This window comes from Lithobates pipiens, unplaced genomic scaffold (genome assembly GCF_037356315.1).
Source record: "Lithobates pipiens isolate NorthernLeopardFrog02 unplaced genomic scaffold, aLitPip1_a1.2 Scaffold_16, whole genome shotgun sequence".
NCBI classification, from domain to species: Eukaryota; Metazoa; Chordata; class Amphibia; order Anura; family Ranidae; genus Lithobates; species Lithobates pipiens.
Genome location: NW_027507748.1, coordinates 265,213,286 through 265,501,643, shown reverse-complemented (window position 1 = coordinate 265,501,643; position 288,358 = coordinate 265,213,286). Strand labels below are relative to the sequence as shown.

The following is a 288,358-nucleotide window of genomic DNA, read 5'->3' as shown; positions in this document are numbered from 1 at the left end:
CCAGTGAAGTCCCTCCTTACATGCAGCCTGTGTCCCACCAAATGCAGCCTGTGTCCCACAAAATGCAGCTAGCCTGTGTCACATCAAATGCAACCAGCCTGTGTCACATCAAATGCAACCAGCCTGTGTCACATCAAATAATGCAGCCAGCCTGTGTCCAGCCTGTGTCCCAGCGAATGCAGCCAGCCTGTGTCCCTGTGTCCAGCCTGTGTCCCATGAAATGCAACCAGCCTGTGTCCCTGTGTCCCATGAAATGCAGCCAGCCTGTGTCGCTGTGTCCCTGTGTCTAGCCTGTGCCCAGCCTGTGTCCAGCCTGTGTCCCATGAAATGCAGCCAGCCTGTGTCCCTGTGTCTAGCCTGTGTCCCATGAAATGCAGCCAGCCTGTGTCCCTGTGTCCCATGAAATGCAGCCAGCATGTGTCCCTGTGTCCAGCCTGTGTCCCTGTATCTAGCCTGTGCCTAGCCTGTGCCCAGCCTGTGTCCCTGTGTCTAGCCTGTGCCCAGCTTGTGTCCCACCAAATGCAGCCTGTGTCCCACAAAATGCAGCCAGCCTGTGTCACATCAAATGCAACCAGCCTGTTTTACATCAAATGCAACCAGCCTGTGTCACATCAAATAATGCAGCCAGCCTGTGTCCCACGAAATGCAGCCAGCCTGTGTCCCTGTGTCCAGCCTGTGTCCCAGCAAATGCAGCCAGCCTGTGTCCAGCCTGTGTCCCATGAAATGCAGCCAGCCTGTGTCCCTGTGTCCAGCCTGTGTCCCTGTGTCTAGCCTGTGCCAAGCCTGTGCCCAGCCTATGTCCCTGTGTCTAGCCTGTGTCCCATGAAATGCAGCCAGCCTGTGTCCCTATGTCTAGCCTGTGTTCCATGAAATGCAGCCAGCCTGTGTCCAGCCTGTATCCCGCCTGTGTCCCTCTGTCCAGCCTGTGTCCCTCTGCCCAACCTGTGACCCTCTGTCAAGCCTGTGTCTCTCTGCCAAGCCAGTGTGTACTTAACTTGCTGTGGTGTCCTCTCCTACGGTGTCTTCTTACACAGGCAGCAGTGATTCCGCTCCTCATACTTCCTGTTTTCTCTCTCCCCGGCGCAATGGAAGAGAGAAAACAGGAAGTGACATCAAACTGAGGTGTCAATCAAACCGCCCATAATAGATACTACAGGCATCGGGCGGAAGCTACTCGGATGCTTCACAAAGCACCACAAGGCTCGTGATTGCATAGATGCGGCACGTCCCAGAAGTGCAGTGTGTCCAGCGTCCGACCTCAGTGCACTTAAGGACCTTTTTTGCATTTTTTTTTAAAAGGGCCAGTTTTAAAAAAAACATTTTTTTTTTACTTTTTTTTGTGACTGCCTGGAGGGGAGCGGTGCCCATGCGCCCCCTATGGACGGGCCGCCACTGGTCCTGATTGTGAAATAGTAGAGCTTAGAGTAAACCTGTCCATTATCACACTTTTTTAAATATCTTCAATTACCTGGATTTTTTTCTGCCCCACTACCTTAAAGGGGTTGTAAAGGTAAATGTTTTTTCACCTTAATGCGTTTTACTTACCTCACCCCTCGAAAGTCCCACGCTCGTCCGCCGATGTCCTTTCCACCGTTCAGCCTGGCCGCTGATTGGCTGGAGTGGATGGATGGAAAGCAGCGCAGCCATTGGCTCGCGCTGCTGTCAATTACATCCACTGTTGCGGAGCGCCGGGGGGGTGGGGCCGTGTGATACAGCGAGCGGCTATAGCCGCCGGCTGTATCACGGGAGCGCGCCTGCAGATGCTTCTCACCATGCGAGGGAGCTCGCATGAACGTGAGAAGCACCTGCGGGAGGAGGCCGAGACAGCCGCCGAGGGACCCCAGAAGACCAGGTTTGGGGCCACTCTGTGCAAAACGAGCTGCACAGTGAAGATAAGTATAACATGTTTGTTATTTTAAAAAAAAATAATAATTCACTTTACAATCCCTTTAAGCTGAAATCAATGAAAACAAGTAAGTGTAAATACATATATATGGGTGTTTTACCTGCTAAAGAATTTGTAATTCTGTCCAGCTACTCTTGAGATATACACATTCCTTTTCTTGGGATTAAAATGTTTAAAACTCAGCTATAAGAATGTTTTCAAATTCTAAAATATATAAGGCCATTTATTGTCATTCGCACGAGAATATCTTGAAATTCTTCTTTGCTTTGTATCATCCGTACTTCAATATGTCTACTTTTTATTTCTGGTATCACATAATTTGTCTTATATTCTGTACATGTAATTTATTTTAACATAAAATAAAAAAATTTGAACGAGATATACACATTCCTATCAGATAGGAAAACCAGCAAGATTTTTCTATAAAATATATATATATATATATATGTGTGTATATATATATATATATTAGTATCTCACATTTTTGAAAATATTTTATTATATCTTTTCATGTGACAACACTGAAGAAATGACACTTTGCTACAATGTAAATTAGTGAGTGTACAGCTTGTATAACAGTGTAAATTTTCTGTCCCTTCAAAATAACTCAACACACAGCCATTAATGTCCAAACTGCTGGCAACAAAAGTGAGTACACCCCTAAGTGAAAATGTCCAAATTGGGCTTAAAGTGTCAATATTTTGTGTGGCCACCACTATTTTCCAGCACCGCCTTAACCCTCTTGGGCATGGAGTTCACCGGAGATTCACAGGTAGCCACTGGAGTCCTCTTCCACTCTTCCATGACAACATCACAGAGCTGGTATATATATATATATGATATGTTATGATAAAATATAGAATAATAATTCTATATGTTATAACATAATAATTTATTATTTATCTACCGTATTTACTGTGACTATAACTATAACTTCAAACTTTAGTAAATTGTCTGTTTATCCACCTGTTTGAGTACAGTTTTTGAAAATATAGTAAAGTATCCTAAAAAAAAATATATACTAATTATTTGTATATTACTTACTTATGCTAATTAACCCCTTGCCACCCAGGCAAATCCTGACACTTCTCCTCTACATGTAAAAATCATCATTTTTTTGCTAGAAAATTACTCATAACCCCCAAACATTATATTTATTGTATATTATTATATTTATTGTTTTAGCAGACACAGCCATTTCGGTCTAAAGCAATAATGCCCTTCTTCAAACCAAGATACATAATTAATTGTGAAAATACAAAAACTGGTATATATATTCATTACATCATTTGTATCCAGTCAATCAATAAGTACTACTAAATAACATTAATTGTTCAAATATGTAACATAGCGAAATGATAGCTACGCGCACCGCATGTCGTTTCCTTCTTACAGTGTCCCTCATTCTGAAGTTCAAAAGTTGGGAGGTATGCAATGAGTATGTAACTGCTTTAGCTTGTGGTTTTCATATCTGCCTGGAGTTCAGCTTTAACCGCTTCCTGCTCGCCCTATAGCCGAATGACGGCAATAGAGCAGACGCTCTTGTCCGGGAGGCCGTCCCTGGACGTCCTCGTGTTTACTTCCGCAATGCGCGCCGCCGCAGGCGCGCATCGGGGAAGTTTTGTGTTTGCCGTGTCCCCTGGAGACAGGCAAACACAGATCGCTGTAAACAGCCAATAACAGCGGCCGTTTACAGCGCGATCGGCCTATCCAATGAGAGATGATCTCATATGTAAACATATGAGATCATCTCTCAGCGCCGCTCTCCCTCCTCACACAGACAGCGTGTAAGAGGGGAGAGATGAACGGCTGCAGCGGCCGTAAGTGAAAAAAAAAAAGTTTGAAAAAAGTGCCATCCGCCCCAGTGCCATCCTCCCCCAGTGCCATCCTCCCCCAGTGCCATCCACCCCAGTGCCATCCTCGCCCAGTGCCCTCCTCCCCAGTGCCATACACCCCAGTGCCATCCTCCCCAGTGCCATCCTCCCCAGTGCTACCTGCCCCCAGTGCTACTTGTTAGTGCTATCTGTCCCCAGTGCCACCTGTTAGTGCTATCTGTCCCCAGTGCCACCTGTTGTCAGTGCCATTTGTCCCCAGTGCCATCTGTCCTCAGTGCCATGTATAAGTGCCATCTGTCATCAGTGCCACATGTCATCAGTGCCACATAGTGCCTTCTGTCATCAGTGCCACATATTAGTGCCATCTGTCATCAGTGCCACATATCAGTGCCATTTGTCATCAGTGCCACCTGTCAGTGTCAAGTGCCATCTGTTGTCAGTGTCATGTGTCATCAATGCCACTTATCAGTGCCATCTGTCATCAGTGTCACGCGTCATCGGTGCCACGTATTAGTGCCATCTGTCATCGGTGCCACGTATTAGTGCCATGTATTAGTGCCATCTGTCATCAGTGCCACGTATTAGTGCCACGTGTCATCAGTGCCACATATAAGTGCCATCTGTCATCAGTGCCACATATTAGTGCCATCTGTCATCAGTGCCACGTGTCATCAGTGCCACATATAAGTGTCATCATTGCCACGTATCAGTGCCATCTGTCATCAGTGCCACATATAAGTGTCATCATTGCCACGTATCAGTGCCATCTGTCATCAGTGTCACGTGTCATTGTCCTGGTGCTCCAGGGCCTTCAAAAGTGTAATAGGTAGTCAACAAGTTAGATGTGTCATTTATGCTCCTAGAACACGTGATGGTGCTCCCTGCATGTTGGGCCTCTCTATGTGGCCAGGCTGTGGAAAAGTCCCACACATGTGGTATTGTAATAGTCAGGAGGAGTAGCAGAATTTTTTGGGGGGTGTCATTTGTGGTATACACATGCCATGTGAGAAAAATAACCTATTACAATGACAATTTTGTGGAAAAAAATAAAAAAAATTAAAAATCTTAATTTTGCAAAGAATTGTGGGAAAAAAATGACAACATCAAAAAGCTTACCATTCCTCTTACTAAATACCTTGGAATGTCTACTTTTCAAAAAGGGGTCATTTGGGGGGTATTTGTACTTTCCTGACTTGTTCGGGTCACAAGAAGCGAGATAGGCCACCAGTACATCAGATGTGATCAATTTTGTATGATTCGCACCACAGTTTGTAGACTCTCTAACTTTCACAAAGACCAAATAATATCCACTAATTTGGGTTATTTTTACCAAAGACATGTAGCAGTATAAATTGTGGCCAAGATTTATGAAGAAAAATTAATAATTTGCATAATTTTGGCACAGAAACAAAGAAATATTAGTTTTTTTTTCAAAATTTTCGGTCTTTTTTCATTCATAGCGCAAAAAATAAGAACCCCAGATGTGATCAAATAACACCAAAAGAAAGCTCTATTTGTGGGGAAAAAAAGGACAAAAAATCATTTGGGTACAGTGTTGCATGACTGAGTAATTGTCATTCAAAGTGTGAGAGCACCGAAAGCTGAAAATTGGTCTGGGCAGGAAGGGTGTTTAAGTGCCCAGTAAGCAAGTGGTTAATAGCATTGCTGACCAAGAACAAGTATGTAGATCTTGAAAGTTGTAGAAATGTCCTTATTTGTTACTCATTCCAAATCAGTGAAATAAAGTATAAGAACCAGAAGGTCAGCATGAGAGCCAGGCCAGAGTGTCAACTTAAGAGCCAAGAAACTAGCAACAAAAAAAATCCACTACGATTCTCCCAAGACAGGTTCCCTTTAATTGTGACAGTGAATGGATTGGGGTGGGCTGCACATTTCAGTTTTACCCCAGAAAGTACAAAAGAGTAATTTGTTCTAGAAAGCACATAAAACATTGTGCAATTTTGTATGTAATTTTATTGAAAGTCCAATAGGTGGCAGCAACAGATAATATAGTTGGTCATTAGACCTGCACATGGATTTGAACATCACACATTTGGTAGCAATTTATATGTATAATAAACTTTAGCGATTGCAGCTTCCTGATTGATAGCTCCAAGTATTAGGCTGGGTTTACATATGTGGGGCTGCGGTTTGCAGCCTGGGGTCTGGTGATCACCGGTTCAGTTGTGAACAAGGTCAGAATTTTTGCCTGAATTCGTCATGCGAATTGAATGCGCATGAGAATTGGATGCGATTATAACCACATCCATTTTGCATAACATGTGATTGTGACTGGCTTTCAATGAAGGCGGTTGACACACTGCGTTGCAGTTTTGAAACAGTCCCGGGCGTTTCTGGGTCCGATTCAGGTGCAAATTCAAGGAAAAATTTGCACCTGAATCACACTTGAACCGGTGAACAGAAACGCACAGGACACCGGACTGCAAACCACACCAACAGATATGTGAACTCCTTAAACCGCATCGAATTCGCACATATGTGAACCCAGGCTTAGTAAATTATTAGCAAAGAGGTCAATAGGGCGAAAAAACGTTTTTAACTCTGTAGTGCGGATGTACATATGAGTATTATACTGACAATTATAAACCTTCCAACTTTGGAATTTGAGAAAAATGAAGAGTTTGGGATGAAGACACGCAGCGTGCCCTGTACTAAAAAAATTGGCATATATAAATTGTGCTGAATATTGGGTGTGGCCTAAAGAACCATGGTTAAATATAACCTCATATATAAACCTATATATAAACCTCATATACAAACCTACCGTAAGAGAGAAACGTAATTATTTGCAAACACAAAAACAATCACTTCAGTCAGAATTATGTAATATGCAACATAATATACAGAGTGCGGGGGTTAGGTGTATGTAATGCACTAGAAAGCAATGTATTACAGTATACAAAGTGCACCAGTAAGCACTATGTATCATAGGGTCCCTTACACTGCTGGTCAGTGGGAGAGAAAAAGTCCCGAGGTCAGTTGTGGGGAAAAATGGACCATTCAAAGAAGAAAAGAGAAAATGGCTAGAGAGATAACACTTTGTCTGAGTCTACTTTGTCTGTGTCTAACATAAAAAAGAACATAATTGAAACGGTTACAAAATACTGAGTAACCAGCAAAAAATAAAAACACTTTGGTCAGGACTTTGTAACACACAGCATACAGTATAGAATGCAGGGGGTCAGGACCAGGTATCACGCAGTAGAGGTCAGTGGGAGCTAAAGGCAGGACAAGGACAAGGGATGGGAGCAGAAGGGTCACGTGCCCCAGGCACAGTGTTTGAGGGGGCATGCTGGGATAGGGTTGCCACCTTTTGTTCAAGTCAAACCCGAACACTTTAGCGGAGCACGCCAATTTTTTTTTTATTGTATAAACAAAACTATACATATATTTTGCTATTAAATGACATTTCTAATCATATGACGTTAATAACAAGAGTTCCCCTTTACATCAGAGCCCACAGAGTTCCCCTTTTTACATCTGACCTTGCAGAGTTCCCTTTCACTGTAAGGGGGGACTCTGCAGAATCTGATGTAAGGGAGAACTCTGGGGACTCTAACATAAGGGATGCTCTGGGAACCCTGATGTAAGGGGGAACACTGAGAACTCTGATGTACAGAGAGGACTCTAATGTAAGGGGGAACACTGTGACCTCTGGTTTAAATGGGAAATCTGATGTAAGGGGTGCTCTGAGAACCCTGATTTACCTTAGTTTACTCACTCAGAGGCAGGAGAGAGAAGGGGGGAGACTTCAGTCACAGACAGAGATGGATGGTGAGCTCACTCACCCCTTGGCAGTCAGCATCTCTCATCCAGATGTATCTGAGGCTGCTGAATTCAAATTTTTCCGGCCCCAACTTTCCTTTTCTGAGGAACAGCACCGGGGATTGGAGTGTGGGCAGACCCAGAGGGGTAGGGGTGGGGGGAAGAGGTGCTGATCGAGCCCTCTCTCCTCTCTCGTATGTGTGTGTGTTTCCGGGGGGGGGGGGGTTTAGTGCTGGCTTTGAGCAGTGTGAAAGAGTGTAACAGACACTTTCAGCTTAGACAACTGCAGCCAGCAACCCTGCTGGAAAGCCATAGTCCAGTCTAAATAATGTGTCCGGGTTTCAGGCAGTCTGAAACCCGGACGCATGATTCCAAACCCGAACTGTCCGGGTGAATCCTGGACAGGTGGCAACCCTATGCTGGGAGCTTTGGCTTCTCCTGAGCCTCATTGACAGACATGGGCATTGCCGCCATGCCGCGAACAAAGCTCCAGGGTTCTGTCTTTGCTGACCTGCCCACCACCTGTAGCACAGAGCTAAGGGGTTTGAGAGCACTTCCCTTGGCACTGATAGGGGGTGGGCAGGCCAATAGCTGCTTGAAGCACTTTCAGAGGTAGTGTTAGAGGTACAGTGCTCTTCTCAGGCTGAAGATTTGAGCACTGTGGATGTGATTATTAAACTGAGGAGTACTCAGTGAACCTTTTTAATAGTTCCCAAAGTGACTATTAAGTTCTGTTTGATGGATTTTTTTGGTGGCAATGTGCTTTTTTTCATTTTTACACTTGCGGTCGGGGGTCGGGGGGGGGGGGGGGGGTGAAAACATGTGGCTCAGCCACATTGTTATCATTCCCTCTTCAGCTGCAAAGTCAGCTACCAGAGATGTACACATTATAACCCCTATAATATGAATGGGGCCACATTTTGATCTCTCCTCAACTGCCTGCAATGCTTGAGGTTGCAGAGCAGTAGTGCGCCTTTTAGGTTGGGTTCACACTGCTGCGGGGGGAGATCCGGATGTGATTCGCACCGCAAATCACATCCGATCTCCGTAGCGATGCGAGTTCAGCCATACAGATAGTATGGCTGAATTCGCATCGCTCCCGCAGCAAACTCGTACGGGACCCTTTTTTTGGTCCGCAACAGAATCATTTTTTGGTCCGCAACAGTCGGCAGATCGCACTGCGATATGCAGACGGATCTAGGGGTGTCATTAACATATCATTGACACTCCCAGCCGTCCGCATAGGGCAGTGTGAACTGCTGGCGGGAGTAATGCGATGCGGGAAAACGCCGCGGATTCGCGGCGTTCCCGCATCGCAGCGGTGTGAACCCGGCCTTAGGGGGTTTAAACAGGTGGTGAGGAAGTGACATATTACCTCCTCATCATTTGCTAAATGCCTTTGAAAAGCACTCCAAACATGGATCGCTTTTCAGAGGAGTAGCTTTTTGCCCGTTAGTGGGCCCATTAAGCCCATGCTGCTGATTTGATTGCAATTAGCAATATTAAGCATTATTAAAAACATAGTGGGGTTAATTTACTAAAGATAAATCCACTTTGCACTGCAAGTGCACTGAAAGTGCATTTGGAAGTGCACTTGGAAGTTGGAAGTAAAGTCCCTGTAGATCGCTGTAGATCTCAGGGGAAGCTCTGAAATGAGGTGAAGCTCTGCTGATTTTATCACCCAATCATGTGCAAGCACAAATGCTGTTTTTTTATTTTCCTTGCGTGTCCCCCTCAGATCTACAACGACTGCACTTGCAGTGCAAAGTGGATTTACCTTCAGTAAATAACCACCATTTCGTTTCTTTTTAGTGATACAGTAACAATGCCCTTTAACGTATACTGTATACAGGGGCGGACTGACCAGTCGGTCACTCGGGCGCCGCCCGAGGGCCCGAGGACATTAGGGGCCCGGACTTGGCCACATGAGAGGCCACTTGCAGAGGCTGAATTACATGCCGCGATGCCGAAAATAACACAGCTAACTGTGCGCTGCTCCCCGCCGGCCCCTCCTTCCCTCCCGTCCGTCCCAGGTGCTTGTACTATATGCGTCGTGACATCACCTGGGACGGACGAGAAGAGTGGAGCGGCTGGCGAGGAGCAGCACGCTGTTAGAAGTACTATTATCGGCATCCGGTGACTCGGTAAGTGAAGCAGATGACACCAGGGCCGCTACACGTGATGGGGGGGACTCGGGGAGTGTACAGATGCAAGGGCCCCGGGTCCCCCCACCCCACAGTGTCCTCCTGGCTGTGTGTGTGTGTCCCCCTATTTGCATGTCCTCCTGTGCTGTGTGAGTGTCCCCCTGTGTGCGTGTCCCCCTGTGTGCGTGTCCCCCTGTGTGCATGTCCTATTGTGTGCGTGTCCCCCTGTGTGCGTGTCCCCCTGTGTGCGTGTCCCCCTGTGTGTGCAATTTCCCTCCAGTGTCCCCCTGTGTGTGCGTTTTCCCTCCAGTGTCCCCCTGTGTGTATGCGTTTTCCCTCCAGTGTCCCCCTGTGTGTATGCGTTTTCCCTCCAGTGTCCCCCTGTGTGTATGCGTTTTCCCTCCAGTGTCCCCCTGTGTGTGCGTTTTCCCTCCAGTGTCCCCCTGTGTGTGCGTTATTCCTCCAGTGTCCCCCTGTGTGTGTGTGCGCTCTCCCTCCAGTGTCCCCCTATGTGCGTTCTCCCTCCAGTGTCCCCCTGTGTGTGCGTTTTCCCTCCAGTGTCCCCCTGTGTGTGCGTTTTCCCTCCAGTGTCCCCCTGTGTGTGCGTTTTCCCTCCAGTGTCCCCCTGTGTGTGCGTTTTCCCTCCAGTGTCCCCCTGTGTGTGCGTTTTCCCTCCAGTGTCCCCCTGTGTGTGCGTTTTCCCTCCAGTGTCCCCCTGTGTGTGCGTTTTCCCTCCAGTGTCCCCCTGTGTGTGCGTTATTCCTCCAGTGTCCCCCTGTGTGTGTGTGTGTGCGCGCTCTCCCTCCAGTGTCCCCCTATGTGCGTTCTCCCTCCAGTGTCCCCCTGTGTGTGCGTTCTCCCTCCAGTGTCCCCCTGTGTGCGTTCTCCCTCCAGTGTCCCCCTGTGTGTGCGCTCTCCCCCCCAGTGTCCCCCTGTGTGTGCGCTCTCCCCCCCCCCCAGTGTCCCCCTGTGTGTGCGCTCTCCCCCCCAGTGTCCCCCTGTGTGTGCGCTCTCCCCCCCCAGTGTCCCCCTGTGTGTGCGCTCTCCCCCCCAGTGTCCCCCTGTGTGTGCGCTCTCCCCCCCAGTGTCCCCCTGTGTGTGCGTTCTCCCTCCAGTGTCCCCCTGTGTGTGCGCTCTCCCCCCCAGTGTCCCCCTGTGTGTGCGTTCTCCCTCCAGTGTCCCCCTGTGTGTGCATTCTCCCTCCAGTGTCCCCCTGTGTGTGCTTTCTCCCTCCAGTGTCCCCCTGTGTGTGCGTTCTACCTCCAGTGTCCTCCTGTGTGTGTGTGCATTCTCCCTCCAGTGTCCCCCTGTGTGTTGCGCGTTCTCCCTCCAGTGTCCCCATGTGTGTGCGCTCTCCCCTCCAGTGTCCCCATGTGTGTGCGCTCTCCCCCCCAGTGTCCCCCTGTGTGTGCGCTCTCCCCCCCAGTGTCCCCCTGTGTGTGCGCTCTCCCCCCCAGTGTCCCCCTGTGTGTGCGCTCTCCCCCCCAGTGTCCCCGTGTGTGCGTTCTCCCTCCAGTGTCCCCCTGTGTGTGCGTTCTCCCTCCAGTGTCCCCCTGTGTGTGTGTGCGTTCTCCCTCCAGTGTACCCCTGTGCAGGTGTAGCTTCAATGTTGGGATCAAGGGGGCCCCATGATCTTCTATTGCCCGGGGGCCCCATGAGTTGTCAGTCCGCCCCTGACTGTATATAAAATCTCTTTGCAGCAAATGCGTATAAATTAGTGACATACAAATGTGTGTAATGGAAGCTGCGGTCTGTGTTGCTTCCATTGCTTCCAAGAGGCATATAATTTTTAGTTCTGGGCAAGCAAGTTTAATTTTATTGCACAATGATTATATATACAGGCATACCCCACTTTTAAGTACACAATAGGGTTTATTTACTAAAGCTGAAAAGTGCAAAATCAGGCTCACTTCTGCATATAATCCAATGAGCTTCTACCCCCAGCTTGTTCAATTAAGCTTCGGTAATAAAGCCTAGAAGCTCATTGGTTTCTATGCAGAAGTGAGCCTGATTTTGCACTTTCCAGCTTTAGTAAATAAACATATATATATATATATATATATATATATATATAATATAGTTTATGTGTATATGTATATCTGTGTTTGTGTGCATATATATATATATATATATATATAATGTGTGTGTATATGTATGTATGTGTGTATATCTATATAGATATGAATATAGAGAGAGAGAGGGGCGTAGCTATAGGGGGAGCAAGAGTTGCGATCGTGACCCTGCTTCCGGCTGCAGGGGGCCTATGCGGCTCCCCTGTCAGGTTTGTCTACACTTGTGTGAGCCAAAGCCAGAGTTGTGGGGTACTAGGTACAGAAAGACTGCTTGCCTCTTGACTTTACACTCTGGATGCAGCCAGCACCAGATAGGAGGGCTGGCAGGGCCGCATATAAGAGAATCTTCTCTATTGTCCTCCTGTATCCTGCAGGTCTTTCAGCAGCTGCAGGAGCAGGATCGGTTCTCCTATATACCGCCCTGCCCACCCTCCTATCCAGCCAAGCTCCACCCCCCCCCCCCCCCCCGACTCTGGCTCCTGCTTCCTGCCTCAAGGCTGTTCCTGCTGCATGAACTGTAGGAGAAAAGTTCCATGCCTTGAGGCCACTCCTGGTAAGCAACAGAGACTCTGTCACCGCAGAGTGTAAAAGAATACACTGCCCCGTGAGTATAAAGTTCCAGGTGTGCTGCTGACTGTCTCTCTGCTCCCTCCCATACTGCCCCTCTCCGGTCATGCTGTCCCCCCTTCCCTAACCCCCTCCCATCATACTGTCCCCCCATACTGCCCTCCACTACCGCCCCCCCCCCCATCATCCCAGATAGCAAGTTTAACTTGCCACAAATTTGTGGCATTGTTGAATTGTAAGTCTGTTAACTTTCTGTACATTTTCACTGGCAAGTTGTACACTTGCAGAGCACTTGAAGAAAAAGTTCTAGCTGACACTTTTCCAATTTGTAGCAAATGTGCATGGCAAGTCTCTAGCAAAGTTGCAGTGGTAAGTCTACAGCAAGAACTCTGCAGATCTTTAGGTATGAAAATTCAGCGACAGTGACTCTGTGGTGGGGTGACTATTGCTCAACATAACTGAACCAGAACTCGCAGCAGACTTGCAGAATGTTTGCAAAGAAAGTTGATCTGGAGTCATACAATGTTGACTTGCTGCAATTGTGCAACAAACTTTTGAAGCCTGGCAAGTCTAGCAATAGCTTAGCAAGTCATATTCAAACTTGCAGCACAATTGCTTGCTATCTAGGATGCTGTCCCCCATACTGCCCTGCACTACCCCCCCCATCATGCTGTCCCCTCATAGTGCCCTTCACTACTCCCCTCCCATCATGCTGTCCCCCAATATTGCCCTCCACTATCCCTCCCCATATTGCCCACCACTACCCCCTCCCATCATGCTGTCCCCCCATACGGCCCTCCACTACTTCCCTCCTATCAAAAACTATAAAAAATAAAATTGTAAAATAAAATAACAAAAAATAAAAACTACTGACCACATTCACTGCCCTACTGACCATTAGTGATGGACGAACTTCCAACGGGACGTTTCGCGAAATCGGACCGCGAACACGGCCGATAGTTCGCGAACCGGAACGTTCGCGGCGGGCCCCATTGACTTCAATGGGAGGCGAACTTTCAAAACCTACAGGTCAAATTTGCAGCCACAAAATAATTAATAGCTGTGCAAACATAGTCCCACCACATGGCCAATGACATAACACATGTATGAGGTGAATCTGGGATCAACAACTACAAGCATTCTTTTTTTATATGGGAAATTGTTGTGACAATTCAGGACTGTGGAGAGCATGAAGGCAATGGAGGAGAGGGAAGGTCAGGGTAGGCAAAGAAGAGGGTGCAGGAGATGATCACCAGCAGCGTGACAAACAGCAATGACACCTGCACCGTGATAGAGTCATCTGACACCAGCACCGTGATAGAGAGCACTGACATCAGCAGCGTGACATACAGCAATGACACCTGCACCGTGATAGAGAGCACTGACAACAGCACCATGATAGAGAGCACTGACATCAGCAGCGTGACATAAAAAGCCCTAACACCAGCACCGTGATATACAGCACTGACAGCAGCACCGTGATATACAGCACTGACATCAGCAACGTGACATACAGCAATGACACCTGCACCATGATAGAGTGATCTGACAACAGCACCGTGATAGAGAGCACTGACATCAGCAGCGTGACATAAAGCACTAACACCAGCACCGTGATATACAGCACTGACAGCAGCACCGTGATAGAGAGCACTGACCTCAGCAGCGTGACATACAGCAATGACACCTGCACCGTGATAGAGTCATCTGACACCAGCACCGTGATAGAGAGCACTGACATCAGCAGCGTGACATAAAGCACTAACACCAGCACTGTGATATACAGCACTAACAGCAGCACCGTGATAGAGAGCACTGACATCAGCAGCGTGACATACAGCACTGACACCTGCACCGTAAGCAGCCCCAGGAGGAAGTCAGCATAGCACAGGGATGGTGGGAGCCCCTCACAATGAGCATAGCACAGGGATGGTGGGAGCCTCTCATAATGAGCATAGCACAGGGATGGTGGGAGCCCCTCATAATGAGCATAGCACAGGGATGGTGGGAGCTCCTTATAATATGCACAGCAGAGGTACAGCCCCAGGAGGAAGTCAGCACAGCACAGGGATGGTGGGAACCCCTCATAATAAGCAGCCCCAGGAGGATGTCAGCATAGCACAGGGATGGTGGGAGCCCCTCATAATAAGCAGCCCCAGGAGGATGTCAGCATAGCACAGGGATGGTGGGAGCCCCTCATAATAAGCAGCCCCAGGAGGATGTCAGCATAGCACAGGGATGGTGGGAGCCCCTCATAATAAGCAGCCCCAGGAGGATGTCAGCATAGCAGAGGGATGGTGGGAGCCCCTCATAATAAGCAGCCCCAGGAGGAAGTCAGCACAGCACAAGGATGGTGGGAGCCCCTCATAACAAGCAGCCCCAGGAGGAAGTCAGCACAGCACAGGGATGGTGGGAGCCCCTCATAACAAGCATAGCACAGGGATGGTGGGAGCCCCTCATAATATGCAAAGCAGAGGTACAGCCCCAGGAGGAAGTCAGCACAGCACAGGGATGGTGGGAGCCCCTCATAATAAGCAGCCCCAGGAAGAAGGCAGCACAGCACAGGGATGGTGAGAGCCCCTCATAATAAGCAGCCCCAGTAGAAATATGACACCGCTCAACCTCTTCAAACAGGTGGGTACGGGCAAATAGTACGGTGTGATTTTTTTGGACAAGGAAGTGAGCCAAATGAAAAAAGAAGGTCTGTGTGCTCGATTAAAAAAATTGTTTATAGACATACACATGGTCTACTGGTCACATGTGTTGAATTCCTCCGAGATCCATGCCTCATTCATTTTTAGAAATGTGAGGCAGTTAACACTGTCGTGAGCTAGGCGAGTACACTTATCGGTCACGATCCCCCCTGCTGCGCTGAACGTCCTTTCGGACAGGACACTGGACGAGGGGCAAGCCAACAGTTCGATTGCAAATTGGGCAAGCTCTGGTCAGAGGTCAAGCCTGCCCACCCAGTAGTCCAGGGGTTCATCACTCCTCAGAGCGTCCACATCGGCCGTTAACCCGATGTAGTCGGACACCTGACGGTCTAGGCGTTCCCTGATGCTGGATCCGGATGACACCTGTCCATGGGTCGGCTGAAAGAATGACCTCATATCCAAAGTCACAACACATCTTCAAACCGGCCTCTTCTTGCAGGCGCTGTTGGATTGTTACCCGCAACTCCTTCTCTGGGAGTGGAAATTGCTCCTCTGCCAGCGCACACAAAAGCAGAATGCAGCATTTCCCGAAGCAAGGCCTGGAAGTGCTGCATTCTGACAGCCCTCTGTGACGCGGTAGCATTTCCGCCATTTTGTGTTTGTACCGGGGGTCTAAGTACGTTGCCACCCAGTACTGGTCCTTGACCCTTATGCTTTTTATACGGGGTCCCTATTAAAACACTGGAGCATGAAGGCCCCCATTTGCACTAAAGTGGAAGTGGCCTGGCTCCTGGTCATCATCCAGGATAATGTCGTCCTCTTCATTCTCCTCTCCCCATCCACGCACAACAACAGGGGTCCCAGAAAGGTTTAAAGCATGCTCTTCTTGCGCCTCCTCATCCGCCCCGGCACCATCCTCCTCTGACTCCTCTTCAGACTCCTCTTGTTGACTTGTCTCAGATAGAGTAGCCCCACCTGGGAATTCATCCAGCATTGCGACTTCCTCATCTTCCCGCTCCTGCTCCTCCACAGCTTGATCAATGACACGCCGCAATGCATGCTCCATAAAGAAGGCATAAGGTACCATGTCATTGATGGCGCCATGGCTGCGACTGACCAGTTTGGTGATCTCCTCAAATGGCCGCAGAAGTCTGCATGCGTCGCGCATGAGCAGCCACTGGTGCAGTGAAAAAAAAACCCAGCTCCCCAGAACCTGTTCTGCCGCAGAGTTCATACAGGTAGACGTTAACTGCACGTTTCTACTGGAGCAGCCTATCAAGCATATAGAAGGTTGAGTTCCATCGCGTCAGGCAATCGCAAATAAGACGTCTGACCGGCAGATTGTGTCGCCGCTGAATGTCAGCAAGGCGAGCCATGGCCGTTTAAGATCTTCTGAAATGGGCCGAGATTTTCCTTGCCTGCCGCAAGATGTCCTGGACCCTAGGGTACTTGACAACGAATCGCTGCACGACCAAGTTTAAGACGTGTGCCATACATGGCACGTGCGTGATTTTGCCCTGTTTCAATGCGCTAAGCAGATTGGCACCATTGTCACACACCACTTTACCAACTGTCAAATTGAGCGGTGTTAGCCACTGATCTGCCTCTGAACGCAAAGCTGAAATGAGTGCCGGGCCAGTGTGGCTCTTGGCTTCCAGGCACAACAGACGTAGCACAGCATGGCAACGTCTCACCTGGCATGTCGAATAGGTTCTGGGGAGCTTGGGCGGCGCAGCGGAAGAGACGCTAGCAGCGAAAAAGGAGGAGTCAGCCGAGGAGGAGAGGGAGGAGGATGGAGTAGGAGGAGGAGGAAAAGAAGAGCCAGGCCTGCATGCAATCCGTGGTGGTAAAACCAAATCTACACGGGTGCCACGGGTTACATGCTTGACGGCCGTCAGAAGGTTCACCCAGTGGGCAGTAAAAGTGATATACCTTCCCTGCCCGTGTTTGCTAGACCACGTGTCTGTGGTCAGATGTATCTTGGCACCGACACTGTGTGCCAGAGATACATTCACTTGCCGCTGAACATGGCCATATAGCTCTGGGATGCCCTTCTGTGAGAAATACTTCCTTCCTGGGACCTTCCATTGTGGTGTTCCAATGGCCACAAATTTTCGAAAGGCCTCTGAGTCCACCAGTTTATATGGCAGTAGTTGGCGGGCTATCAGTTCTGACAAGCCAGCCGTCAACCGTTGGGCAAGAGGGTTATCCGGCGTCATCATTTTTTTACGCTCGAACATTAGGCCCACGGAAGCCTGCCTTTTTGCAGAAAAACGTGAGCTTGGCGTGATGGAAGGTGGAGTGGAGGACAATTGTGAGGAGAGAGGAGAAGGAGAAGTAGAAGACGAGTCTGGATGGTGAGAGCCTGGAGTGTGGCTTTGTGTGTTCCGTTGCTCCCACTGGGCTCGGTGATGGCTGCTCATGTGCCTTCTTAACGCGGTCGTCCCTAGGTGAGTGTTGGGCTTACCGCGACTAATGCATTGACTGCAAAGATTGCAGATGGCAACGCTATTGTCAGCAGCGGACACGTTAAAAAAAGCCCACACTGCGGAGCCATGTGACGGTGTCCTGGGATCGCCAGATGTGACCGTACATGGTCGATGATTCGCTCCTGATACATTTGCAGTCTGCTTTGTCCCTCCTGTGCAATGTAAGTTATTCCTGCTTCTCCTCCCTATCTGCTGGTCCATATCTCCCTCTGAACTCCCCTCCTCTTCCTCTCTTGTGGGCACCCACGTGACATCACTAGACACGTCATCATCGACGTCACCTTCCCCACCGCTATAAGTAGAGATCTCGGAGTAGGCAGCAACACCGGGGACCAACCTCCTCCTTGGGCTGATCTGGGTACTGTCGTCAGACTGCTGAGTAGCGGTTGATGCTACCTCCTCTTCCTGATCCAATACCAAGAGTGGCTGCGCATCAGAAATGTCTTGATATGGATCGGAAAATAATTCCTGTGACTCAAGCGGAAGGTATGTGGTGATGGTGGTGTTGTTGGTGGTAGTGTCTTTCGGGGTGCACATAGCAGAGAGTGAAGAAGAGGGTGCAGATCGAGAGGAGGAGGAGGGTGCAGAAGAGTAAGGCTGAGTGAGCCACTCAACCAAGTCTGGTGCGTCCTTTAAAGTAATTGAACGCACCTTCTGCAACTTCCCACTTTGGCTCAAGCCTGTTGCTCTTGCCCTACCCCTACCACCCCTGCGGAAGGGCCTGCCTCTTCCTCTGCCTGTCATTTTTTAAATGACCCTGTGACAAAACTCTCAGTCCCTATACTGATGAAGGACTGCTGCAGTATAGGGCAGCGGTCAGCAGTAGTACACCTCAACCGTATGTATTTTGGACCTATACCAGTCCTTATGGAATAGCAGACTGTACCTCACTCAACCATATGTACTGTAGCACCCTAGACCAAGTTACCAGTCCTTATAAGGACCTTTGTGGAACAAGTAGGTTGTGTGTGACTGATTAGCAGACTGTACGTCAGTCCCTATACTGATAAAGGACTGCTGCAGTATAGGGCAGTGGTCAGCAGTAGTGCACCTCAACCCTATGTATTGTGGACCTATTCCAGTCCTTAAGGAATAGCAGACTGTACCTCACTCAACCCTATGTACTGTAGTACCCTATACCTTACCAGTCCTTATAAGGACCTTTGTGGAACAAGTAGGTTGTGACTGATTAGCAGACTGTACGTCAGTCTGTATACTGATAAAGGACTGCTGCAGTATAGGGCAGCAGTCAGCAGTAGTGCACCTCAACCCTATGTATTGTGGACCTATACCAGTCCTTAAGGAATAGCAGACTGTACCTCACTCAACCCTATGTACTGTAGTACCCTATACCTTACCAGTCCTTATAAGGACCTTTGTGGAACAAGTAGGTTGTGACTGATTAGCAGACTGTACGTCAGTCCCTATACTGATAAAGGACTGCTGCAGTATAGGGCAGCAGTGAGCAGTAGTGCACCTCAACCCTATGTATTGTGGACTTATACAAGTCCTTATAGAATAGCAGACTGTACCTCACTCAACCCTATGTACTGTAGCAACCTAGACCAAGTTACCAGTCCTTATAAGGACCTTTGTGGAACAAGTAGGTTGTGTGTGACTGATTAGCAGACTGTACGTCAGTCCCTATACTGATGAAGGACTGCTGCAGTATAGGGCAGCGGTCAGCAGTAGTGCACCTCAACCCTATGTATTGTGGACCTATACCAGTCCTTACAGAATAGCAGACTGTACCTCACTCAACCCTATGTACTGTAGCACCCTACACCAGGTTACCAGTCCTTATAAGGACCTTTGTGGAACAAGTAGGTTGTGTGTGACTGATTAGCAGACTGTACGTCAGTCCCTATACTGATGAAGGACTGCTGCAGTATAGGGCAGCGGTCAGCAGTAGTGCACCTCAACCCTATGTTTTGTGGACCTATACCAGTCCTTACAGAATAGCAGACTGTACCTCACTCAACCCTATGTACTGTAGCACCCTACACCAGGTTACCAGTCCTTATAAGGACCTTTGTGGAACAAGTAGGTTGTGTGTGACTGATTAGCAGACTGTATGTCAGTCCCTATACTGATGAAGGACTGCTGCAGTATAGGGCAGCGGTCAGCAGTAGTGCACCTCAACCCTATGTATTGTGGACCTATACCAGTCCTTACAGAATAGCAGACTGTACCTCACTCAACCCTATGTACTGTAGCACCCTACACCAGGTTACCAGTCCTTATAAGGACCTTTGTGGAACAAGTAGGTTGTGTATGACTGATTAGCAGACTGTACGTCAGTCCCTATACTGATGAAGGACTGCTACAGTATAGGGCAGCGGTCAGCAGTAGTGCACCTCAACCCTATGTATTGTGGACCTATACCAGTCCTTACGGAATAGCAGACTGTACCTCACTCAACCCTATGTACTGTAGCACCCTACACCAGGTTACCAGTCCTTATAAGGACCTTTGTGGAACAAGTAGGTTGTGTGTGACTGATTAGCAGACTGTACGTCAGTCCCTATACTGATGAAGGACTGCTGCAGTATAGGGCAGCGGTCAGCAGTAGTGCACCTCAACCCTATGTTTTGTGGACCTATACCAGTCCTTACAGAATAGCAGACTGTACCTCACTCAACCCTATGTACTGTAGCACCCTACACCAGGTTACCAGTCCTTATAAGGACCTTTGTGGAACAAGTAGGTTGTGTGTGACTGATTAGCAGACTGTATGTCAGTCCCTATACTGATGAAGGACTGCTGCAGTATAGGGCAGCGGTCAGCAGTAGTGCACCTCAACCCTATGTATTGTGGACCTATACCAGTCCTTACAGAATAGCAGACTGTACCTCACTCAACCCTATGTACTGTAGCACCCTACACCAGGTTACCAGTCCTTATAAGGACCTTTGTGGAACAAGTAGGTTGTGTATGACTGATTAGCAGACTGTACGTCAGTCCCTATACTGATGAAGGACTGCTACAGTATAGGGCAGCGGTCAGCAGTAGTGCACCTCAACCCTATGTATTGTGGACCTATACCAGTCCTTACGGAATAGCAGACTGTACCTCACTCAACCCTATGTACTGTAGCACCCTACACCAGGTTACCAGTCCTTATAAGGACCTTTGTGGAACAAGTAGGTTGTGAATGATTAGCAGACTGCAGCAGAAGGGCAGCAGTCAAGTATAATATTCTTTCTATATTTGGAAGAAAGAATATTATACGTGTACAAGCCTATTACCATACCACTGATACCAGTCCTGAAAATAACCTTTGTGGACCTAATATAGTAACAGCTACTGATTAAACTGACCCTCACTGCCTCACACACAGCTTCCTGTCTGTCCCTATATAAACTGACAAAACAGAGGCTGCTGGAACAATAACTGGAATAGCACTTTTGTGGACCTGATAGTAACAGCTAATGATTAAACTGACTGTCTCTGCAGCACACACCGTCTTGTCCCTTTCTCTACACTGACAAAAGACACTCAGGCTGCTGCAACAATCACTAGCACAGCACTGCCTCAAACCTATATCCTGAACTACACCTAACACCTATACCAGTCCTGAAAAGAACTTTTGTGTAACAAATAGCTAACGATTTGGGTCACTGCAATCTCTCCCTGCTCAACACAGCAACCTCTCCCTATAGTGACAGAAGAAAGAATGTAAAATGGCGGCCGGATCGGGTGTATTTATAAGTTAGGGGGAATGTCCAAGTGTCCATGTGCTGTAATGTCTCAATTGGCTGTCCTGTACCCCATGATGGATGTGTCATCATAGGTCAAAGTTTTTTTACACAGTAAACACGGAAATCCGCCGGGCGAACGGCTGCAATAGTCCGCCGATCGGGCGGACCGCGAACAGCCGAAATTCACCGCGAAACGACCGCTGGGGGAACCGTTCGGCCATCACTACTGACCATTTCCACTGCCCTACTGACCACATTCACTGCTCTACTGACTATGTCCACTACCCTACTGACCACGTCCACTGCCATACTGACATCATTCAAAGACCACACTGACTCCACTGGCGGAACTACCAGGGTTGCAAAGGTCACACTTGTGACGACTGGGCCTTTTGGCTTCTGCCACCATGGCAGGCCCAGGACTGGAGGACTGCACAACATGTGAAAGGGATCTGCTGTGGGACTGTAATGGGTCGTGGGATCAGTGGGAAGGGCTTTGGGCTCAGAGGGAATGGCCCAGGTCGGAGGTTGGGGGGCCCTTAATGGTTTCTTGCACTAGGACCCTGACGGTTCTAGTTACGCCTCTGTACATATATACACGGGTATTTACGGTGAGTAAAATAAGTATTGAACACATCACCATTTTTCTAGGTAAATATATTTCTAAATGTGATATTGAAATTAAATGCTCACCACATGCCAGTAGCAACCCATGCAATCAATACATACTGCAGGGCTCAAAACGCCCACTTTAACTACTGCAGATGCCTGTATTAGAGAACATCAGCAATAAAGGGTAGATACAGGTGTATACTGTGCTGGAGGCACACAACACCCACTTTAACTCCTGCAGATGTCTGTATTAGAGAAAACCAGCAATAAAGGGCAGATACAGGTGTATACTGTGCTGGAGGCACACAACACCCACTTCAACTCCCACAGATGCACAAAAAAAGGACACACTACACAAGGCCGCCGCGCTGGCAGCCTTATATAGTGTGGGGTGTGTACTAAACCCCCTGAGCTATAATTGGCCACAGGCATCCTGTGGCCACAGGCAGCCGGTGTTCGAGTCGAACACCAAGCTCATCCCTAGTCATGGCATATCATTTCACTGTCACGCATCACACCCTGATACAAATCCAGTCGCATCTATGCACTAATTTGTCTTGGCGTGCCCCAGGTATTTCAGCCACATTTCGTTACATGCTTCAGAGTCCGATTCGTGGTCAGTTGCAACAGTGGCATGATCGATTCGTGCCTCTGTCATGGCAATCAAAATCAATTCACTGTCACGTACCGCACTCAGATTCGAATCCAGTTGCATCCGCAATGCACCGATTCATCCCGGAGTGCCCCAGTTGTCTGACCTAATTTCAGTACATGCTCCAGAAATCCAGTTCGTTGTCAGACGCAGATATGGTGCGACCGATCCGTATCTCTGTCATGAGAATCAAGTATAATTTATTTCACTCCCATGTATCACGCCCCGTTTCAAATCAAGTCGCATCCGAGATTCATTCTGGAGTGACCTAGTTGTTTCGGCCTTATCCAATACCTGTTCCAGAGCTCAGTTCGTTGTCAGTCGCGGTCGTGGCTCGACTGATTCGTGTCTCTGTCAGGGCAAAACATTTCACTCATTTCACTGTTACGATCTGCGCTCCAATTCGAATCCAGACGCATATCCGATGCACCGATTCGTCCCGGTGTTCACCAATGTTTTCTGTTGCCTCATTTTTATACATGCTCCAGAGTCTTGTTCACTGTCAGTCGCAGCTGAGGCACAACCGAGTCGTGCCTCTGTCATGGCAGATGTTTTATTCATTTCACAATTAAGGCAAACATTTCGTTCATTTCATTCATTTCATCAACAACACACCGCCACCTGTTGTTTAAAGTCACCATACAAGTCACTTTTTCAAGTTAGGTAAGCAAGCCCTTCATGAGTTCAGTCGGGTTCAGTAAGTCCACCCTGCACCAGGTTGGACGATATTCCCCCAGGTAAAAAAAAAAATACAAGAGCACCACCTAGGTACGTATGCCTTTAGGGAGTAGAAGTAAACTTGAAATTCATGTCACCCTCAATAGGTCCCGGTCTACCAAGACTCGATTCTGAGGACAGGACATTGTACCTAGGGCATAAAACACCAGAACCATGTCCCAGGCCGGCAGCGAAGACATAACGGCCCCCTCTGTTCCCTTCCCTGGTCTCAGATAGTGACAGTATGCAATCCCTCAGGGGATGGACCATCCCCAAACTGATGGCAGGACTGAGGCGCAGAGGTGTGCCCTTTCCCGCTACAGCTAGGAAGGCTGAGCTCTTCAAGCTCCTCTTCCTTCCACCAGCCGCAGCAGGGCCCAGCACCAAACAGGCATCCCTCCAGTCTATATCTTCTGCCATCGCACAGCTCCACACCATGGTGTCATCACTGACCTCCTCAGTCTCAGATGTCCAAACCAGAGTGGCACTCCTGTAAACTCGACCGGGCGCTGCTGTCCCTGATCCTACCGCAGTCCAGGTTTTGACACCCCTTCCTACAGTTACCATAGGGTGGAGCCCCATTGTCTATCCATCCCAGTTGGTTCCAGTCAGCATCAGGAAGGACATCCTGGACAGCAGAGACATCAACCATGCCTCTTTCCTCATTTCGGTTCACAATTTGGCGGAGAATAAAGCCTACACCGGGGGTGACGCATCAGTGGTCCTTAAAGCCAAAGACCCCAGGCTCAACCAGAAATTTTCCATCCTAGAGTTCACATTGGCCTTCGGCATGCTGAGGGATGTCCCGTGTTCAGCCTCTCCCAGCAGAAGGGAAGAGCTGGACTTATACCTCCATACTGTAGTAGACGTGGGCTACAAGTATGGAGGATTTTCTTTTTATGACTACCACCGTTCCTTTTCTGCCAAGGCAGCAGCCAGATTCACACAATTCCAGACAACCACAAATTGGAGCCTTATGGACACAGAGCTGTTCTGTCGCCACTTTGCTGGCTTGCGCTCACCACTGTGCGCCATTTGCCAATCCTCCACCTACACTGCCACCTGGTGAGCCAATGCGACAGTCAGTTGCCCCTTCAAGTTTTCCTCCACCTCCAGTGCAGTTCAGGGCCAGCAAGCCCCCGTACACATGGCCCAGGTGGACAAATTTGGATGCCCAGTCCGGACCGTGGGAGGAGCAGTCATTTGTAATAATTTCAATTATGGCTCCTGCAACTTCAGCCAGTGCCGTCTGCTCCACATCTGCACCTTATGCCAGAGGGCACATCCAAGGATCTTGTGTGAGGTCAAACAACAGAAGACATGACTAAGCCGGGTTAATGTCATATGGCTTGGGCTCTACCTCACCTCACACCCCACTCCCTCCCTGGCCACCTACCTTATCCAGGGATTCACAGAAGGGTTTCACACTGGCCTCATTACCCTGCCTCACACTACTCACAAATGCAGGAATCTTCTCTCAGTGATGAGCAGGCCATAGACCAGGTCCTACAGGTCAAAATAGACTGGGACTTCATAATAGGCCCTTTCACTCAACCCCCTTTCAATACCTGGAGAGTCAGCCCTATTGGACTTGTCAAGGGCAAGTTCTCTAATAAACTGCGTCTGGTGTACGATCTGTCTGTGCCTCATTCTTCCCACATTCCCAGTCTCAATTCCCTTATCCCCTCCGAAGAGTTCTCCCTCAAATATGACTCGGTGGACATGGCAATTCGAGCAATCATCAAAGCAGGTACAGGTGCCTGGCTCTCCAAAGCTGACATCTCGGACGCCTTCAAGCTCCTGCCTATCCACCCGTCCCTTTGGTGCTGGCATGGCATCAAGTGAAAGAAGCAATTCTATTTTACCACTAAGTTGACTTTCGGCTCGAAGAGTAGACCCTGGCTCTTTGACACTTTTGCGCAGTCTCTCACCTGGATTTTATTGCACAACGCCCAGTGTCAAGGGGTCATCCATTACCTGGATGACTTCTTACTAATAGAACCACCCAGCATGTCCCCAGGAGACTTCGACAAACTAAGAGTCGTATTCAAGAATCTTAATGTTCCCATCGCAGAACATAAAGTTGACGGTCCAGCGCATACAATCACTTTTCTCAGAGTCAACCTAGACACCTTCTCCATGCAGGCCAGCCTCCCCCCTCGACAAACTGGCCTGCATTAGGGCGGTCTTCCAAGACACTCACACTGGGGGGTGTACCAAGTATCAGTTGCAGTCTCTCTTAGCCCCTGTACATACAGTCGGAGATTCTGCCAACCAAATCTGTCGGATTTTGTCCGTCGGATTTAGTCCGACGGATTGTGTCCGAAACTGCTGCATACACACGGTCGGACTAAGTTGTCGAAAAATCCGATCTTTCAGAACTTGATGATGTAATTTCGTTACGATGGGACTACATTCAGGCTAGTAGCCAATAGCTTTGATGTAGGAATTTTATCTGAGCATGCGTGGCACTTGGTCCGATCAAAATTCGCTACACATGATCGGAGTATGTCCGACCGGCCCAGTTGGTCGGGAAATATTTCCAACATGTTGGAAAATTGGGTCAGACGGATATTCGGACGGAATCAGTCTGATGCATACCACACACAGTCGGATTATCCGACGACATGGTCCGATAGGACACATTCCGACGGATTCTCCAACCGTGTGCAAGGGCTTAGGGATGCTTAGTTTTGCCATGCACATCATCCCACAGGGTCGCTCTTTTGTTTCCCCTTCTGCTGGTATTCCTTTCACAAACACAGGATCCCAATCAGGTCCTCAGTCTGGACACCGCAGCAGTAGCTGATCTTTCTATGGTCGAGGAGTTCCTCTCCACCTGGAATGGCATATCCCTATTTATACCGAAAAATATTGTCCCTATCGCCCCAGGTAGTGAGAGATGCTGCAGCCTCCACAGGCTTCGCTGCAATTTTTGGCCATCACTGGTTTTCAGGACCCTGGCCTTCACAAATACTCTCAATTCCTGGCTTCCTTGGAGCATCCTCCCTCTTTGAGCTCTATCTGATAGCGGCAGCCACACAGCTCTGGGGTCATTGCTGGACAGGACAAACTGTGGCCTTCTCCACTGACAATCAGGCCACGGCAGAGATTCTTAACAAAGGTCCAAGTCCCTCTAAGTCATGTCCTTCCTGCGTAGGCTGGTACAAATGTCTTTACAATATCAGTTCAATATTTACTGTTCATTTGTTCCGGGCAAGCGTAACCTCACAGCAGACGTGCTCTCACGTTTTATCTACATCTCTTATTTCGAACAGGTGGCCGGAGCCGGTCCAGTTTCAGCCACTATCCCTGCTTGGTCTCAGCTGACCCTGGATTAGTACAAGATCTACATACAGCGACCCAGCTCATCAACTGTTCACTCTCCCACAACAGCCTTAAAGCCTACCAGACAGCCTGGAGGGCCTTCAACAAATTCCTGGCACACCGCTCCAAGGAAACTTCAAACATCAAGCAGATACTGGCCTTTACCTCGTATTGCCATACCCAGCTGGCTTTATCCCATAACAATATTCGGCTGTACCTAGCCGGCATCCAACATTTCTTGTATCTGCAGGACTACGCAAAACCTTCCTTATTCACATCCCACGCGATCCGGGCCATTCTACGTGGCACCCAGAAACTCCAACTGATGGTCAGTGCCAAACGTTAACCCATAACGAGTGACATCTTTAGGGGTATGTCGACCATCCTGACTACTTCTCCATTTGGTCACCTCCCCAGTGTGGTCCTAGAAGCGGCCATATACTTGGCCTACTATGGGTTCTTGCGACCTGGAGAGTTCACCTGTAGCAACCCTGCAGGCCAAGTGCTACGTAGACATCACTTGGTCCGCTACCAAGATTACTTCATCCTCCACCTTGCAGTTTCTAAAACCCAGCAGGCAGGCTCTGGGGTAGACATCCACCTTTACAAAACTAGTAATAGCTGGTGTCCAGTTGCCACACTCAATCAACTGCTGTCACTTCTGCCAGAACAGCCAGACTCCAGTCCCCTTCTTCCTTCCCCTGTCAAACCATTGAGTGCCTGTCAGTTTATGAAACACATAAGGATCCTTCTCTGCAACCCTCGCCTGAATCCTAGCCAGTACTCCGGTCACTCCTTTTGCATTGGGGCAACTTCAGCAGGATCCCAGACCATGTCATTAAGAGACTAGGCAGGTGGAAGTCTGCCTGATTCGCCCGGTACATCCCCAATGCACAAGTGGAGATGGCTCAGGCATTTACCAAACTCGCTAAATGAACAAACTTAAACTAATAAAAAGCTATCCCCTACCTGAATGTTTTTGCCCCCTTATTTTGGTATACCGTCCAGTAGACCAAGGCACACTTTCAGGTCAATTTCATGTGGTAAGTCTTATGTTAACTCTGAAGGTTATCCATATCCGTGTCGGCCATAGGGCTTCAACCATAAATAGGAAGGCCTGTATGGTGGCCTGAATTTATGGGAGGTGCCCTTGGGGTATTTAACCAGCCTGCTCACCTGTGGTCTTTGTCAGTTTCCTGTGCGTGATACCCACGCTCCCATCCCCTTTTTAGGGTATTTCTCAAATATTCATTTCTCAAGGATTATTCATTTGATTTCATTTCTTATCTAGGATATGCCCCCCCCCCATTTTGGTATACCATCCAGTAGACCAAGGCACACTTTCAGGTCCATTTCATGTGGTAAGCCTTATGGTAACTCTGAAGGTTATCCATATCCGTGTCGGTCATAGGGCTTCAACCATAAAAAATTTTTTTTTAATATATATATATATATATATATATATATATATATATATATATATTGTGAGGGGTTAGCTCGGCAGCGGGTGTGTGTGACCCCCTGGATGGGTTCACAACACAAAATCAGGCACACCAGACAGCGTTGTAGGTGCAAAAAAACAAAAGAAGCGGTTTATTTATGCTACATGCAGTGATACATATAACAGCCAAACAAAAATAAAACATGAAAATAAATCCTGGTCAGCTCGACCTCTAACTACACACTTAGATTCCCTGTCTAACAACTGAGTGCAGCCTTGTGCTGCACCAGTCCCTGTCCCTGTTGTAGAGGTTTGCCACACAGGCGTTAACTCACCGCACAGAACAGGTGTCACACTCCCCAGTCTATACAACACAAAACTGGTTTCAGGATGGAGCATCTCCCTAAGCATGCTGGGGTTTTTTGTAGAGGTCTTAATGAGCCCATTTACTTCAGCTGGGCTCATTAACTCTTCCCCTCTAGTTGTACAAGTCTGCATAAAGCCTGAATCTAGGGCACACATATTTCCCATCCTGGATACAACCAGGTGACTTTACCTGCCTGCTGCCACAAACCCCCCCCCCCTTTTGTTTCAACCTTGGGGTTGTAACACAAGCAGTCAGACACGCATGTATCCGAGACAAAGCATCCACATTCCCCATTTTAACACCAGGGCGATGCTTAACTGTAAAGTTAAATTCCTGTAGGGCCAGGAACCACCTATTTACCCTTCTATTGGTTTCCTTGTTTTGAGCCATCCACTTTAAAGGAGCGTGATCAGTCACCAGGTCAAAGTGCCTACCTAGTAGATATTACCGAAGGGAATCTAGAGCCCACTTCACTGCTAAACATTCCTTCTCAATCGTGGAGTAATTTACCTCATGGGACTTCAACTTCCTGCTGAGGTAAATGACTGGGTGCTCTTCCCCGTTCCAGACCTGGGATAACACTGCTCCTAACCCAATGTCTGATGCATCAGTTTGTACCACGAAGTCCTTAGAGAAGTCTGGTGAGTACAACACTGGCTGGCTACATAAGGCTGTTTTTAAGGACTGAAATGCTTCTTCAGCCTCTGGGGACCATTTAACCATGACCGACTCTTTCCCTTTTGTCAGGTTGGTGAGGGGCACAGCCTGAGAAGCAAAATGGGGAATGAATCGTCGATAATAGCCAGCGATTCCCAGAAAGGCTCGTACCTGTTTCTTGCTGTTGGGACGTGGCCAACTCTGTATGGCCTCGACTTTATTGACTTGGGGTTTTATCACCCCCCTCCCAATAGTGTACCCAAGATATTTGGCCTCCTCCTGTCCAATGGTACACTTCTTTGGATTGGCCGTAAACCCAGCTTCCCGGATAGAGTCTAGGACTGCTTGTACTTTTGGCAAATGTGAGACCCAGTCTGTGCTATGGATAATCACATCATCCAGGTAAGCTGCAGCATATTTCTGGTGGGGCCTCAGAATCTTATCCATTTTCCGCTGGAATGTTGCCGGTGCATTCTGTAACCCAAACGGCATTCTCTTATATTGGAATGCCCCATCTGGGGTTACAAACGCAGTTTTCTCCTTGGCCGACTCGGCCAGGGGAATTTGCCAATACCCTTTGGTGAGATCAAGAGTTGTCATATATCGGGCTGTTCCCAACCGGTCAATCAACTCATCTATACGCGGCATGGGGTAGGTGTCAAATTTTGTAACTTTATTCAATTGTCGAAAATCGTTACAAAACCGCCAGCTCCCATCAGGTTTGGGCACTAGTACGATAGGACTGGACCAGTCACTCTGGGACTCCTCTATCACACCCAATTCCAGCATCCTTTGAACCTCCCCACGTATTGCCTCCCGTCGGGCCTCTGGTATTCTATAAGGTTTTAGTTTTACCCTTTCTCCTGGCGGGGTGATAATGTCATGCTCTACGCCAGATGTTTGTCCCGGCAGCTCAGAGAAAATCTCTTTGTTGCGAAATACAAACTCTTTAACCTCCTGTTGTTGGGCTTTCGATAAGGTGTCTGCTATTCCAACCTCAGGAACTAAGCAATCAGGCTGTGCTTGTGACAAAGTCTCTGCGACTAAGAATTCTCTATCCCTCCAGGCTTTCAGCAGATTGACGTGATAGATCTGCTCCGGCTTTCACCTTCCTGGCTGTCTAGCCCTGTAGTTCACCTCACTAATTTTTTCAATTACTTCGTATGGACCTTGCCATTTGGCCAGAAATTTGCTTTCAACCGTAGGGACTAGCACCAAGACCATATCCCCCGGGGAAAAAGTACGGGTCTTGGCCCCACGGTTGTACACTCTCTGCTGTGCTAACTGCGCTTGGGTCAAATGTTCCTTTACGATTGGCATTACCTGTGCAATTCTATCTTGCATCAGGACGACATGCTCAATCACGCTTCTGTGAAGAGACCTCTCATTTTCCCAAGTTTCCTTGGCGATATCCAGCAGCCCTCTTGGGTGTCTCCCATAGAGCAACTCGAAGGGTGAGAAACCCGTAGAGGATTGGGGTACCTCCCTAATGGCAAACATCAGATAGGGTATTAGACAGTCCCAATTCTTTCCATCTCTATCCACCACCTTCTTTAACATTTGTTTTAGGGTTTTGTTGAATCTTTCAACCAACCCATCTGTTTGGGGGTGATACACAGATGTACGCAATTGTGTCACTTTGTACAACTTGCATAGTTCTTTCATAACCCTGGACATAAAGGGTGTACCTTGGTCCGTAAGCAGTTCATTACAAATACCCACGTGGCTAAAAACAAGAGATAGCTCTTTGGCTATGGTTTTGGCCGAGGTATTTCGAAGAGGAATTGCTTCCGGATAACGGGTGGCATAGTCCAATATAACCAAAATGTACTGATGCCCCCTAGCAGACTTCATTATCGGACCTACCAAATCCATTGCGATCCTCTCAAAGGGGACCTCAATGATAGGAAGAGGTACCAGCGGGTTACGGAAATGTGGCATAGGTGCCGACTTCTGACACACAGGGCAGGAGGAACAATAATTTTCTGTTTCCTTCATGACCCCAGGCCAATAGAATCTCTGCAGTACACTCTCTCTGGTTTTCTCGGCCCCCAGATGACCTTCCAGAATGTGCCCATGGGCCAATTCTAACACCAACTTCCTGTAAGGTTTGGGCACTACAAGTTGCTCAATGGTTTCTTCTGCCCTTTGAGCCACTCGATACAGCAGGTCCCTTTCCATAGTGAAGTAAGGATAAGTGCAAGTCTTATCTGGGTTCACTAACTCGCCATCTATTTTCACCACATTTTCCCGTGCCTTTATTAGGGTGGGGTCTTTTAACTGTTCTGTGGCAAAATTTTCCCTGTGAACCTCAAGATTTGAAAACTCCACAGACGGCATGTTTTCATCTGAGGATGTTGGCTCCTCCCCAGTTTCTCGAGTTTCCCCCGCCAATACCGACAAGGGAAATTCAGGAGAGTCCTCACCACTCCCAGAGGAATTCTGGTCATCTTCCTGGTTTATAGGGGCACCAGTGGGGGGCTCAGGACAATCCCAGAGTTCCCAGAATTTTGGAAAATCCCTTCCCACAATAGCATCATGTGGTAAGTGAGACACTAACCCCACCTGATGAGAGAGGTTACCTTTGGGGGTCTCAAAAAACACTGAAGTTACAGGATACTCTCGGGTGTCCCCATGCACACAAATAACAGCCACCTTGTTCTTCCCAGAGACCTCTGTAGTAACTAATTCAGCTTTTATCAATGTTACCAGGCTACCTGAATCCAGCAACACATCAACATTTCTACCATTAATACACATTTTACATAAATGTTTCTCAGGTCCCTGAATGGCAGTGCATGCAACTGTCGCAAACAGCATGCACTTATAAAGTCACATTGCATAGGCTCATCCACAACTGGGCAATTGGCTGCAATATGTCCCTCTTGCCGGCAGCGGTAGCAAATAATCTTTTTCGCTGCCTCTTGCAGCATGGGCTTCCTGGGCTGCTCCCGCCAGACCTTAGGTAGAACTCCCATCCTCTCACTCTCTCCACCCTCACCCCTTGGAGTCATCTTACCCGCCACTGGGGATGATCTGGTCTTAGGATGGAAAGTCTGTGAGTCCCTGGAAGAGGTGGTCAAGTTCTCTGTAGCCAAGTACCTCTCAACCAGATCCACAAGTTTATCTGCATTTTCTGGGTCTCCATGGCTTACCCATTTTTGGATGGCAGTAGGAAGAGCTCTCAGGAAACGATCCATAACAACACGTTCCACAATGCTTGGTGCGGTCAAAATCTCTGGCTGCAGCCACTTCCTGCTCAGGTGAATGAGATCATACATTTGAGATCTGGGGGGTTTTCCAACCTGAAAAGTCCAATTATGCACACGCTGAGCCCGGACGGCCAGGGTGACACCCAGCCGTGCCAATATTTCTGTTTTTAGTACCACATAGTCTTTTGCTTGGTCATTGCTCCTTAGGCCACTTTTCCCTTTCAGCAGTCCTTTCAAATGTGGTCAAAAACACCCCCGGATCATCCTCTCCAGTCATTTTTGTCAGTAAACGGCTCACACCAAAGGATGCGGTATTATTGTAACCACTTGCTTCATTGGTCTGCGGACGTTGCTGTATCAATGTCTCTATTTGCTGTTGAAAACTCTGCTCCTGCTTCTGCAACAGGTCTATGAAGCGGGCTTCAGATTGCTGCTGGGCTTGTTGCTGAGCTTCCAGACTCTGCTGCAAAGTTGCATTTGTCTGCTGCTAGGCTTGTTGCTGAGCTTCCAAACTGCAGGTAGGCTTTCTGCTGAGCTTCCAGACTCTACTGGTGAGCCTTCTGCTGAGCTTCCAGACTCTGCTGCAAAGTTGCATTTGTCTGCTGCTGGGCTGCAAGGCTCTGTTGTTGAGCTGCAAGGCTCCTTTGTAAACCCGCATTTGTTTGCTGCTGATTTGCATTTGCTAGAGCCAGCTGTCTCAGTATCTCCTCCATGCTGGCCTTAAAAAAAAAAAACTGCCAAAATTCTCCACCAACTGTGAGGGGTTAGCTCAGCAGCGGGTGTGTGTGACCCCCTGGACGGGTTCACAACACAAAATCAGGCACAGCAGACAGCGTTGTAGGTGCAAAAAAACAAAAGAAGCGGTTTATTTATGCTACATGCAGTGATACATATAACAGCCAAACAAAAATAAAACATGAAAATAAATCCTGGTCAGCTCGACCTCTAACTACACACTTAGATTCCCTGTCTAACAACTGAGTGCAGCCTTGTGCTGCACCAGTCCCTGTCCCTGTTGTAGAGGTTTGCCACACAGGCGTTAACTCACCGCACAGAACAGGTGTCACACTCCCCAGTCTATACAACACAAAACTGGTTCCAGGATGGAGCATCTCCCTAAGCATGCTGGGGTTTTTTGTAGAGGTCTTAATGAGCCCATTTACTTCAGCTGGGCTCATTAACTCTTCCCCTCTAGTTGTACAAGTCTGCATAAAGCCTGAATCTAGGGCACACATATTTCCCATCCTGGATACAACCAGGTGACTTTACCTGCCTGCTGCCACAATATATTAATTATTAATTTATAAATATACTGTATATATTAAAGTACACTGCTATCATTCGTTTTTCAAGCACTTTATTTTGTATGTAGCCTACATCATTTGTGTTTTTTTATACAGCAACTAGGAAATAAAAAAGCTTTAAAAAAAATTCAGTGCTCCTTTTTTTTATATTTGCTATTTTAGTGAAATTAGGGATTCTTGTATTGTTAGCTAATACATTTTATTATTTTTTAAGTGTGCCAGTGTGTACTCTTAAGTTATACAATTCTAACTCCTGCATTCTGTATGTTTTGCGATCCTAACCCGTGTACTCTGTGTGTTATTCACTCTTGACCAAGAACAGAGTAGGCTGCAAATAGCATTGCTGGGCTCACTAGTCCACTTGCATGAATTATCCTGTAATTACGCCGTAGGAGTAGAAGTATTTTCTTTATCAAGTGGGAATTGACTCGTAGAGGCTACTGCAGAGGATACAGCAGTGTACAATTGCCCAGTAGTAGGACCATTTTATCCAGTTATAGTAGGCCAAAAGGTACTAGAGACAAGGCAGGTATTTTACTAGAAAAGTCAGTAGACTGTACATCAGGGGTGTCCAACCTTTTGAGGAGTGAGGGCCACTTTATTCACTTGGCAACCGGTCACGGACCACAATGAGTGTAAAGGGGGGTTGGCAGGTCTGTGTCCACTTTGCATATGTAGAGCAGACACAGATGTAACCCGCTCTGCCCTAAGGGCCCTTCGATCCGCCCAGACAGAAGGGGACAGATCCCCTTCTGTTTTCTTTTTAAGGAGATCGGATTGTAGATAGGCGGGTGTAAACGGACACCAGTCTGTTTACATATGCCGCTCTATAGAGGTGAATGGAAAGTCCGTTTGAGTCTACCTGAAAAACAGACAGGCAGACCCGATTGGATGGATCATGTGAAAGGGGCCTAAGGCTGCTTTCACACTGATGCACAATGGTTTACCTGCTTCTCAAATTACCTCAATCTTCACTTCTTCCTCAGGATTCCTGTAGCTGGCTGGTACTGCTGGTTGGTACTGCCAGTGGGTAATGCTGACAGGTGCTGGTACTGCTGGCTGGTACTGCTGATTAGTACTGCTGGCGGGTACTGGTGCTCCTGGCTGGTACTGCTGACTAGTACTGCTGGTGGGTATTGGTACTGCTGGCTGGTAGTGATATTGGTGGCGGGTACTGCTGGCTGGTACTGGCACTGCTGGTTTATACTGCTGGCTGGTACTGATGACTGGTACAGATGGTGGGTACTGTTACTGCTGGTGGGTACTTATGGCTGGTACTGGTACTGCTGGTTTATACTGCTGGCACTGATGACTGGTATGGATGGTGGGTACTGGTATTACTGGCTGGTATTGGTACTTCTGGCTAGTACTGGTACCGGTACTGCTGGCTTGTACTGGTACTGATACTGGTGGCTGGTACTAGTGGCTGCTGTCCCAGATCATGGGTTCCAGTGTCCCGACCCGCCATCCTTGAGCATAATTGTGACAGAAGCATGCAGCTTCAGTAGAGAGCAGAGCCGATGCTTCCTGTCACAGGCGGAGTACATTTGGCATAACTCACTGAATCACTGAATCACTGAAGGAGTCGGCGCTATTTAGGAAGCGACGGCTCCATTCTTTGGACTAATGCTCGGAGATGGCAGGTTTGGAACCCACGATCTGGGCTTACCGACCCACCATCTCAGTGCAAGACATGGCGGGCCACTTCGGAGGGCTCCACAGGCCACATGTGCCAGGGGTTGGGCACCCCTGCTGTACATGGTACAAAAATGAAAAATTATCCAACAGTAATTATGAAACAGCAGGGAACTTTTAACCAGGATAGACATGTGCAATTCGTTTCAGTCTGCATCTGAATCTAAAAGTCCGAATCTAAATGGTTATTTAGAGATTCTGATGTATCCGAATCTACGAATGACAATATTAACGAATTTAATTGAACAGAAAAATATGTTTAGTTTCGGGTATATTTGTTATGTTACTAATTTTGTTTCATTGATTTGTTGCAGAATTTGTTTAGTTTAGCTTTATTTGTTTTCTATTAAAATCCAAGTTTTTCAGAAAGATTCAAATTCAGCTTGATTGAAGATTGATGGACCAATTCAAAATCTGTGTGAAGAATAGCTGCTAGTTAAGGAAGCTGGCCGCCACATCCTTAAGCCCCTGTACACGCGGTCGGAAATTCCGAGGGAGAAGGTCCGATCGGACCATGTTGTCGGATAATCTGACCGTGTGTGGGCTCCATCTGACTTTTTCCGTCGGAATGTCCGACCAACAAAGTTTGAGAGCTGGATATAAAATCTTCCGACAACATGATCCGATCAGACTGTCCGATCGTTTGTAGAGAATTCCGATCTGACAAAATGCCACGCATGCTCAGATCAAATTACGAGACCAAAGCTATTGGCTACTAGCCGCAACGAATGAACGTCATCATGTTCCGAACGATTGGATTTTCCGACAACTTTGTCCAACCGTGTGTATGCAACACCAGTTTCGGACAAAATTTGTCGGAAAAAATCAGACGGATTTTGTTGTCGGAATGTCCGACCGTGTGTACAAGGGCTAACAACCAATGACTTATCAGCATTCAGCAGGTTTATCGGCTGACAGCAGAATGTAAACAAAAGAATTGCTGGCAATTAAATATTCTGAAAGACAAAAACAAGCCAAAGCAAAAACAAATGGCGTGGGGTCCCCCCAAAATCCACACCAGAACCTTATCCGAGCTTGCAGCCCAGGAAAGGGGGGAGACGAGTGATCACCCCCGTGAACCATACCAAGCCATATGCCCTCAACATTGGGGGGGTGCTTTGGGGTAGGAGGGATCCCAAAGCACATTGTCCCCATGTAGATGGGGACAAGGGACTCTTCCTCACAACCCTGGGCCAGTGGTTGTGGAGGTGCAGGGGGCAACATATCGGAATCTGGAACCCTTACTCACTTACCCCTACTCACTTGCCAATAAAAGAGTAAAAATCCATACAATAGAACAAATTAAGATAAAACACCTTCAGCCTTTACAACTCCTTTTTTCTTTTCTTTTCTTTTTTTTTTAACAGAAAAGTTTTTATTTATCTCCAATGGAAGATATATTGTCATATATAGTTACATACAGATATAAAGTGTTATATAATAATGGGTATTACAGCATATTTTAAGGCGTAAAAGTAAAGCAGTGCATTACAACCGTTTCAACACAGAGTGCTAGAAAGCAGTCATCAGTGTGAAAACTGATAGGTCTATAAAAGGTTCTTGTATACTCAATTGCTCATATAAGTGTCAGGGCTGGCTTAGCCCTTCCTTCTCTGTGCGGGCTGCTCAGCTGTCGGCTAATTGCCAGCTCTCATCTCTCTCCACAGTCACCCGGCTGTTCCTGATCTTGCTCGTCTGACCTGCCTACTTAAAGCTGTCCAGCTCATTTCATCTCTGCCTTCGCCTTGGTCACATCACAAGAAACCATCTCCTGCGGTTCTGTTTAAAGACTGGCTTGCTGACATCCCTTCTGGCTCCTTATCCTGCTTGCTGTTGCTCCACTTAGATCCCTGACTTCTGGCCTGGCTGATTACCCGATCTGGTTATTGAACTCTGGACTGGCTGACTACTCGGTCCGGTTACTGGACTCTGGCCATGCTTTGACTACGCTTACTCTATTTACCTTTTATTTTTTATTAATAAACAAGTGTGATTTAATTGTACTTCTGTCTCGGTCTGGTTCATGGTTTCTAACAGTAGGCGAAGGCCATGAATTCAGAAGATACAGTCAATCCACTTGTTGGTAATATTTGTTCCAGATTGGATGAGCAAGATCACCGCATGGATCAGTTTGCCATGGCGTTACAAACACTACTGAGTCGCACGGCTCACCCCCCACTGTGGCTGCTCCGGTACAACCTGAGTCGCAGGCCATCCCTGCTGCAGCGCCAGTCTCTGTGCAGTCACCCACCTCGAGTATTACCTCCTATAAGAGGTATGTCTGGTTCTGCTCCGCTTCCCCAGCGATTTGGGGGTGATCCAGATCAAAACCAGGTTGAGATTTACTTTGAAATGCTAACCCAGGCATTTCCCACAGACAGAAGCAAAGTAGGTTTTGTGATATCTTTGCTTTCTGAGAGAGCCTTGGCCTGGGCAAACCCTCTATGGGAGACGCAAAAACCTGTTTTCTTGCATTACCCTGACTTTGTGGCCTCCTTTAAAAGGGTATTTGACGTTCCTGCATGCTCCGCTTCTGCTGCCAAGTGCCTCATGTCCATCAAACAGAGTATGAGAACTGTTGCCGACTACACCATTGAATTCCGTACTCTGGCAGCAGAGGTTGCTTGGAACAATGAGGCCCTCGTGGCTGCTTTTTCTCATGGTCTCTTGGATTCCATCAAGAATGAGATAGCAGCCCGAGATATGCCCACTGAGCTGGAGAGCTTGATCTCATTTGCCATACTCATTGACTCCAGACTCAGAGAAAGATCTTCTTTGAAAGAGCGCTTGCGGAAGCCTCCTGTACGTTTGCCTCCAAGCTTTGCAGTCCCACCCGTGCTTCCCTCACCTCCCATGCCTCCTGGTACCGAGTCGGTCAGTGAAGATGAACCCATGCACTTGGGCTTCACGCGTCTCTCTGCAGATGAGAGAGCCTTTAGGAGGAGGGAGAGATTGTGCCTTTATTGTGGCCAGGCAGGTCACTTTTTGAAGTCAGGTGGCGTTGTTTCATCCCCAGTTATTCAGAAGGATAAGCACCCCAGTTTCAGTCACCCTTTCTTGGGCTGAGTCGTCCATCGAGATACAGGCTCTAATCAACTCTGGGGCTGCAGGCCTGTTCATTGATGCTGCATTTGTTTCACAGAACTCGATTCCGCTGCAGCTGCGTGATACTACACTTGCCATTGAGGCTCTTGATGGGAGACCTTTACAGCCTGCCCATGTGACTCATGAGATGGTTCCATTGTCCATGGCCGTAGGGGCTCTTCACCATGAGATAATCCAATTCCAAGTTATTTCCTCACCCAGATTTCCACTGGTCATTGGTTATCCTTGATTACAGAGGCAAAACCCCTCTTTTGATTGGTTCCGTGCTGAGGTTCTCTCCTGGTCACTACAATGCAGTGAGACATGCTTCCTGAAGGTATCCAAGGTCATGTGCACCTCTTCACTCTGCTTTCAGCAATGTCTTTGACAAAGGTCAAGCCGGTAGTTTGCCTCCACACCGGTCTTTTGATTGTGCAATTGACTTTCAGTCTGGTGCCATACCTCCTCCTGGCTCTGTTTACCCTTTGTCAGTCTTGGAGGATAAGGCCATGGAGGAGTATGTTGCAGATGCACTTTCTCAAGGTTTCATTCGCAAATCATCGTCTCCTGCTGGTGCTGGTTTCTTCTTTGTGAAGAAGAAGAGCGGTGAACTTTGTATAGATTATAGGGGTCTCAATTATGTCACGATTAAGAATGCCTACCCGATTCTGTTGATTACAGAGTTATTTGACCGCCTCAAGTGAGAAACGGTTTTCACGAAGCTTGACTTGAGAGAGGCATACAATCTTGTGCGCATTAAGGAGGGCAATGAGTGGAAAACTGCGTTTAATACCAGAACAGGTTATTATGAGTACCTGGTAATGCCTTTTGGGCTTTGTAACGCCCCGGCAGTTTTGCAGGAATTTATTAACGATGTCCTCCGAGATTTGTTGCAGTTATGTGTGGTGGTTTATCTCAATGATATCCTCATATTTTCCAAGTCCCTGGAGAGCCACCACACAGATGTCTGTCGTGTGCTTCAGAAACTAAGAGAGAACAATATCTATTGTAAACTGGAGAAGTGTGAGTTCCATAGTGAACAGGTTACATTCCTGGGCATGTCATTTCCACTGCTGGTTTTTTCGATGGACCCACAGAAACTTTCGGCAGTCCTACAGTGGCCTCGACCCGTAGGTTTACGTCCTCTGCAGCGTTTCCTGGGCTTTGCCAACTACTATAGGAAGTTTATTCGTAACTTCTCCTCTCTGGTCAAGCACCTGACCGATATGAGATATGAGAAGATGCGATCGGCATTACTGGAAATCAGAAAATGCTCCACCGTATGTGCCTGTAGATGTATTTCAGCAGGGAATTGGGCTTGTACCACATGCCGCAATTGCAGGTATCGGAAGAACGTCTTTGGTGGGAGTTGGAAGGTGTGATGACCCGACTCATTAGAGAGAAGTCTACCCTCTGGCATAATTTGTTGTAATGTTTTAATGTCATATCCAGCCCAGACCGCTGGGTCTGGGATAGACTGGAGGTGGTGTAACCTAGGATTGTCACAGAGTGGATTGTATGGGGAGAATGTGTTAGTCATGTTGAGTCTAGCAGACATTTGTTCCCATACCCGGGTTGTCGTGCGCATTGGGGTTGTCATCGTTGGGTGCGGTTTTGGACCCCTAAACACCAAATTACTCAGTGCTGAGTAGGATCCCAGGATGGCAACCTTTAAGTTAACACACGGGTTATTACGTGGTTGGGTAAACCACCATCGCACTGTCACCACCACCGGTGGCCAGTAGTATTGTTTAAAGCATGGGAGCGCTAGTCCACTATGGGAGAGGGGCAGTTGCAAGGTTGCTTTAGCCACCCTGGGGCTAAGCCAGCCCAAATTAAGGTGTTCACCACCTGGTCTAACTTTTGGAAAAAGAAAGTAGGAATAGGGACTGGAGTGTTTCTAAATGCAGAAATTTGGGGGAGAAACATCATTTTGAGAAGGTTAATCTCCCCCACTGGTGTCAGGGGCAGGGATTTCCAAGTCAGGCATCTACGCATGAGTTGTTGGAGAATCGGGTACACATTGTCTTTCAGATATGAAGAAAGATCTTTCTGTATTTCAATCCCTAAGTATCTAAATTTAGTAACAGACATCGGGGGTATGTGAGCCGGTGGGGTGGAAGTGAGTGGGATAGCGGGAAAAGTATGGATTTGGCCCAGTTGATGCAGACCCCCGAGAAGTACCCATATAGGTCAATCACCCTCAAGGGAGGTTGAGGAAATCGGGAGATAGAGGAGGGCATCATCCGCGTACAAGGAGAGCTTCTCCCTCAGCGGGCCCACCGCTATCCCTCCCATTGCCTCAGAAGATCTGATTAGGAGAACTAGTGTTTCGATGGCCAGGGCAAATAGTCCTGGGGACAGTGGGCAGTCCTGCCTAGTAAATCTGTGTAGATAGAAGGGGTGAAAGGATACCATTTGTACTGACTCTAGCTGAGGGGTTTTTGTACATTAGTTGTATCCAGGAGATAAATGTAGGACTGAAGTTAAACTTAGACTGGCACTGAGTCATTCCAGCAGTGTGTATTTTGGGTTAGTTCCACTGCTTCGTCTCCCGGGATCGGCGTGCGTTTATATATATATGCAAAACGCGTAGAGGCTTCTGGTTAATCACTTCCTGTCCCAACCCGTATGCACACCGATCCCGGGAGACAAAGCTGCGGAACTAACCCAAAATATACACTGCTGGAAAGACCGAGTGCCGGTCTAATGGCACCTGATTTGTGAGTGCATATTTTTATAATTGGCAAAGTTTACCTTGTTGGTTTAAATACATTTAAAAAAAGCATATTACGCATTGATGGCTATTTGCGTCTTATGAGATGTCAAGATTTGAGGAGTAACTAGTGGCAACCTAGCTGGAGAAATGCCAGGAAAGTGGAGTGGTTATTCCAATATGAACCAAAGGCAACGTTTTTTCTAGGCTCTGATGAGTGACCATTTCAGAAGGTGGTGGTGATGCACAAAGTGGTGAAAAGGCTTCTAAAATAGCACGGATGTGATTTTTGAGCACACTAGGCACACATGATGTAAATGATAGAATTGTGAAGTGGACTTTTGAAAACCTGTGTTCTGCAGTTTTGATAACTTCGCAATTTTGCATTTGATAGTTAAATAATTTGCACTATAACTTTGCACTATAGATTCCAACTCTAAAGGCCCATACATACGATCAGACTTTTTGACAACAAACATGCAAATTAGCTGTTTTGGAGCAACATCCGACCGTGTGTACGCTCCATCGGACAAACTTTTTTGGTTTTCATCAGACTTTTGTTGGCTGTGCGAACAGACAAACTTTCTGGCAACAAAAATCCGATGGAGCAAAGTCTGATCGTGTGTACAGAAACCCATAGGACTTTTGTACAAAGCACAAACAGGCATGCTCAGAACCAATGCAAAAGATCAGACAACAATACAGAAGTTGACCAAAGGTGGCAGTAAAGAGCAGAAAAAACACGTAATTTGGTGAAAGTTGGCTGAAAAAGTCCTGCTGTGTGTATGCAATACAAGTTCAGGGCCAACGCCCTTTGTACAAAAATCCAAGGGAAAGTTTGTACAAAGTCCTATCGTGTGTATGAGGCTTTACAAGAATATGTTCCAGCACTGTGCATTCTCCTAAGATTTGGGATCTTCAGCTTTCATGTCACCCTAGCCTAGGTGAGCCTTTTTTTTGTGTTGATCTAACTTTTTGTATTTAAACCACTTGGGCACTTTTATTCCCTTCCTGCTCAGGCCAATTTCCAGGTTTCAGCTCTGTCACACTTAAGGCCCATACACACGATCAGACTTTTTGACAACAAACATGCAAATTAGCTGTTTTGGAGCAACATCCGACCGTGTGTACGCTCCATCGGACAAACTTTTTTGGTTTTCATCGGACTTTTGTTGGCTGTGCAAATGGACAAACTTTCTGGCAACAAAAGTCAGATGGAGCAAAGTATGATCGTGTGTACAGAAAACCATAGGACTTTTGTACAAAGTACAAACAGGCATGCTCAGAACCAATGCAAAAGATCAGACGACAATACAGAAGTTGACCAAAGGTGGCGGTAAAGAGCAGAAAAACCACGTGATTTGGTGAAAATTGGCTGAAAAAGTCCTGCTGTGTGTATGCAATACAAGTTCAGGGCCGACGCCCTTTGTACAAAAATCCAAGGGAAAGTTTGTACAAAGTCCTATCATGTGTATGAGGCTTTAGAATGACAATTGCATGGTCATGCAACACTGTGCCCATATTACATTTCTATCATTTTTTCACACAAAGAGAGCTTTCTTTTGGTGGTATTTAATCACCACTTGTTTTTTTATTTTTTTACTAAATAAACAAAAAAGGCCAAAAAAAGTGAAAAAAAAAAGTGTTTTTCTTTGTTTCTGTTATAAAAGTTTGCAAATAAATAATCTTTCTTCATAAATTTAGCCCAAACTGTATTCTGCTACATTTCTTTGGTGAAAATAACCCAAATTACGGTGTCCGGTGGACGGTGACGATTACACCAAAACGTCATTTGACGATATGACGTCCTCCGAGAACAATAGGGTTCCCGCCCGTCTCTCATTTTTCAATGATGTGAGCACGAAGCAGTTCATACATAATACTTCATATTCCTATCGCACACATTCCTGGATGAGCTCTCGAGTTTGGGTGCTGTAGCAACAACCAGCTGGATACTGGTTCAAGTCACAGTGAATATATTTGCCAGCACACCATGGAACGACATAGATAGCATCCAAACTAGTGATTTATTGTATGATCACAACACAAGGATAGTGCAACGTTTCGGAGCCACGCAGGACCCCTTCATCAGGCTGTTCAGGGGTGGGTGCTGCCACATAAGTGACTCTTATATTTTACTGTAAGGACCCGTTTAACCTCTCTGTCATGTAAATTGTAAAGTACAACCTCCATTCCAAAAAAAGTTGGGACACTGGGGAAGATTTATTACCATTGGTGCACACAAAATGTGGTGCAGCTGTAGATAATAATAAATCAACTTCTAGGTTTTATTGTCAAAGCTTAATTGAACAAGCTGAAGTTAGAAGCTGATTGGTTACTATGCACAGCTGCACCTGATTCTGTGTGCACAGTTTAAGTAAATTATTCCCACTGTGTAAAATACACATAAAAACAGAATTTAATGATTTACAAATCTCATCAACTCATGATCATAATCAACTTATTTCACACAAGAAAATAAAATATAAAACAATGTTTTCTATTCTTTCTTCTTGTACAACAATTTCTGTATGCTCTTACCAACCCCTGCATGGGTTTGTCCTATTTGTCTTTTGGCCATACCATAACTTATTTGGTACGGTATGCTTGATTCTATATGTATGTGCCATATTGTTTTCTCTTCAATAAAATCTTTGGTAAGAGAAAATAGAAAACCTAAGTTAGACTTACCCGTAATGGTATTCCTACAAACCTTCCAGGACGGCACACCTGAGAGATGAGGGCTCCTCCCTACAGGAAACACAATAAGTTGACAGCTTGTTATAAGTCCCCATCCTTCCCCTTGATCCCCAGTATGTAATAAAGTAATCCTGAACCAGTTCGCAAGGAGAATCACTCCGCATAGGTACTCACCACCTAGTGTTCAGCTCATTTTACCTCCACATAGGGCAGGAAGTAGGCCTGCCGTCCTGAAAGGTTCGTAGAAATACCGTTACCGGTTAGTCTAACGTAGGTTTTCTCCTATCGCCTTCCAGGATGGCACACCTGAGAGGATGACAAAAGAAACCACAGGCCTACTTTAGGATGGAACCCCTGCCTGCAAGGCCTTTTTGCCAAACGCCAGGTTTTGACTTGAATTTTTACCTCCACTCCTTAGTGTGTGATTAAGGTATCCTAGCTGGATCATGTAACTGATCTGCAGGTCTGCTCCACCTATGTCCCTGCCTTCTTCTTCTTGGTACCAATGATTGTTAAATTAAGCAGATCCCTACTACAGGGAATTAAGTCTATAGTATGAGTAAAAGACGAATATTGGCTAGCTACATCCAGTTCGTCCAAGGGGGTGACATGAAGGATAATTTCTGGTAATTTCTGATGCTGCATCTTCAAGCCATAAATCTCCTATGTCTGGGGTTTTTTTTGTTGTATTTTTTGCAGTCCGAACTCCTGTTCCTTCCATGTGCATGGAAAATAAGGTCTGAAATAAAAGTGACACATATAATTAATATCACAGATATACAGTCCACAAATCTTGTATTTCTGAAGGGTAGCAAGCTCAAGCTTTATATGAAATACAAAACAGGAAGACACGCCCAGCCTTCACTGTTGTATTTTCTGATATACAGTCACCTGTAGAACAGAGAAGACACAGACAAAACGTAAAATGTTGTGCATTTCTAATACGCATTAGGATACCATCATATAACTTAATCAAAGAGAAAGGACACAAACTTCAAAAGTGTGGTTCTGATGCCCAACAAGGTACGGTCATATGTCCAACAGAAATTACATTAACAAATGCAAATGTGGTGTTTTTCTCAGTAACCAATATGAAAAAAACAGAGAAGATACAGACACCTTTCACTGCTTTGTTTTTTTTTATGTACAGCAAACTAAGGTAATATATGCAAGACAGAAGGACAAGAATCACTTTGGTTTTGTATATTTCTGATACCAAACGCAGTACAGTCATATAACCAGCAGAAATGATACTAACACATATTGTGCATTTCTGTTGATCAAGAAAATGCAATTGCATAGCCAGTATGACAACAGAAAAGACACATGCGACTTACAGTTGTGTATTGCTGGTGCTAGACCACATGCAGTCATAACCGGCAGAGAGTGACACTAACACACTTCTGATTAACAGGGTATAGTAATAAAATCACTAGCAAAAATTTAATGCTGTGCAATTCTGATTAGCAACCGTTTACAGTCATATAACCAACAGAAATGTTGCTGACAATTCATTGTTGTGCATTTATGATTTGCAAATTTGTAGAGTCATATAACCAACAGAAATATCACTAGCAAAAACTCAATGCTGTGCGTTTCTGAATAGCAACTTTGTACAGTCATATAACCAACAGAAATGTCTCTAACAAATCAATGTTGCGCATTTCTGATTAGTAATAGTGTACGGTTATATAACAGAAGTGTCACTAACAATTCAATGTAATGCGTTTCTGATAAGCAACAGTGTACAGTCCCATAATCCACAGAAATGTCACTACCAATAATACAACGTTGTGTGTTTCTGATTAGCAAACTTGTACAGTCATATAACCAACAGAAATGTCGCTATCAGTAACTCAATGGCGTGTGTTTCTGATAAGCAACAGTGTACAGTCATATAGCCACATGAAATGTCACTAACAATAATTCAATGTTGTGCATTTCTGAATTGCAACCTTGTACAGTCATGTAACCAACAGAACTGTTACTGGACAATTCAATGTTGTGCATTTCTGATTAGCAAACTTGTATAGTCATATAACCAACAGAAACGTCACTAGCCAAAAACTCAATGCTGTGCATTTCCGAATATCAACCTTGTACAGTCATTTAACCAACAGAAATGTTGCTGGATGATTCAATGTTGTGCATTTCTGATTAGCAAGCTTGTACAGTCACATAACCAACAGAAATGTCACTAGCAAAAACTAAATACTGTGCATTTCCGAATAGCAACCTTGTACAGTCATATAACCAACAGAAATGTCACTAACAATTTAATGTAATGGGTTTCTGATAAGCAAACTTGTACAGTCATATAACCAACAGAAATCCTGCCATCAGTAACTCAATGTCATGTGTTTCTGATTAGCAACAGTGTACTGTCACATAGCCAACAGAAATGTCATTAACAATAATTCAATGCACATCAATAATACACTCACTAATGCCCTTTCACCTGTGTATTTATCACTGTGCTTCCAGCAAAAGAACCTTTCCCCACTAAGCAGCCACTTAAATAATGTGTAATTTCTGTGTTTTTGTTCCTATTATAAATAATTGAAACACGTGGTGCTAAACCAAGTGACTATTACACCACTAAATATTATACTACAAAGTGCATCAGATATAGCTCAAAAAAATTGTATACATAAATAAAAAAGTAAAAAATGATTAATAGTAAATAAACATTAAATAAAAATAAATAACTCAGTGAATAAGTGATAGTTCACACTATATATTTAAACACTCCTCATGGAGTATTGCAGAGCATATGCAGTGTTCATACAATGTTGCAAAAGTCTGTGAGTCTCCAAAACATATTTCACTTTATCAAGCAATATTGATCAGTGTTTTTTTCTCTCTCAAACTGCCTTTCCTTCACCACACCGGTGTGAAATGTGATTCCTCTCCCCCTTATGTGAATTAACTCACTGACCAAATCAGCCTCACACTCAACGTGTTTGGCAGAAAAGCGCTTTCCAAACCCTTTTTCCAGGGATGTGGATGACAGGCATACAATCTTTCACTTCAGCGGGAGAAAAGCTGACTCAATTGACACTTTCATAGACAGCGCTCTCATGAAATAGAAAAAAAGGAAATGCTCCCATAGCGTGATACCGTAAAAAAATCTTTTAATCACACGATTAAGATCCTCTTAAGTTACACTCACATTTAAAAACTTGTAACCACGCCAAATAAGTCAAGCCACAACACACTTTAACACAGCTGATTGCCAAAGCATTGGTGATTTTTAGCGGACCCAGGGTATGTGAGACACACTCTTTAAATCTCTCACCGCTCCTTGGCCTCACCAGCATCTTGGTGAAGATAGACGTGAGCCGTCCAATGGTTCCTCTCACTCTCAGTTACCTAGTAGCCATGCCCCGACATGTTTCGTCATTCACTTGACTTGATTGACTTGATTGATTAAGTCAAGTGAATGACGAATGACATGCCAAACACGTTGAGTGTGAGGCTGATTTAGTCGGTGAGTTAATTCACATAAGGGGGAGAGGAATCACATTTCACAGCGGTGTGGTGAAGGAAAGGCGGTTTGAGAGAGAAAAAAACACTGATCAATATTGCTTGTTAAAGTGAAATATGTTTTGGAGACTCACGGACTTTCACAACAATAATTCAATGTTGTGTATTTCTGATTTAGCAATATTATGCATTTCTAGTGAGTAGGGATGAGCTTGGTGTTCGAATCGAACACATGTTCGACTCGAACACCGGCTGTTCGCCCGTTTGGTGAAGCCAGAACTCTGTTGGCCATTCGCGCCAAATTCGTGTGGCGCTCACAGCCCACAATGCACTGTGCCATCGCAGTTCATTGCTGGCTCATGATTGGCCAAGCATGCACTGTGACCCCGCATGCTTGGCCAATCACAACGCCGGCAGCGAGGAGAGCCATAATTGGCCACAGGCGTCTGCAGGAGTTAGTGGGTGTTGTGTACCTCCAGCGCAGTATACACCTGTATCTATACTTTATTGCTGTTGTTCTCTAATACAGCCATCTGCAGGAGTTAGTGGGTGTTGTGTGCCTCCAGCACAGCACAATATACACCTGTATCTACCCTTTATTGCTTGTGATCTCTAATACAGCCATCTGCAGGAGATAGTGGGTGTTGTGTGCCTCCAACACAGTATACACCTGTATCTACCCTTTATTGCTGGTGTTCTATAATAAAGGCATCTGCAGGAGTTAGTGGGTGTTGTGTGCCTCCAGCACAGCACAGTATACACCTGTATCGACCCTTTATTGCTGGTGTTCTATAATAAAGGCATCTGCAGGAGTTAGTGGGTGTTGTGTGCCTCCAGCTCTGTATACACCTGTATCTACCCTTTATTGCTGTTGTTCTCTAATACAGCCATCTGCAGGAGTTAGTGGGTGTTGTGTGCCTCCAGCTCTGTATACATATTTATCTACCCTTTATTGCTGGTGATCTCTAATACAGCAATACAGCCATCTGCAGGAGTTAGTGGATGTTGTGTGCCTCCAGCACAGCACAGTATACACCTGTATCTACCCTTTATTGCTGGTGTTCTATAATAAAGGCATCTTCAGGAGTTAGTGGGTGTTGTGTGCCTCCAGCACAGCACAGTATACACCTATATCTATCCTTTATTGCTGGTGTTCTCTCATATAGGCATCTGCAGTAGTTAGTGGGTGTTGTGTGCCTCCAGCACAGTATACACCTGTATCTACCATTTATTGCTGATGTTCTATCATAAAGGCATCTGCAGGAGTTAATGGGTGTTGTGTGCCTCCAGCACAATATACACTACCCAATTGCTGGTTTTCCCATCTCCCTGCAGGCCATTACTATGTCTGGAAGGCCAACAAGTAGAGGTAGACAGTCACGAGCCAATAAAAGAGACGCGTTCAGCCGCATCATGCCGAAGACTTGGTAGAATGGATGACCAAGCCCTCTTCATCCTCCTCATCCTCTCTCACCCAGGCTCAGGGTACTAGCAAAGGAGCTGCCAACGCATCCTCTTCCCTCGTCTCAATGTCATCATCAGTCACTCCTTTCCTAGACCCACCATGTCCTCCTGAGGAGTCCCCCGAACTGTTTGAGCACAGTGTTTGGTACATTCTCCAGGAGGATGCCCAGTGTTTTGAAGGCTCTGATAATGATACTCACCTAGAGGAAGGCAGTAGAGTGAGCGCAGAGAGAGGAGATGCTCAAGAAGGACAGCAATCTGGCAGTCATGTTCCACCAGCTGCAGCATACTGCCAGGTTTGTTCCAGTGATGAAGAGGGAGGGGATGATGAGGTCACTGACTCCACGTGGGTGCCTGATAGGAGAGAGGAGGAGGAGGCACAGCTCCAACGAGGCAGGATGCCCTCCGGGGGCCAGCTTAGGAGCAGCACACCGACTGAATCACACCGCAGAGCTCCACCTGTGCAGGGCACTGCCTCTGTGCGTTATTTCAAAAGTTCTTTGGTGTGGGCCTTTTTTGAGATGAGTGCATCAGATTGCACCGCTGCTATTTGTAACATATGTCTTAAGCGTATCTCGCATGGCCAAGACATCAGCCGCTTGGGTACCACATGCTTGAACCAGACATATGTTGACCTGCCATGCAGCTCGTTGGCAAGCGTACCTTAAAGACCCACACCAAAGAACAAAGCGGACCTCTCCTTGCTCCTCCTCAGCTGGGATCTCCAACCCCACTAGACCTTCAGTCCTCTCTGAAACCTGCACTGAGAGAAATGAAGGTGTAGAATTAGGTGTGTCACAGCCAAGTACTTGCGGGCACTCTGCTAGCAGTACACCCACATCCGATTGTAGCAGGCAAATTTCCCTGCCCCAGCTGCTGCACCATCGAAAGAAGTTCACTCCCAGCCAACCACATGCCCAGCGGTTGAATGCTAGCTTGGCTAAAATGCTAGCACTTCAACTGCTGCCTTTTCAGTTGGTAGACTCGGCCCCCTTCTGTGAGTTTGTGCAATGTGCGGTTCCTCAGTGGCAGGTCCCCAAACGCCACTTTTTCTCATGGAAGGCGATGCCGGCCCTCTACTGGCATGTGGAAGGCAATGTCCTTGCCTCGCTGGACAGGGCGGTCAGCAGTAAGGTGCATATTACCACTGACTCATTGTCCAGCAGGCATGGACAGGGACGTTACCTATCTTTCACAGCCCATTGGGTCACTCTTCTGGCAGCTGGGAAGAATGCAGGACAAGATGCAGTAGTGTTGGAGGTTGTTCCGCCACCACGCCTCCAAAATGCTACTACTGGTTGTGACACACCTCTCTCCTTCACCCCCTCCTCTTCTTCTTCCTCCATGGCCTCTTCCAGTACTCTGTCCCCGGAACCAGCAGTGCTCCGTAGGCGTTCAAGGGGCTAGACAAGTACGTAGGCAAAAAGATGCCATGCCGTGCTTGCGCTGGTTTGTTTGGGGGACAGGAGCCACACTGGGGCAAATATTTTGTCAGCTCTGCAGGGGCAGGCCAAGAGGTGGTTGATGCCACGCCAGCTTAAGCCAGGAATGAGGGTTTGCGACAATGGCACCAACCTCCTCTCCGCCCTCTGACAGGGACAACTGACCCATGTGCCCTGTGTAGCTCACGTCCTTAACCTTGTGCTGCAGCGGTTCTTGGGCAGGTACCCGGGCTTACAGGATGTCCTGAAGTAGGCCAGGAAAGTCTGTGTGCATTTCCGCTGATCATTTAATGCCAGTGCGCGGCTGGCTGAGCTCCAAAAGAAGTTGAACCTGCCCAAGAACCGCCTTATATGTGACATGCCCAGCAGGTGTAACTCAAAGTTGGCCATGCTGCAGCGGCTGCACACGCAGCAGAGGGCCATCAATGAGTGCCTATGCGACGACGGCACCAGGACAGGGTCAGGGGAGCTCGGTTTTTTTTCTCACCATGCCAGTGGGGCATGATCAGGGATGCATGCACTGTCCTGTCACAGTTTGAGGAGGCCACAAGGATGGTGAGCAGTGACAGTGCATGCATCATCTTGTCTACCTTGTTGGAGCATACGCTGCGTGGAATAATGGACAGGGCACTTGAGGCAGAACAGAGGCAGGAAGAGGAGGACTTCCTTGCCTCTCAAAGCCCCCTTTATCCAGACAGTGTTCCTGCTGTCCCACCCATCACACAGGAAGAGGACAAGGAGGAGGAGGAGGAGGATGATTGTGTCAGTATGGAGGTGGAGCCTGGCACTCAGCATCAGCAGCAGCAGTCTTGTAGGGATGGTTTACAGTCCCAAGAAACCCGTGGACTTCTACGTGGCTGGGAGGAGGTGGCAGCAGATCATGTTGTCCTTAGTGACCCAGAGGACTCCGGACCGAATGCCTCATCTAACCCACGCTGCATGGCCTCCCTGAAGCCTGTGGAAGGATCCTCTTATTCTTCGAATCAAGGGACTATTACTGGCTGGCCACTCTCCTTGATCCACAGTACAAGGGTAAGATTGCGGACCTTAGCTTGCCGTCGCAGAGGGAGCAGAGGATGAGACATCTCTGGGAGGCCTTGCAGAAAGATCTGTGCAACGCGTTCCCAGAGACTGTTAGGTTACAAACTTCTGGTCCTGGACAACGTGTTGCTGAGGCTTCGGTCAGTCACAGAAGGATTTTTTAGTCCACAGCCCCAAGGTATGATCGGTTCCAGCATCTGATTTACATGGTGCAGGAATACCTAGGGGCAAGGTCAGACTTGGACACCTTTCCCACCGAAAATCCTCAAGCTTACTGGGTCTTGATGATGGATCACTGGCAAGAGCTTGCACAGTATGCAATTGAGCTATTGGCCTTTCCTGCATCAAATGTTATTGTCAGAACCCACCTTCAGTGCTGCTGGTGGCTTTGTAACCGATCACAGGGTGCGCCTGTCCACCGACTCGGTTGATCAACTGACCTTCATAAAAATGAATAAGTCTTGGATCACCACCAGCTACCAAGCACCTGAAGCTGATGTAACCGAATAATTTTTTTGGAAATGTCACATCCCTTCAAGACTGCCTATGCTGATACTGAGTGACTGTCCTGTTATGTTGACTGACTATCCCCTTCCTCCTCAATGATCCTGCTGATATGTTCGAAGAACATTTTTGGTTCTGGGTGATGCCACCAGCCCAATTTTTCAGCCCCTGTTTAACAGGGGCATGTAATTAAAATTTTTGATGCAATGCTTTGCAGCAGGGCTCATTCCTGCACTCCAAATAGAGTATATGGGAGAGGTTGCAGTGTCGTGGCACCAGCAACCATGCCTAAGGCCCAATTTTTCAGCCCCTGTTTAACAGGGCTGTGCAATTACAATTTTTGATGCAATGCTTTGCAGCAGGGCTCATTCCTGCACTCCAAATAGAGTATATGGGAGAGGTTGCAGTGTCGTGGCACCAGCACCAGTGCCACCAGCCCAATTTTTCAGCCCCTGTTTAACAGGGGCGTGTAATTACAATTTTTGATGCAATGCTTTGCAGCAGGGCTCATTCCTGCACTCCAACTAGAGTATATGGTAGAGGTTGCAGTGTTGTGGCACCAGCACCAGTGCCTAAGGCCCAATTTTTCAGCCCCTGTTTAACAGGGGCATGTAATACAATTTTTGATGCAATGCTTTGCAGCAGGGCTTATTCCTGCACTCCAGCTAGAGTATCTGGGAGAGGTTGCAGTGTTGTGGCACCAGCAGCAGTGCGTAAGGCTCAATTTTTCAGCCCCTGTTTAACAGGGGCATGTAATTACAATTCTTGATATAATCGTTCACAGCAGAGCGCTCCAGCGCCCACCAAGAGTCACTTTGATGGCTTACAGTGTTGTGGCAACACCAACACCTTAGGCCCCCATTTCTGCAGAGCATATAGGGGAGGCCCCTACTTTCAAACATCCAACTTACAAACGTCTCCTACTAGCAAACAGAAGGAGACAACAGGAAGTGAGATGAAAAAAGACGGACAGCAAAAAAAATTATACAGGGGTGATAACCCTTCCCTATGTTTTCCAAAAATCTTAAAAATCGATTTTTTGACTGGAGCTACACTTTAAAAATGTACCAGTTCAAAATTACAAACAGATTCTACTTAACACAACAAACCTAAACGGTCCCTGTCTTGTTTGCACCGCCTGTATACTGATGTTCTGAGTATATAGGGCCTGGGGGCCCCACGCCTTTCCTTTTTTTAATATGGGTACGGAGTTCCCCTTAATATCCGTACAAGACCCAAAGGGTCTGGTAATGGGAATAGGGGGCTAGCCATTCCATTTTTCTCAATGATTTTCATCCATATTGCCAGAACCAGATATTACATTAAAACCGCAAGCAGTTTTAAATGACTTTTTTTCTGTTAAATGTAAATTTGTGCAGGGACTGTTCTAAACACGGAAAACACGTGCCACTTCACAGGCATACTATAGACACCCCCCAGGCATGATATTTAAAGGAATATTTCACTTTTTTTTGTCACTTTAACCACTTTCAGACCGGACCATTTTGCTGGCTTAAGACCAGACCACTTTTTGCGATTTGGCACTGCGTCGATTTAACTGACAATTGCGCGGTCGCGCGACGTGGTTCCCAAACAAAATTACTGTCCTTTTTTTCCCACAAATAGAGCTTTCTTTTGGTGGTATTTGATCACCCCTGCGGTTTTTATTTTTTGCGCTATAAACAAAAATAGAGCGACAATTTTGAAAAAAACACATTATTTTTTACTTTTTGTTATAATAAATATCCCCCAAAAATATATAAAAAAACATTTTTTCCCTCGATTTAGGCTGATACATATTCTTTTACATTTTTTTGGTTAAAAAAATCCCAATAAGTGATTATTGATTGGTTTGCGCAAAAGTTATAGCGTTTACAAAATAGGGGATCGTTTTATGGTATTTTTATAATTTTTCTTTTTTACTAGTAATGGCGGCGATCAGCGATTTTTATTGTGACTACAACATTATGGCGGACACATCGGACATTTTTGGGACCATTGTCATTTATACAGCAATCAGTGCTATACAAATCCACTAATTCCTGTGTAAATGACATTGGCAGTGAAGGGGTTAACCAGGGGGTGGCAGTGTAGAGTTTAAGTGTTCCTAGGGGCGTGTTACTAACTGTGGGGGTTGGGCTTTGTGTTAGTGAACGCTGATCTCTGCTCCAATCACATGGAGCAGAGATCAGCATCAATTGTTGCTAGGCAGAACGGGGAGATGCTGTTTATAATGGCATCTCCCAGTTCAGCCTCCCCATGAGACAATCGCAGGCATCCCCGCGGCGATCGAGTCCGCGGGACCTGTGACCGGACTCACAGGGGTACCGACTGCCACGCGAGCATGCTGGCGGTGGTACGCACGTGATGGCAGGGCGGCATATTAAAAAGGACACACCTGTACACCAATATGCCTGCCCGTGCCATTCTGCCAACGTACATCGGCATGCACCAGTTGGGAACTGGTTAATCGTCATTAAAATCGGTGCTCCTGAAGAAACTGCCTTTTTTTTTTTTAAAACTGTGACATTGACCCATGTCCCCTGGGGCAGGAGCCAGGTCTCCAAACCCTTTTTAGGACAATATCTTGCATATTAGCCATTAAAATTAGCACTTTTTATTTTGAACGTTCAAGTCCCATAGACTTCAATAGGGTTCTAAAGTTCGCAGAAATTTGCGGACCGTTCGAAAGTTCTGGTGCAAACCGAACCGGGGGTGTTCGGCTCATCCCTACTAGTGAGCCATAAGATAGTTATATAACAGAAAAGACACAAAACAAACTTCCAATGTGTATTTCTGGTGTGGTCATACAAAACAATCTACCCTAGGCATAGCCTGAACTCCAGATACTAATCCTACACCCACCAGTGAAGGAACATGGTAGTTTCCAAATAATGGAAGTCTGAGGTGTGAGTATACCACAGTAGTGGTAGCTGTTACCCTACTACTGCATAAGTCTGAGTAGGTGTAGCTAGCTCACACACAGGTGGGAGCGAGTCTAAGCCTCCCAAGGATTGAAGGTCTTAACAAGCACAGACCCAGAGACCAATTAAGTCATTCTCAGGAAGAGGTGAGCACAATCTCAGCCTGGAGGCAGACACCTGTAAGGCTTCACACTAAGAGCCACAGGGGCGACTTAGCTGCCTGACAAGTCGCGTCCCGCTCTAAGCAATGGAACATTCTAATCGGAGTGACTCAAGTCGCTCCGACTTAGTAAAAAGGTTCCTGTACGACTTTTGGGGCGACTTGAGGTGACTTGCATTGACTTCTATACAGAAGTCATTTTGCAAGTTGCCGCAGTGGTCGTGTCCAGGTCGCCTGAGGCAATCGCACTGTAAGTCGTGCTGCCTCAGTGTGAACCGGACCTAAATATAGGCTTGTTTATGTAGCTCTAGCACAGAGGTTTTCACCAGGAACCCATCAATTAAAGAGGAAGTAAACTCTCCCACTCTGATGCTTCTTTTCATTTAGTCCATTATAATAAGTAATTATCAAACTATAGCCACTGTAATCCAGCCCAAATCGCATATTACTTACTGTTTAAAGAAACTTTAAAAAAACTTGTTTCCAGGAGTTAGGCAGCGCCATCTTAAATATTGTTTTCTGAGTCCACAGTGGAGTATATTTCCTCCCTTACATTGAGCACTTCTTGTACTATTAACCAAGCCTCCTTAACACTCCAACGTTTCTATGGCAACCCTGCTTCCCTGTTCGTAGCTGACTTGTTTTATTTCATAGTATTTACTTGTGCTGATGTCTAATGTTTGCCTTTGTCAGTCTTATCAGCTTCAGCTAAGACTGCAGTAATGGCCAAGTTTACACTGCATGGCATGTCACATGGTCACATGGTGTGTAGAAGGAAGCTCTGAATGACTCTGCAGCCTGCTGTGAGTTCAGTGTTGTGTGCCGTAGGAAGTCCTGATAACAGATGCATAAGACATAGAGAGTGTGCCATAAATCAGGGGAGATCTGAGCATGCACAGTGACTTCCTTCTAAAGAACAAAAAGGATTACAACAATACTAAGCAAGTAAAGAGATATCTACAAGCAGTGTTCATTAGGGTTTTTTATGCTGATTTACATGGGACAAAGTTGTGGGGGAGTCTTTACAACCACTTTAAGGGTTGCAGGATAGCATTTTATGCTTCTAATACAGCCCACAGATGGGTTGTAACCTACACACTGATAGGTATAGTTGCAGTGTAAGGAGGAAACGATAGGTTGGAACTTGTTATTATTCCTGGAATCTCCAGGTTCCTGCAAACCACTTCACAACCCTTCCAATTAACTCTTTAGGAATGTTTAGTGGGAAGAACAGCCTGTCTTCACTAAATTCACCCACATTGATGTACTATATTAGGATGCATAGTGGGAAGCTGGTAAGCTAGTTTTGCAATAACCACAGCATCTGACTTACAAGGAAGCTGTGTACATTGGTCTAGCTAAAGCTTCTGGGCTATGTGTTCTCGGACACAGGGGAAAGCATAGTAGCACCCTGGATTGAGGGAGGGACTCCTATCTCAATGCCCTAAAACCACCTGTCTGTTTTTAAGGGATTCTGCTGCTAAGCTCCCAAGGCAAAGGGAAGTACTCATTGCTTTGTTGTCTTTCCCTTTTCTTTTGCCACAGCCACAGGGCTCATTTTTCAAACCTCAGGTCACACAGGAGGAGGAGAATAGCGGCCAAAATCACTGCCTTCCAAGTTGTTGTCCCACCTGGAGAGCTGCAAAAATAGGCTGTGTGTCTGACGCTGCACCAGCATACACACACCTCTCCTGGGACCCAACTTTTTCAAAGGGAAGGGGGAAAAGCCAGGGCCAAACAAGCCAGGGGCGGCTAACTGACAGCTTTTAATGGGGAATCTGTAAGACAGGAGATATAGCATACATGTAAATTTACTCTGTTTTCCTCTGCAACTCTTTTTTGTCCTCTTTTTCCTTTTAGGATGCGCCAAACATTTTCAATTGGTGAAAGGTCTAGAGGCAGGCCAGTTAAGCACCTGGCGCACTATATAAACAGACAGTGATTTTTGGAAGTATTCCTAAGCCCATGCAGTGATGTCCATCACAGAATCATTCTGCTCTTTTTATATCCAATCATGTTACTGACCTGTTGCCAATTAACCTAATTGCAAAATTTTGTTAGTATGCCACTTATGTTGGCAGCCTTTTGTTGACCTGTCCCAATATTTTTGAGACATGTTGCTGCCATCAATTTAAAAATTCTCTATTCTTTTTTTTTAAAGGTACATTTTCTCAGTTTAAACATTTGATATGTTTTCTATTTTCTATTATAAATAAAATATGGGTGTATGTGATTAGTTTTTATGTAGATTTTACACAGTGTTCCAACTTTTTGGGAATTGGGGTTGTATATGATGTTTGCACAGAAGAACAGATTTATATACATAATCAATCATAAGTTTCCAATGAAATGTTTTTGTTTAGGTTTTTTAACTGTGTTTTATCACTTTTCAGGCTTGACTCCAATGCTGCAGTTAATTCAAACAATACTAAAAGACCCAGAAGATGAAACAAAATGTTTCTTACTATTTGCCAATAAAGTGAGTACTTGACTAGATAAGTAAATGGATGGATATAATCCTTACCTGCAGGACCGCTGATAAGCCAGTACAACTGGCCCTGTTATACCGGGCCCTGCCACTAGGAGGGCCCAAGCAATCTGAATAGATTGCAGAAGAAAAAAAAAGTCTTTCTCCAACTCCGCCCTCCTCCGCTCCTCCCTCAGCAGCTGTTCAGCTGCTCTCAATGAGCACTCACTTCAGGCTAAACATCTCAGAGGCTGAGAGGCAGAGCCTGACTGTGAGATCCTGTAGTTTGAGTGGGCGGGAGGGGGTGTGGCCAGCTTCGAGGATGATCACTCCCAGGTTTGTCTGGTGTGCACACATGAGCTGCATTTTGGTGGCAGTGGATCTGGATTCTCGGGGGACTGCAGGTTAGCCCAGTCACATTAACTGCAATGTAAAGTCTAATGTCTGCCTTTTCGTGTAGCACAGCTGTCCTGACTGTGAGAAATTGGGTTTTAAACTGCACTGCCCAATTTCTCACAGAAGCTACATGAAAAAGGAGATGTCATCAAGGTCAGTAAACCCCACTTTTTACTATTTCTAATATCTAAATTTTTAGATAAGTGGATCACACCATGCCTAGAGCTGAATCACACAGCAACGCACTGTGCGTTCCTGTGCAATTCACATGTGGGTCTGTGCAGTGCAATTTCAAGCTCATTCATTTTGAAAGGGCTAACATTGCAATGCATCAATGGAGTGTATACACTACTTTTTAACATGCACTGCAACCAGATCACGTGGTGATCCAGGGCTGGCAGGTGCAGGGCAAATACACTACGTATACCCTAGCCTCTTTGTATACCTTAGCCTCTCTGCATAGGGGTGGGACCGGGGTTGGGGCTGAAGGAGGGACCAGGGGTGGGGCTTAAGGGGGCCCCATCAGGTATTCTGTACGGGCCCCATGATTTCTATCAGCGGCCCTGCTTACCTGGATTGCATGATGCAAGAACAAGGAATTGTGACAGTTGTTGTGATTCAAAATACTGCTCTGTGACGATAAACTTTATCAAGCCGCCAACACAGCTTCTAGACAAAAAAAGCGTGAATAACAGAAAAAATAAATGTGTAGCGCTATGATAAAAGTATAAAATTATACAGATCAAAGAAGAAAACTATTCCTTAATAATAGTTAAACATAAGGACCAGAAACTTTTTCCAAAGGTGTACATAAAGTATAAATAAACTAATATATATATGAAAATATATAAAGTGAAAATCTATATAAAAAAAATAGGAAAAAATTATTAAACAAGTGCTTGTGCCAAACAAATCTCAAAAATATAAGAGGGGGCATACCAGAGGACTTGGACTTGGTGAGACGTACGTCACCCAAGTCTCCACTGGGATCTCTCCAATATTATGGATATTCCTTTATCTGAGCTTGTAGGGCCACATCAAGTTGGATAAACAGAGTTTTTCCTTCAGATTTACCAAAACCATATAATATGAGGTCAAACCTTAGGCGTTTCAATTCGTATGCAATCAGGCCGGCCCTCGCACTACATGGTTTTGGTAAACCTGAAGGAAAAACTCTGCAGAAAAACTGATAGTGTGTATGGAGCTTTACTGTCAAATGTAAGATGGAATGATGATCTCGTACATGGAACCATAAAAGTAAAAACCCAACATAGCGTAATATTGTCATGTAGAAAAAAAAATTTTTAATTAAAAAATAGACGAAAACTCAAATTTTGTAAGTATCAACAAGCAACATGTACAATAACACAGAGATAGCGGTATCTGCAGAGGAATCCACCGACACGTTTCAGCTAAAAAGCCATTACCTGGGGTGAGATGACGCAGTTTTAGCCGAAACGCGTCGGGTGGATTCCTCTGCAGCTACCGCTATCTCTGTGTTCTTGTACATGTCGCTTGTTGATACCTAGAAAATTTGAGTTTTCTTCAAATTTTTAATTAAAACATTTTTTTCTACGTGACAATATTACGCTATGTTGGGTTTTTACTTTTATGGTTCCATGTACGAGATCATCATTCCATCTCACATTGGACAGTGACATTCTGTTTATCCAACTTGATGTGGCCCTAAAAGCTCAGATAAAGGAATATCCATAATATTGGAGAGATCCCAGTGGAGAGATTCCATATACAAAGCCTACAAGACTTGGGTGACGTACGTCTCACCAAGTCCAAGTCCTCTGGTAAGCCCCCTCTATTCTCACGGTGATGGCGGTGTTGCACATTAGAAGAGTACGTAGCCTTTGAAAGCAACCTTTGGAAAATTGACTTCTCTACTTATTCACCATTGGACATTATATTTTTGTTTGGCACAAGCACTTGTTTAACCACTTCAATACAGGGCACTTATACACCTTCCTGCCCAGACCAATTTTGAGCTTTCAGCGCTGTCGCACTTTGAATGACAATTGCGCGGTCATGCTACATTGTACGCAAACTAAATTTTTATCATTTTGTTCCCACAAATAGAGATTTCTTTTGGTGGTATTAGATCCCCTCTGGGATTTTTATTTTCTGCTAAACAAATAAAAAAAGACCAAAAATCTTGAAAAAAAAAACATGTTTTTTTGTTTCAGTTACACAATTTTGTAAATAAGTAAGTTTTCTCCTTCACTTATGGGCACTGATGGGGCTGCAGTGGTGGGCACTGATAAGGCGGCACTGATGGGCACCGATGAGGTGGCACCAATGAAGTGGCACTGATAGGCGCACTGATAGGTGGCACTGATATGCGACACAGATAGACACTGATAGGTGGCACAAATAGGCACTGATAGGTGGCACGGATTGTCATGGATAGGTGGCACAGATTGGCATGGATGGGCAGCATGGATAGGTGGCACAAATGAGCATGGATAGGCAGCATGGATGGGCATGGATAGGCGGCACGGATGGGCATGGATAGGCGGCATGGATAGGCGGCATGGATAGGCGGCACGGATGGGCATGGATAGGCGGCACGGATGGGCATGGATGGGCACTGATAGGTGGCTAGGATGGGCACTGATAGGTGGCATGGATAGGCACTGATAGGCGGCATTGTAATATAAAGTATTGTAGGAATGGATGCCAATCAGTGCCAAACAATAATGCATGCCAATCAGTGATGCCCATTGTGGGCACTGATTGGCATCCATTATGGGCCCTGATTGGCATTCATTATGGGCCCTGACTGGCATCCCTGGTGGTCTAGGGGGGCATACCTGGTGCTGGGCATCCCTGGTGGTCCAGTGTGGGCATCCTCGGGGGCGCTGTACTGATAATCGATCAGCACAGACCCCCCCTGTCAGAGGAGCAGCCGATCGGCTCTCCTCTACTCGCATCTGACAGGCGCGAGTGAGGAAAAGCCGATCACCGGCTCTTCCTATTTCCACTGTGATCAGCTGTGATTGGACACGGCTGATCACGTGGTAAAGAGTCTCCGCCGGAGACTCTTTACCAAGATAGTAGTTGCAGGGTGTCAGACTGACACACCGCAACAACGATCGCCGCGATGTGTGCCCCCGGGGGCGTGCAGCGGCTTAATATCCTGATCACGTCATATGACGTCCGGTCAGAATATTAAAACCACGTTGCCACCGTCATTTTGCTATATGACGGGCGGCAAGTGGTTAATAGTTTTTTTCCATTTTTTTAATATAGATTTTCACTTTATATATTTTCATATATATATTAGTTTATTTATACTTTATGTACACCTTTGGAAAAAGTTTCTGGTCCTTATGTTTAACTATTATTAAGACCCCTTTCACACCACACCGCCCAGAGCGTGGGCAGTAAAACGCCGCTATTTTTAGCGGTGTTTTACCGCCGGATTTGACACTACACATAATGGTGCATCTTCTTTAGGGCGGATTGCAGGCGCTATTTCTAACGCTATAGCGCCTGCAAAAGGCTCTGGTGTGAAAGGGGTCTAAGGAATAGTTTTCTTCTTTGATCTGTATAATTTTATACTTTTATCATAGCGCTACACATTTATTTTTTCTATTGTGACAGTTGTTGCCAGAGGCTAAAGCAGGAAAAGGTCCAACCTTTTGCTCCATCAGGATACTTTGTACTCCGATGCTCCTTCTCCACAGCAAAGGCAAACCAGTAGTGTAGACCTTGTTGCTCCCTAGTTGAATCTTTAGCCATAGCAATAACTAATAACAGCATCAATATCTCCAATCAGTGAAACACAGGCATATAGCATATAGCACTAGTTTTAAGATGTAGGGTGATTTTTTGGTTAATTGTTATGCTTATTATAGGAATGTATTATTGTATGATGATATAGTAAAACAAAAAGGTTATTTTCTGGTACATGGTGATAGGTACTAACTCTAAAAATGTGGGGGCTTTTATGCAAGAAACTAAGCATATTCTGTAATATACAATATGAATTCCAGTCTGGAGATCAATTCAGGATTAATTCATGAGAAACATGCTTTATGTAACACAAAGGCATTATTAAAGTGTCACTCTGTCAATGTTCCAATATATTGAAAAGAAAAAAAATATAAAAACAATCTATCGAACACTAAAATGTGATCTGGGGAACTGTTGTTAATAGCAATCAAGTACAACCATTAAATACAGTGCCTTGAAAAAGTATTCATGCCCCTTGAAATTTTCCACATTTTCTCACGTTACACCCAAAAGCATAAATGTATTTTGGTAAATAGTTGGGAAGTGGAAGGAAAATGATTAATGGGTTTCAAAATTTTTGGGGAAAGAATATGGCACAACTGCAAACCTACCAAGACATGGCCTTCCACCTAAACTGAAAGGCGGGTAAGGAGAAGATTAATCAGAGAAGCAGCAAAGAGGCCAATGGTAACTCATGGAGGAGCTGCAGAGATCCACAGCTCAGGTGGGAGAATCTGTCCACGGGGCAACTATTAGTCGTGCACTCCACAAATCTGGTCTTTATGGAAGAGTGACAAGAAGAAAGCCATTGTTGAAAGAAAGCCATAAGAAGTCCAGTTTGCAGTTTGCGAGAAGCCATGTGGGGGTCACACAAACATGTGGAAGAAGGTGTCTGGTCAGATGAGACCAAAATTTAACTTTTTGGTCTAATAGCAAAACACTATGTGTGGTGGAAAACGAATGCCCCATACACACAAGTGGAAATTCCGACAGCAAAAGTCAGATGAGAGCTTTTGGTCCGAAAATGCAACTGTGTATGCCCCATCGGACTTTTGCTGGCGGAATTCCAGCCAGCAAAAGATTGAGAGCATGTTTTAAATTTTTCAGTCGGAAAAAGTTCCGATCGTAAATTCCGATCATCTGTACCAATTCCGACACGCAAAATTCCTACGCATGCTCGGAAACAATTCGACGCATGCTCGGAAGCATTGAACTTAATTTTCTCGACTCCTTATAGCGTTGTACATCACCGTGCTCTTGACGGTCGAAAGTTCAGCAAACTTTTGTGTGACCGTGTGTATACAAGCCAAGCTTGAGCAGAATTCCGTCGGAAAAACCATCCAAGATTTTTCAGACAGGAATTCCACTTGTGCGTGCGTGGCATTACATTACACTGCACATCACCCTGAACACACCTTTGCCACTGTGAAACATGGTGGTGGCAGCATCATGTTGTGGGGATGCTTTTCTTCAGCAGGGACAGGGAAGCTGGTCACAGTTGATGGAACGATGGATGGAGCCAAATACAGAGCAATCTTAGAAGAAAACCTGTTAGAGTCTGCAAAAGACGAGACCGGTGGCGGAGGTTCACCTTCCAGCAGAACACTTCACAATTATGTGCCACTTAGTGTTGGTCTATCACATTAACTTCCAATAAAATACATTTAAGTTTTTGGTTGTAATATGTCAAAATGTGGGAAATTTTATGAATACTTTTTAAGGCACTGTATAACGGTTCTCACACAGAGTCACTGTATTTTATGGTTTTGAGGCAATACCAGATTCAATTTGGATTAAACAGAGAGGGAGTCTGTGTTATTACTTCTGTATTGTGGTGCAGGGTTTACACTTGCATCCATGTGAAGATGACATTCGAGTAAAAGAAATTATATTTTTACTTTAAGTGGAGTTCCACCCAAAAAAAATTAATTTATGTGCATAAAAAAATAAAAAATAAAACATTTGGAGAATTTTTTTTTTTTAACTCACCTGCTCATTCCTGTTTCTAGGGGGTCCCTCGTAGTCTGCCTCCAACGCCTTGACATCACTTCCCTCGGTGTAGGAAGGGAGATCAGCTCTGCCGCCTCTCTCTTATCAATCATCTGGAACACGTCACAGGTCCCAGATGATTGCGCGGCCAATCACGGCATGCTGCGCCGCTTGCGCATGCACAGTGTTTTCCCGGCTGTGAAGCCACAGTCGGGCGTCCACAGTTACAATACCGGCGCCACCGAGCGGAGGGGGAGACGAGTGGGACTTCGATCCCCTGCATTGCTGAACCCTGGGACAGGTAAGTGTCCGGGAGTCAGCAGCTGCAGTATTTGTAGCTACTGGCTTTTAATTTTTGTGGAACTCCGCTTTAAGTAATCCTACTGAAACCCCAATGGGGGCCAATGACCAAACACCTGTCAGGGATAATAACCTATTACCAACTCCTTCCAAAACATAAAAACAAGTTTTGGCTGGAATTGAGCTTTAAAGCGGAGTTCCACCCTAAAGTGGAACTTCCGCTCATCGGAACCCTCCCCCCCTCTGGTGTCACAGTTGGCACCTTTCAGGGGAGAGGGGGCCTCGGCTGCCGACATCGCTGGACCCTGGGACAGGTGAGTGTCCATTTATTAAAAGTCAGCAGCTGTAGTATTTATAGCTGCTGGCTTTTAATATTTTTTTTCTAGTGGACTCCCTCTTTAAATATTTAAAGTGGAACTTTACTCTTAACAACGTGATAAAAAAAAAAAAGAATGTTTTTTAGCAAGAAACATACATTTCACATTAATAATTATGCTACCAAAATGAGTGTGTGCTGTAAATTGCCTCCAGCATTCTTCCTGTTTCTTCTTGCTGGAGGCTGCCATTTTGATGAATCCCAAAGCCCCTGGTAAACTTTTAGGCTGTCAGCAGTTCGGCCTAAACAATTTCAGGACAGTGCCTAAAAATAGAGACCAACTGAACATGTGCAGAGCAGTGTGAAACTAAGTATTACTGGATTGTATACAGTATAGGCACTTTTATTTAATGTTTTACATAGATATACATGCAAAAGGGACCAGCCTGAAGTGAACTAGCAGGCCTTAAAGTGGTTGTAAACCCTTACAAACCACTTTGACCTACAGGTAAGCCTAGATTAAGGCAAGAAATATCAAGAAATATCAAGAAACATCTCCTAAACCTATATGGTTTAGGAGATATTTGGCCGAAAACAGGCACCGCTGTCTACGGCGCAGGCGGACTGAGCGCGGCATTCTCAACGACGGAGCTGCCGCGCGTGTCGGCTCCCGTGCCGAATGACAGCGGCGGAGCTGCGGGACTCCACCAAGAAGAAGGATGCGGCGGACTACAGGGGACAGCGGCTCCTGTGTCAGGTAAGTGACACATAATGGACTACTATGCGATGCATAGTAGTCCATTATGCTTTGCCTTTGCAGGGAATGAAAGAGGAAGTAAACTCCTCAGGGTTTACTTCCTCTTTAATTTTCTAACTAAAGTTTCACTTTAAGACCCCTTTCACACTGAAGGCCTTTTCAGGCACTTTAATTTACAGGAGCTATAAACAGCGCCTGTAAAGAGCCTGAAAAAATGCCTCGTCTGCAATCCTAGTGTGAAAGCCAGAGCGCTTTCACACTAGGGCGATGCGCTGGCAGGACGTCAAAAAAAGTCCTGCAAGCAGCATCTTCGAGATGCTTTAGGAGCGGTGTATACGCCGCTCCTAAAGCACCCCTGCCCATTGAAATCAATGGGCAGCACTGCCGAAGCGCCTGCTAAGCGTCTCGGCGGTGGCACTTTGCGGGTGCTTTTAACTAGAGGTCGACCGATATATATATATATATATTTGGCATTTTTTAATTAATCGGCATCGGCCGATTGTGCTGATAAAAAAGCCGATTACATGTTCAGTGCGACTTGCAAAAGACTTCTGTAATAGAAGTCAATGTAAGTTACCTGAAGACATCAGTGAAGGACTTTCCTCCTCTCTGGGCAGGCTGCCAAGAAAAGATCAGAGAGATACAATGTTTCTTCTTCAATGGGCTGAACTCCCTGTGTAGAAGTTCTCAGTTTAACCATTTAAAGACTAAATCTTTTCTGACACTTGTTGCTTACAAGTAAAAATCCAGTATTTTCTGCTAGAAAATCACTCAGAACCCCCAAAAATTATATATATTTTTTTAGCAGAGACCCTAGGGTCCGTTTTTTTTTTGTCCAAAAGTTTTGAGTACCTGTTTTTGTGTATTTAATAAATTGTTTTTTGTTTTTTTTTAATCTAAATTATACATACAAGTGAATTGATTGGAGGTTTGTTTTGTTTAACCACTTCCCAACCAGCGCACGACGATGTACGTCGACAGAATGGCACGGGCAGGCATATTGGCGTACAGGTACGTCCAATATTCGATGCCGCCCTGCCATCGGGAGCGCGCCGCCGGCGGCGCGCTCCCGCGCTGGTCGGGACCCCCGTGAGTCCGGTCGTGGGACCCGCGGACTCGATCGCCACGGGCATCCCCGCGATCGTCTCACGGAGCGCCGAATGGAGGAAATGCTGTATAAACAACATTTCTCCATTCTGCCTAGCAACTAGTGACTAGTGATGGCCGAACGGTTCGCCCGGCGGTCGTTTCGCGGCGAATTTCCGACATTCGCGGTCCGCACGTTCGAACGCCTTTTTCCGTCGTTCGCCGCGGCGGACTTACGTGTTTAATGTATACAAGAACTTTAACCTTTGGTGACACGTTTATCATGTGATACAGGACAGCCAATTGAGACATGACAGCACATGGACACTTGTACATTCCCCCTAACCTATAAATACACCCGATCCGGTGGCCATTTTACATTCTTTCTTCTGTTAAGATAGGGACAGGTTCCTGTGTGGAGTAGGGAGAGATAAACCACTAGCTATTTGGTACACAAAAGTTCTTTTCAGGACTGGTATAGGTGTTAGGTGTTGATAGGTTTGCTGTGCTGCTGATTCTTGCAGCAGCCTGAGTGTCTTTTGTTAGTTTAGAGAAAGGGAAAGGACGGTGTATGCTACAGGGACAGCCAGATTAGTCTTTCATCATCATCATCATCATCATCATCATTAGCTGTTACTATCAAGGTCCACAAAAGAGCTGTTCCAGTAACCACTAATCGTTCTCTTTTTTTGCCAATTTGTATAGGGACAGGAAGGAAGCAGTGTTGTCAGGCAGTGAGGGTAATTTTAAAGACTTGCTGTTATTATTAGTTCCACAAAGGTTCTTTTCAGGACTGGTATCAGTGGTACAGTAATAGGCTTGTACATGTATAATATTCTTTCTTCCAAATATAGAAAGGATATTATACTTGACTGCTGCCCTTCTGCTGCAGTCTGCTAAACATTCACAACTCACTTGTTCCACAAAAGTTCTTATAAGGACTGGTAACTTGGTATAGGGTGCTACGGTACATAGGCTTGAGTGCGGTACAGTCTGCTGTTCTGTAAGGACCGCTATCGGTCCACAATAGATAGGGTTGACGTGCACCACTGCTGACCGCTGCCCTATACTGCAGCAGTCCTTCAGCGGTATAGGGACTGACGTACAGTCTGCTAATCACTAACACACAACCTGCTTGTTCCACAAAAGTTCTTATAAGGACTGGTAACTTGGTATAGGGTGCTACGGTACATAGGCTTGAGTGCGGTACAGTCTGCTGTTCTGTAAGGACCGCTATCGGTCCACAATAGATAGGGTTGACGTGCACCACTGCTGACCGCTGCCCTATACTGCAGCAGTCCTTCAGCGGTATAGGGACTGACGTACAGTCTGCTAAACACTAATACACAACCTGCTTGGTCCACAAAAGTTCTTATAAGGACTGGTAACTTGGTATAGGGTGCTACGGTACATAGGCTTGAGTGCGGTACAGTCTGCTGTTCTGTAAGGACCGCTATCGGTCCACAATAGATAGGGTTGACGTGCACCACTGCTGACCGCTGCCCTATACTGCAGCAGTCCTTCAGCGGTATAGGGACTGACGTACAGTCTGCTAAACACTAATACACAACCTGCTTGGTCCACAAAAGTTCTTATAAGGACTGGTAACTTGGTATAGGGTGCTACGGTACATAGGCTTGAGTGCGGTACAGTCTGCTGTTCTGTAAGGACCGCTATCGGTCCACAATAGATAGGGTTGACGTGCACCACTGCTGACCGCTCACCTATACTGCAGCAGTCCTTCAGCGGTATAGGGACTGACGTACAGTCTGCTAATCACTAACACACAACCTGCTTGTTCCACAAAAGTTCTTATAAGGACTGGTAACTTGGTATAGGGTGCTACGGTACATAGGCTTGAGTGCGGTACAGTCTGCTGTTCTGTAAGGACCGCTATCGGTCCACAATAGATAGGGTTGACGTGCACCACTGCTGACCGCTGCCCTATACTGCAGCAGTCCTTCAGCGGTATAGGGACTGACGTACAGTCTGCTAAACACTAACACACAACCTGCTTGGTCCACAAAAGTTCTTATAAGGACTGGTAACTTGGTATAGGGTGCTACGGTACATAGGCTTGAGTGCGGTACAGTCTGCTGTTCTGTAAGGACCGCTATCGGTCCACAATAGATAGGGTTGACGTGCACCACTGCTGACCGCTGCCCTATACTGCAGCAGTCCTTCAGCGGTATAGGGACTGACGTACAGTCTGCTAAACACTAATACACAACCTGCTTGGTCCACAAAAGTTCTTATAAGGACTGGTAACTTGGTATAGGGTGCTACGGTACATAGGCTTGAGTGCGGTACAGTCTGCTGTTCTGTAAGGACCGCTATCGGTCCACAATAGATAGGGTTGACGTGCACCACTGCTGACCGCTCACCTATACTGCAGCAGTCCTTCAGCGGTATAGGGACTGACGTACAGTCTGCTAATCACTAACACACAACCTGCTTGTTCCACAAAAGTTCTTATAAGGACTGGTAACTTGGTATAGGGTGCTACGGTACATAGGCTTGAGTGCGGTACAGTCTGCTGTTCTGTAAGGACCGCTATCGGTCCACAATAGATAGGGTTGACGTGCACCACTGCTGACCGCTGCCCTATACTGCAGCAGTCCTTCAGCGGTATAGGGACTGACGTACAGTCTGCTAAACACTAATACACAACCTGCTTGGTCCACAAAAGTTCTTATAAGGACTGGTAACTTGGTATAGGGTGCTACGGTACATAGGCTTGAGTGCGGTACAGTCTGCTGTTCTGTAAGGACCGCTATCGGTCCACAATAGATAGGGTTGACGTGCACCACTGCTGACCGCTCACCTATACTGCAGCAGTCCTTCAGCGGTATAGGGACTGACGTACAGTCTGCTAATCACTAACACACAACCTGCTTGTTCCACAAAAGTTCTTATAAGGACTGGTAACTTGGTATAGGGTGCTACGGTACATAGGCTTGAGTGCGGTACAGTCTGCTGTTCTGTAAGGACCGCTATCGGTCCACAATAGATAGGGTTGACGTGCACCACTGCTGACCGCTGCCCTATACTGCAGCAGTCCTTCAGCGGTATAGGGACTGACGTACAGTCTGCTAAACACTAATACACAACCTGCTTGGTCCACAAAAGTTCTTATAAGGACTGGTAACTTGGTATAGGGTGCTACGGTACATAGGCTTGAGTGCGGTACAGTCTGCTGTTCTGTAAGGACCGCTATCGGTCCACAATAGATAGGGTTGACGTGCACCACTGCTGACCGCTGCCCTATACTGCAGCAGTCCTTCAGCGGTATAGGGACTGACGTACAGTCTGCTAAACACTAATACACAACCTGCTTGGTCCACAAAAGTTCTTATAAGGACTGGTAACTTGGTATAGGGTGCTACGGTACATAGGCTTGAGTGCGGTACAGTCTGCTGTTCTGTAAGGACCGCTATAGGTCCACAATAGATAGGGTTGACGTGCACCACTGCTGACCGCTCACCTATACTGCAGCAGTCCTTCAGCGGTATAGGGACTAAGAGTTTTGTCACAGGGTCATTTAAAAAATGACATGCAGAGGAAGAGGCAGGCCCTTCCGCAGGGGTGGTAGGGGTAGGGCAGGAGCAACAGGCTTGAGCCAAAGTGGGAAGTTGCAGAAGGTGCGTTCAATTACTTTAAAGGATGCACCAGACTTGGTTGAGTGGCTCGCTCAGCCTTACTCTTCTGCACCCTCCTCATCCTCTCGATCTGCACCCTCTTCTTCACTCTCTGCTATGTGCACCCCCAAAGACACTACCACCAACAACACGACCACCACCACCACCACCACATACCTTCCGCTTGAGTCACTGGAATTATTTTCCGATCCATATCAAGAGGACATTTCTGATGCGCAGCCACTCTTGGTATTGGATCAGGAAGAGGAGGTAGCAACAAGCGCTACTCAGCAGTCTGACGCCAGTACCCAGATCAGCCCAAGGAGGAGGTTGGTCCCCGGTGTTGCTGCCTACTCTACTTATAGCGGTGGGGAAGGTGACGTTGATGATGACGTGTCTAGTGATGTCACGTGGGTGCCCACAAGAGAGGAAGAGGAGGGGAGTTCAGAGGGAGATATGGACCAGCAGATAGGGAGGAGAAGCAGCAATGACTTACATTGCACAGCAGGGACAAAGCAGACTGCAAATGTATCAGGAGCGAGTCATCGACCATGTACGGTCACATCTGGCGCTCCCAGGACACCGGCACATGGCTCCGCAGTGTGGGCTTTTTTTAACGTGTCCGCTGCTGACAATAGCGTTGCCATCTGCAATCTTTGCAGTCAACGCGTTAGTCGCGGTAAGCCCAATACTCACCTAGGGACGACCGCCTTAAGAAGGCACATGAGCAGCCATCACCGAGCCCAGTGGGAGCAACGGAACACACAAAGCCACACTGCAGGCTCTCACCGTCCAGCCTCGTCTTCTACTTCTCCTTCTCCTCTCTCCTCACAATTGTCCTCCACTCCACCTTCCATCACGCCAAGCTCACATTTTTCTGCAAAAAGGCAGGCTTCCGTGGGCCTAATGTTTGAGCGTAAAAAAATGATGACGCCGGATAACCCTCTTGCCCAACGGTTGGCGGCTGGCTTGTCAGAACTCATAGCCCGCCAACTACTGCCATATAAACTGGTGGACTCGGAGGCCTTTCGCAAATTTGTGGCCATTGGAACACCACAATGGAAGGTCCCAGGAAGGAAGTATTTCTCAGAGAAGGGCATCCCAGAGCTATATGGCCATGTTCAGCGGCAAGTGAATGTATCTCTGGCACACAGTGTCGGTGCCAAGATACATCTGACCACAGACACGTGGTCTAGCAAACACGGGCAGGGAAGGTATATCAGTTTTACTGCCCACTGGGTGAACCTTCTGACGGCCGTCAAGCATGTAACCCGTGGCACCCGTGTAGATTTGGTTTTACCGCCACGGATTGCATGCAGGCCTGACTCTTCTTCTCCTCCTCCTACTCCATCCTCCTCCCTCTCCTCCTCAGCTGCCTCCTCCTTTTCCGCTGCTAGCGTCTCTTCCACTGCACCGCCCAAGCTCCCCAGAACCTATTCCACATGCCAGGTGAGACGTTGCCATGCCGTGCTGCGTCTGTTGTGCCTGGAAGCAAAGAGCCACACTGGCCCGGCACTCCTTTCAGCTTTGCGTTCACAGGCAGATGAGTGGCTAACACCGCTCAATTTGACAGTTGGTAAAGTGGTGTGTGACAACGGTGCCAATCTGCTTAGCGCATTGAAACAGGGCAAAATCACGCACGTGCCGTGCATGGCACACGTCTTAAACTTGGTCGTGCAGCGATTCCTTGTCAAATACCCTGGGGTCCAGGACATCTTGCGGCAGGCAAGGAAAATCTCGGCCCATTTCAGAAGATCTTACACGGCCATGGCTCGCCTTGCTGACATTCAGCGGCGACACCATCTGCCGGTCAGACGTCTTATTTGCGATTGCCCGACGCGATGGAACTCAACCTTCTATATGCTTGATAGGCTGCTCCAGCAGAAACGTGCAGTTAACGTCTACCTGTATGAACTCTGCGAAAGAAACGGTTCTGGGGAGCTGGGTTTTTTTTCACCGCGCCAGTGGCTGCTCATGCGCGACACATGCAGACTTCTGCGGCCATTTGAGGAGATCACCAAACTGGTCAGTCGCAGCCATGGCGCCATCAGTGACATGGTACCTTATGCCTTCTTTCTGGAGCGTGCATTGCGTCGTGTCATTGATCAGGCTGTGGAGGAGCAGGAGCGGGAAGATGAGGAAGTCGCAATGCTGGATGAATTCCCAGGGGGGGCTACTCTATCTGAGACAAGTCAACAACAGGAGTCTGATGAGGAGTCAGAGGAGGATGGTGCCGGGGCGGATGAGCAGGAGCAAGAAGAGCATGCTTTAAACCTTTCTGGGATCCCTGTTGTGCGAGGATGGGGAGAGGAGAATGAAGAGGACGACATTATCCTGGATGATGAGCAGGAGCCAGGCCACCACACCGCTTCCACTTTAGTGCAAATGGGGGCCTTCATGCTCCAGTGTTTTAATAGGGACCCCCGTATAAAAAGCATGAGGGTCAAGGACCAGTACTGGGTGGCAACGTACTTAGACCCCCGGTACAAACACAAAATGGCGGAAATGTTACCGCCGTCGCAGAGGGCTGTCAGAATGCAGCACTTCCAGGCCTTGCTTCGAGAAATGCTGCATTCTGCTTTTGCGTGCGCTGGCAGAGGAGCAATTCCCACTCCCAGAGAAGGATTTGCGGGTACCAATCCAACAGCGCCTGCAAGAAGAGGCCGGTTTGAAGATGTGTTGGTGACTTCGGATATGAGGTCATTCTTTCAGCCGACCCATCGACAGGTGTCATCCGGATCCAGCATCAGGGAACGCCTAGACCGTCAGGTGTCCGACTACATTGGGTTAACGGCCGATGTGGACGCTCTGAGGAGTGATGAACCCCTAGACTACTGGGTGGGCAGGCTTGACCTCTGGCCAGAGCTTGCCCAATTTGCAATCGAACTGTTGGCTTGCCCCTCATCCAGTGTCCTGTCCGAAAGGACGTTCAGCGCAGCAGGGGGGATTGTGACCGATAAGCGTACTCGCCTAGCTCACCACAGTGTTAACTACCTCACATTTCTAAAAATGAATGAGGCATGGATCTCGGAGGAATTCAACACATGTGATCAGTAGACCATGTATATGTCTATAAACAATTTTTGGAATCAAGCACACAGACCTTCTTAATTCATTTGGCTCACTTCCCTGACCCAAAAAAGCACACCGTACTATATGCCCCTACCCTCCTCTTTGAAGAGGTTGAGCGGTGTCATATTTCTACTGGGGCTGCTTATTATGAGGGGTTCCCACCATCCCTGTGCTGTGCTGACTTCCTCCTGGGTGTTCTTATTATGAGGGGCTCCCACCATCCCTGTGCTGTGCTGACTTCCTCCTGGGGGTTCTTATTATGAGGGGATCACACCATCCCTGTGCTGTGCTGACTTCCTCCTGGGGCTGCTTACGGTGCTGCTGTCAGCGCTGTATGTCACGGAGCTGCTGTCAGCGCTGTATGTCACGGAGCTGCTGTCAGCGCTGTATGTCACGGAGCTGCTGTCAGCGCTGTATGTCACGGAGCTGCTGTCAGCGCTGTATGTCACGGAGCTGCTGTCAGCGCTGTATGTCACGGAGCTGCTGTCAGCGCTGTATGTCACGGAGCTGCTGTCAGCGCTGTATGTCACGGAGCTGCTGTCAGCGCTGTATGTCACGGAGCTGCTGTCAGCGCTGTATGTCACGGAGCTGCTGTCAGCGCTGTATGTCACGGTGCTGCTGTCAGCGCTGTATGTCACGGAGCTGCTGTCAGCGCTGTATGTCACGGAGCTGCTGTCAGTGCTGTATGTCACGGAGCTGCTGTCAGCGCTGTATGTCACGGAGCTGCTGTCAGCGCTGTATGTCACGGAGCTGCTGTCAGCGCTGTATGTCACGGTGCTGCTGTCAGCGCTGTATGTCACGGAGCTGCTGTCAGCGCTGTATGTCACGGAGCTGCTGTCAGCGCTGTATGTCACGGAGCTGCTGTCAGCGCTGTATGTCACGGAGCTGCTGTCAGCGCTGTATGTCACGGAGCTGCTGTCAGCGCTGTATGTCACGGTGCTGATGTCAGTGCTCTGTATTACGGTGCTGCTGTCAGTGCTCTGTATCTCCTGCACCCTCTTGTTTGCCTACCCTGGTCCCTGACCTTCCCTCTCCTCCATTGCCTTCATTAGCTCCATAGTCCTGAATTGTCAGAACAATTTCCCAAATAAAAAAAAAATGCTTGTAGTTATCGATCCCAAATTCACCTCATACATGTATTATGCTATTGTCCAGGTGGTGGGACTACGTGCTACCCCCTAATAATTACCCCGTGGCCGCAAATTCGACCTAAAGGTTTGCGAAATTCGCCTCCCATTGAAGTCAATGGAGCCCGCGGCGAACGGTCGTTTTCGCGAACGTTTGTGTCCGTTCGCGTTTCGCGTTCGCGAAACGTCCCGTCGGAAGTTCGTCCATCACTACTAGTGACGCTGATCTCTGCTCCATGTGATTGGAGCAGAGATCAGTGTTCACTAAATGAAAGCCCAACCCCCCCACAGTTAGTAACACACCCCTAGGAACACTTAACCCCTACACTGCCACCCACTGGTTAACCCTTTCACTGCCAGTGTCATTTACACAGGAATCACTGCATTTATATAGCAGTGATTACTGTATAAATGACAATGGTCCCAAAAATGTGTCAAAAATGTCCGATGGGTCCCCCACAATGTCGCAGTCACAATAAAAATCGCAGATCGCCGCCATTACTAGTAAAAAAAAAAATAATAAAAAATTATTAATAAAAATGCTATAAAACTATCCCTATTTTGTAAACGCTATAACTTTTGCGCAAACCAATCAATAATCGCTTATTGCGATTTTTTTTTACCAAAAATATGCAGAAGAATACGTATCGGCCTAAACTGAGGGAAATAAAATGTTTTTTTATATATTTTTGGGGGATATTTATTATAACAAAAAGTAAAAAATAACGCGTTTTTTTCAAAATTGTCGCTCTATTTTGTTTATAGCGCAAAAAATAAAAATCGCAGAGGTGATCAAATACCACCAAAAGAAAGCTCTATTTGTGGGAAAAAAAGGACGTCAATTTTGTTTGGGAGCCACGTCGCACGACCGCGCAATTGTCAGTTAAAGCGACGCAGTGCCGAATTGCAAAAAGTGGTCTGGTCTTTGACCAGCAAAATGGTCCGGTCTGCAAGTGGTTAATAAATGTGTAAGAAATTTTCTGCATCACTTATTAAGGCTGCTTTCACACTGGATCGGGCAGGCGTTGACGGTAAAACGCTGCAAGTTTTAGCAGCGATTTACCGTCATTTTAGCCCCGCTCGGCTGCTAGCAGGGCAGTGAAGCACTGCTGCAAAATCGCATTGCATGCGCTTCAGCAGTGGTGACCACTCATTTCAATGGGCAGGAGTGGTGGAGGAGTGGTTTACACCACTCCAAAGATGCTGCTTGCAGGATTTTTTTTTTATGTCCTGCCAGCGCATCTCCTCATTGTGAAAGCTTTCACACAGACTGCAGGGGAGCCGTCTTGAAGGCAATTTTTTTAGCACTATTTTTAGCTCAAAATCGCCTGAAAAACGCCCCAGTGTGAAAGGTGTCCAACTTAGATTTTATGAGATGAAGGGGAAAAAAAAAAGGGAAAAAATAAATAAAAATCGGCCTAACATATCGGCCCAAAAAAATCGGCATCATATATCGGCCATCGGCCGCCGCGATTTCTAAATATCGGCATCGGCCAGAGAAAAACCCATATCGGTCGACCTCTACTTTTAACCCCTTCAAAGCGCCTCTAAACCGATGGTAAAGCACCGCTAAAACTAGTATGAAAGGGCTCTAAGTGAGACAAAAATCTGTAGCTACAGTACAAGATTCAGAAAGCTGAAAACAATGTATTTATCTTTTCAGTCAGAACAAGACATAATACTGCGGCATGATCTTGACAACTTGCAAAAAGAGCACTCAGATCGCTTCACCCTCTGGTTTACTGTAGAAAATGCCCCTCAAGGTAAGCAAGGGTCTTTTTTAGGTGCCTGTATTACTGAACTACTACTGTCTTGTAGAATTGTTATGGTTATTTTACATTGCATGGAGTACAGCAGGGGAAATGGTACTTCCTGTTGCTTGGAGAGCCTAAAATGATATAAACCAGTTGGCTAAGCAGAGACCCTCAGAACCAAATGATGTCTTTACTGCTTTAGCTACAGCAATTGCTGTATATGTCACAGGCCAGAATAGCAAATAGATAACTGGCTAACATTTGATAAAGAGTTGGTAAGTAAAACTGCTTCAAGCATACTAAAATGATAAAGTCACTATTTTATTAAAGCAGTCGTAAACCCAAAAGAAAGCGTTTATTATGTTGCAATTATTATATGACCAAGTCTTGGATGTGGTGACTGCATTTGTTTTCTTTTTCAGGCTTTTTTCCTTTATTTTAACCTAATAAGCCTATCTTTTTCAGCAGAACAAGCTGTCCTGCAGATGTAACTGTTAGACGGTCGAGACAAACCATTTACACTGACAGGGGTCATTATATTAATCAGCTTTTAATTATTTATGAAAACCTTTATGCTAAAAGAAACAAAACTGTTACTGTAATGTAGCACACCCCCTAAGGAGCTGCAGATGAACTTAGAGGCCCCACATCTGCACAGCCAGGCACACCGAATTTTTATAGGCATTACAGAATCAGAGAACAGTCCGTGACATTGTTTTTGTTATTTATTGGGGGGGTTCATAACTTGGATAGGGATGGGAGGTTATGGGATGCCCACTTGACTTCAACAACAACTTCAGGGATATCTTCCTATATAAAGTCTATATACAGTCTCCTCTACTTTCTTCCTGCACACACTTGCTTGCTGGCTCCAGCTGAATCATTTTTAGTTGATCTGATAGGCTCTCAGTTAGAATTAAGCAGCAGCCCTTTACAGACCCAGACTCAGCCCGTTTTGTTGTGTAGCAAAAATACAGTGAACAGCCTGTACTCTTCCTCCACTGTGGCTACTGATCCCAGCACCACCTCTTCAGGCACGGACAACCAGGGGCGGATCCAGAGCCTAGTCTCGGGAGGGGCACTGCCAGAAAGATTTGCGGGCAATTTGTTAGGGCAGTGGCTGGTGTTGGCGCTTCAATCATCACAGCGCCATGGTTGATATGGTGTCAGGATGATTGAGGCGCATTATTTCTATTATTACATTGTAATATAAAATTAAATAGTTCAACTCACCATAATGCAGAATCAGTGGGAGCCCTGAGTGTGTCACTTGCCACCATCGCCTTGCCACTGTTGGCTGCCACCAAATGCAGATTGTCACTTGCCCCATCCCCTGCCACCAGATGTGGATTGTCACTTACCAATGTCGCCTGCCACAAGATGCGGATTGTCTCTTGCCAATGTCACCTGCCACAAGATGCGGATTGTCACTTGTCAGTGGTTGTGTCCCACTGGCAAGTGGGCAGTGAGAGATAATGTAATCTCTCTGCTGACCACGCCTGCACAGTGATGGCGGTGTTCTGTCACAAGCTGAGCTGTGGTGATGCAGGGTGAGAGATCATGTCAGAAAGCCGCTACTCATCAGAATATGCAACCAAAGTGATGCTGCATTGCGGCCATCTTGGTACACCCCCACTTGTTAGCAGTAAGCCTAGAGTTAGAAGTGGGCAAGCGGACATCTTTATACACCCACCAGAGTCTTGCTTTTCACAGTTATTTTTAACAGTAAACTCAACTTATTTAGTGAACTATACTAAATACAGTACTGTTAATAAATAACTGTGAAAAGCAAGACTCTGGTGGGTGTATAAAGATGTCCGCTTGCCGACTTATAACACTAGGCTTACTGTGGACGAGTGCAGGAGTACCAAGATGGCCGCAATGCAATGTCCCTTCAGTCACATATTCAGAAGGGGATCGGCTTCCTGACAACACCTGCCTGCTCGCTCAATCACACGCCCGCCCACCGGAATGATTGCTGAGTCAACCGCAGACTCACCCGCTCATTATTCTCGGGGGGAGCAACTGCCCCGTTGCTCCCCCCCCCCCGATCCGCCCCTGCGGACAACCCACCTGTAAAAAAAGGCAGGAAAGGAATCACTTTAGTAGGAAAAGTCACTTCAGCAGAGCACCACGGTTGAATAAAATTGCATTTATTTATAGAAAAAGCGCCATGTAATTAAACACCAACAAAAATCACGTGAAAAATCTTCCAAAAATACCTCTTCCTATCCGAATGACAGCTATAGCACGGGACCTACATTGCTGGGAGGCCGTCAATAGACATCCTCCCCTTTCCTCGCTCAATGAGACTCGGGTGATCAATCCCGGCCGCTTACCACATGATCAGCTGTCAGCCAATGACAGCTGATCCCGTGATGTAAACAGAAGTTGGTAATCCTTTTTCTTTTCTCCTCATGCTGACAGCGTGAGGAGAAAAAAAAGCCGATCACCGGTTTCTGTTGAAGAGACATCGGTCCCGAAGAGGAAGGGGCATAGCCGCCTCATATGTGCCAACCAGTACCGCCTGCTAGTGCCCACAGTGCCATCAATTGGTGCCCACCAGTTAATATCAGTGCTACCAATCAGTGCCAACTATCAATGCCCAAGAGTGCCACCTATCAATGCCCACCAGTGATGCCAATCAGTGCCTCATCAGTTCCATCTAGCAGTGCTGCCTATCAGTGTCACCTACCAGTGCCCAGTACTGCAACTCATCAGTGCCACCTATCAGTTCCATCTATCTGTGCCACCTCTCAGTGCTATCACTATCAATGCCCTTCAGTGCCACCCATCTGTGCCACCTCTCAGTGTTCACCAGTGCCGCCTCATCAGTGCCCACCAGTGCCTCATATTAGTGCCCATCAGTGCAACCTCATCAGTGTACATCAATGAAGGAGAAAAATTACCTGTTCGCAAAATGTTATAATAAAATATAAAACTGTTTTGTTTTTAAACTTTTCGGTCTTTTTTCTTTTCTTTTTTTGAACAAAAAATACAAAACACAGAGGTGATCGAATACCACCAAAAGAAAGCTCAAGTTGTGGGGGAAAAAAATGATAAAAATTTGGATACAATGTTACATGACCGCGCAATTGTCATTCAAAAAGTGAGAGCGCTGAATGCTGAAAATTGGTCTGGGCAGTAGGGGGTTTAAGTGCCCAATAAGCAAGTGGTTAAAAAAGACAAAGTTGTCTGGGGGAGGCTCACATCCATTCACCAAGCAGCCACACTTCAAAAACGATCTGAAATACTACCGATGACTAATTTAATTATAGCACTAATCAATTCATAAAAGATAAATTGGATGTGCATGTCCACCGGCGTGATATAAGATGTGCAAAGGTGTCTCGTACATTCAGGGACCACTCAACATTGCAGCTGAATTAAAAAGATATATACAAATGCAGGTACTTCTAGCAGTCATGATGCTCTGATCTCTATGGCTATGGGCTTTGACTGCAGATAATTTGGGTCACACACCCTGTTGATAATCTTTGTCAAGCATATTAGGAAAACCCTGGAGTTGGAGAGTTCTTAGGAGAAAGTTCAACAGTGGGAGGATGATGGTGGGAAATTACACCAGAGACGGGGAGGAGAGAGAGATAATTTCCATGGGGGTATATATCATAAGACAGTCAATAATGTGTAAATCATCTCACCACCGCTACCATCCACTGTTCAACCCCAATGAATCCTCTGGAGTTGCGGCTGAACACCACAGCAAGAAGGTTATTGGTTATAGGTTTGTTAAACTGCATTGATTCCACTTCCAAAGCGCACTTCCAGGGGTCACTGTGCCTCTGCCATACATCGCTGATGCTGCGGGATACAGCCATCCCTCCATCACTGATGTGCTGACGTCACGCTTACGCTACATTTTGCTAGCTGATTGTTGCTAGCTTCCTCAGAGCAAGGATGGGTAAGTGTGGTAATCTTAAATAGCAGCCAGATCATGTAGTTCCTATCAATGGCCGCTAGATGTCATCCTGACCTTTCTCCCAGTAACATTCAGCACTTTAAAAAAAAAAACAGTTGAGTGCATTTGACAGCCTTTGGTAATAGAAAGTGGAAAGTAATGGGAATAATCATTTATTTGTGATCTAAGATGGGATTTAAGGGGCTACATACAGAAAACCTCAGGATTAGCTATTAATCAATCAGAGGCTGCAGCTGCCCCTTTTTCTAGTCCTCCAGGCTAACTCTCCACACCAGTTCTACACACTGACTTTTCTCCAGCCTACCCGGCTGATTCTCAGGAGATCTCCCGGTGAAGGATGAAGACTTAGGGTCCGTTCACACAGGGGCAACACGACTTTGAGCGAGACTTTGGGAGGCAACTTGGACACGACTTGAGTATGAATCACAGCACGACTTGAGGCAACTTACAAGGCAACTTGAAGTTGCTTCCAGGAGAGGAGACTTTACCAGTGGCCAATCACATAATAATCAGCTCTGTGGGAGGGAGGGGTTTGCCTAGAAAACTATTTTTACTTCCTGGAAAGTTGCTTCAGTTAAGACAGGGGATCAGACTTGGAGGCAACTTCTATTGAAATCAATGGGTACAAGTTGCCTAGAAGTCGGATTGAAGTAGTACAGGAACCTTTTCTGAAGTCGGAGAGACTTCAGTAGTGTACATTAAGACGACTCTCATTCACTTACATTGATTTTATCATGTTGTGCGACTTGAGGCCACTTGGGATGACTTCAAGTCGGATCCAAAGTTGCTCCTGTGTGAATGGACTCTTAAGCACATCGCTGTCTTCAGAGAGACTGGCTACATGTAGCAGTCTCCCCCCTTGTCAGTCCCCAGCAGTGTTAATTTACTCGCGCTGTCAACACTTGCTCCGTGCCTCCAAGAAGGGCTTCCTCCCGTGTATTATGGCAGGATCCTTCCAGCACCTGAGCCCCAGGTCAAGGCAGGAAACCCCCCCCCAGACTAGGGGACACCCCTGAGGACACACGACAGCCTCCTCAGCGCTGTATCTCCATCTTCCACCTGACTACCCATGCTGGCCTATTTATGAGGTAAGCTCTGCCCCCTGCAAGCCCACTACTGGGGAATGGCTGAAGCCACATAAATATTCCAGGCAGCTCCTCATAACCTCTACCCACTAGCTTTAGAACATTCTCCAATGTCCCAGAAACAGGGGGAGGCAACAGAGGAGCTGTCAGGATGAGCCATCCTGCCCTGACTCACTAAAACCTGACCCAGATTCCACAGCTCAGGCTTAGCCCTGAGCTAACTAAAATGTACCTACTCTAACAGAAAACCTACACTACTCCTAGCACACACTTGAGGGTGCTACAGTAACCTCTTAAAAAAAATAAGCTTAATTTCTGCTAATACTTTATGAGTATTTAAATCTGCTTCTGCATCTAACACTACTACTACTGTTGCTCTTTCATACAGTGAGTGTAGGCACTCTAATACAGGAGGTGTGTTACTGGTCAGATCACCAGGTAAAAATAGGAGAAAAGTCTAAAAAAAGAAAATGAATGCAGCCACCACATCTGGTAAGTGGCAATATAGAAAACCAATGTGTTGGTTCAGTACCTAGGATGTAAATTGTGTTTAGAATTAATAAAATGATTTATGCAAAAATAGAAAAGAATATAAATATATGACAGCCTCAGTTGTAATGTGTACCCGTAAGAACACAATTTGGCTATTAATTGATAATCAACGGCGCTAGTCACAACTATCAATCATTTAAACAATCATTTAAACACCTCTAAATACCATATATAGTGCTTAACAGGGGGTTTTCTCTTACAATTTCCCTCTGAGTTTTATAAATTGGGTTGTCAACATCAAGTAGATCTAGCACAGGAGACACTGGACTTAAAGGGGACATGCCCCACAAGCGCATTTGACCATACTAGCAATAGTTGTTCATATCATTTTGGTTAGTGAACATCCATGTGGGGCACTATATGCACCATTCAGATCAAGCACCAAAGTTAAATAAATACAGCACACCTGCACATGAACGGTGTGCAATAGTGAATGGGACTTTTTTTTATGTTTTAAGCTGCAATATACCTGTATTACATTTTTGGTTTTGGGTTTAATACTGCTTTAAAGTAAATTCATTTTACTGTTTTGTTGTCAGGTCCAAAGTTGGATATGTTAGCTGGAAAAATGCATAATGCAATGCAGTCATTTTAGATGTGCAGTAAACATAGTGCTACAAACATAGTAATGATATCTGCGCTGAAGTAACACATGCCTGAAAATGTGTGTATTTTACTTTTTTTTTTTACGTTGCAAGTCTTATCAATGACTAATTCACTATTGTCTGCTTTTGCTTTGATTGCGTTAAGATTGGGAATACGGTAAAGGTTTCATTGATTCAAATATGATCCAAGAGCATCTACCACCTCCAGCTGACGACACCTTTATTCTGCTATGTGGACCACCCGCCATGATTAAACTGGCCTGTAAACCCAGTCTGGACCTATTAGGATATGATGAAAACATGTGTTTTGTTTACTAACAATAAATTAACTCTCTAAGCCCCCTCGTTCACACCGATGTGATTTGTTATGCGATACGACAGTTCCAAAGCACATGACAAGTCACACCCCATTATCGGCAATGGAACCGTTCAAATTGCAAGTTGCATAGACATCTGTTGTATGAAGTTGTAAGCTGCAATGAAATCTGCAGTGCAAATCGCACTGATGTGCGGCTCTGAAATATTGCTGAAGTAGTGCATTTTCAAAGCCGCACTGGTGTGAACGGGGGCTATGGTAGCAATTCATCCAGTATTTATATTTCACTTCTAGGAAAATGCCAGTAGATGAATTCACCCCCTGGTTTATTACATCTCCAAGCGACTCCACCAGTAACCTCCAAATACCAGATCACCTCTAAATGCCACAGATGTAACAGAAGTACACCATTATTCATTTTTAATTCTTCAAATTACATCCTCAGTGGATTGAATATTTATAGTAGATTATGAAGACATACCAAAGATATTAAAATCCAGGGGGTGATCCAACCTGTTAACATCCTTGACATATGTCTCACGTCTCATGATTTTAGGCATTTGTTGAATTTTCTAATAAATTTTAAAAATCTACGTGTCATTAAAAAACAAGAATACCAAAATAACTATAGCTTACTTTATTCCGTAGTGGATTCAATATTTACCTACAGTAATATTGAAGCATTGAGGGCTTCAATGCTAAATAAAAATGCATGCAGTGTTTCTTGCATATACTATAAATCTACATGTGGTGTTAGTGTGTTTATGACCTACAGACTTCACATGCTGGTAGGCTGGTTGTTCATAATCTTCCATACAAAAATCATTATGTAAAACATGCAGAATGCACGTTTGCCCTGCTAACATGGGTTGGGCAGCCTTTAGGTTTATTATTATTATTTCTGAGAAAATCAATATGATCTTCTGGTAAACGGTGCAGCCTAAAGATAACAATTTTTATGATGTGGAAATATATGAAATAAAAAAATGAAAAAAGAAATTAAAGTGATCATGTTTATATTGGCTTACTATCTTAATTTCCTAATTAACTATTGGATTTTTGATGCTTGTAGAATTGCATGCTGGGAAACCTGTACATATATAAAGTACAGTAGATGTAACCAGGGGTGGATTGACAACTCATGGGGCTCCCGGGCAATAGGAGATTATGGGGCCCCCAGGCAATCAGAGATTATGGGGCCACACAGTATACAATCACACAGTATACACAGATATGTTCCTATTGCTTCTATTGCCTGAGAAAGTACAGGAGAGGTGGAGCAGCTATAATCTCAAGATTTTTAGACCAAAAGGATGTCATAATCTTAAGATTTTTAGACCAAAAGGATGTCAGTAAGGGATATTTCAGAGACAGATGTAAAAAAAAAAAACAACAGATTTTTACATACTGTCCCTGGTTTTACTGTGGCTGGCAACCCTGATGGGGCCCCCTAGTGGCCTGGGGCCCTCGGGCAGTGCCCGAGTGGTTGAATGGTCAGTCGGCCCCTGGATGTAACCCCAAATTAAATTACATAAGTTTGCTAAACCACTGTAATTCATTAACAAGTGTTCTTAAAACACACACACACACAAACACACACACAGGTTCACTTTTTTCATCCTGTGTTGCATCTCAGTGCTTCTGAGCTCCTTCTGCCTTTTTCTAGCTATTATTTACATCCATGCACTTCACCGAGGGCTGCATAGTGATGCTCAGAGCAGCTTTCCAAATGGTGACAGCCAGGGGAAGAAAGAAAGCCTTTTTTGGGGAAAGGCCAGACACAACCAACTTAACCATTTAGGGACAGATTAAAGTGGGCTAAAGAAAGTATACAATTTAAAAAATGCTATGGTGCTCATTGATTGGTGGTCATAGAGAAATTTGTTCTTGAAGGATTTGGTTTTATGACACACCTTCACATCCTCCAGCATCAGCTTCATCCTAGTATTACAAAATAAGGTAATCATATGTAGCACCCTCTACTAGAAGGTAGGTGCTACCGTAGAATAGGATTTTTCTGGGTTTGGGAGATCAGTGTAGGCAAATTTAGACAGGCCTGTGCTGTAGGTTAGACCTGTGTGTTTTGATTTGAGAATGGGAGTGTTTAGTCGAGTGGTGAGTGTGACCACCTATGTTTTCAGGAAGATTGTTCTAGAACAGAGGTTGGACCTGAGATTTGAGTGCCAGGCAGTTCATGTGAGAAGCTCTGATCAATTACCAGGCCTCCCATACAAGCTGAGGTCACATGCTGCCAGGGAGGAGTTCTGATGGTGCAGGAAGAAAGAATGGAGTTTTAGAAGTCTACTGCAGGGCGGCCCCACATCGGGGCGCGCCGAGCACGGAGGAGGGATGGAGGAGCCACTGGGCTGTATTCCTGGATAAAGATCTTCATCATTGAGTTGGTGTCAAGCTGCTGTGACCGGGGAACACAGGACTTAGAGAGAATGGGAGAAGATCAGTGAAGGAGAAGTAACAGTAGGACTAAGAGCAGAGTTCTGTGACCGGGGAAACACAAAGTTTGCCCTTTGGAGAAAGTCAGTGTGAGAGAAGCAAAAGGAGATGTGTTGAGAGTACAGTGTTTGCAGTTATGGACTGGCTGGGAACAGTAGTCCACCTATTACCATGTGCTAGGCCATCGGGGAGAGGTACCGTGTATCTCTGGCCTGGTAAAGCACATCAGTAATACCTTCTAAAAGACTGTGTAGCTACCAAATTCACTGAGCCACCGGGGAGAGGCATGCTTCTGGCTTAGTGATTTGCTGAATTAACACCATTCAAGTACAGCCAGTAAACTGGGATTATTCAGAGAGGTCCCATTTTGTAAGTGAAGCAACAGTAATCTAATGCCCCATACACGCGGTCAGATTTTCTGACGGAAAACGTGCGATCAGATCATGTTCTCGAAAAATCAGACCGCGTGTGGGCTCCATCAGACTTTTTCTGTCGGATTTTCCGAAGCACAGAGTTTGAGAGCAGGATCTAAAATTTTCCTACAACAAAATCCAATCGCATAAATTCCGATCGTGTGTAGACAATTCTGACGGACAAAGTGCCATGCATGCTCAGAATAAACTAAGAGACAAAAGCTATTGGCTATGTGTCATCAACGGCAGTCCCTTTCCAACTGAGGTCTGAAGGTATCTACATTAAGGGCCACCAGCCCAACATATCTTTTTAAAACTGTCTCAGGGCCCAGTCCTCCCCCGACCTTGACCCTTGACCATGCCTGCATAATTTGTGTTAAAATGTAGTCTGTACTGAAAGCCTTTGTGACAGGGTAACAATAAAGGAGCACAATTGGGAGACAGGGACAGAGTGTTGTCACACTAGCAGGAAGTGCTTCAACAAGAACCATTATGGCATAAATGCTGAGGCTTTGAAAATATTAAATATTAAAAATTACTTTTGAAATTAAATTAGCATATGTTTTGGGGTATACTATATAATTAAGTCTGCTTCCTGTAGGCAGAATTCTCATTTTTTTCTCACTGCTGAGCCATTTATGCTGCTGCTTAGAGTAGATTTTTTTTTTACTTTTCCCTCACCTTTCCGGGTTCATCTGGCCAAGCCGCACAGGTTCAAGCCTCTCCTGTGGCAAAGCTCCCCACTGTACAGCCTGTAAATCTCCTATATGGTGGAGACCTCGCCCCTTCAGGATCCAGGATGGGGTGTGCGCAGGCATCTGGTCTCTAGGGATTGCTTCTTCATCATGACTCCATGGATGGACATTCATTGGACTTCCTGTTTGGCCATGAGGTGTGCAAGGCCCCTTTGCAGTACATTTGTCTAAGGTAGGTTTAACCTGCTAGTGCTAATTGATGACTATTAACTTGTGCTGCTTGCTTGTGATTACATTGACCCTACAGTAGAGCTGCATGGTTAATCGTCAAGAATCGTTATCGCAATTTTTTTCCCCGTTGCGATCTTGACAAAGGGTTGCCTGATCTTCCCGACCTTTGGTATGCAGAGAATTTTTTCTCTGCTCTCTGCTATCAAAAGTCAAAGTCTGGGCAGTCTGCCAAGTTTTAAAACATTCTATCAGTGGAATGTTAAGTCTAAACATTGTATCAATTTGTCTTTTACATCAAAGGAATAGACTTCTGTATGTAAATTAGGAACGTTTAACCACTTAAAGAGGGATTCCACCTAAAAAAAAAATATTTAAAAGCCAGCAGCTATAAATACTACAGCTGCTGACTTTTAATAAATGGACACTCACCTGTCCCGGGTTCCAGCGATGCCGGCAGCCGAGGCCGATCGATCGCTCGGCTCTCGGTTGCTGCCACCATCATTCTAGGTGAGGGAATCAGGAAGTGAAGCGAATCGGCTTCACTTCCCAGTTCCCTACTGCGGATGCGCGAGTCGTGCAGCGCAATAGGAATTGTCCGCGCTGTCACTGGGACCCGTGTGTGTCCCAGCAGACAGCGCGGCAGGACAGGAAATGACATAAACTCCCATGGGAGTCTATGCCCGGAGGTGGGTGTAAATACCTGTCTTTGACAGGTATCTCCACCCCCCTCCCCCCTGTAAGGTGCCAATTGTGACACCGGAGGGGGGGGGGGTTCCGATCAGCGGAAGTTCCACTTTAGGGTGGAACCCCGCTTTAAAGAGGCGTGCCATCTTAAAAAAAAATTATTAAAAGTCAGCAGCTACAAATACTGCAGCTGCTGACTTTTATTAAATGGACATTTACCTGTCCAGGGTGCCCGTGATGTCGACAGCAGATGACGAGCAATCGCTTATCCATCGGCTGCCCCCGCCTCCATCCTCGGTCAAGGAATCAGGAAGTGAAGCATTGCGGCTTCACTGCCCGGTTTCCTACTGCGCAAGGCACGAGTCGCGCTGCGAGTCTTCACTGGTCCCCTTTTTGTTCTGGGAACTGTGTGTTTCCCAGAACACAGCGGGGGGGGGGCATCATCCGTGGCTAGCTATTCCCGGTAGTGGGTGCAGATACCTGGATTATACAGCTATCTGCACCCCCCACCCCCCTGAATTGTGCCAATTGCGGCACCTGGAGGGGGGGAGAAATCTGATGAGCGAAAGTTCCACTTTAGGGTGGAATTCCGCTTTTTTTGCTAGAAATTGCTAGACATTACTTAGAACCCCCAAACACTATCTATATATATATATATATATATATATATATATATATATATATACATATACATATATATATATATATATATATATATATTGTAGAAACCCTATAGAATAAAATGGGATGTTTTGGGGAGAGTGTGAAACTAGCTAGGGTTTTCTTTTTTGGTTTTGAAACAACAACTTTTGTATTTTACAAAAAGCCAAATTTGGAAGATGCAGTGTGTCAACATGTGCTATCTCCCATCATGGGGGATCAATGTACGTGTTTTGTGGAAAGTGGCTGAGTTGAAGGGGTTGCAGCCCCAAAACATCTACATTGATCCCCCATGATGGGAGATAGCACATGTTGACACACTGTGTGCATCTTCCAAATTTGGCTTTTCCAGGGGTGACACCCCATCTGATGAAGGCAATATCAGCCCAGTTTGTACATACTCATGTCTGATATTGTCTTCACTTTTCAAAGTTGAACTTTGTAAGTTCCTGTGTTCTGTATGTTACACTTTGATACATGCCTGTTTACACCAAAACACCAAGTTACCCAAAAATGACCTTAAATAATGTTTTTGATACACCCAATATGTTGGTTTGTTGTAAAACCCTTTTCTAAACGCACTTGTGAATGTGCTTTGATTAAAAAGTTAAATTATCAACAATGTGTGGCTTCCTTTTTCAATGCGCAAAAGCAGTATTTGGAGTAAAATTGTTGTTTTCGGTGGCAATGGGTGTTATTTACTAAAGGCCACTCCACTTTGCACTCCAAGTGCAGTTTCAGGTGCACTTTTGCAGTGCACTTGTAGTGCATAGTGGATGTGCCTTTAGTAAATAACACCCATAGTGATGTGTTAATTTTCACAATCATGCCATTTTCATGACCCCACATATTTTTGCCATGGTGCTGAAAATGAGCAAGCTTTTGGTCAGTAATGCACTACATACATTACTTAACAAAAACAAGGTGTGTGTGTAGCAGACCCACAACATAAAAAGATTATCTGAAGAAGAGACTGTCACCTCATCTCGCTCAGAAATTGGGTTTGCACTGTTGTAGAAAAAGGCACAACAACAAAAATCAAAAATGTACCTAGGAGATACCTAAAACCAAGCCAATCAGTAAATGAAAACAAATATTATTGTAGTTTCAAAGAAAAATGTATTAAAAAATGCCTCTCAGACATTGTCTGGCATATCAATGGCCCCCCTACCCACAAAGAACTCCATGTATTGGGTTCGGACCTCACGGGCGCTTTGGGGGGGGCAAGCCAGGACGAGCAGCTTCAAGGGACGTGAGGTTCTCATTTTCAAGCAAGTCTGCATCTTGGCCAACTGAGACCACATAGTTTGCTGAATGTCTTTTTAAGAAATTGTGCAGAACACAGCAGGCAAGCACTATGTGATTGATTTTATATTCCGCCATGTGGATAGGCGTTAAAAAAAGTCTGGCCAGTATTCCAAAAGTGTTCTCCACCACTGGCCAGACAGAAATTAAAAATCCTCTGGTCCGGGGTGAGGGTCCTCATCAGGGAAGGCCGCATCAGATGGCTTGCCAGGGCAAACGCCTCATCCGTGATGAAGATGAATGGGAGTCCTTCCTGATTCTCCTCTGGGGGTGGCAAGCCCAGACTGCCACTCTGGAAACGCCAGTAGAATTCCGTCCGTGCGAACACTTCACCATCCGACATCTGGCCATTTTGCCCCACATCCACATACAGGAAGTCATAGGTCGCTGACACCACCGCCAACATCACGATACTATTAAACCCTTTGTAATTATAATAGTACGACCCCGAGTTGGGGGGTGGGATGATGCGGACGTGTTTCCCATCAATTGCACCTCCACAATTGGGAAAGTCCCAATGACTGGCAAAGTGGGAGGCCACAGTCTGCCATTCCTGTGGCGTTGAAGGAAACTGTGGAGTGAAACAAGACAAAAAATTTGTAATTTTGCTAATCAACATTGCAAGCAGATTAGACACCAACATTTTTGGCCAAGATCAGTATAACATTTTGGGAAATTAGTATTTAAAGCCTAGTATAAGGTCCCCTTATCAGAGTCATCACCAAATGCAAAAAATGAGGGGGGGGGATGTTTTGGACGGGTAACCCTCTCCACTTGATTGAGAGCTGAATGCCTAAATAATGTGTGATACTTTGGGAAGCCCCTCCTTACTTACACTATTGGCAGCCCACCGGACAGGTAAGAAGTGTCATAATACCAAAAATTTTAAAAAATGGAAGCACATTTTGACATTCTGCTATTACATATCAAGATAATAATAGGGGGGGGGGGGGAACATTATAGCATTTGAAAGTATTGAGGCAGGCCCTTGCACTACATGCTTTGGTGAACCATCAAAAAGGTAGGTAGAGTGTGTATTGGGTTTGGTAAAGTCAGCAGATAGAGGATTGCTAGCAGCTGACCTAGCAGTTGGGGGGAGGGGGGTTCCTAATGAGTTTGGCATAACCCCAAAAAAAAAAGAAGTCACTCTGCATGAATTGAAGCACACACATAACATTTGTAGACATTTTAGGGGGTGTTTAGGGGAAAGCAATACTATGGAGCTGACAAAAGACATTGGTAAGTGACTAGACTATAGTTTTATGGGCCAAGAAGAGCATGGTGGGGAAGTTAGTGAGGCAAATATGCATGAGGACAAAGGGGCACAGCATATGAATTAGAGCATATTGCAATCATGGTAATTAGGGAATGAGGAAAGAAATGCAAGACATTAGCAATCATTAAATACATAGAATGTGATGTTAAAGGATAAAACTTACCTTCATATAGTCCTTCTGCAGGACCTAAATAATGGCAGAACAGGTATCTGGAATAATGATACCCAGAGCCTGGGGGGAGATGCCTGTGGAGAACTTGAGGTCCTGAAGGCTTCTCCCTGTCACCAAGTAGCGCAACGTGGCGATGAGCCTCTGCTCCGGAGTGATGGCTTGCCGCATGCAGGTATCCTGCCTGGTGATATAAGGGGACAGTGAAGCCAGCAGACGGTGAAAAACGGGGTCCATCATCCGGAGATAATTCCTGAAATCATCAGGATTATTCTCCCGGATCTCACGGAGCAAAGGCATGTGTGAGAACTGGTCACGCTGGCGCAACCAATTCTTGGTCCACAAACGCCTCCCCTCCCTGTGCATGGACCGGGCTTGTGTCAAAGTAAGAACCCCAACATGAAGCCCCTGCACAGCACAAATTCTACGATGAGTACGTACATGAAACATGGCTTGAAAATGGTCGGCTGGTCAGAACGGACAACAGAAAGCACTGATAAACAGCAATGCCTGAAAGAACGACCTGAATAGCAGAAACAAGCAGACAATAAGCAATGCAATTCAAAGCGGCGCTAGACCACGCCCACCCTTTTGACCCATCCCACTTCTCCTAAGCCCCACCCATTATAGAATCCACCAACTCCGTCCCCTGTAGTACATCATATACAAGGCTCTACAGTATACACAGGGCCCTATACTTCATATACCAGGCTCTACGTTATAGACAGGGCTCTGTACATCATATACCAGGCTCTACATTATACACAGGGCCCTATACTTCATATACCAGGCTCTACATTATAGACAGGGCTCTGTACATCATATACCAGGCTCTACATTATAGACAGGGCTCTGTACATCATATACCAGGCTCTACATTATACACCAGGTTCTAATGACACATCAATATGTCTGACAGCCCAGCCACACTCCTCGTTCACCAGAGAAAAAAAAACAGGAAACACAAAAAAGGTGCTCGGGAAACAGCAATAGGCAGAGGTCACCGCAGACAATGAAGTACAAGAAAGCCTAATAAAATAAAACAAATACAGTCATCACATTTAGTGACTGCAATAATGCAATATCTTACATGTTTTCCTTTGGTGGTGGGATCAGAGGGATGGTGATGATCAGAGACAGAAGGATGGAGGTGGGGTGGGGAGTTGGATCAGTGGTGGGTGGGATGGGATCAGGGACAGAGGGATGGATCAGGGACAGAGGGATGGATCAGGGACAGAGGGGTGGATCAGGGACAGAGGGGTGGATCAGGGACAGAGAGATGGTGGGTGGGATGGACCAGGGACAGAGAGATGGTAGGTGTGATGGATCAGGGACAGAAGGACGGTGGGATGGATCAGGGACAGAGAGATGGTGGGTGGGATGGATCAGGGACAGAGAGATGGTGGGTGGGATGGATCAGGGACAGAGAGATGGTAGGTGGGATGGATCAGGGACAGAGAGATGGTGGGTGGGATGGATCAGGGACAGAGGGATGGTGGGTGGGTGGGATGGATCAGGGATCAGGGACAGAGAGCTGGTGGGTGGGATGAATCAGGGACAGAGGGATGGTGGGTGGGATGGATCAGGGATCAGGGACAGAGAGATGGTGGTTGGGATGAATCAGGGACAGAGGGATGGGTGGGTGGGATGGATCAGGGACAGAGGGATGGTGGGTGGGATGGATCAGGGATCAGGGACAGAGAGATGGTGGTTGGGATGAATCAGGGACAGAGGGATGGTGGGTGGGATGGATCAGGGATCAGGGACAGAGAGCTGGTGGGTGGGATGAATCAGGGACAGAGGGATGGTGGGTGGGATGGATCAGGGATCAGGGACAGAGAGATGGTGGTTGGGATGAATCAGGGACAGAGGGATGGGTGGGTGGGATGGATCAGGGACAGAGGGATGGTGGGTGGGATGGATCAGGGATCAGGGACAGAGAGATGGTGGTTGGGATGAATCAGGGACAGAGGGATGGTGGGTGGGATGGATCAGGGATCAGGGACAGAGAGCTGGTGGGTGGGATGAATCAGGGACAGAGGGATGGTGGGTGGGATGGATCAGGGATCAGGGACAGAGAGATGGTGGTTGGGATGAATCAGGGACAGAGGGATGGGTGGGTGGGATGGATCAGGGACAGAGGGATGGTGGGTGGGATGGATCAGGGATCAGGGACAGAGAGATGGTGGTTGGGATGAATCAGGGACAGAGGGATGGTGGGTGGGATGGATCAGGGATCAGGGACAGAGAGATGGTGGTTGGGATGAATCAGGGACAGAGGGATGGGTGGGTGGGGGGAGGCTTCATATGGGCTGTGTGTTTCACAAGAGCCTCCACTGCTCAGTTTCCCAGGTTTGTGAATGGTTTACTTTAATTACAAGAACTTTTGTCACTTACACAAGACAGATCACAAAATATGTCACGCATGCAGAATGTACTGCAAATACATCTAGTTTACTTAGTGGTAAAGCATATGCCATATACAGCTAGCTTGCTACAACATAGCATGCTCACGGTTTGAGAGCTTAACGGTAAGACGAACATCCAGTCTTCCTTGATCTGAGCTGTCACAGGCAGTTTGAAGAAAAAAAAAAAAAAAAGAAAAATTGCCATGGCACTTCAGAGAGGAGGAGAATTCTAACAAGAAGATTTGTTACTTAAAAGGCATCTGCTGATCGTCAGTGCTGCCCGTGTAAAGCCTCCCCCTCCATCCATCCTGTAGCTCTGCCCCCCTCCTGTGGATTTCCAGCAATTCTAACCTTGTTGTTTCATAGTGCAGCAGGCCAGCAGCAGTTCACATTCCTCTGCTCCTCCGCTCGGCGCGCTGATCCGACAGGGGAAGACCGGAAGTGACGGCTAACTAGTCTGTCACTCAAACCCATAGCATTGTAAACCTATGGGCGCCGGGCGGATGCAGATCGGCATTTGTACTAGCGCCACAAGGCGGGTTAAAACCCCGCAAATGAAGCGCCGCGTCTGCAATCTTGTGATTGCGTTGACGTGGCGTCTTCACATAGTGCACTGTGTCCAGCGCTGCACTGTATCCGGCGCTCGTACACAGTGCACTTAAGGACTTTTTTTCATTTTTTTTTTTTTAAAGGGCCATTTCCAAAAAAAAAATATATTTTTTTTTTCATTTTTTTTTTTTTTTTTTTGTGACTGCCTGGAGGGGGGGCGGAGCCCGGGCGCCCCCTATGGACGGGCCGCCACTGAGTCCACAATGAGAAACTAATGCTTACTGACTACATGCACTGATTATCAGATACGCAAAGACAAGCAGAAACTGAAGAGCAGTACTGAACTGAAGCACAAATCTGAAAAGCGTGAATCCTCTCTCACCAAACTTCTACTAACACACGATAGACACAAGATCAGCAGAAGGAGCCCAAAGGGTGCCGGACGTGGTGCTGAACTTCCTTTTTCTAGTGCCGCCGTACGCGGCTTACGTCACCACGTTCTTGGCAATTGGAAATTCCGACAACTGAGTCCGACCGTGTGTATGCAACATCACTTCCGGACCTCTTCCGGAATTAATCCGTTGGATTCTCTGACCATGTGTACGGGGGCTTAGAGTGCTGGTTTACCCAGGAATTTGGAAAGGACTATCTATCCCCCTGTTTTGTCCTGGAGCATGCTCACATAGTTCCTGGCAGACCGATCCCTGCAGGCAACCCTCCTCGCACCATGGTAATCCGTCTCTTAAACTAAAGGGACACTATCCTGTGTGCTGCCCGCATAAAAGGGAGCCTGAAGATTAATAATGCATCAATGTCCCTTTTTCCGGATTAATCCCCAACAGTCCGTGCCGCAAGAGCTAAGTACCAACACATCAAGCAGAAACTGAGGGAGAAGACCATACAGTATTCTATGCAGTTTCCTGCCATGCTGAGAGTTGTGCATCAAGGCCAGGTGCATTTTTTCCAAACCTCAGCAAATGCCCTTTCCTGGTTTGAATCCCTGCATCAATCTGGCCGCATGCCTGACCGGGGACCTGCTACCTAATCTGGATCTCTTCCCCTGGTAAAGTGCTCTTTTTCCTTTTTTCTGCCTCAAGCATGGGGATCATACCTATGTCAGGTATTCCAAGATGTTTGTTTCGTCAAGAGGATACAGATCTCTACAAGATAACTATGCTGCTAAAATTTGTTCACTCCTGATCACTGACTGATCTAAAGTTGTTTGCTGACTTACCTGTATTAGCCATGTTCCTAGTATCTACCTGCAGTTTGGGGAACAAGCCAGCCCCTTGTTTTTGGGGAATGGCAGGGGTTAAATTTGAGTTACTGTCTGTCCTATATAGACTTTTGTATGTCATAGAATTGCTGTGTGGGTGGATGTCTGTTGTGTGTCTGTGTGTGTGTGTTTTGTGCCTCGACCCCCCCCCCCCCCCCCCCCGGGATTGCAGCTGTGTAGGAACCTGTGTTTTAGCCATAATATTAACCGTTCATACCTTTGTTTTACTCTGTCCAATTTTTATAGATGTGCATCTCCTGGAATGTCCGGGGGTTAAACTCTAAATTCAAAAGGGCCTCCCTATTTGATTTCCTTAAGGCACATAAGCCTCATATACTTATGGGGTCAAAAGTACTTGCCCTCAAAAAAACACTGGTTTATGAATGGATACCGCTCCACATATTCTAATTATGCCAGGGAGGTTTCCATTCTCATAAAGAAGGGCCTCCCCTTTTCAGGTGACCGAGTGGTCCTGGACCCCAAAGGTCATTTTATTTTTCTACAATGCATAATTTATGCCATGCCACTGCTGCTGGTACTGGTATATGCTCCCCCCGTCACGGCTGCAATCTTCACGGATTTGAGCACACAATTTTCTACTTTGCCAACACTTCCTACCCTTATGGTGGGTGACTTTAATTCAGTACTGGACCCTAGTCTGGATCGATTGAAGCACCTTCAGTATGAGAGTAGGTTGTTTGGACAGTGGTGTGCCTCCTTTGGCTATGTTGATCTCTGGCAACCAAACCATCCTAAGGCTAGGGAATACTCCTGCCAATCCCGGACATACCGTACTGTTTCCAGGCTGGACTATGCTCTATGGACCCCTGATTTGGTCTCAAATATTCAGACTGTTACTTATCTACCTCAAACGATATCAGACCACTCTGTCCTCAGTATTGAACTACTACTAGGCCACAGGCCCTCCTTTCGGCTGTGGAGACTCAGTCCTCTCTGGATCTGAGTCTGGCCTGGTCTGAATTCCAGGAGCCAGGCCAGCAGGATATGTCCCACTACTGGGGAGACAATGGCGGGTCCGCTTCCTCTGGCTCCGCATGGGATGCCTTTAAGTCAATGGTGCGGGGCTTCTACATCTCCAATATCGCCAATCATAAGAAGTCCTCTCAGGCTGCTCTTCTGGCCTTGGAGTCCTCCCTGAAGAACGCCAGGGCCCAATGCTCTGCACTTCCCACTCTGGACTCCCATGGGGCCTTGGTGGGAGCGCACAGGGCCCTGGACCTCCATAGGGCAAATTCAACATGGAAACAGCAGCTGTATTTATTGGCCAGGTTACATGAATATAGTGGCAAAAACAGCAAAATGTTGGCCTATCTCTCCCGTACAGAATATATTGACATGACTATACCGCAAATTCAGCTACCTGATAGCTCTATGACGTCTGACCCCCTGACCATTAATCAGACATTTAAGTCCTTTTATGAAAACCTTTATTCAGTCCCATCCCCCCAGGTGAACTTGAGATGCTGGGATTTTTTGAATCCCTCCAGTGCACTGTATTAGAGGACTCACATAACAAAATTTTAGACAAATCCCTGACAAATGAAGAAATTACTGACGCCATTTATTCGCTCCCCCCAATAAAACTCCAGGATTGGACGGTTTGGCCGCTGAATGGTGTGTAATGTTGTAATACCCAAACCCAATAAGTATAAACTGTTGTGTGGATCTTACCGTTTAATCTCACTACTTAATAGTGATGTTAAGGTGTTGCCAAAAATTCTAGCTCTGAGGCTACAGAAGGTCATTCTACACCTTGTTTATCAACTGGGTTTATTCCTGGGAAGAGTATGTATGACAACATTCATCGTCTGTACCTGCATATTCACAGGGCTGCCCCTGACCAAAAAAGTGGACTAGTGTTATTGTTGGATGTGTTAAAAGCCTTTGATGTTGTCAACTGGTCCTTTCTTTGGGAAACTATGCATCGTATGGGTTTCAGTTCTCAATTTGCTCTATGCCAACCCTAGGACCAGAAAAAGTACCAATAAGGATGTGTGTGATGTGTTTCATTTAGAAAGAGGAATCAGGCAGGGCTGCCCGCTTCTGCTGCTTCTTTTTTCACTGGCCATAGAGCCCCTTTCTTTGGCGGCACTGCAGACGGCAATGGTAGGGGGCATCTGCTATGGTGAGCTGCCTGAAAAGATCTCCCTATATGTGGATGATGCCCTAATTTACCTGGATGGGTCGGAAGAATCCTTTACTGCTGGGAGTGGTGAAAGAGTTTGGGAAGGTTTCTGGGCTAAGAGTAGGCTGGGATAAATCGGTGGTGTTTCCCATAGTCCCCAAACCTGATTACAACTACCTATCTAAATCCAAATTGACCATCAAACCCACATTTAAGTATTTGGGGACTTATATCAATGCGGACCTATCCATTTTTGAATTCCTCAATATCACCCCAATTATAACACGCATGGAGACCAGGCTACATACCTGGACCTCCCTACCACTAAATTTAATTGGGCATGTGAACATTTTTTAAATTATATATTTACCCAAATTTCTTTATGCCTTCCGGGCATCTCCCACCTTTTTGTTTAAAAAACTTTTCAACAAAATTAATTCACTTTCATCCTCTTCTTCTGGCAGGGGCCAAACCCGGGAATAGCTAGGGCCTCCCTGCAAGCTGCAAATGTTGACGGGGGATTAGCCTGCCCCAATCTACGACATTATTTCATAGCGTCACAGCTTGCATATGTCTATGACTTTTTTCTGGAGGCCTCCTCGTCCTGCTCCACTGCTCTATTGAATGCTCTTGCTGGTTCCGGAGCCTCACTTATTGATATATTACAACAGATCCATACCTAAACGTTGCTTCCGTGGCTCACCGATAGAAGTTAGCTGGCTAGCCTGGCATGAAGGGAATAAGGGTGTCTCCCAAAGCCCCCATATGGCATAATCCTAACTTCTTAGAGCTCTTGTGTGACCCCGACTCCCTGTGATGGACACGACTTGGTGTCACCCACGCCTCTCATATTTTTGTCAATTATGCATTCATCTCCTTTGAAGACTTGGAGTGACTTGGAGGCAAGGTGTGGAGTGACGAACAAATTCTTTTTTAAATATCTCCTATTACCTCACGCCATCCGGGCATAATTCAAATGTCTGACCCAGGAGCTCACTCAATTACCTGTGGAAGTGTTATTGTCATACCCAAAAATTTAAAAACTGGTGACGACTATCTATTCACGCCTGCAAGCTGCTGGAGTTAAACACTTTCAGATTTCTCAGCGGAAATGGATGGTAGGCATTCCCGGGCTATCCGAGGAGCGGTGGGAGGAAGCCTCAGAGGTCTGCTTTTTTGATCTTGTTGGGTCTAATGACCAATATGTATAGTTTAAATTCATACACCATTTGCACTATACTCCCGCCAGGCTCGCCCGTATGGGTTATGACTCCGCGGCCACCTGTTTTAGGTGTGGCTCCACTGATGCCGGATACATGCATATGTTTTGGTCCTGCCCAGCCTTGTCAACATTCTGGAATGATGTATACTCTTTTCTAGAGGACATCTAACTGTGCCCCGCACTCCAGAAGTCGGATTGTTGGGTGTCCTAAATGACTTCCTACACAGGACCCATAAGCGAACCCTAGTTCGCATAGTATTGTTTTATGCTAGGAAATTCATTTTGTTACAATAGAAAAAATGTATCTGCTCCAAAAGTTCAAATGTTGTACCGTATGATTAATAAGGTTATACCCATCTTTAAACTTTATTTTTTACGTTAAACATGTGTTGTTTATTGAACAGTATTGCAGAGATTACAGTCACAGTAGAAAGCACCGAACATTCAAAAGGTGCTGCGTCATAGCCATAACAGTACATAAAGAAATATTTCTTCATCGCAATAGACAATAGGTATCATAGCTGAGCAAAGTTATATCACAGACATGTCATCTATTGCAACAGTACTCCAAAGTTCCTAATTACACGTGCCAGCCTCTTGCAACCACCTATCCCAGATTTTATTGTATTTAGCTGGGCATCCCCTATTTTTATATATGAATTTTTTATATGGGAGTGTTAGATTAACTTCCCGTTTCCAATCTTCTACCTTGGGTGGAAGGGGTCTCATCCACTGTCTAGCTATCACTTTTCTAGCAGAAAACAAGGTTTCCTGTAGGAAAGTCTTGGTAAATTTATCCAGTACTTCGGGAAATATCCCTAGGAGACAGGGTTTGGGGTCGAGAGCCAAGGGTGAATCCATGACGTCGTGTAGAAAGGATACTATTTGTTTCCAAAGTTCCTGGAGTTTGGGGCAAGACCAGATAAGGTGGAAGAAAGTCCCGGTCTCAAGGGTACATATCAGGCATAACACAGATTGATTTGTATTATATTTGGCGGTCCTAAGGGGGGTGAGGTATGCTCTATGAACTATGTAAATTTGAGAAAGCCTATCTTGGAGCCTGGGGGACACCATCTTGCACGTTTCCAGAGCCTCCTCCCATTCCTCGTCTGTCAGCTCACCTACATCACCCTCCCAACGAGACTTTAAAGCATACGCTAGTCTCGCCGAGACGGGGAGCGCAAGCATACCATAGAAGGATGAAATAAGCTTTTTGGAGTCTGTATCCTTCACTATGGCAACAATAGGGTTGGGAGCAAGCTGTGGCGGTGACTGTGCCCTAAGTGCGTGCTGAACCTGAAGGTACTGAAATAGCATATTGCCTGGAACACCAAATTCCTCCTGCAGTGTTTGGAACGTTTTAACAGTTCCACCGTGAATCAGGTGATGCATGTAGTATATTCCCCTTGAGACCCATAACTGAACACCCTGGATTTTTTGAAGTTCTAGTAATGGTTTGTTATGCCAAAGTGGGGTATAGTCATTTGGTGACATTACATTCAATTTAGTTAACGCTAGTTCCCAAATTCTCCTGTAGTGAAAAAGCATGGAGTGTTTACCTGGTCCTAGTGTAGAGCCCCCGACTCCTGTCGAAATAGCAGCTATCGGATCATCAGCAATTTGCGCCCAAGGGGGGCAGAGAAGGGTAAGAAAGCGTTGTTTATCAGTCTTGTCCACATGGAAGAGTTGAGACAATTGTGAGGCAACATAATAGTGATTTAGACCGGGAAGGGCCATACCACCCATATCTGTCGGGCTTTTCAGAGCCTGCCATGCAAGCTTGTGCCTATTAGTCCCCCATACAAAGGGCCTAAGAAGACTTTCAAGGGATTTAAAATATTTTAGAGGCAAGTATACCGGGGTGTGTCACAACATATACAGTAGTTTAGGTAATAAAACCATTTTAATCAAATTAATGCGCCCCCAAACCCCAAGGGGGAGACGAGACCAGGCTTGAATTTTATTGCGAACTAGGGAGAATAAAGGTTCTATATTCAACATTATATAATCTGCCGGATTCCTAGAGACATATACACCCAGATACTTAATAGTTCCAACCCGCTGAAGAGGCAGACTGGCCTGAGATTCCGACTGTGGAAAACCTTCAATGGGTAAGATTTGGGATTTTCCCCAGTTTATGCGAAGACCGGAAAAGCTACCAAACCACTCGATCATGCGTAAGGCTTTTGCGAGGGAGGGGCCAGAGTCCGCTAAGTATAGCAGCGTGTCATCAGCATATTGACTGATTTTTTCCATCAGATGACCCACCGTCAGTCCTCTGATCTCAGGGTCTGCACGGATCAACACCGCCAAGGGTTCTGCAGCCAAAGCATAAAGTAGTGGGGATAGTGGGCACCCCTGCCTGGTACCCCTACTGAGGCCAAACGCCTGGGAGGACCATCCATTTTCCACCACCTTGGCTGTTGGGTGTTGATACAGTAGCTTCACCCACCTAATAAAGTTAGGTCCAAAGCCGTAACCCTCCAGGCACCTCCAAAGGTACCCCCACTCCACAGAGTCCAATGCCTTGGCCGTGTCAAGCGACACCACCACCCGCTCACCCACTTCCTCATGTGTAGCCTGTAGATTAATATATAGCCTGCGTAGATTGAACAACGTATTCCGACCCGGCATGAATCCCGCTTGATCAGCCTGAATCAGGGTAAGGATCACGCCGTTCAATCGAGCAGCAAGTACCTTAGCTAAAATCTTAATATCTACCTGCAATAGGGAGATTGGGCGGTAGGATTCTGGGAAACCTGGGTCTTTGCCTGGTTTGGGTATTAAAACTATCGTTGCTTCCCTCATAGAGGGCGGTAGTGTCAGGGTATCAAAAAGACACCTGTAGAGGGCGAGAAGCTTTGGCGCCAGTATTTCTTGGTAACGGGAATAAAATTCAATGGGAAGACCATCTGACCCCGGTGATTTGGATCTTGCAAATTCCGCAATGGCACATACTATTTCATCAGTAGTTAGGGGAGCCCCAAGAGCCTGCACCTGATCCTCAGTTACTTGGGGGAGGGAAACTTGGGCTAGGAATCTGTCCATCGGGGTAGTGTCGTCGGATACCGTAGTGGTGTATAAGTCCGCGAAAAAGTCCCGAAATCTAGCTGTTACCTCAGAAGGGTCTGTGATCACCGTATCTCCCTGTCCACGCAGAGAGATAACAATCGGGGGTCTATCTTCCTTATGCACTAAATATGCGAGCAGCTTTCCAGCTCTTTCCCCGGATTCAAAATATTTTTGTTTAGTAAAAAAAAGTTTCTGCCGAGCCTTTTCATGTTGTATTTGGGAAACTACCCTTGACTGTAGTCTGAGTGCGTCCGCGTTTGCCGTAGATGGATCATTTATGTATGTGTGTTCTATGGAGCTTAAATCCGCCACAGCCTTAGTAAAGGCATTTGCCGAATCAGCCTTAAGTCTATTAATATGGGTAGTCATTATCGAACGAGCATGCAGTTTAAATGTGTCCCACACGGCCGGAACCGAGGCCGTGTGGTCATTTTCCCCAAAGAACCTTATCCACTCTGCCTCTATGGTGTCATCCTCGGGCAACAATGACAGCCAGAACGGATTTTACCGCCACGTCCGTGGGGGCCTATTTAGGGGTACTCCAAGCACTACAGAGTAAGGGCTGTGGTCCGAAAGCAGTCTGGGGCAAAACATTACTTCCATGAGTCTGGGAGTAAGTTGTTGAGATATTAATATAAAGTCAATACGCGATAGGGAACCATGGGTGGGTGAGAAGCATGAGTATTCTTTCTTTTGAGGGAATTTGTGTCTCCAAGTGTCTACGAGATGAATGGTGGCTAGGAGCTTGCAGAGCCTAGTGGTTCCCGATTGCCCCGCCATCAACTCGGGGGGCTTGAGCCTATCCAGTGAAGGATTAAGCGTAGTGTTGAAATCCCCCAACCAGATTACAGGAACCGCAGGGTGCCTGGTCATATAGGACAGTCCCTCAACAATTAATGCCATAGTGAATGGTGGGGGGATATAAAAGGCCATAATAAGGTAGGGTTCCCCATACAGCTTAGCATGCAGAAAAACAAACCTGCCCTGCGGGTCAGTAAGAACCTCGCAGAGCTCAAAGTGGACAGACTTAGCTATAAGCACCGAAACCCCCCTCGAGTGAGACGTGTAGGTGGAATGAAACGCCCACCCAATCCAAGGGTGCTTAAGGGCCATCTGCATTCCACCCTCCACGTGTGTCTCAACCAACACCATCACCTCCGCCCTTTGTTTCTTAAGGAATGTGAAGGCTGCTGCGCGCTTAATTTTATCACGCAGGCCCCTCACGTTCCAGGTAAGAAATCGTACAGATGCCATGTAAAGTCATATACAGTAATGAATACAGCCAGCGTTCCACATAACAGCTCCCCTGTAAGCGCACCCCTATACAATAGTTCTCGATCAAGCCCAGCTAGGGACTGCATAGGTATTATTTGTAATAAACATTCAGTAAAAGCAACACATAGTCCAATTATGTACTCCAACTCATTTATAGTAATCTTCTGCATGAAAACCCAAACCAACCTACCCCCCTCCCCCCGCCCTACCCTGCACCTGCCCCAACTTGTGCGGGTATATTCCCTCAAAAAACAAAAATGCCTGGCTGGGAAAACCAGTTTCATTGAATCAGAATAAAAACATATGACAATAAATCTGAGAGAGAGTTGTAGCCACCGGTACCAGAAGGCTAAATGAGATAGGCCACCCTGCATTACAGCACACACCGGTGACCCGTGTAAAGAGGCAATAGTGTCAGTTGTGGTCCAGTCCCAGTGATCAACCACTGTCCCGGGAGTGGAAAGCTTCTGTCTAGGCCTAGCAGACCTCAAAGTATAGAGGGCCCAGAAGTCCCGGACGCCACAGATGCCAGCATCCTAGCGATGGTGAAGCAGGATAAGGAAATCGGGTAACATGCTATGGCTCCAGGACACCAGGGGAAAAAAAGAAAAGAGCTTAGCTCACCCATCCCGCAGTTTCTCAGACAGCTCTATCCTGAGTCGCTCTGCGTTCCAGCCATGCTATGACCTCCCTGGGTTGTTCAAAAAAGTGTGCCCGGTCTCCGGCCTCCACTCTGAGGCGCGCTGGGAATAGCATAGAATATTTCACTTGTTGCGCACGTAGTAATCTTTTGGCCTCCATGAAGCTCTGTCTGTGTTTCTGGATTTCCACAGAAAAATCAGGAAAGATTGCCACTTTAGTATTGCCGACAGGCATGTTACCTTTTTCCCTGGCCATGCGCAGGGCAGCATCTCTATCCTTATAGTTCAAGAGCTTTGCAATAAAGGTGCGTGGGGGTGCACCCTGAGGTGGAGGTCTGGCAGGCATATGATGCGCGCACTCCACCGCCAGCATGGGGGAGAAAGACTCTCGGCCATATGTGTTAATCAGCAATTGTTCCAGAAAAGTGGTTGGGTCTTTACCTTCTGCTCCTTCTGGAAGGCCAATCAATCGGATGTTGCATCTACGTATGCGATTTTCCATTTCGTCCTGCTTAGCAAGCATTAAGTCTATTTGTTTCTGCATGTGGTCAGAATCATTTTGCAATGGCGGGAGAGCGTCCTCCACACTGCTAATACGGGCCTCAGTATCCCTTACCCGTTCACGCAGCTTCTGAAAGTCCTGCCGTATTAAGGAGATGTCCATTTGCACTTCCTCAATTTGGGATGTAAGGGATGTGCGGCATAGTGTAAGAGCCTCAAGAAGCCTGTCTGTGTCTCCCTTCGCACGCAGTCCTCCCGTCTCCTCCGCGCCGCCATTTTCCTCCCCCTCCTCACTTACATGTCGGCAGTATTGTGACAGCCTCGCTGCCGCAGATCGCTGGGATTTCGAGGGAGACATGGTCACCGGAGTGAAGGGAAGCCTTCCAGACCCGTTCGGGTGAGTATTTGTGCTGTGGTGTCGCAGGATTAATGTGGGAGACAGGATTACTCAGCGGAGCTCCGGAGATACACGTCCTACGCCATGCAAGGTCAGGCCACTCCCCGATCTTTAAACTTTATAATGGAAGGGCCTGTCCCAAAAAGTTTACTAAGATCTGGTAGCCTTGGCTTGATATTGCTGACTCCTTTTGGAATGACACCCCGCTTTCTCAGCAATAGTGGGTTTCTGTCCCCTCTAAGGGGTCTGGGATGTCTGAGGGCTGTTAAATGCCCTAATGTGAGCTTGGTGCTCCTGTAGACTGGATGGAGACCTGTGGAGGCAATGAGGGCAGAATGTGTGCCCACCTGAAATAATTGTAGGCAAATGTGCGTGTGTACGTCTGTTTTGGAATGTGAATGCAACTCTATCGGTTACTGCACTATGACTTACTGAAGCTGGGCCCCATGTGGTCCACATCTAGCACCCTGATATACTCTTAGTTAAAGTTTTCCTCCGTTGCGGACTCGGGATTTAATGATATTTGGTCATTACTAGTAAGCTCTGTTCGGCTAATGTTAAAGAAAAAAGAGAATTATCGACGAAATGTAACCATTATTACGTGTCTGTAATATATTATTTTTTTTCATGGGAAAAATCAATAAATAAATGCGTTAAAAAAGAAAGCCAAGACAAACTCCAGGCTAGAGAGCTCGCTGTTGAGCCTGTGATCCCAAGTCTTAACAATCACAGAAACATCAAAACAGGCATAAGGCTTATTATCAGCCACAATGTGGACGGAAATCAAGAAAGACGCCAAATTAACATCCTTGCCTTCTAAAATGTCTTTCCTAATATTCCCTGGAATAAAATATACAGAGATAATGAAGGGAGCACCAGCGATTGTACCTGAAGCTAATGGCATAGGTACCACGGGGGTCCCAAAACCTACTGAAATTCTTGAAATCGCAAGATTCACCGGGGGAGGACATGGGTGACTCGCCAAAATCTCAACCCTGGCCCGCAACTCCTGAAATGAGTTTGCCAGAGAGCTCAGGGTGGAATGAATCTGCATAATAGACATAGCGACAGTTCGCAGGGTGACCTGCTTGGCACTAGAGCCTGAAGCGCTGGGAAACAACAATCTGAAAAATTCTGCCTTGCGAGCTGAAGCCGGGTATGAAATACCCCTAAGTTGTAACTCCACCATCAGTCTTGGGATGGTCTTGGACCTCAGAGAGGGCGTTCTGTCATGTTCCGAACCCCTAGCCGGGGAAGGAGGGATGGAGGCAAAGTCTTCAATATCCGCTGCCTGTGACATGACCTAAATAACCAAACAAACCATCATAAGCAAACATCACACACAAACTGAACATATACTGTCCCATAACAACCCTCTTTAACCCCTCCCACTACCTTATTTTCTTCAAAAGAAACATGCCTTCATGAGCCCAAGAAAGTGTACACCATACTCAATATAGAGGCTAAGTAACCTGCGGTGCAACAGGCCAAATAAAAACGGCCACTCAGGCCAGCAGAACTTGTCTAACGTAAGCTGAATGAATAACGGGTGAGGAGAATTGCCACTGCACAAGTCAATTAAAAACGATCGTCTCAACCTGCTATCACCTATAAACGTGAAAAGTAAATACTGCAATTGTGAAACATGCCCTAAAGCGTGAGGGAAGAACACGATGAAGAACAATACATAAAGCAATCATGACTTACCTTCAACCTTGAATTCCCCTCACTAAACGTACAAGGCATGCACCTGGCGACCGATGCCAACCTCAAAATACCACGAATGAGCGGGACTGAAAATGTGTTAGACCCCTGAACAGAGACCGTGCAGTCTGAAGCATAGCAGGTCAATTTACATAACCCAAACCCATCAAAACCCTTCATAGTTTCATAGTTAGTTAGGTTGAATAAAGACACCAGTCCATACCAGTCCAGTCCTTAAGATATGCCAGGCAACTGTAATGAGTGGTGAAATGTCATGATGCATGAACATATGAGAAAGGGATGAGGGGACTTGCCACTGCACAAGTTAATTAGAATTGAAACATCTCAATCTGTTAACACCCATAAACATGATGGATGACCCTGCAGTGGTATGAACCGTAAGGCCTAGTACATGAAAAAAATTACCACAACCCATGTATGAGCTCTGGCAGACTGATGCCAACCCTGCCGATATAAGATGAACCAACAATCACCTACCTGAGCTGGGCTGAAGAATGATACCTCCTGACCTTTGTTGCTAAACAACAACTACAGGAAAAAAGGCACAAACATACCAAAGCTAACACTTGGAATGATGCATGGCTGTATGAAATTCAGGTAGGAAATGAAACATCATGGTGACAACCATTGTATGACTAACATATAAACATAGTGAGTGACCTCTGAGTGGAGGAGGGCCAGACAGGACGTAATAAATGACCCTGCCACCGACCTGTGAGATGCCTAGGTACCCTTGGCAGGTACCCTCCATTGGGCAACCCCACGTGACGTGGTGTGATACAGCCGTGCCAATGGTGGGAAGGTGGAAGCCATGCTGCCACAACATCCTAACTAAAGAAAATGACTACCCCACCACTGTGGCAGTGATTGATGAGGTTTCAGCCACATCACCTGATACCTCCTCTTGTTCCTATTTAAAAAGCTGCCGCCAATGACTCATCGTTCATGCTAGGAACCTGCTACCAGGCCTAGTGCACCAGCCACACGTTGCTGCTTACTTCTCCAAGTTTGGGCCGGACAGAGCCCCACTTCATCCTCTTCGTTTGGGCCGGATAGAGCCCCACTTCCTCCTCTTCATTTGGGCTGGACAGAGCTATGGCTGTATATAAACTCTCTAAATAAACCCCAACTAATCCTTCAACATACCTTCATTCCTTTATCTGTAATTTGCCATAAGGTGTAACCACTTAACTACATAGTATGTATATAATTCCGAAGCTGTGATCCTCTACAAAAACACTACTAGCTCACTGGCTGAGACATTACAATGACCTGGCCAGTGTAACTCATGCTGCCGCAGCAACCCCCCCCCCCCCCTCACGTGGCCATGAACAGTGTGAGACTTGATGGCTCTAACAGACATGAACCCCAACCAATCCTACCATGCCATACCACCGCGCCTAAAATACAACCCCAGCCTCACCTTATGCAACTGTCACCAAGGTAAAACCTGTGTAAAACAATATAAGTGGAACTTGTAAACCCAGACCTTAGATAACTAGACGCATATTACTTACTGAGCACTCTGAACTGAACACAGATTGGTGGAACATATACACACTCCTACCAGTGTTCTAAAGAAAAATATATGACAGACATCTGAGCAGTTAACATGAAGAGCTAACCCAAGATAACAGCTGAACATGGCATTACATGTAAATATAAATACATCAACGAATGAGTGAAAACAAGGAGATGCGGACCGGGTGATGAAAGTCTAACCCCCTCTTGCTGCCCACCATCAGTGCTGACAACCCACTCCCCCCTGCTCCAGAGCACCCTCCCCCCCGAGAAAGGATTCCCAACCTGCCTGGTTCAGACAGAGGGTAAAACCTCTAGAACTGAAGTGGCTGAAACCAGACGCTGGGCTGGGCAGAAGGGGTAACAGATGCAACAAAACATTTCCATGACGTAACAAAAGGTGAAACAGCATGAGAGAACCTGAGACAGAGAGAGAGCACCATGAAGTTGAGCAACGAACAACATGTCCCATACGCACTCAAACCCTGCACATAGAGGAGCTGCGGTGTAGGGAAAGTGCACATGCTGCATGAGGGCAGCTCTGAGCCTCACCTGCTGACCCATCGTGGCTGGCTCCGGTGCACCTGCTCGCCTAACCCCCACCTGCATGAGGCAGACACTAGACCTCTCCCTTGCCCCCCCCCCACATGTAGCTGTATGGCGACACCCCCCCAGCCCCTAAAAAGCCCCCAACATGAAAAAGAAACCCCCTGAGGAGGCCCTCCTATTTGACCCTGCACGTCCGGACCGAGCAAGCTAAACGGTGAGCCTCTAGCCTGTCCATGGACTCCCCCCCCCCCAACACTACCTGTCACTACGATTGATGAGCAGAGACCCGACCCCTGCTGCAGCCGAGCGCCTTCCTCACGGCGCTGAAAACCAGAAATTACGTTATACGGTCACCCCAGAAATGAAAGTCCAGAAACGTCATACAAGAGGGAAATCTGACAGGAGAAAGGAGGAGGAGGCTGGGTTTAAGTATAGCCCAACTCTTCCTACAAATTCAGGCTGACCTGCGGCCAGCTTTCCATATGTATATACAGTATCTCACAAAAGTAAGTACACCCCTAACATTTTAGTAAATATTTTATTATATCTTTTCATGTGACAACACTGAAGAAATTACACTTTGCTACAATGCAAAGTAGTGAGTGTACAGCTTGTATAACAGTGTAAATTTGCTGTCCCCTCAAAATAACTCAACACACAGCCATTAATGTCTAAACTGCTGGCAACAAAAGTGAGTACACCCCTAAATAAAAATGTCCAAATTGGGCCCAATTAGCCATTTTCCATCCCCGGTGTCATGTGACTCATTAGCAGGTGTGTTAAATTTGGTGTTATCACTCTTACTCTCTCATACTGGTCACTGGAATTTCAACTTGGCACCTCATGGCAAAGAACTCTCTGAGGATCTGAAAAAAAAAGAATTTTTTCTACATAAAGATGGCCTAGGCTATAAGAAGATTAGCAAGACCCTGAAACTGAGCTGTAGCATGGTGGCCAAGACCATACAGTTGTTTAACAGGACAGGTTCCACTCAGAATAGGCCTCACCATGGTTGACCAAAGAAGTTGAGTGCACGTGCTCAGCATCATATCCAGATTGTCTTTGGGAAATATATGTATGAGTGCTGCCAGCATTGCTGCAGAGCTTGAAGGGGTAGGGGGTTAGCCTGTCATTGCTTAGACCATACGCCTCACACTGCATCAAATTGGTCTGCATGGTTTTCATCCTAGAGGGAAGCCTCTTCTAAAGATGATGCACAAGAAAGCCCGCAAAAAGTTTGCTGAAGAAAAGCAGACTAAGGACATGGATTACTGGAACCATGTCCTGTGGTCTGATGAGACCAAGATAAACTTATTTGGTTCAGATGGTGTAAAGCGTGTGTGGTGGCAACCAGATGAGGAGTACAAAGACAAGTGTGTCTTGCCTACAGTCAAGCATGGTGGTGGGAGTGTTATGGTCTGGGGTTGCATGAGTGCTGCCAGCACTGGGGAGCTAAAGTTCATTGAGGGAACCATGAATGTCAACATGTACTGAAGCAGAGCAAGACCTCTCCCTTCTGAGACTGGGCCACAGGGCAGTATTCCAGCATGATAACGACCCCAAACACACCTCCAAGATTACCACTGCCTTGCTAAAGAAGCTCAGGGTAAAGGTGATGGACTAGCTGAGCATGTCTCCAGACCTAAACCCTACTGAGCATCTGTGAGGCTTCCTCAAACAGAAGGTGGAGGAGCGCAAGGTCTCTAACATTCACCAACTTTGTGATGTCGTCATGAAGGAGTGGAAGAGGACTCCAGTGGCAACATGTGAAGCTCTGGTAAACTCCTTCCCCGTGAGGGTTAAGGCAGTGCTATAAAATAATGGTGGCCACACAAAATATTGACACTTTGGGCCCAATTTTGACATTTTCACATAGGGGTGTACTCACTTTTGATGTCAGCGGTTTAGACATCAATGGCTGTGTGTTGAGTTGTTTTGGTTTTGAGGGGACAGCACATTTACACTGTTATATAAGCTGTACACTCACTACTTTACATTGCAGCAAAGTGACATTTCTTCAGTGTTGTCACATGAAAAGATATATTAAAATTTTTACAAAAATGCGAGGGGTGTACTCACTTTTGTGAGATACTATATATATATAGCACTGACCTCCGAAGGAGCTGCTGAATTTTGTTGGGCCTGCACTTTGTTATAAAACCCCCACTAGCTTGGCTCAGTCCCCTTGACACAGCTGTTGTGCAATGTTCGTGTGGAGTAAATGGTGAAAGATAATCCCACAATATTCAATATAGTGACAGTATACCTTGGTTGTCACCTAGGTATCCAAAGGCTCCACCTGTTGGAGAAAGAACAATGCTCACATCCAATGTACTTAACCAAAAGTGTATTTTACTATGGTTAAGATAAGGTGATAATTACAGTGGTTTGCTGTCACATCAACATAACATAACAATACAGTGAATCCAAACAACAGATAAATATAGCACAAATACAAGGGAGCGCCCCCTACTTTAAGTTCTAGGTGCAAGGCCTTGCAATAACACACAGTCTTTGATCTTCTTTCTTCTGCTAGCTATAAAGGTCTGTAGTGATTTGTAATCCAACAAAGTGAGATAATAAGGGTTAACTTAGAAAGGATCCTGGAACTGTTTCTGGAGGTACTCCAATGGTTATTGCCTCTGGTATGGCACGGTACTAAAGTGCAATAAGGAGTAGGCTTTAGGCCTGCCTAATGTCAGTCTTTGTTAGATCCTACTCCGTGGGACTACAGGTCCCAGTGCCTCTGTATAGAAATCTAACTGTATGCAAGTGCGTAATAAACTGTGGGCCACAGCCCGCTCACCAACTGGATCTGATGAAATGCAGTAGTTCCGCTCCGGTGCACTGTGTCTTGCTTTTAGCCGGCTGGCTCCGTCACAACGGTCCATTCTGCAAGATGCACTGGGTCCCTCTGATGGCTCCGACAGGTGTCTCTGGATCCTTCCTGATCCGGTCACTCAGTCTCTCCAGCTATCAGATGAATGGCAACGTCTGTCTTAGCTGCGCTCCGCAGTGGCTGTAGGCACGCGCTCTCTGGAGACACTCCTCACAGGTCCCCACAGACAGGCCATGCGTCCAGCCAGAGACAGAAAATGGCTGCGTTTATGTTTTTATAGGTTACCCAGCATGCATTTCAGTACAGGGTGATCATGGGTAGGTCACCTTGCATTCTGGGTAGATAGGTCACAGCCACAAGTCACTTCCTGTTATCTTTCCAACACTGTTCAGAAGAGAAAATAACTAAAGTCCATTTCAGGTTTTGGTCAATAGATGGCGCCAAATACTTAGTTATAACATTGTCCATAGGTTTACATATTAAATCATTAGTAGGGCCATTTAGAGGGAGATCTTTCCCATCTCTCTGCCAGCACACAGGGCCATAATGCTATTGCACACAAGGTGAGTAGGGTGTGCCTAGGCACGCCCAGCACACCCTGTTTGCACACCTTTGGCGACAATACATTTCAGTCGTTAGTGGAGGATAGATCTAATCTTAAACTTAAACACTTCAGCATTACCCACCCTTTCCTCTGGTGATTGCTACATCCTATAGGTATATGCTGTCATGCATGTGTCAGGAAAGAGCAAAATGTTATGCTTACCTGACGATAATTTTCCTTTCCTGATGCAAAGCATGACAGCATATCGGACCCTCCCTAAAGGACTTTGCAGTGATAATAAGTTACGAGAATGGGAGGAGACTTAGGGCAGAGGGTGGAACCTACCCAAACGTATATGCTGTCAAGCTTTGCATCAGGAAAGAAAAATTACCGTCAGGTAAGTATAACATTTTCCTCTTTCTCACTTTTTCACTCTTATACTTAATTGTGCTACTTTTTTGGACAACTATAGCAAAAAGATTTGCCAACTTATGTTAACTGTTTTCATATGCTAAAATCACACTGAAGGCATTTCCCTTACTATGATGGTTATTGTGACATACCTTTATCTTAGCTCATACTTTTTTAAGCTTCGCAACCTGATTCTGTTCAAATCTGCCAGTCTATAATGCCAATTGCACTTTTGCCTCACAGTTAGTACTCTGAGTAGTCTATGGCAATGGTTCTCAAACTCAGTTCTCAAGTACCCCCAACAAGACATGGTTTGGGAATTTCTCTTAGATAAAATAGCTGTCTAATATACCAAGCCATTGGCTCTGATTTAAAGCACCTGTGCACGATAAAGGAAAATCTGCAAACATGGCTTGTTGGGGGTATGTGAAAACTGAGGTTGAGAACCACTGGTCTATGGAACTTAACCACATCCCGACCAATGCACGACTATATGCACGGCTGGGTAAGCAGGTACGTGCCCTCTATATCTCGGCATTGTGGGTGCGCGCGCGCGGCCGCCGTGTACTCTGTGACTTTGCCCATGTGTCCTGCGGACTCGATGTCTGCCGGGAGCCCACGATCCTGTCACAGAGCAGCAGAATGGGGAGATGCCTATGTAAACAAAGCATTTCCCTGTTCTGCCTAGCAACATGACAGAGATCTACTGCTCCCTGTCATCGGGAGCAGTGATCTCTGTCATGTTCTAGTGAGGCAATCCCCCCCCACAGTTAGAACCACTCCCTAGGACAAACTTAACCCCTTGACTGCCCCCTAGTCTTTAACTACATCCTTGCCAGTGTGTCAGGGCTGGGCTCAGTCCTTCCTTCTCTGAGCTGGCTTCTCAGCTGTCGGCTAATTGCCAGCTCCTATCTCTCCACAGTTACTCAGATGTTTATGATAGCCTGCTCGTCAGTCCTGCCTACTTAAGCCATCCAGTCCAGAGGATCTCTGCCTTTGTCTTGGTCAACATCATAGAAACTATCTCCTGCGATCCCATTCAAGACTTGCTTTGCTGACATCCCTTCTGGCTCCAGATGCTGCTTGCTGTTCCACTACATTGATCCCTGACTTCTGGCTTGGCTGACTATCCATTCCAGTTACTGAAATTTGGCTATGTTTTGACTACATTTGTTCTTTTTACTTTTATTATTAAACAAGTGTGATTTAACTGTACTTCTCTCTGGGCCTGATTTCATGGTTTCTGACAGTAGGCGAAGGCCATAAATTCAGAAGATGCATTCAATCTACTTGTTGGTAATATTTTTTCCAGATTGGATAAACTGGATCCCCACATGGATCAGTTTGCCATGGTGTTACAAACGCTCCTGAGTCGCACGGCTCACCTGGAATCTCCCACTGTGGCCCCCCGGTACAACCTATGTTGCAGGCCGACCCTGCTGCTGCTCCAGTCTCTGTGCAGGCACCCACCTCGAGTATTACCTCTATAAGTTGTATGTCTGGTTCTGCTCCACTTCTCTGCGCAAAAGGGCCATTAGTTGTTGTCTAGTTGCACACAAGACAGGAAGTCTGCCTGGACATTCTGGACTCCGGGAATGAAAACTGCTGAGATATTACCCAGGTTTTTCTGGGCCCATAACATGATAGGCACGACTTCTTGAAGCAAGGTGGAGCTCCGAGTCTCCCTTATCTCTACACATAGGAGACCGCTTTGGTATTATTGTCCATTCTCAATAGGACTGATTCCCCTTTCAGAAGATGACTGAAAGCCTAAAGGGCACACCAGGCTGCCCACAGTTCCAGGACATTCGAGCCTGGGTTGTGGAGACGGGCCTCCCACCTGCCTTGTGCCAGCTCTGACCCGCGGTGGCCTTGCATAGTGTGTTGCGGGCGGCTCATAGAGACAGATAAACATAGAGACAGTGTCTTCATTTCCTTTGAACCTAGTGCAATTACAGTCTGTGTATTGGACAGTGTTCACCTGAAGCTACCCCAATTGCTGGTGTTGTTCTGGTCCTATACCACAGGCAGCTGCAGCAGTTACAGTCGGTGCATTGTGCCACCTGCACAGTGTACACCTGAAGCTACCCCAATTGCTGGTGTTGTTCTAGTCCTATACCACAGGCAGCTGCAGCAGTTACAGTCGGTGTATTGTGCCACCTACACAGTGTACACCGGAAGCTACCCCAATTGCCTGTGTTGTTCTAGTCCTATACCACAGGCAGCTGCAGCAGTTACAGTTGGTGTATTGTGCCCCCTGCACAGTGTACACCTCAAGCTACCCCAATTGCTGGTGTTGTTCTGGCCCTATACCACAGGCAGCTGCAGCAGCTACAGTCAGTGTATTGTGCCCCCTGCACAGTGTACACCTGAAGCCACCCCAATTGCTTGTGTTGCTCTAGTCCTATACCACAGGCAGCTGTAGCAGTTACAGTCTGTGTATTGTGCCACCTGCACAGTGTACACCTGAAGCTACCCCAATTGCTGGTGTTGTTCTGGTCCTATAGCACAGGCAGCTGCAGCAGTTACAGTCGGTGTATTGTGCCCGCTGCACAGTGTACACCTGAAGCTAACCCAATTGCTGGTGTTATTCTAGTCCTATACCACAGGCAGCTGTAGTAGTTACAGTCAGTGTATTGTGCCCCCTGCACAGTGTCCACCTGAAGCTACCCCAATTGCTCGTGGTGTTCTGGTCCTATACCACAGGCAGCTGCAGCAGTTACAGTCGGTGTATTGTGCCCCCTGCACAGTTTACACCTAAATCTACCCCAATTGCTCGTGTTGTTCTAGTCCTATACCACAGGCAGCTGTAGCAGTTACAGTCTGTGTATTGTGCCACCTGCACAGTGTACACCTGAAGCTACCCCAATTGCTGGTGTTGTTCTGGTCCTATACCACAGGCAGCTGCAGCAGTTACAGCTGGTGTATTGTGCCACCTGCACAGTGTACACCTGAAGCTACACCAATTGCTTGTGTTGTTGTAGTCCTATACCACAGGCAGCTGTAGCAGTTACAGTCGGTGTATTGTGCCACCTGCATGGTGTACACCTGAAGCTACCCCAATTGCTCATGTTCTTCAGATTCTATACAATGGGCAGGCAGCTGCAGTAATTACAGTCAGTGTACTGTGTCATCTGCACAGTGTGCACCTAAAGCTACCCCAATTGCTGGTGTTCTGCTGATCCTATACCGCAGGCAGCTGCAGTAATTACAGTCGGTGTACTGTGTCGTCTGCTCAGTGTACACCTAAAGCTACCCCAATTGCTGGTGTTCTCATCTCCCTGCAGGCCATTAGTATGTCTGGAAGGCCAACAAGGAGAGGCAGACAGTTACGAGCCAATAAAAGAGGGCAAGCAGGCTCTGTGTCTAGAGGCAACAGTGCTGGTCGTGGACGCAGTGCATTGTCATCAGCACGTGGCCATGGGACACGCTTATCCTTATTTTCGGCAGCTGGACGTGTTGAGCCACAACATGCTGAAGACTTGGCAGAGTGGATGACTAAGCACTCATCACCCTCCTCATCCTCTCTCACCCAGGCTCAGGGTACTGGCAAAGCAGCTGCCAACGCGGCCTCTTCCCCGTCTCAATGGCATCAGTCACTCCTTCCCTAGACCCACCATGTTCTCCTGAGGAGTCCCCCGAACACATTGAGAACAGTGTTGGGTACATGCTCCATGGACCTTACCCAAACCCAAATATCAGAAAGGCCAAGATCATGACTAAAGTTGTGAAGAGTCTTCAGAAGAATTTTGGGGTATGACGATCCAAGGATCAACTGAAAAAACGCTGGTCAGACCTGAAACTGAGGGAGCACGATCGGTACAGAAGGATCAAGCAAGTTCTTCAAAAAAGTAAGTAGTTGTCATGTGTTCATATTATTATTTATATTGCTTGCATACTGCTCCATGTGCTTTGATTTAATGTTGTACAGTTTAAAATGGCCACTTTCATGTTCATGGGTTCATTCGTTCGTAATAAGAATCGTTCGTTAGCCCACTCCAAAAACAATGTTTTGCCAACTTGCACTTGACTACATTTGTTCACACAACAGGTATTTCAGCTTTAGAAAGTGTCAAAAATAATGTTTTCACCTTTGAACTCTGCCAAAAAACATAATTGTATGACACTTACAAGCAATGTTTCATATTCCTATTTCTGCCCTCAAATATCTGTGGGCTAAGTATTCCTTTTTTACATTCTCATAGGGGAGAGAAGACTCGGGACGTCTGAGGTCACCAAGGACCCCACACCTCCCAAAGAAGGGGAAATATCAAAAGCACAAGCAGAGGAGGAGGGGGAAGGAGAGATTGTTGAAATTGGCACCACAACAGGTGAGTGTTGGAGACCACAGCTTCAGTTAAGCTAATCAATGTATGTCTGCATATTTATAATACATGGTGTGGTTTTTTTTTGTTTGTTTTTTAGGTGATGTGGATGTTGTGGAAGAAGAATCGCATTTTACAAGTGAAAGTGCCCAGATCCTCATTGGGGAGATAATGGGGTGCAATCGCGATTTAGAGAATAAACGAAAAATGAAGAACATAATTGATGTTTTGGGGAGAGTCTGAAACACCCCAAACTAGCTAGCATCGTTTTTAAGTTTTCAAAAACACTTTTAGATTTTTAGAAAAGCCAAATTTGGAAGATGCACACAGTGTGTCAACATGTACTATCTCCCATCATGGGAGATCAATGTACGTGTTTTGAGGGTGCAACCCCTTCCTTGCTACTAAAGTGGCTGAGATGAAGGGGTTACACCCCCAAAACACGTACATGATGGGAGATAGCACGTGTTGACCTTAGGCATGGGATCAGGAGGAAACGGGCCACTTTTTGATTCTCAATTTGTGTGCATCTTCCAAATTTGGCTTTTCCAGGGGTGACACCCCATCCAATGAAGGCAATATTAGCACAGTTTGTACACACTCATGTCTGATATTTTCTTCCCTTTTCAAAGTTGAACTTTGTAAGTTCCTGGGTTCTGTATGTTATGCTTTGATACATGCCTGCTTACACAAAAATGCCAAGTTTGTAAAATGTTACCCAAAATAATGTTTTCTATACACCAAATATGTTGGTTTGTTGTAAAACCCTTTTCTAAACGCACATGTGAATGTGCTTTGAGTAAAAAGTTAAATTATCAACAATGTTGATAAAAACTTCCTTTTTCAATGTGCAAAAGCAGTATTTGGAGTAAAGTAGTTGTTTTCTGTGGCAATGGGTGTTATTTACTAAAGGCAAATCCACTATGCACTCCAAGTGCAGTTTCAGGTGCACTTTTGCAGTGCACTTGTAGTGCATAGTGGATTTGCCTTTATTATTATTATTATACATGATTTATATAGCACCAACAGTTTACGCAACGCTTTACAATGTATAGGGGGACAACACAATTACAGTACAATACAAAAGGTACAGGAGGGCCCTGCTCATAGAGCTTACATTCTAAAGGGAGGGGATGGTGGTAAAAAAAGGTAATAGCTGCAGAGAATGATTTGATGGGGGTGGCTCGGGGACAGTTAGGTGGGTGTGGGATAGGCTTCCCTGAATAAATGAGTTTTCAGGGAACTCCTAAAGGTGGACAGGGTAGGGGCTGTAGTAAATAACACCCACAGTGATGTTTAAATTTCCCCAATCACGCCATTTTCATGACCTCACATATTTCTGCCATGGTGCTGAAAATTTGAAATATTTTTATCCATGCACTACATACATTATCAACAAAAACAAGGTGTGTGTGTAGCAGACCCACAACATAATAAGATTATCTGAAGAAGAGACTGTCACCTCATCTTGCTCTGAACTTGGGTTTGTACTGTTCAAAAAAAACACCAAAAAAACCTAGGAGACACCTAAAACAAAGCCAAGCAGTAAAAGAAAACAAAGATTATTGGAGTTTCAAAGAAAAATGTATTTAAAAAATGCCTCTCAGACATTGTCTGGCATATCAATGGCCCCCCTACTCACAAAGTACTCCATGTACAGTGGTGTGAAAAAGTGTTTGCCCCCTTCCTCATTTCCTGTTCCTTTGCATGTTTGTCACACTTAAGTGTTTCGGAACATCAAACCAATTTAAACAATAGTCAAGGACAACACAAGTAAACACAAAATGCAATTTGTAAATGAAGGTGTTTATTATTAAAGGTGAAAAAAAATCCAAACCATCATGGCCCTGTGTGAAAAAGTGATTGCCCCCTAAACCTAATAACTGGTTGGGCCACCCTTAGCAGCATCAACTGCAACCAAGCGTTTGCGATAACGTGCAATGAGGCTTTTACAGCGTCCTGGAGGAACTTTGGCCCACTCATCTTTGCAGAATTGTCCTAATTCAGTTACATTAGAGGGTTTTCGAGCATGAACGGCCTTTTTAAGGTCATACCACAACATCTCAATAGGATTCAGGTCAGGACTTTGGCTAGGCCACTCCAAAGTCTTCATTTTGTTTTTCTTCAGCCATTCGGTGGTGGACTTGCTGGTGTGTTTAGGATCATTGTCCTGCTGCAGAACCCAAGTTCGTTTCAGCTTGAGTACACGAACAGATGGTCGGACATTCTCCTTCAGGATCTCTTGGTAGACAGCAGAATTCATAGTTCCTTTTATCACGGCAAGTCTTCCAGGTCCTGAAGCAGCAAAACAGCCCCAGACCATCACACTACCACCAACATATTTTACTGTTGGTATAATGTTCTTTTTATGAAATGCAGTGTTCCTTCTACGCCAGATATACTTGGACACACACCTTCCAAAGAGTTCCACTTTTGTCTCATCGGTCCACAGAATGTTGTCCCAAAAGTCTTGGGGATCATCAAGATGTGTTGTGGAGAAATTGAGACGAGCTTTGATGTTCTTTTTGCTCAGCAGTGGTTTTCTCCTTGGAACTCTGCCATGCAGGCCATTTTTGCCCAGTCTTTTCCTGATGGTGGAGGCATGAACGCTGACCTTAACTGAGGCAAGTGAGGCCTGCAGTTCCTTGGACGTTGTTGTGGGGTCTTTTGTGACCTCTTGGATGAGTCGTCGCTGCGCTCTTGGGGTAATTTTGGGCGGCCGGCCACTCCTGGGAAGGTTCACCACTGTTCCATGTCTTCGCCATTTGTGGATAATGGCTCTCACTGTGGTTCGCTGGATTCCCAAAGCTTTGGAAATGGCTTTATATCCCTTTCCAGACTGATAGATCTCAATTACTTTCTTTCTCAATTGTTCCTGAATTTCTTTGGGTCTCGGCATGATGTGTAGCTTTTAAGGATCTTCTGGTGGACCTTACTGTGTCAAGCAGCTCCTATTTAAGTGATGCCTTGATTGTGAACAGGTGTGGCAATAATCAGGCCTGGGTGTGGCTAGAGAAATTGAACTCAGGTGTGGACAACCACAGTTAGAGTATGTTTTAACAAGGGGGGCAATCACTTTTTCACACAGGGCCATGATGGTTTGGATTTTTTTTCACCTTTAATAATAAACACCTTCATTTACAAATTGCATTTTGTGTTTACTTGTGTTGTCCTTGACTATTGTTTAAATTGGTTTGATGTTCCGAAACACTTAAGTGTGACAAACATGCAAAGGAACAGGAAATGAGGAAGGGGGCAAACACTTTTTCACACCACTGTATTAGTTTCTTGCTTTGGGGGGGCAAGCCAGGATGAGCAGCTTCAAGGGCTGTCAGGTTCACATTTTCCATCAAGTCTGCATCAACTGAGGCCACATAGTTTTTTCAAAAAATTGTGCAGAACGCAGCAGGCAAGCACAATATGATTTAGTTTATATTCCGCCATGTGTATTGGCATCAAAAATAGGCAGAACCGGCTGGCCATTATCCCGAAAATGTTCTCCACTACTCTTCTGGCTCTGGCCAGCCGCATATTAAAGATCCTCTGATCAGGGGTGAGGGTCCTCATCGGGAAAGGCCGCATCAAATGGTTTGCCAGAGCAAACGCCTCATCCGTGACGAAAATGAACGGGAGTCCTTCTACATTCTCCTCTGGAGGTGGCAAGCCCAGACTGCCACTCTGGAGACACCAGTACAATTCTGTCCATGCGAACACTCCACCATCCGACATATGGCCATTTTTCCCCACGTCCACATACAGGAAGTCATATGTCGCTGACACCACCGCCAACATCACGATACTATTATACCCCTTGTAATTATAATAGTAGGACCCTGAGTTGGGGGGTGGGATGATGCGGACGTATTTCCCATCAATTGCACAGCCACAATTGGGAAAGTCCCAATGGCTGGCAAAGTGGGAGGCCACAGTCTGCCACTTCCTGTGGAGTGAAACAAGAAAAAAAATTAGTAATTTTGCACATCAACATTGCAAGCAGATTAGACACAAACATTTTTGGACAATATCAGTATAATATTTTTGGAAATGAGTATTTAAAGCCTAAAGTATAAGGTCCCCTTATCAGATTCCTCCAAAGTCAGCAGATAGAGGATTGCTATCAGCTGACCTAGCAGTTGGGGGGAAGGGGGTTCCTAATGAGTTTGGCCCAACCAAAAAAAAAAATTCGGGCACTCTGCACGAATTTAAGCACACACATAATATTTGTACACATTTTAGGGGGTGTTTAGGGGAAAACAATACTATGGAGCTGACAAAATACATTGCTAAGTGACTAGGCTATAGGTTTATGGCCCCAAAAGCGCATGCTGGGGAAGTTAGTGAAGGCAAATATGCATGAAGGAAAAAAAAGGAACTTGAAAAGCTTCCAGCATGCATGAGGACAAAAGGGGCACAGCATATCAATTAGAGCATATTGCAATCATGGTATGGAATGAGGTAGGGAATGCGGAAAGAAATACAACACATTAGCAAACATTAAATACATAGAATGTGATGTTAAAGAGGAAGTAAACCATGATGAGTTTACTTCCTCTTTCATTCCCTGCAAAGGTAAAGCATAATGGACTACTATGCATTGCATAGTAGTCCATTATGTGTCACTTACCTGACATAGGAGCCAGCGAAGTCACCGCTGTCCCCTGTAGTCTGGCGCATCCATCTTCTCGGTGGGTCTTGTTGCTCTGCCGCTGTCATTCAGTGAAGCCACGATGACGTCACTCCCGCGCATGCGCACGGGAGCCGCCATTCGCGGCATAACGCCGTTGACTGCAGCACGCTCAGTGCGCCTGCGCACCGCTGTCTACGGCGCACGCGCCGTAGACAGCGGTGCCTGTCTTTCGGCAAATATCTCCTAAACCGTGTAGGTTTAGGAGATATTTCTTGGACCTACAGGTAAGCCTTAATCTAGGCTTACCTGTAGGTCAAAGTTGGCTGTAAGGGTTTACAACCACTTTAAAGGAGAAAACTTACCTTCATATAGTCCTTCTGCAGGACCTGAATTATGGCAGAACAGGTCTCTGGAATAATGATTCCCAGAGCCTGTGGGGAGATGCACGTGGAGAACTTGAGGTCCTGAAGACTTCTCCCTGTCACCAAGTAGCGCAACGTGGCGATGAGCCTCTGCTCCGGAGTGATGGCTTGCTGCAGCAGGTATCCTGCCTGGTGATATAAGGGGACAGCAAAGCCAGCAGATGGTGAAAAACGGGGTCTGTCATCCGGAGATAATTCCTGAAATCATCAGGATTATTCTCCCGGATCTCACGAAGCAAGGCAAGTGTGAGAACTGGTCACGCTGGAGCAACCAATTCTTGGTCCACGAACTCCTCCCCTCCCTGTTCATGGACCGGGCTTGTGTCAAAGCTAAAAGCCCAACACCAAGCCCCTGCACAGCACAAACTCTACGACGAGTACGTACACGAAAAATGGCTTGAAAACGGTCGGCTGGTCAGAACGGACAACAGAAAGCACCATAACAGCAAGGCCTGAAAGAACGAACTGAAAACCAGAAACGAGCAGACAATAAGCAATGAAAGTCAAAGCAAAAAGACAGGCACTGCTGTCTACGGCGCATGCGCTGTAGACAACGGCGCGCAGACGCTCTGAGAATGCCGCTACTAACGGCGATATGCCGTTAGTGGCAGCTCGCATGCGCGGGAGTGACGTCATCGCTGCTCCGGTGCTGTGAGTGGCCAGAGCAGTGATACCCGGAAGAAGATGGACGCTTAGTGCTACAGGGGACAGCGGTGAGATCGCTGGCTCCTGTGTCAGGTAAGTGACACATAATGGGCTACTATGCGATGCATAGTAGCCCATTATGCTTTACCTTTGCAGGGAGACACAGAGGAAGTAAACCCATCAGGGTTTACTTCCTCTTAAACGCACAAATATGTATTAACCGTTTGCCGACCGGCTCACGCCGATATACGTCGGCAGAAGGGCACGTACAGGCATATTAACGTACCTGTAGGTTGCCCTTTAAGAAGAGGTCTGCGAGCGCGCTGGGGGCATACGCCCGCCGCAAGCTCCTTGAGTGTGATCGCAGGTCCCACGGACTCGATGTCCACGGGGATACCCGCGATCGTCTCACGGAGAGGAAGAGAGGGGAAAGGCTGATGTAGACAAGCATTTCCCCGTTCTCTCTAGTGACACTGATCACCACTCCCTGTAATTGGGAGCAGAGATCAGTGTTGTGTCACACATAGCCCCTCCCCCCCACAGTTAGAATGACTCCCTAGGACACACTTAACTCCTACGGCGCCCCCTAGTGGTTAACCCCTTCGCTGCAAGTCACATTTACACAATGCATAGTTAATCACACTGTATAAATGTGAATGGTCCCAAAATAGCGCCAAAAGTGTCCGATCTGTCGCAGTCACGATAAAAATCACTTTTGCACAAACCAATCAATAAATGCTTACTGCATTTTTTTTTTTGTTTTGATTTTTACCAAAAATATTTAGAATACGTATCGGCCTAAACTGAGGGAAAAAAAAAACATTTTTATATTTTTTTGGGGATATTTATTATTGCAAAAAGTAACAAAGAATGCGTTTTGTTTAAAAATCGGCACTATTTTTTTGTTTATAGCACAAAAAATAAAAAATGCAGGGGTGATCAAATACCACCAAAAGAAAGCTCTATTTGTGGGGAAAAAAGAGCATCAATTTTGTTTGGGAGTCATGTAGCACGCCCGCGCAATTGTCAGTTAAAGCGACACAGTGCTGAATCGCAAAAAGTGCTCTGGCTTTTTGCCAGCCAAGTGGTCCGGGGCTGAAGTGGTTAACCTGTGTGCGTTTACACAGCACATCAGTAGTAAATGGAGGAGGGGGGTTGTAAAGCTGTAAGCCTGCCTGGGGCCCTGTTAGGACTTGAGGAAGACTTCTTATAAGTATGTAGAGCTACACAGTGACAGAACTAATCTTGAATAAGACAATGGCGCTTTATAAATCCATTGCCATTCTCCATTCACACTCAGTGTCAGTCCCCTGTCAGGGCTGAGTATAGCGATCAGGGCGGGGTTAGAAAGACTCGGCCCCGCCTCCTGTCACAGCTGCCATGTCAGAGCGGAGCACCGTGGGGTGGGCGGACTCTCCAGTGCTGCACCGGAAGTAGCTGTAACATGTTGTCATTTCCTAGGCAGTGGTTGTTCCGGAGACATTTGCGTTAGGTAAACAGGATTATTCTACGGCTATTATTGATTATAAACGGTAACGGTTTTGCGTGTGCGGGGTGAATGATTGTTGGAAGGAGTGATGGTACGGGTGTGAAGGCTGTGCTGAGGAGCAATGTTGTCATTGTAGCAGTGTAGTATGCTGTTGTCTGCAGGTTACCAGAGGGCTGATTATGCACTACACTCCTCTAGATTCTTTGTGTTTGACTGACTTGTTTTTGCATTGATTGGACCTCGTTTTATTAATAGCTGCATGTTGTAGCCTGCTGTCAGGCATTTGTTATTGTATCAGGGTGTCTGATGACGTATCACCACCATTTTATTATAGTCATGTTTACTTTAGACTTCTTCTTTATAAATCACTTTGCAATGTGTCATTGAGAGTGGATTTAGAAATGCATCTAAATCTGCCATGGAAGTGCGATCTGCGTTTCAGAAGCATTTGATAGGCGGTTAGGAGACAATGTTGCACCATCCCCCTTTTTGGCCCCAAAGTGTGCTGCGACAAGGGATGAGCTCAGGCGCACTCAGGCGAAGTCGGCGCAGTGCTAATCACAGACAGTGAGACATTTCCTGATCTCTGCAGCCGCACATCGGAACAATCTCTCACTGCCTGTGATTAGTGCAGCGCTGCGCTGACTTCTTGGCGGGCTCTGCACGTGGACCATACGAACACGCCTGAGCTCATCCCTAGCTGCGACTAGTGGCCAACCGATATTGTTTTTTCGGCTGCCTTTAGGCTTGGTTTAAACTGCAGAGATGCGGGAACCCTGCGACTCCACTGTGGGTTCCCTCATCGCATGTTGAGGGAGTGTCAATTGAAAGCTAATGACACCCCTAAATCAATTTGCATATCGCGAACACCCACTGTGATCTGATTCAGCTGCAGACCAGAAAAGGTGTCCTGTGCGAGTTTGGTCCGAATGCGATATTTGGCTGATATCACATCACACAGACATTGCATGTGATTTGCGACGCAGTGCGGTGCGAATCACATCTGATGTCGGACAGCACAGCAGTGAGAACTGGCCCTAAAGGCCGATTATCGGGTGCCGATATTTTGTAGATTTTAAGGTGGTTGTAATCCTCCAAAAAAAACAAAAACAAACCCTGCAAAACAAAAACATAAGGAGCTAGAATGCATCGCGTACTACTAGCTCATTATAAAATACTTCAGAACAATGCCCTGAATCAGCGTTGGCAATCTGAGTACACGCCAGAGTTACTTCCGGGTTTGCGGCTCCAGCAATGTGATCGGCCGGAGCTGTGATAACATCACACCCACGCCTGCGTGTGGGGGTCATGGCAAAAGTTACATAGTTACATAGACACCAGCGGCCCGTTTCTTCAGTGCACATATGTCGATGACGTCGGCAGAAGCGCATATACTGAATATCTCCTAAACTGTGCAAGTGTAGGAGATATTAAAAGTACCTACACGTAAGCCTTGTTATAGGCTTACCTGTAGGTAAAAGTGAAGTAACAGGGTTTACAACCACTTTAAAGTTTTTATACTGTCCTTTTTACTTTTTTTTTTTTTTTTATCACTTTTATTGATGTCACAAGAAATGTAAACATTACTTGTGACATTAATAGGCAGCACAGGTACTCTTTCTGGAGGGACCCCATAAGACTCCAATCTCCTCCACTACATTTAAAAAGTCAAGATCTGCATTTTTGAATACTTTCTATTTTTTAAAACCGCCACTTTTTAGGAAGGGAGTAATCCAGAAGTGATGTTGTGACATCGCCTCCGGGTTACTAGAGGTATCTGGCCAACCGGCGGACATGCCGGCTGGTCATTCGGGCCTCCCGGTGGGATGGGAAACCCGGGTTGAGCATCGGGGGGGGGGGGGGAGGAGGGAGACCCCCTCCCACTACTTGTGATAATGGCCGAGTGGCTGCCGAGCCGCATCGGTTGGCTTTACAAGAAATCTGACTGTCCGCTCTAAAGTATAGTACCGGGGTGATGCCTGCAGCTGCATGCATCTTCCTGATACAAGCACTTGAAGCAATATCAACAAGTTTGTTGCCGATACAGATTCTTCAAAAAAAGTGAATATCAGCCGTGCCGATAATCAGTTGACCCCTAGCTGCGACCCGCATGTGGTTTTCGGGGCATTTGTGGCGCTTCTCCGTTCACTCGAATGGGTCACATTCGGTGGGCTTGCCGCCTGCCGATCTGCCATGTTGGGTAGTTTTTCCCAGGTGAACGAAGCATTGCGACCACAGCACATAAGAAACCCCCCCTGCGCTGTCATTTGCAGCTTAAGGAGGCTGGTTTGGAGGTGCTGAAAACGCAGTTCAACCCTGCGTTTTTAACCACTTGAAGACCAAGCCTTTTCTGGAACTTTTTGTTTACAAGTTTAAATCCAGTATTTTTTGCGAAAATTACTTATAACCCCCAAACATAATTTTTTTTTTATTATTTATGTTTATCAGAGACCCTAGGTAATAAAATGCAAAAAAATGTCACACAGTGTTTGTGCAGCGGTTTTTCCAAATGCAATTTTTTGGGGGGAAAAAAATACATTTTAATAAAAAAAAAAACACAATATATACCCAAATTTTTTTGTAAAATGCGAAAGATGATGTTATGCCGAGTAAATAGATACCTAACAACATGTCGCACTTTAAAACTGCCCATGCTTGTGGAATTGTGACAAACTACGGTACTTAAAAAAAATCTCGTAAAAGCCTTTATAGGTTACCTGTTTAGATTTATAGAGGAGGTCTAGTCCTAAAATTATTGCTCTTGCTCTGAAGTTCGCAGCGATACCTCATCTGTGTGGTGCGAACACCATATACATATGCAACTTTTGTGTTGGCTGGGATAGGGGCACTTTAACCACTTCAGCCCTGGACCATTTTGCAGGCCAAAGACCAGAGCACTTTTTGCAATTCGGCATTTTTGGTAAAAAAAAATCCAAATAAGCAATTATTGATTGGTTTGCGCAAAAGTTATAGCGTTTACAAAATAGGGGATAGTTTTATGGCATTTTTATTAATTTACTAGTACTAGTTTTATCGGGACTCCAACATTATGGCGGACACATTGGACATTTTTGACACATTTTTGGGACCATTGCCATTTATACAGCAATCAGTTCCTTTGTAAATGACACTGGCAGTGAAGGGGTTAACCACTAGGTGGCAGTGTAGGGGTTAAGAGAGCCCTGGGGAGGGTTTCTAACTGTGAGGGGGGGGGGGGTGTGGCTGTGTGTGACACGTCACTGATCTCTGCTCTGATCACAGGGAGCAGAGATCAGTGACCCTGTCACTAGGCAGAACGGGGAGATGCTTTTTTACATTAGCATCTCCCCATGAGACGATTGTGGGCATCCCCTTCCCCCTTCGCCGGACTCACGGAGGTACCGACCGGCGACGCACACGCGGTGGCAAATTTAAAGGGACGTACCTGTACGCCCATTTGCCTGTACGTGCCATTCTGCCGACATATATCGGTATGCGCTGGTCGGCATGTGGCTATTTTTTATTTTAACACCGTCACTTTTAATATTTTATTTTTATTTTTGTATCACTTTTGTTTCTATTGCCAATGAATATAAACATCCCTTGTAATAGAAATAAGAATGACAAGTGAAAACTACCCCAAATCTCTTCTTTACCTTTTACAAGCAAAAGTCTCTCACTGCCTCTGTGACTAGCTGGCCACACCGTTGGATCATTTCCTGGGTGAGCCAGTGGAAACGGTAAGCCCCGGAAAACACCAGTGGGATGGGGGACTTTTGCTGTGAATGTTTTGGGGCTCATTTACACCACAAATTCCACATTCAGTGTGCATTCCCACATGTGAGTTTACATGCATTTGTTATTGTTATTAATGTGTTTGCACTGTGTATTTTCATGCTTTCCACTATGCTTCCCTGCTGTGTGACGCAAAGGTCTGTAATACGGTTGATATTTCTATAGGTGTTTGTAACCTGGAACATGAGTTTGAATTTCTGGAATATTAGTCAAAGCAGTGAATATTGCAGTTCAGTGTTTTTAATTGTAAAATGATGCACTTTCATGGAGTACAATATTGAGTGTACAGTGTTAGCTGGAAATACAGAAGACAGCGATTTTGTTTCTGAATGAACTCCTGTGTTCATTCATCTGTGAGGCATAGTAAATTGTGTTAACTATGCTTCAGTTTGTGAATGAACAGGAAGCTGCTCAGCACAGAGCACTCCCCATTCATTCACTGTCCAGTGCAGCTGAGGATGCAGAGAAACAGACTAAGGACTCTATGTCCTTTGTCCCTTTCTCTGTCTCAAAAAAGAGACATCATGGGTCTATTTAGACCCCTTATATCTCACCAAAGCCCTCCAACAGGGCTGTAAAATATAAATAAATAAAAAATGACAAAAAATATAAATAAAATCGGAAACAAATTAGAAGGCATAGTAAGGCCTCATTCATAGAGGTCGTACAACAGTTTATGTCCATGCAGGGCCATGTTGCATGGGGATACATGGGTATATCTTGCATCCTTGTGTGGGCAGACCCATTGATGTTAATTGGGATGCAGCAGGTGTTTGGCATCAAGCTGTGAACAGCGGCTGTGTCCAATGTGTGTGCAGGAGAGTGCTCTCAAACTTGCACGGCTTGCATTCGGGGCTGTGCACCCACACCTACATAGTTGTCAAATTGGGAGCAGCGGCTGTGTCCATGATTCCCAGTTGCCATCAATGGGACTGCCTGCATGGGGATGCATGGATCACCTGTGCATCCCATGAGGCTAAATACTGCGTTAGTACCAAAAGCGAACAAGGCTTTAGTAGGAATTTAGCATAATGTTTGTAAGTGTTGCTGTGTTTGTATCTGCTAATTATGATTTTAGTGCATTTTTTTTAGCAAAAATATTGTTTTGATAAACATTTGTGCAAATATCATGGTGCCTAAAAAAAAAAAAAAAAAAATCTGTATCTTCATTTTATTCTACTGGTCCAATGCTTTCAGAAAATGTATGGTTTGGGGGATCTTTACCAAACTCTGAAATCCTGTAGGTGAAAAGTTTTAAAAAACTATTGAACATTTACAAAAAATAGTCTGATCACCTGAGTTTAAATGTGGAGTGCAGAGCTTGGCAGCAAAAGGGTTAAATACACTAAGGGCATAAATTTGGTTCAGGAGGGCAGTATTTTGTATATGAAGCTAAGATCATAAACGCCAGTGTTTTCACAGGCAAATTCTGAACTCCTCCCTACTGTATGCAAATATAACAAAACAATTCTGGAGTAAAAGAGCATTCACACCAATACACAAGATTTTTGTTTATCTTGTGTGCCCTGTTTTAAATGTTTTGTCATGAGATGTTATGTGGTGTCCCCCAAAGGGAAAACCTAGGCTAGACAACAATCCAATGGTTGAGTTAGAACACCTGTGCCCTTTGCCTGCCAGTAAGGGTGGCACAAAAAAATCCTGGCTGTTCTGTGGTTGATTGGGGGATCTGATCAATTTCTGACTCTTTTTGAAGGGGAAACGTAGAAAAGTGCAACATTGGTTCTATCACCTGCTGAAAACAGAGAATGTTGAGGTACATTGGTGGACATGAGGGAATGTGCTAGTGGTTGATGTCTGAACGTCCAGAATTAGCTGTTCTTCAACTTGGAAATTAGGGATCCTTGCTTGGATCTGTCCAGGTATGCCCAAAGCTGGCCAATCTGACCCCCACTACACCTGCCTGGGCAGGCCATTAGTCAAAATGATTTTGGGGAATCTAAAGTAGCTGAGGGGCTTTGGGCCTCCTAAATCTGGATTGGGCTAACCTAGGAGAGCAAATCTGCTGACGCTTCATGCTTCTGGTCGGATTTGCCGCCTGTGACACTTGAAATCACTGTATCTAACTTTTGTCTAAAGTTTGTCCATGCTACAAATAATCTAATCTTTGGGTAAACCCTGGGTGATGACGGTCTCAAAATTCTGGGTCCACACATTTATTGCACTTGCCACCGATATGAGGTCAATCGTTGGTTTACAGACTCCCCCTGCTGACTAGTACGACTTCCACAGATCCATGTTGGGATGTTACTCAATTGAGAAGCTGCATAACTGCAGCGTTCACCACTGGAAAATTATTTAGAGGAAACATCCGCCTCCCAGACTGGATATAGCTTGTGCAGACAGTTTACTCATGGAGAACCCCCTGTTGTCTTTTTGCCATTCATTTTGGATCAATTCTTTGATCTCATCCATAAATGCGTAAAAAGGCTGCTTCTTAAGAAAAGGGAAGAACTTAGATTTTTACAGTAATCCCCGGGTCTTCCCACACCAGGGCTTGTTTGATCGCCCTGATATATGGCTGGACCAAGGCAAATTCAGACCCTATGTCTCATAATTTTCGACCGAGGAGGTAGACTGCTCCTCCTCTGAACCGCGTATGCGATTATAAAGCTTAGGTGGATGCTTAGGATGCAGGAATTCATGGTGTAGGAGTTAAAAATGGCTGTAAAGTGCTTGGAATATCCCTTGTTAAGGAAGACTGACCTTGACGTCCAAAAAGAACTAGCAGATCTATAGGCCTGAAGCTGTGCCCAGGGTCCATGGGCATCAGAAGACTGAAAAACTCAGAACCTTATGGACAACCTGTTCAAAGAGGTCATGGAAACAGCTTTCGCAGATTAGCTTGTCTGGTAAAGTTATCGCACTGCAGTTCCAGCACTTCTTGCCCTTTGGTCGCTGTGAGTGCTCAGGAGGAGAACAATTTTTGTTTATGAGCACTTAATCTATCGCTTATCCAGGACCTGCAAGGTTGGACAGGTCACTTTCATGATAACATTTTTAACAATGTCCTTTTTCATGTCTAAGCCCTTGTACACACGGTCGGATATTCCGACAACAAAATCTGTCGGATTTTGTCTGCCGGATTTTGTCCGAAACTGGTATTGCATACACACGGTCGAACAAAGTTGTCAGAAAATCCGATTGTTCGTAACGTGGTGACGTTATTTATTTACGACGGGACTACGTTCAGGCTAGTAGCCAATAGCTTTGGTCTAGAAATTTGATCTGAGCATGCATGGCACTTTGTCCGATCGGAATTCTCTACAAACGATTGGACAAAGTCCAATCGGATCATGTTGTCGGAAAATTTTATAGCCAAGCTCTCAAATTTTGTCTGTCGGATATTCTGACGGAAACAGTCCAATGGAACCCACGCACGGTCTGATTATCCGACAACGCGGTCCGATCGGACATTTTCCGTCGGAATATCCGACCGTGTGTACAAGGGCTTAGAGTGAGAGCGGCAGGGCTTGAAGAAATACCATGTCATGAGAAGTTTGAGAACACACTTTTTTTTTCCATACTTAGCTTAGACATAGTCTCTTTGCTAAGCAGTGGAGGGTCTTCTTCATTTGGGACGAAAGTCTCATATTGGTGTAAGGAAGCGGACTTCATAACAGTACCTCAACTGAACGGTGACCAAGTAAATTGGGAAAAGAAAATCCCCGGCTTTGAGGCAAAGTGCAAGAACTGTTGGCAGTATGCAGGAGGGAGGGTGTGCTTCCCCAAATGGACAAAAGGCCTACCCCTTAAATAGGGCATCAGATAAAACTGACTACTTGCCAGGGAAACTGGGAAAAACTTTTCTCTTAATAAAGATGGCCTCCCGAGTACCCAGACAGACTATGCACATGTGGACTCCTGGAAACTCACAAATCAAAAATGGCTGCTGGAACCCACACAGACATGCTGGTCTACAAGGTGACTCGGCACTGCCTTGGTAGCAAAATCATGCCCTTGCATGCACAGAGGAGCAAATGGGGGGGGGGGGGAATAAAAGGGCAGCCAAGACAGGGAAAAAAAGGGGAGAGAGAAACAAAAACCCCATCAAATCCCTTACTGCAGCAGAGCACAATATGAAAGGGCAGATGACAGAAGGAAGAAGAGGCGCAACATGTACTGTATGTCAGAAGGAACAATCCACAGCATTGTTTCTGTGCCATATACCACCATAAATGCCCCACCAGAGGTATGTTTCTAGTTTAGAAAACACCTCAGCTAAAGACCCTCAGAAAGGGCTCCCTACCTTGTTGGTGCGTTTAGCAACCTGAGAGGGGCACAACCCAGATGGCCACCGAACTAATCGGTAGGTAAGGGAATTTTTTCTTTCTTACTATCTTGAAGGACACCAGCCCTCAGGTGAATGACTTGAAGGTCTACGCTCACTGGCCACTTAGGTACTCCTGTTCAATTGTTAGGTAACACAATTTTCTAACCAGCTAATCACATGGCAGCAACTCCATGCATTTAGGCATCTAGATGTGGTGAAGACGACTTGGTGAAGTTCAAATCGAGCATCAAAATGGGGAAGAAAAGGGATTTAAGTGAGTTTGAGTGTGGCATGGTTGGGCTAGTCTGTGCATTTCAAAAACTGCTGATCTGATGGGATTTTTACACAAAATCATCTCTAGGGTTAACAGAGAATGGTCAGAAAAAAGAGAAAATATCCAAAAATTCCTTGTTGATGTCAGAGGTCAGATGAGAATGGGCAGACTGGTTTGAGATGATAGAAAGGCAACAGCAACTCAAATAACCACTTGTTACAACCAAGATATGCAGAATACCATCTCTGAATGCACAACACATTACATTAGGCAGATGGGCTACGGCAGCAGAAGACCACACCAGGTGCAACTCCTGTCAGCTAAGAAAATAAAACTGAGGCTACAGTTCGCACAGGCTAACCAAAAGTGAACAATAGAAGATTGGAAAAATGTTGCCTGGTCTGATGAGTCTCGATTTCAGCCGCGACATTCAGATGGTAGGTTCAAAACAGCATGAAAGCATGGCTCCATCCTGCCTTGTATCAACGGTTCAGGCTGGTGGTGGTGGTGTAATGGTGTGGGGGATATTTTCTTAGCACATTTTGGGCCCCTTAGTACCAGTTGAGCATTTTTTAAACGCTACACCTTACCTGAGTGTCATTGCTGACCATGTCTGTTGCGACTACAGTGTACCCATCTTCTGATGGCTACTTCCAGCAGGATAATGCACCATGGCACCAAACTCAAATTGTCTCAAACTGGTTTCTTTAACCAAATCAAATCTGTGCTATAGCCAAATAATGGCTACAGCGCGGATCTACATTGCCAGGACTACATCTATTGACATTGTCCCCTTTCCTTGCTCCCCGCACGCTCTTGTGAGTGCGCATCGGGGAAAATCTGTGTTGGCAGTATCCCTTGGATACAGCCAATCACAGATCGCTGTAAATGGCCAATCACAGTGGCCGTTTACAGCGCAATCGCCGTGGCCAATGAGAGATGATCTCAAATGTTAACATATGAGATCATTTCTTATTGTCGGCTCTCTCTCCTTACACAGAAACCGAGTGTGAGGAGAGAGCGCTTCTGTGAAGAATTGTGAGTGAATTTTACAGTACAAAAAACAGTGTGCCCAAACAGTGCCTAATCAGTGCCCACAGTGACAATTAGCATCTATAGCTAGTGCTATCTGTGTCCACTTGTGCCATCAGTGCATCATCTGTGCCTGTCTGTGCAATCACTGCCCATCTGTGCCACCTCATTAGTACATATCTGTGCCCATCTGTGCCACCACCATCAGTGCCACCTCAGCACACATCTGTGCCGCCTCAGTGCACATCCTGTGCTCATCCTGTGCTCAGCAGTGCCACCTCATCATTGCAGGCTTAGCACACACCTGTGCAGTCTCATCACCACCAGCAACCATGTCCAAAAGATGCTTTTCCGCCGAGGATACCAAATTCTTTTCACGGCCGACGGGAGCTCTCTTTTTTTCGGATTCCCTTTCAAATTCAGACGTAAATTATCAGCCAGTTGAGGCAGCGGCATCCACCAGCACCGCAGTACCTCGGCAAGAAAGGTCAAGTACCAGTGGGATATCAGCTCAGCCCCGAAGTGTTAGGACCCATGCCAGCCTTCCCTATGCCCTTCAGAACCCCTTGTGGCTTCCTCCTAATTCAGGAGACGCTAACGTTCCCCCTTTCACTGCTCAGCCAGGAGTCCAGGTGGACACAGAGAATTTTACCCCAATCAATTTTTTTCATTTCATTTTTACTGAGAACATGTTCGCATCAATTGTGGCCCAGTGCAGCCTGTATGCGCAGAAATTTATTTGGCAAAATCCAACATCCTATTATGCCGTTCCTACGAGTGGAGAGATATAAATTAAGCTTTGGCGCTAAAACCTTTTTGTGCACTGTGGATACCAAAATCATGTATGAGTGTGAAATGATCTATTATCTCTGCTAGTGCTCTGGAGAATTTAATACAAATTAAGGTGGAAATCTCCCAAAAACCACTATATACGTGATATTAAAATGCGTGAAAAAAGAGAAAAAGATGTGTGTCTGTTGACTTACACCTCAAAAATGCACATATGTATTAAAAAAATAGTGAATCAATCACATAGAAATAAACAATTAAAAATATTAATGTGCTCAATAGAAAAACATACGCAAACCAATATCTGAAAAATCATATGCAAACCAATATCCAAAAATTATGCTCTATGTTCAAAGTGACAATCAAAAAGCGTTTTGTGAAAGTACCAAGAAAAAATAATAATAACAAAAATCTTATAATGTCCAACAAAAATTTTTTTTCAAAGTCGCATCATCTGGTTGCTGGAAAAACGCATGGAACTTTCATCAAATGAGGAAGGTAGAGCAAAGTGACTAGTGCAGAAGGGTTAAATGCATTCCTCTCCGGTGCGCCACTCTGTGTTAGGAAAAAGGTATATATATGTGCTCACCAGACCAAAAACCCTCAATGGGTTAACCGAGCAGCCACAGTATGAGCCACTGTGCAGCTTTCTTTGGGCTCTGCTTCTGCTATGCTGGGGGGATGCTTTACACTTTTCCTTCCGCAGATAGTCCGTTTAGCAATTATACATAAAGGGAAACAGAAGTACAAACATAGTGCAATACTGTTGTTTGAAAGTTTTTGTTTATTAAGAAGTCAGGTTACTCACAATATCCAAAGAGACAAATCGCTTTAAAATTAACTGCGCCGGCGTTGCTGCTTGTATACCAGTGTAAGGTGCACGTCCTAGGCCACGCCCTACGCGTTTCGTCAGAGCGACGTCATCTGGAGCAGATGACGTCGCTCTGATGAAACGCGTAGGGCGTGGCCTAGGACGTGCACCTTACACTGGTATACAAGCAGCAACGCCGGCGCAGTTAATTTTAAAGCGATTTGTCTCTTTGGATATTGTGAGTAACCTGACTTCTTAATAAACAAAAACGTTCAAACAACAGTATTGCACTGTTTGTACTTCTGTTTCCCTTTATGTATAATTGCTAAACGGACTATCTGCGGAAGGAAAAGTGTAAAGCATCCCCCCAGCATAGCAGAAGCAGAGCCCAAAGAAAGCTGCACAGTGGCTCATACTGTGGCTGCTCGGTTAACCCATTGAGGGTTTTTGGTCTGGTGAGCACATATATATACCTTTTTCCTAACACAGAGTGGCGCACCGGAGAGGAATGCATTTAACCCTTCTGCACTAGTCACTTTGCTCTACCTTCCTCATTTGATGAAAGTTCCATGCGTTTTTCCAGCAACCAGATGATGCGACTTTGAAAAAAAATTTTTGTTGGACATTATAAGATTTTTGTTATTATTATTTTTTCTTGGTACTTTCACAAAACGCTTTTTGATTGTCACTTTGAACATAGAGCATAATTTTTGGACATTGGTTTGCATATGATTTTTCAGATATTGGTTTGCGTATGTTTTTCTATTGAGCACATTAATATTTTTAATTGTTTATTTCTATGTGATTGATTCACTATTTTTTTAATACATATGTGCATTTTTGAGGTGTAAGTCAACAGACACACATCTTTTTCTCTTTTTTCACGCATTTTAATATCACGTATATAGTGGTTTTTGGGAGATTTCCACCTTAATTTGTATTAAATTCTCCAGAGCACTAGCAGAGATAATAGATCATTTCACACTCATACATGATTTTGGTATCCACAGTGCACAAAAAGGTTTTAGCGCCAAAGCTTAATTTATATCTCAGATTTCTAACCTATTCCTATTTTTAGGGACAGGTTTCAAGCACAGGCAGCTTTAACCCCTTGAGTTCATTTTAATTCATCTTTATTTCATTTTGTTTTTTCCCTTGCCTGTGTGGCGGACGGGTGGAATTTGTCCATAGCGCAATCTTATCTATTTTTATTGCTACGAGTGGAGAGACCTAACAGTGGAGGAGTTCAGGGTTGTTTTTTTTTTTTTTTTTTTTGGGCCTCACATTTAATATGGGACTCGCCCAAAAAAAATCTATTGTGTTCCTATTGGTAAACCCAACCCATCCACCACATGCTGCTCTTCTCTGCGGTAATGCCCAGAATCGGGTATCTGATGATCATGAGGTTCCTACATTTCGGTCACAATACCCAGTGCCCTCCCTGAAATGACCCAAATTATGACAGGCTTTACAAAATTCGGCCAATACTAAATCATTTTTCAGAAATATTCCCCCAGTTGTTTCCCCTGGACCAACACATATGTGTGGATGAGTCCCTTGTTAAATTTAGCGGCATGCTTAAAATGAAGCAGTTTATCCTTAGCAAAAAAGCCTGATATGGGGTGAAGGTGTACAAATGATGTGACTGAGCCACAGGGTACACATATTTCTTCATAGTGTACGAAGGGAAGGATACCCAGCTGCAGCCCCCTAATTGCTCTGACTACTTGGGATCCAGCGGGAAAGTTGTTTGGGACCTCATACCCCCTACTGTAGAAATGCTACTGTTTATACGTAAAAAACTTCTACACATCCCTGCCCCTGTTCCATAACCTTCACCGGAAGAAGACGCCAGCATGTGGCACCGTAAAAAAGAACCGGAAGGGCTTTCCTCAAAGTCTTTGTCAATAAGAAGTTGAGAAAAGGAGAAACAGCAAGTCTGCGAAACATGGAGATTCTGGCAGTGAAGTGGAGGGACAGAAGGGATGTCTACATGTTGTCTTCAATCCACAATAATGCCTACGTGGAAATCCCCAGAAGGAATGGTCCCATCCAAAAACAAAACATGCATCCATGAATAAAATTTGTTTATGGGGGAGTCGACTTCAATGATCAAATGCTCGAACCATACCTTGCCACAAGATGGACATACCATTTACTATAAAAAATGTAGCAATTTATTTTTTTCAGTTGGCCATATTCAATTCCTATATCATTTACCGCAACTCCACCCAAAACCCCCAACCCTTCCTTGTCTACCAGGAGGAAATTTACACTGCCCTTATATCACCGAACGGCCCACCAGAAAACATCCGATCAGATGTTCTTAGTCGTCTCTCCAACGCCACTTTCACGATTAAATCCCTCCCAAACCAACAGGCCAAAGACATCAAAAAAGATGTAGATAGTAGAGGAGTCAGAAGAGACGCATCTTATTATTGTCCTTCCCAACCAGGCCTCTGCATAGGTGAATGTTTTTGCTGTTACCATACTTCAATAAATTATTCATGAAGTATGGTAAACGTAATCCTTAGTTCTTGCCTTCACACACCTTCAAACCCCTTAAGCCTGCTCTGTAACTGACCCTGGCTTGTTATTCGACCACGCTTTTGCCTGCCAATTCTGTACATACCTCTGCCTGATCGGAAACTGACCTTGGACTGTTTGACCATGTTATTTGCCTGCCTCTTGGACTGATCTTGTACCCTGCAACTGGACTAGTGGGATTCAACACAGGGGTCTCGCATATTTGAGGGGCTCCAGAATAGTTTTTCTGGATGAAGAAAACTATTTTCTTTGTTTTCTCATTCCTAGATTAGGGTCTGGGGACTCTGAGGCTTCAGAGAGATTTGGGTGGGAGAAGCCTCTACCCTTGTCCCCATTCTGTCCTGAACGAGGCCCTACTTCTGCCTATAGGTCTTACTGCTCATGCCTCTGCCTGTCGCACTGACTACAGCACATGGACCAATATTTTTGGCACTGCTGACAATATCTCTGCCTGCATTGACCCGGGACTGTATATGGACAATATCCCTGCCTGCTGCCTGAAAAACAGTTTGTGCAGCGCGTTACATCATGAGGACAGATCGTACAGTTACAATTCAATTCCATACAGGAGGAATCCGAGGGCCCTTCTCGTTAGAGCTTACAATTTAAAAGGGAAGGTCAAGTGATACAAAAGGTAATTGTGGGGGGTGAGCTGATGAAGAAAATAAAAGTACATTTCTTAGGTTCAGGGTACTTACCTTCTCTGTGCAAGGGTATAAGCACATAGTGGCCTCTTACCTCCTCTTCTGGAGTACCCTGCCAGGATGCTCTGTCTCTTCTCTGTATAAATACCACCATAGAAAGCCCAATAGCACCTGCTGCTCTAAACCAAGCCATTGAGAAAAGATCTGCAAACGTGCACATCGCTGGATCAATGTGAGAAGTGTAAGTATTTAGGGAGGGAGGAATAACAGCTACTGAAAGTTTTTTTTTTAACCTTAATGCATAGACTGCTAGTATTTTAAGTGATTGTAATGTCTAGGTTTTTACTATAAAAATAACAAACCTGTCATACTTACCTGCTCTGTTGCAGTGGATTTGCACAGAGCAGCCTGGATCCTCCTCTTCTTGGGTGCCTCTTTTAAGCTGCTGGCCCCTCCCTCCTGTCGAGTGCCCCCACAGCAAGCATCTTGCTATGGGAGTACCTGAGCCGAATCACAGCTCCATGTATCCATTCATACACAGGGCCACGGCCCAGCCCCACCTCCTCTCCTGATTGGCTGACTGACTTTGACAACAGTGGGAGCCATTGGTGCCGCTGCTGTGTCTCAGCCAATCGGAAGGGAGAGTCTCAGACAGCCAAGACTCACGTGGACATCGCTGGACAGAGCTGGAGCTCTGGTAAGTATTGGGGGACTGAGGGGGGCTGCTACACACAAAAGGCTTTTTATCTTAATGCATAGAATGCATTAAGATAGAAAAAAAAACCTTATGACTTTAAAATCCCTTTTAATCTTAATTTTCATTTTTTGTATATTAATTGGATTTATGATCTCTTTAAAAATGTTTTGAAATTTAATGAAAAATATAATGAACTGTGTTATTTAAACATATATTGATTGTTCTTAAAGCTTTTTTTTTCAGTTCACAAATGTTTTTTCCAACTATTTTTTACAAGAAAAAAGGTGGAGCTTAAAGCAAGGTTAGAAAAATGTTGCCATACCAGTTCCACATAAACCAATATAATCATTTTCACCGTCTGACCTAAATAAATTGTGAAAATACTATTGAACACATTTTTATTTGAGCTGTCTGTTTTATAAGTTATGATGGCTGATGTCGTGTATGACCTTGAAAAAGTTACTTACCTGAACTATTTAAAGCTGAACTCCTAGCAAATAACTAAATTGTAGGTATATGATCTGTTTTATTGGCCAGAGGATTTGTGATTTTTTTTTTTTCCAGCCACATTTGGGATTCATACACTTCTGTCAGGCAGCACAGCTAGGTTGGCGACTTTATTAGAGTTGAAGAGTAAGGCTAGCCTTATGTTATACAATCTTCTTGTACAGTTTTCCTAAAATGTTAGATGCAACAAAAACACATAGTATGAGGTCATACCTAAACGCTTTCAATTTGTATGCAATCAGGCAGGCCCTTGCACTACATAGAGGACAATTTTCTAATGTATAGCCAGTAGAGCTGCACGATTCTGGCTATAAAGAGAATCGCTATTTTTTTGCTTAGAACATAGATCACAATTATCTCACGATTCTCACGGTGTAACATCTTTCACATTAAAACAAAAAAAATTGGGCTAACTTTTTTTTATTTTTTTATTTTTTTATTCATTGAAGTGTATTTGTTTCCCAAAAAAGTGCGTTTAAAAGACCGCTGGGCAAATACAGTGTGGCATAAAATATTGCAGCAATTAACATTTTATTCACTAGGGTCTCTGCAAATGTTTGGGCGTTCCAAGTAATTTTCTAGCAAAAAAAATATTGACTTTAACTTAAGAAACAAGTGTCAGAAAAAGATTTGGACTTTAAAGTGGAGTTGCGTTGCACCCAAAAAATAATTCATGAATGTTTCTAAAAAAAACTAAAATATAAATAAACATGGGGAAATTTTTTTGACATTTTTTTTTTTTTTTTTACTCACCTCTAAACGGCTGTTGCTAGGGGGTCCCTCGTAGTCTGCTTCCTTCAGTGCCTGGGCTCGTGACATCACTTCCCATCAGCGCAGGAAAGGCTCACAGTTCCAGTGCTGGTGCCGCCAAACGGAGGGGGAGACAAGCGGGGCTTCGATCCCCCGCATCACTGGACCCTGGGACAGGTAAATGTCTGATTATTAAAAGTCAGCAGCTGCAGTATTTGTAGCTGCTGACTTTTTTAATTTATTATTATTTTTTTTAATTTTTTTTTTAAATGGCAACACCGCTTTTTAAGTGGTTAAACTTCCTGCATTTACAAGTTTAAAAACTTGGCAGACTTCCTGGATTATAATTTTTTTTTAATTTTTTTTTTAGACGTTTCTCCCTTTGATCTAAGAAGGAAGTTAGTTACAATGTTTCATTTTATAAACTTAGCGGACTGCCCGGATGTTTTCTTTTGACAGCTGAGTGAGCAGACAAGTGCTCCACTTGTTATATAAAAGAATCGGCAAACTCCTGCAATAGAGATGTCAGGGGGTTGAATCGAGATCACAATTGTTTTAAAGATTAAGTGTAGCTCTAATAGCCAGCTTAACTTCATCCTCCCTCTTACCTTTTGGTGCTTATTTACTGCTGTAAACACATACAAGCTCGGCGGATTCAGTGTTGACTTCTTCTGTCACCCCGTTGTCCTCACACAGGTCCTGTCCCATACCAGCATCTTCCTTATTATGTCATGGGGAGCTGGCTATCCCTTCCTGCTTCATGAAATGACCTCATGGTGACACATTGCCAGATCTCACGCATGTGCACATAGATCTGGTGTCGTGCCCATTTTCAAACTGTTCCATGAATGGTTGATTTTGGCTGAGCACCAAACGCTACCTCATACTTTGCACTGGTGGGTGCTGTTTGAATTTCCAGCTACCTAAGATTTCACCATAGAAGGGGTTCACTTTGAGGCATTGAGCACTGGTGTCCTCTGCTGGGTGGAGTGTGTGTGTGTGTGTGTGTGTGTGTGTGTGTGTGTGTGTGTGTGTGTGTGTGTGTGTGTGTGTGTGTGTGTGTGTGTGTGTGTGTGTGTGTGTGTGTGTGTGTGTGTGTGCGCTTCATGCTCCTTCCTGCCATTCAGCATAGAGGAGGCATCATCCTGCTTTGCAAGATAGACATGTAACCTCTAATCTCTGGTCTGGCCCTTCTAAAGTGCTCTTGATCACTTCATAAGCCATGAGCTGTGTGGATTTGTGAGTTTCTGAGACCTTGGTTTGAACCTTGGGCTTAGTTGCATTACCATCACACAGTTGCAAATTGTCTGCATTAGAGCTGCAACTAACGATTAATTTGTCTGTCGACTAATCTATCGATTATTTTTTCGATTAGTCAACGACTATCCGATTGTTTTTTTTATTTCTATTTTTTAATGAATCTAGTGTTTTTTTTTTTGATTAGCTAATTAATCCTTTGGATAACCTTGAGAGTATTGCATTGCAGAGTATTGCATTGCAGCGTATTGTATTGTATTGCAGAGAATTAGCTGGCAGAGTATTGGCTGGGTATGGAGGGATGGCTGCTTCCATCCGACCTCTCCCCTTCACTGTACAGATCAGTACAGAGTGGGGAGAGAGAAACCGGCGTCATCTCATGTCCGTCGAAGCGATCACATTGTAAACGCCTGGATGTAGAAAGATGGCCGCCACTTCGGAGCTAGGCCGAAGCCGCGGCCTCTCCTAAGGCCGAGATCGCGGCATGTGCGCTCGGATCACGGATTGGTGATGATGCGTTGCACCCCTAGGGACGGCGGCACGGAGGGAGAGAAGAAAGGGGGATGGCGGGGGAGAACAGAGGGGGCGGCGGCACGGAGGGCAGCGGTAGATACTAAGCACTGCCACCACTGTGACGCATTGACGCCCTGCACGCACGTCAACGTATTTTCTTAGTCGACGTAGTCGATTACGTTGGCGCGTCGTGGCAGCTCTAGTCTGCATCTAGTTTAGGGTTGCCACCTCATCCATTTAAACCCATACACATATGAATTACACAGGTTCTGAGACTAATTTATTGCAGATAAGGCACCAAATGAGTTTAATGTGTAATCGATATGTGTTTGGGTTTAAAGGGATGAGGTGGCAGAGGGGATGATTCTACTGCAGTTGGTGGCCTCAGCCTAAACTCTCCTAATGAGAGGACGTGTATTCTGTACCATCTGAGGGCACTAATATTTGTAATCTGGAATTCAGTGATCATATGGTTATAAGGTCCACCTCATTGGAGTCTACCTTAGCTCTGTCGGGTGAGGCCAATTCCCCTGCCTTGTTGCTAGGGGTCTCTATTGAAGTCACACAAGACTGTGGCCATATTTATCTAATTTCTTACAGGTAATGACCGTAGAGACCCTAAGCACGCTTCTCCGCCTTCCCATTCACAGTCAATTTCTGCTCTTCCTACAACCCTAGAAGAGGCCTGGCCACCAGTCCCAGTGATTATTTCTGAACTAGAGCCCCCACAGTGTGTCCCATATACACTCGCCAGCCAGGTTATTAGGGACACCCTGCTAGTACCCTTTTGCCTTCGGAACTGCCTTCATTTTTTTTTTAATTTATATTTTTTATTGAATATTTCACAGAACATAAGTGAAAACATGTAGAAAAATAGTCACTCAGACATGCACTTCTTCAGCTTATTATACAGTCTTGAGGATTATTCTGTAACAAAGTCTGTATACAATAGAAATGTAAACCAAGGTAAAAAATTTGATATATAAAGTATATCTTGTTAGATCAAGTATGAAGAACACCACTATCCTGCCCAGGCACCCCAACTGGGAACACACTGCGCTCAGGAGGAGAGCGACGACTCCCAGCCCTCTTTTGGGGGTTGTATTGTTTTCATTGTTGGATAACATCTAGTGTTATGCAGGCCATACACGGTCGAATTTCGAACGAATTTTCTTTTCAAAATCAGAAAATTCGTTTTTTTTGTGATCCGATGACGCCACCATTGATTTTCGAAATTCGGCCGACCAAGCCTTCAATTTCACCTCATGTTGCTACAGAAAAGAATTTTCTTGGCTGGGAATCTTCTTTTCTCTCCGTACATTTTCTTTTATCTCCGTACATTTTCTTACGTTTCTCGCACGATTCTCCCATCATTGATCAGAAAATCGTTCGTTTTTCTAAAAATTTCCAACATGTCCGATTCCTCAAATTTTATTTCCGCACGAAAATCGGCTGTTGCTGCAGCCCACTAATGGTGCGAAATTCATACGAAAATTCTTAGATACGATTTTCGAAAGAAAATTCTTTCGAAATTCGAACCGTGTATGGCCGGCATTAGACTAAGTAGTATATGAAAAAGACATTGGTGCTCGAAAAAGAAAAAGTAAGAATTATAAAATTATAAAAGTATAAAATGATATAAAATAAAATTAGGAAAAAAAGAAGACAAACACGGTCAGATAGTTACTTCCCTTTTGGTAGTACAGTATGGTTTATAAGTGATACATGAAGGTCTTATGTTTCATTGTGTACCACTCTACCCATTTTTCCCATGTTTTTTGGGCTTTACTGTAATTGTTTTGGGTTGATGCATATAACATCTCATACGCTGCGTGAGTTTTAGGCGTATTTATTATTTCATTTCAGACAGGGTTTGATGATCTCTCCAATGGTGCATTATCGTTAATCATGCATTCAGAAGAATGTGCACGGCTATGGTCCTGTATTCTGGTGGAATTAATTCTATGTCTAAGAATAAAATTTCCCAGTGACATGGGTACTTTTAATACTCAATACTTGTGAAATTACTCCATATACTCCTTTCCAAAAGGGGATTATAGTAGGGCAAGTATATGGTACAATATTCCTCCAGCAGGTATTGGAACATTTTGTGGGGAGAATTTAGCTATTCTATGGGGTGTCCGATACCATCTGAAGAGGATTTTTTACAATAATGCTCATAAGTTCACACTCTTTGTCACAAAGTACATGATGTGAAGTGCCTTTTGCCATTGTTCCAGGGAGTAAGAGGTATCCAAGTCCTTCTCCAAGGCAATCATATGAGTTGTTTTCAAGGGTATAGCCTTATTTTTCAGTATACTATAGAACAGTGTTTCTCAAATCCAGTCCTCAGGCCCCCCCAACAGGTCATGTTTTCAGGTTTTCCATTATTTTTCACAGGTGATTTGATCAGTTTCACTGCCTTAGCGATTACCACAGCCGTTTCATCTGAGGGAAATCCTGAAAACATGACCTGTTGGGGGGGCCTGAGGACTGGATTTGAGAAACACTGCTATAGAACAACGATATTCCTTTTAATCTTGGTGGTAGGGTTTGTATGGTAATGGAGTACTCTCCATGGCATCTCAATATTTGTTTTCAAGTTGGAGCGTAGTAGATGTGTAATTCTATGGTATGTGTAATATTCTGAGTTAGCTAGGTTGTATTCTATTTGTAAGGACCTGAAGGTTTTTGGTGTTGGACCTATTATCATATCTTCAATTTTTTTCTATCCTTTTTCCACCCAACTTGAGACGTTTAAGCCAGGTATGATGTGTGTCAAGCTATAGGTAGGCATTGATAGCGTGGAGGTAATGGAGTCCTGAGATGGAGTGTTTAACAAAGCTCTCCAGGCATAAAGTGATGCTGTGATGGTGGGAGAAAGCAATGTGTATCTAGGGGTATATTGTTGGCTAGTAAGAAGAAAGTGATAAAGATTGCCACCTTTTTAAATTTTTTTTTTTTTTTTTTTTTTTCCCAATTCTTTCCATCTGATATTGGGGCTTTGGGAGAACCATGTTTTAATTTGCACCAATATTGAGGAAATGTAGTAGTCTTTAAGTACTACTAAGCCCACTCCTCCCGCCTTCCTAGTATTGATTAGTTTGGAGACTGCACACCTCGCCCTCTTTCCTTGCCAAAGATATCTGTTGATCATAGATTGGGCTTTAATAAAGAAGATGTTAGGCACTGGGATAGGGATGGTCCTAAATAGGTATAGAAATTGTGGTAGCAGTACCCTTTTTAAAGGCTGCCAGTCTCCTGGACCAGGATAATTCTGTTTTTGCTAGATCTTGGAGTTTGGGGTGTAATTTATCTAAGAATATGGAGTAATTTGCTTTGAACAATAACTCTGCCTTAGGTGTTAAGGTGATGCCTAAGTCATTTATACTGGTTGTGTTCCACGTGTATGGGTATAATTGTTCCATTTTGCGCCTAGTTTTAGGAGGTATATTGATGCCAAGGATGTATGACTTGGTGTCATTTACTTTGTAGTAGGATATACTGTTGAACATTTTGAATGTTTGATGTATCGAGGCTAATGAAGCCTCTGCGTCTATGATCATGAGTATAACATCGTCAGCAAATAGACTGATGGGGTGTGCTGAGTGGTTAAACTTATGTCCTGTAATTTGAGAGTGGTTGCATATGTAACTCGCTAGAGGTTCCATGAGAAGGTTGAAAATTAATGGTGAAAGTGGGAACCCCTGGCAAGTTCCATTTGTAATATTAAATGGAGTGGAAAGTGCCCCCGAGGTGTAAACCTGGGCAGAGGGCTTGGAATATAATGCCATAATTGCAGAAAATATGGTGCCTTGGAATCCAAACTTCTTCAATACCCTGGCAAGATATCCTCAATGTATCCAATTGAACGCCTTCTCTGCATCCAAAGCTAGGAGCAGAGAAGGCTATCCCTTCAGATTTGCGTGGTGGATTATATTAATTAGGCGCCTAGTGGTGTCAGTGGTTTGACATCCTTTTGTAAATCTGGATTGATCCATGTGTAATAGCTGTGGATGTATGTTTATCAGCCTTAGTGCGATCAGTTTGGCATATAGTTTCAGGTCATTATTAAGTAATGGTATCGGCCTGAAATTCTGTGGAAGAGATGGTTCCTTCCCTGGTTTGGGCAGGGTGATTACAAGTGCTTTCAACATTTCTGATGGGAAGGAGGAAGAGACAGCTGCAGCGTTGAAAATATTGGTTAGGTGGGGTGTGAGAATGTACTTGAATGTTCTGTAGTATTCTCCTATGTATCCATCAGGACCTGGGGACTTGTTTAGTGGTAGCGTATCTATAGCATGAGACACTTCCTGGTTTGTGAAGGGAGAATTAAGGTGCTGTAGTTGCGTTGGGGTTAATTGGGGAAGAGACACTTTCTTCAGAAAGCCCTGTATAGCCTTGGGGGTTGGTTGAATGGTATTTGGATCATCTGCCAAGTTGTACATAGATCCGTAATAATGGCTAAATGTGTCTGCAGTTTTTTTTGGGTGTCGTTTATCTTTTAGTGATTGGGTGTTTGGATGTATGGTATCCTGGTTTTGTACCTGCAGACCTGTAAGCGTTGTGCTAGGAGTTTCCCTGCCCTGTTACCATTCACATAATGGTTCATATATAGACATCTAGTAGACTTTTCAAAATTTCCTAATAGCAGCAATCGGAGATCATAACAGTGTTGGGATACGCGTGATCTGACCACATAATGTCATTTATGGATACTGCTACAGTTCTGGACAAGGTCCTTTGATCTACTAGGAATAGATCAATTCGTGAGTATGACCTGTGTGGTGAAGAAAGGAAAAAAAAAATTAAGTCTTTTTGCCCTGCGTAAAGACGTCTCCAGGTGTCAAATACGTTTTGCTGATATATGATGTTTTGAAGCGTTTGAGTTTTTCTGATTGGGGTAGAATTAGAATCAAGGTGTGAGTCTGGGATAAGGTTGAAGCCCCCACATATCACCACGGCTCCTTTTTGGTGGGCCCGTATCTTCTGAAAAGTTTTGTTAATATTTGGTTGGAATTTGGGGAGTAAAGGTTCGCGATAGTGTACATTGAGGAGTTGCTATCGCAAATTAATATTTTGAACAGTCCTTGTGTGTCCGGCATCACTTCATGGAGTTGAAAGGAGACAGTGTCCCTTATTACAATAAGAACTCCCCCCCTTTTTTTTTTTTTTTTTTTTTTTTTTTTTTTTTTTTAAATCTTCATTTGCGGTAAAGATATGGGGGAACTGTTTATTTGTGCATTTGGGGGGGGGGGGGGGGGGGCAAACTATTAAAATGCATTTCATTTCCTGAGCACATAGGACATCGCTTTTCAATTGTTGAGCTTCCTTCCATAATTTTTTTTTTTTTTTTTTTATTCTTGTTTTTATTGAATTATGCGAAAAAGGGTGGTACAAGTAATAAGGCAATACAGAACATAGTATGTGATTACATTCATATTGTAAAACATCAATTCGTCATCAAAACCTTCGATTAGACCTTCCATAATGACTTACGCTTGACAGGGTGATTAAGTCCTTTGGTATTTATAGAAAGAAATGTCACCCCCATGTGGACAAAGTAGGTTTAGATGTTTGACATTCTGTGTTCATGTAAGTTCTTTTGTGGTTGAAGAGTTCCCTCAAGTGGTCAGAGCTGGTATAGATTGTATTATTAAGTGCTAGTGCAGACCAGAGATTTGTTGTACTCACATTTGGAGGTGCAGGCATCTTTGCAGCCTGGCTGTGCTGAGTCTCTTGGAGGTGTTGACCTGGGAGAAACAGTAGTGGCTTCATCTGAGAACTGTAAAGTAATCCTGTAAATTCTGACTGTGTTGGAAAAATATATAACGAGAAGAAAAATAAAACTGACTATGAACATAAAAACTTGAAATTTGAATAACATGTTTAAACTTGTCAAGTGAACATTGTGATCCAAGTATGGGTATTGCATACCCGTATGCAGCAATTGAATGCTCAAGTAGTATCGGGGGGTGAGTTTGTGAGCCAAGAGAGGCTACACTCCCCATAGAACAGAAGATAATACTTATTAGCTTTCCAAGTATTCAGTTCCTTGTAGCATTTTTAGCCATTGCCTTTTGCCATTCAGGATCTGCATGGGGAATGCTCCTAGGGGAATCGGGCCTGCTGACAAGCTCTGGAATTATCTGCCATTCTTTGAGCAGGGACAGACCTTTTTCCAGGGAGTGAAGGTATGGCCCTCTTTGGTAATCGTGATTTTTGTGGCGAAGTCCCATCTGTAGTTGATCCTATGATTCCTGAGGGCTTTGGTAAATGTGCTGAGGCTTCTTCTTTTTTGAGAGTGTATTGCGATAGATCTGCAAAAAATTGCAGATTTTGATGCTGTGGAGGGATATTCTCCTTAGTGCGCATTGCACTCATTCATTTTTCTTTTGCATGGTCAAAATGTAACCTTAGTATTACATCCCTAGGGAACTGATCGGGGAGGCATGACGGTTTAGGCAGGCATGGCTGGGTATCGCCGAGTATGGCTGGATATTGCAGAGTATGACTGGGTATTGGCTAGGGGTGCAACGGATCATCACTGATCCGTGATCCAAACGGGTCACCCCGCTCGGATCGGCACACGCGCGATCTGCAGAGTGCTCCGCGGTCTCGGCCTTAGGAAAGGCTCTGTCAAATGATCACTTGTAAACAAACCGGCGTCGTGATTCCTCTCTCCCCTCTCTGTACTGATCTGTACAGTGGAGGGGAGAGATCGGATGGAAGCAGCGCTGTGAGCTGCACCTGTAGTGCCCACAGCGCTACTCTGTGACAGCCATCCCTCCATACTTTGCCAATACCCTGCCAATGCTCTGCCACACCCTGCCAATGCTCTGCCACACCCTGCCAATGCTCTGCCACGCCCTGCCAATGCTCTGCCACGCCCTGCCAATGCTCTGCCACGCCCTGCCAATGCTCTGCCACGCCCTGCCAATGCTCTGCCACGCCCTGCCACACCCTGCCAATGCTCTGCCACACCCCGCCAATGCTCTGCCACACCCCGCCAATGCTCTGCCACACCCCGCCAATGCTCTGCCACACCCCGCCAATGCTCTGCCACACCCCGCCAATGCTCTGCCATAACCCCGCCAATGCGATACCCAGCCATGCTCAGCCGTACCCAGCCATACTCAGCCAATATTACAGTGGGGGAGATTGTGCATATTACAGTGGGGACTATATGGTGGTGGAATTTTCACAGGTTTTTCAAATTCAATTATCATTTGCTGATCTGAAAAATAATCCGATCCGTGACTCTGATCCGAGGAACGATCCGATCCGTGAGTTTTTTTTTAAATTTTTATCCGTTGTACCCCTAGTATTGGCAGAGTATGGCTGGCTATGGCTGGGCATTGGCAGGGTATGGCTGGGTATTGCAGAGTATGGGGGGGTGGATGAATGGATCCATGGATGTGACTGCAATCATCACAGAGCAGCGCTGTGGGCACTGCAGATCCAGCCCACAGCGCTGCTGCCATCCAATCTCTCCCCTCCACTGTACAGATCATTTGACGGAGTGATGACGTGGTATGCCGCCAGGTGTACCAAGATGGCTGCCGCTCCAGAGCTAGGCCGAAGCCGTGGCCTTTCCTAAGGCCGAGGCAGCGGAGCGCTCCGCGGATCGCATGGTGTGCCAATCCGAACAGGTTGACCTGTTGGGATCACGGATCGGTGACGATCCGTTGCACCACTAATAAATATATAATTTTTTTCCTCATCATTTCAGGTTAGTTAACCCTTTGAGCACAAAGAGCTGCCACCATTGTGTTTTAATGGAAATGCACCATTCACACTATCTACTGTAACAATTCTGACCTTAAAGCCGGATTCCACCCTAAAGTGGAACCTCCGCTGATCGGATCCCTCCCCCCCTCCGGTGTCACAATTGACACCTTTCAGGAGGGAGGGGGGTGGAGATACCTGTCAAAGACAGGTATTTACACCCACTTCCGGGCATAGACTCCCATGGGAGTCTATGCCATTTCCTGCCCTGCCGCGCTGTCTGCTGGGACACACACGGGTCCCAGTGACAGCGCGGAGATTTCCTATTGCGCGGCGCAACTCGCGCATGCGCAGTAGGGAACCGGGAAGTGAAGCCGATTCGCTTCACTTCCTGATTCCCTCACCTAGAATGGTGGTGGCAGCAGCCGAGAGCCGAGCGATCGATCGGCCTCGGCTGCCGGCATCGCTGGAACCCGGGACAGGTGAGTGTCCATTTATTAAAAGTCAGCAGCTGTAGTATTTATAGCTGCTGGCTTTTAATATTTTTTTTTTTTTTTTGGTGGAATCCCTCTTTAAGAAATATCTGTTACACTTACTGCCACTTGAGACTGGAGTTTAAAGTGATTGTAAACCACATATACCCTGTGAAGTGACTGACCTCAGGTGATATAGAGCTAAAACAAATTCTCCTACATAAGTTGTACCTTTTTTTTTATTTTATTTTTTTACCTGCAGCATTCTCTTCTCTACATCAGTTCAAAGTGCAGAATTTATAAAGCTTGTCGGAGCTGTTATAAAACAGGGGGTTGGAAACTGAAGTTACACTCTGTAGAGCTCAGTGGGGAGAGCTTTGACAGCTGATTGCACACCCCATTGCACACAGTAACAGAGCTGAGGCTGTCAATCACAGGCTGTGTGCTGGAGCCTCCTCCCCTGTCACCTTTTTTCTCTTGGTGTCAGGAAAACTTGTCAGAAGTGAGGGATATGCTTTGTTCAAGGTCTACCTGGCAGCAACAGCCTCTGTTCACAAAACTCTTTGACCTGCTTACCATTCCACCATTGCCAGGTAGATCAGACAACCCATTTCCAGGGTGTACACCCTTAGGGCCCTTTTACACGGTGTCAGTTTTGCATCTATTTTTGCATTGGTGGTCGATGTAAAAAAACAAAAAACTGATGTACAACCGGTCTGTTTTTTTCTTTTAAAATGTGACTGAACTTATGAAACAAATCAAACGCTCCTGTGAAAGGACCCAGGGACAGCATTCCTCCTTTCCCTTTCAGAGCCCATTCCACCAGAGCTGTTGGTGTTTCCTGAGCTTTTTATCATCAAGTATCTGCTTCTCAGGACCACATAGTCCTCTTTTATGCATTCTCCACATTTCAACAGATGGATATTTATGCCTCAGCTTGTCAGCAATGTACTTCAAGCTGTTATCTGAGGGTTTTGTTCTGGTTCTTTAACCCTTGTTTTCTTGTGGGCTGTTAGCATTTCTGTTTGCAGTGTTGTTGCCCACCACTCGTTTTTATTGCTTGGGTATGTCCAGTGATCTATGCAATTTTCTTATTTAACTTAGTATCTTGTCTTGGAGTACAGTAGAGCACACTGCTCTCTTCCCTTTGTGTCTTGATCACTCCATTAGTTACAGAGATTATAGTTAAATTGTACATACATGGATCAAAATTCAGCCTGTTCAGCATGGATGGCCACATTTTGATCCATGTATGGTTAGGGAGGTTGTACAGAAGTGGATTGACTTCTATACAACCTCCCTGTTTGGATTTTCCCTACTTGATCAGTGCTGCTGAATATAGCCTGCAGCACTGATCAGTGTATTATGATGACGGGGAAATTTCCCTGTTGTCAGAATACAATAGCTGAGCAGATAGTATTACATAGTGTATGACTAGGGGAACCTAGACCCCCCCCCCTTTTTTTTTTTTTTTTATTCTTTTTTTTTTTTAACCAGGTAAAATCCCAAGTTACAGAGATCACAGACTGATTGCTAAATCCCCCCTGCTGCTCAAAATTAGCACTACATATATAGCCTTGCTGTAAACCTGACATAAATGCAGGAGCTGCTACTTTCACAAGTATGTAGTGCACTAGAATCCACTGTCACGGTTCTATTTTCACTCATTCTGAAAAAAAGGAGTCTGTCATTGAGCTACATACCTGTCTTACCAAAGCTGCCAACATCCTTTATTTTCAAATTTCATATTTGTCCCAATGCAAACAACTGCCAGTTCTGCTGAACAGATTCTTCACAACCCAATAGGCATACAGTTCTTGGATCAGAAAGATATTTATCTTGGTCATAGGTGCCCATACATGGTTAAGTAACCCAGAAGAGCACCACGCTGTCAGACAGGAAAGAGACATGCTGTCTGAGAGCAGGGTGAAAGTTGTAGTGAGTGAGTGACCAGGGCAAGACACACTGACCTGAATGGGAGAGGCTGTCGGGACCAGGAAACCGCGAGTCAGCAGACTTTCCAGCTGATCGGGAGAAGCGGCGGGGGCTAGGACCTGACAGGGAGACTGTGAGTTTGAGGCTGATTGGGAGAAGTGGCAGGGGCCAGGATGTGTGATGGTTGGACCAGGAGCGTCAGCAGGCACGGGACTGGGGAGAGACAGGTTGACTGAGGGTGGCTACAGGAGCTGATAAGCCATACAGGGCAGCCGAGACGGAGCAGCGGAGCTGCCGCACAAGAAACAGACATAGTTAGATAGTCATGTTGAAAAAAGACACAAGTCCATGTAATTCAACATAAATAAATACAATCCCATAGACGCAATCCTATACCCACAGTTGATCCAGAGGAAGGCGAAAAACCCCAGCAAAGCAGGCTCCAATTTGCTATAGTAGGGGAAACAATTCCTTCCTGATCCCCAGAGAGGCAATCAGATTTCCTGAATCAACTTTACCTATAAATGTTAGTACCCGGTTATATTATGTACATTTTAGGAAAGGTCCTTTTTTTAAAGCAACTAAATCTACTGAGCTTGCCAAAACCACCTCTGGAGGGAGTCTATTCCACATTTTCACAGCTCTTACTGTGAAGAAACCTCTCCGTATTTGGAGACAAAATCTTTTTTCCTCTAGACATAAAGAGTGTCCCCTTGTCCTCCTTTTGATGACCTTTAAGTGAATAACTCAACACCAAGTTCACTATATGGACCATGTATTTGTACTTGTTCATCATATCCCCCTTAATCTCCTCTTCCCAAGAGGGAATACATTCAATTCCTCTAATTTTGCCTCATAGCTGAGCTCCTCCATACCTCTTATCAGTTTGTTTGCCTTTTTCTCTGCACTTTCTCTAGTTCCCTCGATATCCTTTTTGAGAACTAGTGCCCGAAACTTAACTGCATATTCCAGATGAGGCCTTACTAATGATTTGTACAGGGGGAAAAATGATATACCGTATTTATCGGTGTATAACACACGTTTTTTATTTTTTTTAAATAAACAAATAATGGTCAGTGAGCATCAATGCAGCCTGATATGTGCCCATCTGCAGCTTCAGTGCAGCCCGACCAGTACCCATCTGCAGCCCAATCAGTACCCATCTGCAGCCTTGCTCCTCACTGCAGCCTGATCGGTGTCCATCTGCAGCCTTGCCAAAATATGCCACCGAGGGGAAGGAGGGGATGAGTGCTCCCAAAATAGAGCCGGATCTCCTGTGTACTCGGCTAGGCGTCACGCCCAGTCCCGCCCCTTGGCCCATATCCTATGATGGACATAACACTGGGACGTCAATGCTAGGAGCTGTCCAGGGGGCAGAACTGAGCGTGAGTGCAAGCTGAGCCGGGTACACAGGAAATCCGGCTCTATTTTGTCAGCGCTCGTCCCCTCCTTCCCCTCTTCATCCTGCTTTACCATCACTGGCTTTAACGGCATGGCTGTTGAAAGCCAGGTGCTAAGGGGCCGAGGTCTGCCGGATTTGGCAATATCCACTTGAGGACACAGAAGTCATCTTCTCGGAAGATTTATCATCGTACGTGGAAGGCCTACATCTTCATGTGTGAGGAGAAGATGAGTAACGGCACCTGGCAAGGAAAAAAAAATCCTCTTTTTCCTTGGCAGGTGCCATTACTCAGCATGCAGTCGCTGCAATAGGCATCTGTCAATCCCTAAAGGACCAATTTATACAGTTCCTTAAAGAGGTTCCTGCACAACAAGCCCGGAAATTGCCCGAACTACCAAAAGCATTATGCTTTGCCATAGAGGCCATTAAAGATTCTATGCACCAGGTGTCCTGCCTTACGCTTATGCTAGTACATATGCATAGAATCCTGTGGTTAAAAAAATTGGTCAGCTGAAGCACCATGTAAAAAGCTACTGACTGGATTCCCTTTTCATGGGGATCGGCTATTCAGGGATGATTTGGACAAATACATCCAAACAGTAAGTTTAACAGAAAGTATAAATGCCCTTTATTTAAACAGGCTCTTTCTCCTGCGCTAGGGGCTTCCGCCTCTATGCAGTGTCGACAACCTCCGCCGCCAGACTCTAGATGAAAACCTCAGTGTCAGGCCCAGGCTAGAAAAAAAAGTCCTGGGGCTGGAAACCTGCAAAGCAGAATCCTAAAGCCTCATCGTGAAGAGGTACCCCCCTCGCCAGGGTGGGGGGAAGACTTCTGCAGTTTTCAGAAGTCTGGCAAGAGGAAATTCAGAACAGATGGGTCATCTCCAGGGTAACTCTGGGGTACAAGCTGGAATTTCAGAACTTTCCACTGTTTTGTTTCCTGAGGTCAAATGCTTCCAAAGATCCAGAGAAAATACAATCTCTGTTTCAGGCACTAGACCGATTAATGGCTCAGAGGGTGGTCATGCAGATCCCCGCAGAAGAGCAAGGTTTGGGGTTTTATTCAAACCTCTTCACAGTACCAAAACTGAATGGAGATGTCAGACCATTCTAGATCTAAAGAATCAAAATCAGTTTCTGAAGATCCGCTTCTTTTGCATGGAGAAGATTAGGTCAGTGGTTTCTATCCTACTAGGAGAAGAACTTCTGGTGTCTATCGACATCAGGGATGCACATCTGCATGTTCCTATATTTCTCGCTCACCAAAGGTTTCTGTGGTTCGAGGTAGAACAGCAGCATTTCCAATTTGTAACCTTGCCCTTTGGGCCTGCTACAGCACCCCGGGTGTTTACAAAAGTCCTGGCCCCAACTCTAGCCAGGTTAAGGGTGCAGGGCATAACAGTCTTGGTGTACTTAGACAATCTATTGCTAATAGACCAGTCGTCATTTAGAGCAAAGCGTGTACATTACAACCAGTTACCTGGAAAGTTTGGGTTGGATTCTCAACCTAGAGAAATCTTCCTTAAAAGTGATAAAAAGGCTGGAGTACCTGGGTCTGATCATAGACAGGGCCCAGAAAAAAAATGTTCTTACTTCAGGAAAAAAATCAACTCCATAAGAGAGCTGGTGCAGATGGTCAGATCAAAAGGCGATCCCTCCATTCGCCTTTCCATGAGGTTGCTAGGAAACCTGGTGGCTTCATCCAAAGCGGTTCCCTATACCTAGTTCCATTCAAGGCTGTTGCAAAACATTATCCTGTCTACTTGGAACAAAACAATTCAAGCTTTAGACTTGCAAATGTGGCTGTCCCCAAGGGTGTCCCAAAGCCTCAGTTGGTTGTTACTAACCCAGAATTTACTGAAAGGAAAATACTTCAGACCAGTTATCTGGAAAGTGGTAATGACAGATGCAAGCCTTTCAGGCTGGGGAGCGGTACTAGAAAAGACGACTGTCCAGGGACAGTGGTCAAGAGCCAAAAGAACCTTGCCCATCAATATCCTCGAGATTCGGGCAGTGCGTCTGGCTCTAAAGGCCTGGACTTCCAGGTTACGGGATTGTCCTGTCAGGATCCAATCCGACAATGCCACAGCTGTGGCCTATATCAATCACCAAGGGGGCACCAAGAGTCTCTCAGCGCAGAAAGAGGTGAACTATATTCTAACTTGGGCAGAAAGGAATGTTCCATGCCTATTGGCAGTCTTCATTCCGGGAGTAGAGAATTGGCAGGCGGAATACTTGAGTCACCAGCAGTTATTCCTTAGGGGAATTGTCTCTTCACCTTGAAATTTTTCAGGCTGTTTGCCAAAGATGGGGGACTCCGAAAGTATATCTTCTAGCGTCCAGATTCAACATGAAGTTAGTCAACTTCGTGTCCAGGACAAGGGATCCACTCGCATGCGGAACAGATGTGTTGGTGACCCCGTGGGATCACTTCTCACTGATCTATGCATTTCCCCCTATTCAGTTGCTGCCACGACTTCTTTGCAGGATCAAGCTGGAAAGAAAACCGGTAATTCTGGTAGCAACAGCAAGGCACAGAAAGTCATGGTATGCGGAAATTGTAAAGATGGCAGTGGAGGGTCCATGGTCCCTCCCACTATGGCCAGGCCTACTCTCACAGGGGCCGATTATCCATCCTACTTTACAGTCTCTAAATGTAACAGCTTGGCTATTGAAACCCACATTCTGAAGAAACGTGGGCTTTACGGGTCAGTTATTTCTACCCTGATGCAAGGAAGCCAGCTTCCAGAACTATATATTATAGAGTCTGGAGGGCTTATGTTTCCTGGTGTGAATCCAAGGGTTGGCACTCTCGGAGATATATCATAGGCAGAATTCTAGCCTTTCTACAATTAGTGGTAGAGATGAAATTGGTCTTGAGTACTATTAAAGGCTAAGTCTCAGCTTTATCGGTCTTATTTCAAAGACCGCTTGCTACACATTCTTTAGTCCGTGGGTTTTATGCAAGGGGTGATGCAACTTAATCTCCCAGTCAAACCTCCTTTGAACCTTTGGGACTTGAATTTAGTTTTGTCAGTGTTACAAAAACGGCCATTTGAACCGATACAGCATATTCCCTTAGCCCTTGTACACACGGTCGGAGATTCCGACGGAATGTGTCCGATCGGACCGTTTTGTCAGATATTCCGACTGTGTGTGGTCTACATCGGACTGTTTATTCCGACGGACCAAGTTTTCCAACATGTCGGTAAAATTTTCAGACAAAATGCTCCAATCGGACATACTCCGACCATGTGTAGAGAATTCCGATCGGACAAAGTGCCACGCATGCTCAGATCAAATTCCTACACCAAAGCTATTGGCTACTAGCGTGAACGTAGTCCCGTCGTAACAAAATAACGTCATCACAACGCATTTTCCGTCAACTTTGTCCGACCGTGTGTATACAACAGTTTCGGACAAAATCTGTCGGACAAAATCCGACGGATTTGGTTGTCGGAATCTCCGACCGTGTGTACAAGGCCTAAGTCCTTCTGACAAGGAAGCTGGTGTTCTTCGTTGCTATATCCTTAGCAAGGAGGGTTTCGGAATTGGCTGCTCTTTCTTGTAAAGAGCCATACTTGATTATTCATGAGGACAGAATGGTGCTACGCCCTCGTCCAGACTTTTTGCAAAAAGTGGTCTCAGGTTTCCACCTGAACCAAGATATTGTCCTGCCATCGTTTTTTCCAAAACCATTTTCCAGGGAAGAGAAGTCACTACATTGTCTTGATGTGGTGAGAGCAGTGAAAATCTAAACTCAACTGTTTAGATTAGTAAAACTGATCTCTTATTTATTCGGCCAGAGGCTCCTAAGAAAGGACAGGCAGCGTTGAAATCAACTGTCGCTAAGTGGATTCAGCAAGTTATAATTCAGACTTATTTAAGGGGTAAGATTCCCCCTTTTCAAGTCAAAGCACACTCTACCAGGGCGGTTAGTGCTTATGTGGCAGTGCATCACCAGGCCTCCATGGCTCAAATCTGTAAGGTCGCATGCACTGAACAGATCTTCAGTGCGTACATTCACCAAGTTTTATCAAGTGGATATAAGGAGGTATGAGGATATCGCCTTAGTGCACAGTGTGCTGCAGGCAGCAGTATAGGTCCTCAAGTCTGTGGGTACCCTGCAGGTTGTGTCTCCCTCCCCTCAAGTAGCGTTGCTATGGGATGTCCCATTAAGTTTTTAACTTGGGCTCTATGTCCCATGATGTACTATAAAGAAAATACGATTTTTATAACCGCTTACCTGTAAAATCCTTTTCTTGGAGTACATCATGGAACACAGGGGGTCCCTCCCCTCTTTTTGGGGTTTAAGTATATTGCTTTGCTACAAAAGCTGATGTGCTCCTGGAAGGAGACGGGGTTATATAGGGAGTGAACTTCCTGGATTGGGTATACCAATGTCCATCACCTGAAGGTGCCTATATACCCATTAAGTTATTAACTTAGGCTATGTGTGCCATGTTGTACTCCAAGAAAAGGATTTTACAGGTAAACTGTTAGAAAACTGTTATAAAAATCCTAGTTTGTTTTTAGCTGGGAGTACCCTTAGTACCTGGGAGTACCTTTTTGAGTACCCGGGAGTATCATTAGCATGCAATACCAAAGCCAGCAGAATATTAGCATGCATGAAAAGGGGCTATACTCCAGAGATAAAACTATAATCCTGACACTTTATAAAACTCTGGAGTGTTTTGTCCACTTCTGGACACCAGTCCTCAGAATGGATGAGCTGGAGAGAGTCTAAGAGGGGCAACAAAATTAATAAGGGGATTGGAGGACTTTGATTATGAGGAACGACTACAAGCACTAAGAGACCAGCGCTAGAGAAGAGACGCTTGAGAGGGGACATGATAGCGATTTACAAATAACTCAATGGTGATTCCAGTGTAGGGGAAAAAAAACTATTCAGTCTCGGGGAGTGTAAGGGTACACGGAGCCACACAATGAGATTGAAGGAGAGGCGGTTTAACCTTAAGCTGCGCAGGGAGTTTTTCACTGTCAGGGCAATAAGGTTGTGGCACCCTCTTCCACAATTGTTGGTGTCAGCAGGGAGTATTGATATTTTTAAAAGACTCTGGATCGTGCATCTTAATAAACACAACATGCAGGGATATGGGAAATTAAATTATAGACTCTGACACACGTACATCTACACAGGTTGAACTAAATGGACTATTGTCTTTATTGAACCTTGCCTACTATACTACTATCACCTGGTGTGACTCCATTTTACTAATATAACTCTCATGGAGATATTGGATCAGCTTTTTTTTTTTTTTTTTCAGTTTTTTATTTTCACAATATTTTTTATTGGTTTTTCAAAAGAAAGAGTGACTGTACAATTGACTTTAATTGATTTCTGTGCAAAAGTTTAAGAGAACGGTGATGCCCCGTACACACGAGTGGATTTTCCATGAGAAAAAACTTGGATGGCGCACACACACACACACTTATGGGCAACAGCAGTGTAAGAGAACTGCTCTGGCTTGCACTTGTTGGCATCAGTGGACTTCCAGAGCGCTGCTGCATGCGCAATGGACTACGTACACACACAGGAGCGCGTTCCTAATGCCAATTGGCACCTAACGGCCTATTTAAGGGGTGCTTTGACTCATACAATGCTGACTGGTCTTCAGCTGTGTCCTGATCCTTGATTCCTGTTTTAGCCTGCCTGATACCTGCTGCTGAACCCGACCTTCCCCGACTCTGCCTCTGGACTCTAATCATTCCTGATTACCGGTTCCTGATCTCGGCTTCCATTTGACCTTGCTTCTGCTTATGCCTTTGTACCTCGCTGCCCGCCTGTTACTGAATCCGGCAATTCTTGAGACCCTGCTCCTGCTCTTCACCTGGCTCGAACAGTGCCTGTTGTCCTGCCTCTGCCACCGAGCCTGCTACTCCATCTGCAAGTTCTGCAAGCAATACCTACAGGCACTCGTGTTCCTCCTGGCCCTAATCTCCATCTGTCCCACCTTCAGTGGAGCTTGGGCTAGAGATACAAGGGAGGCCGACATTGTCATAGCAGACTCCTACCAGGTACGTGACAATATGTGTGCAGAACCTTCGCATTTCACCATTCCTCATGAGTCTGGGCGGGGGGTTGAGAGCACTTTCTTTTTTTAATTATTACTAGTTTTAACATTTTATATCTTTTTTTTTGGACACTGTCCCATTCCTTTTTTATTATTATTTTTAATAATTAAATGTAGGGATGCACCAAAATTTCGGCCACCGAAACATCGTCACGTCATTTTGCCGAAAGAGAGTTCTTGCAGATAATGGCGCAGAAAATCTCGCATGCGCAGTAGGGGCGGGAGAACCTTTGGGTGACATCACTCGTTCTGTAGGCGGCTTGCACGTTCCTTGCGGTTAAGATGCTGCACCACTCGTAAGCACGTTCCCTGCTGAGACACTGGCACCTTTCCTGCGGACGCTCCTCGTGCTTGTGAAACGCTGCTGGGACTCGAGAGACGGCTTCATAGACAGCTGCACATAGCATACTCAAGTACAAGAGTGGGCACTGTCCCTCCTGGAAGGCTACCATTACTACTATTCACTGGTGAGCAATGCATTGCCTTTTGCCTTACTTAAACTGACAGAAACAATCCAACTAGTATTTATTTTACTATACTACTGAAACTGAAATTAATGATCTTTCTGTCTATAGCAGTTAAACAGCATGTATTACTTACTACTTGGTCTTTGTTAAACAACAAGCCACTCTTGCCATGCAGTATGCCCTTGTTGCCATTGAATTTGTCACTTTGTCTTGTCAGTATAGTTAGTTATACAGTGCACACTGACATGACAGCAAGCACATGATTTTTTAAACATGACAGTACGCAATAAATATAATATATATTTAATAACTATATATAATTTATTGCGTACTGTCATGTTTATACAAATCATGTATAACTTTATAATACTACGCTGACAAAGTGACAATTCGATGACAACAAGTGCATGAAGTTATAGTATACTACAGAATAGCTAAAAAAAAAAGAAAAATATAGCATGCAATTGCAATTTGCAAGCAATCCATTCCATTTCAAATCAAATGTAATCAGTGCAATTTTCTGTTTGGTACAAGTCTGATGTAACTACCTTGCATAGCAAGAGCTGCACCTTTTAAAAAAAAAAAAAAAAAAGGGATTGGTTATTTTTTTTATTTTTTAAAGCTGCCTCCTGGGGTTTAGCTTTTAAATTGATTTCATCCGTCCGCCACCCCCAACCCCCCCCCCCTCTCATATTTCACTCCCGCTATAGATCATTCTATGCTATTATTTTACGCTACCAGCAAAAGTGGACCATGTCTGTAGTGTGGAAATATTTTAAAGTTTCTGATAAAGACCCCAAATTTACAATCTGTAGTCTTTGCTCAGCAGAAATTTCAAGAGGGGGTACAGTGCCAAGGCATTTTTCAACAACAGGTTTGATACACCACCTGAAAACACGTCATCCAGTTCAGCATTCATATTACAAGAAAACAGTGCCCCTTCCAAAAAGTTACTCAGGCTCAACACCATCTGTGGCCACAGTCTTTGAAAAGGTTAAACAATTTGCAAGTGACCGTCCCAAAGCTCGTGCCATTACAGATAAAATTATGGAATTTATTGCATTAGACGACCAGCCATTCTCTGTTGTGGAGGACATTGGATTCCTTATGCTCATGCAACATATTGAGCCGCATTACTCACTACCAAGCAGATGCTACTTTGCAGATACCTGTCTACCTGAATTGCTTTGCAGTGTTAGAAAACGCGTTCAAGAGCTCATGACTACCGACATCATAGAAATCAGTTTTACTACCAACATTTGGAGTCCATCAGTCCAACGAGCATGCTCAGCCTGATAGCGCAGTGGATAGATGACAGATTTCAATTGCAAAACATCTTACTTAACGCACGTGAGTTTGTTGGATCACATACTGCAGCAGGAATATCTGACCCTTTAAAATCCATGCTTGACACTTGGCACATTGAGAAGTCTAAAGTGCATTTGATTGTCTGAGATAATTCACGGAACATGGCAAAGGCAATGGAGGACAGTGAACTTAAAAGCATACCGTGTATGGCACACACGCTGCAATTGGCTGTGAATGAAGGATTGCTGAGTCAGCGCACCATATCTGATATTGTATCAAAAGGAAGAAACATTTTAGGTCACTTTAAGCATTCTCCACTTGCTTATTCCAGATTAAAAGATTTGCAGATACAGTTTGGAATGCCACCGAAACGACTGCAGCAAGATGTAGCCACTCGTTGGAACAGCACCTACTATATGCTGCAAAGTCTTTTTGAACGAAAGCGTGTTTTAGCTGCATGCATTGCAGATTACGAGCTGCCGGCAACACTGAGTGTACATCAGTGGATGTTAGTTGAAAATAGTTTGTCTCTTCTATCTCCATTTGAACAGTTAACAAAAGAAAAAAGCTCAACTAATGCTTCCATTTCCTGAAGTTATTCCCTTGATTGCCACACTGAAGCGTCTGCTAGGAAAAGATATAGAAACAGACCATGGCGTAAAAACTGCTAAAACCACTCTACTGGAAGCTGTTACCAACTGGTTTCAAGATACCAAGTCCAACCCTCTGTACTGCATTGCAGCAGCTCTAGATCCTCGATTTAAAGAGAATTATTTTAATAATAATTAAATAATAATTAATAATAAGTCTCTATGATCGTTTGGAGGCCGGGTGCGATGTTATGACGTCACGCCTGGCCTCTGCATTCAAAATAATGGCGCCGATTTGGCTGGGATTGATTTTAGGCGAGATAGAGGTGAGATATGGGGTCTTATTGACCCCCATATCTCACTGTAAATAGGTCCGATCGTGCCATATTCCTATTACAAGGGATGTTTACATTCCTTGTAATAGGAATAAAAGTAATCAAATTTTTTTTTTTTTTTTTTTTAAGTGTCAAGCTAAAAAAATAAAAGTAAAATTAACAATAAAAAAAAATTTAAAGCTCCCCTGTCCCCGTGAGCTCGTACGCAGAAGCGAACGCATACGTAAGTCGCGGGACTTATGAAAACCACACATGTGAGGTATCACCACGAATGTTAGAGCGAGAGCAATTACTTTAGCCCTAGACCTCCTCTGTAATGCAAAACATGTAACCAGTAAAAAAAATTTAAAGCGTCGCCTATGGGGATTTTTAAATGCCAACGTTTGGCGCCATTCCACAAGCGTGTGCAATTTTGAAGCGTGACATGTTGGATATCTATTTACTCAGCGTATCTTCATCTATCACATTATTCAAAAAAATTGGGCTAACTTTACTGGCTTTTTTTTTTTTTTTTTTTAAGCATGAAACTGTTTTTGTTTGTTTTTTTTTTTTTTTTTTCTGAAAAAAACATGTTCGAAAAGTTCGGAAAATTTCAACAACCGCCATTGTATTCTCTAGGGTCTTTGCTAAAAAAAAACATATATAATGTTTGGGGGTTCTATGTAATTTTCTAGCAAAAAAATTATGAATTTTACATGTAGGAGAGAAATGTCAGAATTGGCCTGGATGCGAAGTGGTTAAGAATAAATTGCCTTTTATTTTAATCCTTTATATATTAACCACTTGCCGACCGCCGCACGACGATGTACGTCGACAGAATGGCACGGGCAGGCATAAGGGCTTACATGTACGTCCTTGCCTGCCCGCGGGTCGGGGGCCCGATCGGGCCCCCGCCCGGTGCCTGCGGCGGTCGGTATTCGTTCGGGAGCGATCCCGGACGAGGGGACGGCCATTCATTCATGGCCACCCCCTCGCGATCGCTCCCGACGAATGAAAATGTCCGGTGACATCACTTCCTCTCCTGTAATGTAAACACAGGAGAGGAAGTGATGTAATCTCTCCTCCGTGTCGGTATTTTTCGTTCCGGCACCGAGGAGAGAGCATCGGTGAGTTGCACAAGCACTACACTACACAGTAGAACATGCCAGGCACACTCACACCCCCCCTTTACCCCCCGATCACCCCCCAATTACCCCTGCCCCCCCCCCAGTCACAGTGACACCAATTGCTTTTTTTTTTTTTTTTTGCATTGGTGTCATTTGTGACTGTAATAACTGTTAGGGCAGTTAGGGTTAGCCCCCTTTAGTTCTAATGTGCCCCCCAAACCCCCCCAATAAAGGTTTAACCCCGTGATCACCCCCCCTCGCCAGTGTCACTAAGGCTGGGTTCACATTGCAGCGGTTTATGAGAACGAATGTGATTCGCACCGCACTGCAGTGCAAATCACATCCGATCTCTGTGCGATTCGAGTTCAGCCATACAGATAGTATGGCTGAATTCGTGTCGCACCCGCCGCACCCGCCGCAAATTCGCACGGGACCCTTTTTTTGGCCCGCAGCAGAATCGGATCGCATGGGTGTTCACACCATGCGATCCGAGTTTGCAGATCGCACTGCGATATGCGAACTGATCTGGGGGTGTCATTAACATTTCACTGACACTCCCAGCAGTTCGCATAGGGCAGTGTGAACTGCCGCCGGGAGGCATGCGATGCGGGAACCCGCCGCGGATTCATGGCGTTCCCGCATCGCTCCAGTGTGAACCCAGCCTAATAAGCGATCATTTTTCTGATCGCTGTATTAGTGTCACAGGTGACGCTAGTTAGGCAGGTAGGTATTTAGGTTCGCCGCAGCTTTTTATAGCGCCAGGGACCCCCATATACTACCGCATAAAGCCCCCTGATTGCCCCCTAGTTAACCCTTTCACCAGTGATCACCATATAACTGTTACAGGTGACGCTGGTTGGTTAGTTATTTTTTTTATAGTTTCAGGGCACCCGCCATTTATTACCTAGTCTCACTAGTATACCCCTAAATTTAGGGGTGTCTACTTTCCAAAATGGGGTCATTTGGGGGGGGGGTTTGTGCCATCTTGGCATTTTATGGCCTTCAAAACTGTAACGCCCTTAGAAAGCCTGAAGGCGGTGCTTGGTTTTCGGGGCCCCGTACGCGGCTAGGCTCCCAAAAAGTCCCACATATGTGGTATCCCCGTACTCAGGAGAAGCAGCAGAATTTATTTTGGGGTGTCATTTCACATATGCCCATGGCATGCGTGAACAATATATCATTTAGTGACAACTTTGTGAAAAAAAAAGTTTGTAATTTTCCCGCAACTTGTGGCAAAATATAAAATATTCCATGGACTCAACATGCCTCTCAGCAAATAGCTTGGGGTGTCTACTTTCTAAAATGGGGTCATTTGTGGGGGTTTTGTGCCATCTTGGCATTTTATGGCCTTCAAAACTGTAATAGGTAGTGAGGAGTGAAGTCAAATATTTACGCCCTTAGAAAACCTGAAGGCGGTTCTTGGTTTTCGGGGCCCCGTACGTGGCTAGGCTCCCAAAAAGTCCCACATATGTGGTATCCCCGTACTCAGGAGAAGCAGCAGAATTTATTTTGGGGTGTCATTTCACATATGCCCATAGCATGTGTGAGCAATATATCATTTAGTGACAACTTTGTGTAAAAAAAAAAAAAAAAATTATTTTTTGTCATTATTCAATCGCTTGAGGCAAAAAAATAAAATATTCAATGGGCTCAACATGCCACTTATCAATTTCCTTAGGGTGTCTACTTTCCAAAATGGGGTCATTTGGGGGGGTTTTGTACTGCCCTGCCATTTTAGCACCTCAAGAAATGAGATCGGCAGTCGTAAACTAAAAGCTGCGTAAATTCCAGAAAACGTACCTTAGTTTGTAGATGTGACAACTTTTGCGCAAACCAATAAATATACAATTATTGACTTTTTTTTTACCAAAGACATGTGGCTGAATACATTTTGGCCTAAATGTATGACTAAAATTGAGTTTATTGGATTTTTCTAATAACAAAAAGTAGAAAATATCATTTTTTTTCAAAATTTGCGGTCTTTTTACGTTTATATCGCAAAAAATAAAAATCGCAGAGGCAATCAAATACCATCAAAAGAAAGCTCTATTTGTGGGAAGAAAAGGACGCAAATTTTGTTTGGGTACAACATTGCATGACCGCGCAATTACCAGTTAAAGCAGCGCAGTGCCAAATTGTAAAAAGACCTCTGGTCATTTACCAGCAAAATGGTCCGGTCTGAAGGTGGTTAAAGTGGTTGTAAACCCTTACAAACCACTTTGACCTACAGGTAAGCCTAGATTAAGGCTTACCTGTAGGTCCAAGCAATATCTCCTAAACCTATATGGTTTAGGAGATATTTGCCCGAAAACGGGCACCGCTGTCTACGGCGCATGCGCCGTAGACAGCGGCGCGCAGGCGCACTGAACGCGGCAGTTCCAAGAATGGAGCTGCCGCATTTGTCGACTCCCGTGCGCATGCGCGAGAGTGACGTCATCGCGGCTTCGCCGAATGACAGTGGCGGAGCTGCGAGACGCCACCAGCAAGATGGATGCGGCGGACTACAGGGGACAGCGCGACTTCGCTGGCTCCTGTGTCAGGTAAGTGACACATAATGGGCTACTATGCGATGCAGGGAAAAAAAAGAGGAAGTAAACTCATCAGGGTTTACTTCCTCTTTAACTAAATTATACACCAGACTTTTTTTAAGGTTATTATCCGATTAATCAAAAGAACAATAGGGCAACTAATCGATTATAAAAATAATCGTTAGTTGCAGCCCTAATACACAGTATCTCACAAAAGTGAGTACACTCCTTACATTTTAATAAATATTTTATTATATCTTATCATGTGACAACACTGAAGAAATTACACTTTGCTACAATGTAAAGTAGTGATTGTACAGCTTGTATAACAGTGTAAATTTGCTGTTCCCTCAAAATAACTCAACACACAGCCATTAATGTCTAAACCGCTGGCAACAAAAGTGAGTACACCCCTAAATGAAAATATTCAAATTGGACCCAAAGTATCAATATTTTGGGTGGCTACCATTATTTTCCAGCACTGCCTTAACCCTCTCAGGCATGGAGTTCACCAGAGCTTCACAGGTTGCCACTGAAGTCCTCTTCCACTCCTCCATGACAACATAACGGAACTGGGGCATGTTGGAGCCCTTGCTCTCCTCCATCTTCCATTTGAGGATGCCCTACAGATGCTCAATAGGGTTTATTTTTGGAGACATGCTTGGCCAGTCCATAACCTTTCCCCTCAGCTTCTTTAGCAAGGCATTGGTCATCTTGGAGGTGGGCTTGGGGTCATTCTTTTGGAATACTGCCCTGTGGGGGGGATCATCCTCTGCTTCATTATGTCACAATACGTGTTGGCATTCACGGTTCCCTCAATGAACTGTAGCTCCCTAGTGATGACAGCACTCATGCAGACCTTGACACTCCCACCACCATGCTTGACTGTAGGCTAGACACACTTGTCTTTGTAATCCTCACCTGATTGCCGCCACACACGCTTAACGGCATCTGATCTGAACCAAATAAGTTTATCTTGGTCTCATCAGACCACAGGACATGGTTCCAGTAATCCATGTTCTTAGTGTGCTTGTCTTCAGCAAACAGTTTGCAGGCTTTCTTGTGCATCATCCTTAGAAGAGGCTTCCTTCTGGGACGACAGCCATGCAGAACAATTTGATGCAGTGTGTGGCGTAATGGTCTGAGCACTGACAGGCTGACCCCCACCCCTTCAAACTCTGCAGCAATGCTGGCAGCACTTATATGACTATTTCCCAAAGACAACCTCTGGATATGATGCTGAGCACATGCATTCAACTTCTTTGGTCGACCATGGCGAGGCCTGTTCTAAGTGGAAGCTGTCCTGCCTGTCCTGTTAAACCGCTGTATGGTCTTGGCCACCAAGCTGCAGCTCAGTTTCAGGGTCTTGGCATTCTTCTTATAGCCTAGGCCATGTTTATTTAGAGAAACAATTCTTTTTTTTCAGATCCTCAGAGAGTTCTTTGCCATTAGGTACCATGTTGAACTTCCAGTGACGAGTACGAGAGCATTTGACACACCTGCTCCCCATTCACACTTGAGACGTTGTAATACTAATGAGTCACATGACATGAGGGGGGGGGGGGGGCGATGGCTAATTGGGTTAATTTGGACATTTTCACTTACTCACTTTTGTTGCCAGCAGTTTAGACATTAATGGCTGTGTTGATTATGAGGGGGGAGCAAATTAACACTGTTATACGATCTGTCACTACTTGAAATATAATTTCTTCAGTGTTGTCACATGAAAAGATATAATATATTTACAAAAATGTGAAGGGTGTTCTCACTTTTGTGAGATACTGTGTGTATATACAGCTGCAAAAAAAAAGTATGTGAACCCTTTTGGAATGATATGGATTTCTGCACAAATTGGTCATAAAATGTGATCTGATCTTTATCTAAGTCACAACAATAGACAATCACAGTCTGCTTAAACTAATAACACACAAAGAATTAAATGTTACCATGTTTTTATTGAACACGATCAGACGTGTACAACGGTCAGGAGTAATTCTTGACCATTCCTCTTTACAGAACTGTTTCAGTTCAGCAATATTCTTGGGATGTCTGGTGTGAATCGCTTTCTTGAGGTCATGCCACAGCATCTCAATCGGGTTGAGGTCAGGACTCTGAATGTGCCACTCCAGAAGGCGTATTTTCTTCTGTTTAAGCCATTCTGTTGTTAATTTACTTCTATGCTTTGGGTCGTTGTCCTGTTGCAACACCAATCTTCTGTTGAGCTTCAGCTGGTGGACAGATGGCCTTAAGTTCTCCTGCAAAATGTCTTGATAAACTTGGGAATTAATTTTTCCTTCTATGATAGCAATCCATCCAGGCCCTGATGCAGCAAAACAGCCCCAAACCATGATGCCCCCACCACCATACTTCATAGTTGGCATGAGGTTTTGATGTTGGTGTGCTGTGCCTCTTTTTCTCCACACACAGTGTTGTGTGTTTCTTCCAAACTACTCAACTTTGGTTTCATCTGTCCACAGAATATTTTGCCAGTACTGCTGTGGAACATCCAGGTGCTCTTGTGCAAACTGTAAATGTGCAGCAATGCTTTTTTTTGAACAGCAGTGGCTTCCTCTGTGGTATCCTCCCATGAAATCCATTCTTGTTTAGTGTTTTACATATTGTAGATTCGCTAACAGGGATGTTAGCATGTGCCAGAGACATTTGTAAGTCTTTAGCTGACACTCTAGGATTCTTCTTCACCTCATTGAGCAGTCTGCTTTGTGCTCTTGCAGTCATCTTTATAGGACACCCAGTCCTAGGGAGAGTGCTGAACTTTCTCCATTTATAGACAATTTGTCTTACTATGGACTGATGACCAGCAAGGCTTTTGGAGATACTTTCATAACCCTTTCCAGCTTTATGCAAGTCAACAATTCTTAATTGTAGGTCTTCTGAGAGCTCTTTTGTGCGAGGCAACATTCACATCAGGCAATACTTCTTGTGAAAAGCAAACCCAGAACTGGTGTGTGTTTTTTATAGAGCAGGGCAGCTGTAACCAGCACCTCCAATCTCATCTCATTGATTGGACTCCAGTTGGCTGACACCTCACTCCAATTAGCTCTTGGAGATCTCATTAGTGTAGGGGTTCACATACTTTTTCCACCTGCACTGTGAATGTTTACATGGTGTGTTCAATAACAACATGGTAACATTTAATTCTTTGTGTGTTATTAGTTTAAGCAGACTGTGATTGTCTATTGTTGTGACTTAGATGAAGATCAGATCACATGACCAATTTGTGCAGAAATCCATATCATTCCAAAAGGGTTTACATCTGTATGGTATCTGTATGGATGTCACAACACTTCCTTAAACTCAACTTGTCCAAAACCGAACTTATAATATTTCCTCCCCCACGCGCCTCTTCCCCTGACTTCTCTGTCAAGAGTAATGGCACAACCATCCACCCATCCCCACATGTCAGGGTGTTGGGTGTTATCCTGGACTCTGAACTCTCCTTTCAGCCCCACATCCAATCACTTTCCAAAGCTTGCCGCCTCAGCCTTCGCAACATCTCTAAACTACGTCCCTTTCTAACCAATGAAACCACAAAGCTCCTGATTCACTCCCTGGTTATCTCTCGCCTTGACTACTACAACTCTCTCCTCATTGGTTCACCTTTAAATAGACTATCCCCCCTTCAGTCCATCATGAATGCTGCTGCCAGACTCGTACACCTTACAAACCGCACAGTGTCTGCTACCCCTCTCTGCCAATCGCTCCATTGGCTGCCACTTGCCCAACGAATTAAATTCAAAATACTAACACTTACTTACAAAGCCATCCACAACTCTGTCCCCAGCTACATCACTAGCCTAGTCTCAAAATACCAACCTAATCGCCCACTTCGTTCCTCCCAAGACCTCCTGCTCTCTAGCTCCCTCATCATCTCCTCCCATATCCGCCTACAGGACTTCTCCCGAGCCTCACCCATCCTCTGGAACTCACTACCCCAATCTGTCAGACTGTCTCCAAATGTATCCACTTTTAGGCGATCCCTGAAAACTTTCCTCTTCAGAGAAGCCTATCCTGCCTCCATCTAACTGCACTATTAGTTCATCTCTAAAACGGTGTTCCTCCCAAAAATGGAACTTCCACTTTAAGCACTCCTCGCCCACTTACATGCAACATTTGGCATGTCATTTTTTTGGAGGGGAGTTGGGTCTTCGTTAGGAGGGGGACTTCCTGTCCCACTTCCTCCTTCTGCCCAGGGACCTCCAAGGCAACTCATCCTTTCGCCTTAGGTGGCCCCTCCCTCTAGGCGATCTCATGGGACACATAAAGGATCAGAAGAGATCGCCTGTCTGCTCAGGAAAGCACAGCGCAACTCGTGCATGCACCGTGCGTGCCCGGCCGTGAAGCCGAAAGCTCTCATGGCCGGGTGCCCAGAGTGGCAATGGAGGCGTCGGTGAGAGGAGGGGGAGAGGAGAGATCCTCCGTTTGTCCGCATCGCTGGACCTTGGAACAGGTAAGTGCCTGTTTATTAACCGCTTCCCGCCTGCCCTATAGCCGAATGACGGCTATAGAGCGGGCGCTCTCGTCCGGGAGACCGTCCCTGGACGTCCTCGTGTTTACTTCTGCAATGTGCACCGCTGCGGGCGCGCATCTGGGAAGTTTTGTGTTTGCCGTGTCCCCCGGAGACAGGCAAACACAGATCACTGTAAACGGCCAATCACAGCGGCCGTTTACAGCGCGATCAGCGTGTCCAATGTGAGATGATCTCATATGTAAACATATGAGATCATCTCTCAGCGCCGCTCTCCCTCCTCACACAGACAGCGTGTGAGAAGGGAAAGATGAACGGCTGCTGCGGCCGTAAGTGAAAAAAAAAAAAAGTGCCATCTGCCCCAGTGCCATCCTCCCCAGTGCTACCTGTCCCCAGTGCCACCTGTTAGTGCCGTCTGTCATCAGTGCCATCTGTCATCAGTGCCACATATTAGTGCCACCTGTCATCAGTGCCACATATTAGTGCCATCTGTCATCAGTGCCACAGATCAGTGCCACCTGTCAGTGTCATGTGCCATCTGTTGTCAGTGTCACGTGTCATCAATGCCACTTATCAGTGCCATCTGTCATCAGTGTCACGTATTAGTGTCATCAGTGCCACGTATTAGTGCCATCTGTCATCAGTGCCACGTATTAGTGCCATCTGTCATCAGTGCCACATATTGGTGCCATCTGTCATCAGTGCCACATATTGGTGCCATCTGTCATCAGTGCCACGTGTCATTGTCCTGGTGCTCCAGGACCTTCAAAAGTTTAATAGGTAGTCAACAAGTTAGATGTGTAATTTATGCTCCCAGAACACGTGATGGTGCTCCCTGCATGTTGGGCCTCTCTATGTGGCCAGGCTGTGAAAAAGTCCCACGCAAGTGGTATTGTAATACTCAGGAGGAGTAGCAGATTTTTTTGGGGGCTGTCATTTGTGGTATACACATGCCATGTGAGAAAAATAACCTATTACAATGACAATTTTGTGGTAAAAAAAAAATCTTAATTTTTGCAAAGAATTGTGTGAAAAAAATGACAACATCAAAAAGCTCACCTTTCCTCTTACTAAATACCTTGGAATGTCTACTTTCCAAAAAGGGGTCATTTGGGGGGTATTTGTACTTTCCTGACTTGTTCGGGTCACAAGAAGTGAGATAGGCCACCAGTACATCAGATGTGATTAATTTTGTATGATTCGCACCACAGCTTGTAGACTCTCTAACTTTCACAAAGACCAAATAATATCCACTAATTTGGGTTATTTTTACCAGAGATATGTAGTATGTAGCAGTATAAATTGTGGCCTAAATGTATGAAGAAAAATTTATAATTTGAATAATCTTGTCTCAGAAACAAAGAAATGTGCGTTTTTTTTTTTTTTTTCAAAATTTTCGGTCTTTTTTTCATTTATAGCGGAAAAAATAAAAACCCCAGAGGTGATCAAATGCCACCAAAAGAAAGCTCTATTTGTGGGAAAAAAGGACAAAAAATTAATTTGGGTACAGTGTTGCATGACTGAGTAATTGTCATTCAAAGTGTGAGAGCACCAAAAGCTGAAAATTGGTCTGGGCAGGAAGGGTGTTTAAGTGCCCAGTAGGCAAGTGGTTAAATGTCAGCAACTACACTTTTTGTAGCTTCTGACTTTTAATGAACCTAAAAAGCCTGGAACTCCGCTTTAAGTTTACTGAACAATTATGTGTATCAGCTGCCTGACCAGTCATTGATCTCTGCTTTGCATATACATTAAATAAGCAACACTTCTAATTTTTGTTTTTTGTATTTTTAGGTTAACAATCCATACATAGAAAGGAAAATAAGTGACAACCAGCAACGTTCTCCACCACCCCTTCATAAACAGGCCTCATGGCCACTTGCAAAGCTTCAGGACAAGAAGGGGGCTTGACCAGCAGCCCTAGAGGTGATGCTGACGATTTAGAACTGACAGAACTGGGACCACTCCTTGAAACAGGAAGAGAAAGAAATGGCCAGACTCCAGGCTGTGTGAGTAAACAACTACTTTCTGATATTATAAAAAAATATATAAAATATGTAGTAGGGTTGTCCCGATACCACTTTTTTTTTTCCAACAAAGGTTTTTATTGAAATAAGGTGCATACATTTAGAACACGGTGTAAAATATGTGAATACACATTGAAAACGTTTTCAGCATGTTACAGGAATGTAATATCCTACAAAACGATCAACATTTATCATCGGCAATCATGCTTGATGTTACTACCCACTTATCAGTCAAGGCAACATACAACATTTTATCTTCATGGTCATTGAGCCTGTAGTGTTAAGTCTGGTCTGCTTCTACCCACATGTGTCTGAGTTGTTCAGCCATCTGTCCCATACTTTATTGTATTTGATCTGGCATCCTCTATTAACCACTTCAGCCTCGGACCAATTGTCAGCCTAAGGACCAGAGGTCTTTTTACAATTTCGCACTGCATTGCTTTAACTGGTAATTGCGCGGTCATGCAATGTTGTACCCAAACAAAATTTGCGTCCTTTTCTTCCCACAAATAGAGATTTCTTTTGAAGGTATTTGATTGCCTCTGCAATTTTTATTTTTTGCGATATAAATGGAAAAAAGACTGAAAATTTAGAGGAAAAAAATATATTTTCTACTTTTTGTTATAAGAAAAATCGAATAAACTCAATTTTAGTCATACATTTAGGGCAAAATTTATTCAGCCACATGTCTTTAGTAAAAAAAAAATGTCAATAAGCGTATATTTATTGGTTTGCGCAAAAGTTATAGCGTTTACAAACTAGAGTTCATTTTCTGGAATTTACACAGCTTTTAATTTATGACTGCCTATCTCATATCTTGAGGTGCTAAAATGGCAGGGCAGTACAAACCCCCCCCCCCCCCAATGACCCCATTTTGGAAAGTAGACACCCCAAGGAAATTGCTGAGGGGCATGTTGAGCCCATTGAATATTTTTTTTTGTCCCAAGTGATTGAATAATGATACAAAAAAAAAAAAAAGTTTACAAAAAGTTGTCACTAAATGATATTTTCTCACACATGCCATAGTTATATGTGGAATTGCACCCCAAAATATATTCTGCTGCTTCTCCTGAGTACGGGGATACCACATATGTGGGACTTTTTGGGAGTCTAGCCGCGTACGGGACCCCGAAAACCAATCACCGCCTTCAGGATTTCTAAGGGTGCAAATTTTTGATTTCACTCCTCACTACCTATCACAGTTTCGAAGGCCATAAAATGCCAAAATAGTACAAAAGCCCCCCAAATGACCCCATTTTGGAAAGTAGACACCCCAAGCTATTTACTGAGAGGCATGTTGAGTCCATGAAATATTTTATATTTTGCCACAAGTTGCAGGAATATTACAATTTTTATTTTTTTTTGCACAAAGTTGTCACTAAATGATATATTGCTCACACATGCTATGGGCATAAGTGAAATTACACCCCAAAATAAATTCTGCTGCTTCTCCTGAGTACGGGGATACCACATGTGGGGGACTTTTTGGGAGCCTAGCCAGGTACGGGATCCCGAAAACCAAGCACTGCCTTCAGGATTTAAATATCAAACGCTACCAAAAAAAACTGTTAGCAATCGCAGGGATCAGGCCTGACTCTGCAAACGCTGCAGTTATGTGTTTAGTGTTTTGTAAGTGACAGTGATCGATCGATACTGCACTTGGGCGGGCTGGGCGGAGGGGCAAAATGCAGGTGCCAGCAGGTATCTGGGCTGATCCCGCTAACAATGCGTTTTTTTGGAACCCTAAACTGCTGGGGACGCTAGTATAGATCCGATCAGATCAGATATTGATCTGTTCAGATTCTATACCACTACGGGAGGTTTATGCTTTGCGCGTGGGTGTTAGCGGTACTGGCACTAACCTGATCGGGGGGGGGGGATTTGTGTGCCTATGTGTACCTACATGTCAGTGTAGTGTTGGCGCACACTTACTTTCTCTGTTCTCCTCGCAGTCCGGTCAAAAAGACTGCCCTGAGGAGAATGACATCACTTCCTCCCAGCCTGTGTTTACAATACACAGCGGGGGAAGCTTCTCATTCGCCAGGAGCGATGAAGAGGGGATGGCCAGAAACCAACGGCCATCCCCTCATTCCGGTTCGCTCCTGAAGCGAAACGGACCGCTGCATCCAGCTGGAGGGGGTCCGATCGGACCCCCCACCCACTGGAAGGCAAGCATGTACATGTACGTGCTTGTGCCTGTTGGTGCCATTGCGCCGACGTACATTGCCATGCGGCGGTCCTTAAGTGGTAATGTAAATACACTTTTTATATGGAAGGGTCAGATTGATGTCCGCCTTCCACTCTGCTAATGTTGGGGGTGTAGGTCTCATCCATTTCCTGGCAATATGTTTTGTTGCGGAGAACAGGGTTTCCTGCATAAATGTTTTAGTGTGTCTGTCAGGCTCCTCTGGATAGATGCCCAAAAGGCATTGCTTGGGGTCCAATCCCACAGGCGTACCCATGTTGTCATGCAAAAAATGTACTACCTGTTCCCAGAACCCCTGTATACGAGGGCATGACCATATAAGGTGGAAGAAGGCCCCCAGATACGCCCTGCACATTGGACAGGTAATTGAAAAGTCTTTCTTATATCTCACTATTCTAAGAGGGGTGAGGTAAGCTCTATGCAGTATATATATTTGGGACAATCTATCCGATAGCTTGGGGGAAACCTCTCTGCATGTCTCAAGTGCCTCCTCCCACTCTCCACCTTCCATAGGACCTAGATCTCTTTCCCAGTGTGGCTTTGGGGCGTATGCAATCTTGCTAAATATTGGGGTGGATAGCATAACATAATAAGAGGAAATGAGGCCCTTGGGGTCAATACTTCTAGCTATGGACATAATAGGGTTAGGGGTGGGTTGCGGGTAAACCTCTCTTGGAATTTATGTATGGGCCGCGTGTTTGACCTGTAGATATTGGAAGTGCATTTTGTTTTGTATCGCAAACTCCTCCTGTAATTGACTAAAGGTCTTGGGGGCCCCACTAGAGAGTAGGTGTTGCAAATAGTACCCGCCTCACTTGCTCCATGATCCTTGTACCTGGATATTAAGGAATTCATTAATGTGTTTGTTGTTCCATATTGGTGTAAAGTCATTATAGGTCAGGGTCCCCAATGTGCTGGAAACTATATCCCAAATGCGCCTGTATTGTTGAAGAATGGGTGCAATTTCAACATCGGAGCCGGTGGTGCCCGACCCCATGGTAAGAGCATATAGTGGGTCACCCGTTTGTTGGGCCCACTTGGGACAAATCAAAGTTATAAAGCGATCTCCATCAGTCTTATCCAGATGGAGAGCTGTGCTGCAATATAATAGTGATTAAAGTCTGGTAATGCTGTACCCCCCCTGTCTGTCAGGTTCTTAAAGTGGAGGGCCACCCTGAAAACAAAAAAAATATTAAAAATTAAAAAAAAATATAAAAAAAAAAAAATGAAAAAATTTTTTTTTTTTTACTTACCAGAAATGCCTGTTGCTAGGCACTTTCTCCTAATCTTCCTCTTCCTCCTCCGCGGAGATCTTCTGTCTTCTGTCTTCGTCGCGGCGTCTTCTGGGTAATGAGTCGCGCTGTGTTCTGGGAACTGTGTGTTCCAGAACACAGCGCGTCCCATTCAGAAAGCGCTGCGGGACTCGCGCATGCGCAGTAGCTGCGGGACTCGCACATGCGCAGTAGGAAACGGGCAGTGAAGCCGTAAGACTCCACTGCCTGTTTCCCTTACAAGGAATGGCAGCACCGGGACCCGAGAGCCGAGGGACGGGTCGGCCTCGGGCGGCCGACATCGCGGGCACCCTGGACAGGTGAGTGTGTTGATTAAGTCAGCAGCTGCAGTGTTTGCAGCTGCCGACTTTTTTTTTTTTTTTTTTGTATAACCGGCCCTCCTCTTTAAGAGCTTGCCAGGAGAGTTTATGCCTATTTCTACCCCAAACAAATGAACCTAGAAGAGCTGCTAACATTTTGAAATATTTTAGTGGAAGGTATATAGGAGAATGCCAGAGGACATATAACACCTTGGGCAATAGAATCATCTTTATAAGGTTAATGCGCCCCCACACTCCCAAAGGCAGACGGATCCATGCATGGATTTTATTTCTGATCATGGAAAAAAGGGGTTCAATATTTAGGGCAATATAATCTTTCGGGGCTCTCGAGATATATATATATATATATATATATCTATGTGTATATATATATATATATATATATATATATATATATATATATACACAGTGGTGTGAAAAAGTGTTTGCCCCCTTCCTCATTTCCTGTTCCTTTGCATGTTTGTCACACTTAAGTGTTTCGGAACATCAAACCAATTTAAACAATAGTCAAGGCCAACACAAGTAAACACAAAATGCAATTTGTAAATGAAGGTGTTTATTATTAAAGGTGAAAAAAAATCCAAACCATCATGGCCCTGTGTGAAAAAGTGATTGCCCCCCTTGTTAAAACATACTATAACTGTGGTTGTCCACACCCGAGTTCAATTTCTATAGCCACACCCAGGCCTGATTATTGCCACACCTGTTCACAATTAAGGCATCACTTAAATAGGAGCTGCTTGACACAGTAAGGTCCACCAGAAGATCCTTAAAAGCTACACATCATGCCGAGACCCAAAGAAATTCAGGAACAATTGAGAAAGAAAGTAATTGAGATCTATCAGTCTGGGTTATAAAGCCATTTCCAAAGCTTTGGGAATCCAGCGAACCACAGTGAGAGCCATTATCCACAAATGGCGAAGACATGGAACAGTGGTGAACCTTCCCAGGAGTGGCCGGCCGCCCAAAATTACCCCAAGAGAGCAGCGACGACTCATCCAAGAGGTCACAAAAGACCCCACAACAACGTCCAAGGAACTGCAGGCCTCACTTGCCTCAGTTAAGGTCAGCGTTCATGCCTCCACCATCAGGAAAAGACTGGGCAAAAATGGCCTGCATGGCAGAGTTCCAAGGAGAAAACTACTGCTGAGCAAAAAGAACATCAAAGCTCGTCTCAATTTCTCCACAACACATCTTGATGATCCCCAAGACTTTTGGGACAACATTCTGTGGACCGATGAGACAAAAGTGGAACTCTTTGGAAGGTGTGTGTCCAAGTATATCTGGCGTAGAAGGAACACTGCATTTCATAAAAAGAACATTATACCAACAGTAAAATATGGTGGTGGTAGTGTGATGGTCTGGGGCTGTTTTGCTGCTTCAGGACCTGGAAGACTTGCCGTGATAAAAGGAACCATGAATTCTGCTGTCTACCAAGAGATCCTGAAGGAGAATGTCCGACCATCTGTTCGTGTACTCAAGCTGAAATGAACTTGGGTTCTGCAGCAGGACAATGATTCCAAACACACCAGCAAGTCCACCACCGAATGGCTGAAGAAAAACAAAATGAAGACTTTGGAGTGGCCTAGCCAAAGTCCTGACCTGAATCCTATTGAAATGTTGTGGTATGACCTTAAAAAGGCCGTTCATGCTCGAAAACCCTCTAATGTAACTGAATTAGGACAATTCTGCAAAGATGAGTGGGCCAAAATTCCTCCAGGATGCTGTAAAAGCCTCATTGCACGTTATCGCAAACGCTTGGTTGCAGTTGTTGCTGCTAAGGGTGGCCCAACCAGTTATTAGGTTTAGGGGGCAATCACTTTTTCACACAGGGCCATGATGGTTTGGATTTTTTTTCACCTTTAATAATAAACACCTTCATTTACAAATTGCATTTTGTGTTTACTTGTGTTGTCCTTGACTATTGTTTAAATTGGTTTGATGTTCCGAAACACTTAAGTGTGACAAACATGCAAAGGAACAGGAAATGAGGAAGGGGGCAAACACTTTTTCACACCACTGTAAAACCCTAAGTATTTGAGTGTCGCGACTCTCTGTAGGGGGAGAGTGGTTTGGGATTCTGAGGGGGGGGGGGGGATCGTCTAATGGCAATATCTGGGACTTGCTCCAGTTTATTTTTAATCCTGAGAATGCTCCGAATCTCTCAATAAGCATCAGTGCTTTATCTAGGGAGGAGTCTGAGTCTGCGAGGTACAGCAGTGTTTCATCCGCATAAAGACTGATTTTCTCGGTGATATGCCCCACTCTCAACCCCCTGATTTCAGGATCTGTTCTAATGTCCACGGCCAGGGGTTCTGCAGCCAGAGTATATAGGAGTGGGGGCAATGGATAGCCCAGCCTCGTGCCCCTACCAATGCTAAAAATTAAGGAGGGCCATCCGTTTGCCACCACCCTGGCCATCGGAAACGTAATATAGGAGCTGTACCAATTTTAGAAAATTTGTTCCAAAACCGTAACTCTGCAGACATCTCCAGAAATAGCGCCACTTGACTGAGTCAAACTTTTTTGCCGTGTCAAGAGACACGACTACTCGCGTACCCACTTCCTCATGCCCTGCCTGTAAATTAATTGAGTTTTCTGAAATTAAATGACGTGTTACACCCTGGCATAAAGACCGCCTGATCGGGGTGTACAAGGGAGAGTATGACCTGGTTTAACCACATCAGCCCCAGACCATTTTGCTGGCCAAGACCAGACCACTTTTTGCGATTCGGGACTGCGTCGCTTTAACTGACAATCATGCGACATGGCTCCCAAACAAAATTGACGTCCTTTTTTTTCCCACAAATAGAGCTTTCTTGTGGTGGTATTTGATCACCCTTGCGGTTTTTATTTTTTGTGCTATAAACAAAAATAGAGCGACAATTTTGAAAAAAACTCATTATTTTTTACTTTTTGTTATAATAAATATCCCCCAAAAATATATAAAAAAAAAAAACATTTTTTTCCCTCAGTTTAGGCCGATACATATTCTTCTACATATTTTTGGTTAAAAAAAATCGCAATAAGCGATTATTGATTGGTTTGCGCAAAAGTTATAGCGTTTACAAAATAGGGGATAGTTTTATGGCATTTTTATTAATATTTTTTTTTTTTTTACTAGTAATGGCGGCGAACAGCGATTTTTATTGTGACTGCGACATTATGGCGGACACATCGGACATTTTTGACACATTTTTGGGACCATTGTCATTTATACAGCAATCACTGCAAAAGGCACTGATTCCTGTGTAAATGACACTGGCAGTGAAGGGGTTAACCAGTGGGTGGCATTGTAGGGGGTAAGTGTTCCTAGGGGTGTGTTACTCACTGTGGGGGGCTGGGCTTTCATTTAGGGAACACTGATCTTCTGCTCCAATCACATGGAGCAGAGATCAGCGTCACTTGTTGCTAGGCAGAACGGGGAGATGCTGTTTACAACGGCATCTCTCCATTCAGCCGCCTCGTGAGACGTTTTCGGGTATGCCCGTGGCGATCGAGTCCGCGGAACCCGCGACCGGACTCGCGCGGGTCCCAACCAGCATGCTAGCGTGCCGCTGGCGGCGTGCTCACGATGGCAGGGCGGCATTAAAGATTGGACGTAGCTGTATGCCTGCCCGTGCCATTCTGCCAATGTATATGGGCGTGCGCTGGTCGGGAACTGGTTAAGCGTAAGGAGAGAACTTTTGACAAAATTTTAATATCTACCTGTATTAGTGATCTGGGGGCGATAAGATTCCGGGAACAGGGGGTCCTTTCCCGGTTTGGGTATGGGGACTATAGTGGTGTCTATCATGGAGGTAGGTAGTTCAAGTGTCTGAAAGAGGTAATTATAGAGTGCTGACAGTTTGGGGGTAACAACCTCAGTGAATTGGGCATAAAATTCTACCGGCAGCCCATCTGAGCCTGGTGCCTTGGAACGGGCAAAGCTTGCTATAACAGTGGTTATCTCATCCAGAGCAAGCGGTGCCTCTAGGATGGAAGTTTGTTCCTCCATAAGTTGAGGGAGGTCCACCATCTCTAGGAAGTCATTCATGGAATTAGTCAGGGGGCACCGTAGATGAGTACAATCCCAAAAAGAATTCCCTGAATTTAGATGTTATTTCTGGTGGATCAGTTATCTGAGAGTCTCCCAAGCCCTGTAGGGTAATAACCACTGGAGGCCTGTCCTCACTATGGGTCAGGTATGACAGTAATTTACCCGCTTTTTCCCCATATTCAAAAAACTTCTGTTTGAGAAAAAACTGCTTCTGCTTAGCCTTTGCGTACTGTATGTTATCTACTACCCTGGTTTTGAAGTCTGAGTAGGGCTGCGTTAGCGGCCGAGGGATCTTGCACTAAGTTTTTCTCTGTGTCAGCTAGTTTCTCCACTGCTATTTCCAATTCCTCTACAGACTTTTCTTTAATTTTATTGATGCGGGATATCAGAGTTGCACGGGCGTGGAGTTTGAAGCCCTCCCAGACCCTCGAGGGATTCGCCGAATGGTCATTGTCAGCAAAAAATTTCCTCCATTCCTCACGACTTCCTCCTCCTCAGGCAACAGAGTAAGCCAAAAAAGATTCAAACGCCACGTCCTTTTAGGTTTAATTATGGGAACACTAAGGGAGATTTGGTATGGGCTATGGTCCGACAGGGCGCGTGGGCCAAACGACGCATCAAGCAAGCATGGGGTGAGGCCTTGTGAAATAAATATATAAGTCTATCCTGGACAACGTATTATGAGAGGAGCAGAAGCACGAAAAAGCTTGTGTGGTAGGAAACTTGTGTCTCCATGAGTCCACCAAGTGGAAAGAAGCCATCAACTTTGGTAATACATTGCCCCTAATAGGGCCTGACCCAGAATGGGTGGGCTGTAGTCAATCCAGGGTATTACTCATGGTAGCATTAAAATCTCCTAGCCATACTACTGGCGTTGTGGCATATTTTGTTATAAAAGAGAAACCAGCTAATATAACAGAAGTGCAGAATGGATGGGGTATATAGCAGGCTAGAATGAGCAGGGGTTCACCATAGAATTTCGCATAGATAAATATATAACGACCCTGTGAGTCAGTTCTTATTTCCCCCCCAGTTCGAAGTGCACAGATTTGGCAATTAACACCGACACCCCCCTCGAGTGGGAAGTGTAAGTTGAGTGATACACCCAACCCACCCAAGGACGACTCGGCGCCATCTGCAGTCTCCCTTCCACATGAGTTTCCACCAGCACCACCACATCCACCCTGCACCTCTTAAGGATCGTGAAAGTTGCTTGCACTTAATTTTATCTCGCAACCCTCTCACGTTCAAATTTAAGAAACTTCAGTGATGCCATATTGCATACCAGGCAAATCTTAAAAAACAGCTAAGCAGATGATAGAATTGGGTTTCTTGGCTGTCCAGGAGAACTTTAGTGTTAGGCTTCCATTGCAGACATAGCAGCAGTATCCATGTAATTACCAAGGATAACAGGATGTTTTGCACATAGAGCCTAAGGACCACAGTGCCATAAGCGGGTGCTTTTTTTTTCTGTCAGTACCCCCTCTTTACAAAGCAGAAGCTCCAGGATGTTCCAGTATGTCTTGGGCACAAAAGTCCACATGGTAACGGAAAAATTGACAGTCTTTGCTAAGTTATTGGTAAAGTACAATTCAGCTGTTCTTGTCCACACAGCTCTTGCAGATTCCCCTCTCCTGTAGTACAAGGAATTAAGAAGTCTTGACCTCATACATGTCCAATGAGAGGATGTCCCACTGTCTGAGTGCAGAGCCAAGCTGAATGCCCTGCCGCTAAGGTCTGGCAACAGGCTGGGTCCCCTACTAGTGGGATTTAGTGACAGGCTGGTTGCCCTTCCAACCAAATTCACCACTGCACATGAAACTTGACTTTCCAAGTCCATCAAAGCAATAGGTATCCCAACACTGGAATACCATGGTACATTTTAACCACTTCAGCCCCGAACCAATAAACACCTTAAGGACCAGGGGTCTTTTTACAATTTTGCACTGCGCTGCTTTAACTGGTAATTGCGCGGTCATGCAATATTGCACCCAAACGAAATTTGCGTCCTTTTCTTCCCACAAATAGAGCTTTCTTTTGATGGTATTTGATTGCCTCTGCGATTTTTATTTTTTGCGATATAAATGGAAAAAGAGCGAAAATTTTGAAAAAAAATGATATTTTCTTCTTTTTGTTATAAGAAAAATCGAATAAACTAAATTTTAGTCATACATTGAGGGCAAAATTTATTCAGCCACATGTCTTTAGTAAAAAAAATGTCAATAAGCGTATATTTTTGGGTTTGCGCAAAAGTTATAGCGTCTACAAACTAGAGTACATTTTCTGGAATTTACACAGCTTTTAATTTATGACTGCCTATCTCATTTCTTGAAAATAGCACAAAACCCCTCCAAATTACCCCATTTTGGAAAGTAGACACCCCAAGCTATTTACTGAGAGTTATGTTGTCTGAACGAAAAAAAAGAGATTGATCGGTGGGTATGCCCACCATTAGATACCTCCCTTCATCCACCCACTTCTAATGATGGACATACATGCACCATTTATATATGCCGAAGCATGGGGGCATCCTCCCGCAAAAAAGTTATGCCGCGTACATACGTTCAAACTTTTCCATGGGCAAGCCCTCCGTCGGAATTTTGACCGTATGTACGCGGCATTAGGAGCAAAATCGCTCCTCCACCCCTTATGCCCCCATGCTTCGGCATATATGCTCTTTTTTAACTGTGGTGGTGAAATCACCTCCTACAGCACTGGAGTCACGGCTTTATGTATCGTGGGAGCAAACGCTGTTGCTGTCAAGATAAATAAATCCGCTCTGCAGCTGAATGGCGTACCTGCTAAGCAAATTATGGTTAACGTTAAAACAAAGTAACATCCCAGTATAACAGTAAAACCTTACCATACCATACCTGCAAAGCAATTGCCAAAAAAAACAGTAAAAAATAAAACATTTTTTAACACAACCTGTGCCTAAAATATATATATGCCGAAGCATGGGGGCATCCTCCCGCAAAAAAGTTATGCCGCGTACATACGTTCAAACTTTTCCACGGGCAAGCCCTCCGTCGGAATTTTGACCGTATGTACGCGGCATTAGGAGCAAAATCGCTCCTCCACCCCTTATGCCCCCATGCTTTGGCATATATGCTCTTTTTTAACTGTGGTGGTGAAATCACCTCCTACAGCACTGGAGTCGCGGCTTTATGTATCGTGGGAGCAAACGCTGTTGCTGTCAAGATAAATAAATCCACGCTGCAGCTGAATGGCGTACCTGAAAACATGAAAAATGGTTAACAATAACACAGTAAACTGTAAAGTATAAAAAATTAGAGAGGAGAGAGAGAGAGAGAGAGAGAGAGAGAACAATAAAACGACAACTATTTTTGGTTTTTATATTTTGTATTTTTTTTGGTTTTTTTATTTTTTTATTTTTTTATACACTTTTTTTTTTAACTGTAAACTGTAACAACTGTAACGGTTCGGGTCTCTCAAAATGCGATGGCATCTTGGGAGACTCTGTGTTAGTGTGCCTAGCCTGTGAAATGCTGTACCCTATGCTAATACTTCTCTAGTGTGTGGTAGCGTTCAAAACACTCACCCTGACAAAGACCAGGATTGCCAGGACAGCGTGGACAATAAGAACGGGTGTCACGCCTAAATCCGCGCTTGGTACAGACACGACATCTTTTTTGGGGGGCTCGTTGGGTAGGGGTACTCGGGAGGACATAAGAATAATGCCTCTCATGCAGCCGGCTTACTGCATTTGGTTGGGAATGGTGAGGTGCAGAACCCTCTGGATACAGAAGCTCTGTGACAACCTCTCTTTGGAAGAAAAGAAAGGTTAATGTCCCGCCTGAAGTTTTGTATAGCACAAAAGCATTCAGCAAAGCCAATTGAAATAAGTAAGCAGACACTTTTTTGTACCAGCGTCTGGCCTTACGGGAAGCTAGATACGGCGCCAACATCTGGTCATTGAGGTCCACCCCTCCCATATTTTTGTTATATTCGTGGACACAGAGGGGTTTCTCCACAATACCAGTCGCCGTAGAAATTTGGACCGTCGTGTCTGCATGAAGGGAGGTAAGAACGAAAACATTCTTATTATCCCTCCACTTCATAGCGAGCAAATTATTACACCGATAGCAGGCTCTCTCCCCCAGCCTAAGACGGGAATCTACAAGCCGCTGGGGAAAGCCCCGGCGATTAGGTCGCACGATGCCACATGCTCCAATCTGATGATCAAATAAATGACTAAACAGTGGCACGCTGGTGTAATAGTTGTCCACGTACAAGTGGTACCCCTTTCCGAATAAGGGTGACACCAATTTCCACACTATCTTGCCAGCGCTTCCTATGTAATCAGGGCAGTTCTCCGGCTCTACGTAACTATCTTTACCCTCATAAACCATAAAGCTCCATGCATAGCCTGTGGCCCTGTCACAGCACTTATAGAGCTTGACCCCGTATCTGGTACGCTTGTTGGGAATGTACTGTTTGAATGACAAGCGACCAGTAAACTTAACCAGGGACTCATCAACGCAGACAACTTTTTGGGGAGTAAACAAGTCTGCAAAACGTTGGTTGAAGTGGTTTATGAGGGGCCGAATTTTGTAGAGCCGATCGTATTCAGGGTCTCCACGTGGACGACAAAGTTCATTGTCACTGAAGTGCAAGAACCGCAAGATCTGCTCGTATCGTTTCCTGGACATGGAGTTAGAGAACACGGGCATATGGTCAGCCGGATGCGTGGACCAATAAGCCCACATCCTCATGAATTTATGTGTGCCCATGTTGAGGGAAAGGCCCAGAAAGGTCTTAAATTCGGAAACCGTAACTGGTTTCCAATCTCTGGCAAGAGACGGCAACTGGGGATTAGCGGCGATGTGTTGACCAGCATATAAATTGGTTTGGTCCACAATAGATCTATAGAGATCTTCCGTGAAATACAGAGAATAAAAATCGAGTGGCGTAAAATCATCTGTATCCACCTGAATACCGGGTTGGGCAGTGAATGGGGGAAGTACTGGTGCTGCAGAAGTGGTGGGCACCCAATCAGGATTGGCGAATTCTGCAGGAAGGGCACTATGGGAACGACGGGCCTGTCTTCGTCTTCTTGGTGGCAGCGGGACACTACTTGTGCTTGCCACCTCGCCAGCTTGAACTGCACTTATGGGACTCGCCACGTCACCACGTAATACTGCAGTGCTGGATGTACGTCCAGGGTGTACTAGGCCGCTGGTGCTTGCCAGTTCACCAAAAGGATGAGCGGCGCTAGTACTGGCTCTATACTCCATACGAGGGACTTGCGGTTCCTGCACCTCAACAACATCAGAAGATCGGGGTCGGGTACGCCTGAAGTTAGCAGGGACCTCTTCTTCGTCGTCAGAGCTATCTGACATGGAGGCGCTGTCCTCTACAGGTTCGTATTCTGAGCCTGAATCTGACAGATCAGTGTCTTCCTCTTCACTATCTGTCATGCTCAGAAACGTGTAGGCCTCTTCACTAGTGTACCTTCGCTTTGCCATTTTGGGCTATAAATTTAGGGGTACAGTAGTGAGACTCACAGGTAAAAAAGCACCTAGCCTGTCAGCGACTGTATAAAACGCTACAAAAAAAACTGTTAGCGATCGCAGGGATCAAGCCTGACTCTGCGAACGCTGCAGTTATGTGTGTTGTGTTTTGTAAGTGACAGTGATTGATCGATACTGCACTTGGGTGGGCTGGGCTGGGCAGAGGGGCAAAACGCAGGTGCTAGCAGGTATCTGGATTGATCCTGCTAACAATGCGTTTTTTTAGAACCCTAAATTGCTGGGCACGCTAGTATAGATCTGATCAGATCAGATATTGATCTGTTCGGATACTATACCACTAAGGGAGGTGTATGCTTTGTGCGTGGGTGTTAGCACTAACCTAGCACTGCCTGGGGCGACGCATACCCTTTCTGACCCTAAAACCAAATTTATATCACCTGCCGGGTGATCAGGGGGTTAAACCTTTATTAGGTAATAAATGGCGGGTGCCCTGATGCTATAAAAAGCGAACTACCTAACCAGCGTCACCCGTAACACTCAGGGCAATCAGGGGTTAAAACCTTTATTGGGTATTTATATGGGGGTACCTGAAGCTTTATAAAAACCTGACGGGGAACCTAAATAACTAAATAACTAACTGGCTAACCAGCGTCACCAGTGACACTTATGCAGTGATCGCTGGTGAAAGGGTTAACTCTAGGGGCAATCAAAGGGTTAAAATCTTTATTAGGTTATATATCGGGGTACCTAACGCTATAAAAACCTGGCGTTGAACCTAAAAAAAAAACTAGCTTCCTAGCGGGACCAGTGACACTATTGCAGCGATCAGAAAAACGATCGCTTAGTGACACTGGTAAAAGGGGGTGAAAGGGTTAACTGGGAGGGCAATCAAGGGGTTAAACCTTTATTAGGGGGGGGTAGGGGGCTACCCTGGACCTAAAGGGGCCTAACACTAGCTGCCCTGACACTTTTTACAGTCACAACTAACACTAAATGTAGTGATCAATAAATAAATGAACACTGAATTAGTGACACTTTGACTGGGGGGGGGGGGCGGGGGGACGATCGGGGGATGACTGGGGTGAAATGTGTGCCTATGTGTCAGTGGACTGTTGGTGCACTTACTTGTGTGTCTTCACTCCACGCTGTCCGGTCAAAAAGACCGCTACGAGGAGTGTGACATCACTTCCTCCTCCTGTGTTTACATTTTCACAGGGGAGGAAGTTCGTCACTGGCCAGGAGCGATCGAGAGGGGATGGCCAGAAACCAACGGCCATCCCCTCATCTCGGATCGCTCCGGCACCGAAAGGGACCGCCGTATCCAGCGGGAGGGGGTCCGATCGGACCCCCACCCGCTGGAAGGCAGGTACGTACATGTACGTGCTTGTGCCTGCCTGTGCCATTGTGATGACGTACATTGGCAATACAGCGGTCCTTAAGTGGTTAAAATTCAGCACAGTGGTTTTCAATGGCACAGGTACCCTGACACCAGGGTGTCTCACTGTATTAGGACGCTCGGCATCTGGGTAGGTAGCCTGGTCACTAGTAACTGTTCTGCATATTTAAGGAAAGTGGAAATCTAGAGCTGGACCTGTAGGGTTATCTCGTTGGTATTGTTCTCTTAAATTATTGATGTTGATATAAATGATCTGGTTCCCGGGCAGACAGACTCTACACCTTAGAGCATCTCCAGAGTCTCCTTGGCTTTTAGTGTAATGTATCAGAAATTGAAGCGGTTCACCACAGATAGGAGGTCTAGATAAAACGTTATCTTTTTTATTTTTACATCAAGGGGGCGTGGCTTAGCAATGGACGTGTGAGGACGCACCTTCAGGAGCTCTGCACAGGGGAGAGCCCAGAACCTCCCGTTGAACAGCCGCTTTCACATGTTAGGGGACTGTAAGCTCTTGCTGACCACGAGGGAGCAGAGGGGGCCTGAAATAACACATTATTTCTTGTGGCAACACCCGCTCCACTGGCCAAAATGGCTCCGCCACGAGTCATTCCGGTGGGTGCCGCCGCGCTTAACAAGAAGGGCACATAGGCAGGGGCTGCTGCATCTGTGGACTTGCTCACCCAGGTGGACAGATCGCCCTCCCCGATCCTGTCTCCTGTACTCCCGCACTCTGACTCACAGCCTGCACTGTTCACATGGGGGAGACAAGCAGGCAAGCAGAGGGCTCCCTCAGGGCTATAGTGGCAGGGCTACCCACTAAACAGGACCTACTGGTCATGGCAACCTCCATTGTGAGTGCTCTATCCAGGGAGCGGCATGATCTCTGCTAGCAGGTTGACTCTGTGGAGGACAGGGTTACCATACTGGAGTCCTCCACTACCACCACTGACGACCTCATCACCATGCTGGAGAAGGAGCAACGAGCATACCGCTGCCATCTTGTTGAAGTCCAGCTGAGGCTAGATGATGGAGAGAACAGGAGCAGGCAAAAATCTACGCCTCCGAGGCATTCCCAAGGCCACCATGGGACCTGACCTCCGCGCCACCGTGGTAGCCATCCTGAACCAGGTTCTGGGCAAGCCCCCAACCTCAGAGTTAGAGCTGGACAGGGTGCAACGCATGCCAGGCTCTAGGGCTCCATCCTTGCCTTCGCAGGGCCCTGCTGCTACAGATCTAACGCAAGACGTTCTCTGCAGGGTGCATTTCTTCACCATAAAGGAGGAGATCTTACGCTTGGCTTGGGTGAAAGGCCAGATTAACTTTGGCAGAGCCTCTATACAGGTCTACCCGTATGTCCCCAGACAAACCAGGGTCATGCGTGGGCTCAGGCGACCCCTCCTTGAGGTGCTCCGTGAAGCTGAAGCTACATACCGCTAGGGGCACTCGTTCCATCTGATTGTGTGGAAGCAGGGTTTGGAGTTCCATATTCGCTCACCAGACCGACTCTCATATCTGTTCAGCTTCACTAACAAGCCTGCTGTAAGTTTACCCAATTGGTTTGACTACCTGCTACCCCAAGAAATGCTGGGCCCAACGTTACCCAGGCCACAAAGTATCAGACGCCCCACTCTCACGCTCCTAGCTGCGAGGCTGTCAGATCTCACCTGACGTCCTTCGAGGCCTGACCCCTTTCTTTCTCCTGCTGACAAGCCATTACAGTTGTTGTTCCTGTGGCCCTATCCTGAACTGAATTGCCAACTTCCTGAGTTCCTGATGCCTCTGCGTCCCGTCTATTTTGACTTTCTGGGTCGCCTCGGCCGGCGCTTTCCTCTGTCCCTGGAGGGCTCGGCACGTAATATCCCATGCAGACTCTTGCCCATGGGGATCTCACTTGTTGCACCGGGGAAGGGGAAAACTGGTACCTCGCTGCCTACAGCACTAGGCCACATTTAGAGTTGTGCTGCCATGTTTGTGTGCTGCTCTCCTCCACCTGCTTGCCCCACGGTTTGCGGTGGGGGAGACAGGTGTTCCTGGGGGGATCTATGGGTAGGCGCCAGACCCTCACACTCCTGGCCCATCCCATCCATGCTTGGTAGTGACTACACTGATTCTCTTGACAATGTCCCTCGGGACCCCTGTCTCCTGCTCTGCCTCCTCCATGGTCTGTAGCCCCCCCCCCCCCCCCCGGGTGCACCCTGGCTACTGCTCGCTGTCTAATGGGAGGATATTGGGGTGCACATGTGGCTCCCTACAGCTGATTTGACAATACCACAGTGGTTGACCCTGTATTTTTTTTTATCCTTAACTGTATTTTGTTATGTTAACACAGACAGTTTCTATGCCTATTTACTGACCCTCTGCCCTGGTACACTGAGATATGGTACAGTGTCCTTTCATGTGTTCTACCCGTAAACACCTGCCATCCACCCTGAAGTTACATTGACTCCACAGACTGCTCCCCCCCAGTGTACCACTACTGAATAGTTCCGGCTGTTGCCGCTCAGTCTCTCAACTCAGGTCCATGTTTAAATTTCAATGTTTTGTTATGCTTATGTCATTTTGCAGGCCCATTTTTTGCAACCTTTATGCACATTGCGTTATGCCTTAATCATGCAGGTTATTTACTTAATGCATATTGGTCCACGGTGCTGGGTTTTAGTGTATTTTCCACCCTTTGAGGCCTGTTGCCCACTCTTTGGTCACGCTGACCTGTTCGCACCCCCCCCATGCACCATCACGGTACGATCCCTGCTATTGATAGTCTCTCAGCTCAGGGTTTTTTTTTTTGTTTTAGTTTTTTACTTATTTCCCTTTTTTTATCACTTTGCTAGCTCGTATTTTACTTAGTATATGGTTCTCTGTGCTCCCACCCCTTGCATCTCCACTGCTTTGTTTATTTTCTCTATTGACCTATTATTGCTTGATTGTGAGCAGGCCCTAATGCTTCCCTTGGTAGGACACCTTAAGTGCCTAATGGGGACCACAACATATTCACGTTTTGAACCAATTAACCTCCCCTTTTTTCCCTCACCCCCCTTCCCTCTCTCCTCATTTTTTCCCTACCCTTGCTACTGCCCTTTTCCTTCCCCCTTTCTTTGTTTTCTCTGTTTCTCACGAACCGCCCTCTGACTTTGTTGGGATCTCTCCACATGCTCATTTGAGGCCATCCTCATGCCAGGCGGCCTTATGGGTCTCCACAAGATCACCTCCCTTAATGTACATGGCCTGAACACTCCGGAAAAGCACTCGCAGCTTCTAGCTGACTTGCGCAGAAGCAAAACTCAAGTAGGCTTTTTGCAGGAAATACATTTTCGTGGTGATAGTATTCCTAAACTGACTAAGGGGATCTTCCAGACGATGTACCACAGTGTCTCTCTGATCTCTAAATCAAAGGGGGTTAGCATTCTGCTGGCCAAATTGGTGCCTGGGACATTCAAAGGCCCTTTTGAAGGCGAAGGGGTTTGATGTGCGGGTCACCTTTGCTAATGTATACTTCCCTAATGCGGATCATCCACAATTCCTGCAGAGACTTCTTCCTGAGCTTCTGGAGTTCTCGGAGGGATGCTTGTTTTTGGGGGGGGACCTCAACTTCACGATGGATCCGTCCCTTGACGTCTTGCGTGGCGCCTCCCACCTCCCCTACTCGCTTCTGAATCGCCTGAGGGCCGATCGCCATACTCTGCAACTGGTGGACCCCTGGCGGTTGCTCAATCCACAGGACTGGAACTATACCTTTTTTCTTCCTGGTGCACCACAAGTACTTATGGCTAGACTAGGTTGTCCCATAAAGACCTAACCAGAGTGGTGTCCACCTCTATCGATGTCATGTCTTTCTCGAACCATGCGCCAGTCCACCTGATACTCCAACTGGGGCCAATGATCCAGTCCCCCCCCCCCCCCCCGTCCTTTAGACTAAATGAAGCCTTGCTTCAGTCAGAGGAAACCCGTTCTGAGATACTGAACACTCTGCGGGAATATTTCTACATTACCGTATATACTCGAGTATAGGCCGACCCGAGTATAAGCCGAGGCCCCCAATTTACCCCCAAAAAACTGGAAAACTTATTGACTCGTGTATAAGCCGAGGGTGAGACATGGCTGTCCATCCCTGTGTGTCCGTCCATCCCTGTGTGTGTGTCCGTCCATCCATCCCTGTGTGTGTGTCCATCCATCCATCCATCCCTGTGTGTGTATCCATCCATCCATCCATCCCTGTGTGTGTGTGTGTGTGTGTGTATCCATCCATCCATCCATCCATCCCTGTGTGTGTGTGTGTGTGTGTGTGTGTGTGTGTGTGTGTGTGTATCCATCCATCCATCCATCCATCCATCCCTGTGTGTGTGTGTGTGTGTGTGTGTGTGTGTATCCATCCATCCATCCATCCATCCCTGTGTGTGTGTGTGTGTGTGTGTGTGTGTGTGTGTGTGTGTGTGTGTGTGTGTCCGTGCAGCCTTGTGTGTGTGTCCAGCCTACCTGTGTCCCAAGCCTCCGTCCCGAGCCGCCGTCGTCCCGAGCCTCCTCCGTCCCGTGCCGTGCCTCCTCCGTCCCGTGCCGTGCCTCCTCCGTCCCGTGTCTCCTCCGTCCCGTGCCGTGCCTCCTCCGTCCCGTGCCTCCTCCGTCCCGTGCCGATGGATCGCCGCTCTTCTCGGCGGCCATTCTACAATTCAAAATTCCGCCTCCGCCTGTGATAGGCGGAACACTCAATTTCCCAGCAGCCTGTGTTCCGCCTATCACGGACATCCTCTCATACTCGTCCGTAGTATGAGAATGAGCGGATGTCCGTGATAGGCGGAACACTGACTGCTGGGAAATTCAGTGTTCCGCCTATCACAGGCGGAGAAGGAGGCGCGGCTTTTGAAAATTAATGTCCGCCGTCTGTCTGCTCGATACGCTGATCGAGCAGTCAGACAGCGGCGACTCGAGTATAAGCCGAGGGGGCACTTTCAGCCTCAAAAAAGAGGCTGAAAATCTCGGCTTATACTCGAGTATATACGGTAATTGAGAGTCTGTTACCAGCCCCCTGGTGGTTTGGGAGCCCCACAAGGCGGTTGTCAGGGTCACACTGATCAGAATAGGGCCCATCTTAAACACCCTGGTACATAGCCTTGAGTGTTCGCATAAGGCGAGCCTTGCAGTCAACCTTTCAGGATCTCCTCAAAGCTCGTGAGGAACTTTGTTCGCTTCTATTTCACAAAACAAAGTAGAAATTGGCTTGCGCGCATTGCACCATGTGCAAATTCCCTAATAAACCCAGGTCGCTGCTGGCTAGGGCGCGCCGAGGCCCACTCACGAAAATGTACATCTCTCATATCCTGGCCTCTTCTGGACAAAAGCTGAATACATCGGCAGACGTGGCGACAGAGTTTCGTTCCTTCTATGAAGGTCTCTATAACCTTGATAAGCCCTCCACGGCTGACCCCCCCCCAGCTGAAGATCTCTCCACCCCCAGTCAAATGTAGCCACTTCTGGCATGCCGTCGCTCCCTAGTGCTGTACAGGAAGAGCTGGAGGAGCCCATCACGGCAGCAGAGCTGGCAGTAGCTCTAGCCATTTCAAAGCCGAGGAGGGCTCCCGGCCCCGATGGCATGACTCCGACGTACTACAAGACCTTTTTTTGATACGCTTTTGCAACCTCTAGTCTCTGCCCTCAATTCTATTACAGTGGACAATTCTTTCCCGATAGACACTCTGAGAGCCTATATCTCCCTTATCCCTAAACGGGGGAAAGATCTGTTTTGGTGTGGGAATTATCACCCAATAGCACTTTTGAATATGGACTTGAAAATGTTCACCAAAATTCTGGCCAACAGACTGCTCTCTCATATACTGAATCTCATCCATAGAGATCAGGCAGGCTTTGTGCCATTATGGGAGCCACGGGACAACACCATCCGAGTGGTGAACTTAATCCACGTGACTAGGACATCCAAACAGGCCCTTCTCCTGCTTTCTACTGACGCGGAGAAGTCCTTCAACCGCGTGGATTGGTCCTTTATACAGGCCACTTTAGAGGACATTGGTCTCCAGTCATTTATGCTGGGATGGATTTTGTCCCTTTACTCTCACCCCACTGCAGTGGTTAAAGTAAATGAGACTAGGTCGGACTTCTTCAGCATCAGCAATGGCACACGGCAGGGCTGCCCCCTCTCTCCTCTGATCTTTAAAGTAAAGGCAATATAAAAAAAAAAAAACACACACACCCTGTAAGGCAAAGGCATAATGAGCTAGTATGCACAGCATACTAGCTCATTATGAATAACTTACCTGAGAACTAAGCCCCCGAAGCGGTCCTCCGCCTTCCTCTTTGCCACTGCCATGTATCCCGGAGCGACTTCCGGGTCTCGCTGCTCCGGTGCTGTGATTCGTCGGAGCTGTGATGACGTCACTCCTGCGCATGCACACGGGAGCCGACACAAGTGGCATATCGCCGCGATCTGCGGCCTGCCCAGTGCGCCTAAGCGCTGCTGTCTACGACGCATGCGCCGTAGACAGCGGTGGCTGTCTTTTTGTAAATATCTCCTAAACCGTATAGGTTTAGGAGATATTTCTTGGACCTACAGGAAAGCCTTAATCTAGGCTTACCTGTAGGTCAAAGTGGTTTGTAAGGGTTTACAACCACTTTAAGCTTTCACTGGAGCCTCTTCTGTGCAGAATAAGAGCAGACGCAGGCATCATTGGTTACCAAAAATCCTCAGGGTCCCACAAGGTGGCCGCATTCGCAGACAACCTAATCTTCCTAATGCCGCGTACACACGAGCGGACTTTTCAACATCCAAAGTCCGACGGAATGATTCCGTCAGACTATTCGATCGTGTGTGGGCTGCAACGGACTTTTGATTCGCAAAAGTCTGACGGACTTTAGAAAATGGAACATGCTTAAAAATTTTCTGACGGAACTCCGCCGGACCCAGTTCCTACCGAAAAATTCGCTCGTGTGTATGCTATTCCGACGGACTAAAACCGACGCTAGGGCAGCTATTGGCTACTGGCTATGAACTTCCTTATTCGAGTCCAGTCGTACGTCATCACGTTCGAATCCGTCGGAGTTTGGTGTGATTGTGTGTGGCCAAGTCCGCTCAGTCGAAAAGTCCGTCAGAACTCTGTCGGAACTCTGGCAGAACTCCTTCGGAAGTCTGTAGGACATAAGTCCTCTCGTGTGTACTGGGCTTAAGGGAACTGCTTACTTCCTTTCCAAATCTTTTTCAAACTCTTCAAGAACATGGCACTCTCTCCCTCTTTCAAATTAATCTGTCCAAATCCTCCATTCTCAACATAACAGTGGGTAAGGACATTGTTCAACGTCTGCGATCGGCCTTTCCTCTGAAATGGGCTACTAACCTTATCTGATACCTGGGAGTCGACATTATCTCTGATCCTGCTGCCTTGTACTCGGCAAATTTTACCCTGCTACTACTTCGCCTTAAGGCGTATCTTCTCCACTGGCACTCCCTCATGTTGACGTTGTTTGGCCGCTGCAGTGCCCTCAAGATGACTTTGTTGCCGAGGGTACTGTACCTGCTGCCGGCACTTCCTATCAGTCTACCCCTAGTATATTTGAAGCGAATTGACTCTATGTTCCACGACTTTGTGTGGTCTCATCGCAACCCACACATTAGACAAAGTAGGGGCGGGGTTGACTTCCCGGACATGAAAGTGGCTCACCCCACCAGGTTGGTGGACTGGCATTGCCACGCACTGGGTGGCCATGGAAATGAAGGATTCCAGAGACATGGCCAAGAGCTGGCCCTGGATCGGCACACCTCTGCCGAGGAACCTCGCTGACCACCCCACACTAGGCAGCACACTATCAGTGACCAGAGATGCCTTTCGACATTCCTCTGTGTCCCCATTACCCTCCCTTATGGTGTCAGTTTTGAGTAATCCAGAATTCAATACCGGCCTTCAGAACCCTCACTTTCAGCGACTAGCACCAGGCAGTCGGCTCAGTTTGTGTGACTTTTTCAGGCCCAATGGCCAACTCTCCTCTGAAGCTGGGATGTCTGCTACAGATCCCCCTCTGGACTTCTGGAGCGGTCTACAGCTGCGTAACTTTCTGCGCAGATGCCTGCGGACCCCGGGCATCTCCCATCAACTAACTGAACTAGAACACATCTGCCAGTGCGGCACAGTCTCTTGCTTATCTACTCCTCCTTGATTCGACCAGCAGACGGGTTCATGCCCTCGTTCCTCTCTAAGTGGGAAGCGGAACTCACCATTCAATGCACTGACCCCCAGAGAGAGAAGATTCTCCACTTTGCTCCTCTATAGCCACCAGAGTCCAAGAGACCTGCTACAAAATTATGACCCGGTGGTGTAGGGTACCCACTACCCTGCACCATTTCTTCCCGCAGGACCCAGCCTTTGTTGGCGTTGTGGCACTGCAGAGGGAACTATGCTGCACATTTTTTGGGCCTGTCCCAAACTCTTCCCTTTCTGGCTTGAGATGACTTGCACGATCAAACAGGGAGGAGACCAGCTGGGAGACCTGGAGACCTTGGCAACACTTCATATACACGGACGTGTATCTCCGTGGGGCTGCACAGTCTGGCTGATCCATTGGGCTTGTCCCGCTCCCCGGTCGGGGGGGGGGGGGGCGCTACCCTTCTTTACTCTACTCTTCTCCTACTTTCTGCTATCTGCACCTATTCTTCACAATGCTTCCACCTCTCCTCCCCCTGCCCCTTGCTTCACTCCCTTCTTCCCCTGGTCCTTGTCCCTTTCCCACTCTTAGGATTGTCAGACCCTCTACCTTTCCCTTTCCCCCCTGGTACACACCCCCTCCCCATAACTTACCCGATCATGGGCTGTTTCGATCAGATATTGTGAATATCCTGATGTGCATTAATTATTTTATGTGTCCCATGCTTGGGCCCACCTGGCCTTTGCCTCCCAAACAACCGTTAAAACTTTAAAAAATATTATTGTATTCTATAGCTTTGCATACATTTTCAGTTCTAGGTCGCACAAGTATTTGTTAGGATGCCTCCCCGGCTTTGCATACCGATTTTATCTCTACACCGTGTTTTCTTCATATGCTGTATTTAGTGTGTAAAGCCGGGGTATCTGGTATGTTTACCTCATCTTATGACCACATTTGATCTTTGTCTGATTTTTATTATGCATCTCTGCTATATGTGGTAATTGGTATATGCACTTTCTATTAAAATAAAGGAAGTAAAAAAAATAAAAAATCAAGGGGCATTCCAAAAAGTAGCCAATACGTTTCAGGGGTCCAAGAGAGCCCCTTTCATCAGGGCTAGAAATAACTTTTTAAACTCCTTGAACGTCTAGTCTACAGCAGACTGAGTGACCACATTGCCAATAATAACCTTCTTGGTCCACTTAAGTCTGGATTTCACCCTCAACACTGCACAGAAACTGCCCTCCTAAAACAAATTATCAAATAATTAATTAAATATTAAATAATCTACTAACAGCCAAAACCAAAACCAATGGACACTATTCTGTACTCCTACTCCTGGACCTTTCTGCTGCCTTTTGATATGGTTGATTACCCCCTCCTCAAAAAAACTCCACACCTTTTGGTCTCCGTGACTGTACTCTTCGCTGGTTCTCTTCCTACTTATCCAATTCTACTTCCTCCTCGCCTCTTCTTTTCTCTGTTGGGGTTCCCCAAGGTTCTGTTCTTGGACCACTCCTATTCTAGATCTGCACCTTCTCCCTGGGTCAGCTGATTCCAATACCATCTCTACACCGACAACACCCAAATTCATTTCTCTACCCGTCAGCTGACTCCCTCAGTCTCTTCCCGTTTCAATGATTTACTAATAGACATATCAGCCTGGATGTCACACCACTTCCTCAAACTCAATCTATCCAAAACCGTGCACATAATTTTTCTTCCCCCACGTGCCCCTTCCCGTGATTTCTCTGTCAAGAGCGATGGCACAATTATCAGCCCAACCTTGCATGCCAAGGTTCTAGGTGTAATCCTGAACTCTGATCTATCTTTTAGGCCTCACGTACTATTACTGTCCAAGTCTTGCCGCCTCAGCCTCTCCAAAATACACCCCTTTCTAACCAAAGACCCCATAAAGCTCCTAGTTCACTCCCTGGTCATCTCTCGCCTCGACTACTGCAATTCCCTTCTCATTGGCTTACCTTTTACATAGGCCATCCCCTCTTCTGTCATGAATGTTGCTGCCAGGATTATCTACCTTACAAACCACTCTCTGACTGCTACTACTCTCTGTCAATCCCTCCATTGGGTTCCGCTCCCCCAACAAAATAGATTCAAAATACTAACAACAACTTACAAAGCCATCCACAATTCAGCTCCCCAGCTACATCACTAGCCTAGTCTCAAAATACCAAACAAATTGTTCTCTTCGTTGGTCCCAAAACCTTCTGCTCTCTAGCTCCCTCATCACCTCCTCCCCTGCTCACCTCCAGGACTTTTCCAGATCATCTCCCATCCTAAGGATCTCCCTACCCCAATCTGTCCGATTTACCACCTCCTCTGCTTTTAGCAAATCCCTGAAAACCCTTCTCTTCAGAGAAGCCTATCCTGGGCACACCTCAGATCATCCCCCACAGTTATTACCTTTTTGTATCACTTGACCCACCCTCCTAGATTGTAAGCTGTAATGAGCAAGGCCCTCTGATTCCTTCTGTATTGAATTGTATTGTAACTGTACTGTCTGCCCTCATGTTGTAAAGCGCTGTGCAAACTGTTGGCACTATATATATTCTGTATCATAATAATATTATCTCCTTCATATTTAAAACCAGATAGTCAATATTATTGGGGGTGTCAAAATTATTACAATAAAAATTAAGACAAATGTGACAATATGAATATTAAACTTTACCATTTTATAAAAAAAGAAAATGAATGATAAACACTATTATTAAAATTATACATTCTGGGTAATATATTGACCTAATAAGAATAAATTTATAAAATTTAGTAAAATATATTTAAAAACATTTATGTGCATAACTTGAACCATACATTATACAATCTGTATAATACTAGTAGTGATGATAAGACTAATAATTATAAAATAACTCATGCATCATTTAAAATATGGACCTAACGTGAAAAAATATATAGAGATGTGTAAAAAATATCCAGAAGGCGGATATGAGCCACACACTGCACAATCTCTGAAGCACACATGACTTCAGCCCCCCCCCCATCCCCAAAAAAAGACCCTGTGCATTTTTAGGATAAATCCAAATGACCCAGTCCTTTGGTGGATTCAAAGAAGTATTTGGAAGATTGGATGAGTAGATGTGATTGCAGTAGAGCGAGGCTGGGGTGCTGAGAATCCCAAATGCTGAATGTCAGAAGTCGGGCAGAGACTGATTAAGGTACAGATTGGCTTTGAACTGGTATGGATGGCAACAGGCTGAATTGGAATGGCTGGTATAGTGACAAGCAGGGCAGGCACAGCTGGCACATACTGAACAAAATCAGTGGACATAAGTAGGACTGGAGAAGCTGGCACAGGAGCAGTTGGCATGGAAACCGGCTGGACAGGATCAACAAAGATTGGACTGGAGCAACTGTCACTGGAACAGTCTGAACTGAAGCTGCTGACATGGAGGCAGACTGGATTGGAGCAACTGCCACAGGAACAGGCTGGACCGGAGCATCTGGCAAGAGACCAGGCTGGACTGTGAAGCAGCTGGCAGGGGAACAGTCTGGACTGTGAAGCAGCTGGCAGGGGAACAGTCTGGACTGTGAAGCAGCTGGCAGGGGAACAGTCTGGACTGTGAAGCAGCTGGCAGGGGAACAGTCTGGACTGTGAAGCAGCTGGCAGGGGAACAGTCTGGACTGTGAAGCAGCTGGCAGGGGAACAGTCTGGACTGTGAAGCAGCTGGCAGGGGAACAGGCTAGACTGTGGAGCAACTGGCACGGAAACAGGCTGGACTGTGGAGCAACTGGCACAGAAACAGGCTGGACTGTGGAGCAGCTGGCACAGAAACAGGCTGGACTGTGGAGCAGCTGGCAGGGAAATAGCTGGACTGGCTTAGAGGCAGGTTGGTCTGAGGCTTGAAGGTAGGTGGGTTGGTCAATGGCTATCAATGATACAGGCACAATGTCAGCTGGTGGCAACACACACTCTTCGGAGGCTGAAACAAGAAAAAGGTCCAACTGTATGGAAGCTGGAACAGATACAGGATTTGCCTGAACAATGGTTGAGACCGAGTGGACAGAGACAGAATTGTGTGGGTTCAAAAAAAAAAACGTATTTCTTTTTAGATTTGGACAGGAGTCCTGCGGGTAATTGCAGGGTTTTGAGTAGGTTGTTCTATTGGCAGGAAAGTTGGAACAGCAGTGAAAATCTGAGAGGGAAAAGTATCAGGGCAAGGTGTCTGAGAGGTTACCATGGGTAATAGGGTTGTGGAAAGACAGCCTTATTACCCAGTGACTGATTACAAGGACTGTACAGCTAGTGTGAGTAGGAACAAGAAGCTATGGAGTAGTATACCAATATATGGTTCTAAGAAGGGTTGCACGCCTACAACTTTTTTAAGTGTTTTAGGAGTCAAAGTACAGATACTTTTTATTTTATTTTTATTTTTTTTCAAGTATTCGATGATACCGTGACAGTGGCACTAATATGCAGCTCTGATAGGTGCCACTGATGAGGCATGGACTGTGTCAGTAGGTATTTTTTTTTATATATATTTTTTTTAAATGCTTTCTTTTTCTTGGTGGTGGGGGAGGAAGGAGTTGACTGTGTCTTTTTTTAATTTTTTTTTTATTATTACAATTTTAGTTTAGATATTTATTTATTACAATGTTTCCTTTTTTCAACCTTGTTGGGAGGAAGCTTTGTTGAGATGTGGGGGCTAAACATCTCTTCTTTGAGAACGGGAAAGGGACTGAGGACACAGATTCCCCAGTCCCTTTCTCTGCTGCCTCAGCTGCCCTGAAGATGAATGGACAGGAGACAGTGACTCCTGTCCATTCATAAACTGAAACATCGTAAGTGACACACATATACTGGCTCCTTCCTCCGCTCTCCATCCTGACAGATCTGGGACAGGAGAGGGTGGAGGAGCACAGAGGGGGACCGGAGGGAGGAGCGCACAGAGGAGGACACAGGGAACTGGAGGAGCGCACAGAGGAGGACACGGGGAACTGGAGGAGGACACGGGGAACTGGAGGAGGACACGGGGAACTGGAGGAGGACACGGGGAACGGGAGTGGCGCACGGAGGACACGGGGAACTGGAGGAGCAAAGGGAGGAGCACACAGAGGAGGACACTGAGGGGGGCCGGACTGGAGCACACGAAGAACACAGAGAATGACACAGGGGACAGTCAGGGGTGATCGGTGGGGTAGTTACAATCACCAATATCTCCCTGTCAGAAGGACAGGAAAGTCAGGAGAAGAGCCTGTCAGATGCTTATAGAAAGCCACGCAGGGAGATTGGTGATTGTAACTCCCCCCACCGCTGCACCGATCGTCCCTGATTGTCCAGGTATCGGCTCAAGCATCGGAGCATTTGCACGAGTAAAAGTACTTGTGCAAATGCTCAGTATCAACGCAACCCTAGTTCTAAGTGATGTTTGCTCAGTTGCAGTGGTGGTTGTTATGGGGAACAGAGAAGATATTTTTAAAAGCTGGTGTCTACTTGCAGGAATACATTGCTGTAAGTTGGCAAATAATGATTGGCGTGGGGGTTGAGAAAAACCTATTTTGCCGTTTCCTTGTCTGACTAGAGAAATGGATCGCATTGATCTAATCCAGCAAAGCCCTCTGAATGCTGAAAAATGTTCAAGATAGTGGGGGTTATCATCTTTAAAGGAGAAGTACAGGGAAAGCTTGTTTGACTGTCCTCCTCCTGTGGATCACAAGAGTACAGTTCGTTCTGAACTCCTGTGCCCTGTTTTTCATTAGTGAGCGGGCTGAATTCCACTCTGCTGAGGTAACAGAGCTGGTCCAGGCTCCACGTCATCACAACCATGGAGTTGGGATCCACCTAGATCCCTGGACCGACACCCGGCTCCGCCTCTCTGAGAACCTGGGTCGGCTGCTCCTGCCCCCTCCACAGCTCAGCGCTCCAGTGGGGCAGAGCAGAGAGAGCGGTTACTGACAGTCGCCAGCACTCTGCTCGGGGGGAACTGTGAGAACCGAGTGATCGGTGGTGTTCGATCACTCACTCGGTTCTTGGTGTAGAGGCACAGGGGGACAGATGCATCATCAGACCGATGCTGCATCCACCTAAGTCAGTTAAGCATGAATAAAAAAATAAACTAAAACACATGCTTCTCTTTTAACAGCCACACCTGAGACGCCCTAAAGGGAGGAGACAGACAGAATCAGTTCAGAGCAGATTTGAATTGGTGGCTGAACTTTGATAAATGAAAAGCTGCTCTAAGAAAGGAATGAGCTACATGAAAATATTCATGTCATCTCCCCTGTACAGTGAAAAACGTGCTTCATCCATGAAGAGAACACCTCTCCAAAGTGACAGACGCCATCAAATGTGAGCATTTGCCTACTCAAGTTGGTTAGGATGACGAACTGCAGTCAGGTGCAGATCCTGATGAGGACGATGAGCATGTAGATGAGCTTCCCTGAGATGGTTTCTGACGGTTTGTGCAAAAATTCTTTAGTTATGCAACCTGATTGTTGCAACAGCTGTCCGGGTGGCTGGTCTCAGATGATCTTGGAGGTGAAGATGCTGGATATGGAGGTGTCCTGTGTTGGTGTGGTTACACGTGGTCTGCAGTTGTGAGGCGGGTTGGATATACTGCCAAATTCTCTGAATCACCTTATGGTAGAGAAATGAACATTCAATTTAAGGGCAACAGCTCTGGTGAACATTCCTGCAGTCAGCATGCCAATTGCACACTCCCTCAAAACTTGCGACATCTGTGGCATTGTGCTTTGTTAGAAGACTGAACATTTTAGAGTGGTCTTTTATTGTAGCCAGCCTAAGGCACACCTGTGCAATAATCATGCTGTCTAATCAGCATCTTGACAAAGGAGAAGTGCTCACTAACACAGATTTGTGAACAATATTTGAGAGAAATAGGCCTTTTGTGTACATAAAAAAGTTGTAGATCTTTGCATTCAGCTCATGATAAATAGGGGCAAACACAAAAGTGTTGCGTTTAGTTGTTAACCGCAAAAAACATCCAAAACCACAAACTGTGTACACCGAATAGTGAAGCGCATGTGACTAGTGAAAAATTACCGTTACAAAAGGTGTATGAAACACTATATAGAAAGCAAGGGGGAGATCTGGTAAGAAAGGATCAGATGTGAGAGGCAAGCAACAGCAGGTGAGACAAGTGAGAAAAGTGCCAAAGTGGGAATCCAGTATGAGGGGGAACAGAGAGAGAGCGAGAGAGAGCAGGGTCAGTGTAAGAGGTTCAAGGCAGCAGTGTTTTAGGCTAGCATGTACAGAATTAATCAAGATCACTAGTTCAAGGATAACAGGATGTTTGGCACACAGGCAGAATGCTATAAAAAGCTAAATGAGGGGTTAAATATCCTCCCAACAGCCAGCATCAGGGGCTGACTAATTCCAGGGACCTGCTGGCTGCTGGGAGACACTTGCTGATGGTCACTGAAACTACACCTTTCAGGTTTGAGGATCACAGTTCCAGCAAGAGGTGCTTGTGCTGGTAGGTACGTATCAGTGTTGTACTTCTGCAACTGTCTGCACAGACTGGCAATTTGTTGCAGAGTGGTGGACAATGGAAAATAATTTTATTGCTACAAATCGGTATCTGTAAATAACAGACTTACTAAATACCTTTGCAACTCTGCAGCCAAAGAGTACCAAAGCAAACTACCACAGATAGGCTTTTGGCAATTTAATTTGTTTGATCACAGACAGGCAGTGGTAAAAACAGCTTCTGCTCATCTGCAAATACACTTGGACCCAGTGCACTCCATCTTGGACACATCTTCCTACGTGACAGGATACTTTCCTCTTTTTTAGTAGACAGAAAAGATTTCTTTGATTGCTTACTGGGGGGACAGGAGATCTCTCGGATGTTGGACCCATGGGGTGAAATTGTTTTTTTTTTTTATTTGCTGGGTGCATACGTATTTCCAACCAGTCATAAAATCTGTTCGTGCAATTGAATCACTTGTTATGTCCATTAACCACGTGAGTACCAGAGTGTAAAATCTGTTCATTACCAGGCCATTTTTCAGTTTTTAGAGCTGTGATAGTTTGACCTACAATTACTCTGTCATGCAATGATATACCTTATTGAGTTTTATAAAATTATTTTAAGACAGATAGAGATTTCTTTTAGTGGCATTTAATAACTGATGTTTTTTATTTTATTTTTATTTATTTTTTACTATAAAAAAATGTTGAAGATCAAAAAAAAACTTTTTCCTTACCTTCGGTTAAAATAATAATGTCAGAATAGCATGAAAACTCACAAAATTACCTTTTTTGGAAAGCATACACCCCAAGGTAATTTTTGTTCTGAGCCCCTAATGAGACTGCTTTTACACTGATGCGCTGCAATTTACCAGCACCATGGGAGCAGCGCAGTGCACCTGTGTTTTTCCTGCTGAGTTAGCTGCACTGAGCCATAGACTACATGTTAGCGCACCAAACCCACAGGATGTAATCGAAGTCTATGGCTCAGTGCAGCTAATCTGCAGGAAAGACATATTTTTTTCAGGCTTTGCTGCCCTCATCCTACTCCCCAGCAGTGCTGTGCAGTGTACAGACCAGGGTGCTTATTTATAAAAAAAAAAAAAAAAATACATTTGATGATTTACTAAGGTATTTCCTAAACTGTATTAACATATGTTTGTATGTGCCCAGAATTCAGCATGTTCGCAGGGGGGCATGGCGGCGCGCGGGGGGGGACATCCTGGGGGTTTATTTTTTCAGGCATGCTGTAAGGGTTGCGTATTGGGGTGTCCATGGCATTTCAGTTAGCAGACAGGGCCTGCAGTGTGCTGCCATTTCACCTGCACGGGGCCACACTGCTTGTGCCCTGTTTCGCACGCATGATAAGTATGGGGTTTTCAGGAGTTAATTCAGGCTGCGGGGATGACATGACACTTGCTTGTCGCCTGTCATCTCATTATTCTGCAGGGGGTCCTTGGGGGCTGCATGGTTTAGAACATTTCTCATGCAATTTACGCTTCTCGTGCAATTTACGGTTCTCGTGCAATTTACGGTTCTCGTGCAATTTACGGTTCTCATGCAATTTACGGTTCTCATGTAATATTGCGTTTCTAATGTCGTTTTGCGTTTCTCATGTAATTTGCCTTTCTCATGTAATTTGCCTTTCTCATGCAATTTGCGCTTTTATGCAATTTACGGTTTTCATGCAGTTGGCCTTTTTCATGCAATTTACGGTTCTCATGCAATTTACGGTTCTCATGCAATTTTACGTTTCTCGTGCATTTTTTTTTCACTTCTCATGCCATTTCATGTTTTTCCCATGTTTCTTAAATTTCTTGCGTTTCCCATGTTTCTTGCGTTTCCCATGTTTCTTGCGTTTCCCATGTTGCTCACGTTTCCTGTCACATGCCTTTAGTTCGCTGCTTTTCCTTTACCTAGTGCTCACATCCAGGATCGGTCACAACTACAGTTCCATAGGGCTAAGGTGTCATTTTATATTGATTGTTGGCCCACTATCTTCTTGCCTGTATTCCATACATCATACATGCAAGTTATGGCTTCTCATGCAAGGTATGGTTTCTCATACAGTTTTTTTTTTTTTTTTCCCCGCTTCTCATGCCAGTTCACATTTTCCTTACGTTTCTCATGTTTCTTTCTCTTCTCATGTTCTTGCGTGTATCATGTTTCTTATGTGTCCCGTGTTTCTTACGTGTCCCGTGTTTCTTACGTGTCCCGTGTTTCTTACGTGTCCCGTGTTTCTCTTGCTTTTCCCGTGTTTCTCTTGCTTTTCCCGTGTTTTTCTTGCGTTTCCCGTGTTTTTCTTGCGTTTCCAGTGTTTCTCACGTTTCATGTCACATGCCTTTTTCATGTAATTTCCTTTCATTTTGCTGCATTTCCGTTGTGCTTGTGCTCACATCCAGGATCTGTCACGTCTACAGATCTATACGGTCTGAGGTTTTGTTTTTAATTGATGTTGTCCCACAATCTTCTCGCCTGTTTTCCATACGTCATACATGCACATTCACCATTACACCTTTTACTACTACCCACCATGGTCTGTGGGTACCTTAGCCCTGTGTGTTCATTTTCAGTTTCCCGTCTTGGCGCTGCAGGTTGCTCGGGCTCGCTTGCTGCATATAGTAGGGTTCATTAGGTTCACATTCATGCGCTGTTGGTCTTGTCATTTCTGCACCCACATTTTTTATACTTCTCAGGTACCAGGGGTGTTGTTAGGTCATTAGCTGATTGTCTGTTATGTTCTCTGGTCGTTTTCACACAGCTAGGTTGTCTATGTTCTTCCACTGCAGGTTACCCATCACAGTTTAACAGATTGAGGTGATCGTTTTTAATTGGCTTGTTCGGTGGAAAGTCTCCTCATCTGTTCTCACGCTGCTTACATATTTCGTACCAATCTCACGTTTCTCATGCAATTTACGTTTCTCATGCGTTTTGCTGTTTCTATGCCACGTTTTCATGTTTTCTCTCGTTTTCCCAGGTTTCTCTAGTTTTCCCAAGATTCTCTCGTTTCCCATGTTTCTTATGTTTTCCCGTTTTACTCTCGTTTCTCATGTCTCAAGCAGCACATATTGGGGGATTTAGCTTTTTTCACTCCTTCTCCAGCTGGGGGGTCGGAGTTCGATAGCTCACCCTCTCTCAGAACCCGAACCATCCTAAGGCTTCATTGTTCACACATAGCTAGCTTTAACTTTTTTACTCTGTTGGCAGTATTTGAACGCAGGGGATTCGCTTTCCCGGCTTTGGCTCAGTAAGCTATTTAGGTTACTGTTCCCTTGCGTGTCAAGTGTGGAGCAGTTTACCCTGTGGACTGTGGTTCTTCCCTGTCCCAGATCCACACTACTTTATTTCCTAGCTACGGCAAGCCAGGAGTGGTAGTATAGTATGGAATCATTGGTAAGTCGGCCATTGCAGTTCCAGCAGCTGCTACTGGCTTAGGGGTTTTGGTGGATTCTGGAACCCTCTCGGTGCCTAGGCCGGTACCAGTAGGTCCAGGTCTCGGATGCAGATGCCGGCGTCACGCCTTCTCTTCAGTTTCCAGCGTTTGTAAGGCATTGGGTTCCCATTTGGCTGATGCCACAGCCTTGATCATTTAGTTTTTATTTTGAATACCAGGTAGGCTCATGATACTGCTTGGGATGTTTTCCAGGCTTTCTGGGCTAGGTTCCTAGTCCTGCCGGGTTTTTATCCAGTCCCTATTTGCTTTTGTTTTTTTGCCTCTTCCAGCTCGTATCGGCCCATATCACTTTCGGGGTGTATCTGGCTTAGACTCAGCATTTCATGTTTGTTGAAGGCCTCTGACAGGCTTTTCTTTATTTTCAGCGCACTCTTTTAAGCCATCCTCAGGTGATCCAGAAGAGAGGCCCTCCTGCTGTGCTTAGCAGTCTTCCCATTGTGGGTTATATGCTTCGTGACATATCTTACATGCTCTCAGGTCTCTTTTTGCGTTGGTTATCAGCTTTCGCTATAGCTGTTTTTTTTGTGGTTAATGGGGCAGGGCAGTTGCACTTCTGGCCCAGGGTCTCGCTTATTCCTGGCCAATCAACTGGTTTGGCCCCCCGGCCTTTTCTGTTACATCTGAATGCTCGCAAGATGCAGCAATCGGGGGTCGGCACTGTCATCAGGTTCTTGGAGCCTGGCGAGGTGTGGTACCCTTTGTTGGTTTTAACCAGCTCATCGGTGCTACATTTGTCAAACCCTGGGATGGTCCTCTTTTGCTTTTTCCTGACACTCCCCTTACCACAGCCGAATGCATACTTCATTGCCGCCACCCTTGTTTGGCCAAACAGGGTCTGGACCCTTAAGCATATTTTGGCTATTTCTTTCAGGATAGGAGTAGCTTCTGCGACTTTGCACCAGGGGGCCCCAGCCCTTATTATTTGGTATTTGGGTAGGTGGCGGTCTTCTTGTTTTCTCGGCGTATGTCCCAATGCCACTTTTTGAGATGCCACAAGCATTTGTCAAATTTGGCAGGTCATTCGTTAATTCAGTGTGTAATAAATCTGGTTGGTAGCTTTCATGCTACTGTGTTATTTTTGCCGCCTTTTAGGTATGACCACGTGTCCCCGAAACACTTCAGGTCTATGTTCTCTGTTGCTCTTTGTTCCTTTCCTTTACTATCCACAGATTGACTCTAGTGCTAATATACCAATTGCAAAAGTTCAGTATATGTTTAATACACTGATCTCTTCCGATTCCGGCTTCTGCTGGCATCACTCTCTAGGCTGCTAGAAGGGTCCCAGACGAAGTGCACTTGGTATTGCTCAATCTTAGATAGGAGCCGACACTACAGAGGACGTATAGGCTTATGAGATTCCTGGTCCATTCACGGCCACCTGCTTCCCCTGCTGCTGGCACCATGAACTATGATACTCTGGAATGATAGGCCAGCAACCCGTTGATCATGATCTCGGCTTGCTGACCCATCATCCCAAAGCATGGGTATGCACTACCTTGGTTTGAGGTCGCGGGTCACATCAGAAGGCTACGGGGGCATAGGTTTGGCACTCCTGAAATACACTATTGTACAGGTAATACACACAAGAAGCAGGAAGTAATGAGGTTAATATACTGGTCACGGTACAGTAGCAGGGTGAAGATAATGGATGTACAGATGGGTAGGATAAGGGAATTGAGGGTTTAATTTACAGATCAAATGGAGACCACATTGTAACTAGTATGTGTATGTAACTAGCATGCTGCTGCTCAATTCATTTTGACCACTCGCAGCGATCATATGGTACCCAGCCCTTTAGATCAGCTGGAGACAGTGTCTGTCCAGCCTTCTAATGACATACCGCCGTAGACTCAGTCTGTCTGAATAGCATGGTTACCCATCTGACTTGGCACCGTCCATGGGAGTAAAGTGATTCCTAAATTCTTAAAGTGATTCTAAAGGCAGTAGGTTACTTACCTGAGCCCCATCTTGATCCAGTGATGTGCATGAGAGCAGCACCTCTCCAGGGTCTCTCCCTCCTCATAGGCTCACACAGCAGCAGGAGCCATTGGCTTCCGCTGCTGTCAATCAAGAGAGTACAGGGCCGAAGCCGCGCTTTGTGTGTGAATGGACGATGTCCATTCATAGGAGCATGCCTCAGGAGCCCCCATAGCAAGACACCCACTATTTGGGGCACTCGGCAGGGGGGAGGAGCCAGTACCGCAAACGGGGGACCCAAAAAAGAAGAGGATCAGGGCTGCTCTGTGCAAAACCATTACACAGAGCAGGTAAGTATAGCATATTTGTTTTGTTTGTTTGATTTTCTTTTAACCACTTAACCTCCAGAAGATTTACCCCCTTGATCAGGCCATTTTTTGCTATACAGTACTACGTTACTTTGGGGGGTTATGCAACGCTGAAACTAAATATGATTTATGTCCTTTTTTTTCCATAAATAGTTTTTTTAATTTTATTTTTAGTAAAAATAGTTTGGTGGTATGTAATCACCCCTGTCGTTTTTATTTTTCTCTATCATTCATTGACGGACACAGCAGCTCTTCTTGACCTTAGGGTTATATCGCCCCTTTAGGAGAGGACTAGGCAGAAAGTGTTAAAAACAGAGAAACTTGCACAGCACCACCCAGGGGGGTGGTCCTACTGGCTATAACCCCTCACACTGCATCCAGCAGCTCAGTTTTTTCTGCCTAGTGTAGGCAAAGGACCTGGCTCCCGGTGGGACCATTGGTCCTGGAATTTTTTTTCTGCATTTTTGATTCTTGTGATCTACAATCAACAGCCGGGCTGGGTGACAGGCTGGATAATATAGATCCTTGTAGCCTCCCCAGCCTGGCCATCGAGTGTGAGGCGGCCCTAGATATGCGCTGGGTCGGCCACGACATGCCCCGTCTAATCCAGGGGAGGCCGGTGAGCTATATGCTCCGGGGCGCACACATGACCGGGCTTCTGCTGTCTGTCTCAGTGTGCCATGGCCGGCAGCCACCCCGTACTGCTCGGGTGATGGGTCTGTCTGGAATGCATCCAGCAGTCCCTTCAGGAGGGGTAAGTATGGTTCCACCTGTCTCAGCAGGATGGAGCAGCTGGGCATTCCCTGGGAGGTCGACTAGGGGGTCTCTCACTCTACCTTTCTTCTCTCCCGGCCCCTTCCCTCCTCCCCATGCTATGGGCCGCTGTTTGACTGGGCACATGGGGGTGCGGTGCACTTACCTGGCCGGGGGGCTCTGGGTTCTGGCAGGGGGCTGCGCTGGGTGTTGGGGATCCGCTCGTCCTCTTCCCTGTTTCTCGGCCACGGGGGTGTGTTTGTGCTGTGCAAGACATGTGAGGAGGCTGCCACGTGCTCCGCGGCCATTTTCATGGGTCAGTGGCCATTTTGTTGTAGCCACAGCCAGTTTTTTGCCTTTCAGCCATTTTCTATTAGTTTGGCGGCCATTTTCTTGGCGCCCTCAGACGTTTTTGCTGAGGTGGCCATTTTCTAGTAGCCTCAGGTAGTTTTGCCTCTAGACACTTTGTGGATGACACAGGGGAGAGTGGACAGCAGCAGTACCTGGGTTAGGGTGGTGAGTCCTGAGGGGGGCCCCTCAGTGTGTGGTAGCTAGGAGAGTGGACTTTTTGTGTGACTTGCCTTAGATCCCTAAGTGGTGACAGGCGAATGTGGGTCAGCATGGTGTCAGAAGATGGTACTTCTTCCCCAGACATCCCTGTTATTGTGACTGCACCTGTGGTGCCTATGGACACTATTGGCGGTCCCGGAGGACTTTGTTGCCAGGGTGGAAATGGCATGCGGGCACAAGGGGGATAAAAAATGCCCCCTCCCCCCACCGTCTTCTGGGGAAAGCTCTGATTCAGACTCGGGTCCCACTGTGACAGGTGTTCTGATGTATCAGAGGATGCGGACCAGGACCATTCGGACAGTGAGGATGACTCCGTGTCCAGGTCAGTGCAGGAAAAGACGCTTGTAGGAGCACTTATTACAGCGGTGCGGGATACCCAAACAATGGAGGATCCCAACTTATATTGATAAGTTTATTTACAAGGATTACCCCTTTGAGAGTCTCCTGAAAAAATGGACATCTGCTCCGATTGTTGACACCCCCGGTATCCAGGTTAAGTAAGGTAACCACAATTTCCGGTGGAAGGGACTCCTGCTTTCAAGGAGCCTGCCAGCAGAAGGGCCGAGGCGGTTGCCTGGTCCATGTTTACCGTGGTGGGGTCAGCATTGTGGCCAGTGTTAGCCATGGCCCTGGTGTCGCAGACGCTTACTGAATGGGCTAAATTGTTGCAACGTGAATTGGAGAAGCAACAGGCTTCCCCGGTCTGCGTGGAGCTGGTAGACCAGTTGGTGCAAGTCCTTAAGTATGTCTGTGATGCGGCCTTGTATACCTTGCCCCCTTGCTCTCTAGAGCCTCAGTATCGGCAGTAGTGCTGCGTCACCTGATTTGGCTGAAATGCTGGTCTGCGGACCAGGCATCTAAGAATGCACTGGCGGACTTGCCCTTCCAGGGAGAGAGGCTATTTGGAGCCTCACTGGATGGCATTATTAAGAATGTTACAGGGGGTAAGAGCATGTTACTTCCACAGTCCAGAAAAGGGAAGGAGCTATGCCGTAGGCAAGGGCACACCTTTTCCACTCAGAAGCAGATTTTTCGTCTGCCCGGGTCGGCAGGTAAACGTTCCCATTTCAACAAGGTGCCTGCTGAGGGACAAAAGCGCCCCTGGTTTTGCAAGCCAAACAAGCCTGCGAGCAAATCTGTTAATGCAGGTACAAGCTAGAGTTTCTTTCTTGTCCGCCAAACAGATTTTTTCCCTCCAACCTTCATCTTCTTCCGGCTCATCGGGAGGCCCTGTTTGGAGCAGTACAGGACCTGCTGCTGCGTGGGGTAATAGTACCTGTACTGACGCCAGAAAGGTTTCAGGGATTCTACTCCAATCTGTTTTTAGTCCCAAAGAATGATGGGGTCCGTCTGGTCCTGGACCTCAAGGCCCACAACAGCTTTGTTAAAGTACAAAGGTTCAGGATGGAATCGGTTCGCTCAGTGGTCGCTGCACTCCATTAGGGGATTTTCTGGCATCCCTGGACATCAAGGACGTATACCTGCATGTCCCCATATGCATCAATCATCAGAAGTTTCTGCCATTTGCGGTCAGGGATGAGCACTACCAATTTGTAGCTCTCCCTTTTGGCCTGGCGTCGGCACCGAGGGTCTTCACCAAGGTGCTAGGCCCCAATTTTGGCTTTGCTAAGGCAGCGAGGGATCGCAATCGCGAGTTACCTGGATGATCTCCTTCTGAGGGAAGCTACCACTTCAGAATTAAGGGAGGATGTGGCAATCGCCATGCAAACTCTTCGGGAGTTGGTTGGGTACTGAACCTACAGAAGTTGGCGTTGTTGCCGACTCAACGCCTGGAGTACCTGGGCCTGTTTCTGGGCTCCTCTGAGGCGAGAGTCTTTCTTCCTAGACGAGCTGCAGACTCTTCAGGCTGCGGTGAAGTTGTTGGTGTCCCGCAGGTGGTCATCGCTGCATTTTTGCATGCAAGTCCTGGGTCTCTGGGTCTTATGGTAGCCACTTTCGAGGCGGTACCGTATGCTCAATTCCACACTCGAGTCTTGCAAAAGAGATCCTGTCAATATGGGACAAATCTCCGTTGTCCCTGGATTGTCAAATTCGAGTGAGCAAGCTAGTCAGGGACTCCCTGCTCTGGTGGCTGAGGTTGCCAGCTCTTTGGTCTGGGAAGTCGTTCCTTCCTCTTCATTGGACGGTGATCACGACAGACACCAGCCTGACCAGTTGGGGGGGGGGGGGGGGTTGAGGTGTACAGTCAGCCCAGGAACAATGGACCCAGGAAGAATTCCGCCTGCCGATCAACATCCTGGAACTTCGGGGCAATCAGGCGGTGCCTCTCCACATGGTCACAGAGGCTGCAGGAGCATCCAGTAAGGATCCAGCCGGACAGTGGCACATTGGTGGCATATGTCAACCATCAAGGAGGAACAAGGAGCTTGGCTGCAGCACTGGAGGTCGCTCGGATCCTGTGGTGGGCAGAGCAGCGCGTGCTGCCTCTGTCGGCTATGTACATTCCGGGCGTAGAAAACTGGCAAGCGGACTAACTAAGTCGTCAGCTGCTGGACCAAGGGGAATGGTCGCTACATCTGGATGTATTTTGGCTCCTTTGCCTAAGGTGCGGCACACCAGATGTGGATCCCTGGGCGGACACAGCAGACGCGTTGGTGGCTCCATGGGGGCATTATTGTCTGTTTTATTCTTTTCCCCCACTCAAACTTCTACCTCGTCTGCTTCGCATAGTGGAGGCCGAGGGGATTCCGGTAATTCTGATTGCCCCAAATTGGCCTCGACGTCCTTGGTACACCGACATAGTACGAATGGTGGCGGATGTTCCTTGGTGACTGCCTATGCGAGAGGACCTTCTCTCGCAAGGTCCAATATTTCATCCTGCTTTACCATCTCTGGCTTTAACTGTATGGCTGTTGAAAGCCAGGTGCTAAGGGACGGAGGTCTGACGGATTCGGTAATATCCACTATGTTGAGGGCACGGAAGTCATCTTCTCGGAAGATTCATCATCGTACGTGGAAGGCCTACATCTCCATGTGTGAGGAGATGGGGTGGCGTCCACGTACATATTCAGTTTCCAGGTTCCTGCTGTTTTTCCAGCAGGGAGTGGGACAGAAACTTGCATTAAACACCATTAAGGGGCAGATATCAGCTTTGGCTGTCTTTTTTCAGTGACCTTTGGTGACTCATTCATTAGTGGGTACGTTTGTTGAGGGGGTTTAACATGTGGCCCGCCAGTTCAACCACTACTACCTCTGTGGGTTTTGAATCTGGTGCTCTCGGTGCTTTAGAAACCACTGTTTGAAAACATTAGGGAGATTCCAAAAGTTGTTTCGGCCTTTCATCTAAATGAGGACACTGTGCTTCCATCCTTATGTCCTCGGCTGTCACACCCCAAAGAGGTGGCTTTACATTCCTTGGACATGGTCTGGGCTCTGCGGTTGTACCTGTCTGCTACGGCTCCTTTTCGGAGGTCGAATTCGCCACTTGTATTGGTGACTGGTCCGAAGAAGGGACCAGCGGTCTCATCGGCCACCATCTATCGGTGGATCAGACAGATTGTAGTTCAGGCTTATGCTATAAGGGGACGGGTGCTTCCCTTCCCTGTCACGGCGCATTCTACCAGGGCAATTGGTGCCTCTTGGGCTTTCCGACATCCAACCGTCCCTTTCCCAGGTGTGTAAGGCGGCGCCCTGGTCGTCCGTTCACACTTTCACTAAATTTTACAAGGTTGATGTGAGCACATCTTCGGATGCTTGCTTCGGCCACAAGGTTTTGCAGGAGGCTGTTTAAGGTTGCAACTCCTCCGTTGAGGACCTCTGGTTATGGGTGAAGTTATTGTTGTTTGCTGTTCCCACCCCTCCTTTTCTTTGACGCTGCTTCGGGACATCCCTCATTGAACGATAGAGAAAATAGGATTTTTGTACTCGCCATAAAATCCTTTTCTTTGAAGTTCATTGACGTACACAGCACCCACCCCTTCTATTTATGTTTGTACTGATTTTGACAAACTGAGATGCTGGAGGCAGTGTGAGGGGTTATAGCCAGTAGGACTGCCCCCTGGGCGATACTGTGCAAGTGTTGCTGTTTTTAACACTTTCTGCCTAGTCCTCTCCTAAAGAGGTGATATAACCCTGAGGTCAAGAAAAGCTGCTGTGTCCATCAATGAACTTCAGAGAAAAGGATTTTACGGTGAGTACAAAAGTCCTATTTTTGCGCTATGAACCAAAAAAGACTGACAATTTTGAAAAAAACAAAAACAATATTTAGGCCACAAAGTATTCTGCTACATATTATTGGTACAAAAATTCCCAATAAGCGTAAAGTGATAGGTTTTTCCAAAAGTTATAGCGTCTACAAACTACGGGATATTTTTATTTATTTTACTAGTAATGGCGGCAACCGGCGACTTATAGTGGGACTGCGATATTGTGGCGGACATTCTGACACTTTTTTGGGACCAGTGACATTAATACAGTGTCAAATATGCTAAAAACATGCACTGTCATTGTATTAATGACACTTGTTGGGAAGGGGTTAACATCAGGGGGTGATCAAAGGGTTAACTGTGTGCCTAGCCAGTGTTTAACTATACTGTGTTGGGTGCTTTTACTATTTATTCCCTGCTTTGCAGAGACACATTGTGGAGGACATTGTGTACCCTGCACCTGCCGATCTGCTTTTGCTGTGTGTAATTACAGCGGAAGCAAGCCGGCGCGCATGCATGCTCCCTACTTGGAAGTGTCGGCTCTTGTGTATATATACGTGATCCGGTACCCAGGTGCCACCCTGTAGCAGTAAAACTGCTATAGTGTGGACTTGAAGTGGTTAATTACAACCTTTTAGAATTACTTTGAACTCTTCAAAAAAAAAAAAAAACACAGTAGTTGAATCCAACTAAATTTGACCTCAGATAAGTACACTACAGATTATGTTTTTCCCATCTTTTTAAGTGTAAAAAGACACTGACTTTCCTAAGCCCTCTCTCTACAAAGCACTAACACTGACTAAAGGAACATGGAAGAAATACAGAGGATCTAGTTAGGGTTGAACTAACTAGCATTAAACAAAAAGTAGGATCGAAGAAGATGTCAAATTACACAAGTAAACAAGTAGTAGTGGCTCTTCCAGTAGTAACCTGATATAGTGAAATACAATATAAAAAATACATAACAATCCCCTCTTGAAATCTTTTTAGATTTCATTTTAACACAATATAAGTCCATGAACATGGGTGTCTTGTCATCTGGACCTGGAGTACACAAAAAAAGAGAGAAAAGCATGCAAACCTATATGTATAGATCAAAAACATCTTTGTTTTGTGGTTGTCTGTGGTTATCTTTGACATTGCAGTCTTGATACTGCGGATTGCACTACGCAACTCAGGCATGTACAGTAGGGAACAGGGAAGCTAAGCCACAAGGCCTAATTTCCTGATTCCCTTACCGAAGATGGCAGTGGCAGCATCCGAGGCCTGAGGGACAGTTCGGCCTCGGGTGCCGACGTCGCAGGACCCTGGGACAGGTGAGTGTCTTTATTTTAAAAGTCAGCAGCTGCAGTATTTGTAGATGCTGACTTTAAAAAAATAAAAATTTCACGGGACTCCCACTTTAAGTCACTTCTCCATGGGTAACTACAGCTTAGGCCAAGCCCTTGGTGCAGAAATTAAGTATTAAAGTCTTTGGGGTTCTCACTGGCATTCTGTGTGTTTAGGAATGTTGCAGTTACCATCTATAGTTCTACCAATTACAGGACTAGATTAAAGTGGAAGGTATTTCACTGAGAGCAACTCTTCTGAAATAGTGATTTAAAGTTACTTCTTACACACAGTCCATGAACTAATGAACATCATATTGGGGGTAATTTACGAAGATGAATACGCTGCGCCGGTTCATACCTTAATTTGTGCGCCAGATAAATTATTAAGTGAACGTATGAACCGGCGCACGCATAAGCGCAACAGATAATATGCCGGCGCACGCAATAATAATATGCCATTGATAATAGCGCAAGCCGTATCAACAGTCCATTCACACGGGGCAACACAACTTCCAGTGCGACTTTGGGAGGCAACTTGGACACGACTTGAGTGTGAATCACAGCGCAACTTGGGGGGACTTGCAACACGACTTGGGGTGCCTTACAACACAACTTTAAGTCGCCCCCAGGCCAGGCAACTTTAATAAAAAAAAAAAAAATGGCATAGGTTTCCCTCCAAGAGCATACCAAGCACCTAGTCCCCATGTTGATGAGGACAAGGGCCTCATCCCCACAACACTGGCCGGTGGTTGTGGGGGTCTGCGGGTGGGGGGCTTATAGGAATCTGGAAGCCCCCTTTAACAAGGGGACCCCCAGATCCCGGCCTCTCCCCCCCCCCCGTGTGAAATGGTAAGGGGGTACAAAAGTACCCCTACCATTTCAGCAAAAAAGTGACAAATTCCTTTATTAAAGTCTTCTTCTTTCATCTTCTTTCTTCTGGTCTTCTTTCTTCATCCTTCGGTTTCTACCTCCATCTTCTTCTTCCTCCGATCCTCTGCTTCTTGCTCCGGTGTTCTCATCTGGCATCTTCCTCCACAGCGTCTCTTCTTCCTCGCTTCATTCTCGGGCCGCTCCGCACAATGGGAGGCTCCCGTTGTATGACGCTTCTCTTCTTCTGACACTTATATAACGGAACCATGCGTCAGAGGGGGCGGGGTCACCGGGCCGTTATATTAGAACTGTCAGAAGAAGAGAAGTGTCACACAGCATGAGCCTCCCATTGCGTGGAGCGGCCCGAGAAGGAAGAGAGGCCGTGGAGAAAGATGCCGGATGAGAACACTGGAGGAAGAAGAAGAAGGAGGAAGAAACTGAAGGATGAAGGAAGAAGACCAGAAGAAAGGAGATGAAAGAGGAAGACTTTAATATGCTGATTTATACTGGATCTTCTGCGGCCATTTTGTTGTAGCCCCGCATGGTTTTTATGCCCAGCGCTGGTCCCTGAGGCTCAGAACAGCGTGGCTACTTCTCACAGACACCTGGGAGCTGACAGGCATTACTAGCTGAACGGCACAGAACTCGGTCAGGGTGGGGAGTCCTGCGGTGGGGGCCCCTCAGCCTGCAGCAGCTAGGAGGGTAGGACTATACACTTGTCCTAAGTCCCCAACAGGTGGAAGACAGGGTGGGTCAGCATGGCTTCAGAAACTGGTGTTTCTTCCCCCGAACTCCCTGCAACTGCAACCGGCTCGTCTGCAAACAGTGCAGTGCCTTTGGCCGCCTTGTCGGTTGTATTAAAAAAGTTTGTTGCCAGGGTGGAGGTGGCGCGTGGGCGCAAGGTGGTAGAAAACGGCCCTTGCCCACCCCCATCCTCCAGGGAGAGCTCTGACGCAGACTAGGGCTCCGATGAGAATGGTGGTCCCTGCTCTGTCGTTTCAGATGATGCTGTCCAGGACCGATCGGACAGTGAGGATTATTCCCTGTCCGGGTCCACGGAAGAAAAGCACTAGTTGGAGCACCTATCACAGCTGTGCATGATACCCTGAAGATCAGGATACAGCAGGTCCTTCTGCTGCAGTAGTGGTCCCTTTTGGGTCCCGTAAGCCAGCCTGTACACCTAAGGTGTTCCCGTATCTGACTTATTTTGATAAGATCATATACAGGAATGGGGGCGACCGCAACAGACTTTTTCGGTCCTAAAACGCATGGTGGTGTGTTACCCCTTTGAATAGAGCCTTCTATATAATGGTCGGCTCCTCCGGTCGTAGACCCCCCAGTGTCCAGGTTAAATAAAGTAACCATGCTCCCGGTAGAGGGGGATCCTGTGTAAGGACCCAATGGGCAGGAACTGAGGCAGTGGCCCGTTCCTTATTTATGGTTGGGGGGTCAGCAATACGACCAGTACTGATTACAGCACTTGTGTCGCAGACACTTACTGAATAGGCAAAATGTTTGCACCGCAAATTGGAGAAGCAGCAGGCTACTTCCGTCTGCGTGGAACTAGCAGACCAGTTAGTGCACGGTCTTAAGTACGTTTGGGACGCGGCTCTGGATATGCTTCCTCTGCTATTCAGGGTTTCAGTATCAGCAGTGGTGCGGAGGTGCCTGATTTGGCTGAAATGCTGGTCTGCGGACCAGGCATCTAAAAAAGCCTTGATGGATCTATCCTTCCTTGATGAGCGGCTCTTTGGAGCCTCGTTGGATGACATTATTAAGAATGTCACAGGTGGGCAGAGTACCTTGCTCCCACAGGCCAGGAAGATTAAGGAGCCACGCCCCTGTTAAGGGCCCTCATTTCTGCTCATAAGAGGTTTGTTCATCCGTCTGGGACTTCGGCTAAACGCTCCCAGTCCAACAGGATGACCTCTGAGGGACAAATGCGTCCCTGGAACCACAAGCCTAACAAGCCTGCGAACAAAAGTGCTTCCTCGTTAGTATAGTATCCCCTCCTGTCACGTGGGAGACTGGGGTTCGATTCGCCAATGACCAATGAGCCTGCGAACTGGCTACTAGATAGATTTCCTCTGGCTATAAGATAGAGTTCCTCTCTTGGCCACCGAACAGATCTTCCCCTCCAGCATACCCTTACTCCTGGCTCGCTGGGAGGCCCTATTGGGGGCATTATGGGACCTGCTAAGCCGTAGGGTAATAGTGCCTGTTCCGGAGTCGGAAAGGTTGCAGGGGTTCTATTCCAATCTGTTTTTAATCCCCAAAGAGGAAGGGGTACGTCCAATCTTGAACCTAATAGCCTCACTTGCTTTGTTCAAGTACAGAGGTTCAGAATGGAATCAGTTCGCCCAGTAGTCGCTGCACTCCAAGGGGACTCCCTGGCATCTTTGGACATCCAGGATGCGTACCTGCACATACCCATATGCCTCGGGCATCAGAGGATTCTGCGAATTGCAGTTGGAGAAGCCCACTAACAGTTTGTGGCTCCCCCTTTTTTGCTTGGTTTCAGCACCCCGAGTCTTTACCAAGGTATTGACTCCAATTTTGACATTAAGACAACGTGGGATCACAATCGTAGGTTATCTGGACAATCTCCTTCTGAGAGGAGTTTCCGCCACAGAATTAAAGGAGCAATCACCATGCAAACCCTGCAGAATTTTAGGTGGCTGTTGAACCTAAAAAAGTCGGTGCTTATACCGACTCAGCGTTTGGAGGACCTAGGCTTACTGCTGGACTCCATGAAAGAGACAGTGTTTCTCCCTTCAGATAAGTTGCAGACTCTCAGAGCAGCGGTAAAACTGTTGATGAACCACAGGTGGTTGTCACTGCGCTTCTGCATGTGAGTCCTGGGGTTCATGGTGGCCTCTTCGAGGCTGTGCCATATGCCCAGTTTCATACCAGAGTCTTGCAGAAAGAGATCTTGACGAATTGGGACAAATCTCTGTTATCCGTGAATCGGCAGATTCAGGTGAGCAAGTCAGTCAGAGACTTCCTACTCTGGTGGCTGAAATCCCGGCACTTCGGTCCGGGAAGTCGTTCCTACCTCTACATTGGACAGGATCACAACGGACACCAGGCTGACTGGCTGGGGTAGAGTACTGGGAGTACAGTGGACCCAGGACCTGTGGTCGGTGGAGGAATCCAAGTTGACGATCAATCTGCATGAACTGAGAGCGATGAGGCTATGCCTCTCCACATGGTCAATGAGACTTCGGGAATGTCCGATCAGGATCCAGTCAGACAACGCCATGGCAGTGGCATATGTCAATCATCAAGGAGGGACCGGAAGCTCAGCTGCAGCACGGGAGGTCGCTCACATCCTTTAGTGGGCAGAGCGACATGTACCCCTCTATCGGCCATTTACATCCCGGGAGTGGAGAACTGGTAGGTGGACTACCTAAGTCGCCAGATGCTGGACCCAGGAGAAATGGGCGCTGCATCCGAAGGTGTTCAGGCTACTGTGTCTGCGATGGGGCACACCAGACGTGGATCTCCTGGCTTCCCGTCTCAATCGGAAGGTGGCGAAATTCATATCCAGGACAGAGATCCTTGGGCAGACGCGTCCGTGGGGTCAGTACTGACTGATCTATGCCTTTCCTCCGCTAAAACTACTACCACGTCTGCTACTCAGAGTGGAGACCGAGGGGATTCCAGTAATTGATTGCCCCAGATTGGCCTCAGCGCCCCTGGTACTCCAACCTAGTACGCCTGGTTGCAGACGCTCCCTGGCGACTACCGATGCGAGAAGACCTTCTGTTTCAGGGCCCGATTCTGCATCCTGCTTTACCGTCGCTGGTTTTAACGGCATGGCTGTTGAGAGCCAGGTGCTAAGGAACCGGGACCTATCAGACTCTGTGATTTCAATTGTTGAGAGCACGGTAATCTTCTCGGAAGATTTGTCATCGTACCCGGAAGGCATACATCTCTGTGTGAGGAGTAATGGCGTCCGCGCACCTATTCCATTTCCAGGATGCTGTTGTTTCTACAGCGTGGAGTAGACCAGAAGTTGACTTTGAGCACCATTAAAGGACAAATATCAGCCTAAGCTGTCTTTTTTCAGAGACCCCTGGCTTTTCACTCTCTAGTGAGCACCTTTGTTCAAGGGGTCTGACATGTAGTTCCTCCAGTGCGTCCACCGTTACCCCTGTGGGATCTGAACCTGGTGTTATCGGCGCTTCAGAAACCGCCGTTTGAGAACAGAGAAATTCCCTTGTTGACTCTTTCCCAGAAAGTGGTCTTTCTAGTGGCCATTACATCGGCCAGGACGGTGTCGGTACTGGCAGCCTTGTCTTGCAAGTCGCCCTATCTGGTTATGCATAAGGATAAGGTGGTGTTGCGTCCATAACCTTCTTTTCTGCCAAAGGTGGAACGCCAAAACCACATCAATGAAGACATTGTGTTACCATCTTTGTGTCCTAAACTGACACATCCTAAGGAGGTGGCCCTTCATTCCCTGGATGTTGTCCTGGCTCTAAGGGTGTATTTGTCTGCCACGGCTCTCTTCGGAAGTCAGACTCCCTGTTCATTTCAGTAGCTGGTCCAAACAAAGGTATGGCGGTCTCGTCGGCCACCATTTCCAGGTGGACCAGACAGATCATGGTACAGGCCTACACCTTGAAGGAGCAGGTGCCCTCCTTTCCTGTCACGGCCCATTCCACCAGGGCAATTGGAACGTCTTGGGCTTTGGTCGTCCGTTCACACTTTTACAAAATTCTACAAGGTGGATGTAAGTGCATCAGCTGATGCCTATTTTGGCCGCAAAGTTTTGCAGGCGGCCATGTACTGTTGCAATTGCACTTGTTTTTTCTGTTTTTTGATAATAAAATACAGTTCCCTTTGAGTATAATGCACTGTTGCATTGTTACCGCAAGTTCTGATGCGGTTAGATAAGGTGGTGACAACCTTGTTAGGGAGCACTTCTGATTGTGGGTGAAGTTCTTTTATGCTGTTTCCCACCCCTCCTTATGACACCGCTTGGGGACATGTTAACATGTTCTGCCTAGTCCTCTCCTGAAGGTGGCGTAACAATTTGATGGTCAACAATAAAGGAGCTGTGTCAGTCAGTGAACTCCAGAGAAAAGGATTTTACGGTGAGTACAAAAATCCTATTTTTACATTAAAAATACTGCCACTATATGCCCTTTTGGCTGATCGGTATACCACGGTCACATAATCTGCAGAGTTTGTCCAGAGCTGTGTGTTCAGGTAGGAGGAGATTGCCCCTACAGCCTGTATACACGCCCACATGTGTGATGTCAATATCATGTGATCTCACTAGCTCTGATAAAAACGTGATGTTCTCTCCAGCATAAAAGACACGACTGAGCACGTGCAGGTTGGCTACCATGCCTGTGTGTTAGCTGGCCTTCCCCAGATAGCCAGTGCAGGAGGAGGAGGATCTATGCATACAGGGCCAAGGGGCCTTTTTACACAATGCAAAGGATTAGCCCCTTAAGTTCCACAGTGAGTATGCTATTCTGCAAGTATGCTATTCTGCATATACAGACTGATTTTACTGTTGTGGCTTTAGTAATACTTTAAGTCCATGAAGAAATTGTCCTGTGTACGTTGGGAGCTGTGCAACTGTTGCTATTCTGACCACGTGCGTTACCACTTCTATTTCATCATGGACAGCAAGCTAGAACAAATGTGAGTTTCTCACCGGAAACAACATAATCTCACTTGCACACCCACCCTACTTGCCAGATTTGACTCCTGTGGACTTCACCCTCTTCCTGAAGATGAAGATCCAGCTCAAAGGTCGCCATTTTGACACCATTATGGAGATCCAGCGCAAATTGCAGAAGGTGCTTGACACGCTTTGAAATTAAGATTTCCAGGACACATTCATGAAGTGTCAGGAATGTTGGGAGTGCTGTATTACTGTGCAGGGGGATTAGTTTGAAGGTGATAGTGTGTAAATGTAGATAAATTAAGTACTTTCTTTTAAACCAAGCTAGTCTCTAAACATTTTGATACCATCTCGTTTATAAATATACAGTATATAGTGTGGGTATAGAACAGAATTACCCCCCTTTAAAATAATCACATTTTGTTGCTTTGCAGCCTGAAATGAAGATACAGTTATTGTTTTATCCAGCTGTACTGTATTTATTAGTGCATCTTCTAACATCCCAGTGAAAGATATACGGTAATACCAACATGTCAGAAAAATGTATATGCAACAGTTCATTCATTGTATATATGTGACCCCCTACGCCACAGTTCCTGAGCATTTAGCTAAACAATTTGACCATGGTCCGATACAGTATTGCTACTAGAGAAGTGGCCAAGGGCAGGTTTTATTTTGTCTTTGTGATACTTTAGAGCAGTAGAGGCAATATCTGACTTACATTGCAGTCTTTTAGCACTGCTGGTGTCTTTTTAGCATTTAACAGTACAATTTTTAAATGCTCTCCATTGTTTTTCTGCAGGGAAATGAAAGCCAGCAAGCCAGGGGACCACAGGAAGAAGAAGAGGAGGAGGTGAGAGTATTGACTCTCCCTCTACAAGCACACCATGCCATGGAGAAAATGGAGGAATTTGTATACAAGGTGAACAGTCATTTGCTCTTAATCAGTTAGGCCAGGTTCACATATGTGCAGCTGCGGTTTGCAGTCCAGGGTCCGGTGCGTTTTTGTTCACTGTTTCAAGTGCCCTTCTGGTGCATATTTTTGCCTAAATTTGGTGCCGATACCGAAAATGAAAAATACAATATGCCAAACCCAATACCAAAACGGCACTGATACCGAAAGTGACTGTTTTTAAAAATATTTTTATACAGGAGATGGCCAGCGACTGAGGACATGGTACAGGAGATGGTCAGCGACTGCAGAGATGGTACAGGAGATGGTCAGAGACTGCAGAGAAGGTACAGGAGATGGTCAGAGACTGAGGACATGGTACAGGAGATGGTCAGAGACTGAGGACATGGTAGAGGAGATGGTCAGTGACTGAGGTCATGGTACAGGAGATGGTCAGTGACTGAGGTCATGGTACAGGAGATCGTCGGAGACTGCAGAGATGGTACAGGAGATGGTCAGAGACTGCCGAGATGGTACAGGAGATGGTCAGAGACTGGGGACAAGGTACAGCAGATGGTCAGAGACTGGGGACATGGTACAGGAGATGGTCAGAGGCTGGGGACATGGTCAGAGAGTCAGAGACTGCGGGCATGATATAAGAGGTCAATGCAGCCTCACCAGTGCCCGTCAGATGCAGCCACCCAGTGCTCGCAGTAGTGCAGCCAGTGCTCGCAGTAGTGCAGCCAGTGCTCGCAGTAGTGCAGCCAGTGCTCGCAGTAGTGCAGCCAGTGTTCGCAGTAGTGCAGCCAGTGTTCGCAGTAGTGCAGCCAGTGTCCCCATTGTAGCCTGTGAAGGGAGAGGAGAGCCGCCGCCTGTTTGATTACAGTGCCGGGAACATCACAGCTTTAATTTCAATAGCTGTGTGTTCCCCGCTGTGCACCGTCACATACAGCCCTTCCCCCTTGCCCAGACACTTTGATAGACAGATCGCCTTTCCAATCCTGGGATGGGAGCCCCGCCCAGGTCCCACCCCATTTTCGGCTCCATTATCGGTCGTTTTTTTCTTTCGGCAAATTGACGAAAAAGCCATTTTCGGCCGAAATTTCCATGCATCCCTATTTAATACATATCCAATTTGCATATGTGTGAACCCAGCCTCAAACTTTCATTGTATAATTTTCGTTTCTAATATTTTTTTATTTTGAAGAAATAAAAAGTACAAAACAACATTACAAAGTATTGGATGAGGGATACAAAAAAAAATAATAATTACTTTTTGCTATAATAAATTTCCCCAAATTTTTTATTTTTTTTTAAAGAGCTAATTTTCTCTTTCGTTCATTGACCGAAGGGTTATATCACCCCTTCCGGAGAGGAATAGGCATGTTAAAAAACTGCACAGTACCACCCAGGGGGGCCGTTCTACTAGCTATAACCCCTTACACCGCATTCAGCAGCTCAGTTTTTTTCTGCCTAGTGTAGGAGAAGGACCTGGGTCCCGGTGGGACAATTGGTCCTGGGAAATTTTTAATTTTTTATGCATTTTTGATCCCTGTGATCTACAATCAACAGCCGGGGCTGGGTGATAGGCTGCATAATATAGATCCTGTTAGTCTTCCCAGCCTACCCATCAAGGCTTGAGCACACCTTAGCTACGTGCTAGTTCGGCCACGACATGGCCCGTCTGATCCAGGGGCACACATATGACCGGGCTACTGCTGTCTGTGTCATAGCGTGCCATGGCCAACAGCCACCCTGTAGTGCTCGGGTGATGGGTCTGACCGTGGAATGCGTCAAGCAGTCCCTGCAGGAGGGGAAAGTATGGTTCCACCTGTCGCGGCAGGATATAGCACCTGGGCATTCCCTGGGAGGTCGACTAGGGGGTCTCTCACTCTCCCTTTCTTCTCTCCCTGTCCTTTTCCCTCCTCCCCTTACTATGGGCCGCTGTGTGACTGGGCATATGGGGGTACTGTGCACTTACCTGGCCAAGGGTCCTCCGAGCTTTGGCAGGGGGCTGCGCTGGGTGTTGATGGTCCACTCGTCCCCTTCCCTTGTTGGGGTATTTTGGAGTGTACGCCATGTGGGGAGGCCACCGTGTGGACCACGGGGATTTTTCTGTAGCCACAGCTTATTTTTTACATTTCGCCAATTTTTTCTGTAGCTACAGCCTATTTTTTACATTTCAGACATTTTCTGGAAGTCCGGTGGCCATTTTCCCGGCGCCCTCGGACGTTTTTTGCTGAGGCGGCCATTTTCTAGTAGCCTCAGCTTGTTTTGCCTTTAGCGCTGGATGTCTGGTTCTTTGTAGAACAGTTTGCTTTTTGCGGCCCCTCAGTCTGTGCAGCTAGGAGGGTGGGCTTTTTGTGTGATTTGCCTTAGGTCCCTAAGTGGTGACAGGCGAGTGTGGGTCAGCATGGTGTCAGAAGCTGGCGCTTCTTCCCCAGACATCCCTGTTATGGCAACTGGTTCCCCTGCACCTGCGGTGCCTATGGACGCTCTGTCGGCAGTCCTGGAGTCCTTTGTTGCCAGGGTAGAAGTGGCGTGCGGACGCAAGGGGGGTAAAAAAAGCCCCCTCCCCCCACCGTCTTCTGGGGAAAGCTCTGATGTAGACTCTGGTCCCGCTGTGGCAGGGGACTCCTGTTCTGACATTTCAGAGAATGCGGACCAGGACTGTTCGGACAGTGAGAATGACTCCGGGTCAGCACAGGAAAAAACGCCTTTAGGAGCACTTATCACAGCGGTGCGGGATACCCTAAAGTTGGAGGATACGGCGGGGACATCTACAGAGGTGCCGGTCCCTTTTGGGGCCCACAAGCTGGCCTGCACGGCTAAGGTGTTTCCTTGCCTAACTTATTTTGATAAGTTTATTTACAAGGAGTGGGGAAGCCTGCAGCAGGCCTTTTCAGTCCCGAAACGCATGTCGGTGCGTTACACATTTGGGGAGAGTTTCCTGAAGAAATGGACATCTCCTCCGATTGTTGACTCCCCGGTATCCAGGTGAAACAAGGTAACCACGATTCCGGTGGAAGGGGCCCCTGCTTTCAAGGACCCTGCCATCGGAAAGCCCGAGGCGGTTGCCTGGTCCATGTTTACGGTGGTGGGGTCAGCATTGTGGCCAGTGTTAGCCACGGCACTGGTGTCCCAGATGCTTACTGAATGGCCTAAATTATTGCAACGTGTGTTGGAGAAGCAACAGGCTTCCCCGGTCTGCCTGGAGCTGGCAGACCAGTTGGTCCAGGGCCTTAAGTATGTCTGTGATGCGGCCTTAGATACGGCCCTCTTGCTCTCTAGAGCCTCTGTATCAGCTGTGGTGCTACGTCGCCTGATTTGGCTAAAATGCTGGTCTGTGGACCAGGCATCTAAGAAAGTACAGGCGGACTTTCCCTCCCAGGGAGAAAGACTGTTTGGAGCTTCGCTGGATGACATTATTAAGACTGTTGGGGGGAGGGGGGGGGGTTAAGAGTACGTTGCTCCCACAATCCAGGAATGGTAAGGAGCCACACCGTAGACAAGGGTCCTCCTTTTCTGCTCAGAAGCAGATTTGTTGTCCGCCCGGGTCGGCAGGTAAGCGTTCCCAGCCCGACATGGGGCCCCCACTGAGGGACACAAGTGTCCCTGATTTCGCAAGCCAAACAAACCGGCAAACAAATCTGTTGCCACGTGAAGGTTTGCCCCCACCCAACTCTCAGGTGGGGAGGTTGCCTTCAGGAGTTTACAGCTCTGTGGACCTCCCTACTTTCCGACCAGTGGGTCTGTGAACTGGTTTCATCAGGATACAAGATGGAGTTTCTTTCTTTTCCGCCAAACAGATTTTTTCCCTCCAACCTTCATCTTTTTCTGTCTCATCGGGAAGCCCTGTTTGGGGCAGTACAGGACCTGCTGCTACGCGGGTTGATAGTACCTGTGCTGACGCCGGAAAGGTTTCAGGGATTCTACTCCAATCTGTTTGTAGTACCAAATTAGGAAGGGGTCCGTCCGGTCCTGGATCTCAAGGCCCTCAACAGCTTTGTGAACGTACAAAGGTTCAGGATGGAATCAGTTTGCTTCGTGGTGGCTGCACCACGTCCCTGGCATCCCTGGACATCAAGGACACATACTTGCATGTCCCCATAGGCGTTAAGCATCAGGTTCCTGCGATTTGCGGTCGGGGACAAGCACTACCAATTTGTGGCTCTCCCTTTTGGCCTGGTGTCGGCACCAAGGGTCTTAACCAAGGTGCTAGCCCCAATTCTGGCTTTGATAAGACAGCGAGGGATCGCAATCGTGGGTTACCTGGACGACCTCCTCCTGAGAGCAGCTTCCGACGTTTGGTTGGGTACTGAACCTCCAGAAGTCGGTGTTGGGGCTGATCAACACCTGGAGTACCTAGGCTTGCTTCTGTACTGCTCAGAGGTGAGTCTTTCTCCCTTCAGACAAGCTGCAGACTTCAAGCTGCGGTGAAGTTGTTGGTGTCCCACAGGTGGTGGTCGCTGCGTTTTTGCATGCGAGTCCTGGATCTCATGGTAGCCACTTTTGAGGCGGTACCGTATGCTCAATTCCACACTTGAGTCTTGCAAAAAGAGATCCTGTTAAAATGGGACAAATCTCCATTATCCTTGGATTGTCAAATTTGGGTGAGCCTGCTAGTCAGGGATTCCCTGTTCTGGTGGCTGAGGTCACCGGCCACTCGGTCTAAGAAGTCGTTCCTTCCTCTTCATTGGAAGGTGATCACAAATGACGCCAGCTTGACCGGTTGGGGGGAGCTTGGGGCGTGCAGTTGGCTCAGGGTCGCTGGACACAGGAAGAATCCCTCTTGCCGATCAATGTGCTGCAGCTTCGGGCGATCAGGTGGTGCCTCTCCACATGGTCACAGAGGCTGCAAGGATGTCCGATAAGGATCCAGTCGGACAACGCTACAGCAGTGGCATATGTCAATCATCAAGGAGGAACAAGGAGCTCGGCTGCGGCACTGGAGGTTGCTCACATCCTGCGATGGGCAGAGCGGCGCATGTCGGCTGTGTATGTTCCAGGCATAGAAAACTGGCAAGCGGACTACCTAAGTCGTCAGATGCTGGATCAAGGGGAATGGTTGCTGCATCCGGAGGTATTTTTGCTCCTTTGCACAAGGTGGGGCACTCCAGAAGATGAAAAGATCCCTATCATCGTACATGGAAGGCCTACGTCTCCATTTGTGAGATGTGGTGGCGTCCGCGCACATACTCAGTTTCCAGAATCCTGCTCTTTTTGCAGTGAATCAGAAACTTGCCTTAAGCACCATTAAGGGGCAGATATCAGCCTTGGCTGTCTTTTTTTTTTTTTTTTTTCAGCAACCCTTGGGGCCTCATTCCTTGTTGAGTACATTTATTTAGAGGGTTCGACATGTGGCCCCTTCGGTTTGACAACCGCTGCCTCCGTGGGATTTGAATCTGGTGCTCTCGGTGCTTCAGAAACCGCTGTTTGAAAACAGGGAGATCCCCCTAGTGGCACTCTCTCAGAAAGTAGTATTCCTAGTGGCTATTACATCTGCCAGGAGGGTTTCTGAGTTGGTGGCCTTGTCCTGCATGTCTCCCTACTTGATCCTCCACAAGGATAAGGTAGTGCTGCGCCCGCAGCCTTCGTTTCTTCCAAGGGTTGTTTCGGCCTTTCATCTAAATGAGGACATTGTGCTTCCGTCCTTATGTACTCGGCCATCACACCCCAAAGAGGTTGCTTTGCATTCCTTGGACATGGTCCAGGCTCTGTGGGTGTATCTGTCTGCTATGGCTCCTTTTCGGAGGTCGGACTCACTGTTTGTATCGGTGGCTGGTCCAAAGAAGGGCCTGACGGTCTCGTCGGCCACCATTTCTCGGTGGATTAGACATATTGTGGTTCAGGCTTAAGGGGGCAGGTGCCCCCCTTTCCTGTCATGGCGTATTCGAACAGGGCAATTGGTGCCTCCTGGGCTTTCTGACATCAAGCGTCCATTTCCCAGGTGTGTAAGGAGGCGACCTGGTAATCCGTTCACACTTTCACTCATTTTTACAAGGTTGATTTGAGCGCATCTTCGGATGCTTACTTCGGCCGCAAGGTTTTGCAGGAGGCTGTTTAAGGTTGCAACTCCTCCGTTGAGGAGCTCTGATTGTTATGGGTGGAGTTATTTTCTTGCTGTTCCCACCCCTCGTTTTTTTTACACTGCTTGGGGACGTCCCTAAGGTCAAGATGAAAATACTGTGTACGTCAATGAACGAAAGAGAAAATAGAATTTTTGTACTCATCGTAAAATCCTTTTCTCTGAAGTTCATTGACAGACAAAGCACCCACCCCTCCTATTTATATTTGTACTGCTTTTGATGAACTGAGCTGCTGAATGCAGTGTGAGAGGTTATAGCCAGTAGGACCACCCCCTGGGCGGTACTGAGCAGTTTTCCTGTTTTTTTTTTTTTTTTTAACATGTTCTGCCTAGTCTTCTCCTGAAGGGATGATATAACCCTAAGGTCAAGATGAAGATGCTGTGTCCGTCAACGAACTTCAGAGAAAAGGATTTTATGGTGAGTACAAAAATCCTATTTTTTCCTCAGTTTAGGCAGATCTGTATTATTCTATATATTTTTGGTAATAAAAATTGCAATAAACATATATTGATTGGTTTGCGCAAAAGTTATAGCATCTACAAAATAGGGGAAAGATTTATGGCAGTTTTATTTATTTATTTATTTTTTTACTAGCAATGGCGGTGATCAGCAATTTTTATCGGGACTGAAAAATTATGACACATTGGCATTTATACAGCGATCAGTACTTTAAAAATGCACTGATTACTGTATAAATGTCACTGGCAGGGAAGGGGTTAACGAGGCATTCAAGGGGTTAATTGTGTGTCCTGGGGGGGATTCTAACTGGGGGGGATGGGATTGCCTGAGTGAGGAGAGCTATCAGTTGTTCATACTTAGTATGAACAACAGATCGCTCTCCTTACCCCTAACGGCACACAGATCTGTCTGTTACATTGACAGATCTCCATTCTGTCTCTGTGTGGAGTGATCACAAGTGCCTGGTGGTCATCACGACTGCCAGGAACACGCGTCACCCCCTAGTGGTCAAAAGGCGCACCAACGTAAGGTAACTTCATTTCGCCCAGGGGAGCCAACCTGCCGCAGTACAACTGCGGCGGCTGGTCAGGGAGAGGTTAAAGAAAAACAGGAGACGCAATGATACAGCACAACTTATTCAAACAGATAGCCCTATTGACTTCACTGACTGAAAGCAAAGGATTGCAAAAGCTCAATAAGCCATCATGAACTAAAATGCAAAATAGAGTTTCTGAGCCAAAAATTAGGGAACCAACAATACAACTAGGCGTAAGTACTATACTCCATATCATAGTTACATAGTCAAGTTGAAAAAAGACATACCCATATAGTTCAACCAAAATAAATAAAAAATTCAATCTCATATACAGGATTCTATACCCACAGTTGATCCAGAGGAAGGCGGAAAACCCAGCATAGCATGATCCATTATGCTCCAGCAGGGGAAAAAAAATCCTTCCTGATCCTCCCAGAGAGGCAATCGGATATTCCCTGGATCAACTTTACCTATAAATTTTAGTACCCAGTTATATTATGTACATTTAGGAAAGAACCCAGGCCTTTTTAAAGCAATCTACTGAGCTGGCCAGAACCACCTCTGGAGAGGGAGTCTATTCCACATTTTCACAGCTCTTACTGTGAAGAAACCTTTCCATATTTGGATATTAAATCGCTTTTCCTCTAGACGTAAAGAGAGCTCCCTTGTAGTCTGTGATTACATTAAAGTGAATAACTTAACACCAAGGTCACTACATGGACCCCTTATGTATATGTTGATCACCCCCCCCCCCTCCCCATCCCTTCGCAAGCGAGAATAAATTCAGTTCCTCATAGCTGAGCTCCTCCATGCCTCTTATCAGTTTGGTTGCCCTTCTCTGCACTTTTTCCAGTTCCCTGATATCCTTTTTGTGAACTGGTGTCCAAAACGGAACTGTATACCCCAGATGAGGTCTTAATAATGATTTGTACAGGGGCAAAATTATATTTCTCTTATGTTCACCGACTGACACAGCTCCTTTCTTAGACCATCCGTTTGTTACGCCACCTTCAGGAGAGGACTAGGCAGAACATGTTAACATGTACAACAAAACCAGAACCCTTAGGTAACAACCCCCCAGCCTGCCTCCTGCTGCCTCAGTTTTTTTCTGCCTAGTGAAGCAGAAGGACCTAGGAACCCTGCTGGCCCATCTGTCCATGGATTTTTTTCTTCAGAAGTTTTCCTTTTTCGCAAGATTAAGATCCTATGATATGCTATCAACAGCCGGCTGGGTGGCAGGCTGGATACCCTTATCCTTGTAGTCTCCCCAGCCTGGCCAGTGAGTGTGTGCAGACCAGAGCTCCCTGCTGGGCCAGCCACAACATGCCCCCCAGCTCCAGGGCAGCCGGTGGGAGTAATGCTCCGGGGCACTGATCAGCGAGTGGGTCTGTGATGGAATGTTCCCCAGCTCGTCTGGACTGGTAAGTACAGCTCTCCCTGCCTCTTTGGGGCTGAGCAGCTGGACATTCCGTGGGAGGTCGATTCGGGGGTCCCTCACCTCCCTCTTTTCTCTCCCGATCTTCCCTCCCCCTCTCTTTGGGGGATGCTGCATGGGCTGCTGAGAGGTGTGTGGGCCACAGACAGGGACCCCCTGGGGGGGTTCTCACCTGGGGTGGGGGCTGCGCTGGGTAGCTGTGCCCTGGATGTCTGTAGGTCTCTCCCCTGGGTGTCTGGAGGCTGTGTCTGCTGATCGCTGTAGCGCTATTTGCCGCCGTTTCCTCTGCCTGTTTTCACTGTCTCTCATTGCATAGAGTGCTTGGCGGACATTTTTGGTGTGAACAGGGAGTAGCATAGTCAGACTCCATTTTACTGTAGTCTAAGGGCCATTTTCCCTGTGATTATGTCCTTGATACTGGACACTCGGCGGCCATTTTGTTAAAGCCTGAACACGTTTTTCATGCTCAGCGCTGTCCTCTGGGGCTCAGCACAGCGTGGTTTTCTCTCACAGGCGTTTGGGAGATGACACAGGCACACCTATCTGGGCAGCACAGAACTCGATCAGGGTGGTGAGTCCTGCGGTGGGGACCCCTCAGCCTGCAGAAGTTAGGAGGGTGGGACCATCACTGTCCTAAGTCCCCAACAGGTGGCAGACAGGGTAGGGTCAGCATGGCTTCAGAAACTGGTGTTTCTTCCCCTGAAATCCAGGCAATTGCAACCATTTCGCCTACAGACAGTACAGTGCCCCTGGAGGCTTTGTCGGCAGTCCTTAACACGTTTGTTGCCAAGATGGAGGCAGTGCGCGGGCGCAAAGGTGGTAAAAAGCTGCCCCTGTCCTGCGAGGAGAGCTCTGACGTAGACTCGGGCCCCGCTGAGTCTGGTGACCCCTGCTTTGTCGTTTCCGATGACACTGACCAGGACCGATTGGACAGTGAGGATGATTCCCCATCCGGGTCTCATGCTGTGCATGATACCCTGAAAATTCAGGATACAGCAGATCCCTCTGCTGATGTAGTGGTCCCTTTTGGGTCCCATAAGCCAGCCCGTACACCTAGGGTGTTTCCGTATCTTACTTATATCGATAAGTTCATATACAAGGAATGGGGTCGACCGCAACAGACCTTTTCGGTTTGGCGGTGCATTACCCCTTTGAGGAGAGCCTTCTCAAAAAATGGACGGCTCCTCCGGTCGTGGACCCCCCAGTATTCAGGTTAAACAAAGTAACCACATTCCCGGTAGAGGGGACTCCTGCCTTTAAGGACCCCATGGACAGGAAGGACAAGGCAGTGGCTCGTTCCTTGTTTACGGTTGTGGGGTCAGCAATGCGACCAGTACTGCCATCTGCACTTGTGTCACAGACACTTACTGAGTGGGCAAAACTTTTGCACCGCAAATTGGGGGAGCAACAGGCTTCCCCTGTCTGTGTGGAACTAGCAGACCAGTTAGTGCAAGGCCTTAATACATTTGTGACGCGCCCCTGGATACCCTCTCTCTGTTATCCAGGGCTTCAGTGTCAGCAGTGGTGCTGAGGCACCTGATTTGGCTAAAATGCTGGTCAGCTGACCAGGCATCTAAAAAAGCCTTGACGGATCTACCCTTCCTTGGCGAGGGGCTCTTTGGAGCCTCATTGGATGACATTATTAAAAATGCCACAGGTGTTAAGAGTACCATACTCCCACAGGCCAGGAAGGCTAAGGAGCCACGCCGTAGGCAAGAGCCCTCATTTTCCACTCCCAACCGGCTTTTTCGTCCGTCCCAGGGCATCCCTGGAAGCATCCCTGGAACCGCAAGCCTAACAAGCCTGCGAGCAAAAGTGCTACCGCATGAAGGTATGCCCCCATCCGCAACACGGGTGGGGGGTCATCTTCAGTAGTTTGCAGCTCGCTGGGCCTCTGGGCTGTCCAACCAATGGGTCTGTGATCTGATTCCCTCTGGCTACAAGATAGAGTTTCTCTCTTGGCCACCAAACAGATTCTTCCCCTCCAGCATACCCGTACTCCCGGCTCACTGGGAGGCCCTTTTGGGGGCGGTAAGGGACCCGCTGAGTCACGGGGTTATAGTACTGGTTCCAGGGGTTCTACTCCAATCTGTTTGTAGTCCCCAAAAAGGAAGGGGTAGTCCAGTCTTGGACCTGAAAGCCCTCAATTACTTTTTAAAAGTACAATGATTCAGAATGGAATCAGTTCGCTCAGTAGTCGCTGCACTCCATCAAAGGTGTCTTTGGACATCCAGGATGCGTACCTGCACATACCCATATGCCTTCGGCTTCAGAAGTTACTGCGATTTGCAGCTGGTAAAGCCCACTACCAGTTAGTGGCTCTCCCTTTTGGCTTGACATCAGCCCCCCTAGTCTTTTTTACCAAGGTATTGGCTCTTGTTTTGGAGTTGTTGCGACAACGCGGGATCGCGATCGTAGGTTACCTAGACGATCTCCTCCTGAGAGCATCTTCCGCCTCTGAATTAGAGGAGGATGTGGCCATCACCATGCAGAACCTGCAGGAATTTGAGTGGCTGTTGAACCTAAAAAAGTCGGTGATCATACCGACTCAGCGCTTGGAGTACCTAGGGTTACTGCTGGACTCCATGGAAGCAAGAGTTTTTCTCCCTTCAGACAAGCTGCAGACTCTCAGAGCCATGGTAAAACTGCTGATGAACCGCAGGTAGTCGTCGCTGCGCTTCTGCATTTGAGTCCTGGGACTCATAGTGGCCTCCTTCGAGGCAGTACCCTATACCCAGTTTCACACCAGAGTCTTGCAGAAGGAGATCTTGACAAAATGGGACACATCTCCATTATCTCTGGATCGGCAGATTCAGGTGAACCAGTCAGTCAGGGACTCCCTGCTCTGGTGGCTGAGATGCCCAGCACTTCTGTCCGTGAAGTCGTTCCTACCTCCTGAATTGGACAGTGATCACAACGGACGCTAGCCTAACCGGCTGGGGCGGAGTAATGGGAGTTCAGTCGACCCAGGACCTCTGGTCAGAGGAGGAATCCAAGCTGACGATCAATATGCTCAAGCTGCGAGCAATCGTGCTATGTCTCTCCACATGGTCGATAAGACTTTGAGGGCGTCCGATCAGGATCCACTCAGACAACGCCATGGCGGTGGCATATGTCAATCATCAAGGATGAACAAGAAGCTCGGCCGCCACACGGGAGGTCGCTCACATCCTTCAGTGGGCAGAGCGACATGTACCGGCTCTATCGGCCATTTACATCCCAGGAGTGGAGAACTGGCAGATGGACTACCTAAGTCACCAGATGCTGGACCCAGGAGAATGGGAGTTGCATCCGGAGGTATTCAAGCTACTTTGCCTGCGATAGAGCACTACAGATGTGAATCTTCTGGCCTCCCATCTCAATCGGAAGGTGCCGAGATTCGTGTCAAGGACAAGAGATCCTTGGGCAGATGCACCAGACACACTGGTGGCTCCGTGGAGTCAGTACCAGCTGATCTATGCCTTTCCTCCGCTAAGAGTGGAGGCCGAGGGGATTCCAGTAATACTGATTGGCCCCAGCATCCCCTGTACGCAGACCTAGTGCGCCTGGTGGCAGACACCCCCTAGAGACTGCCGTTACGAGAGGACCTGCTGTCTCAAGGTCCGATTCTCCATCCTGCTTTAGCGTCGCTGCTTTTAACGGCATGGCTATTGAAAGCCAGGTGTTGAGGAATCGGGGCCTTTCGGACTTGGTGAGAGCACGGGAATCTTCTCGAAAGATATGCCATTGTACCTGGAAGGCCTACATCTCCGTGTGAGAAGAAAGGATGGCGTCGGCGCTCCTATTGTATATCCAGGATCCTGCTGTTTTTACAGCAAGGAGTAGACCAGAAATTGGCTTTAAGCGCCATTAAAGGACAAATATCAGCCTTGGCTGTCTTTTTTCAGCGACCCCCTGGCACCTCACTCTCTAGTGAGCACTTTTGTTCAAGGGGTCCGACATGTAGTTCCTCCGGTGCGTCCACCGTTACCCCCGTGGGATCTAAACCTGGTGTTATTGGCGCTTCAGAAACCGCCATTTGAAAATATCAGAGAGATCCCTCTGTTGACTCTTTGCCAGAAAGTGGTTTTCCTAGTGACCATTACATCGGCCATGAGGGTTTCGGAACTGGCGGCCTTGTCTTGCAAATCGCCCTATCTGGTGATCCACAAGGATAAGGTGGTGTTGCGTCCGCAACCTTCTTTTCTGCCATTGTAACACAAGACATTGTGTTACCATCTCTGTGTCCTAAACAGACACATCCTAAAGAGGTGGCCCTCCATTCTCTGGATGTGATCCGAGCTCTAAGAGTGTATTTGTCTGCTATAGCTCCCTTTCAGAAGTCAGACTCCTTGTTTTGTTTTTTCGGTGGCTGGTCCAAAAAAAGGTATGGCCTCGTCGGCCACCATTTCCAGGTTGATCAGACAGATTGTAGTACAGGCCTATGCCTTGAAGGGGCAGGTGCCCCCCTTTTCGGTCACGGCCCACTCCACCAGGGCAGATGGAACATCTTGGGCCTTCGAACATCAAGTGTCTGTCGCTCAAGTATGTAAAGCGGCGACCTGATCGTCTGTTCACACCTTTACAAAATTCTACAAGGTAGATGTCAGTGCATCGGTTGATGCCTGTTTTGGCCACAAATTATTGCAGGCGGCCGTGTAATTTTCAATTGCACAAAAAAAAAAAATCTGTGTTTTTGACAAAAAAACAGTTACTTTTAAGTTAATGCACTGTTGCATTTGTTACTGCAAGTTTTTGAGGTGGTTTGTAAGGTAGTGACTCCCAGATTGAGCAGCACTGTTTTTTTTTTTTTTGTTTTTTTTTGTGGGTAAAAGTTCTATGTTGGTCCCACACTCTGTTTTTTTTGTGGGTGAAGTTTTATACGGTTTCGCACATGCCATTGTGGGTGAAGTTTTTATGCTATTTCCCACCCCTTGTTTTGGCACTGCTTGGGGACATCCTAATGGTCTAAGAAAGGAGCTGTGTCACTCGATGAACGTAAGAGAAAATAGGATTTTTTTTCACTCACCGTAAAATCCTTTTCTCTGTAGTTCACCGACTGGCACAGCATCCTCCCCTCCTATTTTTTACGTTATACTGCTTGTTGACATACTGAGGCTGCAAGAGGCAGGCTGGGGGGTTGTTACCTAAGGGACTGCCCCTTGGGCGTAACTAGAAAGTCATGGTTTTGTTGTACATGTTAACATGTTCTGCCTAGTCCTCTCCTGAAGGTGGCGTAACAACACGATGGTCTAAGAAAGGAGTTGTGTCAGTCGGTGAACTACAGAGAAAAGGATTTTACGGGGGGGGGGGTTTCTCCCTTTCATTTCAACCACTGATAGTGGGAGGAAGGCCATGCGACACAATTGGAAGAAGTAGATGTCCCGCCGATGTCACATAAGGACATCCCAAAGTCCCAAAGTTTTATTGTATAATATATTTAATGGGGATGTTGAAGTAGATATAAACTATAACTGGATGACACTTTTATTAAGCTCTGTGTATCATAAACAATTGGATGCTCTTCAGCAGCTGCATGTCACTAATCAGGGAGGTTTTCCTGATGGTTACAACAGAACAAGTTCATTGTGAAAAACCAAGGCTGATTATGGTCTCCACAGGAAGAGCAGATGGGAGGATGACCATGCAGGTGAAAAATTATAGAAAGGGGACAGAGCATTTTCACCCCACAATACAGTGTGTGAATAATAAATGGCAGGATCACCAGGTATTTTAACGAAAGCTGCAAACAAGACTGTAAATTACTTTTTAAATGATGTTTACATGGTAAAGATTATGTGAGAGTTTAGGGATTGATTTTAGAAACTCCTTGTGTAGTCTGAATACAGTAAGTCCCTTACATATGAACATTCAGCTTACGAACTTTCACAGATACAAACATGTCCAATCCTGTAAAGCTTTGGAACACACACTCAGTGGGCTGAACAAAAATAAAAATGACAGATTGCCGTACCAACACAAGCAATGCTGGTGCAGCGATCTCCCATGCTGTGCTTTTTTGTTCTGACAGGGCCCCCCAACCCCCCCCCCCCCCCCCCCGCCAGAACACACTGATTAGCGCTCGCAGCCTTTGTCTGTAAACTCTTATCTTACAAACAATGTGGACCTAACGAACGAGCTCCCAGAACGGAACTCGTTCGTAAGTCAGAGACTTGTACTTTTCCAAATTCTGGTGTGGCTTTTATTGTACTAGTAACTGCTTTCCCTTGGAAATAAAGTGCTTAATATGTCACAAAATTCAACAAAACTTTGTTTCTTTTGTAGTTTATGCTTCATGGACTAAACGAGTCATGTATATGAAAGCATTGATTGAAATTAACCAACTCTAAAAAGCTGCTGAAAGCATTAATTTAATCTGGCTGTACCCTAAAAATCAAGTTGCCCTGCTTGACATAAAGTGACCCGGTTCAAACAATGCTTGTGTAATAAGTTGTTGTATACTTGCCTCTCTGTCGTGCCCATGTCTTCTTACTCTGCCGAGTTTCTGATCCCTGGCCGCTGCAGGTATATGACCGTTCTGGGTTGTGTTGAATATCCACAGTGGTTTTCTGATTCACAAGTGTTGGATACCTGTAGTAGCTTGGGATCAACATTGAGATGGAGTGCAAATACTCGGGCCTCCAGAAAAGTAAGTGTACAGCATGTTCTTAAATGAAGTGAGCTTAGTTAGGGGGTTAGTTGACCCTTAAAAACTGTCTATGCAGATGAAGTGTGTCTGTAGAAAACAAACTGTGCAGCTATGACCAAGATCGAATACTGCCTGTGCTATAAGGGTAGGCCATTTATGTACAGTACCTTATGAAGCCTGAACAGAAAACTCCCAGGCTGTTGCCAAGTGAGGCCCAGCTATTACTGTTCACCTCACCATCACATAAGCGATCTTTCTCTGATTCAACCCCCCCCCCCCCCCCCCCCCCCAAAATTATCTCTCCCCTGATGCAATAGCTCTGAGCTCAGCATTTTGACAGCTCATTTCTTTGATGGTAAAGGTGAGCAGTAAGGCCTAATACACACTGGTCGTTTTTACATCTGCTGTTTCTGGCTTCAGATGTTTTCTTCTGCAGTCAATAAACTTTCCAGCATGGTATCCTATATGTCCATGCACACATAGGCTGTTATCAGCAATTTTTGGCAGGGGCAGTTTCTGGCTGGAAAAAAATAGTGGGTTTTGAGTTTTTCAGCTGTAAAATCGCTCTAACTCTGAGAAAAGCTTAAAAATTCAGAAAAACATGGCTAAACATTTATCAGTGTTTTTGAGCCCATAAGCTTTTGTGGGAGAATAATTTTGTTAAAAAATGCTGAAAAACACTACTGCAAAAACACTGAAAAACTCATTCTACAGCTAACACTACTGGCTTTTTTATAACGTCCAGTGTGCATGAGGCCTAATAGTTAGGCCTTGCTTAGCGTTAGCAACGTCCTGGGAGATTTCAGGTCAGGCATGAGTTACGTAAATGGCCTACATGTACAGCAAGGACATTATTCAACTTTAGTCAGAGCTACAGTTTTTTTTTTTTTTTCATCTACAGACACCCCCTATCTATCTGCATAGGCAGTTTTTTGATAAAGGTGAACTATACCTTTATGTTTGTCATCTTGGTGATCAGGTCACTTTAAACATGGAAGCCATTGCCTCTCGCTTTGGCTGTACAAGTTTTTTTGCCAGATTTTACAGATTCGGCCACATTTAAGCTTCCAAATAAGGTTGGTTGACAAAAGAATTGATTACATGATGACTGTACATGGTGGTCATGATCAATATATTTTTCTTTCCTGCTTATTCTGTGCACAATCAAATGACATTTATTCAGGGGAGCTGTGTGCACAGTGCGCACAATCCAGATGTTTGCATTATCATTTGCTTTATTCCTTTGGTTTAAAGGTGTGGGAAGGGCGGTGGAGAGTCATTCCATATGATATTCTTCCTGATTGGCTTAAAGACAATGACTATCTTCTTCATGGACACCGTCCCCCAATGCCATCATTCCGTGCCTGCTTCAGGAGTATTTTCCGAATACACACTGAGACTGGAAACATTTGGACCCATTTATTAGGTAAGTGATCCAAAATATTTGGGAGGTATAAAGGCAAAACTTTTTTTTTTTTTTGGACAAAGCGGAGATGGATTATAGAACACCTGTCTGTTTTTATCACTGTCTGTGCCCCCGTTAGGGAGATTCCCCCTTTCAATTTGTCCTGCTTACTGTTATCAGTGAAAAGAAAAGAAAATCCCAAATTTTGTGTTGTCCCCAGAAAAGTAATAGAGGGAAAATCTTACATTGGGGACGCTAGTTCTGGTGACCTGGGGGTCCCCAAGAGATTCCCTCTCACTTCGCATTGTGGCTTTGGGACATAAAGTAAAGCAAAATCTCCTCAATGGGATACAGATGGCAAAAAATGAACCGTCGGGGGTTATAACCCTCCCCTGCTCTATTCAAAATAGGAAAAAAAAGTTTTACCTGTAGTTCCACCTTAATGATCATTGTACAGGAACAAGCTAAATTGGGTTAATTAATACATGTTATCAAGAAGCCCAATCCTCTGCCCCATTTTTTTTTTTTGGACAAATAACCTTTCTTATCGTACATCACGGGACACAGAGCCATAGTATTTACTATGTGGGTTATAGACCACCTTCAGGTGATGGACACTGGCACACCCTAAGACAAGAAGTCCTCTCCCTATATAACCCCTCCCTCTATTGTACCTCAGTTTTTTCGCCAGTGTCACGAGTAGAGATGTGCTGTGCTGAACTCCACTGGGGCTAGCTATGCAGCCAGATCCATTCAAAGTGTCTGTTAGGCTGAATTGAATGGTACCTGTGCCTTGTGTCCGAAAAAATGAGGTTTTGCCTGTAAACGCTTCTCTTTTTAGAGAGCTGGACCCCTGGATCCAGTACTTTTGGTATTAAGGTCATAAAGATTTTACTGGCAAAGGTGCTATTACAGGCCCAGGATTATGGGTTCCCTGAGGGTCCCCATCTCCTGAAGGTTTATTAATGGAACCCACTGTGAAGGGTGAAGAATTAGGTCTGTTGGTTTTACCACCAGCCATCAGGGACATTGGGTGTTGCAGCTGCTTTTAGCACTGCAGCCCCTGTATATATTACTGAAGAGGTTTTTTCCTCAACCATTTTAGGCTTGGAACAAAAAATTGATGCCTTAATCGCATCCCAGAGTGGGACTAAGCGTAATTGGTCCCCGTCCATTACCCAGGACCATCAAACTGAGGAACAGGAGGCGAGAGATGACGCTTTTCTATCAGGGGACCAGGAAGAGGCTGATGATTCCTCTTCTGAAGTGTCTAATACGGATGTATTGGGCTCAAATGAAAGGCTGGTGGTACAATTTCTCACTGAATTGGTCTGCTCCACATTTTTGTTGCCAGTAGCGGAGTCAGTCGATGAGCCCACTTTTTGTTTGGGTTCACTAAAGCCTCCCCAGCCTATTCATGCTTTTCCTATTCATTCATTACTGAAAAAGCTTATGTATTCTGAGTGGGAGCACCCAGATGAAAACTTTTTTGGAGGAAAAAACTGTTTAACACTATCCTATGGAGGAAGAATTTAATAAGAAATGGGGGATTCCAGCAATTGACACTGCTATATCCCCTGTATACACAAAACTTGACTTGTCCTGTAGACAATGCTCAAATGCTGAAGGATCCAACAGACAAGAAGTTGGAATTCCTATTTAAAAACAATATTTCTCTGGCAGGTTCAGCGGTTCAGCCTGCGCTGGCAGCGATCGGGGTATGTCAGTCCTTAAAAGACCAGTTTAAAGAGGTGTTCAAGATTATTCCTGATCAGCAGGCCCAAGATTTGGCTGGGATATCAGAGGTGTTATGTTTTACAGTAGCCGCTATGAAAGACTCTATTCTCCAAGCCTCAAGGCTTATGCTTGGGCTGGTACATATGCGTAGAGTTCTATGGTTGAAAAATTGGTCAGATGAAGCGCCATGCAAAAAGCTCTTGGTTAGTTTTCCATTTCATGGTGAATGGTTGTTTGGAGATGATCTGGATAAATACATCCAAAGAATTTATAATGGACAAAGTTCCCTTTTACCAGTTAAGAAGTTTAAGCGTTTTTCTTTTAAACAAGCTTCTTCTCCAGTGCCAGGGGCATCTGCCTCCAGGCAGTTACGACGGCTTCCACCTAGGGTCAAAAGAGGCCCTGGGGGAGGAAATTGTTACGGAATAAATCACCGTCTTAGACCGTCCTCGAGAATCAAGATAACATTTATTGCATATGCAAGAGAAATTATTCACATTTGCATTAAAACTTCATGTGGTCATCATAATTTCTGAGGAGAATATTGTGGTACATGTCTCTTTTTTATAGGCCCTTGGACACCCCCTTTCCTGTTAGAAAATGTCCAGTCATATGTATTTCAACTTTATTCTGAGCACAACAGGAAAGGTGGAAGTATTCGTCATAGAGTTTATCTACATTCACATATGGTTATACAGAATACTGATTTGGGAAAACTCCCTAAGCCATTTGCAATCACAGACAACAGGATGTTTCAAATAATGCAAGTCTAAGCATATTATAATTAAGGTTATATCAAGGTAAGGCCATATTCATATCAAATGGCGTTTTCATGGCTGACATTTAAAGTATAATTTCTCTAACATCTCCCTCCTTTTATACTCCTAATGTCACTATTTCAAATATCCAGGTTCTTTTGTTTTACCAGGTATTATCATTTAGACAGATGAGTCCTTAGCGAGAGTTGCAAATTCATCATCATGTTCCGAGTATAGTTCCGTGTTGCTCTGGAGGAGCATAGTTTTTGTTAAAGATGTTAAAGATGTGTCAGTCAGTCTTTGAAGAATTCCCCTAATACAGGGAATGCAGCAACATCCACACAATGTAAGAACTGCGGCTGCCATGACAATAGAGATGAGCAAACGTTTTGCAAGATCATCCCACTTGCTAAACCAATTTTCAAAGAGTCCTGTTAGGTGGTTCTCTACACCAGAGTTCTTAGCTAATTCTTCGGATAGCATTTGTAGGCCTTGTAAGGCCTTGGTGATACTTCCATCAGGTGCCGTATTGTTTGGAATAAAAGTGCAGCAGAAGGTGCATAACATTTTGCATACCCCGCCCCTTTCTGCCAGCAACATATACAACTCTATACGGTTTTGCCACGCTGTCAAAGAGGTGGCTTCCAATTGTGCTGCTATGCCTTTGATAGCATCTCTGGGGTAATTTACAAACCTCTGCTGGCTGTAGTAGATGTGGTTAATCCAGTCAACGTTCTTATTGGGCTGGACCCATATGAAGAGTGAGGTGAGTCCTACTGTTATTTGATTCTGCTTTTTTAAATTCATCTGGAACTCCTCGTGGAAAACCTATTTCGTCTATATACACTCGGTTCTCAAATGATCCTTGTTGTGTTTCTCGCTTAATTCGCTAGTATTTACCTGGCAGTTTCATTGATTTGTTACTCATAGGAACTATATAAAAGGGAAGCAGCAATCGGGTAAGGGCACAACTACCCTCCCATCTAGGTGGTAGTCTGGGCCTTAGTCTCCTGTCTCCACACAGCCACCAAACATCAGCAAGTTGCCGTTTCTGTTCCTGAAACCATTTTAGTTGGTACTTAATGTCTGTAGTAAGGATTGTAGTTGCACAGTATTCAGAAGATAGGGTGCCAACATACAGTGCCTTGCGAAAGTATTCAGCCCCCTTGAACTTTTAAACCTTTTGCCACATTTCAGGCTTCAAACATAAAGATATAAAATTTTAATTTTTGGTGAAGAATCACCAACAAGTGGGACACAATTGTGAAGTGGAACGAAATCTATTGGATAATTTTAAACTTTTTTAGCAAATAAAAAACTGAAAAGTGGTGCGTGCAAAATTATTCGACCCCTTTTACTTTCAGTGCAGCAAACTCACTCCAGAAGTTCAGCGAGGATCTCTGAATGATCCAATGTTGTCCTAAATGAGTGATAAATAGAATACATCTGTGTGTAATCAAGTCTCTGTATAAATGCACCTGCTCTGTGATAGTCTCAGGGTTCTGTTGAAAGCGCAGAGAGCATCATGAAGACCAAGGAACACACCAGGCAGGTCCGAAATACTGTTGTGGAGAAGTTTAAAGCTGGATTTGGATACAAAAAGATTTCCCAAGCTTTAAACATCCCAAGGAGCACTGTGCAAGCGATCATTTTGAAATGGAAGGAGTATCGGACCACTGCAAATCTACCAAGACCTGGCCGTCCCTCTAAACTTTCAGCTCAGACAAGGAGAAGACTGATCAGAGATGCAGCCAAGAGGCCCATGATCACGCAGGATGAACTGCAGAGAACTACAGCTGAGGTGGGAGAGTCTGTCCATAGGACAACAATCAGTCGTACACTGCACAAATCTGGCCTTTATGGAAGAGTGGCAAGAAGAAAGCCATTTCTCAAAGATATCCATAAAAAGTCTCGTCTAAAGTTTGCCACAAGCCACCTGGGAGACACACCAAACATGTGGAAGAAGGTGCTCTGGTCAGATGAAACCAAAATCCAACTTTTTGCCCACAATGCAAAACGATATGTTTGGCGTAAAAGCAACACAGCTCATCACCCTCAACACACCATCGCCACTGTCAAACATGGTGGTGGCAGCATCATGGTTTGGGCCTGCTTTTCTTCAGCAGGGACAGGGAAGATGGTTAAAATTGAGGGGAAGGTGGATGCAGCCAAATACAGGACCATTCTGGATGAAAACCTGTTGGGAGTCTGCAAAAGACCTGAAACTGGGACGGAGATTTATCTTCCAACAAGACAATGATCCCAAACATGCAGCAAAATCTACAAAGGAATGGTTCACAAATAAACGTATCCAGGTGTTAGAATGGTCAAGTCAAAGTCCAGACCTGAATCCAATCGAGAATCTGTGGAAAGAGCTGAAAACTGCTGTTCACAAACGCTCTCCATCCAACCTCACTGAGCTCGAGCTGTTTTGCAAGGAAGAATGGGCAAGAATTTCAGTCTCTCGATGTGCAAAACTGATAGAGACATACCCCAAGCGACTTGCAGCTGTAATCGCAGCAAAAGGTGGCTCTACAAAATATTAACGCAAGGGGGGGGGGGCGAATAATTTTGCACGCCCCACTTTTCATTTTTTTATTAGTTAAAAAGTTTCAAAAATGCAATAGATTTCGTTCCACTTCACAATTGTGTCCCACTTGTTGGTGATTCTTCACAAAAAATAAAATTTTTATATCTTTATGTTTGAAGCCTGAAATGTGGCAAAAGGTTGAAAAGCTCAAAGTTTCCCCCCTTTGACCCATTATGTTCAATATTGGGATGAGGTCAAGAAGCATATAAATTCCCACAACTATGCTCACTATTATCAATATGGCCAAGAGTATTCTCCCCCTCCATGTCTTGGTAAAATACCCTGGCTTGAACATAAGTCTCTCTCTCTGGGTCTTCCCTCCAGCCTTATGAGTCCATATTGCACCATGTTCTTCCTCTGGTGTGTGGTAGTTAATTCCTAATCAGTCTTTTTGCTCAAACAGTGTGCCTTCTTGCAGTGGGTGAGATGTATCTAAGGTATCCGCTCCACAATTTTTACTGTGGTGGATGTAGACAACAGTACTTGATGGGGTCCCCTTCCCACCTGGGGTCAGACCAAGTTTTTCTCTTTATTATTTTTATCCAGACCCAATCTCCAGGTTGTACAAGATCTTCCTGTTCTGATTTAGCCTCTTGACCTGTAAGAGAAGTTGGGCATAGGAGTCCTTTAGTTAGAAACTTACTCATATAATTTGCCAGTTCATAGTCCATTTCCTCATCATCTCGAGCAAATGCTCTGAGTTGTGGAATATAATAAGATTTACCATACAGCATTTCATACTGTGTTAGTCTTTCAGCAGTAGTGGTAATTCTTGTGCTCAACAATGCCATTGGCAAACACTGAACCCAATTTTTTCCTGTTTTCTCTATCAATTTTCTTAGTTTACTCTTTAAGGTACCATTGTGTCTCTCCACTGTGCCCTCAGATTGTGGGTGAAAGACAGTGTTTTTTTAGGTCAATATTGTACCATTGATACTGGAAAAGAACACACGGCCACAAAGGGCTTGGAGGGTGCTGCTCACCCCACACGAATGAAAAAAATGGAACAAGTTCCCCCACAGTCGGGGTTTTTAGGCAGCAGAAAACAATAAATGCATATCAGGGTAACATGAGAAATATTTTAATATTTATTACCATGAAAAATTGGCAACATGGCACAGAGGTAAATATTGTACCATTTACCAATTTGTTGTATTGTTGGGTTTACAAAATGGGAGCCGTTGTCACTGTAAATCACAGAGGGGATTCCTTGACGTGGAATCACCTCTTTGATTAGTATGCTCTACAGAAATTTGCAATGTCAAGAAATAACATCATTTCTTTTTTGGTACGTGGTTTGGGGGATTAAAGGATGGCCTCTTTTCGGATCTCATCCAAATGTCTGCCTTCTTGAGATAAAATATAACCCAGGTATTTCACCTTTTCTTTCCACAGTTGTAATTTGTCTTTGCGGACCTTGTGACCTTGTTCTGCGAGGAAATGCATCAGAGCCAAGGTGTCAATTTTACATTGTCGCTGTATGTGTACTTTTTTTTGTACGTAAATGCAAACCAGAACTGACTGTCTTTATGTAAAGGAATGGAAAAGAAAGTATTACTGATATCTATGACCGAAAATACCCTTTTCTCTGAGTGGAAGTCGTTCAGGAGGACATGCAGGTCTGGGACCACCAGGGCCCTCAGTAATATGGCCCTATTAACCACCTGTAAATCCTGCACGAATCTCCACCCATCTTTCCCTCCTAATTTGTACCTCTGAATCCCTCTGGATTTTAGTTCCTCATCTGTCAGTTGGACTCAGTCCGTGATAAGTTCTCCTAGCTCATGCCATGATACCTTTGGGGTTCCGGGTGACCGAAGCATGAGGTACAGTATCCTGCCTGTATATTTGCAGAATAGGCTGTGGTAGGAGACAAGTAGCCACGCTATTTCCTTCCTTATCATGGTAGAGGCTTTTGTCATAGGACTTATCGGGCCCAGAGGTCTTTCTGTGGTACATGGTGCAGTAGAGGTTTGTCCGGACCTTATACCCTTTCCTCACAGGCTCTTCAATTATTTCTGCCAGTTATTGGTAATTTAATTGGTATATTTAATTCCTCAGTTTGAAAATCCAGGCTGTACCAGTATCGGGGCTCATTATCCACGGCTGTGATTTGTTTTTCAAGTCCTCTGTTACCTGGAAATCTATCAGGCCACACGGGATTCTTTAGGTTTTGATCTAGGAGTATTTGTGTCCCCACGGGAATTTTCTGCAGCTTACAAGGCAGTCAGTCCAATCGACAAATTTCCTTTATCTGCAACCGGATATTAGTATGGGACCATACTCCTATATAAAATGACAATTAACCTGGAGAAACAAGCAAGAACACACAAGAGAGAACACCCGCAGTGCTCGACTGCCGCCAGGACGCCCTCAGCGCGTCTTCCCAAAACGCGGGCTAGTCACTGGGTCTGCCCATCCAGGATGCCCACAGACGGATCTATATGGGGAATACGTGACCCCTTCGTTCCCCTCAACAAGGGTAAAGCAGATAGAACAGAAACTGATAAACATTCGATCAATCTCTATATTGTATGTATGTATTCAAATCCCTTATTCATTAAATTCTTAATCAAGTCTAACCCAAAAGGTTAATAATAAAATAATATAATAAAATAATAAAAATCTTACCTTGTCCCGAGAGCAGTCTCTTGTGCTGATCCGGTAAGTCTCTGCCCGGGAGGCACTAGTTCAGTGGACTGGCCTCTCTTTAACGTCTAATTTGAGAAGGAGGACTTACAGTTTTGCCTTATGGTCATCGGTCATTGAGTTGATCCAGTGCTTCCCAGGAACTTGGACTTACGACTCCTGAATGACCAAATTGTTATGGATTAAATCACAGTCTAATGCCCCGTACACACGAGAGGAATTAAGTCTGACAGACCTCCAAAGGAGTTCCGCCGGAGTTCCGCTGGAGTTCCGACGGAGTTCTGGCGGACTTTTCGACCGAACGGACTTGACCACACACCATCACACCAAACTCCGACGGAGTCGAACGTGATGACGTACGACTGGATTCGACGTAGGAAGTTCATAGACAGTAGCCAATAGCTGCCCTAGCGTCGGTTTTAGTCCGTCGGAGTAGCACACACACGAGCGGATTTTTCAAAGGGGACCGGGTCCGGCGGAGTTCCGTCGGGAAAATTTAAAGCATGCTTCATTTCTAAAGTCCGTCAGACTTTAGCTTCGCTAAAGTCCGTTGCAGCCCACACACGATCGGATAGTCCGCCGGACTCAGTCCGTCGGAGTTTGGATGTCGAAAAGTCCGCTCGTGTGTACGGGGCATTAGATTGTCCTCGAGAATCAAGATAACATTTATTGCATACGCAAGAGAAATGATTTACATTTGCATTACAAGCTCGTGTGATCATCGTAATTTCTGAGGAGAATATTGTGGTACATGTCTTTTTTTTTTTATAGGCCCTCGGACACCCCCCTTTCCTGTTACAAAATGTCCAGTCATATGTATTTCAACTTTATTCTGAATACAACAGGAAAGGTGGAAGTATATCCGTCACAGACTTTATCTACATTCACATATAGTTATACAGGATATTGACTTGGAAAACTCCCTAAGCCATTTGCAATCACAAACAGGATGTTTCAAATAATGCAAGTCTAAGCATATTATAATTAAGGTAAGGCCATATTCATATCAAATGGCGTTTTCATGGCTGACATTTAAAGTATAATTTCTCTAACAGAAACCCACTAAACAAAATACAAAAACTTCCTTGTGAAGGGGTGCCCCCGCTCGCTTTAGTGGGGGGGAAGACTTCTGCAGTTCTCAAGGGTCTGGCAGGAACAGTGTCGAGACAAATGGGTGTCTTCCTCAATATCTCTAGGGTACAGACTAGGGTTCTGAGAGTTGCTGTCTCCTAGTTTTCTCAGATCAAAGTTCCCAGAGACCCAGAAAAAAAGAAGTCTCTCTTTCTGGCTTTGGATCATCTCTTGTCTCAAAAAGTGATATTGGTGGTCCCCACGGAAGAGCGAGGGTTAGTTTATTGAATATCCACTCTTTTCACATGCAGTCAATCCGATCAGTGGTCTACAAGGTGGAGAATTGCTAGCGTCAATCCACATCAAGGATGCTTATCTACATGTACCTATTTTCTCCACTCACCAGAAATATCTACACTTCGAGGTAGAAAATCTTCATTTTCAGTTTGTAGCTCTGCCCTTCGGTCTAGCTACTGCACCTTACATGTTTACAGAGGTTCTGGCTCCCCCTTTAGCCGGATTAAGGGCTCAGGGTAGAACGATTCTTGCTTATTTAGACGATCTACTCTTGATAGATCAGTCGTAGCCCGCATAAACCAGAGCTTGGTGACCACAGTCGGCTATCTGGAATACCTAGGTTGGATTCTCAACCTAGAGAAACCCACCTTAAAACCTTCAAGGAGATTGCAGTACTTGGGCCTGGTCATAGATGCAGCTTAGAAGAGGGTGTTTTTTCCACAGGAAAAGATCAATTCAATAAGGAAACTGATTCAGGTGCTCAAAGCAAAGAAGAATCCTTCTATTCTACTTTGCATGAGATTGTTGGGGAAGATGGTAGCTTCATTTGAGCCCATTCCTTATGCGCAGTTTCATTCGAGACTGCTGCAAAACATTATCCTGTCAACTTGGAACAAGAAGGTCCAAACTCTAGACTTCCCAGTGTGTTTATCCCCCAAAGTGCATTAAAGCCTCAGTTGGTGGTTGATATCCAAGAAAGGAAAGTCCTTCCTAACAATTACCTGGAAGGTGGTGACAACAGATGCCAGCCTTCTGGGCTGGGGAGCAGTCCTGGAAGAAGCATCTGTCCAAGAAAAATGATCCAAAACAGAGATGACCTTGCCCATCAATATACTAGAGATTCGGGCAGCATGCCTGGCCATGAAGGCCTGGATGCTCAGATTACACAATTGTACTGTCAGGATCCAATCCGACAATGCCACAACAGTGGCCTATATCAATCACCAAGGGGTCACGAGAAGTCGTGCAGCTCAGAGAGAGGTAAATCATATCCTATCCTGGGCAGAAGACAACATTCCTTGCCTATAGGCAGTCTTCATTCTGGGAATAGAGAATTAAAAGGCGGACTACTTGAGTCGCCAACAGTTGTTCCCACCAGAAGAGTCTCTTCACCCAGACATCTTTTTGTCGGTATGTCAAAGATGGGGAATTCCGGACGTGGATCTGTTTGCCTCTAGGTTCAACAAAAAGATCGACAACTTTGTGTCAAGGACAAAGGATCCGCTGGCATGCGAAACAGATGCCTTGGTTTTTCCGTGGGATCAGTTTTCACCGATTTATGCTTTCTCTGCGGTTCTGCTGCTTCCGCGCCTTGTTCGTACGATCAAGCAGGAAGGAGGTGAATCTTGTGGCCCAGGTGATCTTTCTATGCAGAGATCGTAAAGATGGCGGTAGGGGACCCATGGATCCTACCACCGCGGCCAGACCTTCTCTTGCAAGTTCCGGTATTGCATCCTACCTTACAAATGCAAAATTTAACAGTTTGGCTATTGAGACCCACATTCTGAAAGACCCTGGGCTGTTAGTTTCAGTAGTTTCTATGTTGGTTAATACTAGGAAGCCAGCCTCCAGAGTCCTATATTATAGAGTCTGGAAGGCATATGTCATAGGTAGGATCCTTGAATTTCTACAAATGGGCCATGAGTATTATCAAAGGCCAGGTGTCCTCTTTATCTGTGTGTAGCACTTACCCTCGAAGGAGCTGTGGATATTTGATTGGGCTTGCACTCTATTATACCCCCAATAACTTGGCTCAATCCCCTTGACACAGCTGTGGTGCAATGTTGGTGGGAAGCTAACAATAATGGATAACCCCACAATGTACAATATTACAATAGTGTACCTTTTTATCATTACCTGGGTATCCGATACTCCACCTGCTGGAAAAGGAACAATGCTTCACACCAATTGTAATTAACCAGAAACCTGTTTTTACTGGAACTGGTATAAAACAATAATTACAGTATTTGCACTGTTACACAAACGTAATGCAACAGCAGAATGGATATTCACAACAATCTGTACATATAAAGTTGTCTTGGATGACCCCTGAGAGTGTGTTTCCAAGTGGGACCAATGCTCAGAGTGACAACCCTTTAACTCTGGGCACCTTCCTGCTTCCAGCACACCTAGGTAACCACAGGAGTATGTTATCAATACAGTACAACACAATTACTAGGGAGCTCCCCCTACTTTATAATGCAATCCCTCTTAATATTAATAGCATGCAAGGCCTTGCAATAAAATATGCAGTTTTTTATTCTTCTGTCTTCTGTGTTGTAGAAATTGTAATCCAAGCAGTGAAACAAACAAGGATTCTTGTAGGGTGAGTGTTAGAACTGTCCTTGCAATGCAGCACACTCACAGCTGCCCTTGGCGTAATTGGTTCTGGACTACACAGTGTCAGTTATCAATGGAATGTAGGCTTGAGGCCTTCTTAAACTCAGTCCTTTAGATAAGATCTCCTCTGTGGGGCTACAGGTCTCAGCGACACTGTGCTTAGAGTGTGAAAAAGTGCGTTAATAACTATGGGCGACAGCCCTCTCACCCAGTCGTGTCTGGAAGAATAGGAAACCTCTGCTCCGATTGTCTCAGTCCTTGCTGCAGCCACGCCGTCGCACTGTTCTGTTTTACAGGGTCACCAGGAGCTCTCAGTTACCTCCATCAGGGTGCCCCTGGATCCTTCCCGATCCAGCCACACTGCTGCTCCAGCATGCTGTGGTGTCCAGTTCTCCTCTGGCTTCAAATTTGTTCCGCACTGAGCAGGCCGCAGTGCTGTGGGGCACACACACCCACAGCTTCTTACAGGCAGGCCATGCGTCCAGAAGAGAAAGAAAATGGCCGCGTGGGGCCTTTACTACCCAGCAGGCAGTTCAGTACTGAGTGTTTATGGGTAGGTCACTCGGCATTCTGGGTAGGTAGATTGTAAAATGTAAACAGTCACTTCCTGTAATATTTCTACGTGTTCTTGAAAATAAAATAATTGAAGTTCATTTCACATTTAGGCCACTAGATGGTGCCAAATACTAAATTAAAACACTGCTCATAGATTAACATTACATTACAATAGCAAGCAAAAATACCAGCGCTACATGTGTTTTTTTAACGACCACTTGCTTCACACTCTGTGGTTTGTAGTTTTATTCAGGGGGTAACGTGGATTAATCCTCCGGTTAAGGTCACCCCTGAACCCTTGGGACCTGTCTGCATTACAGAAACAGCCTCTTGAGGCGATACGAGGTATTCCCTTGGCCCTTTTGATAAGGAAATTAGTTTTTTTGGTTGCCATATCTTCTGCTAGAAGAGTATCGGAGTTGGCTGCTCTTTCTTGTAAAGAGCCATATTTGATTATTCATAAGGATAAGGTTGTATTGCGTCTTCATTCTAATTTCCTAACGAAGGTAGTGTTAGGTTTTCATTTAAACCAGGATATTGTTCTGCCTTAATTTTTTCCAGAACCTCGTTCTGCGGAAGAAAGGTCGCTACATTCTCTTGCTGTGGTGAGAGCAGTCAAGGTCTGTTTGAAGGTGACCGCTCAGATTCGTAAAACAGATATTTTGTTTGTGTTGCCAGAAGGTCCTAAGAGAAGACAGGCAGCATCAAAATCTATTTCTAAATGGATTTGTCAAGTGATTGTTCAAGCTTATGGTTTAAAGAAGAAAATTCCACCTTTTCATATTAAAGCGCTCTCCACCAGGACTGTTAGTGCTTTCTGGGCAGTGCATCACCAAGCCTCCATGGCTCAAATCTGTAAGGCCGCAACTTGGTCTTCAGTCCATACATTTACTAGGTTCTATCAAATAGATGTAAATGGCCATGAGGATATCGCCTTTGGGCGCAGCGTATTGCAGGCTGCAGTATAAGTCCTCTAGTCTCTTAGGTCCCTCCCTTCTTTTTTTGGTATACACGTGTATTGCTTTGCTACAAAACTGAGGTACTCCCAGTAGTGGCAGGGGTTATATAGGGAGTGGACTTCTTGTTTTAGGGTGTGCCAGTGTCCATCACCTGAAGGTGGCCTATAACTACTATGGCATTGTGTCCGGTGATGTACTTCAAAGAAAAGGATTTTACAGGTAAGCTGTTCTAAAAATCCTATTTTTCTTTTATTGGTTTTCCATACATGACCTACTTTTTTTTTTTTTCTAACCATGCAGGTTTTGTGCTGTTCCTTTTCCTGGGGGTCCTGACTATGCTTAGACCAAACATGTACTTCATGGCTCCTCTCCAAGAGAAAGTGGTCTTTGGAATGTTTTTTCTCGGAGCTGTCTTGTGTCTAAGTTTCTCATGGCTTTTTCACACAGTGTATTGCCATTCAGAAAAAGTATCCCGCACATTTTCAAAGTGAGTATGTGATAATTCTAATGTGAGAGTAAAAAAGTGTGCTTTGATAATCATTTGTGAAAATTAACCAATCCTTACTCAAGCCATAAAGATACTAGTGAAAATCTTTTTTTTGTGTAATGGTTTTCAGATATGAAATTGGAAAGCTCACAGTAATGTAATCCAAACCAAGCTTGTGGAATACCAACTTTGGATGATGGCTGCTATAACACTTATTGGGACAGTTATGTAAATCTGCTCTATTCTTCTACATTTTATGTACACACAAACAAATTGTAGCAGGAACCTTGTTGCTTTCAGCAACTCAAATATCTAGTTTCTAAAAACATACTAATTTTAAAAACTACCCTATGAACCAGGATGGAGTGCTTACCCCAGGCATATCCAAAGTCCAGCCCGCGGGCCAATCGTGGTCCGGTTTTGAATAGCATGTCTGGTTATCTAAACATATATATCTTTTGTGGCCCCCAACGATCTCCCAGCACCGGGGCTACAAAAGATATATAGTCTGGCTGCCTCCGAGGGAGGAGGTGGGACAAGCGCCGTACATACAGGAGGAGTATTTCCTGTTTATACGGCAGCCTCTGTAAGAGGAAGTCCCGTCTTCAGCGCTGCCATTGGGTGACTGTTCTGTTCATCAAAGGAAGCGGGACTTTTGCTTAAAGAGGCCACTGTGTAAACAGGAGATTCTCCTGTAGGATATCTTTGGCGCTCGTCCTGCCCCATCCATGTCCCCTCCAAGGCTTCACTGATGGCAAATGGTGAGTGCATTCCTGGCAGTGGTGGGGCTGCATTTCTTGCAATGGTGAGTGCAATCCTGGCAGTGGTGGGGCTGCATTTCTTGCAATGGTGAGTGCATTCCTGGCTAATAGTGGGGCTGTATTTCTTGCAATGGTGAGTGCATTCCTGGCTAATAGTGGGGCTGTATTTCTTGCAATGGTGAGTGCATTCCTGGCAATGGTGGGTGCTGCATTCCTAGCAATGGGGGTGCTGCATTCCTAGCAATGGTGGGTTCTGCATTCCTGGCGATTGGTGGTGCTGCATTCATGGCAATTGGGGGTCTGCAGATGGCCACTGAACCGTATTTTGTTCCACAGTTCATTTACATTTTTATTTATTTTTTCCTGAAACTTCCCTCTTAAAGTGAAGGTGCGTGTTATACACCAATAAATACAGTATATCCAAATAATACGCCTGAGCTCATCTCTTTACTCACACACAGCCCACAAAGGCAAGGGAATTCTTGTTGGACAGTGTATTAGTGCTCAAACAAACAAACTTAGACCGAATTTTAATGGTTCAAAGAATGTCAGGCAAAATGGTCGGCCCTTGGGCATGTTCACTTCATCAAATCTGGCCCTCTTTGAAAAAAGTTTGGACATCCCTGTCCTTAGCCCTTCAGGACTGTGATCTCAAATGTATGTATGTATTTATTTATTACAGTCATGTATACATCAGTGACATTTTATGCAGGACTGTATATTCACATCACTCCCTGCCCTCAAGGAATTTAACATATAAGGTCCCTGTCTCAAATTCATACCTAAACTCATACTTTAGGGGCAAATTAGACCGACAGGAACCAATTAACCTACCAGAATGTCTTTGGAGTGTGACAGGAAATCCGACAACTGGAGCATGGACATATGTCAAACATGGTGCTAAGTATTTGGTTAAATGTGTTTTATGGCTGTTTAATGTTCATGGAGTAACTCTATGGTGAACTTCCATTTTCAGGTAGTATTAAAAGATAAGTTTTGGAATCGAAAATAAAAAACGTATACAATGCCTTAAAGTATTCATACCCCTTGAAATTTTCCATATTTTGTCATGTTACAACCAAAAAGGTAAATGTATGTTATTGGGATTTTATGTGATAGACCAACACAAGGTGGCACATAATTGTGCAATGGAAGTGAAAGGATAAATGGTTTTCAAAATTATCTACAAATAAATATCTGAAAAGTGTGGCGTGCATTTATATTCAGCCCCCTTTACTCTAGTGGAACCAATTGCCTTACGAAGCCACCTAATTAGTAAATAGAGTCCACCTGTGTGTAATTTTAATCTCGGTATAAATACTGCTGTTCTGTAAAGCCCTCAGAGGTTTGTTAGAGAACCTTAGTGAACAAACAGCATCATGAAGGCCAAGATATGCACCAGACAGGTCAGGGATAAAGTTGTGGAGAAGTGTAAAGTAAGGTTAGGTTTAAAAAAAATATCTCAAGCTTTGAAGATCTCACGGAGCACTGTTCAATCCATCATCCGAGAATGGAAAGAATATGGCACAACTGCAAACCTACCAAGACATGGCCGTCCCCCTAAACTGACAAGCTGCGCAAGGATAGCATTAATCAGGCAAGCAGCCAAGAGGCCCATAGTAACTCTGGAGGAGCTGCAGAGATCCACAGCTCAGGTGGGGGTATCTGTCCACACGACAACTATTAGCCATGCACAAATCTTGCCTTAAGACCCCTTTTGCACTGAGACGTTTTTTCAGGTGCATTTGGGCTAAAAATAGCACCTGTAAAGCACCTGAAAAACTGCTCCCCTGCAGTCTCAGTGTGAAAGCCGGAGGGCTTTCACACTGAGGCGATGTGCTGGCAGGATGTTAAAAAAAAAAAAACTCCTGCAAGCAGCATCTTTGGAGCGTTGTATGCACCGCTCCTGCCCATTGAACTGAATGGGCACTGTTGCCGAACAGCTGGCGCTTTGGGTAATTAAGTAGTGACCTTTAATTAATCTGACGGGTAATGGCGGTAATGCCCTTTTTAGACTGATGGGTAATTACGCCAGTGCTTTTTTAGACGGATTGGTAATTACGGTAGTGCCCTTTATTAATCTGATAGATAATTACGGTAGTGACTTTTTAAACTGATGAGTAATTACAGTAGTGCCTTTTTTTAAACTGATGGGTAATTATGGTATTTCCCCCTTTTTTTTTTTTAGACTGATGAGTAATTATGGTAGTAATCTTTAATCTGACGGGTAATGACAGTAGTGCCCTTTTTTAGGCTGATGGGTAATGACGGTAGTGCCTTTTTTTAAACTGATGGGTAATTACAGTATTTCCCTTTTTTTTTTAGACTGATGGGTAATTACAGTAGTGATCTTTAACCACTTGCTTACTGGGCACTTAAACCCCCCTCAGTCCCAGACCAATTTTCAGCTTTCAGCGCTGATGCACTTTGAATGACAATTGCGCGGGCATACAACACTGTACCCAAATGAAATTTTTATCATTATTTTTCCTACAAATAGAGCTTTCCTTTGGTGGTATTTAGTTACAGCTCGGAGTTTTATTTTTTGCTAAACAAACAAAAAAAATCATGTTTAATAGTTTGTTTAATTTTGTTTAATTTTGCAAACGGGTCATTTTTCTCCTTCATTGAAGTGCGCTGATAGGCTGCACTGGTGGGCACTGATGGGCTGCACTGGTGGGCACTGATGGGCTGCATTGGTGGGCACTGATGGGCTGCATTGGTGGGCACTGATAGGCTGCACTGGTGGGCACTGATAGGCATAGTTAAGGCGGCACTAATAGGCACAGATAAGGCGGCACTGATGGGCAAAGATGGGCACGGATGGGTGGCACGGATGGGTGGCACGGATGGGCACTGATAGGTACCACTGATAGATGGGACTGATGGGCACTGATAGGTGGCACTGATAGGTGGCACTGCTGGGCACTGATGGGCGGCACTGCTGGGCACTGGTAGATGACACTAATGGGCACGGATAAGTGGCACTGGGGTGCAGCACCTTTGAGGCAGATTGTGGGCACTGCTTGGTGGCACTGCTGGGTGGCACTGTGGGCACTGCTGGGTGGCACTGACGGGGGGCACTTTTTAAACATTTGGCACTGCAGGTGGGCACTGGCAGGGGGCAGGTGGGCACTAGCAGGGCTGGCCGTGATCGGGACTGATGTCCCGATCACGGCCGCCGGTGATCGCCTTTTTTTTTCTCCTCGCGCTGTCAGCCCGAGGAGAAATAATAGCCGATTACCGGCTCTGTTATATCACATGATCATTGGCTGACAGCTGATCACGTGATAAGGGGTCGGGATCGACCCCTTGCACGGATCGGTGATCAGGCGAGTCTCATGGACTCGCCGATCAGAGCGCGCCGCTCGTGCACGGGACGACGTCAATAGACGTCGTCCCGGCAAAGGAGATCCGCGCTGTAGCCATCATTTGGCTATAGCGCGGATCTCAAGTGGTTAATCTGACGGGTAATGACGGTAGTGCCCTTTTTTAGACTGATAGGTAATTACGGTAGTAACCTTTTTTTAGACTGATGGGTAATTACGATATTTCCCCTTTTTTTTTAGGCTGATGGGTAATTACGGTAGTGATCTTTAATCTGATGGGTAATTACAGTAGAACCCAAAAAAAAGTGCCCCATTATCGGGCGAAAACCCCTGCAAAAACAACGATAAAGCGCTGCTAAAACTAGCGACCCTTTACCGCAGATGGCACCAATACCCCAGTGTTAAAGGGGCCTTATGGAAGAGTGCCAAGAAGAAAGCAATTGTTGAAAGAAAGCCATAAGAAGTCCCATTTGCAGTTTGCGAGAAACCTTGTGGGGGACACAGCAAACATGGAAGAAGGTGCTCTGGTCAGATGGAACCAAAACGTAACCTTTTGGCCTAAAAGAAAAGCGATATGTGTGGCTGAAAACACTGCACATCACCCTGAACACACCTTCCCCACCGTGAAACATGGTGGTGGCAGCATCATATTGTGGGAATGCTTTCCTTCAGCAGGGACAGGGAAGCTGGTCAGAGTTAATGGGAAGATGAATGGAGCCAAATGCAGGGCAATCTTAGAAGAAAACCTGGTAAAGTCTACAAGAGACTTGAGACGGAGATTGGTGGAGGTTCACCTTCCAGCAGGATAGCCAGCCTAAACATACAGCCAGAGCTACAATGGAATTATTTAAATCAAAGCATATTCATGTGTTAGAATGGCCCAGTCAAAGTCCAGACCTACATCCAATTGATAATCTTTGGCAAGACTTGAAAAAAGAGCTTGAGCTATTTTGCAAAGAAGAATGGCCAAAAATGTTACTTTCCTAGATGTACAAAGCTGGTAGAGACATTCCCAAAAAGACTTGCAGCTGTAATGGCAGCGAAAGGGGGGCTAAATACAAATGCACGCCACACTTTTCTGATATTTATTTGCAAAAAATGTTGAAAACCATTTATCATTTTCCTTCCATGTCGCAATTATGTGCCACTTAGTGTTGGTCTGTCACATAAAATCCCAATAAATACATTTACCTTTTTGAAAAAAATGTGGAAAATTTCACGGGGTATGAGTCCCTTTTAAGTCACTGTATGCTCACCTCCCAGCTGCAGCTGTCTCCCACCGGCTCTAAGCTCAAGAAATTAGCAATCACATGACCGCTGATAGCTCAGTTCTTGTTCCAACTGTCCGCTGTGCCCACCTGGTGCTCGCTGGACACAGCTGACTCAGGTTCTCAGTGGCGCACTGGGAGGCTGAGCCAGCTGCCGGTCATGCATCTGGGTGGATCACAACATTATTGTTGGGATTCTTCTAGAGCCTGGAGCGGCTCTGTGACATTAGCCAACAGCAGACGTTAGCCCTCTGTTAAAATTCTTAAGCTAGCACTTGAAGCTTATGACTTTCAATGCTGCTGGTTCTGTGCTGCTTTCCTGAATGTTTAATCTTAGTAAGAAAGAGTTAAAGCGGAGTTTCAGCCTGGGTGAAAAAAAAAAATTAAAACAGGAAGGGAAGCCTTGCGAATGTGCAAGTCACACTGCGCTTTCTAAATTATCCTGCTGTCTTCTGGGATCTGTGTGTCTCCCAGAAGGCAGCAGGGGAAGGAGGGGCCAGGAGTTTTGTAGATCACCACACTATGGTGCAGTGATCTTACGTGGACCACTGCACCCCCCCCCCCCCCCTAACAAGCGGAGCTTCTACTTTTGTTGGAACTCCTCTTTAACAATGGACAGTGTAGTCTCCAGCCAGTCTGTTAGCTTGGGGATGGGAGAAGTAAGACCAGGGGAGTGCCTTTACATCCTAGGCTATCAGGCTGTGTGTTTCTATTGATGCACACAGTGTAGGAATACAAAACTCTATTCCCTTCATGCAAGGGTGGCTCCATGGAATCCTGCAAAATAAAGGAGCCACCCTAAATCGGGAAACCTAGGACAATGGTCATGACACCAACCTAAGCGAGCACGGATAAAAACCTCTTAAGCTGCATACTGATTGCATCAGCTGCTGAAAGTGCTTAAAAGCTGAGGGTTTACTTTAAAGTATTTACATAGTTTAACATACAGTAAAAAAGCTTTAAAACAAGCCATCACTGACTTGTCTAGCTGCTTGTAATGTGAAGTAATTTGTTTTAATATCATAATTTTGAGTGTATTCGGGCATTTATGGTCCTAGAACTTCAGTGAGAATTCCTATAAACATGCAATATACATTTCTATGCCTGAAGAATTCTTTTCCTCCCCTTGCCCAGCCCAGAAAGCAAACTCCTGAAGCTTGACGCACATGCAAATGCGCCTGAAACAAAATGTCAATCACCATAAATATGCTCTGCTCAGTTGTGAATGCATTTACTGTTTTTATTAGAACGTAGCAATCTTCCAAGATCCACTCCTGATGGTATGCATTAGGTGATGTGACAGTGGTGCCAATCGCGGAACATCTCACTTTTTTCTTTTTATTTAAATGAGCTTTATTTTATTGTCACAAAGTGTCATTTCAATAAGCTCTCTTGGTAACAGTGTGGTGGGTTGCACTGCACTGTAAAAAGTACTGCAAGCTATACCTTTTTATAACCATGCTCTGCTACAATGTAGTGGCGTAAACTGGCCTAGTAAGAGATGAGATATTTTGCCTTGTCTTACAGGGGAATTGCGCTGGAATAGCCACCCGAAGCAGTCCTTCTGTACCTGGTGTGATTGAGCCCTTACTTGAGTCTGTTGAAATGTAAAGACACATTTCTCCACAATGTCTATAACTAGAGATGTGGATGGGTGCTTGTTGTAAAGTGATTTTACTGCTTGTTTTTTAAAATATATGTAAATATTTTAGTGTGCATAACCCGAGCATAGGTTCACTTTAATTTTACTTATAAAACTGTAATACAGGGACCTCTATAATCTGCTTTCAAAGCTTGCAGAAATTTTCTACTTTTGGAGGCATTTGTCTGTAGCAGAGGAAGCCAGTCACTGATTGAATCTGACCAAACACAAATAGATTTCTTTTGTTTAGTGTGTGTGTGTGTGCTGAATGAAAGTAACTGAACAGATTGCTCCATCTTTGCCAAACAGCACGGGTGGATAAACCTCCACTGCCGGCTATTGTGTTCTGGTAGCCAGTGCCACGGTATGTAGAGCGGGGTGGTGCCTGTAGGAGCACCCATGGATCAAATTCCACCCAATTCAACAGAAAACAGTGGAAAACAATCCTTTTCTTTTAAGTATTTAGAAATAAATCTGGCCAACATCACTGTAGGAAAGAGGAGGATGGTATGAGCTTCTCATATGTATCATAGTCCTGTAGTGTAACCCAATCGCCACCAACATGTCTTTCCTTAAAGGTCCTTCATTAAAGTGTATGTAAATCTTAAAGAAGAACTCTCACTAAAATTTGTAAACTTTTATTTAACCTCAAGTGATTGGGGGTCCTGTTGCAGAGGAAAATGTTTGTTTTTATTTTGTTAATGCTAGCTGTTGCCTTGCCCCATTCTTAGGTCCAATTAATGTGCATTCCTGTGATAGGGAGGTGGAACCAGCACTGAGCACTCACCCTCTAAGGTAACTCACAGTGCTGTTTGTTCATTCATTTTATAAAAATGAAAACTCACTCGGCTGTGTGATCTTTCACTCTTATAAACAGGCAGTGGAAGATAACAGTGCCGCAGGACTGTGTGATCTATCTTTGGCTGCTTGAAAACCTATGCAGTCCTGGGCAAAGGATCCCGCAGTGCTGAGTGATCTTTCACTTTTATAAGTGAATGATCAACGCTGATGGGCCAGTCCCGTGTATGACACAGCTGCTTGGTGCTGATGTCCTATATGGAAAATAGAGCTGGTGCACACCTGTTAGTATCCAGAAAGCTGCTCGGTGAATCCGGGTGCCTGCCTGGTCAGCAGCCAGTCAGCAGCCAGAGAAGTTCAGGTAAAACAAAAAAATGTGGTGGCACAATCAGAAATTAAATCAAAAAAGTTAATTGAAGATCCATAAAGACACACAACACCGATCCAGAAAGGAGCTCAGTGGATGCCTTTCATAGGAATGTGCTTATTCATCACTGTCCTATATGTACTTGATCCCCTAAGGGATTAAATAAAGTTTAAAATTTGATTTGTTAAATATATTACTGATTCAGTTTTATGTTGCAGATATCTGATAACTGGGAGAGATAAGGAGCGGAGTGCTTTTCTGGCAGACCAATGTTTGTTTTTCCATACTTGTAGGGGTCTTTAACATTTTCCCAACTCACCAAGAGGTCCCATATATGCGGCCCTATGTAAACCTGTTTCTGTGCCCTTTGCGGGATCCCTGCCATAACCGACAGGCACTGGAAAGCTTCTATCACATCGGTCACATGATCGGAATGCCCGCCTCCACCTCCTGGCATGTAGAACCTCCTATCCCTTTCGCTGGGACCAGACAGCAGGGGGTTTTGCACACGGATTGTGTGAAAATCTGACAAGCAGACACCTGCCTGTCAGATGGAAGCATTCAGGCCACTGCGCTGCCGCCCGATTGCTTCTTCACACCCCAACGTGCCCTGTCCCATGCAATGCGCCCTGTCCCATGCAATGTGCCCTGCTCCCCCCCTCATGTATTGTGCCCTCCCGAGCCCCTGTACTGTGCCCTGCTGCCCCCCATACTGTTTATCCCAAGTTGGACCCAGAATGGAGCATATCTGCAGAAAAAGAGAGAACAAGTTTCACTTTAAATAGGCACATTTTAATATTTATTCTTTTATTACTTAATGCTAGTTCTACAAATATTTTTTGTTATCAACAGCCCACTAATCATACCAATGTTCCTTGAGCTGTGAACATTAATTCAGGGGTTCCTCGAGATCTCAAACTTTTTGACAAACACTGCTTTAGGGTGTGTGCTTTCAGAAAAGATCTCATGTTTTAGGGGGTTTATGTAGTCTTCAGGCCTCAAATGATTCTTTAAATGGGGGGGGGGGGGGGGGGAATGCAAAAACAGCTCTGGCAGTTAAAGGGTGGGGAACAGGTTAAGAGGATAAAACAGGGAAATGTGCAAGTATTACAGAGATGTACTATATATATTTTAGTTTTTATTTGGCCTTGACTTGTGATTTAATATTTACGCTTACACTGTTCAGTAAAACTTTATAAAGCGCAACAATTTCTTGGCATTTCTAGTGGGTTTTGACCATTTACATAGATGCATCAGGCAGAAGTTCCTGGACATGAGGATATACTGCAGTCCAGTGGCTATGTTATGAGCCTACAAAGCATGCTGTACCTGCGTGGAAGATTGCCAGCCACAGGTTGTACTTTTAGTTAAAGGGGTTGTAAAGTCAGAAGGTTTTTTATTTTAATGCATTCTTTACATTAAGATAAAAAGCCTTCTGTGTGCAGCAGCCCCCCTAACACTTACCTGAGGTCCCTCTCTGTCCATCAATGTCCACGCGTGTCTCAGCCGTCTGGAATTCTCCCTCCTGATTTGGTTGAGATGCATCAGTGGTGACATTGGCTGCTGCTGCTGTCAATCAAAGCCAGCTAGCCAGTCAGGAGAGAGAGGGGTTGGGGCTCTGGGACACAGGGAGCTGTGACTTGACTCGGTTGCCCCCATAGCAAACAACTTGCTGCGGGAGCACTGAACAGGAGAGAGGAGCCAGGGTCACAGAAGAGGGATCCAAGAAGAGGAGGATCTGGGTTACTCTGTGCAAATCCACTGAAACACAGGAGGTAAGTATAACATGTTTGTTATTTTTTATTGGAAGAAAAATGTGACTTTACAATCACTTTAACTAAAAATGCACTGCAAAAAGCTTACTTTGCAGTGGTACACCATGGTTGTGCCTTACTCCTTGTCACGTTGCAAATCGGCCAACTCACTAAAAACACACAGGTTCCCTGTGTGGTGGGTATTCTACCTGTATGTAATATGATAACAAATTTGTGAAGAGATTAGCATGTAAAATGACTGCCAAGTAAACACTGCAATGTGTTACCGCTATGTGCTCCCTGAAAATGTGCTGTGTGTTTCAGCCAGATGCAGTTATAGAAACAGATGAGTGATTTTGTGTTTTCCAGGCTTGATTACTCTGGGATTGCGCTGTTAATCATGGGAAGCTTTGTGCCCTGGCTGTACTACTCATTCTATTGCTCCCCTCAGCCACGGCTCATATATTTGTCCATCGTCTGCGTGCTAGGAATCACAGCAATTGTTGTAGCACAGTGGGACCGCTTTTCGACTCCAAAGCATAGACCAACACGTGCAGGTAAACATTTACTGCCTGTTTTGTTTTCTGACATTTTTATTTTTATCACAAATGTATTTATTCCTGGCAAGCCCTTGTAATTTGAAGTATACCTTTAGATCAGGGATATGCAATTAGCGGACCTCCAGCTGTTACAGAACCACAAGTCCCATGAGGCTTAGCAAGACTCTGACAGCCACAAGCATGACACCTTGAGGCAGAGGCATGATGGGACTTTTTGCAGCAGCTGGAGGTCCACTTATTGCATATCTCTGCTTTAGATGTTATTCTGAGCTCTTTCACAAAGATTAGCTTACAGTGGGGCAAAAAAGTATTTAGTCAGCCACCAATTGTGCAAGTTCTCCCACTTAAAAGGATGAGAGAGGCCTGTAATTGTCATCATAGGTATACCTCAACTATGAGAGACAAAATGTGGAAACAAATCAAAAAAATCACATTGTCTGTCTGATTTTTGAAAGAATTTATTTGCAAATTATGGTGGAAAATAAGTATTTGGTCACCTAAAAACAAGCAAGATTTCTGGCTCACGCAGACCTGTATCTTCTTCTTTAAGAGGCTCCTATGTCCTCCACTCATTACCTGTATTAATGGCACCTGTTTGAACTTGTTATCAGTATAAAAGACACCTGTCCACAACCTCAAACAGTCACACTCCAAACTCCACTATGGTGAAGACCAAAGAGCTGTCGAAGGACACCAGAAACAAAATTGTAGACCTGCACCAGGCTGGGAAGACTGAATCTGCAATAGGCAAGCAGCTTGGTGTGAAAAAAATCAACTGTGGGAGCAATAATTAGAAAATGGAAGACATACAAGACCAATGATAATCTCCCACAATCTGTGGCTCCACGCAAGATCTCACCCCGTGGGGGTCAAAATGATCACAAGAACGGTGAGCAAAAATCCCGGAACCACACCGGGGACCTAGTGAATGACCTGCAGAGAGCTGGGACCAACGTAACAAAGGCTACCATCAGTAACACACTACGCCGCCAGGGACTCAGATCCTCCAGTGACAGACATGTCCCCCTGCTTAAGCCAGTACATGTCCGGGCCCATCTGAGGTTTTCTAGAGAGCATTTGAGTGATCCAGAAGAGGACTGGGAGAATGTCATATGGTCAGATGAAAACAAAGTAGAACTGTTTGGTAGAAACACAACTCATTGTGTTTGGCAACATCATGCTTTGGGGCTGTTTCTCTGCAAAGGGAACAGGACGACTGATCCATGTACATGAAAGAATGAATGAGGCCATGTATCATGAGATTTTGAGTGCAAACCTCCTCCCATCAGCAAGGGCATTGAAGATGAAACATGGTTGGGTCTTTCAGCATAACAATGATCCCAAACACACCACCCGTGCAACAAAGGAGTGGCCCCGTAAGAAGCATTTCAAGGTCCTGGAGTGGCCAAGCGAGTCTCCAGATCTCAACCCCATCGAAACAGATTCTGTTTCCTCTGGAGGGAGTTGAAAGTCTGTGTTGCCCAGCGACAGCCCCAAAACATCACTGTTCTAGAGGAGATCTGCACGGAAGAATGGGCCAACAAACCAGCAACAGTGTGTGTTAACTTTGTGAAGACTTACAGAAAATGTTTGACCTCTCTCATTGCCAACAAAGGATATAAAGTATTGAGATGAACTTTTGATATTGACCAAATACTTACTTTCCACCATAATTTGAAAATAAATTCTTTCAAAAATCAAACAATGTGATTGTCTGGATATGTTTCTACATTTTGTCTCCCATAGTTGCGGTATACCTATGATGACAATTACAGGCCTCTCTCATCTTTTTAAGTGGGAGAACTTGCATAATTGGTGGCTGACTAAATACTTTTTTGCCCAACTGTATATTGTTGGTTGTACCGCAATTTAACTGTGTATGAAACCTTCTGTTGGTGAGTCATGTTAAATGTTTTACTTGATCAATGAGGCAAAAAAAAAAAACATGAATTAAAAAATTCTGTATTTGAAAAATACATACAGTATCTAGATTAAAGGCTAAAGTCCACTTTTTGTAAAAGTGAAACAAAAAATGAATGCACCCATATTATTTAAATCTGTGCATTTTTTTTCTGCATAGGAGCCTAGAAAGCATTACAACCGTAATCAGTGGATCGTGGGTGCAGTGCTGCGGTTTTTCCAACCGCTGATCTGTACCTATGAGGGATGGACCTTCATTTACAATGCTGGAGGAAGTGTCAGTGGACTACTAGTTTGGTGATGTCACCACTCTTGTGCTCCACTGAGAGCTTTGAGTCCCCCTGTTGATGTGGCAGATTCCTGTGAATGAATGATGTCTATATGGTTGGAGACATGCACCGATGTGCTAATTTCAAATTTAACAGGAGCTGTCGGGAGAAGAATCCCCAATTTTTGAACGGGGGTGGGGTCTATAGAATCTGACCATGTTTCACCATAAGTATTAAAATATTGTTGTCACATGAAACATGCTCAGAATGAAGAACTTAGCCTTCTATGTAACTGTTCATGTAGTAGCTACATAAACAAATGTAAAAATCTGCAGTAGTTATTCTCCATACATGTTTTAACAAGAATGCTGGTACCTTCAAACCAGTTACATTTGCAGTCCTCTTATAAAGGCAGTGTTAACTTTACTCACTGTTTTCTTTATTGCCTTAAAAGTTGTCAGATTTTTAACTTGCTATGCTTTAGCAATTTGTGTAGGCAACCTCAGCCCTCCAACTGTGGTGAAACTACAGCTCCCATCATGCCTCTGTCTCTAGGAGGCATGCCTGTGATGGTTAGGGTCTTGCAATGTCTCATGGGACTTGTAGTTTCAAAACAGCTGGAGGGCCGAGGTTGCCGACCCCTGCCATAGAGGATTTTGATTTATGTTTTTTCTTCTTTTCGTTTTAACCAGCGGGTTGAACATAAAAAAAAAAATACTTGATACCCCCATCCACACATTAGAGGTGAATGGGGAAATCCTCCCCACTGAGCCTTAGTATTCTGACAATGGGGAGACTTCCCTGCTATCAGAATATACTGATCAGCGCTCCAGGCTATAGCTAGCAGTGCTGATCAAGTGGAAGTTTTCCAGTATCCTGGTTGTACAGATCGGTAGATCAATTTCTGTACACCCACCCTGCCCATACAGGGTTTAAAATTCGGCCGATCCTGGGCGAATTTAAGTACATGTATGGCTGGCTTAAAGAGAACCTGATAGCGTTTATTAAACACTTGTACATCAAAGAGCATGAGTTGAATAGATTGCCTAGAGGCAATTCAGTTCGCATTGTGCGCTATACAAGTATTTCATTCATTCATTCATTCAATCAAATAACCTCCAGAGATATACCCAAAACTAGCAATAGGATGTGCAATGAAATTTGACCCAACATCTGGGCTCCCACAGCAAAGGATGGAGTGTAAACGTTCCAAGAAGGGTTAATCAATGGGATTTTACCGGATGGAAGGGGTCCCAAAAAGCCAAGGGTACGAGGCAAACCAGTCACAAATACTATCGCCAAGAGTGATAGAGGTTTCATGTTCTTTGATATACAACTGTTTAATAAACGGTTAGTGATGCCAACCCCCTGAAGAAGACCTATGCTTTTTGTTACTATAAAGTTGAAACACGTCTGTGTTTATTATATACATCTGGCCCTTCCTCTGGAGAATCGTGGATTTGTTTTTTTTGTATAATCTTTATGTAGAACAAAATGACGTCATAGCAAACATTTCCATATAAACAAAGTCATAAGCCAAGAAGGACATGTATCAAATGCAAGGTACAGCAAACTCCTAGATAAACAAATGCTGCTGAAAACTCTAAAGTAATTACACCACCAAACCAGCCTAAGTGCAGGGGGGGGAGGGCAAAAATGGCCTCCAGCTAACCTCCCTCAGCACACCACCAATACATGGGCCACTCCGGGGCAAATATTAGACATTGAAGGGGAGAAACTGTGCCACCCTCTTGAGAAGAGGCTTCCCCTGCAGCGACAAAGCATTAGGGGCACATGTTTAGCTACTGCATTATTGTGCAGTACAGTAACCAAATTCCGCAAAACAAGAAACATGTGCATTGTTCAAAAGAAATAAGAAAAGAGAGAGGGAAAAGGAGAACATACCTGTGACAGAGGGTAGGAACTGTGGAAACCTGCCCCATCAGTCTCTAAGATGGACGGGCCCGGAGAAGAACCAGAAGTGGGGCGTTGCAGACCTCTTTTGTGACTTCTGCGTTTAGCAGGCAGCCAAGGTTGAGGGAGCTGTAATAGTGGGGAAATCCGACGATTAAAGGATTTTCCTTTTAATGTTATCTGTGTTAAAACTACTAATAAAGCACACATAATATTTAGAGCCTTTTTTAACAGTAGAAATTTGAGTGGTGTCTGTGAAGGCTTCTAGTATTTTGCCCTATCAACATGTTTTTGTTAAAAAAAAAAAAAAAAAAAATGTCTAGATTCTTATATGTATTTCTAAATCCTGGTGGTCTTTTATGCCTTGTTATTTTAGGTGTGTTTCTTGGTCTTGGTCTGAGTGGTATTGTTCCAACACTCCATTTCACCATTGCAGAGGGTTTTGTTAAAGCAACTACAGTGGGTCAGATGGGCTGGTTCTTCTTAATGGCTGTAATGTACATAACAGGAGCTGGGCTGTATGCAGCAAGGATTCCTGAACGTTTCTTCCCCGGCAAATTTGATATATGGGTAAGTGTTGTACACTGTTCTGAATATGGTTCGTTACTGTTGTGTTATGAAAAATGGTGAATCTAGCATTCTGAGACAGAGTCTACAGCATTAATGCTTTATTTACATAGGTTGCCACTTGGAAAGTGTTTGTGGCCCCAGGACAAATGTTTAAGATCCAATACCTGTGTAAACTTGATAAGTGCTAAGAATCTAATCAAAGATAAGTGCTTATTAGTGTTTTTTCTGCGGTGTGCCCTAACTCATCTTTCCTTGTTTCTCTTTCAGTTCCAGTCTCATCAAATCTTCCATGTTCTAGTCGTGGCAGCAGCTTTTATCCATTTCTATGGAGTATCCAACTTGCAAGAATTCCGTTATGGACTGGAGGGCGGTTGCACAGATGATTCCCTCCTGTAGTATTTGGAATTAAATTAGACTCTGCATTGGGACATGTACAAGGGTGTGTTTAGAGGACATTTAAACTGGTTTATTACTCATATGTGTTTAGACAATGCAAAAGACCTCAGTTACAAGGCAATGGTCACTGTTACCTCCTCGTTTGGAATACCAGAGTCCAGCAAGTATAAGACATACACAAGGAGCTAAGATGTATTTTGACCATAACCTTTAATTGCCTTATATCTTAAAGAAGAAGGGGCACTAGCTGTTTTAATTTGTTTTATATTAAGGTCTCTTCTATTAGGTCACATCTTCCCACCATCTGGGTCTTTTATTCATCTGGAATCAGTTAGAAATGGAACATACTAAGTCATCACATTCTACAGGATTTCTTATCTCATTGTACTAATGACAGTACTATACAGTATGTGGAAAGCATTAGCGGACCCAGGAATACTGGGCCGCTATTGCCTTCAGATTACGACTTCATGGTGGGATATTAAATATTCACACCTACGGTATTACATAAATACATACAAATGTTCATGTATATTTACTCATGTCAAAACTTGTTACCTTGGTAAATGCTAAATGAGAAGTTAAGAAATAAAGTTTAACATTGTGAATAGGAAATATAATTGCATTTCGATATTTATTTCAGAGATGTATTTAATGTGTTTAAATACCTTGGTTATGTCAGAAGCTTAGGCCCCGTTCACACCTGAGAGATTTTCTACTTATAGCTCTAAAACGCTCAACAAGCCTAATCCCATTCATTTCAATGGCCCCTGTTCACATCTGAGCATTCTGTCGCCTGAAGCAAAATGCCTGAAGCTCAAAAAAGTACATGAGCTTCTTTTTGGCAGATTACAAGTGTTTTTGGCCCCAAAGACTTCAATAAAAATGCCTGACTTGAGCGGTTTCGAGCGTTATCTGCTCAAACAGCAGCTCTCCGCCCCTAATTTCCTCTCCCTCTCCTCCCCCTAGTGCTTTCTATTGGCTAAACAAAAATGCCTGAAGTTGTAAAAAAACTTCTAAAACGCTTTTAAAATAAAATCTTGTAAAAAGCTGCAAAAAAAACCCCTGCCAGTAAATCGATACATTCAGGTGTGAATGAAGCCTTAGAGGGGTTCTGGGGCTGTTCTCCTGATCCTGCTATAGAGTACTATAGAGTTCTTGCACTGAAACAAGAGTGCAGGACAGTAGTTTGGATTTTCCTATATGAAATCTGGATCAGGATGATGTGATGGAACCCGCACCTCATTCAACGGCATATATGCGTTTATATGCATTTATACTTTAGATGAAGCAGTTAAAATGCGGAGGTAGGAGTAAAGGTATTTTATTCATAACAATTATAATAGAAAAATAAAATAATATATATATATATATATATATATATATATATATATATATATATATATATATATATATATATATATAAATAAAATTATCACAAGTTGTAGGCATGATAGATGAAAAAGTAAATACAAATGAGCACATAATCATAATAGATACATAATAATCAGAGTAGTAATATGTAAAGCAGCAATATGGCCGGTAACTGTATCTATAATCGCATGGTATGTGTAGGTATAATTATATTAAAATGGTGTTGGTGACATCATCAAGGCACTGATCACTGAGCGATCATTCAGCTCAGGTGTGGAAGTCTCTCCCCCCGCGGGCTCACGCATGTAGCGTGGCGGCATGTACTTTATAGCTCCCAGTTGAAGCGGGCTGTCTATGTGGCCAGTCTCCCCCTGGGGTTCTTGCAGACTAGCTGTTTTTTTTTCTGGTGTTGCATGGTTTGCAGAATTTGGGTAAGTGTCTTTGGGTTTAGGTTCACTTTTGTCATTAGGTTTGTGTATTGTTTCATTGCATTTTTTTCATTTAGTTTTTTTTATTCCATCATTTTTCACCAGCTTAATGTTTGCACATATTCAGGCCATTGTCAATCTCCTCTCACATATAGGTCAGCCCAACACATTTCTCATTCACAACACTTCGTCTTATTACTATTTCATATAGAGGTACACTGGGTTCATTATTTACATACCACTAAAAAATACTCGCTACAGTTTTAAAACGACATATATATTTAATATTTGTCCCCAGAGACCCTTGTCTGATGAGCTATACACCATCACTGTTGCTACATGGAGATCATCCTAACACCCCAGACACTTTCTTTTTTTTTATTTAATTACTTTTTATTGAAAATAAGTTTTTTTACATAAAACATAGTTTTCCAAACATAGGAAAAAGAATATATATCACAACAAGAAATACAAATTCTTTCCTCAAAGATTTACCTAGCAACGCGGGCATAGTCATACATGACACTCTAATTGTCCCTGACCCGCCTGCGAAACTATCCCCCCCCCCCAAAACCCCATTCTTCGAACACGTGCTGCTAAGTCTGGCCAAGCCTATTCTGGCTAGCCAGCAAGGGGATGGCAGGTCATTTCAGGAACAGGAGTAAGGAGCATCAGGGAAACTCCCAAACCACACCAAACCCAAACCGGGTGAGTGCACCTTAAGTCTTCTCCTCCGCTATCTCATCCAGGGGGTAACCAATGTCTCTCAACCATGGATTCCATAGCACCTTGAATTTTTTTTAATTGTTTTGTCTAATAAGCATTGCTCGTTCACACCAAATTGTAGAATTTATGGCATTTACCCATGCTTGTAGTGCTGGGGGGCTTTTTGCCTGCCAGTTCATCGCAATTAGCCATCTGGCCTGATACAGGCATCTTAATATAGATATCTTTGTTACAGCAGAAGTTCTACCCCCTTCCATAATCGCTAATAGACAAGTCTTAGCTTCTGGTTTCAAGGTGGTATTAAAAGTCCTGTTAATTCTATGTACAATTTCTATCCAGTACCGATACAGTTTTGGGCACTTCCATACCATGTGAAGAAGGTCCCCTGGTGCTCCACATCTGGGGCAATCCCCATTAGACTTTCTACTTATCTTCCACATTTTTTTAGGGGTATAATATGCCCTGTATAAGAAAAGCTTGTGGGACATGCGCTGCGATGGGGAGATAGACACCAGGTTCCCCTGTGCTAGGGTCTCATCCCATTGCTCTTGCCTAATTGGTCCCAGGTCTGCCACCCATCCCCTCCTACTCTTATCAGGTCCCTCTCCTTTCAAGACTTTATCCTTGAGTTTTATATATAAACTAGAAATCTGACCCTTTGTTTGCCCTCGCTCGAGGAGTCCCTGAAACGGGGGTCTTCATCCTCTCAATAATGAGTGTGCCATACTGTGCTTGTATCCCATGTCTCACTTGCAAATATATATAAAACGTTTTGTTAGAGATACCAAATTCCTGCCGAAGATCTTCAAAAGATTTCATAATGTTCCCCTGATAGAGATGCACCAGCCTGCTAATCCCCCTCCTCTCCCACTCCAGGGGCCGGTCTATACTATTTAATTCAGCCAATTCTCCATTGTTCCATAAGGGGGTATACTCAGTTACTCCCTCATAGCCTAGGAGTTGCTTGGCTATCTGCCATACTTTCCTCGCCAGAACATTAGTAGGGCATTTACAAGCAAATGAGTTGGCCTCCAAAACTTCAACTAAGGTTTTGTGATGTGCTTTATCAATCATCAATTTATGATTTGGGCAACCACCCCCTTCAAGTCCAGCCCCAGTTAAATGCTGGAGCTGGGCTGATAGGAAGTATGTTCTTGGATGCGGTATCGCTACTCCTCCCTTTTCTACAGGGAGCTGCAACGTCTGCAGCCGAATCCGAGGCTGTCTCTTCTTCCATATTAATTCACGAATCAGTACCTCCAATCTGTTGAACCACTTCTGGTTGATCCAGATTGGGGAATTATGGAGAATGTATAGAATCTGTGGCTGCCAAATCATTTTTACTAAATTGCAACGTCCCGCCACAGACAGGGGGAGACGACACCAGTTATTAACCTTCTGCTTCAATTTCGCCAGTAATGGTACCAGGTTCTCCTCAACATACTGATTTATATCTCTAGGAATCCAGACACCCAAGTATTTCAGCTTGGGTACCACTTCTAGTCCCAAAACTGTAGGCGATGTTAAGTCTCCAGACCCCGACAATGGCATAAGGGCTGATTTGCTCCAGTTAATGACCAAACCTGATTGTTGCCCAAATTCCTCCATCAACCGCACTACATTGTTCAGAGTAGAGCCCACATCGCCAATAAAAAACAGGACATCATCTGCAAATAAGGCCAACTTCTCCTCCTCCGGTCCGCGCCGGAATCCCTGGATGTCCGGGCGCGATCTCGCCAGCACAGCCAGGGGTTCCATAGCCAGTACGAACAGGAGGGGAGACAACGGGCACCCCTGCCTCGTACCCCTTTCTAAATGAAACGTATCGGAAAATAGGGTCCCCATTTTAATCTTGGCCCTAGGTCCCCTATAAAGTAATTTTACCCATTGGATAAATAAGGGGCCAAAACCGTAACGTTCCAATACGCCCCAAAGATAGCCCCACTCCAGGCTATCAAAGGCTTTAGTAGCGTCCAAAGCTAGTATGGCGCCTGGGCTATCATTGTGTCTAGGTATTTGTAAATTAAAAAAAACCCTCCTGATATTAGTGTTAGTTGTTCTGCCCGGGATAAACCCGGACTGATCTGGATGTATTAATTTATGAATATAGTTATTTAAACGAGTTGCTAGGACCTTGGCTAGGATTTTTACATCTGAGCATAACAGGGATATCGGCCGGTATGACGAGACCTCTTATTGATCCTTCCCCTCTTTGAGAATTAAAGTGATATTGGCCTCCAGCATTGAAGCGGGAAGCTCCCCCGCCTCTAATGCATGGTTTAACGTTTCCAGTAGTGCCGGCATCAGCTGTTCACTATATCGTTTATAAATTTCTACTGGAAGCCCATCAGGGCCAGGAGATTTATAGTTGGGCATACCAATCATCGCACTTTTTAGTTCTTCCAAAGTAAGTGGTAAGTCTAGATTCAATTTATCCTGGTCTGAAAGCATAGGAATAGCTGTTTGATGCAAAAAATTAGTGGCCAGGCACTCATAGTCCTGTGTAGTTGATTTATATAAGGTTCTATAATAGTCGCTGGGTACCTTCATAATCTCGGGGGGGCCTGGAGACAAGATCGCCCTTCTGTGTTTTAATTGCCTGTATTACTGTAGAGGGGCCATTAGATTGAACTAGTAGGGAAAGAACTCGACCCACCCTCTCTCCTTCGCCAAAATAATATTGACGTTGGAAGATGCGTTGATTCTCTACCTTTTTTAAAAGTGCCATTTTATATACCTGTTGGCTATCCACCCAGGCCTGTTGTTTCCCCGGCGATGGGTCCTCCACAAACTCTCTCTCAGCCTGGATAACATCATTTCAAATTTTTTTCTCTTGGTCTCGAGTTTCCCTTTTTGTTATTGCAATTTTCTGTATGAGTATTCCTCTAAGAAAGGCTTTTAGGGAGTCCCAGACTATTCCGGGTGCCGCTGTCCCTCTGTTAGTTTGGAGAAATTCCCCTATTCGATCCACTAGGAGGTTAGAGCTATCAATTAGTTCCAACCAAGCGGGGTTTATTCTCCACTCTCCCAGTGGGACACTCTCTCCCGTATTCAAGGTTATAGTTAAAGGGGAATGATCTGAAATCCCACGTACCCCATATTTTATGTCTGCCACCAACCCAGCTGCCTCTTTGTTCCCCAGGCCCATGTCTATTCTTGATAGCGTCTGGTGGGTGCTGGAAAAGCAAGAATACTGCCCATCCTGAGGATGTCGCGTGCGCCAGATATCTCTTAATCCAATTTCTAGTAAGAATTCATGTAATCGACCTGTTCTATTCCCAGCTGGACAAGGGAATCTGTCCAAACGCTTATCTATAATTTCATTAAAGTCTCCGGCTATTATCCACGGGACACCCAGTTTACCCAAGCTAAACATGAGAAGTTTATCCATAACCTCTAACTTAAAGGGAGGAGGTATATAAATATTGGCTAAGACATATTCTTGCCCATCCACCAGGCAGTGCAAAAAGACAAATCTCCCCTCCCCATCTATATGAGACTCTTTACATAAAAAATCTGTACCCTTCCAAACCAGCACACTCACGCCGCGAGAATACGATGAATAGAAGGAATGATAATATGCCTGGAATTTCCGGTTATGTAACTGAGAGGCCGTAGTTGAGTTAGGTGGGTTTCCTGTAGAAAAAGCAAACCAGGTCCCTTTCCCTCCGTTTCCAACATCACAGACCCCCTTTTCTTAGGATCTCCCAGGCCCCTCACATTCCATGAAACTATGTTCCACCTACCCATCAACTCCAATGATTGGTATACCCAGGGGGAGGAGAGGGCGAGGGGGGAGGGAACCGCTTCCTCTCCCCAACGCCACTCCCCATCCCAGCCTGTCCCCTGTCACCACCCCGTTACTCACAGCACGTGTTCGAAGACTCACCTCCCTCCCCCCACCCTCCCAACCCTGCCCATCAGAGCAACCCCTAGGGGTCTCAATTGTAGCCGGTATAATCATACCCCATTCAAGAGTGCCCATGCTCACCGCCCCCCCAAGTAGTCCTACCATACCCGTTTAACACACTCTAAGGTGGGATCGTAATCCCTCCATAACACCAATTATGCCCCTCTGTAAAAGGGACAGAAAGGGGAGGGTGGGGGGAAAAAAAAAAAAAAAATGGGGGGGGGGGGGGGGGTGCTGCTGTAGCTTCAAAAAACTCAGTGGTTATAGTATTGTTTACCCTCAAAATATATATATATCCCCACTCCCCCTACCCCCCCCCCCAACCCTCCCCTCAAATCCCACCCTCCCAACTCAGCTATAGAACCTCATTTACCACAACTGATATAAGACTATGTAAAATTTAATTCGCCATGTGATATCACGGTGCTCTACAATCCATAGTGCCCACCCATTCCCTAATCAATTTATTATATCGTTTTACCCACCTCACTCAAATAACGAGCAGTAGTGTTATAGCTTCCCATTCCTTCTTTGAGATGAATTCATAGATAAAAAAAATTCTAGTAGTATATATACACAAATTTGCAATCCCCCTTGCACCCCCCCCCCCTCCCCACCTCAGCTATACTATAACCATATCTTACACTAACTTTATACGCAATGTGACTCACCCTATAGTGTTCAGTAGCTCGTGATACATTAACCCCAATCTCTAATCTATTCGTTGTGTCCGTCTACTTCCCTACCCCACCCTATTAACCATTAATAACATAGGGCAAAACAAAACAAAACTCAACAACGGGGGGAAAAAAAAATTCTTTTCTCTCCCTCCCCTCCTTGGAAAAAGAAGAAAATCCCCCCCCCACAAGGATTAATACAGACCGACTCTAAGCGTCGCTAAAGAGTCCCCTTATGTTCCTCCAGCCAGTTTACAACCTCCTGCGGGGAATGAAAAAATAATGTTGAACCCAAAGCAGACACACGGAGTCGGGCTGGGTACAATAAGGCATAAATTATCTTGTACTTTTGCAAGGTGCGCTTAACAGGAATAAACTCCGCTCTCTGTTTCTGTAAATCCGATGAAAAATCTGGATAAAATTATACCCTGGTCCCCTTATAGAAGATGTCTCCTAACCCCCTAACTCTCCGCATCAAAATCATTCGATCATTATAATTGATAAATTTCAATATCATTGGCCTGCAGCGTCCCTCTGATAGATGAGATCTAAGAGGAACTCTGTGGGCTCTTTCGATGCAGGAGAGTGAGGAGAAGGAGACATCTCCCAGTAATTCCTTAAACCAATTTTCCAAAAAGATTATGGGGTTAGAACCCTCGCTTCCCTCTGGCAGACCAATTAATCGCACATTATTCCTTCATTCTTATTGTCCATGTCATCAATTTTGGATGCCTGTGCGATAATTTGTTTCTAGAGTGTAACTATTTTTTCCTGCAGGGGGGATAATTCATCTTCCACCATACTTAATCTTCCCTCTAGAGCATTTGTTCTGTCGATGGTATTGCTTAATAATTGGCTTATAGAATGCAATTCATTTTGAATATTTCTTAATTGACTGTCCAGGCCAGAGATAGAGCTCTTGCACTCATTGACCGTCAACAGTATCTCTCGTAGAGTAGGTTCACCGCCCCCCACAGATCTTTGGGCCTCTTGTTTTCCTCCTGGGGTAACTCACCTACCCCCCCTCCTGGAGGTAGGGTACCAGGATCTGGTGCAAAATGACCTGCACTTCTCCTATCCCCCAGTATCCCCTGCGTTTTAAGTTGGCCTGGCGGATGGAGTTGTACTTTTCTGCCTGGAGAAGTCGCATGTGCAAAGCGCTCGAGTTTCGAAGCCGCAGAGGCTTGGTTTAATTTTTCCTTGGCAGCACGCTTTTTTTGATTCCCCTCTCCATGTCACATATCCTCCACAGCTCTTTTACTAAGCATGGTAAAGTCCGCGTGAAAAAACGCTGAGCCAGCAGAGGGTAATAATAAGATGGTATATATCGCTGAATCGAGTCCCCTCGGCAAAGGCAGGGGACACCAGTGCACCTCCCCACTGTCTATTATTGACAAGACCACAGTCTCCGCCACACAGCTTCTGTCGTCAGTCCCTCTAGACTACCCAGCATACCTCACGATTCCAGAGCCAGGGTTGCCATCGGCTAGTCTAACGAATGCCGCCGAGAGATCTTATGTCAGTCCGGGGCAGTCACAGAGCCCTCCCCGCATGTCCTCGTGCAGCGTCACATAGGCTCGTATGGCTTCGGAACTCCAGCCGAGATCTCGCGATAGCTGAGCCGTCCACGGGACCCTCCTCGGGTAATCTCGGCAATCTCCGACAGCGCCGGCCGACAGTAGTAATAGTACACACTTTCCAGGTCCGGACGCGCGCTACGGGACCACAGCTGTAGCCGCCGGCGGCTTACATTCCTCTAGTTATAGGGCGGAGGCAGAGAGTTCGGGCACTCACTCTCACTCCTTCTCACTCACTCACACCCATCTCCATCTGGCCAGACCCCCACCCCAGACACTTTCTAACATCACCCGATGCTGCAAACATATATCATGCTGCCTCAGCTCCCGAGGTGGGGTTTGTGCTTCTGGCTCACTCTATGCCATTTACCACGTGTCACACTTACTGCTGAGGTTGGTAAGTGTGTTTGGCCAACTATTCTAAGTACTATTTTTTCCATTACCCTCTATGTAGAGTGTGGTTTACCATATATGTATATTCTACAGGAATCTGTTGCATCTGCTCCTGATGAGTGGAGAAACATCCACGAAATGTGTCAAGCTATATTTGATGCTACAGCCATAGCAATTACCCCTTGATGATGTCACAAACACCATTTTAGTACAATCATTTCTCCTCTGCAACCCTCTGTACATCTGCCCCACCGCTGTACCCCCCTGCTCCTTTACCTCACCACTGTAACCCCCTGCTCATCTGTCCCCACCAATGTACCTCCTTTCTCCTCTGCCCCACCACTGTACCTCCCTGCACATCTGCTCCACTGCCGCATTCCCATGCTCTTCTGTCTTACTACTGAATCGCCTTCTCATCTATCCTAACACTGAACCCATCTTGTTATCTGCCCCACCACTGTAACCCGCTTTCTCATCTGCCCCACCAATGTACCTCTTGCACATCTGTCTCGCCTCTGTACTCATCTCTCCTGCCCCACCACTGTAAGCTCATGCTCACCTATTCCACAATACAGCTCCTTTCACATCTGCCCCACTGCTCTACCCCCTGCTTTTCTGTCCCACCACTGAACGCCCTTCTCATCTGCCCCTACACTAAACCCCCCCCTGATCATTTGGCCCAACACTGAACCCCCCTGCTCATTTGCCCCAACACTGAACCGCCCTGCTCATTTGGCCCAACACTGAACCCCCTGCTCATTTGGCCCAACACTGAACCCCCTGCTCATTTGGCCCAACACTGAACCCCCTGCTCATTTGGCCCAACACTGAACCCCCTGCTCATTTGGCCCAACACTGAACCCCCCTGCTCATTTGGCCCAACACTGAACCCCCCTGCTCATTTGGCCCAACACTGAACCCCCCTGCTCATCTGTTCCAACACTGTACCCCCCTGCTCTTCTGTGCCACTGCTGAACCCCCTTCTCATCTCTTCCATCACTGTACCTCCCTGCACATCTGCCCAACTGCTGTAACCTCCTGCTCATCTATCCCACCTCTGAACCCCTTCTGCTCATTTTCCCCACCGATGTACCCTCCTGCTCATCTGCTTCACAGCTGTACCCTCTTCTCATCTATGATATGCGTGATATGCAGATTGGTGAAAGAAAGCAGAGATGAGACACATCTACCTGTCCTGGCACACTCATCCTGCTGATCCAGCTCTCGCTTCCAGCCCACGTGCTTGTATGGGATGTATGTGATGTCACATACAAGCATCTGGAATGGATGCACCATGATGAGCTCAGGTCAGGGGCATTTTTTGAAAGCAGTGGGCCCGTGTGCAGGATCATAAGTTGGGCCCCCGGCAGCTGAGAAAAAGTGTGGCGCTTTGCGCCACAGGAAAAGTCAATGTGATTTTCTTTGCGCTGAATACTGGCTATGGCCTAAAGGGACACAGAGTGCAGGGCTTCATTAGTAAGTGATGCAGAGGTTCAGGAATAGTTTCAACAAAATTCCCAGAAGCTCAACAGTGATTCCACAAACTGCCACCTGATTGTGGTTTTCTCAATGAGTGAAATCCCTTCTTTCTGAGATTGGTAGTTGCAACCAAGCGAGTCATCTTCCTCCAGATGGTGGGTGGGGCTAGCAGGACTGTGATTGGCTTTACCAGTGGCCAATGACAGTCCTCCTCCTCCTGGAAACAGGGATCGCCCCCTAGCAGAACTGCACCCAATCTCTTCCCCATCACAAAAGCTGATGATCGCAGCTACTGCCAAGTTAGATAACCAATGTTTCCCATATTTTACAATGTGTGGGGGCACAGTGCCTCCCCCTCAGTGCAGGTGCGGTGTGGGGAAATCAGAAATTGGAATGTATTAGTGTCTCTGACACTTTCCTGCGCTGCTATGCTGATGGGGGAGGGAGTTGTGCTGCTTGCCAGCAAATGAGGCTTTGTGTGCCAGGGGTTGCCTACCCCTGTTCTAGAGATTTGATGTGGCAGACTGTTTTGTGCTTTGTAAAGAGACTTCTAAAGAAGATTTTTATCAATATCACCTACTGGTTATTTTCCAGTGATGCATTCACAGTTTTGCATCATACTACCAAACCTGGAGATTCACTGTAAGAATACTTCTGCTAGCACCTGGCTGCCAGGAGCCCTAGTCTCTTTTGCTTTGGCCTTCTTTGCCTCTTAGGCTCCATGTACATGTGAAGCTGGGGCAAACTCCTGTGAACGAACTTGAAACTGGCGTTTATAAACGCCCATTTTTCCGCGTTTAGCAGTGTTTTACCGCGCTTGCGTCTAGAAGCGTTTATTAAGATAACCTCATTAAGACCTCCCCAAGCTCAAACACATTGTTTAACCACTTGGCAACCGGTCCATAGCCGAATGATGGCTACAGGGCGGTTGCTTAACTCTGGGAGGGCGTACTATGATGTTCTCCCAGAATTCTGCTCAGGGGACATGCACCAGAGAACTTCCATGGTCCTCTGGACTCAGCGCATCGCGGTAAACGGCCGCTCCGTCAAAAAACCGGCGTGATTTCAGGTTCCTCACTCCCCTCTCCGTCCAGTGTCCATCCATGTTCACACATCCATACTCAGCATACCCATCCATACTCTGCATACTCATCTATACTCTACATACCCATCCATCTATACTCTACATACCCATCCATGCTCAGCATACTCATCCATCCATGCTCACCCATCCATACTCAGCATACTGATCCATCCATCCTCACCCATACTCAGCATACTCATCTATCCATCCATCCTCAGCAATACTAATCCATTGATCCATCCATGCTCAGCCATCCCATCCATAATTAGCCATACCCGGCCATACTCGGCCATATTCAGCCGTACGCAGCCAGACCCAGCCGTACTCAATCGTACTGAGTCATATCCAGCTGTACTCAGTCATACCCACCCAGCCACACCCAGCCATACCCAGTCTTCCTCAGCCATACTCAGCCGTACCCAGTCATCCCATCTATACCCAGCCATACTCAGCCGTACCTATCCATATTCAGACATACTCGGCCATACTCATTCATGCTCAGCCATCCCCATCCATGGCTCATCCATCCCCATTCATGCTCATCCATGCCACATCCATGCCACTACAGTGTCTCACAAAAGTGTAATAGATAGTCAAATTAGATTTGAAACTTATGTCCCTAGAACACCTGATGGTGCTCCCTACATGTTGGTCCTCTATGTGGCTACGCTGTGGAAAGGCTCACCTGTGGTATTGCCATACTCAGGAGGAGTAGGAGAATCTATTTTGGGGTGTAATTTTTGGTATGTACATGTTATGTGTTAGAAATATTGTGTAAATGGACAACGTTGTGTAAAAAAAAAAAAAAATGCGTTTTCATTTTCTTTACACATTTTCCAAAAACTTGTAGAAACAAAGGACATGTTCAAAAGACTCGATATGCCTCATAGATTATACATTGGGTTGTTTTCTATTACAAAATGGGGTCATTTTTGGGACGTTTCCATTGTCTTGGTTCTCCAGGGCCTTCAAAAGTGTAAGAGGTGGTCAAGAAATTATATGTGTAATTTATGCTCCAAGAACGACTGATGGCGATTCCTGCATGTTGGGCCTTTGTATGTGGCCACGCTGTGTAAAAGTCTCACACATGTGGTATCGTCATACTCAGGAGCAGCAGTAAAATGTGTTTTGGGGTGTAATTTGTGTGAGAAATAACCTGCTAATATAACAATTTTGTGAAAAAAAAATCTTGATTTTGCAAAGAATTGTGGGAAAAAATTACAACTTCAAAAAACTCACCATGCCTCTTACTAAATACCTTGGAATGTCTACTTTCCAAAAAGGGTTAATTTGGGGGTATTTGTACTTTCCTGGCTTGTTAGGGTCTCAAGAAATTAAATCGTCAGTACTTTAGGTGTGCTCAATTTTCAGAGATTGGCACCATAGCTTGTGGACTCTATAACTTTCACAAAGACCAAATAAAATACACAGATTTGGGTTATTTTTACCAAAGATATGTAGTGGTATAAACTTTGGCCAAAATGTATGAAGAAAAATTACTAATTTGCTAAATTTTATAACAGAAATGAAGAAAAATTAATTTTCTCTTATATTCACCAACTGACACAGTTCCTCTCTTTAGCCATTGGGTTGTTACGCCACCTTTAGGAGAGGACTAGGCATAACATATTAACATGTAATGAAAAAACTTTTAGTTCCACCCAAGGGGCGATCCCTTAGGTAACAACCCCTCAGCCTGCCATGCAGCTTCAGTTTTATTTTGCCTAGTGAAGGAGAAGGACTTAGGAACCCTGCGGGCCCATCGGCCCATATTTTTTCTGCAGAAGCTTTGCTTTTTGCTCAAGACTAAGATCCTGTGATCTGCTATCAACAGCCGGCTGGGTGACCGGCTGGATACCCTTATCCTTGTAGTCTTCCCAGCCTAGCCAGCGAGCATGTGCTGACCAGAGCTACGCGCTGGGTTGACCACAACGTACCTCAGCTCCAGAGGTGAGCGGTGAGCGTTAATGCTCCGGGGGGAAAACACATATGACCGGGCTATTGATGTCTGCGTCACAGTGTGCCGGGCCAACAGCCACCCGTACTGATCGGAGAGTGGGTTTGTGATGGAATGTCTCCCAGCTCTGCAAGACTGGTAAGTACAGCTCTCCCTACCTCGGTAGGGCTGTGCAGCTGGGCATTCCCTGGGAGGTCGATTCAGGGGTCCCTCACCTCCCTCTCTTCTCTCCCTGTCCCTATCTTCCCTCCCCCCCCCTGTTGGCTGATGAGCGGTGTGTGTGTCATATGCAGGGGCTCTCCGAGGGGGCTCTCACCTGGGGGGTGTCTGTGCTGACTGGCTGTGCCTTCTTGTGTGCGTTTCTCTCCCTGGGAAGGGTCTGGTGGCTGTGCCTGTCGATCTCTGCAGCACTGTTCACTGCCATTTCTCTGTCACTGTCCCTCATGGTATACAGTGTTCAGTGGCCATCTTAGGTGAGGGCAACAAGCAGCATGCCCTCCTGTAGCTTGGTGGCCATTTTCCCTGTGTTTATGTCCTTTATACTGGACGCTCAGCGGCCATTTTCTTGAAGCCTGAGCCCGTTTTTTGTCAGTCTCAAGGAATAGCATGCTTTCCTGTAGCTCGGCGGCCATTTTCCCTATGTTTATGTCCTTTATACTGGACGCTCGGCGGCCATTTTCTTGGAGCCTGAACACATTGTGGATCAGGTTCAGTGCCATAAGCAGCAGCTCTGGACGGTGCAGTGTGATCTCTTATGCACCTGGGAGCTGACAAGGGACACAGGCGCTACTAGCTGGACAGAGCAGAATCAGTCAGGGTGATGAGTTCTGCGAGAAAGAGCCTCTCAGCCAGCAGCACTTAGGAGGGTGGGACCATTGCTGTCCTAAGTCCCCATCAGGTGGCGGACAGGGTAGGGTCAGCATGGCTTCAGAAACTGGTGTTTCTTCCCCCGAAATCCAGGCAATTGCAACCGGTTCGCCTGCAGACTGTGCAGTGGCTCTGGACGCTTTATCGGCGGTCCTCAATTCGTTAGTTGCAAAAATGGAGGGGGAGCGTGGGCCCAAAGGTGCTAAAAAGTGGCCCCTGCCCCCCTGTCCTCCGGGGAGAGCTCTGACGCAGACTCTGGCCCTGCTGAGGCTGGTGACCCCTGCTCTGTCGTTTCAGATGACGCTGACCAGAACCATTCGGACAGTGAGGATGAGTCCCCGTCCAGGTCCATGCGCAATAAATTGCTTGTTGGAGCACTTATCACAGCTGTGCGTGATGCCCTGAAGATTCAGGAGCCAGCAGATCCTTCTGCTGATGTAGTGGTGCCTTTTGGGTCCCGATGGCCAGCCCGTTCCCTTAAGGTGTTCCCGTATCTGACTTATTTTGATAAGTTCATTTACAAGGAATGGGGTCAACTGCAACGGACCTTTTCAGTCTCCAAATAAATGGCGGTGCGCTACCCCTTTGAGGACTCCCCAATATCCAGGTTAAACAAACTAACCACGATCCCGGTAGAGGGGGCTCCTGCATTCAAGGACCCCATGGACAAAAAGGCTGAGGCAGTGGCTCGTTCCTTGTTTGCGGTTGTGGGGTCAACCATGCGACCAGTACTGGCATCCGCACTTGTGTAGCAGACACTGAGTGGGCAAAACTGTTGTACCGCAAATTGGTGGAACAGGCTTCTCCTGTCTGCGTGGAACTAGCAGACCAACTAGTGCAAGGCCTTAAGTACGTTTGTGACGGGGCCCTGAATACTCTCCCTCTGTTATCCAGGGCTTCAGTGTCAGCAGTAGTGCTGAGGCCCCTGATTTGGCTAAAATGCTGGTCTGCTGACCAGGCATCCAAAAAGGCCCTGACGAATCTTCCCTTCCTTGGCGACCGGCTCTTTGGAGCCTCTTTGGATGACATTATTAAAAATGCCAAAAAAAGAGTACACTACTCCCACAGGCCAGGAAGGCTAAGGAGCCACGCTGTAGGCAAGGGCCCGCTTTCTCCCCTCACAAACGGCTTTTTTGTCCGCCCGGGGCTTCGACCGAGTGCCCCCAGCCCGACAAGACGACTTCTGAAGGACCATAGCGTCCCTGGAACCGCAAGCCTGCGAGCAAGAGTGCTACCACATGAAGGTTTGCCCCCCCCCAACACGGGTGGGGGGTCGCCTTCGGGAGTTTGCAGCCCGGTGGACCTCTCGGCTATCTGACCAATGGGTCTGCGATCTGATTTCCTCCGGCTACAAGATAGAGTTCCTCTCCTGGCCGCAGAACAGGATCTTCCCCTCCAGCATACCCGTACGCCCGGCTCACCGGGAGGCCTTTTTGGGGGCGGTAAGGGACCTGCTGAGTCGTGGGGTGATAGTACCTGTTCCAGACTCGGAACGTTTCCAGGGGATCTACTCAAACCTGTTTGTAGTCCCCAAGAAGGAAGGGGTACGTCCAATCTTGGATCTAAAAGCCCTTTGTGAAAGTATAGAGGTTCAGAATGGAATCAGTTCGCTCAGTAGTCGCTGCACTCCATCAAGGGGACTCCCTGGCGTCCTTAGACATCCAGGATGCATACCTACACATACCCATATGCTACGCTTCTGCATGCGAGTCCTGGGACTCATGGTAGCCTCCTTCGAGGCAGTACCGTATGTTTCACACCAGAGTCCTGCAGAAGGAGATTTTGACAAAATGGGACAAATCTCCGTTGTCCCTGGATGGGCAGATTCAGATGAGCCAGTTAGTCAGGGATTCCCTGCTCTGGTGGCTGAGGTCCCCGGCACTTCGGTCCGGGAAGTCGTTCCTACCTCTGAAATGGACAGTGATCACAACAGACGCCAGCCTATCAGGCTGGTGTCTGCCTCTGGTCGGTGAAGGAATCCAAGTTGCCGATCAATCTGCACGAACTGAGAGCGATCAGGCTATGCCTCTCCACATGGTCTAGAAGATTGCGAGGGCACCCGATCAGGATCCAGTCAGACAACGCCACGGCTGTGGCATATGTCAATCACCAAGGAGGAATAAGAAGCTTGGCCGCCGCACGAGAGGTCGCTCGCATACTTCGGTGGGCAGAGCGACATGTACCGGCCCTGTCGGCCATTTACATTCCGGGAGTGGAGAACTGGCAGACGGACTATCTAAGTCGCCAGATGTTGGACCCAGGAGAATGGGCGTTGCATCCGGAGGTGTTCAGGCTACGGTGCCTGCGGTGGGGCACACCAGACGTGGATCTTCTGACCTCCCATCTCACCCGGAAGGTACCAAGATTCGTGTCCAGAACAAGAGATCTCTGGGCAGATGCGTCAGACACGCTGGTGGCTCCGTGGGATCAGTACCAGCTGATCTATGCCTTTCCTCCGCTGAAGCTGTTACCATGTCTGCTCCGCAGAGTGGAGGCCAAGGGGATCTCAGTAATTCTGATTGGCCCCAGCGTCCCTGGTACACAGACCTAGTGCGCCTGGTGGCGGACGCCCCATGGCGACTGCAGTTACGAGAAGACCTTCTGTCTCAAGGTCCAATTCTCCATCCTGCTTTACCATTGCTGTTTTTAATGACATGGCTATTGAGAGCCAGGTGTTGAGGAACCGGGGTCTTTCAGACTCTGTGATCCCAACTATGCTGAGAGACCTACATCTCCATGTGTGAGGAGAAAGGATGGCATTCACGCTCCTTTTCTATATCCAGGGTCCTGCTGTTTCTTCAGCAAGGAGTAGACCAGAAATTGGCTTTGAGCACCATTAAAGGACAAATATCAGCTTTGGCGGTCTTTTTTTTCAGCGACCCCTGGCGTCTCGCTCTCTAGTGAGCACTTTTGTTCAAGGGGTCCAGCATGTAGTTCCTCCGGGATCTCAATCTGGTGTTATCGGCGCTTCAAAAAACGCCATTTGAGAATATCAGAGAGATTCCCCTGTTGACGCTTTCCCAGAAAGTGGTCTTTCTAGTGGCCATTACTTCAGCCAGGAGGGTTTGGGAATTGGCGGCCTTGTCCTGCAAGTTGCCCTATCTGGTTATCCACAAGGATAAGGTGGTGTTGCGTCCGCAACCTTTTCTTTACAAAATTCTACAAGGTAGATGTCAGTGCATCGGCTGATGCCTGTTTTTGCCGCATAGTTTTGCAGGCGGCTGTATAGTTACAATTGCACATACAATTTTTCAGTTTTTCTTGTTTTTTTGGGTAAAAACGCAGTACCGCTAAGTTAATGCACTGTTGCATTTGTTACCGCAGTTCTGGTGCGGCTGGAGGGTAGTGCCTCTCTGTTGAGGAGCACCCTGGTTTTTTGTGCCACACACTGTCGGTTTTTGTGGGTAAAGTTTATACTAGTTCCCACATGCCATGGTGGATGAAGTTTTTATGCTGTTTTCCCACCCCTCGTTTTGGCACTGCTTGGGGGCGTCCCAATGGCTAAAGAGAGGAGCTGTGTCAGTCGGTGAATATAAGAGAAAATAGGATTTTATGTACTCGCCCTAAAATCTTTTTCTCTGCAATTCACCGACTGACACAGCACCCGCCCCTCCTATTTTTCTTTGGTATACTGCTTGTTGACGTACTGAAGCTGCATGGCAGGCTGAGGGGTTGTTACCTAAGGGACCACCCATTGGGCGGAACTAAAAGAATCTGAGTTTTTTCATTACGTTAACATGTTATGCCTAGTCCTCTCCTAAAGGTGGCGTAACAACCCAATGGCTAAAGAGAGGAGCTGTGTCAGTCGGTGAATTATAGAGAGAAGGATTTTATGGTGAGTAAAGAAAATCCTATTTTTTTTACAGAGTTTTTCGGTCTTTTTTATTTTATAGCGCAAAAAAATAAAAAACCCAGCAGTGATTAAATACCACCAAAAGAAAGCTCTATTTGTGTGAAAAAAGGACAAAAATTTCAAATAGGTACAGTGTTGCATGAGTGAGTAATTGTCATTCAAAATGTGAGAGCACCAAAAGCTGAAAATTGGTCTGGTTATTAAGGGGGTTTAAGTGCCCAGTGGTCAAGTGGTTAACTATTTCAGCCATTGTGCCCAGAGTGAGTAGCGGCAGCAGAGAGAGCAGCTGTATTCTTGTATTTGCCTCTAGTTCTGTGCTTTTTTTTGCAATGGATCCTATAATGAGCATATGTGAGGAAATGCTCCTGATGTTGCTCTTGATGAGGATAGAACGACGTAGAAAATTGCAGGCGAGGTCCAGTGTCAGAGTTCGTTATTGGACCCATCCATTGATTGTGCAGCAAATGTCCGTAGGTTATTTTTCCAACATATATGTACAGCTGCGTACCTACGCCAACAATTTTTTAAATTTCACACGCATGTCCATTGCTACATTTGACCTTCTACTTGAAAAAGTACAACTAGAAAAAGTTTACTTTTTTTTTTTTTATTCTCTTTTGTTCATTAAATTTTGACCGTAGGGTTATCACGTCAACTTCAGGAGAGGATTAGGCAGAACATGTATTACATGTGAAAACAGCAGAATTGCATAGTTCCGCCCAGGGGGCGGTCCCTTTGGCTATAACTCCTCAGCCTGCCTCCTGCAGCTCAGTTTTTTTCTGCCTAGTGAAGGAGAAGGACCAAGGCTTTCTATTTTTTTTTGCCTTTTGCGCAAGATATTGATCCTGTGATCTTCTATCCACAGCCGGCTGGGTGACAGACTGGATAAATATAGATCCTTGTAGTCTCCCCAGCCCAGCCATCAAGCGTGAGCAGGCCCTAGCTACGTGCTGGGTCGGCCACGACATGCCCCTCAGGCTCCAGGGGTGGCCAGTGAGCTACATGCTCCAGGGCGCACACATGACCGGGCTACTGCTCTCTGTCACAGTGTGCCATGGCCAGCAGCCACCCCATACTGCTCGGTTGGGGGTCTGTGATGGGATGCCTCCAGCTCTTCCGGACGGGTAAGTACAGCTCTCCCTGTCTCAGCAGGACAGAGCAGCTGGGCATTCCCTGGGCGGTCGATTAGGGGGTCCCTCACTTTCCCTTTCCTCTCTCCCTGTCCTTGTGTTCCCTCCCCCCTCTGCGGGGGATACTGCATGGCTGGGCATGATGTGCGGTGTATGTACCTGGGCCGGGGGTTCTCTGGGGTGCTCTGATTCTTAGCTGGGGGCTGCGCTGGCTGTCTGGGTCCATGTGTGGTCTGGTCCTCTGTCTCTCTGCTGTGAGTTGTCTGTGGTCTTCAGCATTCCAGTGGCCGCGGCCATTTTCTGTTGGTCTGTGTGTGTAGCAGGGCCGCTGGCCATTTTCCCGGTGTTTTTCCTCTATACAAGAAAGACCGGCGGCCATTTTCTTGTAGTCTTAGCGTGCTTTTCTCCCCAGCGCTGGTCCCTGTACCTCAGAACAGCGCGTTCTCCTGGACACTTGTGACTGGCACAGCGATCAGCGGCAGCACTCGGTCAGGGTGGTCCTGCGGTTGGGCCCCTCAGTCTGTGAGCAGCTAGGAGGGTGGGGTTGAGCACCTTGTCCTAAGTCCCCAAGGGTGGCAGACAGGGTGGGTCAGCATGGCATCAGAAGCTGGCGTTTCTTCCCCAGATCTCCCTGCAATTGCAACCGGCTTGCCTGCAAATACTGCAGTGCCTTTGGACGCTTTGTCGGCAGTCCTGGAAATGTTCGTTGCCAGAGTGGAGGCAGCGTGTGGGCGCAAGGGGAGTAAAACACGTCCCCTGCCCCCCGTCCTCCGGGGATAGCTCTGATTCAGACTGTTCTGATGTGTCTGAGGATGCTGACCAGGACCATTCGGACAGTGAGGATGATTCCGTGTCTGGGTCCACGCAGGAAAAAAACACTAGTTGGAGCACTTATCACCGATGTGCGGGATACCCTGAAAATATAGGATGCAGCAGGATCCTCTGCTGAGGCGTCTGTCCCGTAAACCGGCCCGTACACCTAAAGTGTTTCCGTATCTGACTTATTTTGATAAGTTTATATACAAGGAATGGGGAGGCCCGCAGCGGACCTTTTCAGTTCCCAAAAGGATGGCGGTGCATTACCCCTTTGAAGAGAGCCTCCTTAAAAAATGGTCCGCTCCCCCGGTTGTTGACCCTCCAGTATCCAGGTTAAATAAAGTAACCAGGTAGAGGAGGCTCCTGCATTTAAGGATCCTACCGACAGGAGAGCCGAAGCAGTGGCACGGTCCATTTTTACGGTAGTGGGGTCATTGCTACGACAGGTATTGGCCACGGCATTGGTGCCGCAGACCCTTACTGAGTGGGCAAAACTATTGCACCGTGAATTGGAGAAGCAACAGTCTCCTTCAGTCTGCGTCAAACTAGCAGACCAGCTGGTGCACGGCCTTAAGTATGTCTGTGATGCGGCCCTGAATACACTTCCCCTGCTCTCCAGAGCATCGGTATCAGCAGTGGTGCTACGGCGCCTGATCTGGCTGAAATGCTGGTCTGCAGACCAGGCATCTATAAAAGCTGTGACGGATTTGCCCTTTCTTGGTGAGTGGCTATTTGGAGCTTCGCTGGATGACATTATTAAGAATGTCGCAGGTGGGAAGAGCACGTTGCTCCCACAGTCCAAGAATGGTAAGGAGCCATGCCGCAGGCAAGGGCCCTCCTTTTCCACTCAAGAGGCTTTTTGGTCCGCCCGGGTATGTCAGGTAAGCGCTCCCAGTCCGAAAGGGCGACTGCTGAGGGACAAAAGAGTCCCTGGTCTTGCAAGCCTGCAAGCAAAAGTACTATCTCATAAAGGTTTGCCCCCACCCAACACATGGGTGGGGGGTCACCTTTGGGAGTTTACAGCTCGGTGGGCCTCTCGGCTGTCCGACCAATGAGTCTGCAAACTGCTTTCATCAGGCTACAAGATAGAGTTCCTCTCTTGGCCACCAAACAGATTTTTCCCCTCCAGCATACTTTTACTCCCAGCCCGCCGGAAGGCTCTGTTTGGGGCAGTAAGGGACCTACTCAGTCGTGGGGTGATAGTACCTGTTCCAAAGCTGGAAAGGTTTCAGGGATTCTACTCCAATCTGTTTGTAGTCCCCAAAAAGGAAGGGGTATGTCCAATTCTGGACCTAAAAGCCCTCAACTGCTTTGTGAAAGTACAAAGTTTCAGAATGGAATCAGTTTGCACTTTAGTCGCTGCACTCCATCAGGGGGACTTTCTGGCGTCTCTGGATATCCAGGACGTGTATTGCATATACCCATATCCCTTTAGGCATCAGAGATTTCTGCGTTTTGCAGTGGGGGAAGAGCACTACCAGTTTGTGGCTCTCCCCTTTGGCCTGGCATCAGCACCCCGAGTCGTTACCAAAGTATTGTCTCCAATTTTGACTATGTTGCGATAATGTGGGATCACAATCATGGGT

General features: G+C 45.8%; 2 protein-coding genes across 3 annotated transcripts in view; both read left to right on the top strand.

The window, feature by feature from the left end:
• Positions 1-82,745, top strand: part of LOC143984335 (NADH-cytochrome b5 reductase 1-like) — a 113,581-nt gene extending 30,836 nt beyond the window's left edge. The window contains exons 6-8 of the mRNA XM_077484574.1: positions 57,053-57,138; positions 75,218-75,317; positions 81,636-82,745. Of these exons, the coding sequence (XP_077340700.1) occupies positions 57,053-57,138; positions 75,218-75,317; positions 81,636-81,808 (359 nt within the window). The 3' untranslated portion in view covers positions 81,809-82,745. The remainder of the gene's footprint in view (positions 1-57,052; positions 57,139-75,217; positions 75,318-81,635) is intronic.
• A 39,411-nt stretch (positions 82,746-122,156) lies between these two features.
• Positions 122,157-267,121, top strand: ADIPOR1 (adiponectin receptor 1). 2 transcript variants are annotated; one of them, XM_077481387.1, is made up of 8 exons: positions 122,157-122,277; positions 170,404-170,618; positions 220,870-220,989; positions 237,360-237,531; positions 250,767-250,953; positions 261,242-261,429; positions 265,912-266,105; positions 266,373-267,121. In XM_077481387.1, exons 2-8 carry the CDS (start codon positions 170,481-170,483, stop codon positions 266,499-266,501), a joined length of 1,128 nt encoding a protein of 375 aa, XP_077337513.1. In that variant the 5' UTR covers positions 122,157-122,277; positions 170,404-170,480; the 3' UTR covers positions 266,502-267,121. The 2 variants fall into 2 exon arrangements, with proteins under 2 accessions (XP_077337513.1, XP_077337514.1); XM_077481388.1 differs by lacking the exon at positions 122,157-122,277 and adding an exon at positions 122,294-122,317.
• The last annotated feature ends 21,237 nt before the right edge of the window (positions 267,122-288,358 follow it).

What these genes read in the sequence shown, in the direction of transcription:
- ADIPOR1 (XM_077481387.1), top strand. Translation starts at nt 170,481, where the DNA reads ATGGCCACTTGCAAAGCTTCAGGACAAGAAGGGGGCTTGACCAGCAGC. An exon ending in ATGGCCAGACTCCAGGCTGT is followed by an intron (nt 170,619 to 220,869) that starts GTGAGTAAACAA and finishes GTTTTTCTGCAG; the next exon opens with GGAAATGAAAGCCAGCAAGC. An exon ending in TGGAGGAATTTGTATACAAG is followed by an intron (nt 220,990 to 237,359) that starts GTGAACAGTCAT and finishes TTTGGTTTAAAG; the next exon opens with GTGTGGGAAGGGCGGTGGAG.